General features: G+C 38.1%; 3 protein-coding genes across 6 annotated transcripts; all 3 read left to right on the plus strand.

The window, feature by feature from the left end:
• The first annotated feature begins 1,977 nt into the window (after positions 1-1,977).
• Positions 1,978-56,575, plus strand: KLHL2 (kelch like family member 2). 4 transcript variants are annotated; one of them, XM_036381642.2, is made up of 15 exons: positions 1,978-2,131; positions 5,072-5,197; positions 9,382-9,488; positions 14,044-14,165; positions 36,116-36,278; positions 43,186-43,295; positions 44,681-44,797; positions 45,800-45,949; positions 46,890-47,007; positions 47,641-47,838; positions 48,584-48,685; positions 50,011-50,139; positions 54,415-54,555; positions 54,703-54,846; positions 55,459-56,575. In XM_036381642.2, exons 1-15 carry the CDS (start codon positions 2,109-2,111, stop codon positions 55,485-55,487), a joined length of 1,779 nt encoding a protein of 592 aa, XP_036237535.1. In that variant the 5' UTR covers positions 1,978-2,108; the 3' UTR covers positions 55,488-56,575. The 4 variants fall into 4 exon arrangements, with proteins under 4 accessions (XP_036237535.1, XP_036237534.2, XP_054370514.1 ...); XM_036381641.2 differs by lacking the exon at positions 1,978-2,131 and adding an exon at positions 2,736-2,856; XM_054514539.1 differs by lacking the exons at positions 1,978-2,131; positions 54,415-54,555; positions 54,703-54,846; positions 55,459-56,575 and adding exons at positions 2,736-2,856; positions 51,027-53,660.
• Positions 56,576-57,595: 1,020 nt separating this feature from the next.
• On the plus strand, positions 57,596-66,396 carry MSMO1 (methylsterol monooxygenase 1). Its single transcript, XM_036382082.1, has 6 exons — positions 57,596-57,703; positions 59,571-59,880; positions 60,949-61,097; positions 61,975-62,101; positions 63,801-63,955; positions 65,449-66,396. Exons 2-6 carry the CDS (start codon positions 59,626-59,628, stop codon positions 65,654-65,656), a joined length of 894 nt encoding a protein of 297 aa, XP_036237975.1. The 5' UTR covers positions 57,596-57,703; positions 59,571-59,625; the 3' UTR covers positions 65,657-66,396.
• Positions 66,397-73,362: 6,966 nt separating this feature from the next.
• On the plus strand, positions 73,363-130,887 carry CPE (carboxypeptidase E). The gene is given in 13 exon segments (XM_036382081.2): positions 73,363-73,473; positions 73,476-73,550; positions 73,553-73,624; positions 73,627-73,656; positions 73,659-73,998; positions 111,612-111,808; positions 113,591-113,758; positions 114,684-114,801; positions 115,819-116,001; positions 122,108-122,247; positions 124,280-124,379; positions 126,673-126,791; positions 128,165-130,887. Coding segments are annotated over 13 exon segments (1,752 nt in total). The 3' UTR covers positions 128,264-130,887.
• The last annotated feature ends 72,792 nt before the right edge of the window (positions 130,888-203,679 follow it).

The raw sequence follows: 203,679 nt of genomic DNA on the forward strand, positions 1-203,679 counted from the left end.
AGACCAGCTCACAAGTTCACAGTGGTCTCGTGTGGACCCTTAAACACAACAGAGTAGAATTCACTTAGGTCTTACGGATCAGTAGAAGTTGGGATCCTTGTCTTACAAAGTGATGTGTCCAGGAGTTTACTCTAAATTATAGAAACCTGGAAGTGTGATGTGACAGACATCATCCACTCTTGGATCTACCCAGGCCACAGCTGCTTATGAACTCAGACCTCGGACATGCTATGCTATGTGGAGCCAGCTGAATTTTAAACCTCCATTTCAGAGAGCATTATTTCTGGCTGGATCCTTGGAGCAGACTTCCCAGCAAGCAAGTTTTGGTGTGTATTTAAATCTTTAGCAAGTACCTTGTCTTCTTCAATACAACCCAGAGGTAAATCTAGTTGTCTCTTGAGAAGAGACAAATTCAGTAGTTACAAAGCACAGACTTCATAAAAACAGGCACTGCCAATTGTGATTATTTAATTTAGAAAAACCTCCAGTGGTAACCCCTTGAAAAAATTTTGAAGTGTTCCCAAATCAAACATCACTGTAGTGAAAGAGGATTGGTAATCAGAAAAATAAAATGGCATTTTCCTAGTGAGGAGTATTACTGGAGATTAGCAAAAATGAAAATAACAGATTAAAATACATTTAGTTTTAATAGCCAGTGATTTTATTAGAAACACTGGTGAAGGCTTTCAGTATCCGTCTGTAATAAGTCTTCATTCAAAACACTCCAGCCATTTTGTTTTGTGTCTTACTTGAAATATGCTGCCCTCAAACTCTTCTCACTCTTAGAAAAATAGTGTTGGTAAGTTATTAGTAGATTTATTTGTTTAGAGATACTATTACTATTTAAAATCTTTACTCCAGTGAAAAAGCATTTTAATTTTACAGACACAATCAGATTTAAATATCTGAATTGTGTTCAGCCTGCTAAATCCATTCTCCACTACACAATCTTCAAAGATTTGGAAATAACTTACAGTTTAAATACAGTAAATTATTCTCTAGTGCCCCAAGTCAGAAGTCGCTAAATGTAGTATTGTTGATCATTGCTTGAATTAGTGTCGTTTACAAAGACACATTTGAAATAGATGTCTGCTCGTTTTCCTTTTTGCCATTTTGCATCACAGAAGCTACTTCAGCAAACATTGCAACACAACTCAAGTACTTAATGATCAATGTCAGCAATTTTTGCAAAACACAGGAGGCAAGCTGTTTTGAGCGGCAGTGTTCCTGCTGGACTGATCAAGTAAAAGTCGATGACATCCAGCAGGTCACAGGGAATTAGACCCTGTTCAACTCCTCCGTGCCGACGCCACTTCTGCTCTTCCGTTCGGCCCCTGCTCGAGCAGAAGCCACCTGCATGAGCTGGTGTCGGGCCAGCTCCTTGGCTGGCCTGCCAAGAAGTTGCCCATGTCCCTCATGGTGCGCACCTGCTGCTGGATTTTCTCACTGTCAGTCTCACTGAGGAGACCTGGAACAGCTTTCACTTTTAATTACTTTTTTCCCCCGTGGGACAGAACACCTGTGTGTCCCCACGCGAGCACCCCAAGCCATCCTCGCTGGCGCTGAAGACACGCTGATGCGGGCGCTCCGCGGGACGTGTGGCTGCGCAGGGCAGCTCCGGGTGTCGCTCTCCGGCCTGCCCTGAGCCACCGCTTTCCTGGGAAGCGGGAGACGCGCACTTGGGCGCTGAACCCGACTCATCCCACTCGGAGGCCAGGCTTCTTTCAGCAAGGGCAGCGGCGCTTCAGCCTCCTCTTCCTAAAGCCCCTGGGCCGAGGCTGTCCCAGCTCCGGGGCGGAAGACTCCGGCGAGGCGCCCCTGTCCCACCGCGGGTACCGGAGCTCCGGCAGGAGGCACCGCACAGGCCGGGCCGGGCCGGGTCCCGCGGCCGCCGCGCCTGCGCAGAGAGGCCCGTCCCCGCCGCGCCCTCCCGCGGGCGGGCACCCGGAAGCCGCAGCGCCGGCGGCTCCCGGCGGCGGCGGGGCTCGGCCGGGCGGGCGCAGCCGCTCCCCGCACCCCGCACCAGCGGCGGGGCAGCGCAGCTGGCATGGTGCTGGCGGCAGCTCGCCGCGCCCGCGTTGCACGGAGGAAGCCCGAGCGGAGCCGCGATGGAGATGCTGCTGCCGCCCGTGTGAGTGCGGCGGCGGCGGCGGCGGGGCGGGCGGGGAGGCAGCCGGGCGCCCGGAGCCCGCCGGGACGGCGGTGCGGAGCGGAGCGCTGAGCGGTCCGTGGGCTGGGGCGGCGGGGCGGGCCCGGCCGCGCTGCAGCGAGCTGAGGTGCCGCGGCTCTCCGCACCCGGCCGGCCCCGCCGGGGCCCTCGGCACCGGGGGAGCGGTGCCCGCGGACGGGGCACGCTCGGAACCGGCCGCGGGGCAGCGCCGGCGGGAGGGTGGTGTCGGCGACCTGGTGGCGGAACGGGTGCCCGCCCGGGCGGCTGGCTCTCCCGCGGCCAGCGCGGCGCTCGGAGATGCCCGGTCGTGCTGCTGCGGGCGCCGGCCGCGGGCACCGTGCGGCGGGGGCAGCGGGCGCGGGGCTCCCGCGGGCGGGCAGCGCTGCCGGCTCCCCCGCCCCGCCGCCTTCCCGTGTGCCTTCCAGCCTGTGGGGACAGGCGGGCTTTTTCTCCCTCCTCCCCCTCACTCCTTCTGCTTCCTCCATATGTGGTCCCAAATTACTCCTTGTTTGACTCAGCAGTCGTGCTTATCTCACTCCCGGTTTTCTGGTTATTTAGTTAAGCATCTTTTTTAGTGGCAGTGCCCAGGCGATGCACTCCAGGCAACCATCTCCAGCTGCACCTCAGCTGGCCTCCTCAGTCCTTTCACGGGCTCCGGTTCAGTGCTACTTCATCCTGTGCCTTCGGTAGGTAGATTTCAGGCGTGATGTGCGTGAGGTTCTTGAGAACAAACTGAAAGAAACCAGTTGCAGACAGCTCTGGCCCTGCTGGTGAAATGGTAAGAGAGACCTCAGTACTTCAGGCAGACTGGCACTTACCAAAACAGAAGGCGTATGACTGATGGTTTTGTAGGGTTCATTACCTTAAAACAAAGTCCCCCTTTGTGACAAACAAATGAAACTTCAGCAAATGAATTTACGCTTCATGTGAACTCCTCCATCTAATCCAGGTTGCTTGGCAGCTCTTTACGGACAGCTCGATCACTTTTGTTTTCCTTGCATAGCTGTATTTGATGTGTATACAGCCTGTATATGTACGCAGATAAATAGACATCAGTATCTGATGCATTGCTTTGGGATGTAGAAAGTTGCAATGAAAGTGTTCTATCTTGGACTTGATAGGTCAGTGGTATAGTTAAAAGCTGGGTCTCTTGGTTATAGGTCTTTGGTGTTTTGAATGTTTTCTGCAGTCATTGATTTCTGTCTATTAATTTTTGGAATTCTGATCACAACGTATGTCACATAATGTAGAAAAGTAACCTTCAGTCTAAAGGAGTTTGCTAGATAGAAAGTATTTTTTTTTTACCTCTATGAACTAGCATATTTATGTGCTGGATAGCATGTAACTTGTTTGGGGTTTTTTTCGATTGATGCAGAATTCCTGTCATTTGTCCTTTTTCAGTAATGAATTGTATAATTTTCAAAATTGAACATGAAACTTTTAATTCATATCAGTTTTGTGGTACACTGTAGTAAGTTGGTTGTAGTTAGAATTCTGTGGATGGATGTTACTTGGTTAGTTTTATGGAAACTTTTTACATTCCTTTGTTGCTTGATGCAATTTTGTATTGCTTTGCTCCAAAATTTTGTAGCCAGTGTTGGGATAATGAAAAACAGAGCCAGTTACTTGGCTTTGCACAATTATAGTGCATAGAACTTAGAGTTCTAGGTTAAAATCTTAATTATTGTTGGCTTTTTCTTTTAAATTCATTAGACGTGCCCAATTAAAAAGTTTCAGGTATAGTAGAAGAGAGGTTGCAATTATGTGAGTCACTGAATATGCTCAATTTGACTGTGCTTACCTAATGCTGGTAAGGCTGAATTTTCACTTGCAGTCAGATCGTTGATGTACCAGGGTTTGTGGCCCACCAAATGACTTCTCAGTGCCTTTGCTTACTTCCAGCTTAGAGGTTGAGGAATAGAGTTACAACACTGTAGAATAAAGCATCACTGATGCTAAGCATTTTCGAAGTGCTACAGCAACACAGTTTGCTTTGTAAGAACAACATTGTGACTGTAAACAGGAAACTCATTGATTTGGTTTGGAATGAGAAGTCTGCTTGCTGTTTGGACACTCCAAGTGACTGAGGAGTGTATATAATGATTTTTCTACAAAAGTTAGTGTCTGTAGAACTTGGGTATGTCTTACAGAAAGAATTAATTGTAGCTAGAGGTAATGATTTTTCACACTGCCTAGTTCTTCTCTTGTTATTTGGAGTGGGGTTTTGAGAGTAACAAAAATTAAAAGGCTGGTCACTTATGTACATTATGGTTTTCAGAACACTGAGTGATCTACAAAAGTACACAATTTTTCTGCCCACTTCTTGTGCTGTGGCTAGGGAAAGCCTGGATAATTGATAATTGCAGTAGTCATTGTGTGGTCTTCCTGTCAGAGGAGAACCAGGAGCTGTGTGAAACAGTAACTGAGGTCCTGTAAGAGAGGAGCTCTTACCTGACAGGCAGTGAAGGCAGTAAGAGACTGGGGTGATGGTTGCTGCATTCTGCCATTGATCTGTAGGGCACTAGGTGAAAAGTGCCCAAAACTCTGATTCTGCCCTGACTTCTGAGCTTATTGGAAATATTCTAGACTATTTCTCCACTAAATAAAATAATATTCACAAAACCAGAAAACATCTTCATGTTTTCTTTAATATAGATTATTGTTAGCCTCTGACAATGTCACTACTATTAGTCACCAACTTACTACTTCCCCTTCCATGGGAATTCTACCTATTCTTCTACACCTTTGGTAATAGGGAAACTAAAATTGCTTGGAGTAAAGAAGAAGTTTCAAGTGCAAATCTTCTTCTTCTCCCCAAGATGAAGGTGGATGAAGTAAGAAGCAACAGCACTGGAGATTAGACAGAAGTATTAACTTTATTTTTTTCCTCTTTCTTTCCAGATGTACCAAACTTTGCCATCAGAAGCCCTTGGATCTGAAAGATGATAACACCGAAATTCACTGTCCTATTACAGTAAATCCATGGCACATGAAGAAAGCTTTTAAAGTTATGAATGAATTAAGAAGGTATGACTTCACATGTATACACCTGCCTGGAGTCCAAAGTTCATTTTTGCTTTCATTTACATTTGTTAAGTTAATAATAATAGTTAGTTTATTAAGAACATGGAATTTCAGAAGTATAGCTGAGGAGAAGGATTAAATATACAATGAAGTGATAACTGAATGATAGCCGTGTGATGATAACTGTAACGTATGCAGTATGTTTTTGCACTTCATAAGTTGGTCAAAACTAGTTTTGTGAGACTTGAAAAATACTTACAGGTTGTACTTAAGGAGTTACAGCTACTGATCCTCTCTTGTATGTATTTGATCTGTGACAAAAAATGAGTCTGGTTGAGCCTTAGGCTCTTTGTGTGCCTGTTGCTGATTTTTGTGGTAGGCTGTGAACCAGAAAAATATTAAAATTTTCTAGTCTGGAGACATAGGTCACAGTATGAACCAACTGACTGCACATTTTCTTAGTTATCTTTTGCTCGTGCCCTGGGAGAAATTGATGGACTCCCAAATCAAATATTGAAAGTAACTTTTCTCAGTAAAGTTTTGTAAGCTTTTTGAGGGATAATACCATCAGTTTCAGTGAAACTGGGAGGCTGGTGCTGATGATGTTCTTAGCATCCATATTGATTTATGTTTTACATGTATATGAGTAGGTGAAGTGATGTTGAAAACTGTGACAGCTGGTAATTAGAGCTCACAACTGAGCTCTGGAAATCAGCACTCACAGCTATCACTGAGTAATTTAGTGCTACAACTTACAGCAACATTGAGAAATTAAATAAATAAAAATACTTCTCTAGCAGAGACAGTACTGGAGGCTATGAAAATCCTGTAGTTCTTTGTTATTTCCCATATAAAATTAAAAATTGGAGAGGCTTCACCAGAAAGAAACACAGCTGATACCCTTTTAAAGTACGCCTCTGCCTTTGGCCTTTGCTGTTTCATATAGATAAATCTTTAAAAGTGTGTGCTGGATAGACTGACACTTGTTGCTTCACCTAATTTATGCCCTTGGCTTTTTCAAGTGTCCCAGTAACCAGATGCAGTGTCCCAAGGAGTGTAACAGAGCCTGGCTAGAGCCAGTAGCAATGACTTCCTAAGGATGAGCAAGAGTTTACATGGAGGAAGTTTCCCAGAATTAATTTTAACAATAGTTTTGGAAGTTAGAAACCTTACCTGCATTTTGCTGTGTTTCAAGTAAAAGATTCACAGTCTTCCAGCAGAGTGCATTTTTGAAGCCCATGGATTATTTTCAGAATATACTTTAGTTTCCATGGTTACCTAAATTCAAATTGCTGTAGAAGCAATTTGAGCAATTTTGCCTTGCATGTATAAATACTTAAAGTTTGAACAGGAGCTGTGCCATATAACCTCAACTAGTTGCCATTTAATAAGGTAAAGTAACAATATTTACAATTTAAGCTGAATACAGCTTTTAAGATGGTAAGTAGTAATTAAATAAAATTATAAACTTTTCTAGTTGCATTAATTTGTTTGAAATAATAAACAGAAAATCTTAAAAATGTTTCAGACTTCATTGCTCTAAACAAAGAACTAATATTAATCCAGTAAATTATTTTTTTGATTTAGATTCGACTTTAAAAATGTAGTGAATCTCAGTGCTTTTCATTAATGTAGCACAAACAGCTTTTGCCTGAGGTATACTCTCCAGGAAGTGAATAGCTAGTGAAAAAATAATTTGCTTAAGCATCTAAATACATTTGGTTTTGAATGCTTAAGTCTCTGTGCTTATGTTAAATTTTTGGCTGCTGTCAGGTTGTCTGGCTCTAGTAGCTTGTTAATGAGTTTTTATGTGCCTTCAAATTTTGACAAATTTTAGCAATTTTGTCCTTTGTATTTTTTGACATTTCATTGCTCAGCATCACCTCAACACTGAATAGAAAGCTCATTAGGAAAACTAATTAGTTCTTGACATGTGACAAAATTACACTCTGATGCCTATCTTTTCACTTTATTATAATTTGCTTTTATCACAAAGGAATTTGATGTTACCTATATTTATCAAAATTCTCGTTCTTACAAACAAGACTTTACTAAAACCTTTTGAAGATGGGGTAATGAAAACTTTCTCTGTATGAACCAGTGAAGAATAGCCTGCAAGCTGGTAAACAGTTGCTCAGTTATTCTTCAATGCATACTTGCTTAACCCCCTTTTTATCATTTTCCATACCATGATGGTTTATCCCCCACAATTCTGTTCATTCAGTCACTCTATATAAGCAAATTGGTACCACTTCAGAACACAGCCTTTTAAAATAAATTGATGTGCCCTCATGAAATGAAGGTGCTGAATTGCTGTGGAAGCCACAAGATGCTTGCAGCAGTGTACATGATTAAGTTTTTAAGCTCATTTCTGCAGTAGTTTCTCTAGCTTGTCAGCTCTGTAGTAGCTCAGAGCATATTCATTCACCTGATGCAGTTCCAGACTAGAGGCATTACTCTGTCTGTGTATGTGCCATGTAATTAGTAACCCTCGTTGTGCATTGATGTAATCTGTTGCTTCTGGCTTCATTGTTATCTTTAGTATTTCTGTGCAACTAAGTATAAATTTTTGTTCCTGTTGTCAGGTTAAGTGCAGGCGTCTGATAAAGCTGGGTATCTGATGCCCTTGTATGTGTAGCTTTCTGTTTGCATTTTTTTATAATAAATGTAATGGTTGTTTCAAGATCCTCTGAATTGTGTGTTTCATCTGGTACAGTCATTACATTGTACATATTGTTTGATAATAACTATATTGCAAGCTAAATTTATGAGATTTACATAGTTGCTGTAGGTATTAAGAGTTGAAAGCAGAAAGATAATTGCCAGGATTGCAATATGGCCCCAAAGGTTACTTGTGGACACCAAAAATTTTGGTGTGTGACCTCTGCAAAGCCACCTTACTTGAGTCTGGGCTCATAAGTTTGGATAATTGCAGAACTGAGAGATCACAGAGTTTTCTTTTGGACTGAGGTGAATATCTGAGCAGTTTGGCTGAGAGCTCTAGTTCTGCCCAAGCAAAATGCAACTGCTCACCTGACTTGCTACAACTCAGTGTGGTAGTTGCAAACTATCTAAAAATCTTCATTATGTATTCGGGAAGGGTAAAAAATTATCTTTTTGACGGTACTGAGAATAGAAATCGCTAGATTGGTGTAGAGCTCTAGGAATCCCTAAGGAATTCCACCCCTAAGGAATATGTTCTGTTGAGTCGTACTTTTCCCTCTTCCCTCTGTTGCCATGGGTCTGAGTTTTGTGGATTCCATACTACCTCCACAGGACAGGTTGACAGCATGAACAGGAAAGAAGAGGTGACTGTAACCCTTAGTTAGAAGCTGTAAAGTTGCAGCCTTTTTGTGTTGTGGTGTGTTTTTCTTTTTTTTTTCCCTCTCCTTTTTCAGTCTAGAAAATTGGATTATAAGGGTTTAAGTGGAAGAGGTATAGCCAATAGCTGTAAACTGTGTAAGAAACACCTGTGTTTCTTATAAATGAGATGTTACTTTATTGCAACTGAACAGGGAGGAAATATGTTACAGTCACAAAGGACAAGAATACAAATGCATATAATGAAGATACAAAGTCAGTCAAGATACGAAGTTAACCATAATAAATTCTAAACTGTTCAGACTGGAAAAAATAATTGCTGTTGTGTGCATGGGCTGAATACGAAAAATGCTTGGAAAACAGTGAATATAGAGAAGATTGAGTAATGGATTTGTACAATTAAGTAGGCATAAGTTTCAAGTGTTATGTAATACAGGCACCTCAGTTGAAATTTGGATTCTTTGTTGTCTGTAAAGCCTTGTTTCTTACGTAATTTTTTATAGTGCTTGTATATATTAAATTCTGTTATTTCTATCATAGTTGTTCAAAGGGGCCCAGACTTCCAGAGAGAATGTTTATAAATTTGGCTGATAAAAATTATGGTTATTCAATGCAGAAAACTTCTGTGCAATGAATCACAATTCAGTTGTTTGATTTTTAAACAGTTTTGTGTACCCAAGCCCCATCCGTAATCTGATTGAGTAACAGCCATGTGGTTGTGTAACACATTTAAAAACAATGCTTCATCAACATTGTCTGCCTGCCTCTTTTGATGGCATGGGAAAAGAAATTGTGTGTGATATCATATATACTTTTCTGTTGTAGTTCACTTATGTGAAATTGCCTTCTCTGATATTTCTAAATAGTCAAAACTTGCTGTGTGATGTGACGATAGTAGCTGAAGACATGGAAATTGCAGCGCATAGAGTTGTGTTAGCCGCCTGCAGCCCCTACTTCCATGCCATGTTTACAGGTACCAAATGTTTCAATACTTACTATGTTGTAATCCAGTCTATCTGTATAAAGAATAAATTTTCATGACTTTTGCTTTTTAGGATCTAATTTGATTTTTAGATAAGCCAATAGGAACATTTGGGATTCTTAATGATTTTTTTTTTTTGCAATCTAAGGACATACTGTCAACATAGCCTTTGTTAGTATGATGAATGCTTTAAAAAGTCTCCTTAATTAAAAAACAAATTAGATGTTAAGTAAGCCAGCGATAGTCAAGTTGTTATACTCTTTAAGCCTCTAGTAATCTCACTTGTCTAAAAGAAGGTTAAAATAACTTTCATGTGAATTTTGGAGTAAATTATGTCCTTTAAAAACTAGTGCTTCTACATTCTTCAGCCCATGAGTGCTCTAGGCTGTTAGTAGATATGAAAGCTTTCTGTGGCTTTGGCAGCCTATAGCTGGAGTGCATGTTTCAGTATTTTCAGGGTAATTCTCCATGACACATGTACTCTGCATCATTGCCACTACTTTTCTGTACAGGCTTGATTCGACTTCTGCTCACTCCATGCTGGCCAAGTTACTGCTTTACTGCTAGAGCGGGAATGCTGATGGCTTGCAAGGCTAAGATAGATTCAGGTTCATAGGAGCCTCCAGCTGAAATTCCTGTGCTGTGGGCTTAATTCCATCACGGTTATAAATCACATTGAAATAATGTGAAATTCAGTGCCAGAGTAAGAATGCTACTAAATGCATGTTAAAATTATCTTCTGAGGTTTTGTCTGTTCATCCTGAAATCTTGTGCCAGCTTTGTAGTTAATGTCAACTGTCTGAAATTAAAAGACTTCTCTGTAATCCATTGCTTCTGACCCCAGCTCAGATGGAGGTAGAAATGTGACTCTTGGCCTGCCCAGATGCAAACAGATTGGTGTTTTAATAATTTTAATTGTATGCAACAAGATGGATGAAATTTGAAATACCGTTGTGTTCTGGTGAAGCAGCTGATCATTCTTGATTTTATAGGCAAATATTTTGACATATTCAAGGCCAGAAGTGGAGTAACTTCTACAAGAATGCTTTGAAATTGCTTGTAAAATTAAATATCTCTTTCTCAAGCAGTTCTTTAAGTTTGCATTTGTGGTTGAGGCAAACATTGTGGGTGACTGATAAATTCTTTCTTCATTTTTACTGCTGTCTATAAAATTAGAATAAAAAGGCTGCTTCTACAGTTCCTTTTTATCACCTTAGTAGCAGAGAAATGCAAGCCTCTTATGTTAGTTCTGTATTAAAGACTAACTGTTGTTGACTATCACATTGCATATACTCTTTGCTCAGCATATAGCATTTTATTATGTCTTCTGTGATTAAGACATTTCTGCTTGCCCTGACTGCCCTTTTTGTGAAGAAGTTTATTACCCATTCAGAGTGCCAATGCAGCAGTGTCTGTAGCTGCTCTCCAGATGGAATTACTGAAATCTTCCCTTTTAAGTTTTTTTACTTGTTTTATGTTTTTAAATGTAGGCGTTCTTTAGCCCCAGTGGTGCAGGAGGTGGGAACACTCACTTGAGTAATGGGTGTGAAGTGTTTAACTAATATATCTGTGGTGAGGTTTGTGTAGTTGGTGAGCCAAATAGGTGGGAGCTTAAATAGAATTCAGCTGTGGCTTTAAGAGTTATCAGCAGATTGTTTTACTAGGCTTATATGTTTCTTACAGCATGGCCCAGCTGTGGTATTGGTGCATTTCAGCCATTCTCCACACAAAAATTCTTGAATTTCATTGTGATTGATCTCTCCATGAAGCCTGGAATCCACACTTCCTAGGTGGATTTTTATTCTCATTCAGTAATCTGCAAGTTCAAATAAGCAAATTTGATCTCTTAACCAGCCACAACCAAAGGGAGAAGTATCTTCTTCTATCCAGAATAAAACATGGACTGAAAAGACAGTGGAAAAAATTGCACTCTTATGCTTTAGGGTTACTTCTTGATTAGAAATTAGAAGCTTATATTTAAACATGTGTTTGCAGGTTGATTCCATCATTCTCTGAGTCATTAAATATTACTGCAGTGCAGGCTGGGATATGGCATTAACTGGGTTCAAACTCTCTGCCTGTTTTTTTTTTTTTTTCGTTTTCCTCATTTGTACCTGTAATGGTAGCCCTAATAATTATCAGGAAAGAAAAATTTACTGTCTTTAAAGTTACAAAATGTAGTAAGTTAGTAACAATTATCCAATGAGGAGATGGGGAAGAGAGTCCCTGCTATTTAATCTATGTTAATGGGAATACTTCTTTTGTCTTATACAGTGGAATTATTTAGAAATATAATTTAAATCTACTTAAATGTTTAGAGGAATTGGTTATCAAGCATCAGAGAAGGGACTCTTCAGTGGCTATGGGGGCTGACTTCAGATAAGGGTGACGATGGCAGTTATCCTTAGGGATTTACCTGCTCTCTTCACTTCCATTCTCCGTTTCTAAAATTCTTGGGTAAAAAAAAATAAAAGAGAAGAAAAAGGCCTTCTTTGCATTACTTTGTGAGGAACCATGTAAGCTTTTTAGATAGCCCCTTTGTATCTTTGTAGCCCTTTAGTATCTTCAACTCAGCTGGTACTTTGCTGCTGCTGCTTGGGAGGTTGGATCAGCTCAGTGCTTTCTTTCAGTTCATGATATGCTTTCCTGTCACTAAGAACTCTGTGGAGACATGGTGGTGCTGCTTCCCAGTCATAAACTGAGCTCTTCAGCAGGTTGAATTCTAGACTGAGCCTGCCTGCTGAGTGCATCTCTGGCTTCCTCTATATGATCTAGCAAACAGATATGGGTTGATCTAGAATTGTAGTAAGGTTGCATGTGTGGTTCACATGAAAGTTGGAAGCAAGTATTTTTGGGATTATTTTGGTTGGGTGTTTTTTTGTTGTTGTTGTTTGGGTGTGGGGTGTTTTGTTTTGGTTTGGTTTTCTTTTTTTTTTTTTTTCTTGTTTAGGGTTTTTTATTTTTATATTCTGGGCTTGGTTTTTAAATAGAGAAGGTGCCTATCCATGACTCTAAAAGCCTTGACACAAAATCTGAAAACAAATCTAATGTGCTTGCAGAATATCAAAATCTGCTCTCCCACACACACAATTTTCCCAGAGGACCACCTCCACAGCAGCTTGCATAATAAATAAGTTGCAGCTTACATGCTCTGAAGATCAATAGGTTTAATCTGTGTCAAACTAGAAGCAGGAACTTGGAATACAGGGCCCTGCAGGGTTCTGCAGTCATCCTTCAAAGGTGTAGGGGAATGTTTCAGAAGTGCAGGTGAAAGGAGAAAGTTCTGTGGGAGCTGGATTTTGCTGGTTTTTATGTCTTTTGAACTTCCTGCCACTTAAAGGGTTGATTTGTAATGCCATTCTTTACCCTTCAGCTCAAAAAAAGGTATGGTACCATGAATAGTGGCGACAGATTTGTCAGTGATGATCTCTTTGCTGAAGAAGCCCTGGGTAAAATGCATTGTTTGACACTAACCCTGGAGACCAGAGGGTAACAAGCAATGAAAATGTGTATGACTTCATAAAAAATATCAGCAATGGTTAGCATGTTTTTGTTCACTTCTCCATCCTATCTGCTTTTCTTGTTGTATACATTAAATTTATTATATCACCAATACCCTTATCTCTAGATGTCTACGCCCAAGGGAAAGAAATTATATCCTATATAGAAGAATAAGAAACTCATATATTCAGAGATTGGGATATACTCTTCCAAAGTGAAATTTTATATATCTTCCAACATCACTTTTGTAGTTCACGTTTTGTTTCTCAGTGAAAGTCAGTGCAAGAGGGTTTAAAGGTCTGAGATTACCTGATCTGGAAGTCATATAGAAGATTATAGTCATTACTTCAAAATATATATTTGGATAATTATTTCAGCCATAAAGAAAATATTGCACTTTGAGAAACATCGTATTTTAGAAGGTGGAAGATATTTTGCAGGCCTTTCTATGAAGATGGGTTGTGGCATATGGCCAACATGTCAGCCTCCACAAAATGAGATCCAACAAATTTTCCCTTGCTTACCATTTTATCTTAGCTTGAGCTGTTAAATTGGAGCTGCAAAAGAGGTGAAATCACCAAGGGAATAATAGGTAGGCAAGCAAAGAAATATATATGTTAATCCTTCTGTGGGGATATAACTTTTCTTATTTAAATAAATTTACTCCGGACCTTGTTTGGTATGCTCCTTCAGTTAAGACGTTAATAATGCTAGAGTATTTTAGTATCTTGCTTTCCCAGCAAAATGTTTTTGTATGCATTTGAAGTGTCATATTTAGGTCTGATAACAATATTTTCCTGATACTTTACACTGGAAAAAATAGGTCACCTGCACTAAAAGTATTAACCCAGGTAACATTTGCATGATGACAACAAAACCTTCCTTCCTCATTGGAGGAAGGAAGGAAAGGAAGAAATTAAATTATTAGTGTTGAAGTTTTGCTACTATCATAACTGTTCATACAAAAAATTTCTGCTGCTGTTAAACTTCTACATTCATGCTGTATTTCTATCTTATTTACTTGATTAATAAACTGTATTTGTAGGTGAGATGAGTGAAAGCCGAGCAAAAAAAGTTCGAATAAAGGAAGTTGATGGCTGGACTCTAAGGATGCTTATTGATTATATTTACACTGCTGAAATTCAAGTTACAGAAGAAAATGTGCAGGTAAGAGTGAGAATATTTTATGCAACAATTGAGATGCAATGTGCAGAGTCATTTATTTTGTCATTGTGGTTTGACTCCAACATGGGAAATCTCATCTGTAAACTGGAATATTTTCAGACCTTGCGCTTACATAGTAAGTAGTGATGCTATTTAAATTCTGGGTCAAATTCAAAGACAATTCAAGTAAATGAAGAGTTAGTTGACTTTAGTGGTCTTTGCAACCAAACCTTATGTAATGCAATAAAATAGATGGTCTACTCTGCCTAAAATTAATGCTGCCAGCCACCTCTGTACCACCTCTTCTCTAATATTTAAGTGAAATTTACATAAGCAAAGTAGATTTATTCCTTAATGTGAAACCATGTTGTCCAATTAAGCTGTCCTGTTTATTTTTTTCACTGTTAGCCTCCACAATAAAGTACTTTTCCCTGCTCAATCTCTGTAACTTGCCAGTGACCAGCTGTGCAGAAATGTTTAGCTACTGATATTTTAAAATTAAATCAACTAATATCTATCATGAAGGTTTTGTCCATCCCACACAGAACTAATAAGTTTTTCCAACTGGCTGTACTTAAACATGAATCTTCAATTAGAATAAAACAAATACCAGCTTAGAAAACATAGCCTCCTGCATTTAATATTTTCTAAATGGAGGTGGACTTAAGATGGACAGAGTAGATTTTCCTTCCAGTATCTTTTGAGATTTTTTCTAGACGTTTGATAAGTTTAAAACTAGTTGCATAAGGGGTGATATATTTAATTCTCATGTTTTCCTTGTACTGCTGGACTGCTACTCCTTCTTTCTATTCTTGCCCAATGCCAAATGGTTATTAGCAGTTATTTTGCTGCTTTAGCAGGGTGAAAAACTATGTTGCTGTGTTTGTCATTGGAAACTTCTGTTGCAATTATGTATTCTGAAATTAATTGCTTTTACTGGACATTAGGCTGAAATTAACAGCATTTTATTGGCTGCTGAATCCAATGGGGACACTGTTTGTTTTAGCCATGCTTGACTGAATACTTCCTGAAGTGAGAAATGCTGCCAACAAAATATCTTGCTACTAAGACTTCCATATCTTAGGTCATTATCATAAGTCATTTAATTCTGCAAGACTAATTTCTTGTCTTTCTTAATGACTTGTTTCTTAAGAATCTTCCTTTTTAAGGAATTGTTCTGGTCTGATGATGAATGTACATAGAGAAAAAAAAAAGGGCTGAAATTCTGTTGTATTTTACCAATCTGGTGGTTGCCCAAATCTCTGCTGTGGAAGACCTTGAGCAAATCCAGAGCTGTCAGAGATTCCTAACAAACCTTTTGCTGCTTGATCATTCTGGCTTTTCATCCTTAAAGCAGAATATTCTGTCTTGCTGACAGAGCTTGATGGTCCTAATCTTGTACATTCGATCCATAATATTGGAGGGGACTTGACAGGTGTGCTACTGTATTTTGGCTGTAGGTGCTGTCTAGGAGGAGGCATTATCACCTGTTCTTGGCAATGCTGACTCTTCCATGTTAATAGGGAGGAAAAGCATTACATTTCTTCCTCATACAGGAGTCTTTGTAGGCCAGAAATCCACGGGTTTAACGCTCATGAGTCTGACAGGGCTTTAATTTTCATGGCTTCAGGTTATCTGTCTAAAGATAGATATCTGATGATGCTGGGGATGTTAGTATAAATAATATGGCTTGGTGAGTGATATTACAAGTTTGTGGTTACTTGAGTACTGAGAAGAAAGTCAGACTTCTAAGTTGGGTTTTGATTTTTTTCCAATATAGTTGCATTTTATGTTGATGGTGAATATACTTGTAATATGACTGTATTGTATGTAAACTTACTCTTACTTTGTCACTTTCATCCTTTTTACATTCTTATTAGTACATATGTAGAGTTTATTTGCATTACAGCAGAAATAAACGCTGTGGATAAAAATAAATATGCTGATGCAAATTCTTTTCTTTATGCCTGAAAGCCAAGATGGGAAAATTGTTGCTGTGACTTTCTGGAAACCTAGAAACCTAGTGCAGATTGTCAGCCTTAGTTAAAAATGTGTTCTCTCCATAAGCGTGTTGCATGCTATTGAGATTAGTTTTAGCTCTCAATTTCTTGTCTATATGACCTAGAATATATCGTGAAATTTTGGTAGTTGTTAGGAATTTATTTTGTACGAATACAGAAGTTATTATGTGAAAACCTAAGATGCAATTTTATGTTTGGATTAATGTGTTGAACTGGAGTGTCAGCTTCTAGTTAGCTCCTTATGATTCTTATTCTGATACCCTTGATGGGATTTCAAGTGTATCATTCCATCTCTCCAGTTATACATAGTAAGAATAGGTATTGAATTAATTTCTAATACGTGATACAATGTTTGAAGAGGGTGTGCAAGCTTCATGTTTAAGTAATGTAGAATTGCTAAGTAGTTCTTGGTACTAAAATAGCTGCATTGTATATTTATGAAAACTAATTATAAAGGAATACATAATCATAGCCCAGCTCATTGGTCTTTCTCAAGGGGCAGGTTAACTCTGAGCTTCTTTCCTTAGAATCTTACTTGATCTAGATGTGGACAGGAGAGTGCTTCCTGACTGTGCCTTTGCAGCTTGTCGGTGAGAGCTGTCCATTTTTTTCTCCCCACTGTCCTGTTCTAACTTACGTATGTTTTTGAGCAGGTGTGGAGTAGACAAATTAGGTGTAAGTCTGTGATTGAGGAGAAAACCGCATTCGTTTAGCCCATGAACTGTCAGCAGGGGAGGCCCTCATCACTGGATGTTATCGCTACATTAGTTAAACACAAAAGAACATTTGTTCTTTTCTTCAGTTCTTGGTTCAATAGGTTCCCCCCAGCGTGCAACAATAAGACAGCTGGTATATGAATGTGTACATTCTTTTAGTGTTTGTCCTTCATTTAGAACAAGTTATTTTATAATTCATCTCTAGTGGCACTAACTTTGCATAATGCCATACCAGTGTTTCTGCTGTATTTACATATCAAGTCACATTTTTCTGCATTTTTAACTCTTTGCTTTTCCCTTTTTTTTTCTTAAGGAATGAAATTAAATGTCAGACTTAGTGCAATATCTCATTCTTCATATTTTAAGAAGGGAATATCCGAATTAATGTTTTCAGAGGGCAAATCAACTTTCTTCCATATCAAATTTTTTTGATATCCATGTAGGTATTAGCTACGTGCAGTGCACAATGTGGGAGAGTTGGTTACTATAAGGAGCTCATGCGTGAGTAACTCTCCCACACTATGCGAATGCACTGCAGCCCCTTTTTAGTCAGCTGTACACCTCGGGCCTCTCCTGAGCACAAATATATTGGAGGAGAAATTCCTGCAGTTGTTGGTGGGCTGTGGATTTGTTATGGGCTTTAGAGGCCAGCCTGATACAGGCTGAGTAGAATGTGATTTGAATAAACACAAGTTACATGATTGGGTTCCTTTCGATTCCCTCCTACAGGTCTCTGTTCCTTTAATTGTGCTTAGACAACTATTTGCTGGACTGTTTTATAAAGCAGATCACTGAACTCCAAAAAAACATCTGACAGCATAACACTCTGTATCTCCACTTCCACCCCACATGGGTTTTTGGGGGACTTTTGAGTTATCCTTAACTTGGATCACAGCCCTGTCAGTTGTTTTCACCCAACTGGTGAAAACAGGAATCCCAATTGGGATTACTGTATTAAAGTGTAGGAACATACACCAGTGTTGGAAGTAGATGTTTCTCTGCAGCCTGGGGCAAGCATTACAGGTAATTTCACTTTGCTGCTACAGCTGTCTTGCTTTTGGACAAGGTGAGTGCATGAGAGATAGAAGAGAAAATCACAAAAGAATTGTATTTTTACAATTGTATAACTCTGTCCTGGCATATTTTTTCCTTTTAAAAATTTTGTTAGGTACAACAAACATGAAGTCCAGAATCTTAAATAGGGTCATACCAGAAGTATCATTTTTTCTGCTGATTTTCTGAAATTATTCAAGAACAATGTTTGCATAGTAATAAGCATATTATGAACAGTAATACATATGCATTTTTTCTTTGTAACTCTTACTGTTCATGCAGATTGCCATAAAAAGTACAACAGAGATGCTTCTATTTGTATGGTGTCATTGGGTGTGGGCATAAGAGTTGACAGCAGATTTGATTTAAGGTGCTGTCAAAACATGGTCCAAAAAAGCAGCTGATTTCCCCAAGAAATCCTCAAAAAAGAAGATCCTAATGTTGTCCCAGCTATTTACTAAGGTAGACATTCTACAGTACCATGTTTGGTAGTATGGGCTTTGACTATTCTTGATAGATATAATCACCTCTAGCTGATCAGTGTTGCAGGGTTGTTGAAACCCTGAAAAATTCCTAAGGTTGAAAATGAGCTTGTGCCTCCCACCCAAACCCAGAGAAGTTTAAGAAAACAGATGTGTTCTTTTTAAGATGGTCAGCTTCTGAGTTATATTTGTGGTATGACCCACAGGACTGGGTCATGCCGTAAGTTGGACTGTGAGGGCATGTTAAAGGAGCAGAAAGAAGGAATGTGGTGTTACAGGGAATAGCATAAAAGATAATTGCTGCTGAGCTCAGTGAAGTGAAACAGTGACTGAATGTATCTAGACTTGGCACAACATATTCAATCTAACAATGGAAACTGGATAATAATCCTTAGGTGGTTTATTCCAGTTGATTTAATAGTTTTCCTAGTTCAAAAGGTAGGTAGTACCTGACTTAAATGTTCCTGGTCTATATTATATTAATAGTACTTCCTTCTGTCGTCTTGTAAAGCAACTTGTTGCTGTTTTGCTGCAATGATCTCATGTACTGAATGACTGTTCTTATTCATATACTTTAATTTTTTTCTTTAGGCTAAACATCATAGACTGTTCTTTGGAGACAGTAGTTTCTAAATCTTTTACCATTCTTCTGGCTCTTCTAGACTCTTTCCATTTTACCTATTTCTACATATTTAACATGCATTGGGAAAATTGGTCCATTAAGGCCTTGTTACTACAGACAAGAGTGAAACCGTTATCTTGTGAATAAAAAATACAGTGTTTGATTCTTTATGTCATTGATTTTCTGATAACAAGACATTGATTTTAGTAGTCACTATATGTTTGTGATGGTAGAGAGAGTAAGAATGAGAACACGAAAGTAGTCATACAGTGGGAGAAAGAAATTCTGGCCATTTTGAGGGATTTGTTGTTTTAAGCATTTATGTTTATTAGCATAATACTTCTAATGAACCAAAACTGCAACCAGTGGAAGTCATTATCTGATTTAATAGTAGTAGCGTATCTTTCTGTAAGTTTAGTGGGCAAGACTTCAGGTTCACACCAGGAACCTGTTAGGAAGAGATGCTAATTTGCAAGTCTGTTTCCAGAGTACAACCACATGTTAAAATTGCTTTTAATAAAAAAAAAGTAAAGAAATTAACTATTTTCATCTTGGTAAATGTTTAATTATATTTTAAAATTCGCCAATAACAGAAAAAAATATGACTGAAAAAATCTTGTAAAATTATGTCTGGTTTGAGGGTGGAAGGGCAGGAGAGAAGCAAGACATGTACAAGTCATTTTAAAACTGAAAGAAAAATGTAGAAGAGAGCATTGCACAAAATAGAATGCAAAATAATGAACAGTACAGACTTGTATTTGTTGAGGAGGACAAAAACCCTCAACAAATCAGCAAGGAGTAGGTATTAATTCCAATAAAATGTAGTAGAACTATGTATGATCAATAAGATGAAGTCCATGCAAACATAAGATCTGCATTTACTGTGCCTGATCTTCACTGGATACTAATTTAAAGACAAAAATAAAATTCTGTGCAGCATGAAACATGCCTTATTTGCTCTTCTGCTAAGCATTAGAATAAAATCAGATAAAAATATTCAGAATAAACTGTTGTATTGTACTTTGAATTGCTCTGCTTATGATGAACCCCATGCAGTTTTACGTGGGTAGGATGTGAAATAATCTGTTTAGGGGCTACGAGTCTGTTGTGAAACTTGTATTACCAGAATGTCAGATTTAGTAATGGAGTTGTTCTTTTTCCCCACATCTCTGTCTCATGATAGTCTCAGATTCTTTCCTTCAGTACCCTTTCTACTAAGGGTCAGGTATACCAGTTCACAGGAGTTTAATTTAAAAGTGAGTTCACATCAGCTGAACAACAGCAGCTAGTTGTGTGTGCTTTTAGCTTGAAGAAAATGCAGAATGACTTTATAAAAGCCAGTTTATAAGACTGATCTCTTTACTTAATATTTGCCACAGTCTTTGAGCGCATACATGATCAAATTAATAGAGCTTATATTCTGGTAATCATAAGAGCCATAGTAACTTTGTATCTCAGCTGAGAGTCAAAATGCTAGTAATATTGTGATACTTTTCAAGCTTTATCCTTGAAAACAGGTGTTTTGTGTATATGAACAGGTGACTAAACTGTCTTTATATGAGTTAACTCATATACTGTGATGTGTGAAGAGCATAAAGCATGTGTTTTGGAACTAGTTTCACTTTAGATATCTAACTTGGAATGTTTTTCAGGAGTTTGTGAGCCTGGCAATAAAGTATACCTTCAAACACTACAGAACTTCTCTTTTCCCTTATTGGATCAAGAAGATGTCCCTCCCTTTCAAAGGGATCTATCCAAAGGGGTATATTTTCTTTATAAATATTGGAAGTTTTCTGTGTTAATTGGGGTAGATTTTTCCTTTTTAGAATCCAAGGCTGACTTTGCAAAGGTTCTTTACAAATGTGTGATTAGGCATTGTAAGAGGAGGGAGTTGAATTCAGTGCTTGAACAGAGACATGCATTCTGTGTCCTGGAAGTGTGCCTGCTGCTGTGTTAGTGGGTGGAAGAGATAAAAGAAATATTTATTCAACTGAACTGAATCCTGTGAAGCTTTCACTGAATCTTATAATGCAGTAGGTTCTGTTTCAAATGTAAAATACATATTTTATGTAAGAAACTGGTTTGAGAGAAGGTAATGATGAAATTGCTTCTATGGGAATTGGCTATTTTCCTTCAGAGAAGCTAAGAAATAGATGTGTGGAAAAAAACGCCACACTTAGAAACCTAAAAGGGGCAGGAAGGGAATGTCTGATCTTGATGCATTGACAGATGTGCTTCTAGTCACCTCTTGCTTAAAAAGCTTTTGGTAATCAGGGAAAGTGAAACAGCTTAAACAGAAGTATATCTTGAGAAGAGTAGGTGCTGGCAGGCTGGATCTAGGCAATTACATCCCTACTGGTCATGATTAACACCTTGCATGTCACCAAGAGACCACTTGCTACAGGTCCAGTACATCCCCAGTTGTGCACTCTACTGAAATGCAGGCCTCCTAAAGAGTTTATTCTAAATTAGCAGCAATTTCAAATAGATGATGATGTTCTAGACAGTGCAGTTTGGTGATGACAGCATGGGTTGTGATAGCAGTTTTTCTAGCTAGAAGCAGACACAGCATTCTAGCAGATGCAAGTAACTTAATAAAACTGTTGCTGCTGTACCACAGGCTAATCAGGTTGGCATCTCTGAAGTTTGCTGTCTGGTTTCATAAAGGCCTTTTATTTGCTTGCATTTGCCTCTATTTACTAACCACACTTTCCTGTTAAAGCATTTAAAAAATCATCCCTATAGTATTTATTAATTGAATAGAATTTTGAGGCATGTTTTAAGCTAGTTGGTTGTAATTGTGGCTGTCCCTGTCCTGTCCCCACTGGATCTTTGTACAGATTTCCTCTTGCATCTCCACAGTGCAGAGACAGTCACTCCATCTTCGGTTTAGCTTCCAAAGTCTTTCCTGCAGTACATGCCTGCTTACATCTTAGGGGCTGGAGACAGCCATGTGAGTATTCCTCTGAGCTGATTTATTGCTAAAGTCTGCATGCTTCTAAAGAAGAATGCAGTTAGGTCAGATAATACCAATCCTGTTGAAGTTAACAGCGATATTTATTCTGTTGGGTTTTGTTTTGGTTTTTTTTTCCTTTCTTGAGATTTTTTTTTTGAAGTAAATGAGTATAAGTTGTTTCTTTTACTGCTCCTAAAAAAGGGTATGGTGTCATTGGAAATCATTGCACTGATTTCCCTGTCAATAGCCACGATAGATTCTTTCAAAAAATGAAGATAGCTTTGACTTTACATTAAAGTTTGTTGATAGCATCTTTAAAGGTGAAATCTGTGAATTTGTTTCCTGTGACTTAAATTTAACTTGCCAGCAACTCTCAGCAAAATATCCCAGTGCAGCACATGTTCTTTTAGACAGACTGGTAGGCCAAATCTTCATTAAAACTGTACAGCTGTCTTTTAAGCTGTTCATATAGTTTTATTTTTCTGAGCTGACACCGAATTCTGATTCCCAAATAATCTCCTATAAAATTTTGGACAGATTTGGCTTCCTGCCTTCAATATATCATGAGTAAGGTGCTAATTATTGAGCCCTGAGTTGACAGGTTACAATCCTGCTTGTTTCTGAGATAATTAAAATATTTGTCATGGGCTTTGGTTCCCTTGTCTTCCATATCCTGGCTTTTTCCAGAATCAGATTAATCTTGAAAACACCATATTTCCACCATCATATTTCATTTAACCATCACTTTTTGCTTTGCCTTCATGAAAACCTAAAATGTTCTGTCCATAAACTCACTTCTTTCTTTCTTAAGAGGTTTCAGGCAACTGCACAAGTTCTTGAAAGTATTTTCTTTTTCAAAATATGTTTTATGAAATCGAGCTATTAGAGTGTCAAAAACTATTTGATGGTTGGTGGTCTTATTTCCCTGACACAGATATTATTAAAGCTTTAGGAGGAGATGGAGTTCTTTATTGGATCATCTTATAGAGCCTTAAAAATAAACAAGCCTTTGGCCTTTCTGCTCATCTCCACTTTGGCTGCTGTGGTATAGATACTAAATTATGAAAGCTTTGGCAAAGTCTGAAGTTGTATTAAGAGTTATTCAGGTTAAAATACTTTATGAAACTGGCTCATCCTAATGAGTTTATGATTAAAACAGGATTAACTGATTTTTTAAATTCTGATGTGTGTTGAAACTACATGGTAATCCAAACTTTCACTTTTATTCTTTTATGACAGTACAGTTCTAATAATATTAGGGGCTTGCTGACACTGCAGAGAGGTACTTAAATCCCAGCTGACATGAGTTTCATTGCAAACCCTATTCACAGAAACATGTGAATGAACATTAGGTCTTACTGGGCAAGAACTTAATGCTGGACTAAACAGCCTTATAGTGTGCTCTTTGGTTGTGTGCTGAAAGACTACCACTGTGTTTTGCTATTGTATGTATTTTATACTTAAGGCTTCAAGCAACCATCTGGTTGCCTCCTTTTGACCTATTTTTGTGTTTATGACAACAGCTTTGAGGATTTTAATAATATGAGGGCATAACTAATATGTGGCATAGCTGGAGGAGAGACAGTGGCACACTCCTTGAATTTATATGCATTGTAAGACATGTCAGGAAACAGTAAATGATCTCATTTTTTCCACTGAAATAATCCTAGTAGGCATTCTTCATTTGCTTATATGTGCCTGCTTGTCAGGAGAATGAGTGTAGGAGGGAAGGCAAAAGAGGAGCATGATGTCTTTACAGGCCTATTTTATTACAAATATAAGCTTCATTAATTTGCACTTTAAATGAATAAGCTTCACCTAAGAGCTGCTGACCAAAATACTAAGCAAGCAGCTTTGCCGGAAAATTTAATATTTTGTTCTCTGACAATTTTTAAATGCATTTAAATTGTATTTTTCTCTATTTTTTATAGCATATCTTTTGTGATTTTAGCTATTATATATGTGCAAAGTAGAACTGCCTGTTTTTGGGGGCACATTATTATTCTGTGCACTGCAGAATCACTGCAGTTGCTATATTGTCACTCCCCTGTGTTTGTTTTTAACTGAGGAACTGGGTTTTTGATGTGGCTGAAGATGTGTTCCAAAGCCTCACGCTTATTTGATAGATGTTTGATGCTCTCTTAAAGGATTTCCGCTTCTGATCTGGCTTGCTTGGTGGTATGTGACAGGAGGAAATCACACTGTATGCTCAGTGTGAGGAAAGCATTAAGGGTTGCTGAAGCTGGTAGCCTGATAACAACTAGGTGGCTGCAGCTCTGTATCTCCAAGCTCCAGCCTGGCAGTGAGGCTGAGCACGCCTTTGCAGTAGGTGTGTGCACAATCACATGTGTACAGTGCAGTCTGCCAGCCCCACGGATCAGTGCAGCCAGAAACACTCATCTGCTGTCTCTGTTCTCTCTTGAGCTCAGCTGTCTTCCTAAAGAGTCTCTTGGACTTGTCTCTTCAATATCTTTTGTATTGTTAAGACAAACTGAATAAATACAATTCATACTACTTCATTTAGGGATAAATTCTTTCCCGTGTCCTCCCCCGGATTATAGAAGTTAGTGAAGTTAATGAGGTAAGTAGCAAAAGGGGTCTGCAGAGAAAGCAATTGCTGTGTCTGTACAGCTGTAGCTGTGGTCAAGGCAGAGGGAAAAATGGTGGCAGGACCACCAGAACCAGGAGAAGCAGATGTTGCACAGATATGGCAAATACTCTCTCCTGAGGTATTCACATTTTTATGTTCCTGCCTTTTTTTTCTTTCCTTTCTGCAGATATCTTACTGCTATTTCTCTCTGTCCTCCAAATGATGCTTTTTAATTTTTTTTTTTTGGCCATCTGAATGGGGATCCAAGAACTTTTTTCATAAAGGAAATTGAGTAGGCAGAATGATATGAGCCTTGTAAGAATGAAAAGATGAACCTGAATTGGCATTTGAGCTGTTGTACACTGGCTTTAGTTGCCAAAGAGAAATAGACAAGGGAGAAACAGAACTGAGAATGAGCACCAGAGAGAAAATTAATCTAAAATGTGGATCAAAAGGTATAAGGAGTGAATTAAAATTGTCCCAAGACTGTAAAAGACTGTCTTGGACTATCAAGTGCCAGTGTGTGTAGGAGGCAGAGAGAGTCATACTTTTTCCAGAGAGAGATTGTTGTCTTGTGGACTGAATCACAGATTTCCCCTGTCTCAAAATCTCTGTACCTTCAGAAGATGTTTGGGTGTTCTGGTTTTTTGTGTTTTGGTTTTGTTTTTTGGGTTTCTTTTTTTTTTTTTTTTTTTTTTTTTGTGGGAGGGAGAATGTGGGTTGAGGTTTATGAAACCACTTGTTTCTGCTTATTTGGAAGAGACTTGTGGGCAAAGGCAGTGAAGAGGCTTGTAGCTTGGCTATGTCAGCATGGTCTAAGCAGGAGCCAAGGAATGAATCAGAAACTCTTGGAGGAGGTGATGGGGTGAGAGAGAAGTGGGGTTGAGGCAGGAGTGTGTTACAGAAGAGATACTGATCTGTAATCCTGCACTTGAGAAGCATGTGATTCTGATTACTGTGGGAGGTGAATGGGAAGTCACCGAGGGATTTAAACAGGCATGTTTAATTTAAATGATAAAAAGAATAAAACACTTTTACTCAGCACTTCAGCTCTAAATATAACATCTATTCATTTCCTGCATATTGTTTCTTAAATGAGTGATTTAGGAGAGCATGTGGGCTTTCAGAGCCATGCACGAGAAAGGTGCCAAAAACTAATTAAGGTAGAAAGTCCCAGTTACGCCAACAGACTGTGCAAGGTGCGTCCTCTTACACATCAAGGATAGGCTTAGAGAGAGGGTCAAAAGGTGAAGTGCAAAACCAAATGAATAAAAACATCCAATCACTAGAGCAAATAGGATTTTATAGACATATTTGTAAAAATAATCCTTGCATACCCACAGAAAAGAAACTTTTGAAGTGAGGTGGCTGAGACTGTATGAAAATGTTATGGTCTCTAACTGGCTATTCCTTGGAATTTCAGCTCATGTTTTAGTAAATCACAATGTCATTAGTGATCCTGAGTCTTATAGAGATTATCAAGGATTTGTTTTTTGTTAGTGGCAGGTGAGATAAGGAAAGTTCAAACTTTTCATATGTTTCAGAATTCTATTCATGAGTTGTGCATAGCTAAAAACCTTCTGTAATTCTTAGAGTGGTCCAGAAATAACCATATCAAAGGCTTTTGAAAGTCAAGTTAGTTATAGTCCCTCCTAAATTGTCACATGATGAGCAATAAATAGATCAAAAATCCCTAGGGAGGAAAGGAACAAATAGGAATAAATAGTCGGGTTTTGCTATCAAAGTGATTGTAATGTGTCACAGGCTTCCAAAGGACCTATTTCCTTTAGTCTTGGAAAGCAGGTAGCAAAACATGTAGGTAATGAACTGGTTTAAGTATTTTTTCAAGATCAGACAAAAATAGAAAATCTCACTGCTTTCTAGCTAAGCTAGATGTCAGGCTATCATGATCACAGACCAAAATTAATGTTGGAAAGTGTAAAGTAATGCATGGAGAGAAAAAAATTGAATTACTCCTACATATTGCTATGTTTTACATTAACAGCTTTTCCTAGTATAGAATAACATACTGAAGTCACCTTAGAAAAACTTCTGCTATTGTAAAATAGTGTCTTTAAATCTGAGCATAAAAAATGGCACAGCACTATCTGTATGTCACTGTAGAAATCTGCATTATCACCTGGAACACTGTTGGATGGTCTAAAATATGACAGGAATAGCATGCTTTGGGGAAAGGCTTAAAGCCATTAAAGGCATGGAAAAGCTGTCATTTGAGAGAGGAAGGGAATCCAGGCCTTTTCTAGGTTGACTGTGAGTTGACTAAAATAGGACTCTTATTTTTCTTCTGGTGTCTATTTGTTTCAAAGACTCTACATACACTTGTAAAGGGTGAAAGAGTGAGTTACTAATTTATCCTGAAAGATAACAAGCTTTTCTTTAGAATACCTAAAGAGGAGTGCACAAAACCATATATGTACATCGATGGAGTTGTTGGTATGTTTAAGGTGAGTGAGTGCAATTCTAAATGAATAGAACATTGCTGCAAAATGCATAAGTGCAGCTGCTTAGGGTACCAAGGTGAGCAGTGCTGCTTTCTATCTGTGCTGGTTGGTTTGAAAATAATTACCTGTGAACCCTGGAAATGATACCTGTGTTACCATTAGATAGACAATGTTTCAAAGCATTATCAAAGCAAAGATTAGATAGTGTTTCAAAGCAGGTATTTTCACCTCTTAAGGTTTACCTCCCTAGTTAGGTGAGACTATATGAGGTAGAGATCTGGGTTAAGTTGACTTGTTCTAATCTTCTCCATCCTAGGTTTCCTTTTCCCCTTTTCCTCAGAAGAGGGGAAGACAGGGGAAGGGATGGTGCTGGTGGAAGCAGAGCAGTGCTGTGAAGCTTCATTTCAGTAAATACTGGGTTTAACCACATACTGGGGAAGGATGGAGGACATAACAGATTCTGTCTCAAACCAGATGCCAAAATTGCTTCCAGTGTGACCCAGAGTGGAGGAGATCCTTAGCTGGTTGTAGCAGAGCTAGACAAAGACAAAAATGTTGCCATTTCTGTAGAAGGAAACTGAGATTTCTCTTTTTTCTCGTGCAGTTGATTAGGGAGAAGTGTTGTTTTTTCTTTTTAGAAGGTCTGGATTTTACCTATTACATAAATATTCTTCTGGAAAACTGTGAAGTTTTAGACTAGCCTAGAAGATATTTTTAACTCTTTGTTTTATGGTCCACCTGGGATTGGAATTCCATTGAGCAGAATTACAGCAACAAGCTCTAAGTATGGTGTGGCCTAAAAGAGTTTACAGACTTGAATAGACTCTTTGTCCAGAGAATTTGTGGCTGCCCTATCCCTGGAAGTGTTTAAGGCTGGGTTGGATGGGGCTCTGTGCAACGGGGTCTAATAGAAGGTGTCCCTGTCTGTAGCAGGGGATTGGAACTAGGTGATCTTAAAGGTCCCTTTCAACCCAGGCCATTCTATAATTTTTAAAAAAAGGAAGAAAAAAAGTGTATCAGATATGATGACCATTGGGTAAATCAGAAGTCATTTAGTATTGACATCACAAGTTTTGTGATCCCAAAACCTGATGCCTTCATCTTTCCTTGCTAGGATGTGGTTGCCCTTTAGCTAAACATTAATAATGGAGGAGTATAAACTGCCTTCTCAGACTGACAGTTTGTACGACTTTTCTGAGTCTTGAAAATCATCCCACTGCTAGGCAATGCTAGAGGTGCTTCTAGTCAAGTTGGATGAAAGCAGCTACTTTTGTCTCAGCTACAACTTTTGCTGTAGGCATCCATGTCTCTATTTCTTTGTATGATCATAAAGCTACCTGTGGCAAAATCTGAAAAGTAGCCCTTGCCAACTTAAAGTGCAGAGGTCATTTGCTCAAATGAATGCATGTGTGCTTGTCCACCTCCCTGTAAAATTCAAGGTGCTTATTATGAGTAAATGAAGTCACTTAAAGAGACTGCACAGTTGACCTCTCTTACCTGCAGGTAGGTTCAGGACATGCTGCAACATGTAAGGTGGAAGATGCATAAAGGCTTCCTTGAAAATGTTTCTGTTTTCTTGATATTGGTTGTGCTTTAAATCGTGAAATGTATGTACTAAACGTGCATCTGCAAAGAAAAATCAAATGGGAAGCTGTAGATGCTATTTACTTTGGGAATTTTTGCTCTACATACCTGAATTTTTAAAGCACAACATCTAGATTAAAGCATTTATGAAATTTGTCACTAAGCCTAATGCTTTTTTTTTGAAGAAATCCTCCGTGACATTTCTAGAATGTAATTATGGTCTGTTGTAGGAAACTGAGTGATAAGTAAAAGATTATCTTAATAAATTACAAAAACATAATTATGGTAAAAGCTTGAAGTAATCAAATGTGTTTTGAGTCCACTGAAGGACCATTTACTGCACATTAGATGTTAATCTTGACATAATTTTTGTATTGAAGATAAGCACCATGCACAGAAATAATTTCTCCTTCATGCTATTTCTGTTGTCCTTAGTTCTTGGTTTTGTATTACTTTAAGACTTGGTAGTATATATCTTCTGTACCAGAGAATGAAATAATAGAGCAAGCAAAATTCACAATCTACTATCCCAGTTATGCTGCTGTTTGCTTCCTGCCCAGGTTTAGGATTTTGCAAATGGCCTTTCAAGCCCTCTCTTTTAAATTGCCAGAAAATGCTTAGTTATACTAGGAGAACAAACCTTGTTTGTCACAAGTCATCCTGTAGCATACAAAAACCCCCAGCAAACCAACAATTCCTTCCTTCCCCTCTCCCCAGCTCATCAAAGATTTTTTGTATACTTCGGGAAACAGCAAATGAACATTTTTAGTTTTTTGTCAACCCTTTGCATCTTCAGTTTTCGGCAATCCTTTGAAGACGTTTCTATCGTAGCAATCTTTGGCATAGCCGAAGTGATTGTGTGTGTCAGTGGGGTGTGGGCTGAGGCTGGTGTGGTGCTGGAGGCTGAGTTGCTGCAGCTCAGTGCCATGGCAGAAGCTCCCTGAAAGCTCCGAGCGCCAGCTGATGCAGCGATTCTTTATGTGGGTCAGCCTTTACAGGAAGAAAGCAAACCATGCAGTGTGAGTTATGTTATCCTGCCTACTTAATCTTTTCAGCTTCTCCTAATCCTTCTGCAGGGTAGCTATGTATATGATTTGACTGCATAGCACTTCTGGTGCTGTAATTAAAGAACAAATTGTCCAGTTCCTGAATGACACAATATCAGAAGTAGCTTTGTTCAGACTCGACTTAGTCTTGTTTAAATTATGCTGTCCCTAAGAAAATATGATGGTGTTTTTATGCAGCTGTGTAATCTTCTAAACACTGAGTTAATTAAAGTATGATGAAGGATTCTGAGCTTTCATTTTAGATTACTTACTATACCCATACTTAAATTCAGTGGCCAAACTTCAAATCAAGAACTTTGCTCCTATAAAAACAAAATGTCTGCAATTTTTTTCACTGAAAGAAAAATGTAAAACTTTAAAATTTTTTTAGGTTCATTATGTTTTACTCCAAGTGAGAGAATGTTTAATTTCTATTGCCAGTATGTGTTAAGAGAAGAAGGTGAAGCTTCTGCTTATTAACAAAAATATCCATCAGACTAGGAAATCAATCTGTCTCTCTTGTGTGAAAGCTTATGCCAAAATGTACTTTCATGTGGTGGTTAAGGCACTGTTCTGGTAGAGAAGAAGTAGGAGAACCCTGAAGCCAAGCAAGACTGCATGGTTCTCCCTTGTAGACTAGATGGATATCCCTCATTATAGTGTATTACTTAAATAAGTGACTCTTCTGTAATTTCTTTTTCTTCATAAATCTTGTTTCTGCACTTCAGCAACCACTAACTGCATCCCAAATCCCTCCCAAAACTTCCACAACTACCCCTTTCAAAAAAACCCCAAGAAAACAACAGAAAACCCACCTCTGTACCTACTGTTTTTATTAATAACGAGTAGTTCGTTGAGACTAATCTTTTAAGGTGCTCTCTCTTCAAAAGCTGCTTTTTGAGCAAATTACTTCCTATCAATTGCATGTCATTAACTGAAGTGGACTCTTAAGTGCAGATTATGATGCAAGTTAAAAAGCAGATATGTAAAACACTTACTTCTTCCTTATCCTTCATTTGAATCTGTCACAGTGATTTCCAAGCTGGGAGCTGCTTAGTATTTTTTAGATCATGTCAATAATTTAAAATACGATATTTTCATGATTATTCAATCATTTTCTACTGAAGTGGTGCTCTACCAATTTGTATCTAGTACAAGGGGAATGTGAGGGATTGGGACTGTTTTGTGATCTGATTCCCTCCTGTGATGCTATGAAACTGCCACCTGCACTGATTTTTATTTGCATAGGGCTCATTAAGCTAAAGGAAAAATTAATACATCCATGTCTTCATTGTGCAATAGCCTTGAGGATGTTAAGATATCCAGAAGGTATACTTCATAGGCTTCATGACATCATGTTCTAAACTTGCAGCTCATGCATGTCTTTAATTCCAGTGCAACCTCTTATTTTTGTATTTTAACACTGGAACACCGTGCTTAACATGCACATGTTGTTCAGACAGAAATTCAAGCAGGGCTGAATTTTCCAAAATTGAAACTTCCACATTTTGTCCCACCAATGCCTTAAAATATTTGTGTCTATTTTAGTGTTTTTGTATGCATACTCCCAAATAGCATAATTTCAATGCTGTGCTGAATGATTTCACTAGAATTTAGATTACACTTCAGTTACAAACCACAGTTTTAATTACGGCACAGATGCATGTAGATGAGAATAAAAAAAATTAGATCATTTGGGTTATATTTAACCACTATGTTAATTTCCTTCTTCCCCGTGCTATGATAATGTAAACAGCAAATGAAGGAGCTTAGTTTGCTGAAATGGTTATTTAAAACTTAAAAATAAATGTTATACCTTAATCTACTTCCTCAAGATTTCTTTATTACAGGCATTAACATAACTGCTGTTCTCTGAAATTTATCTCATTTTAATATTGTAACTGAAAATACACAATATCTGTGATTAGAGAGGAGCTAACTTGCTCTTCTGTGAGCTTCTATATTGTATTACAGTGTGTTTGGATTCTTATGCATCTGCTTTCCTCGATTAGTATCTTTCCTAATGTCTCAGATCTGTTTTCTTTCCTCTCCATGCAATAAAGTATGGAATTTCTATTTTAGACAGCCATTATTCATTTCTCTTGGCATACACTGCTCTGATTTTTATTGGCTTATTTGCTTGAAAAATGCTTCAGTGTTCTGAGAAATTTTGGGTTTGTTTATATTGTGGGATCTTGTTTTCAAAACCTGCAATGTGATCTGTCACTATTTTCCTATTGACATTATATTGATCTTAATGTGGTTTTGGTGGGTATCAATTTGAATTTCAGCAAATATTCCTGGCAGAAATTTTAAGATGATTACAAGAAATTTGAAAGCAGTATTGAAGAAAATATTGTCTTCAGCATCTTCATATGTCAGGTATCACAACATGATCTGTCTAGGAGAACCTCACGGTACAAAAAGGAATGCAAAGAGGACAGCTTGGATGGATATAAAATTACTGGATCAAATTGATTTAAATTAACCAGCAGAAAGCTTTAATCAATTTAAATTTTACTTTTTATTGAGCTTTTTAAAAGCATGTTGAGAGGCCTGTTCCTGAATTTTTAATATCTCCCAGGAATGGAGATTCTGCAGCTGGTTGGGACAACCTGTTCTGGGGCTTAATCAGCCTCACTTAAAAAATACCCAGCAAAACACAACACAAAACAGAAAAAGCAACCTAACTCCTTTTTTTTTTCCAGTCAGATTTTCCTATGTTCATACTTTTCCTTGTTCTGTAGCTATGCATCTTCAAGAACACTCTGGCTCACTCTTCTATACCCTCACAATAAGTAGCTGTGGACTGTAATAAGGTCTCCCTTTTTTTCTTTTATGGCTGCACAAACTCAGTTTTCTTAGCTTTTCCTTGTAATATGACATGCTCCAGCCCTCTGACCATCCTGGTGGCTCCTTCCACTGGACTTGTTCCCCCGTCTCAACCAGCAGGGCAGCCACTGAAACCTTGTGTGTTGAAGAAGTGGTACCAATCAAGGGGCTGTGCCTGTCAGGTCATCTAGCAGCCCTCAGGTGGGATGAATACCCTTGTCTGGTATGGAGGCACTCCAGGGCAGCTGCTCTGACCAGCTTCTTCTGGATAGTCCTTGGGGGACATTTAATGATTGCCATGAAATTTACTGTTTTGAAGATACTTGGTACTACATAGCGTTATGTTTTGATTTAGTAGAGACATACTGCAATGTGCTGAAATCACAACACAAGCATGACACAGCACTTGAAATATACCTTTGGATCACTATGCAAAAGTGATTCCCATTACTGATCTACACATGCCCACTGCCAGGATGGAGGGCATCTCCAGTTCACCAGGAAGGAATGTGTGGGCTAAAGCCCTCTCAAGCCTATGGCTCTCTGGAGAGCTCTTCTGTTGCTTTTTTGGTTTTACACTTTTTGTGAGACTGAGCTGTGTCACATACGATCTTCTCCCCATGCTGGCCTGACTAGCAGGGGGACACCTTACCTGCTAGTAATTATTTTAGAAAAGGCTGTTTGCATAACCTGATGACTTACTGGTACAGCCATATACCTAAAGGAAAAGTCACCCTCCAGTCCCTTTTATATGGACATAAATTTGCACTAGATGCTCATTCTTGTATTTCTTCCTCGAGTTCACCACCCATGCCCATCTCCTCTGAGCCTTCTTTCCTTGTGGAGGTTTGTTCATCACTCAGGCAGGCTGTATCTCTTTGGGACTGTTGTAAGTGTGTTCCTGCTGAGCTGGTGGGCTTGTGAGCACCTGGAGAGGTGCCTGCCTGTTCCAGCTGCTCCTCACTTTCAAGCTCAACACAGGTTTCAGCCACATGAGGTGAATGTCTCCAGCTGCACCAAGATGAACAGAGTCATAATGCTGTTAGGAAAAAACAGGAGGGAGAAAAGCTGCAAGCATCATTAGTACCCTTAGCCCTTGACATACTCCTGGCAGGTACCTGAAGGACCACAAGAAAGGGCAGCAGCCTCATTTACAGGTTGATGATTTAATTGAGTTGTGAAGGGCTTGAATTTACTCCAGTGAAAACATGGACCCACATTCTAGGCTTAAGTAGATCCCTCCTGACTGTGCAGGTGACATTGCAGGTGGATTTTAAAACAAATACTTGCACCTGGTCACAGTCCTTTTTTTCTCAGTGGGGTTGGAAAGATGTATTTGGCATGATGGGTGCACAGAGCTTTGGGAATAGGCATGTCACTGCAGAAAGGAGAACCAAAAGAAAATAACCAGGGAAGAGTCTTCACAGGCTCATAAGGGTTAAATAATTTGCTCTAGGAAATCTAGCAGTCATTCTGAGATTCATCACCACGATTTTGACACAAAGAAAGAGAATACCTAATTTCTTATTTGCCATCAGTAGTAATAATGTGTTCAGTTTTCTTTGTTTATAAAAAAATTAGCCATGTTGAGAATATATTTTCATAGAACATATTTTCAAGAAATCGGAGATTTTTTTCCACCTCTGCATTTCTTGCAGTACAAAGCAGTATGCGCATTACAGTATTTTTGATCTTTAAAGGAAAGTTATGATACCCTCTGCTGGCTATTTTTGGAACAGATCTGAGCTATAACTGACCAGTTTAGAGTCAGCAGCAATTAAACTTAATCTGTACCGCAATTTTAATATAGTATTTTTTTTTCTTTTCTTTTTTTCTGAAGGATTTGTGAGGAGTTTGGGTTGCTTTGGTATTTCATCCCTCTTTAGTTCTGTCCCTGGCTTCAGCAGAGTAAATCTGACTATGATGGAACTGTATTTTTGAATGCAGGTTGTTATGGCTTTCAGACCAACACTTCTATAGGTACAAATGAAAATAGCTAGATGTTATCACAGCTCTTGTTGCCTAGTAACCAAAGCCCAATGTGTAATTCAACGAGATAAATTGATGCACTTTGCTTCTCTTTTCCTTTTTAGCAGCAGAATGTAAAATACATTTAGACTTGAATGTTTTGTTTTCTGATAATTAAAATGTATTGAAATCTCTAACTTTGCAAGCTCAGTTACAGTGATCTCAGAACTGAAGTAAATTTCCCATAATGAAGAGTAATCTGGTTCTTGTAACATTCCTTTACTGTTCATATAGGTATGCCAGGGTAACTGTGAATACAAATATTAAATTATTTTCTCCATGCCATTCTCAAATTTCATGTTTCCATTTTGTATTCTGATTTGATGATGGTTTTACAAATTTTTCTACTGGATCCATTTATGCAGTCAAGGATTGTTCTCAGAATTATATATTTACTCAACTATACTGATAATGTGCCTAAAATTATCTAAGACTGTCCTTGAATTAGTTACCAAATTTGTGATCAGGTATGAAATGTTTGCTTCATTGGGGCAAGCTGTGTAAATAAATACTTGTAGTAGATTTCTGGAATTGATTTTTTCTATGTAAGTTAATGATTATATCTTATCATAGAATTAACTAGCAAGTGAATTTATCTATTCACTGTTATAACTAATCATACTGTGTTCTGATAATATAAATTGTATTAGTGATATTATCTTAACATTTATATAAACATATGCTAAAATAAAACTATTTCATTGTACTCTTTCAACCTTGTAATTAATAACCTTTAAGCTTACTAGAGTTGTTTGGAATTGCATAACACTGACTTCTATCATTATTACATCTTTTCCACTTACTTTGTTAGACTTACTAAATATTTTCAAGAATTATCTAAGATTTAAACTAATTTTTAAGTATTTTCCTTAGTAATAGTCTGTGTATCTGAGTGCAATCGCGTCTGTGTCTTTTCTTCATTTCTCCTTCATTAACAGTTGATATTCAAAGCAAACTCTTCTTAAATGTATGATCCTTTATTTTTCCTGTCTATATTGATTGCCAGACAGTCTTGAATTATTATTCTTCCAAGATGGTCACAGACTTCTGGGGAAGTCTGAATTCTGTCCTTACTGGAATCTCTTGCATAAATATGCCTATATTTGATGGTGACAAAAAAAAAATGGTACAGTGTCCACTGCTTGCATGCAAATAAGATTACATATTCTGTCATGGTCTAGAAAACTTTCTTTTAAAAATATCCAACACTGAAGGCTTGGAAATGAGATGTAATTATGAAATGCTGGGAAATGCAAGAAGGGAACTTGTGAATGAATATTGGGAAGAGTTTAAATAAAGCGTGAGTTACAGTTTGTGGAACGAGTTCCCCAGTGAACACAATGGTAGAGATGTTGCTTGTTATTCTAAATGGTATCTGTAGGGAGGTAAAATCATGCTCCTGCTGGGTTTTAACTTCCTCAGTTACAGAATGCTGAAATCTTCCTCTTTATTTTGGTCTTGGCTTTTTAATGGTTTATTTTGTTTTCTTAATATTCACAATACTCTTGTATAACATCAGAATTGAATTGGGACATTAACCAGCTCTTGCTTCTCCTTTCAGGTACTGCTCCCAGCAGCTGGTCTCTTGCAACTGCAGGATGTGAAGAGGACTTGCTGTGAATTTTTGGAATCTCAGCTTCATCCTATCAACTGCCTGGGGATTCGTGCTTTTGCTGACATGCATGCATGCACAGATCTCCTGAGCAAGGCCAGCACATATGCAGGCAAGTTCTCATTGCTGGAGCACACATTGATGTGTGTCAGTGTGGGTGGGATTCAGAGAATCAGAATTTTTTCCAGGGTATTGCAGACATGTATCTCCTGATGAAAACTGCATTTGATCTGAATGCCTTCAAGAGAAAGAAAATGTGCTGGCTGGCCCACAGTTATATTTAAGCTGAATGGGGCAGCATCTTCACAGACTATTCTAACTCTGCAGGGTCCAAGCCATTTCCAATGCAGAAAGAAGCTAGCTTTCTGTTTAAAATCTTGCAGCCTCACTTAGAGGAGGAAATCGGGAAAGAAGAATTAAAATCCTGACAACTACCATAAGTCAATGTAGGAATTACATGGGGGAAGAAAAAAGAAAAAGGCATTGAAAAGAGGGGTAGACCCTGCACTGCACCAGTGAAGAAGCAAGAAATGTAATGTTGGGTATTATGTAATCAACTTATCTTCTGAAAATCCTGCTCATCTAGCCAAAGACCTGAAATTTCTTACTCTAAAGGGTACCTATAGTCTCATCCACTTGAATCTTTCTCTCCAACTCTCCTATTTTCATGCTGGGTACTAACCTTATATTTCCTGTAACCAAACCACCTTCCATTTCCGTCAAATTCCCCCAAAAGCTTCCCTTATTGTCATCATATTCTTGGAGTACTGCTGGCCTGTATGACAAGCTGCCAGCTCAACTCCTACTGTGTATTTGCTGTGTCTGTGGGGTGGATTTTAAAGCAATGCACAGTCTGTTCTCACTCTTGAGATAAATATGCTGTGTGTAGTCAGAATGCATAGTCAGGTCCATTCTTTGCTCTGCCTTCTTCCTCCTAGCACTGTCAGGCTTAGATCAAGAGCAATAAAAAAAAGAGAATTAAAAATTAAATGTCCTGATAAGGCTGTAAAAAAAATATGTATGACTGCATTGCTTTTCATAACTTTCCTTAAATGTACAGTGACCAATTAGCATAATTAACAATTAGTACAGAGTTAAAATTGAATATTTTCCTGAAATAGAGCACTAAGTGCTTCAAATCAGGTTGAAATAATAGGCTTTTTATTGCCTTGAATAAATTTAGAGCTCAGAAAGGCAAGGACTTTGATGAATGCTTTCAATTGTCTTCATTCCTAGAAATGCTGATTTGTGGTATAGATTTTTTTAACTCACAGGAGATTATAGTATTTCTATCAAGAATGATTGATATATCAATTAAAAAATTCAAAAGCTTTTCAGGTTGTTTTTGAAAGTACAAGCTTTTGTAATGCCTACCTTACTCATGAAGTTGTGGTGTGCACATGACTGAATGACTTTGTGGTATTTCTATTTAGACATCTATGCAAAAGGTTTTAATTAAATCCTTTTGTCTTTGAGTAATACACTATTAAATCCAAAAAGCTATTACATTTTTTGAAATAGGAAGCAAGACATACACTTATTAGCTAGAGTTAATGTTCAGATATTTAATGTTTTTGGGAACACATTTTGATACAGCTGTTGCTTGAGTTTTAAATTATTTTTTCCAGCTTCTGTTCTGACTGGGCCTTAGTTATTTCTAAACTGAACCTCTAAACTACTTAAGTTACTTCTGAAGAATCTTTGTTCTGTTTAGTAGTTGAAGCTAATATTTGTATAGATTACTTTCTAGAAATAAAGATTCTAAGACCCTGGCAAGACCTTGAGTGCAGTATTGGTTAAATATGTTTTGAGAGCACAGGAATTATGTCTACCTGTTAGCTCTCCTTCCCTGGGTCACTTTGTTCAGGCATCCTTTGCTGTGCACAGCGAGTGTCTGCAAGCAGAGCACAGACAAGTGAAAAGAGGAGGGAAGCTATTTGTTGGTCCTAGTTGGGACATGCAAGATACTAGACTGAGCACCAGAATGCTCAGTACTCCTGATAAAAGGATCCAAGGAGGAAGTGTTGGCCTTCATTTCTCCTTGGAATTGGCTCATCATCAGTCTTGCTGAATTTCTGTCTGCTGAGTCCCTGATTTCATTTCATACAGTTCTATACCTTTTCAGGTCAATGTTTTTGCTCTTGAATTTTCAGGCTACTTACTGCCTTTATCTCAGCCATCATAGCTTCTTTTTTCCCCTGTTCTTATCTCAAATGGCTCTTTGTACTTTGTCACAGCTTTCTTACATATGAAAAAAAATTCTCAAAGTCTAAGCCAAAAATACATGGCTGTGCCATTTCAGAGTTAAGCTTTGTATCACAGGCAGCTTAATTCCCAGAGCACACATTTTGGGATTAAGGCTCCAGAAATTAGAATGAGTACAGAAAAGGATTATTAGATTGAAAAAGGTAGTGAAAATATTTTCCTGCCAGAGAAAATGAAAAGTATTTTGTTTTGTAACTTCTCCCAGTCTTTATTTTCTTACATTTGCTACTTTGGGTTTAGAAAAAAGAGGCAGCGAGATAGTTCTGCTAATAGACAATGATAATATAAAAACAAATGGGTGCCAATGGATCAGAAGTTATTAGAAAAGTGAAACTCTAGAACTTCCTTCCAGTGGGAATGAAAATACAACTTTCATTAAATTTGGAGCTTCATATTCCTGTGGTGGGTTGGTCCTTTGCAGCAGAGAGCAAGATCTCTAGGAGAGTCATTTATATGCACCTGTGATCTGAAAATAGTGGACAATTGATACAGGTTACTTGGAATGAGCTTCTGTTGCAATTTAACTTGGAGATGCCACATGTCCTCGTGATGTTCCAGCAAGCAGTCCTGCTCTGGGTCTTGTTACACTTGCACAGTCACAGACTGTGTACAGCTGAGGCCTCTTCTCCTTTTGTGAGGATTCCTAGGAAGAGTATGTGGCATCAGCACTGCTAGTCTGTCCTCAGTTTTGGTCTGGGATATGTCTTACGTAGTGTTAAAGGATGTTCACAAAATAACAACTTTTCCTGAGAAGGAGGTGCATTATATAGGTGTTGTAATGTTATGTACAACCTGAAGATAAATTGGTAAAACCTTTTAATGAGAACAGGTGTACCACCTTGGACTAGAGAGACCCCAGGTCAGTGCTTATGTCCTGACACATTTCTTAGTTTTAACCAAAGAATGATAAGGTATTTCACCCACTGCATACAGGCAGTGGGAGACCCGTGGCAGTGGCACAGTGAACCTTTTTGGCTTTTAGCACTGTGCTGAGATGTTAAAGATTCTTTTGTTAGGGAACCCTAGCGTGTTTTGTGATGCAGGGATTGCTGCATTGTATTTGGGATAACAGCATTCTTGATTCTGGTGCTCTTAGTCTGAAACTTGAGCCCTGGCAAGCCTTGGAAGCATGCATGTCTTCTGTGGACTGTTCTTGTGTACATCCATATGCCTGGCATGCAAAGGATGGAGTTGTCAGAATCATTCCTATGATTCTATTCTGAGTAGCAATGTCTGTTGCTATGCTGCTGTTGCCTTGGCTGTTGTGAATTTCATGATGTTCTTAAAAACAGTTTTTTAAGTATAAAATTTGCAAATAAATCAGCTTTTTTGGAAAAAAAATGTGATTCTGCAGTTTTAGCTTCTGCTGGTTCTCCAATTGGCAGAACTTGTGTCTATACCTCTGCAGCAAAGCTGGGGTTCCTGTTTGACCAGTGCCTTAAAATAGGCCAATAGCAAAGGCCTTTTGTCCCAAGCCAAAAAAATCTCAGTGTGACATTGTGAATTAATCCATAAATGTTTAAAGCATAAAATATCCTGGGCAGGTTTCAGATGTAGCTTTCCTTCCTATGTAATTGAAAAATATAAAGTTAATGCCACTATCTGTATAGCCAGACTTGTGTGCCTTTTGGATAGGTGTCGAGTGCTTTTTGCTGAATGTGCATGTGTAGCTCCAGACTCAACAACAAATACCAAAAAGTGGTAAATTTACAGCTCCTATTTTCTTTCTATGCTTTCCATGCTGGCATTGTTTATTGTACTTCCAGACATTTTTGTTACTAGCCTTTTCCTGTTGTTAAAGACTTCTTTTCATTTGTCCCACCCTACTGGCACAGGGCAGACAAGGACAGATCTTTAGCTATTCAGATAGAAACTGACTCAGTTGCAAAAATGTGAAAATCTGTTTTTCATATGCAATTGGAACAGATATTTTAGAATCATCCTAAAATTGATATTTTTTTTGTAAGTCAGAGATTAGTCTTGATAATAAAGAAGTAGGACTCTATTTGCTTAAGAAGTGGGAATTTAGAAGCCAAGCCTCTGCAGGTCCTAAGCCAGCTTGTTTTCAGGCTGCCAGACTCTAGAGCCAGCTGGCTTCAATTTCTGGGTAAAGAGGCAAGAAATGGGGCAGGATTCCAGTACAAATTTGTCAAAGTTGCATACTGTGTGGAAAATTCTGAGTTGGGAAAAAAAAATTATTTTGTTCTCTCATGGAAACTTCCATATGGGAAGTTCTCTCTTTGCTTCTCTAAGAGATGTTCATAAAGAAAGAAGTATGTTCTGTAACGCACTAAATAAAAACCAAGATAATGTGAGATTTTACAGGGGACGGTTACATGAAATATTTAATCATTTAAGCATAACGTTCATCATGTTTGATGTTAATATCTTCAGATTATCGAAGCTCTCAGGATGGGAACTGTAATATGAGATAATAAAAATCCTAACCCAGAAGGCAAAAAAATCCACACACCTCCAGTACTATTTTTCATCGTTATTGGGAAAAGAGGATACAAGTGTGATTTCTGGAAATTTTAGTACCGAGTCATGTTATTTCGAAGATGCTGATATCCTTCTCGCTAAAAGATGCAAAAAGTTTGAATTTCATAAGTGTGTTTTTTATATATAATGAAGCCTTCTGTCTTCAACACTTGAACCAGCATTACATAAATTGCCATTGGTGGATTTAATTGATTTTTACATTTCCTTATTATTTTTCCATTTTTAATTACATTAAATAATACACGTAGCTATAATTGCAACTGGCTTCTGCCAAATGTTATCTATCAATCAGTTATGATGGTCTGCTAGACACAAGGGATCTGATTCTTACAAGACAAGTTATTTCACCTTACCTCTTTTTTGATGACTAAAATTTATGTAGAAATCCCCTCTATTTCTCTTTTGTCCATAATTCATTCACCTGAGGATCTATAGCTGTAGATTGAATAGTTCGGTTTAGTGTTTCTCCTTTTTTCACTCCTTCTCTTGACCATGTGCCATGTTTTATGTTTTAAGAGGCTGACATCCAGTAAAACAGTTTTTGTTCAAGCACTGGGGTTTTTTTATTCTCTTCTATAGTTCTTATGTCTAGCATGAAAACTAGAGACAGCCTCATATTCATTCTATTACTTTGAAAATTCTCAACTTTCGCTTCTCCTGGTTTAGAGGGTGGATCTTCCTACTTAATGCTTAATCCTACTTAATTTAGACATAAATCTAAATAAACTTTTAAAAAGCAAGGCTTTTGTATGTGAGTCTATAAAATCAACCAGGTATTTCTGATTTATGAAATATATCCTGTTGGATGTGTTCCACTGTTGCATTGTCTTTCTCAAGAAAGGATGAACAGTGCTTCAGAACCTCAGATTTGTTTGAGATTTGGATGCATTTCTGCCTGCCTCCAAACTCAGCTTCTCAGTACAGTCAGGCATACTGGTTTGTGACACTGTCACCTAAAATTTGGAGTTTATTGTAAAGGTAATCTATACAAATTATCTTTCTCAATTTCTATTTGCAAACAATAAAACTCATCAGATACTTAGCTTGAGAAACTGCATATTTTTCTGAAAAGCAAACAGATACTAGAAGATTTGGAGAGTGGAAAAGTAATGGGGATGTTATAAAAATCAATAGTATTTATTTTCATCCTTTCTTTCCCATTGCCTGAAGTACTGCAGAAAATACTACCTGTCCATCATGAGAGAATGCTGCAGAATTAGAGGGTCTTGTACTGATGATCATTGCATTTAAAACAGCTGTTTTCTTGTACCCTGCAATGTTGAACTGAAGAATTAGACTTCTTGAGCTTAAGCATTTAGCATTCTTTAACTTTTTTAAACAACTTAGGCAACTTTCTCAAGTATGGAGTCTCAGTTACAGTAATACTAATACAGGAATTGAAAAGACTATAAAATGTTCTTTGGTTTGAGTATGTTTGCTGGCCTCTTTTTATTTATTCTAATTTTGAGACAGGTTCTTAAGTTCTTAGTAACAGTTGTCCCTTCTGACTTCTGTTAAGAATAGCAGAAGAAGGGGAGAAATAATTTTACTGAATGGAATGACTTTTTAAGCAAAATAATGCCATAAAAAGCAATTTTAAGGAAGGGAGGGGACAACTGAATAACTGAATGACAACTTGGAAACTCTAATTTTTTTCAGTTTTATTCAAGTTTAAAAGGTTTTAAAAAATTAGGTTTAAAAAAAAATTAGGAAAGTCTACAGACCTTCTGCACATTGCAGAGATTGCAATATGCAATATTTTATGACCTTGGACAAGCTCTGAGAGATGCACTAGGACTTGTTGTATGACATTGCTGGTTGGTTCTAAAGAATCAACCATTGTTCATGTCAAACTTCAAATTTAAAACATGTTTAAAACAACTCTTTATACATACAGATTATAAAGACTCTGGAGTGTTTTTTCTGTATTTTTGTGTACAAATTTAGTAAAATGAGACTTAGGTAATTCTCAAAGACAAGTATTCTGAGATGAAGCAAGCATCTGAAAATTGCTACAATACTTTTAGTATAATGTGCTTTAATATTTCAGTTAAGGAATATTTAAATATAAAAGCTATTTGTGAGACCAAGCTTTAACTTATAGAAGAGGTTTTAAGTCAATATATTACTTCTAGATAGAATAAAATAGCTTGCATATTCATTTTCCTCTGTTTTCCCCTTCTGTGTTGATGCTTGTTAAACATGTGGAGACCTGTTGCTGTATGTTAGTGTATTTCTTTTCCCCCAAACAGAACAGCACTTTTCTGATGTTGTGCTTAGTGAAGAATACCTCAATCTTGGTGTAGAGCAGGTGTGCAGTCTGATATCCAGTGACAAACTCACAATTGCCTCAGAGGAGAAGGTAAGACAATCTGTATCCCAGTATTCTTTTTATCCTTTCATGTGAAAGAGTGAGCTTGCTCCTTCTGATCTTGTGCCCTTTTTCAGATGTGTTCTGTGTTTCATTAGCGAAATTAGGCAGGTACTGTGCTCAAGTTTAAAGGATGCTTCCCAAAAGTGTTGTCAGTCTGATGTTGACAACTAGTCTCAACTCTTAAAAATCCTACAACTATATTAAATCACATTACCTTCTTTGGGAAAAAAACCCCAAAACCAAAACTACATTAAATGGAAATTCCTTCTCATCTTCAAGCAGAACAACCAGAACACGTGCTGAGTCATATCCACAGGAGTTTGGTTTACCAAGGAATAAATAATTTCAAATTTGAAGAGCTATTATATGCCATTTACTAACTTTAACATCAGCAGTCCCACAAAGGTATTAAAGCTCTGTGTGTATATGTGAGCTGTTTAACCTAACTGAACACATGTGGGTTGCACAGGAGATGACATGGCAGCTTGTTATTACCAAACCAGAGTTTAATGTGTGTTGGCTCACCTTTAGCCTAGATCTCAATCTTTTAAAGCTATTTTTGAAACACTGTGCTCTTCAGTGAGCCCAGGCTGTCTCTGTAAACCTCTAATGACTTTCAGGTTGTGGATGCATTAATTTTGAGATTTTTAAATTCAGTTATGATCTATTTGAATTTCTTTTTTCCGAGAAGTTTGTAGTTGTACTCAAATGAGGCTAAATTGTGTACAAAAGAGTGTTTGAATACTCATTTGTACAGTTAGGCAGTGTTTCACGTTTGAAACTTTGAATCTAAGAACTATCTGCTTAAACAGCAACTAGCAAAGCTATGTTGTTGTTCCTGTAATAGCCCAAAGGTCTGGATCTATCACCTAAATACATGTGATGCTGCTTTTGTAGAGTATAATTAAGGTTTTAATGCTCTAGTGAATGATGAGCTACTGTGCAATGCAGGCAAAACGAGGCTTAGGATCGCTTGTCCTGCTAAGATTCAATGATGATAGGTCATTTGAACGGGGATGTGGCAGGTCAGTTCTCCAAGAAAGGAAGAAAAGCATGAGGACTGTAATATTCCTGCTGCTGTGTTGTTTGTTTGCCTAGTTTTCAGTATCAGTGAAGTCACTGTGTGCATTTTGTCAATGTAGCACAGCTATCCTTGAAACACCAGTAGAGGAGTAGATATAAAAAGAGACCAGATAATGCACCTTCATAATTTTATAGTTGATAAATATGGAAATAATGGGACCTGTAACCACTGTCATCTGTTCTTACATTAGGAGTTTTAGAATAAGCAAAACTATTTTTGGAGGCACACTAATGTTTTCATGCTTATGAACCTGTAAGTCAAAGAACTAGATTTGTTTGTTTTCTGGAAGGTATTTGAAGCAGTGATAGCCTGGGTAAACCATGACAAAGATGTAAGGCAGGAGTTAATGGCACGTCTGATGGAGCATGTTCGGCTGCCTTTGCTTTCCCGGGAGTATTTAGTCCAGGTAAGCAAAAAGGAATACTAATTATTCTGCATGTGAATATTTCTGTTCGTTATTTTAATGCCAGATCAATAACTTTAAATTTCAACAACAGTGTCAATAGTATGTTAGTGATAGAAAAAGTAAACAAACAGCCACTACCACATACTCATGTGCACATCCACCCACTGAGGTGAGGGATTGCCACGTAGAGAATGACTTATGTAAGTAATTTATCTGTTTGGCTGAGTGCATGTCATACCACACCAGGAATCTGAACAACGTAATTTGCTGAGATCAGGTTAGGTTTCGTTTGTAATGCCATCTTTTGATCAAGGATTTGTTCCCATAAGTGAATTTTCCGCTTCAGAATTATATCTGTTGTTTAAGCTGATTAGGAATTAATGACAAAGGAAGCTTTCTATTACCTGGTTCAGATAAAATATTTTTTTTCAAATTTTATAAGCTCATTTGGATATTTTGGTGTCAGGCCAAATATTTAAGATTGACAATACGAGTTCAGTATTAACACTGCTTAGTAGGTATAAGTAGTTTGGTACGTATTTATTTTAAAAATTCTGGTTTTGTGATATAAATCTCCAATTTGTGTGGTTGTTTTGGGTGGGATTTGGGGTTTTTTTGTTGTTGTGTTCTGTTGTGGTTTTTCTTGTTGTGGGGTGGCGTACTAATTTGTTAAATTATTCTCTGCTACTTCCGCCTCAAAATATTCTGTACTGTCTGTATTTAAAAAATCAAGAAATGTGCCCAATTGTAAGAAAAGTGATTTACCTTGCCTATCACTGATTCTTCCACTTGCTAATTAACAATCAGCATATTTTAACTTTTTTTTTTTTAGTGACTACATATTTCCAACACAAATTTGTGTCCTACTGGTTAAATTACAATCTTAACAAGTAGATTAATCTGCATTTGTGTGATAGATCAGCTTTAATACACTTTGGACTCTGATTTCTGCTTTACTTCCTTAACATGCTCAGACCTTGTTAAACTTCTATTAATAAACAGAGAGTTGAAGAGGAAATACTGGTTAAGAACAGCAGTGCTTGCAAAGATTACCTCATTGAAGCTATGAAGTATCACTTGCTACCAACTGAGCAACGGGCATTGATGAAAAGCACACGGACAAAACTGAGAACACCTGCCAGCCTTCCAAAGGTAAGACCCCTGTTTTTCCAATGTATCTACTATTTCAAACTGCATTTTAAAAACTTTCATGAGAGCATGACTGTGTTTTGGGGTATTTGTGTAAAAAAATTGTATCAGAATTACTTATCATAAAAATGTAACAAGTGATTACCTTTACACTCCATGCTACTTATGACATAGATGTTTTAGCCTCCCACCTACACAGAGAATCACCACTACTTGCCCTCCCAGAAAACATTTTTTAGTAAGTGCTTCAGCTATTTTGAGAAATATACAATTATGGAGAAGTAAGCCTGTTTAAAAAACCAAAAATAAACAAAACAAACAAACAAAAAAATCAAAAAACCCCAAACCAAAACAAAGAATGTCTATGACTGAAGTTTCTGTGTTGAGATTTTTTATTTTATCTTTAGTTCATCTTAGCAAAAAACAAACATTAGATACTTTCTTCTTTACAATGAAGTAAAGTTTTCTCATAGTACTATTGTGAAAATGGTAATAATGGAATAGGAGATTCAATTCATTTTTCTTAGAAGAACAAGGTAAGGCTGTTACGTGATGGATGGTCACAGCTTCATTACACATCACAGATGGTGAATTCTCATACCTGAGATCATAAGAGGATGTGAAGATAAAGCAGGGTCTCCCTCTTTTGTCGGAGCTTTACCGAGATTCTGATTGCTTGCTGCTTTTCTACCCTTGGTATTTCCTCCAGACAAAATAACTACAAATTACATTTGTTTTAAAAAAACACCTAGCAATTAATTTGACCTGGTTGACAAGACTCAAATTTCTATAGGAGAGCCATTTATTTCTTGTACAATTATTACAGCCAATTATTTCTTGTACAGAAGCTTGCTTTATTTTTAAACATTCTTTTGATCTTTCAGGTGCTCTCATATATGCAGATAACTAACAGTTATTATTATTATTATTATCTCCCTGTTAGTTGATGATGGTAGTTGGGGGACAGGCTCCAAAGGCAATTCGCAGTGTTGAATGCTATGATTTTAAAGAAGAACGCTGGCATCAGGTTGCTGAATTGCCTTCCAGAAGATGTAGAGCAGGTAAGGAAGCCTAATTTTTTGTTGTGGTTGGTAATGCTTCAGGATTTAGGCATTGTATGTTCTCTGGAACACTACTTGAGATATTTATCTAAGAAGGGCTAAACCTTGACTTCACTGATCATTGAATTACTTGCTAATCTGGAACAATACAACTTTGATCAATTGTGCTTAATTTGAGCTTCAGTTTGCAATCTGTAGGATGAAATGCTTTATTACCTCCTACAGAAACAAGGGATAAATAAATTTAAATATTAATGCATTGTAATAAGGATTAATTTTGCTATTAAATACCCTAATCTCATTAAACTATATAAAGAATGTAAAACAGTGATAATCCACTACTGAAAACATGAACATGTGATCTTAAAGCAGCTGAGCAATTTAAGCAAGAAGAAATTCAGCAAGCATGGTATTCAGGAATGTGCACTATTAGGAAAAAGTGTTAGAAATTCTAGGGCTTAATCTGAATGAAGTGTGGTTCTAGGGGACTGTCAAAAGCACGACAAATGTAGTGAATACTGTAGTTTGTGTCAAGTATCTGCGTACTAGAACAGTACAGAACACAGTTACAGAATACAGTTAATTGGCAGAGAGACTGAAACACTCATCTTTCCTCCCATGTCCCTGCTCTAGGAATGGTGTACATGGGAGGCATGGTTTATGCTGTTGGTGGTTTCAATGGCTCTTTGAGAGTTCGTACAGTAGATTCCTACGATCCAGTGAAGGACCAGTGGACAAGTGTTGCTAACATGCAAGACAGGAGAAGCACACTGGGAGCAGCTGTATTAAATGGCCTTCTTTATGCTGTGGGAGGATTTGATGGGAGTACAGGTATGTTTGCCTGAGACACTTATGAATAGCTTTGACTACTCTTAACATTATTGTTTCAAATTTTAATGCCTCTTTTTGCTGGTACTTGTGGTGAAACCAAGCATGAGGGTAGCCTGGCATCTTGTGGTGTGGAATGTGCTTAAGTGGTCACATCCCCCTACCTGAAAAGTGGACTGTTTGCTCCTAAGTGTTCAGGCTTAAAGACTAGTGAACTTTTGGCAAGTTCCTTTCCAGTATTCCTTCTATAGTCAGAGTCCTTAACTTGTGGAAGATACGAGAGAAAAATTAGTCCTGTTTGCATAGGAAATTGATTTCTGCATTTTCATGTAGTGTAAATAAGATTATAAACAGCTTTTTCTGACCTGTGAGAAGGCTTTAGACATTCACTGTTCATTCTCTACTTAGATGCACTAAACAATTAGTGCAGAAGTGATCTTTTTGCTTAATAACTATTATAGAAGAATATGTAGGAGAAAGCATGTGTCTTAATTAAAAAGAAAGGAAATAAACCCAGGAAGAAGTTTTCACAGCTCCACAGAAGTTTTCAGTAATTTGCCCATTTTCAGACATAAAGTTGGGTTGACTGTAATTGCCTTCTAAAGGACAAAAAGGTTGTGCTTTTTGTTCAGTATTTAACAATCCTTAGAATGAAATAATTTGAGTTTTCAGATATGAAGAGTTTCCTGAAAACTAGACAGTATGTTGCACCTAGATTTATAGAGAAAATGTTATATTGTCTTCATAGGTTTGTCATCAGTCGAAGTTTACAACTTAAAGACTAACGAGTGGTTTCATGTAGCTCCAATGAACACAAGAAGAAGTAGTGTTGGTGTAGGTGTTGTTGGAGGTAAGTTGACAAATGATATAAAAAAGAACAGAGGGAAAGGCAATCATTTACCCTACTAGTTTTTCTTACTTCTGAAAACATACTTCAGATTTATGTTTTTGCTCAACCTTGTAATTGAAATGGTGTGAACAATATGTAATCATTCTGCTTGGGTTTCACTAGTTTTTAGCATAGTAGTTTTAAATTTTTTTCAGAGCTTCAGCTGTGGCTGAGGCTAACTGAGGAAAACCTTGCTAAGCTCTAGGTTATGTATGTCAGCGAAGCTGGAGAGCTGACGTGATGACCTTATCATTTGGTCTTTAGTGATGCAGCACTGCTGTATTGTCAGCTCTGTTATCTGTGGCTGACCTTGCTGGCTGCACGCTGGGGACAATCCCAAGGGCAGTGTCGGGAAAACTGCTGACTTTTCAGTCAGCTTTGTAGTGAATAGCCCAGATGTCACTTGCACAATGGAGGCCTGGCCTGGCTCTTGGATCTTAAAACAGTTATAGGGGTGGGTGTGTGCTTTAACTGCATAGGAACAACTGCTGTTTCCAATCTGAAAATGCAGACTGTATGAGTGATTTTCATTCTAAATTTCTGATATTCCTAGGAAGCCTATTTGTGAGCTTCCAGTATCAAAAATACTTGAAATAGCTTGATTTTGAGCAATGCCTAATTGTGGAGAGCTTTGTGGATAATTGGCTAGCTGAGAAAGGCCACTTTGATGTGATACCGTTGGATAAAGATAGGAGAAACTAGCTGGAGATTAAGTAATCAGTGTCCAATCACTGACAAGAGTCATGGTGACCTTTGCTGCAACATGAAGATGGAAGAGAAAATCTTTTGCCAGAAAATGAAGATAGCCTAGGTAGAATAGCTACAAGAATGTAAACATAGAAACAAAATAATCATTAGAGCATAGAAGTAGGTGTAGTTGATTTAAGTGTGCTTTAACCAATAATGAGCTCAGCTTTTGCAATATGTATAAACTTCATTAACACCAATATAAATATGTGTGAGTTATCAATAAACTCTGAGATTTGCTGTTCACGCATATTGTGTGCTACAATTCGACACCTAATAAACACCTTACCTTTGTATTTCAGCTAGGCAATTTAAAATCTTTTGACTTGCATTATTGTTGTTAGATACTGCGTGCCTATTACATCCTAAAAACGACAAGATCTGTGGCATGCTAACCTCAAGTGTTTACAGTGTAGAATCTCAGTAAGTGATTGACAGGTGCTGATTAGTAGCTAATTGGAGAGCAATGCCTTCCTCTTTGTGGTGTGGCAGTCCTGGCATGTCCATTAGCAGCTGGCAGACTCCTTTGGTCCCCCCAGGGAAGCTGTATGCTGTTGGTGGCTATGATGGAGCGTCACGGCAGTGCCTTAGTTCAGTGGAATGCTACGATGCCAATTCCAACGAGTGGAGCTACGTCGCAGAAATGAGCACCAGGCGGAGCGGAGCAGGTTAGTGGACAAGGATCAGCTGTCCTTGCAAAGATGAAAATTCGTGGGTTTAAAATGTATCTAAAACCATGAAAGGTAAGCTAAAGTCTGAATCTAATGGAATGTGCTAGTTCTAGATGCACAGCACAACTATTCCACTGAGTAATATTCAGTCTGTTAAGAGTAAATATCCCTCTTTTTTTTCATACTTTCATATTCCTCTTCTTCCCACAACTTCTGATGGTTTTTAACATACAGACTAATATTCATGGATTGTAATAATCACTGTCACCTCAATTCTTAAGTATCAAAATCTATACAGCAAGAATGAAAAAATGTCTTTTCTACAGGGATCTCTTTGCCAGTTAGGGCTGATTATTCTAACAGTGTTTTCAGGTTGACTTTACGTGTGAACTATGACTAGGTTTCCACCTCTTTGGAGGACTTGTTCTGCATTCTGATTCACTGCAGGAAATTTTGTCCTTGTTCATTCCTAAGTTTGTATTAATGGTTTCATCCTATTACTTCCACTTATGTACCCTTTATTTCACCTTCAGTAATTCTTCTCATCACCTGGTGTTTGCATCCCCTGTACATGTACAGCCTACTACATGTTATCCTTCCTTATCATTTAGCCAAGGTATATCCATTTATTTCTCTATAATCTTAAAAATCCCTTCTCTTTTTTTTTTTTTTTTTGTGGATTTCTTTTTTCCTTCTTGCAATTCTGAGTGTGTATATTCTCTTTAAAGACATCTTTAAAAGTGCCTATGGTATTCCACTTTTGTTTAGTGAAATGGTGCTTCCACAGCTCCAAATTGACTTTAGCATTTTCAGTATCTATTAATATTATGGACTTGAATCTCATTTACTGTTCACTGTCCTCTATTTGTCTTTTGGTATTTCAGGTTTTTTCAACTCGCAGAAGTTGTTTTATTTCTCTAGATGCGTTCCCATGGACTTTTTCAAGTCAAATTCCATGATATTATTTTCTACATTTATTTTTTAGTAGTTAAGTCACTTTTTTTGCCAAGTACTTAATGGTGGTTTTTAGCAACACCCTTCAAGTATCTACTGGTGATTGCAATAATGTGCTTCATAACGGGAAGAGATATTGCTACAAATAAATCTGAATGGACTTCTAGTATGCTCAGTATATGATTAATAATTACCCCAACTTCTCATCTTACTTTCCATTATTCTTTGTTAACTCTGAACAGTTTTTACCTATGTAATAATGTAATAATGTTTAACTTAAATTCAAATAATTTCAAAAGAAATCTATCAAAGTACTAAATTCGTTACTAAAATTAAGATAGTCTGTAATACTTCCATCATATCCTTACAAGATCAGCAACCTGATAACTCTTATTACTAGAAGTCACATTTCAATTGTATTTCTAAACTAAAACTTTGATGATAATGAAGGAAACATGATACACTATACCTCAAGAAAACACCGTTGCCTTGTGAAACTTCTAGTAACTCAGTCTGTGCTTCTTGGAAGTAAATTCTGGATTAAAAACTGGACAGAGTTGCAGTAAGGGTACTGGAAAATATTCCTGTCTAATATTGGCAAGTTTTGAGGAATATATTTATATAAAATGGGCAACTGACAAGAATAGTTTTAAAGACAAATAGTGTTGGTGGGTTGTGACAAAGTTTCATTTTGCAGTCTGCCTGCGCACACATTTTGCTTCAGCATTTGGGGTTTATTTTTTGATACTCTGTTTTTGCAAACTGTTGTTGTGCATGTAGCCTATTTATATAGTAGATGTTTTCAGATTTTTTTTAATGTTGAATTTCTTCTACAACTCTGAAATTTAGTTCCTTAAATATACTAACTACTGGGATCTTCCTACCCCTCTCCTCTCTTCCCTTGTCCCTGTGTTGCTGATTCAACTCTCTTCTGCCTTTTACCTGGTCCACAGATAAAAAAAATGGAGAGGAAAACTAAATGTAGACAGTTATTCCAGTTTCATATAATTGAGTAAAATTATCAACATTCTTCTGTGCCACTCTGTTAAATACATGAAAAAATTATATTTTTGCATGGCAGAGGAGTGGGTGGTAATGTGAAAATCGTGACTGTTGATTGAGCTTGGCTGTAGAGGCCAAATAGCCAAACCCATCAGAACTGTTTCAACTGGAAATCAGTCCTGGTGGTGTTATGGGGGCTAACTAAAGAAAATTTTGTTCCTGCATTCAACTTTTGGATGTCTGGTCATCTCAAAGAACTTAAGCTCATCTCTTCTGTTCCTACTGCTTCAGCTTCACTCAAAAGCAACTTTTCAGAGGTTAACCCTCAGTTACTCTTCTTTAGTACCCACTACTTCTCAGTTGATCAATACGGGGACAGATCTGTTTCCAGCAACATATTGGGAGGAGGAACTTCAGATCCAGATATAGGCCATTTGGGAGGGCTGAGAGATATAAGACAGGGTCCTGAAAATGGGCAGGAAAGAAAAATAACAAAGAAAGGAGAACTCAGAAGACGGCAACAAGAGGATACAGACGGAAGGAGCAAGAAATAAGGTAGGACCTGGAAACTGGGTGTGGGATTAAGGGAAAATGAAGCACCATGGAGGAAGGGAGGACATTATTAAAAATAAGGAGCTATGAAAGAAAAAAGTGGCAATGTGGCAGAGGGAAAGCTCTACACACTGAATAGGAAGGCCACTAACTCTTTTGAAGGCATGGGTGGGGGGATTTATGTCGCATCCCATATTTAAACTGAAAATATTAGCTCTCCTTCTGTAATGTTTAATTCTACAAAAGATGAATGTTGTACTTTCTAATAAAGTGTGATCAGAGTGGGAGAAAGAAAAGCTGTCATACTATACTGTGGCATGATAGCTAGAAATAATAGCAATAAAAGAGGAGTTAAATTAACTGGGAAGGATATGGGGAAATGCTAGTGGTGAATATCACTGGTAAAGCCCTAAATAGCATGATTTAAAAGTGTCCTATCAATAAGCTATTTTTCAGATTTACAGTACCAATTAGCTTCCATGTTTCCTTCCTCTCTTCTTTTAGTTATTAAAATCAGTCTCTTTAATAAGAAAATTTAGTCATTTCAGCAGGAGTAGTTTCTCTTCACATATAGAAATGGCTCTTAAAAACAAAATTAGTGATATGTTTTTAAAGATATTTCAGCTCATTATTAAGGTCTTGGGGTTCTCTTCTTTTTTTCCTTTTATTCTCCTTTTTTTTTTCTACTTCCAATATTTTTTTTCTTTGAGGGACTTACCTGATTTTTTGCATTCATATTCGTTGTTTCCCTTCAAAAAGATTTTAAGTGGTTCCATGGAATACTTTATGAGCTATATTTGCAAATCTGTATCTCTGCTTTGAGTTTCATAGTCTTAAATGTGGCATTTATTAAATTTCCCAGTATACTTTCATAGAAGTGCTTTTTTAGTTGTCTTTATGGTCCATCACTCAGAAATTTTAATACAAAAAAACCCCTACGTTTCTGGAATTTATTATGTTTTGGTTCTAATAATACATTATAAAGGGAGTAATAAATAAACAGGCCTTTCTTTCTGCTTCCCCCATTTCCATTTTTTCAATATGTGCAGCCCAAATAGCAGGTAGATAGATCTAGCTTTACTCACGCCTTCATTCCAAGCTCACAGTTTGATAAACTTTTGTTGTAAAGTAAAGGAGACCTTAGGATTAAAGGACACCCTTTAATATCCTTTTGGATATTTTGATAACTGAAGCTTGGTTGAAAGAAGCTTGGTGTTCTTCAAATCCCAGAGAAGGTACTCACTGCTAACTGTTTAATTCTGTTCTATCTGTTTACAAGGTATTCCAACACTTCAGTGGAAACATCCCTATTGTATAATGTCTATCCATTCAGCTTTTATCCTCTGTACTGCGCAGCTTTTACTTTCTAAAAGTTCACTTACACTTTATCATCCTGTCAGATTTCTGTTATCCTGGCTGAGCACATTGTCTCATTTACTGTCACTTCTAGTTAGTCCTAAATTTCAACAAGCCTCATTTTCCTGCACGTCATTTTTCATCCAAAATTTTCTAAATCTTCTGTTGCAGAACAGCTCTGGTCTTTGTATGCTGCAATATGGTAGATGGGCATGCAAGGCATTTTATCAGTGTCTTGCTGTAGTTACTGTCTCTCTGCTTTAATGCATCCTGACCCAAATGTTTTCTGAAATAGTTTCCAACATTGACTTAACGAAGGATTTATGTTAGCTGACATACTTGTTGTTTCTCCTTTGTATCGTTCAAATAATTCTCTGGTTAATTCTGCGTATTTTCATATGTTTGCAGGTGTTGGTGTGTTAAACAATTTATTGTATGCAGTAGGTGGTCATGATGGTCCTTTGGTAAGAAAAAGTGTGGAAGTGTTTGACCCCATTGCCAGTACCTGGAAGCAGGTTGCAGACATGAACATGTGCAGAAGGAATGCAGGTATGTGCAACAATGACTAAAATTGTTCCAATGTCAATTGTGAATGGCATGTAACTGGATTTCTGCTGCTTTCATTAAAAAACATGCTTTTGAGGGGGTGTAGAAGTCAATTATTAATTTTCATTCTGGTTTCCTGCCCTTTTTCAGGTGTTTGCGCTGTAAATGGTCTCTTGTATGTAGTTGGAGGAGATGACGGTTCCTGTAATTTATCAACAGTGGAGTATTATAATCCAACAACTGATAAATGGACAGTTGTGTCATCTTGTATGAGTACAGGAAGGAGCTATGCAGGTAAGGCATATAGATATTGTTAATGCACTTTTTAAAGTATAACATTTGATAAAGCATCCAAACAAAGTCTTGTCTAAGGTAAAATCTAAGATAAAAAAATGGACAGGAAGAATCTGATGGTACATTTTGAAAGATGACTTCAAATAATTACTCACTACAAGGAAGAAAAAAGGATTAAAGTGTAATCAAGAAGGATTTAGCTCATACGTGATGAGTCAGAAAGATGATTCTGGTATGACTAGTTTTTTTAACAAGAAATATGTGTCTCAATCTAAGGGGTCCAATTCAAAGTTCTTTGGGATTTGATATTTAGAAAATGAGCTGTTTCAGGAATCTTTTCCTTCAATAACTGCAGTTTTTTAAATGAGTTATTTAAGTGAATGTTAAGGATGTATTTCACTGATAACAAAATTAAATTTGAGTAGTCACAGAAACTTTCATAACTTGGCACTGATTCAGAGAGCTTTGTGTCAAAGAGAAATTAGGGAAAAATATGTGCATTGTTGCTGCTGCACAGTTAAACGGTATTTGCAATGTATTATATTAATTTTTTCTTGATTTTAAAAACAATACTGCCTAAAGATTTATCCATTTTTCTCTCCCTCCCTCGAGGTGTTACAGTTATTGACAAACCATTATGATCAGTAAAAGGATTTTCAACTTGATTATGCACTAGAAGCAGTCTTCAACAAGTGTATTTGAAGTGACTGAGTATCTAAGCACTTCTCTACTTGTAGCTGCATCTTGAGTCACAGTGGAAGATGTGACTGTCTACAATTACAGATGACAGATGATGAAGATTACTCTAGGTAGAAGCAATTTGTAGGATTATTCTGCAGTTGAGCAGAAGCTGATTGAACTTTTGAAGTCTGGTAGACCAATTTTTTTACTGCAAGGTCTTCAGAAAAAACCCAACACTTTCAAAAGGACCGGCTTCTGTCAGTCATGACTGAAAAACGGATTGTGAGTGAAGAATGGTGTGTATTCTGGTGAAAGTAAATTTTTGTCTTATTTTTTCCAGAGACTAATAAATATATTTAAGGAAATGAACTGTCAGTCTTCATTGTAGGTACTGAATCCCACCTCAGTAATTCAAACTGGCATGGGGTACATTTGTTTCCTTTTATAAAACTTTTGTTACGTAACTATACTACGTGCATATGTTTGTGTGAGCCTAAGTTGCTCTCTATTGAAACTCTTCAAAACCTGATTTTACTATTTATAATTTGGCACAGTACTTTGAATATGTCAGTACTATGTTGTAAAACAGAGATGTATTTTTTGATATGTAACAATGCTTAACACTAATTCCCGCTGAAGGAGATCAGAGACGGTTTGACACTTCTTGAGCAGGTGTAATTTCAGTATCTTTTTAATAAAAATGTTGTCTGTACTTACAAGGTTTTTTTTTTCCTGTTCAATTTTGGTCACGTTTAGATGTTACTTCTTTTTTACCTTTCTATCCAAAAGGTGATTTGGCATGAAAATAACCGAAAATTTATAGTGAATGTATGCAATTGCGTTGAACTTGCATGGTACAAAGGCCTCTTTATGCGTGTAATCTCAGCTTCTATTAGCAAATATCTGAATACACTGTATATGGCCATGCTTATACAGCAGCACATTTTTATTTGTTCTTGGATGGCCTCCTTTTAACATGACCAAAGCTACTGTCATATTTGAGACATTTTCTTCAAATAAAAGTTTGTACATTGTTTCCTAATGCCAACAGGTCGCTTAAAACTTGTGTTTCTCAATACAAGTCTCAAACCAAATAATCAGTGAAATAAACTGGGGTAGTGGGTCGGGTGGCAGGGAATGGAGAGAAGCTGGGGCTCTAAAGGTCTGAATGCCACTGAATTGTGAATTATTAAGGTTTAGAAGCCAGTCATGTGAACATCGCTGTTTTGCCACAGGTCAGTTTCTGGAAGCTGTGGTTGTCCATGAGTGCAGGAATGAGTGCAGGCTTCCATGAAAGCGTCCGAGCTGGGACACTGCAGGTGGCAGGGCTGGGAGTCACGTAGTGCCCAAATTCCGTGTGCGGTGTGACGCACGCTGGGGCGAGGCGGGGGCTGTGAGCGGGCACATTGTATCGGAATTGTACACTTTCACCCGCGTGACACCACCCGGGAATGTTGTATCGGAATTGTACACTTTCACCCGCATGACACCACCCGGGAATGTTGTATCGGAATTGTACACTTTCACCCGCATGACACCAACCCGGGAATGTTGTATCGGAATTGTACACTTTCACCCGCATGACACCACCCGGGAATGTTGTATCGGAATTGTACACTTTCACCCGCATGACACCAACCCGGGAACGCGGCTAGGGCCGCTGCTGCCATGACGACACGGCCGCCTGGGCACTTCCATCTATTCATTAACGCGGGAGCAGGCAACGGGCACCAGCAGGGGTGGCACCGCGTCCGTCCGCAGCCGCGGTGCTCCGGCAGGAGAGCACGCCGGGAGGCGGTGGGTCCCGGTCACGGTCCCGGCCGCTGCACGGAGCCGCTCTCGGGGCCGATCCCGCAGCCGCTGCCGCGCCCGGGAGGGCCCCGCCCCATGGCGTCGTGCGCGTCACCTGCTGTCCTCCCTCCCCATTGGCCGCGCCCCGGAGTCTCACTATCCTCACTCCACCCCTCCAGCCAATGGCCGCGCGGGAGCCGCCGCCGCGGCCCCGCCCTCCGCCCGCCTGACCCTGCGCCGCTGCCGCCAGCCGGCCAATGGGGTAGCGGGGGGCGGGGCCGCGGCGGCGGCCAATGGGCGGCGCGCGGTGGCGCGGGCGGCCCGGCGGGTGTTGTTGCGCATACGGAGCCGTCGCCGCCGCCGCCGCCGCCGCTGCTGCCGACAGGTGAGAGGGGCCAGGGGGGGCGCGGCCCGGCGCGGGGTGCGGGGCTGCGGGTGCCGGGGTGCGGGCTCCCCCAGGGTCCCCATGTCTCCTCGGCGTTCCCCGCGCGTGGGTGGCGTGTGCCGGTACGTGTCCGGACGGAGGAGCCCCGGTGCCGCCCGGGCGCTGGCTCCTCGGCTTCCCGGCGGCGTGCTCGGGGGTGGCGGCCGTGGTTAAGTTACCTTGCGCGTCCGTCCGCCCGGGAGCTCGGGCTGTGCGCTGCCTCGGCGCCTACTGCGATGCTTTTACTGTCAGTAAGAAGCGGCAGCATCGCGATGCTGTTGCTAAGGAAGAAAAACGATAACTGATGTTGTTGGATACTGGCCTGGTATGCTGGTTAGTATGTGCGAGTTAATGACGCGTTGGAATGGGCTGCCCAGGGAGGTGAGGGAGTCACCCTCCCCGGAGGTGCTAAAGGAAGGACAGGATGTGTCCTTCCTTGGTGCCGTGGTCTAGTTGATAGGGTGGTGGTGGGCCAGGGGTTACAGGTGGGTCATGGGATCTCAGAGCTCTTTTCCATCCTGCAATTAGCTGATTTGTGTCGGATTGAGGAACGGCTGAGGGAGCTGGGGTTGTTTTCTCCAGGCTAAACCAGAGGCGACATTATCACTCTCCACAACTTCCTGAAGGGTAGTTCTAGTCAGGTGGGGTTGATCTCTTTCTCCAGGCAGCAACTGACAGAATGAGAAGTCACAGTCTCAAGCTACATCAAGGGAAAGATAGGTTAGATATAAAGAAAAAGTTTTCCATGGAAAGGGCAATAAAGTACTGGAATGGTCTGCCTGGGGAGGTGGTGGAGTCACCATCCCTGGATGTGTTTAAAAAAAGACTGGATGTGGCACTTGGTGCCATGGTTTAGTTGAGGTGTTGGGGAACGGGTTGGACTCGAAGATCTTGAAGGTCTCTTCCAACCTTGTGATTCTGTGGGTTTAGCCTAGGTGTACCAGCTCGGGATGGACCAGTGTCCTCTGGCCTGTGAGTTGCATAGGGGGCTTTCTGCTGAGGCTTGCAGTGACAAAGCACAGGGTAGTGTTGTTAAACTAAAAATGGATAGGTTTAGATTTGGCATAAGAATGATATTTTTTACAATGATAGTGCTAAGACACTGGAACAGGCTGAGCAGAAAAGTTCTGTATGCCCTATCCCTGGAAGTGTTTGAAGGCCAGGTGGGATGGTGCTTTGAGCCATTTGATGTCCTGAAAAATGTCCCTGCCCATCCCAAGAGGGTTTGGCTGTAAATGATGTTTAAAGGTCCCTTCCATGTCAAACCAGAAAGGAGTCTAGTCTGTGGAAATAGCATGAGTTCAGGGCACCTGCAGAAATGCAGCCTCTGTGGTTTTGGGAGCTTTGAGGAAAAGTCCATTACTGAGGGAAAGGTGGATTGCCTCAAGCCAGCTGGAGTGTTGATGTAATTTGCAGGGATTTTGGTTCACAGCCATGAGAAAAATGGGACTAGATAATCAAGAGATCACAGCTAATTACAAATTAAAACTAAATATTTTTCGAACCTTCCCATTGCTCTTTTAGTACAGAATACAATTATCCTGCAAAAGCATTGAAATAAAAATTTGGCTAGTAATTAGTATTTCTTTATCCTTTTGCTCCCTTGATATAATCTCAAAACCTAGGAGCTGATTGCCTTTCAAATTGGCTTGCCTCTCAAACCAATCTAAAGCTTTGTTCTTTTAGGCTATTCTGTATGAAGAGAATCTGTCTTTCCTGTCCTTTCTCAGCTTTTACTTTAAGACTAGGTAATGACTCTATCATGTAATGTTTTTTTTTTCCTCTGAAGATTAACTTCTGTTTATTGTATTTTTCTCAAAATTTGCAGGTTTCTTACAGAAAACTACAGAAGAACTGTAATTGTGATGTTTTAAGATTGAACCATGGCCATGAATGACAGCGTTAATATCTTGAACTCTGCTTATCTGGCAGTGGAATATATAGACTCCTTCTTACCTGACAATCCCCTGCAGCAACCATTTAAAAATGCCTGGAATTACATGCTGGATAACTACACAAAGTTCCAGATTGCAACCTGGGGATCACTTATAGTTCATGAAGTTTCATACTTTTTGCTCTGTGTACCAGGATTTGTCTTTCAGTTTATACCATACATGCAAAAGTATAAAATTCAACAGGTAAGAGAAAGTTGTGAAGCATACACTGACTTGTCTTTGGACCTCTCAGGCAGAGCATGCAGTCACAGTATAATGTGATATCATCATGATATTATATTATCACCTATAATGTGATAATCATCACATTATCATCAGTGTATATGGTTCCATTTCATATGTCACTTGGACATCCTGAAAACAACAAAATAAAATTACTCTGTGTATGAGGAGAGAAAGAGAAGTGGATTTTAGGGAGGAAAAGGAGGTTTTTTTTCTCCTGAGGAAGGGTTATGGTTTCCCCCATGGTGTTGTTAGAGAGGAAAGGGTATGTCAGTCTTACTGTTACTAAAGTTTCATATATGTAGTTTTTCTATCAGCAAGGGAAGGTGAATATAATTCTGGCATCTGCTGTTGCACATTAAATAATTACATGATGTGCTTTTTTTAATGCCAGTGCTCTTCTTCAAAGTACCTCTATGCACATGCTCTTGAAAGGATTTTGAAATATTTTTACAATGAAGAAAGCCTTGGATGGATTACACACTCCTAATTGGAGGCAGAGGCATATCCAGTATATAAAGATAATTGGTTTCCCCGTGTTCATTAGAATTTGAATTAGAAATTAATAACACCAGCTTCTGAAGTTATTGCAGTAATTGATAGAATGTCTCCCTGCAAAAACTGAATGTTTTCTAGACAATTATTTCTTCAAAAGCTTGTCTCTTCAGCTTTTGTATTATTTTAGCAATGGAAATGCATTCTGTGGTGTGAAGAAGGAAAGAAAACTTGGATTGTGTTAAACTGTTGAGTATGAAATGTTCCTGCTAACTATAAACACTGAAAAAACAAAAATAGTTTGGAGGTGTCTGACAAGACAGTTTATCTTAAAACACTAGCCTAGAAAAATGAGGTATTGATAAAACTGAATGCAATTCCATGTTATTTGTGTTGCCTGAGTTAATCTGTATTACTGGAAGGCATCTGTCTTCCAAGGTGAAATTAAACTGACTCCAAATGAATTTTTGGAGCACTTCACTTGTGTACAACAGAAACATGTAACACAATCAATTCTTTTTTGCTTCATTTTAGGATAAACCAGAAACATGGGAAAAACAATGGAAATGTTTCAAAACCCTCCTCTTCAATCACTTCTTCATTCAGCTGCCCCTGATTTGTGGTACCTATTACTTCACAGAGTTTTTTAACATCCCATATGGGTGGGAAGAGATGCCAAGATGGTATGTAGATTTTTCTGGTATGCTGATGCTGAGTTGCCTACAGCTGGAGGCAGAATATTTAACAATTAGTGTTGTCACTCTAATAGGAAATAATTTTTTTGGCAATGTAAACTGTGTTTGTTAATCGTCCTTCATTTGCTGCTTAGCTGCTGTAAGAGCTAATTAGAATTTTCTAAATTTTTTAAGTGGCCCCAAGCAGTTCTAATCTTTGGGAGAGAAGGGGGATTAGGAAGGATTTTATGGAAGCAAAGCAAGATTCCTGGCAGGGTGGGTTAAATGTTAGACTTTCTGGGGTAAGTATCTTTACCATCCACCTTGTTCTATATCACAGCAGAAGAGTGTTCCTCAAAGGAGAATGTAGCACCTTCACAGTGTTCTTTTCTTGCACTGAACTGGTGGGCTTTTGAACAAAGCTGGATTAGCTCTAAGTGCCCCCTTCTCTCCCACCCCACCCCAGCAACAGTAGTTTTTCATCACAGAAGGTCATTTTTCTTGGAGAGCTGTTTGCTCTCTGGTGTAGATGGCTGATGCAGCTCTAAGTTTTTTATCAAGGTCTCGCAGAGTCTGTGGTTGTTCTCTGTAGACTGCGTTTATAATATTGAAATGACAGCTTGTTACACTAACTGTGAGTTAACACTAGCTGAAGTGAGTTAATGTGTGCTAACTCATTTCAGCTATCAACTGATGAGCTGATAAGCACCACAGCCTTTTTACCAAGTAATTAGTATTTTTTATGTTAAAAAAGTAGTGCACTGCTATTCAGTCAGTAATAGGTATAAACATTCCTGACCATTATTAGCATATAAACTATATTCTCTTTCAGGAATAGATGTCTGCTAGTATTTCCTATAACTAATAGATCTTCTCCTTTTTAAAGGTATGTTCTGGTTGGCCAGTGTTTTGGATGTGCAGTGATTGAGGATGCCTGGCACTATTTTCTGCATAGATTGCTGCATCACAAGAGAATATACAAGTATATCCATAAGGTTCACCATGAGTTTGTTGTACGTATTACTTGATTTTTTTCTTTAATAATAGCTTTTAGTATATGTTTCATAGAAGTTACTTAGGCATCTTATTTGAAAGACCTGAGAATTTTGCATTCCTTTGACAGTGTGGTTAGATGCCTTTTCTTGGGCACTTTGTCAAGAGCAGGCATCCATTTTGTTTCTGAAAATACCTCCTGTAATTTGATTTCATTGCAGTGAAATGAAAGATCACACTCTTGCTAAAGTTTGAAGGTGAAATGGAGTTTTAAAAATGCACATATAGGTCTCATTGCTAGGGGAAGGGAAGCAGCAGATGTCTGGATTTGGTTGTTCATCAGTTCCCCACCACACGGGCTGTTGCCCAGAGCATATGAATGCCCAGAATGTGATCAGACAGGCAGCTCTTGCACAACCCCAGTGTGTGCATCATGTACTTGGTTCAAGGAAGGGATTACAGCTCTGGATGAGGGCCTCTGGAATTAGTATAGCCCATTGTGCAATTCAAATGCACAGATATATCAAGAGCATGCATTTTTTGGGTGGTTCTGTATTCAGTGAGTGGTGTTGGAGCTGGCATTGAGCGCCAGGCAATGAACCACACTTGGTGGAGCCAGGTGGGATGCAGCAGTGCTTGCACTTTGTAAATGATGCTGCTGTGTTTAGGAGGCATTGCCTGTGGAGCCCAGGAGTCAGTGCTGTGTGTCTGTGCTGCTGTGTATAACCTAGGCTGTGCCAAAAGGAAACTGCAAGCTGCTGGGTCATGGGTGCTTTATGCATGCTGCCAGCAATAGAGGAGCCTGGTATGGATTGATGCATGCATATGTACAGACATCTGCAGCAGCAGCTGCTCTCTTCCTCTTGCACTTGGCAGCCCCTCAAGTCTCTAGCTGGAGCAGCTTTTGGCCATTATTCTTGAGAGTGGTTAGCAGTTCTTACAGAGGTGATCTGTAGCCTAATGGCTGTTTAACTAAAAACTTTTCCTGACAGTAAAAGAGATGTTTTTAAAGTATCCCTTAAGACAAAGTGGATTTAATTTTTTTTCTGATGATCTTATTTATAATCTTCTGCCTTAGGTTAAAAATTTTTAAACTGTTCTCTGTGTATGGTTTTCTGTGATTGAAAACTCTTTAGAATGTCTTTTTTTGCTAAACCAAATATAGATATGACTGGTGTGTGTGTGTGTGTATATATATATATCTTTTATATCAATCTCAAAATCACATTTGAGGGGTACAAATTTATTTTAAAAAGTAGTCAAAGATGAGGGATTTTTCATTTTTATTTTGATAATAAATTCCTAAGTGAGTCCTGCTTCTGAGAATATTTTGGCTTCCTTCTTTCTTCTGCTTCCAAGATTGGATGTATAGCAAAGCTGATAGGAGTTTGCCAAACACTTTTAATATTCCTGAAATAATGCTTTGACCTGGGGTAAACAAAAGTTTTCAGTTTTTCAACTAGTAGTGAAGTGTTTTGAATCACTAATAGAGTGATAGTCCTTATGACCTTGGAATACTGTTTTTCCAAAGAGGAGCTAAATATGTGTGTTATGGCCCTTGCTCAATCATACCATTCCCTTTGCCCACAACACTGTTCCGTTTGTCCTGCTGTAGTCTTGTGGGGTAATGGGAAAGGGAGAGCCTTACAAAATGGTACTTCTGATTTGGGATGTAAAACTGAAAATGGTGACTGTTCCCTGTCTCTTATCTCTTTCTAGTCTCCATTTGGAATGCAAGCAGAATATGCACATCCTCTGGAAACACTCATCCTTGGAGCTGGCTTTTTTATTGGAATTGTTGTTTTCTGTAACCATGTGGTTCTTCTGTGGGCGTGGGTGATCTGTCGCTTGATGGAAACCATTGATGTACACAGGTGAGATGCTCATTGCTTCTTAAGAATTGTTTTTGCTCTTGTCCCTACATCAAACTCACCTATCTCTGTCACTGAGATGTACTTTTGATTTTGCACTAAAATATGTTTCTGTGTCATACAAAGAATGAGCCTACCTGGGGAGTTACCACTCTTTTCTGTTCTGAGGTAGTGTTAGCAGCAGATCTTGCTGATTAGAGGAGTGTAGACTATCAGCTAGAGCATCTCAGAGGGTTAGAGAAGCTAGGCACCTGATTATGATGTCTGGCTACAGCTATTTGGTGTGCAAGTGATCTTATGCATATTGGAACACCAAAAATCAATCACCAAAGGTCATATTCCAGCCAAGAGTTCTTTCTGCTTAATATTTTGTTAGGCTGTTTTATTGCTCAAGAGAAACTTCATGTTCTGTGACCAGTGACTCTCTTTAAAACAAATGCATTTATTTTGTTTATTTGTTTGTTTATTGTAAATAAAAAGGACAAGACTTCTTGTTGCTGTAGTAGAACTGACAAATTTGGTTCCAAAATCTTAGGGCAAATCCCAGTAGGCTTAGTTTAGTTCATCTACACATGAATGAGATTTTCTTTCCTGTTTTCAAGAGGCAGTGGACACTAATAGTTTATTTTTTAAATGATAGTGTTAACACTCGACCTTGTATTTGTAAATATATTATGAAGCACATAGTGTCTTATTGCAAGTTGAGTATCAGGTGTTTTAATGGAACATAAGCTGCCAGTAAATTCATGGTATAAAGCATTCCAGGTTTAGTCATGTTTTGCTTGTAGAGTTCCCAATGTATATGTTGTGATATACCATAAACTCATTGAGAAAAAATATTAATTTCCTATTACAGTTATAATTTTAGCTTGTTCTTCACATGAGGGGTTTATAATGAATTGCCTTGCACTCTGCCCACTAGGTGGTGGTAAGAGGCTTTCCAGCCCTACCAAGCAAAGGAGTTGGAATCCCTCTAGAGCACACTGTTCTGCTTTTAATCTTACTTTAATCATATATTTGGATTTTAAATATTTGAAGAACTTGCAGTAAGCTGAAAATAAGAGTAGGCATACAATGATTGTTGATTAGAGATGCTCTCTGATGAGCTGCTGTGCTGACGGCCATAGCTTGCACTTAATGTTACTTCTTGTTCCTCCTTCCTAAAGTCACTCTAAGTTAAAACTGCTAAGCCAGCAGGAAAGCAGCCACTGTGATTTTTTTAAGTTACCTGCTTAATTTTTTTTGTATTGCCTAGTAAACTGAGCTAAAAAGCAAGTGCCAAAGCCATTGTGGGATAATTTACAGAGTCATTTGGCTAGGAGTGGAGGTAACTCGTTTTTCATGTTAAGCCAGTATCACAGTGATTACCTTAGGACTTAAGAATACTATAAAATATATTTCTTTCATAAAAATGACAAGTTAATGTCTATATTTTGTAGTTTATGTCTCAGAAAAATCCTTACCCTAGTTGCTTTTCTTTTTTTCCTGCCCTGCAGTGGCTACGACGTGCCGCTGAACCCTCTCCATTTGGTGCCTTTCTACGCCGGGGCCCGATTCCATGATTTCCACCACATGAACTTCATTGGCAACTACGCCTCGACCTTCACGTGGTGGGACAGACTCTTTGGCACAGACTCTCAGTTCATTGCCTATCAAGAAAAAGAGAAGAAGAAACAATGCTTAACAAAGAAGAAGGCTAACTAAATTTCCAGTGTAAAAGTCAACTTTTGCTTTTCTGTAAAGCAAAATAGTGATTGGGTGTTTAGCATAAATCTTGTTCCCTGGCTACTATGAGGTAGGGAAAAACAGCTAATTGAACTGCAGTATCTTTCTAATGGGAATGTTTTCTATTTTATACATAAGTACTGCATATATTTTAACTACAGATTTAAAGATGATGGAAAAAACCAGAGACGATTTGTGTCTATCTTTTTTCTTTTGACAAGAAAAAAATCAGTTTTATCTATAATGTTGCCCATTTTTGGATCTGGGTAGAATTATGTACGTACACTGAAGTTGGTCTTAGTTTTTTTAAATATATATTCTTGAATTTATAATATCAAATAGCAGAAGTTATTAACTAGCATCAGCACTGTATTATTTAAATATTGGGTAAAAATTGCTTAAAACCAAAATGTCTGTTACTAGGAAGCTTGGACAGGTCTTTTGCACACTGGATAATGTGAACTGCTAATAACAGAATACCTGGCTAAACATGAGTTATCAGAGACATTCCTGATCTAGATTTATTATGTTAATTTAGATTACAGGTAAAAAGAATAGAAATTTTTATTTGAAGACACTGTTTTTTGCTGCTCTCTTGAAGTTGGTCTGTCAGTGTACTTAGCATTTACATTACATTCTTCTCTGTGTTGTAATTTGCTGATCTGACTTGTTGCTATATTTGCACTTGTGACTGATGAAATAAACGTGGTTTGGTTTGATGTGTGTATTATACTTTTCATATGCTTTTAAACACAAGTTGAGATAAAAGCATGTAGGATACAGAGTCTTACTCTTCATCTCTTTAATGAAGAAGCATTATTTGTTATGATGGTTTGCAGCAATGCCATCTGTTAAACTACTTACAGAAGCAGCAGTGAGAAATGGAAACAACATGTAAATTCTGCTGGTTTTTGTTTTGAAGGACTTGGATACATATCTGATCAATGTAGCAGCATCTTTTGGGATGAGTGAATTCTCAGGCTGCAGCTTGATCACAAGCTAGAATCTCAAAATCTGCTGCTTGAGTTGCACTAGCCACAGAAGTAGTAGTCTAATATTTTGGAATCTACTCTGTTTATCTGTTGTACAGGAAATAACAGTGAACTATTTCAGAAGGGCTTAAACCCTTAAAAGATCTACTTTGTACTGTGATATCAGCTGCTCTTCAGACTTCAAATACCACTTCATCTACTCAACATGTTCCTTACACGACTTTTACAGTGTTTTGCTTACTCAAGAACACACCTGAATTTTAGTGCTGCTTCACATGCAATCTGGTATAACTGTCAAAACAGACAATCCAGTGAAAGTGCAGATGAGATCAGGCTTCTAACAAAAAGTAGGGTGTTAATGACACGCAGAATGACTCAAATATTTCTTGAGATGTGGAAGTAGTTCAGATTCTTTTACAGTATGTATTTTGTAGGAGCTTTTACTTTATCTGTATCCCTGTTGAAATTCAGTATTTCTCCTCTTCCCTCTAAAAAGAAGTAAAAGAAAATATATTTGACTATGGGAGGTGAACAGAACTGTAAATCCCTGTACTCTTCAGTTTTTAGTAGGGACTGGTACTTAAGCCTTGCTGAATCCATCTGCACTGCCTGCCTGAACTCTCCATGGTGGAAGCAGCCTCTTTAATCAGATTTCAAAGATGGCCATTATCCTCTGCTTTGTCAACTTCCACTCCCATCCTGCAGCTGCAGCTATACTTTGCTTTATTTGACTGAAGCATTAGCCTAAAAACAGAAGGAGCTTTCAGAGCTTTTCCCTGTGAACATCATTCTCCTCATTTGTTCTCAGCTTGCTGGCTTATGCCTCCGCTCACACTGCTGCAAATTATGCACAACTGGGAGCCACTTGCTTAAGTATTCCAGTAAAGGTATTTGTTAAAGCTTGGTGTCTCCTCAGCTATTGGAAAGCTGAAGCAGAGTGCTAAAAACACGATGGGATTGACTTACAAAGTTATAATGTATATTCTATTCTTCAAGAGGTTTAGAAATAAAGAATGCAGTTTAAACACGCATCTAGGGAAGCGTGCATGGGGTTTTTTTGGACCTTTTAAAATTAGTTGAATCCATGTTTTTCTGACAGCCACTGCTATTTTAGTTTTTTGGGTTATTTTATGTACATCCTTAGTGTACAGTGTAATCACATCATTGCTTTTGATCTTCTTTCTTTAACAAATCCCTAGAGAATTATGCAAGCTGTGCTTTATAAATTTATTTTTTGTGGAAAAAAATGTGCCTGCTGGACCTCTCAACACAGGAACTTGCATTTGAAAACTACAGGCTTGTTTTCTTCAGGACTCAGTTGGACCTGCATTTTACCACCACCCCGCTGCTTTTTCAAATGTAGGAGCCTGTATTTATTGCTGAATGTGATGCTGGTGAGTAAATGACCTACCTCATTACTTTGTATCTTTTATGCAAATGAAGAATTGTGTGAGGAAATTTCATTTTTTAGATTTTAGACCCTTATTAAATGAGACCTTACTGATTCCCCCCCCTCCCCCCAAATTTTGTGAGAGAGTCTACAGAGTATGTGCAGATATGCAAACAAAGATGTTTTTGTGCAATAGTAAGAAAAGATAAACATATGGGTTAACAGTTTTGGGTCTTCACAATGCATAACAAAACCTTACACAATCAGTTGTCCTTTATCTTCTTCAACAAGGAGACAGATTTAAATAAGGTAGGACAGGGGAATCAGTGGGGGAGGAACACTCTCCACTACTTTATCTTTTCCTGAAAGTCTGGTTTAGTTTAATTAAAGCTCATCTGTGGGAAATAACAGTTTGTGCTATGCCTTAGGATATGACAATAATTAAGTCCTATGTAAACCACGAATTAATTTCTTGGAGTCAATGTCAAAAAAACCCCATGGAAACTGGGAAAGTACTATAAACTATAATGATTAGGATTGCAAAATAATCAACTGCTTTTGGCAGCTGATATATGAAATACAAACTAAGGTGCTTTATTTTACACTACAGCACAGTGTGCCAGAAAATATTATTATTGATTGATATTATAAGATTATATTACTTCATTTATTTTCCTCACAGTGTTATGTTGCATGTTTTATGATAATTTTTTTAAACTGTGATATGTTTCTAGATTTTTAATGTTCATTTTGTTGAAAAATTACCTTATGGAAACTTTCATTATGGCTACTGATGGTTATTGTTAACCACAGTGTCTGGTTAATTGCCTCCAAATTTCTGCCCCAATTATGGCTGCCTCTCTTGCTCTGGCAGCTACACCCCTCTGGCACATCTTGTTCATTGAAACTTGTAACTGGCAGGTCCAGGTACAAGGCAACCTTGTGTCATTAGTTCTTGCTATAATTTTCTGTCTGTGAAGGTAGTAAACACAGTAGTCAAATCACTTTTCAATTTATTTTTCACCAGCTCACCAGATGGTATCCTCCTGCAGGGTAAAGCATTCCCTCTGTTTCTCAAATCACTGCTGTGGCTTGTCTCTGAATTTGCGGTCTTGTTTCAGCTGTAGATACCAGAACTGTGTGTCCACGTTGTTCTAAGACCACCTTGTGATATAATCACATACTCCCACTCAACCATTATCTTTCTGTCTAAGCATTGCACTGGAACATACAGTGATTACCCAGCTTTAGTGATCTCTCAATGCTTCTGGCAATTCTGCTTGCCAGACTGTCATCTGTGTTTTACATTTCTTGCTCTTAAGTGTAATTCACAATTTGCTGCTCTGAGATATTTAAATGTGCTTGACTTACCAAGTAAATCACATTCCAGAGCTGCTATATTCTTATTATTCACCATTCTTTGTCATCCACACATTTTAATCAGTTATGATTCACATTTATGTAATCACTGAATAAATTAACCCTTGGACTTGAAATACCAGTCCCTGGGGAAGACCAGAAGAATGCTCCTCTAAGATCATGATTCACCACTTTTAAAAAGCCCTATCAGCCAGTTTTTCAAACCCTCACACTGATCCTGCATGGCAGTTTCTCTGTGTGAGTACTTGGCACCATAGCCAGGCTGTAGCATCTCTCAGAAGCAGCATTCCAGTCCAATATCCAGGACCTACCATCATCCCAGGAGCAGTTAGTACTCCTGCAAGCTTGAACAAGAAGCAGGAATAAGTCATTGCTATTTTGTATAGGTGCAAATGTCAAATACGTTTTGTATGAAATTGAAGTTGAAGCCTATAGAGTATCCATGCAGAATTGTTACATGTACAGGATGGTCACCACACAGCAAGGGAACAGTTCTAAATACCTGTTAGGGCTGGGTTTCAGTAACATGTGTGAGTAATCTACCAGCTGGAGGCAATAAAAGATTTGGTCTTGCAGTAAAAAATTTGGAATGGGTTTTTTTCCCCTCTCCTTTTCTGTAACCTCCTGCATAAGTGACTTGTCTGTATTTTTATTATTAATTTTTTGTTGGTGGTGGTATTTCTTTTGCCCTGCCTTACATTAATCACCTTCTCAAGGTACTGGAAAAGCCTCAACTTCCTATATCTCAACCCTGTTTTGCAAGTCTATCCAAGAAACAGAGCCACTGGGACATTTTGAAGGTTGGAAATAGATGCTTCTGTCTTGAAGACACAGCTTCAAGTGACCACAGCTGTCAGGTGCAGTACATGGGAATATAATCAGCACTCTGTTAAGTTTTGTAAAATCTTCTTACACTTATAGGTATCTCCATCTCCTTGCCTGGTTTATCAACACTGAGATCAACTGTTCTCTCTTTTAAATTGATGGGGTAATTTTATTCCTAGCATTAAAACTTCTTTCCCAATACAAACCAGAGAAGTTTACTGTTTCCATAGTGTATGTATTAGCAGTAGTTTGTTGTTAATAATGTAAATATCTGCTATCAATCATAGAGTGTTTTTAGGATTTCTGATGTTCCATATGTTTTAGGAGTTTTAGGAGTTCTGATGTTCTTCAGTTGTTTGTAATGGACATAGATTTAGGTTTATCTTTCTGAATAATAAAAGAAAATAGTTGCATTAGCCTTTTTGTCTTATCACAAAAATAAAAAAATGTTCAAAGACTTGTAAGTCCTGTTAACAAAATTCTGTGAGTGAGTTTATTTTGGAAAATATATGCTTCCTGGTGAATAATGATTTGCTGAAAAAGACAGATTCAGGCAAGTCAAAAGTATTGGAAAATTTGATTCAGCAAATTCTATTTGGCCAAAGGAATGAAGTAATCTGTAAATTGTTCTATGTATGTTTTGTGTTCTAGCATGTTTTTTGTTCTACGTATGAGTGTTATATGTATGTTTTGTGTTATATGTATGTTTTGTGTACCTGTAGATTTGTCTATAAGTACTTTTGGAAATGCTGATTAATTTGGTTTTTTAATTACCAAATTTAGGCTGTTGGCAAAATATAACATACTATTTGCTGCACTGAATTCAGATATAATGGACAGGTAAAGCAGATTTAAAATCTGTTGATCAGTAGGTTTCCTGGAGCACTTGTGCTCTACTCACTGCTCTTGTTACTATCAGCTTACAAGGCCATGCCCAGGTGCCTGGTTATGCTTACAGGCTGGGAATGCCCTTGGGGTTGGAGCATTCCTCTGAGACTGAGGCAAGTGCCAAAACTTTTTACATATTACAAAGAAATTTGGCCTTTGAAGATAATCATCCCTGAAAAAAATAGGGAAAATAGGAGGAAGGATTAGATACAAAGGAAGCCATCAATTTATTCCTCCTACTCAGTTCTGCATATGCTCCTATGCTGTCCGAGAATTTAAACATTGCTTTTTAATCCCTTATTAAAAATAAATTAGTATGTGTGAGCTCAAATATTTGATAGTATATAAACCACCCTGCTTTACACAAGATACTCATGTGTTTTTATACATACACATTGTCTTAAGTTTTTTAAGAGTGGGGGTGAATAAATATGAAAACAGAAGTAAATCCATTCAGATCTAGGTGTGAGACTACTTTTATGTAGTGGAACAATAATTCACTGCTTGAGGAGATGAAAATAAATAGATGATTTACCAGTCTACTTGTATCTTTTAGTGATGTATTTTGGTAAATTAAATTAGAAGAGAAGCCAATGACAGTTGCTACAAAGAACAAAAGGGAGGCTTTTGGATCAGAAAGTTCTCCCAGAAAATGATAATGTAACCAGCATCAGCAGATTTATTTACTTTGTATATTGAGAGCAAGGAAAAGTGATGAAGAAAATAAGGAATATTTAGCCCTGTGATGAGTGTAGCCAGTACTGCTAAAGAGGGTGAATCTTTTGAATGTTAGGTCAGCTGCCATTACTTGCAGTTCCTGTTTGGAGCACTGAGAGGCTGCACATGTTGTTGCACATTGTTCTAAAGCAGTGTGATGTCACAAAAAAAATTTTTTAATGTAGTCCAATTAATGCTGTTAGGAAGGGGAGAAGTCAGAGAGAGAGCCCTTTTGTGATCCTAAATTCAGTGATCTTGGTCAGAGAAAACACCATATCAAGGAGTCTCTCTACGTCCAAGTCTTGCAAAAGAGTGCAAATTAGTGTTATAATAATCTCAGAGCTAATGGAACATACTATGACAGGCATCTCCAAAAGTTTTCTAGCAGTAAGGATGAAGAGTTGTAGGCTACAAAGAGTCCTCTGAAGGTGCCTTTGTACGTGGTTGCCTGGAATTAAAGTGGGCAGGGCAGCTTCTGAACCCAGTTGGCTTTGAAAGATGGCGAAAAGTGGAAGGGCTGAACTTTGGTTCTTGCTATGAAGAAACACATCAAATAATTCAGGACTGACATTCAGGGCCCTGGAAGGTAACAAGTATAGGTAATGAGTATAGGTAAATAGAGACAGATATTCAAGTATTTATGTATAGTAGTTGTACATTTAGGTCTGTGTTTCAGATGTGGGATCACTTTCTGAGCTGGTACATCACCAAAGGTCAGTGCAAACATTTTCTTAGAAGAGATTGTGTCCATTATCACCTTATTTGAAGTAGACACCCACAATTTAGGAAAATATCCATAATATCACCAAAGATTATTAAAAAAAAATCTTCCTGAAAATTGATTCAGTATTAATTGGTGATAGAATGAGATGTTATACAGGCTCACCCTTATAAATTAGGAGATCAGAATAAACATACGTTATATTATTGTGGACAAAATTCTGTTTGTAGAAGGATGAATCGGATGTGCACTTTTCAAAATTTTGAACCTCAAAATATTCCAGCAAGTCCTTGTGTCCTTAAAAAAAAAAAAAAAAAAAAAAAAATCAAGCAAGCAAAAAAAAAAAAAAAAACAAAACCCAAAGCCCAAATCAACAATCAGATATGGAAGTTGCTCTTTAGCATTTAGCCTTTTGCTTTCAGAACTTGTCCTTTGCAGGCTGCTTTAACATAATCTAAACAGCTGTGCCTATGAAGACAAGTTGAAAAAAACAAGGCTTCAGAAGTCCTGTAGTATCTGCGGTCTAAAAGAAACGGATTTATTAATATTTGGTGAATGGTTCTTCACGTGAGCATTTGCTTTGAACAGACTGGAGCGTGCTCTCTAAGTACTGTCAGTATCAGAAAATAAGTCTTGCTTTATCCTCTTCTTTCTGTAATGCGGCAAAGACGCCTTATAAAGGGGGAGCAAAGCGACCCTGCAGATGACGGTTTATAGTTTTCCTTGTCAATCAAATGCATTTGTGTTGCCCTGCGATAGCACTGAATCATTCATGGAGCACGCTGTTACTTTACCTTCGTGGCAGCGCGTCAACCCGCTGGGACCGCATACACTGATGAGGCGGTGCGGAAAGCGCGCACCCGGATTCTCGCAGCGCTTTTATCGCAGCAGCTGGATGACAGCAGCTGGATGGATGGCAGCAGCTTGAGCGGCTTTCCCCCGCACCGTGCGGCCGCGGCGCTCGCCCGTCCGCCCTCCGCGGGAGCGCTCGGGCCGCGGATCGGGGCGGAGCGGCCGCTCCGGTCCCGCCCCGCCCCGCCCATCTCCCTCCCGTTCCCTGCTTCCCTCCCTCGCTCCCTCGCTAGCTGGGTGCCGCCAGCGCTGGCGGAGCGGCAGGCGGGCGGGATGGCGGCGCGGGTGCTGCTGCTGGCGCTGTGCTGTGCGGTGCTCGCTGCCTGCCGGGCCGCGGCAGAGCCGGCGGCGGGGGCCGCCAGCCGGCGGCGGCGGCTGAGCGCCGAGGAGGGCATCTCCTTCGAGTACCACCGCTACGCCGAGCTGCGGGAGGCGCTGGTGGCCGTGTGGCTGCAGTGCCCCGCCATCAGCAGGATCTACACGGTGGGGCGCAGCGCCGAGGGCCGGGAGCTCCTGGTCATCGAGATCTCGGACCGCCCCGGCGAGCACGAGCCCGGTAAGGGGGGCGCGGCCGGTGCCGCCCGCACCTGTGCGCCGGTAACGGCGGCGGGCGCTGTCCCCGGAGCGCTCGCTGCGGCACCGGCACCGGCTGTCAGCCGCCGTCCGCAGGCGGCGCGGAGCGGCTTTGTGCCGCTGCCTTTAGCGCCCGTTGCGGCGAGAAACGCCCGCATTCCCCAAAATGCCCGGCGCGGGTTAGCTGGCAGGGCAGGCGCTGGCCGCCCTTCCCCGCACGAGCCGCAGCGCCCATGGGAGCGGCGGTGGCGGCCAGGCTGTCCCCGGGGATGTGTCACCCACCGCGGCACGCTGCGGGAGCCGGCACGGCTGCCTCGGGATACGTGGGTGCGCGTACTTAGAGTTTGGGACACCTTGATCAAAGGGAATGGGATTGATGCCGTGCGCTTGTGTTCCACCTAAGATTGTGTCGGTTTCATTGTTTCCGCTTTTAGAATCGGCAGTGTCGCTGATGTCAGTCTGTGAAAGGGCTTATCCGTGAGGGCTGCTCGGTACCTTTGGCCCAGCCATCAGCCTTCTGCAGTCATGTCCTCACATTTCCCTCTCTGGGTTACAGCACAGGTCTGGAAGTCCGTGACTTTTAGGCGGAGGTGTGGCTTCTCTGGGGATTTAGCCAATACAATTAGTGCTTAATATTCTGCTTTATGGCCTGAATATAACCTTGCTTTGTGTCCTCAAGAGACTTAATGTTAGGGCTACAGTTAGAGGTTATAGGATATTGGACATAAGGGGGTTGAAAGAGGAAGGCGGAATAGGAAAGCATTGTCTTGGAATGAAAAATGTAGGGAACGCAGTGAAATTTGAAAAATTTCTTTGTGGTGTGTTGCCATCTTGATAAAAGGGGGTGAGGATCCCGAAGCTAAGAATGAATCTATTGCTGCTGTGTAATTTGTACACTAGAGTGATAACAGTAATTCTGGGATTTTGCATTGCTGCCAGGGAACAGCAGCTCTAGCTCATTTATGTGACTGTTGTGCAAACCAGCCGAAAGGGACAAAAAGAACGGCACACCGTGCAGCTGAGATGGGGCTATGCCTCTTCCTGGAGACACACTTCTCTTGGTGTCAGTGATGTGAGAAAGGGCTTGTCATTGAGCCCAAGCTAAAGGGAATCCAGCAGTATATGAACAACAAACTGCAAAAAAGAAAAATTCCTATGTATTGCATACAAGCAGTGTCAAACATTTCCTGGAACATGCTTGGCACCTCACTAAGAGAGCCCTATAGAAAAAAATGCCACATGTTGCAACGTCCAAATCACATGTCAGGGAATGTGATGAGGCCTGGCAATCTTTAGTGGTGGATGCTGAAAATGCTGGTTTTTGAAGGGGATTAACTAGGGTTTGAACAACAGCAAATTCATTGTTTTATGTCAATCCTCACTTTTATTCTGTGAAGTTCTGAACATTTCTCAAAAAGTGGAGTGCTACTCCTCTCTGCAGTGGTCCATGGGAGAAACTTGGGATCTTTTTGGGAAGGGCAGCAAGACAGAACTCATGCATAGTTACCCTTGCACTCCTTAGAAAGAATTGTAAAAGCATTGATACCACCCCTGTTTCTTTATTACAGAACCTAAGCACCTCTATGTTGTGCCAATGGTTACATTAGAGGTGTTTTCTTCTTAAAAATGTGCCCTTTCTTCTACTGTGTAGTAAAAGGCAGCACTGTTTATTTTTCTATGGGGGCTTTTTTAAGCTGTGCAGTAAAAGAAGTGGAGCCTTGTACCAGCCTTGGCAGGAAATGTGAGACTGATTCTGCTCATACCTGAAGGGGGGACCCTGCTCACTCTCAGCATCCATGCTTGATTCCCAGGACAACAACCAGAGTAAGGATATTTTGTGTGGCAAAGCTTGCAGGATCAGAATCTGATTTATCATCATCTATTATTATTAAAAAATGATGGAATCAAAGACGCACATATACATACATATAGTTACTTTTTGTTTTTCCCAGACAGCCAAAACGTTGTAAGTTCTGAACATAATCTATTCCTGCAGGGCATCCTGAGTGCCACAGGATTTATTTTTTAAATAAAGGGAAGTATGAACAAAATATATGCTGTGGTTCATAGATTTATAGTCTATAGAGAGCTCATGCTTCTAGAAGGCTGATGAGTACACAGGGATGATACCTGAATCACCTAGTGAACAGCTGTGAAACAAAAAAATGTTTGTGTTCACTTAGTGAGCAAGTTGATGACAAAATAGATCAGGAAAGTGTCAGCAGAGCATCAGTAAAGACTCTTTGTACTGAGTAAAGAGGCTTTGTACTGAGTAAATCAAATACTGCCTATACATGCAACCGTTGCATAATCACATGTATTGCATGGCTGTGTAGCCTTGTGTGAATGCATTTGGTCCTATGCAAGCATATATATCAACTTCCATTTTTGAGTATCAGCTATTTTTGAAAATTAATTTGTAATATATGTGCAATGTTTGAAAAAAAATTGCTGGAGAGAAATAGGAAAACTTCAGAAATGTGCTTTAGGCATCCAAGGCAACTGGAAAAAAACATCAGTGAATGAAGAAAGTGCAACAAATCATAAAGGCCTCATTTTTTTCCTGGGGTAAATATTCACTAGAAGGGTTTTTTTAAACTCCTGATACTGCACTGGAAGTCAGAATGACTTCATGTGAGCCAGTCTGGTTTCTTGCACAGTCATACCGCTTGTCTTTGCAAATCTTGGAAACCTGAATTAGTCACTTGCACACCGTGAGCTGAGCCTTCACTGAGCTCTTCCCAGGGATACGATAAATGCCAGAAGCGTGAGACTGCCTGAAGGTTCTGATGCTACATTAAACCCTGAGAGAATGTGCTGTCTTTCTGCAAACTTGAGCACCACACTACCTGTGCTTTGTGCCAAACAGTGTTTGGACTAATATCTGTAATTTTGTGCATTTTGTGTTTTGTTTGGTTTGGTTTGGTTTTTTGTTGTTGTTGTTTTAGTTTGGTTTGGTTTTTTTTTTTTTTTTTTTGTTTTGTTTTTTTCTGTTTTTATAAAGTGTTTGTTTGGGCATTTATTGTGGCAACGATTTCTTTAGGGTGATAGTGCATTTGTATGGGAGATTAGAGCCTGCAGTCACTGATGGAAAAGAAGCCCTTGAATAAGGAAAAGCACAACCCAGAGATGAAGGTGTTTGAACTTTATCAAGTTTTATACCAAGGCAGAAAACATCACTTTAAGTCACTGAGGACAAGGCATGAAGGCAGAGAAGACTTGAATGAGTCTGTGTCAGTGGTTATGTGTAGAAGGTGTTTCATGAATGTAGACTGGAAGGAATCAAAATATTTTGGAGTAGCTTTGATTGCATGAGAAAATACAGTTTCATCCCTGTGCCCACCAAAAATTGGCAAAGTTGACAGAAGCCTGTGGACAGCAAGGTCAGATAAAATGAGGAGAAAGAAATTGTGAGAAGTTGATGGTGGACCAGGGGAAAACAGGACATTTGATGGTAAAGCACAGATTTATTTTTGTTTTTTCTGGGACAATACTTTGCCTTAGTTCACATGCAGCAGAATACCGACTACTCCTGAGGAACAGGTTCTTGCTGTGGATGTCTGATGTTCTGTTGAACAGAATGTTAATGATTTTATTGTTCATCTTTTTCCCCACAAGCATCTTTAAAAATACTTCAAATGGAAGGAAACGACTACTAATTTGTAGTAGAGTGAGGCAACTGTTTTTTTAGAAAATGACATAGTTTGCAGTTTCAAACAATGCATTATGAAGTGGTGAGGTAGGAGCACACCATGTGTGAATTGAGCAGTGCAGCTGTGACTTGGAACATTCACAGGGCCCTGTGGCTGTGACTTCAGTCAATTTTATGAGGTGCAACTCAGCTACAATAATTCTTGGACCCATCACTTTATCAAAGACTCCACTTGGCAGGGTGAGGAAATGAGCTGGGTTGGTCACTGCTGGCACTGAGCCTAAATAAGCTTCTAGGCTTCCCAAATTGCAGCTCCTGTACTAGCCCCTCCAGAGCCCCCAGATGTGAGGTGCTCGCTTTTCTCACACCCCAGCCATGCAGTGCTAGAACCATTTCCTCTGGCAAAAAAATAATTAGAGGGTGACTAAGAGAGAAGTGAAAATCATGGCTGTATATTGATGAATGGAGAAATCCAGGATCTGTCTGCTAATACAAACAGGTTTTCATTCTGTCACTGAAGTGCTCCTGTATTCAGCTGTGGCACCAGCCATGCAAACTGGTGCTTTCAGTGGTAAGAAGTTACAAAAAGTAAAGCTGATGAATTTACAGGGAGAAAAATTGTTTCTCATAATGCCTTTGTCACTGTTGCACAAAACCCATTTTAAAATATTTCTTGATTTATTGTAATCGAAATGACTCTGCAGCCATTTAAGAGAACCATGAGCAAGTGCTGCTCTTTTTAAAAAGAGAGAGCAGGAAGAAGAACGAGCACACGTGTAGGAGGCTGCTGAAGTTTCAGGCCAGCATGGGCAGGAATCAGCTGTGCCACTGTAGGTGGCAGCCAGAGTGGGGAGACCACTGGATGTCACCTGTGGGTATTATGGGCTGTCCTGCTTCAGAGGAGTGGGTGCAGTGCTGGGGTTGGTGGCAGGGTGTTGCATCCCTGGTGATGTCAGAAAGCACACAGCCTGTCTCTTGGTTATGGAGGTGTCACCAGACACAGCTGTCCTAACCTCATTAGCTACACTTAATTGCACTTGATTTTCTAAATCTTTCTTTTCCTTGTGCCCCAAATCTGCACATAAAAATCTTATGAGCTCTTTGATTGGACCTGTTGATCTTTCCCGTATTTGAAAAGCATTAATACAAATTGCACATGGCAAGAGCTTGCTATTAAATCTAGATATTAGAGAGCAAGCTCAATTTGTGTGCTCGAGGTTTAAGCAAACACCAGTTTTTATCAAGGGCCACTCATGTAGTGTTCCCTTTTTGAAGGGAGATGATGAAGGCTACAGGGTGGTTGCTGGTAAATGTGTGTGCACTTTGCTCATACTCACCCAGCTGCACTGCATAAAGGTCGGGGCTGTAAATAGGTCGGTGTCAGCAGAGCACTTTGTATCAGGAACACGGGAGATGCTGTGCTGACCGTGTTGTGCTTTCACCCTTTCTGTCAGCTGTGGTTTAGCTGCTCTCCTGGTTTAGGTTTGCAATCCTCTTAAAGGTGAGCTGCTGCCTGGGCACCTGCAGCACCAGGCAAGCGGGAGTGGGGCAGCTGCTGGTGTCTCTATAGGGATGGATAGAAAATGCAGAGTAAAACATGGTTGAACTTATTCCTCGTGTAGCCTTCTGCATTTGGAATTTTTCTTTCCTTTGAGCCTCAGGGAACAGATTTTCTTTCAGAGCTTGTGAGGATGTTCTGGCTTTCTCATCAAAAACTGTCAGGGATATGCTACTGACTCGTCTGCTGGGAGTGCAGATCTGGGGCGGGCTGTACCTCCTGCATTCTACAGAAGGCTGGGAAGCTGTAATTACCTTTCCAGCAAAATCCCTTATGGGTTTTTGTGCCGGTTAGGGTATCCCTCTGAAGTCACCCAGCCAGGGTTTGGCCTGGGGTAATTCCTGGCAGGATGATTTTAGTGCTGCCTGCATTCAGAGTGGGATGTTCAGTGTCCTTCACAGACTGTGTAGGTTGTGCAGGTCTTGGGAGGGCTGGAGAGCAGCATGAAGAAGAACATGGCTGCATGTGCGTGCTGAGTGAATTCTTTAGACTTTTAGATTCTCCTTCCTTAATTTTATCTTTCTTAAATAATATTTCCTTAATAGTTCTGATTTCATCCTATCTCAGTACTCATGTTCAGCCAAAAATAGAGGTGTAGAATACAAAGCGAAAAACGTCTCACAGAACTGGTGCAAATCAAGGAGAGGCAGACACATTTACAGATCTCATTCGCAGCTCGTTGTTAATGCCATTCACGTTCCCATTGAAGTCAATGGAAATTCCCAGTGAGTGTGGTTAGGCGTTGTGCTAGGCAGTCTGCAGTGTTCCCGATACAATGCTCTCACTCCAAATCGCTTCACTGACAGGTATTTAAAGGCTTCCCTTTTTTGTTAGAACATTTAAGAAAGGGTTAATAGAGGCTGTGTGCTACCTGCGGAAACACAGTGCATCCCAGCTACTGCATCTCAGCCGTTCATCTTTTATTTACTGGCATAGCACAAATGGCAAACAAGCCGGGGTAAAAAGGTCTGTAATCATTAAGAATAAACACGGCTCTGCAGAAGGCAGTTGTTTTACTTTTCAGACTTGAAATGAGTGTGAGTGTGCAGACTATTCACGGCTTGTTGATCTGACCCTGACTGCTTTTGACAGTCCCACTCCTTTTGAAAGAGTTAATTACTTTAATTTCTTTCAAAGAGAAGAGTTGTCATCACCTCCCACACCTTCAGACTGCCTTATCAGTTCCCAAAGAAAACAGAAGGGGGGCCTGTTTTGTTATTGTCTCGGCTTAAAGTGATGTTTTATTAGGGTGGCAATAATGTAAACTCCAGAGAATTCGTGAGAAGTCTATAAAGCATAGGTATTTCCCAAGATTTTGTGACGTGTATTGTCAAAGCCAGTAAGTTGGAGCTGTGTGATTTATCAAAAGTGATCTCGTTATTAAAATATGTTAAATTTTTTTCAGGAAAAACTGTTTATTATTCTGTAATTTAGTAATCAATATCTCAAGCCTTTAAATAACTTGGAGGGTGAAAAACAGAGGACAGGTGTTCTGATTTCAGAATAAACATAAATTTTTGGTTGTAACAGTGGAATTGCTGTTAGACACAGCTGATAATTTAGTATTCAAACTTGTTTGGAATTAGTTCTGTGCTCATTACATCTAATTTCTGTTTTCAAAGATGGCAGGTGATTTAGAAGCCTACATCCTGGCATGCATATTCATGCTGTAATCTCCCTTTTCCTGGTCGGCAGGAACACTTCTTGGCTAGACTGCAGTCCCTCTGAAAGCATCTGTTTTCTCTACTGACTCTAAGGGGAGCTAACTTTGGGTAGGATTCTGACTTAGGAATGTGTGCAAGAGCTTATGGTTAAGTTCTGGTGAATCCCAGCCTTCATGTATCATCATCTAATGTACCTTGTTGTGCTTCATGTGCTATTTTTGCAAAACATGCATAATAGTGTATGAACCCTGTCTGAGCTTTTTTCAGCAGATCAATTTATTTTTTTAAGTCCTCATATCTATTTTAATTCGTGTTCCCCCTAAGAAGAAAAAAAAACCCAAAACATCATGTCACATAATTTTTTGGTCTACACTTACACTTTAAACTAAAGTCTCATGCATGTATTACCATAGAGTCTTGCTGTTTTGTTTTCTTGGGTTTTTTTTTTCCCTCCAATTGGATAGGGAATTAAACTGTGAGGACTAGTAACTCAATCCTCTTAAAATTTTGTGGAACTAAAAAAAGTGAAAACCATAGCATATACTTTAAGGCTTCTGGGCAAGGTAATTGAAATGATTGCTAGGGTTACAAGGAGCAGAGTAAAGGGTGTAAACATCATTTTGGAGTAAGGTACACATCAAAAGCCAGCATTCAGTGAATTCAGTAGGAATGGGGTGTTATATATTATTATTTTCTAGTGTGCTGGAGCTAAATGAAGACATCAAGGGTCTATGTAGTAAAAAGGTTGGGAAAAAAAATCCTTATCAGCAAAACAGATTACACAGGTTTGATCTGCTGTGGGACAGAAAATGGAGCTCTTTTGTCTGCCATACATCAGCTTGTATCATCTCAGGATAAGGGTGAAAGCTGGTGGTGTTCTGGGAGCTCTGCAGAACAACAGTGCTGAAACTGAGCTAGTCCCAGTTTCACATGCTGGGGTTTTGGGTTTTGGAACAGAAGTTCTGCCACACTGTGAAGAAATGACTGTATGTGTCAAGGTGCAGTAGCTGCCCCTGGCAATGAAGTTGTTGGCTCTCTTGCTGCTTTCAGGGGCACTGCTGGGGAAAGGACACTGGACTAAAAGTGAGGTGTTGGTCCATGGTGCCCTTCCCTTTGCAATGGAGGTTTTCTGCAGGGTGCCAGCTCTGTGCTAGCTGAATTGGCATTGGTCACATCTTCCTGTCACAGCAGCAGGTATTGTCAAAGAGCTGTGAGGTTTGGGTCAATATGAGGCCATATGTTAGAGATGTGTCTATGTACCCTGTACAATGGCCAGGTAAGAGAGGATCTTGAATCATGAACCTGTGGCTGGCAGTTCAAAGGCAGTAAACATTTGTTTTTAATTAATGTCCAAAGAGAGACATTCATAACTGCATAAGGTAGTAGCTGCTTCCTGGTAGTTGTTCATACTGAATTGTGAGGAGAACCTCACATCCTTGTTTGCTTGCAAGTGAAGTCCCATGGAGACGGGTGTTCTTTGCATGGAGCTGCACGTGGCCTTTGAGTGTGAGCTGCCTGATTTATGATCAAAGATACTGTTCTGGCTGTAGAGCCTGCCCAAAGCAAGAACAACCTGATATAAAATTTTGATAGCCAAACTGAATTTCATTTTTATATCTTTTATTTTAAAGCAAGCAGTTCTGGGTGGCTGGGGAGTCACTGCTCTACTCACGGCACACACCACTACAAGTTCACCAGAGCATATATACTGTTTTTAAGCCTACAAAGCATTTTCCAGTGTGCTTGTGTTAGTCTGAATCAGCAAGTATCAACAAGCTGGGATCAGCAATTTCATAATCTTTCCAGGTGGTCGTTGGCTTCCTGTCCCTCTTGTGGTCATCTGGAGGGAGGCCTTTCACCAGTGTCTGCTACATCTTGTACAAGTTCATCAAGCTTTTTATTACACATAAGCATTTTATTACACATTAGTTGCTTTGTTGCAATATCCATTAGCTTTACCTCAACTTCCTCTATTTTATTCTAAGCATCAGTTGTTTTTGCCACCTCATCTCTTTTACTTTACTATACTTCTATTTTTTTTGTTCAGTGCTTTATTTGGCAATTTGGTCAAAAAGTTTCAGAACTATTATTTGTAGTTATCCCATGGAATGTATCCACTTTCAACACAGCAGATGCAAGCATTTGCTGATGCCATTGCTGATTGACTCGAATCACAAAAGCATTTTTCACACAATCTGAATGCCATTTTGAGTACTTATGCTAGGGATGCACTTGCCTTAAAGCCAAATGAAAAGAGTTGTTTGATCAGGGGAGACTGTCAGACTGGCCAAAGTTTATTGAACTGTTCTCTTGGCATCCTTGCTAGGCTAATGATCTGGTAGGTGTCTAGAAAGTATGGCACAGACATTTGCCTTATTAGCTCTCCAAACAAAAGAGAAGTCATATAGTACATTGCTATGAGAAATACAACTAAGAGTTCAAAGATACAAAGAAAGTGGAAGGAGAGTGAGACATTTCAAAGGTTAAAACTTTCTGCATAGTTGTGTTTCCCATACCATCACATTAGAGATATCTGGATAATACATGTGTGAATTACCACATGCTTGTCTCCTGACATTTTTGGCTGCAAAACATTCATTTGAATTTTATTTTTGGGTCCCTCAAACTCAGCATCACTGTCCTTCAGTTACACATTGTTTTCCTTCAGTGTTATGAGTGTTGCATTCCTTGCACATTGATCATTCAAAATAAAAACTTTTTTTCCTGTGCTAAACCAAATATTTTGCGGTTTTGGCAGCATTTTGGCTTATTGCACAAAAACACAGTTCTAGAACTATAAGCAAAATTGGGGTGAGTCTAAGACATAAATAGACACTTTTTACCCACCTGAAAAATGGTGCTTCAAAGGAAGCCTTGTGACTATGGTAAGCTGACTCTCCATGTCGGATCTGCCCCTGGTAAGACTAGGCCATGCTTAAATTTTTCCTCCCACCCAGCTGCTGACCATCCTCAAATCAATCTGAAGTCAGTGGGAGCTATTCATCTGAATTTAAGCAGGAGGCTTATAAATCTGGTAATAGTGAATCCTAAATGTTTAAGCCAACTTGCATGTGTATTCTACAAAAAGAAAGCTAAATGTGACTCTAATTCTGTAATAGCCTGCACTTAAGGAATGAGTGGCCCAAGTTTATGCTGCTCTTGATGAAATGTCTTCCTTCTTTTTGGTGACATCAGTACATAGAGGGATGGAGAGGAAAAAAAGCTGTGTGGTTGGGAGCTGGGCTTTCACATGCTTAAATTTTAAACATTGCCATTGTAGGACGTTGTTTGACAGAGAGGAAAATCTGTTTTGAGGTAAAGGATGGCTGGCTGCTTTCCTGGCTCTGCTGGGAATTTTTTGTGGTTTTGGGTAAGAGCACCCTCTCCCTGTGACTCAGGTTCTCCTCTCCATGGCTAGGTTCTCAGCCTCCATGCTGGGTTTATGTGTGGCTGTGCAATGTACCAGGTGTAGAGGTACTTGAGAGACAGCATGTGGTTCAGCGTTTGATCTGCCTTTAACAGGCAGTTCCTACCTGCTTCCTGTCAGATTTTTCCTAGGTAGCAAGTAGCCCCAATATTTGTGTTGACTCAGCTATGCTAATGGACATATGGTGAGGAGTCTCTCCAAGAGCTTCTCTCCCTATTTGCCTGCTGCAGATACACAGTTTTTTGTTTTGTTTAAAAATCTGCCTTCATAGCAGATAAATATAAAGAAGGAACCAAATCCTTTTCTTCTGGTGATGGTAGGGAGAGTCACAACAGAGACATCAATATTTGCAGGGTTTCCACGTGTTGCAGATATGGGAAAAAATCCATAGTCAAAATAAATATTGCTAACCTTCAGTGAAAATCTTTCAGTACAAATCTTTAGTGGAAAAGCCTATAAATAAACAGAAACAGAGGAACATCTGTTCCTGATACTCTATGAAGCAGCTGATAAAAATAAAATCTGTATTATAACAGTAGCCAAAACAAGATGAAAAAGTACCTGACAATGGCACACCTCCTGAATAGAGAAGTTTTGGAGCCAAGAGGCTCATCTGACTTGAAAATTGAAGAATTGTCTGAAATAGATGTTGCCATGGAGACAGATAGGATTAGCAGCCTGAGACTGATTTCATTGGTCTGCTGCTAGCACAAGTTGCTTGTTTGAGTAGCATTAATATGTTGTCTCATGCTGCTTTATATGCTGAGACCATCTGGCATTAGTGGTATTTAAAGGTGCAGCCCTGTTACGGAAGGAGTTGGCCAACATAGTTTGATTTATGTTTGTAAGACAAGCTAAAAGAGTTACAGGGTCTTTGGAAAGCTGTCTTGTGCACAAAAATATTCTGAAAAGTCACAGCTTGTGCAGAGATGAAGTGGGGCTTTGGGAAGCAGCATGAGGAATTTCAGAAGTTTCTTTATACTCAGTCAGCACATATTTGAAATATTCTCTGCACAAATACACACTTCTGCATGTTTCTTCAGGTGTGAATGTGAAGGCAGCCACATGTTTTCAAAAATAAGCCTTTTCACTGCAAAGCTGCTCAGGAACTACAGCTCCACCACCTTGAACCAACACAAGATCATATTGTGTATTGAGGAAAAGTATGTTGTAATGTTGCAGTGTTAAATGAAGAAATTAAGGTCTAACCAAACAAGAGTCCCTTTAGCTTACTTCAGATTCCATGGTTTCAAGAAAAGCATATCTTCTTTTAGTTTGACTGTATACCTCAAAAATGTATTTTTTAGCAAAGGATTTTATAAGAAAGGCAGTTTGTAGAGACTAAGATAAACCTTATCTTTGATCTATTTATATCAATGAGTCTTCATCTGCTTTCCTTAATACCACTCTGGAGTGGGAGTTATCTTCCAAAGGAGCTTATATGTCAGTGCTGACATGCCTCAGATGCTTATAAATTTTCACTATTTTTTCTTTGATAATAATTATCTTGGTACTTAATTATTCTCAGGGCTTTTCACCCAGACAGAGATGAATGGTTAGAATGACCAAATAAGAGCCAGAAGATATTGCTGTCTGAGGTCAAGTTCCAGTGTGGAGGTTTTTCTGAAGGCTGGGCATGGTAAGGAAAGTGGCTAGAAGGAAAACTAGCTGGAGGCTTTGTTCTCCTGGGTACACTTAAAACTGGATGGAATTTGAAGTCAAGTCTCGATAATTATCCCGAAGCTTGATAGGCATTTTTACATTTACATTACATTTTTAGAGCTTACTGATGTTCTGAAAGTACTGATGGAAAGCATTTCTAGCAGTGCTCTGCAGCAGTGTAACATTTGTCCTCAGGTATTGATGTGATTGCTATTTCTTGGGTATTAGTGTGAAGTGTGTAGTACAGTAATAAAATGAAACAAGGACATGGAGTCTGTCCCACAAATCTTTAGGTTTTAAGCTTTTATTCTGGAGCTCTGACTTTGGTGCCAAAACAAATTCTTTTTATAATTTTGCTTCAAGTGCAGGACCCAAGAAATACATAGCTGTGAATGTCCTCACTCCTTCAAATAACTTTAGAATGATTATGTTTGGTGCCTAATGTTTTTACAGCTTAGTTCTGTTTTAACAAAATGAATATAGGGCACAGGAAGAAAGCCAGATAACTTGTATTCCCAGCCTGCTCCCAACCCCCAATTCCTAGTTTGCAAATCAGTTTGCTCCCTGTTTTGTTTGCTTGTTTTTAATGCTGCCATTCAGTTCTGTCTGAAACAAAGCTTGGGTGCAGTTTTGGGTGTCAGTGCCCCCCAAGACCATGGTGATACAGATGTTACTGCCATAGAGCTGTTTGCTGCTGTTACCCCTCAGCAGTCTTTCAGCATTACCTTGTCATGTCTTGTAGCCTCCCTTGCATCTTCCTGCTCTCACAACACATCACACTTCCACAGTGTGCAAAAATATTAAAATCACCCTGAGAGGCTGTGATGCTACCCCTGCATGATTATGGGCCCTTTGGTTTAGATAAACCCACAAAGTAACTATTTCCTAAAGACCCTGTGGGGCCAGGAGTATCCTCCTCTATCTGTGGGGGAGGATCAGGAGGGATCCTGGCCTGAGGAGCTGGGGTGTAAGCCACCTACACTGCTTGGTCTTCTGGGTGCTTGTTGGTTTTCAGTTTTATTATTCGTACTTAAACACTTAATTTCTGAAGCTGCTGGTTTTGGCCAGATGCTACTTCATTCCTTCACATTATTTTATTTGTTTCAGTTCTCCAGATACTGACATTTGACATACCAGTATTTATAGTCTAGGAATGAACTTTTGTTTTTTCTCCATTCCATTCATTTCCAGGGATAGAATGCTGCATCAATTCTTGCTGCATTTCCATAGCATTTACATGAGCTGACTGCAGCTGATTAAGCTATTCACTGAATATTTCAGTGTGAGAAAAGGTGATAGAATTGAGAAACAATAGCATCTGAAATAGCACCAGTTGTGCTACATAACATTCTGCTGAGTTGCAAAGTCTGGTGACTTGACTGTCTGAAATTGAAATAGTTGCAGTCAGGCTTTCTTGTCTGGAGTGTCCAACACAATTCTTTAAATTTACTATTAATGTGAAGTGGAATGAATACAGATTAATGTTTCTAAAATTTTGTGATATATTTTACCAGTAGCCCTGAAAACGAATGATATGGCAATGTACTTTTGAAATAACCAGCCACAGATGGCTAATGACACATTGTTCTCAAAATATCACTGCAATAGCACAGATACAGTAGATTTATTTTAACAATAGATTTTCTATATTCAGTGGATTACTAAAATATGATTCCATATGATGGGGGCAATTTCAGAAACTTGTAGTTAAAAGCAGCTGAATCATCAGAAGATGGAATGTGTCCTGTATGAAGAATCAACAAAAGGCTCCAAAAATGCTTTGTTTAACAGAGCTGTTATTAGATTTATGCTTCTTAAGGTTTGTCCCAGGAAAATTGCTCCTTTGGATATCATTCCAGTGCTGCTCCAGTAATCCCAGTGAAATCACAATATAAGGTCAATCTGGAGTGCTCAGTTATTTGATGTGAAGGCTAGAAGAAGATTTAGTGCCCATGTATACCTCTGACTTCCCCCTCAGAGCTGCAGACTATTTGTTGTGCCTGTGCTGCAGCTCACCCTCTGGGACCCTGGGGCAGCAGGGCTTGCACAGCTTGTGGCAACCTGTGGTAGGGAATAATTTGGTATCTGAGATGGCCAGACACCACAGAAACGGAAGATGCTGTCTGGTGCAGTCCAGTCCATTCTCCATTTTCTCTTCCCTAGGAGCTGAAAGGATTAGGATGATCTAAACAAGAAAAAAAGGTTCTTTAGTGTCCTCTGTAATGACTTAGTGGCATTGTCTTTTGCTCATACTCATCCGCTCTGTACAGACTTGCTAGCACTGCATATGGTGTCTCTAGGAGTTCCTTATTCACTTGGTATCAAAATTTACTTTATGTAGCTTTAAATATAAATTACAGATCTCATGTTTGCTTTATTTTTTTTTCCTCCAGTATAAAACACATTGGTGTGAGGCAGGGCATTGAGCATCATGCTACTAACTAAAGTCAGGAAGAGTGCTGCATGTTGCAAGGGAAAAATCATCCACAGATGAACAGATTAGAATTTACTTATTGTTAGTGCCTGCATCTGGGAGCACTTCCCAGATTATTTGTAATATATGGACATTGAGCTAGATAGATTGTACCCTATTGCTGGTATAAAAAATGGAGGTCAAAGCCTCTGCAAGCTTCCAGTCATGATTTAGACTCATTGCACCCTAGAAAGTGAGGAATGGCATGTATATTTTTCTATACAAAGGTTCATTTAAAACGTTTTTTCTTCCTTTCTTTTTGCTGATATTTCTATCCTTTTTACCCGTTTTTTTTTTTGTTTTGTTTTTTTTTTTTAGTCAATGCCGTTGTCTTTTAAAAGCAGGCTCTCAAAATACAGCAAGGGTGAAATAGAGGTGAGGAAGCAGAGAAGACTACAAAAATGTGGCTTTGCTGCAGATTTTGTAGACTTTCTGTTTTCTCCACCCTTAAAGGCTTCATTATAGGGTGTATCAAGATTGTACTGTCTAGAAGGAAGCTGTAGTTGTAATGTACAATAAGAGCATGGCACATTAGTCAGCAATCTGTTTCTAGCATTGAGGTTTAGAGCAGAAACCCTTTCTGCAGGAGATTCTCCAGCAGAATCTCAGGAAAATTGAAGCAGCTGCAGCTGTAAAAGGAAATGTACATTAAAAAGGCCAGGGAGAAACCACAGATAGAGATCCTCCTCTGTTATTTATAGTTGTTTCATTAAACGTCCCTTTCAAAGCTTTGAACAGAGATAGAAATCACATTTACATTTAGATACATAAAAGGAATACACAAATGATGACATCAGTGGCTCAGCAGATGGCGAGATGATTGCTGCAGTCCCTTATGAGCTGGGATCTGTCATTGCAGTTATTGTCCAAATGGAAAGCTCTGGGCAAAAGAGCATGGGGTTACTAGCGATAGTAAGTGTACAGGGTCTAACCTAGTGTCTAGGAATAGAAGCAAGCAAAAAGAATATTGTAATAATTTTACCATTCAGAAAACAGGACTGTGGGTCAAAACTCTTCCCTGTGATTGCTTTAAGCTAGATATAAGTCGAATTCAGTTCAGACATCCTGCTTTTCTGTTATTTTCCCTTTGGTAACCCTTATTACTCTTTGTTGTTTAAAAATACATTGAAATTATTGCAGAATAATTTCTCATTGTGTTTACTTGGCAAGTTGGGTAGCCATTGTTTAATTTTTGAAGCAGTTTACAAGACATGCATAAGTGCATTTCAAGAAATGTATGTCAGGAGTTGCTTCTTCCAGCTTTCCCATTAACTGGTTCACACTGTATCTTCCAGGAAAGCAGTCAAAATTATAAAGTATGAGAATCTGTACGGGATTCAGTTCTGCATGCAATGAGGTCAGTTGAAGCTTTGCCAGCGACATTAAGGGATCCAGAGTTCGATATATTGCTTAAACTATTAAGTACTATAAAAGCAAGACTCAAGGGTGAGCTATATGTGTCTTCATGAGCCATTATTAATAATATGAAATAACATACCATAAATTAGAATAATGTGATTGTGTGTACATATTCATGTGTATGTGCACAGTTTGTATCAGAAATCTTCCAAAAGGTCCTTATAGAAAGGGAAAACCCAATCCCTCAGCTATTGGCTGTAGAGAATCTGGTTTTTGGGCTCTGTAACAGAAATTTATCAATCTGGATGTGAAGATGCACCAATCTGTGGGGTAATTGCTCAGCTGATCTTTAAAGCTCCTGGAATACTCAGTAAGAAAAAGTGAAATTTAAAGACTGGAAATACTTAACTCTAGTCCTTGTCTTAGATAGGAGGCTACATATAAACAGGTAACATATAAACCTGGTAAACTTTCCAGCCCTTCATATTCATGCTGCAAATACCTTTTCATAAAGCAGTGGTATGAAAATCTGAAAAGAAGCACAACACCAATGGCTGTGAGATTTTGTCAATTGTTCTGTTTGATAAGCAAATGAATCCCAGATCATCTGAATATTATATGGAGATACAAATTAGCACGTCATTATACCCAATCTCGTGTTGGAAGCTGCTTTGTATTAAGTGTGCGCGGTGAAAGCTTTAATGGCAGATACAGTATGTGAAGCCCGTGCTTTCCCCATTTCTAGTCATCCAGAGACAATTGTGACCATTGTGACGTACGCAATAAGTTGGGGCATTTTGCTTTTACTGATGTTATTAGCAAAGCTTTCATGATCTTCAGCATGTGCAAAATCGATCCTTTGGTTGTTTTTCTTTCCTATTTGCTTGGCTATCACTAGCAGCAATTAAAATTTCAGACTACTTCAAAGACCAGGCTTTTTTGCTAAGCTCTTGGGGAAATCAAAAAAACCCCAACAACTGAAAACCAAGCACCAAAATCAAATGAGAAACTCTTTCGAAACTGCTTTTGATTTTTTAATGCTTTGAAAAGCAGAAATGTATTTTTAAAATTTATTTGGATATTGTTCTGTGTAAAATTACCAAAACGGAAAAGAGGAAAAATATCCATCTGAAAAACATTACAGTCCTAGTGGTTTAAAAAAAATAATTTTTTTGACTTTTGAATTGTCAAAAATCAAAAGTCTGCTGCTTTGTGTTTGTATTCCTTGTCTTCCTGGTTCAGTCAAGATGCTGTGGAGTGGTCTTTCCTGCAATGATCAGAATTCTCCAGTGGCAATGTTTCACTTGAACAAAGATTTTTTTTTCCCCAAATACAATTTGATTAAATAAGTTTTAATAAAAATGAATGAACTCATAAAATTACCCAATTATGAATCAGTTTGAAACGTGAAGGTATAGTTGAAATTCAAGTTTCAGTTTGCCATTCTTACGTGGTGCATCGAAATTCACCAATTTTTTTACCAAGTCTTTTCAGGTGATTTCCTGGCATATATTGACCCATTTTCCAAAACTTGAAACACTATTATGTATTATAGAAAAAGATATTTTGAAATTTTTATCAGCTGTAAGAAGGTTACAGTGCACTCAGGGAAGGTTTCTCAGGCCAGCCTGTTTGCTTGACTTGCAAGAGTGAGGTCAGTATCTGTAACACTGTGGACACAGTGATCCTGTCTCACCAGAGGATCAAGGCAAACCAGAATGCCATTGGTAGGCAGCCAAATGAAAGATACCCCAGAAAACAGTATTTCAAATGTTCACATTAGGCTCAAAGGCTTCAAAGGTCTGCTACGCTTAAACTATGTTCAAGTCAAGAGCTTGCTTTGTCTGCAATTCAGTAATTTCAAAGGGGAAAAACATAAATAACTTTAAAAAGGAAGTGGTCTTAGAGAATGGGAACAAAAATACCAAAGGTAACTTTCTAAAACTTTCTCATGTATTGAAGGGGTAAGAGCAGATAGGTTAGAGGGATATGGTGCATCTTGAATAACTGTTTCATTTAGTTCTCTGCAAATACAGAAAAGACATGAAAGAATCTAGCTAATGTTAAAGTCTGTGAAAGTTCTTTAGATAAAAAGAAACAGAATTCTCCCAAGAGTGCTGATGTGTTGCTATGTGAACAATTATAGTGTGGTAGCAGAAAATGTTTACTGAGTGCCCACTATTCTTGGAAGGATTTTCTGTAGGCTATATCAAAAGAGAAAGAAGTGTTTTGATGCCAGTTAAAAAGATCTGTCTGTTTTGAGATCTTTTCAGTTGTATTTACTCTGAAGAATCATGGCAAGCCTATTTACCAAGACTCAAAGGGACTCTGAAACTGCACAAGAGTTAACAAGATGTTCAAGGAAAGTTTCGTTCTTTTAAGTGACTGATATGTGGATAATTGTATCTGTGGAGGACAAAGTTATTCAGAAGAGAGAGGCACAAACCCATCCCTTCATAGGGTCTCCACTAAATAACTAAAACTGCAGTTGCACCAGAAAGTAGAAATGAAAATATGTTACCAGAGGTCTGCCTCTCTGTTAGAAGAGCCTGAGGGTGTTGTAGCTGGAATTTTTTGGTGCTTATTTGTAATGCTAGCCTGTGCTTAAACCTGCATCTTCATCACTGTTGTCACCCACTTAAGTAGTTGTACCCACTTGTCCATGCTGCTTTCACACTTCCATCAACAAGATTTTCTTGTGCAGTGGGGCTCTTCAAATCAAAAGTTAAAGAAAGGACCAGAATAAACAACCCACTCATTAAAGGAAACATCACAGAATTTTTCATGAGGATAGATACGAATTTATTATATTTCCTAATAATCTGGAGGTTGGCACCCTCAGGAAGAAATTATTTTCAGCAGTGTGAGACATTAATTCCCAATGGGATTGGAGGCATTGTAATATCAGGTATTCTGTGAAAAGAGGCAAGGAAAGAAATATATGTTGAAATGATTATGACATTATTATTATTATTTTTCCTTGATATTTTTGTGTGAAATAGTGTCTCTAGCTGATATCACAAAGATGAAGTTGATTGTTCTCATTCTTTTTGATACCACTGTGTTAATAAACTTCTTAAAATGGATTCTTTTTCTTCACATTTCCCTAGCAAAATAAATATAATTTTTTTAAAGTAGTCAAATTGAATAAAGCTATTACGATTTCTTTAAAAAAAATTCTCTCTTTGAGGAACACTTTGGAAATTATAAAACTTAATTATGATTTTAAAATTCTTTCTCTGTTCTTTACTTCTTTACATTGTTTTTATGTTGTTTTTTGTTTTTTTTTTTTTTTTTTTTTTTAATCACAACTCTGGAGGGAAATTCCTGACCTTTTTGATTTTTCCCATGGAAATGCTGGACTGTATTTGACACGTCAACTCATAAAGCTGTCATAATGTCATAATTATAGTTTCAGACCTGTGTCTCTGTGAAATTTCCCCAGGAACCATGAATCATAAGCAATGTTTGTAGAAAGACTCTGGAATTACATTTCACTGATAAGTAGAATGCAAACAATGAATTAAGAAGCATCCTTAGTTAATTATCAAGTGTTAACCATTTTTAGAATGATCAGAAGAGAAAGAACTGGGCAAAACTCTTCATAATTCTAGTAAAAGTAAAATCACAGTATATATACTTTTTGTATTAATTTGACTTTTGAGAATAATCTGTAGTTGAAATGTAATTTTGGTCCGTATCATGGACCAAAACATCACTGTTAAGGATACTTTTTACTTAATTCAAGTTTATTTCACTTACAAGATGAATGTTTTCTTCCTGGATAGCAAAGTCAACGCAGCAGTGGAAGCAATGAGCTGGCTTTTCTATGAACAGCTATGCAGTGCACTGCTTTTCACTGATCTAAGTGAGGGTAGAAATTGGTTACAAGATGTTTTCCAGAGGTAAGAATACTGTGATGATGGATGTAATGGAAAAAAAGTAAGAGAGAAAGGCTGAAAAATAGCTCAGAGAGAGCACCAAGTTTTGAAGCACTGAGCCTGTAGAGGCAGCAGCTAAAATAGTGTCACCTTTTGACACAAAAACTGGGACAGTGCAAGTCCCAGCATTGTTCCAATGCATGTGATGTTCCATCAGTTCCAGTCACTTGAATAAACTACCCCAGTGTTATGGTGGGGGCTCTAGGAGGCCAAGCACTGGTTTTACTTGAGTGCTTGTCAAGGCTATAAAGAATATAAATGCAAATACATTAATTTGGCAGTAGCCCAGGACACATAGCTGCTGCTGCTGCTGCTTTGAGTGTCCAACAGGTCTCCAGTGAATTGGTGCTATTACTGTGCCAAATGGAATATTTTTCAGGATGGATGGACAGAAAGCAAAGGGTAAGGATTAAGCAGTGGTGAGGTCACATGTGGAAACACTATTCAGTGTGGAATACTTGATCAGAGAGAAAGTAATTAATTGTTTAAACTTAGTAGTGAGGAGATGGTTTAAAAGAAAAAGGTGAGTGAAGACATGAAGTAAGAAAACTGTCATATTAAAAAAAAAAAACAAAAACAAAACCCACAGGAAAAAATCTAGTAGGATTGAAACAAGAAAGTTAAATTAAGAAAAAAGTATGAGCAGATACCCAGAAGTGTTCATTCTCTGCTTGTTCTTAGTCCAATGCTAGGTGGTGTTGTCAGTGGCATGAGAAGTCAATGAAGATGTCCCACCTCCTCTCCTTTTTGTCCTTCTTATGGCCAGCGTGGCAACTCTTTGCAGTTTTCGATGGTGTGAAAACAGCAGGATGCTGTGGCTGATTGGTCCGTGCTCTTGGTCTCACAGGATGAATGATGATGAAAAGCTGGTTGTTACCTTTTGGCAAGGCCATGGAAACATGAAGGTGGTGTCCCAGTGCTGCCTGTCTCTGTGTGGGTGTGAGCCCAGCAGCTGGGGGGAGCTGGTCTGTGTTCCATCTCTAGGACCACGCAGCACTGAGGCACTGCCTGGCTGAGGGCTGTGGGCTGGGTGGCTCCACATCTGGCACCTCTGTTTCTCAGGCTTCAGGGAATAGCACTGTTCGAGCTCAGGCTGCCAGTTTGCACCTTTTTCCTGTTGTCCCCTTTCTTTCTGGGTCCCTTGTAATGAAAATTTCTTCTCCCTCACCCTTTACTATAGAGGACCTTCAATTTCTTCAAAGTATTTCTCTGCTGTTCTCAAAAACATTACCTTGAATCATGGAATAGCCTTCTGGGCAAGTGACTGAATTTCCAAGTGCTGTTTTCCAGTCACTGCTGTGAGGCTGCTGCCTTTGTTCACTTACAAGCCTTGCAGCAGAGCTGAGCTTGTTCCTTTCAGAGGCCGACATGGTCTGTTATTTCATATTTCATCTTATTGTCCGCTTAGAGTAGCTTACACTGGTCTTGTATTCTTCTCTATAATTGCCTTTATTGTTTGACCTCTTATGGCAGCTTAGCTCTTAACTCACCCTAAAATCCACAATAACTTTGGAAATATTTTGATTTGGTGGAAAAACTCAACAGTGATTATCTTCTGTATTGAATTTTAACCTCAGGAAATCCTGGCCTCCTGTTCCCCAGAATGAAGGATATGTAAGTGCTACAGGAGCACAGCATCATTTGTATTTCCACAGTGATTTGCAGAGGAAATCTTAGCACATACTAAGTATTTTCTTCATTTTTAAAAATAAACTTCTCTTCTGAGTAAGTAGTTTTAATAAGCCTCTCTGTCTTCCATTTCTAACATTCTGTAAAAGGTAAGGTAAATTAAAAATGCATAAGTGTTTCTGAATGAAGATAAGTTCTTGGAAAAAAGACACTTTGTCTTAATGCTATACCTTATGTATAGGATATAGGTTTATGAAAATAATTACAATGCCATAGCCTTAAAATTTTTAAAGGAGATAAAGTGTAGTTTTTTTATCCCCTCTTCAAGCTTGTATGATGAGAAATGAAGTTTTTGTGCACTGTGATGTAAAGTAGGATTTATAGCTCTGCTATGTAAACATTGATTGGATGCTTTTGGCTTGCTTCATTGCTTTTTTGGATAATTTTTGCAATGTGCAGATCTAGTGGAGAGACTTGAACTTAGAAAGATGTGGGGTTTAACTTGGTCTGCTACCCAGGATTCTGCTTCCAGAATAATTCTTTGAAATTACCTACATAAGAGTTTCTGTGAGAAAAAAGTAACACTAGGAATTTGTGCCAGTGAAATGTGTCAAGTTCAGTATCCAGTATCTCCAGGCAGAGAGTATTGATGCCAAAGTAAAATCTCAATTTCCTATATTTGGTAGAAAAAATACATCTAACGGAAAATGTGCTCTGAAGGGGATCTGTCATGTCTTTTCAGACCTCTGAAATGCACAGTGTCACTGAAAGCAGTGTATCTTCAGAGTGCATTATTCATGGAATGCACATGTGTTTTACCTGGTGCTCATTAGAGCAGGTAGTGGGCTGCTTCTGTGGTTTGCTGCCACCCAAACTTGGCTGTGCCCATCTCTTTACATCTGTTATTCCTTTAGAACTAATCACAGTCAAATCTAAGAGAGAGAGAGCAATCCCATACCACAGAACTGAATGAGGAAACCCACCAAACTAAACAATAACAATAAGTCCAACACAGAATAATTTTAAAGATCAAAACTCTCTTTCTGTATGAAATAATATATATAGCTATGATCATGTGTAATGGAAAATAAGAAACAGAAAATATTACTTATCCAAATCTTAACACTTGTTTCTTTGAGATGTCCTTATGCATTTGAAGTGTGGAAATTTTGTACTTTCAAACATCTGGGTTTTAACCTTTTATTAAAATGTGGGTACTGAAGTTAGAATAAATGGACAAATAAATAAATCATGTTATGAATGGGTATGGTGATCTGTCGCAGACATCTTTTCACTAAAAATCCTTTCTTTAGGATTTTTCCTTCTGAGAAGCTGAGAGGCCTCAGAGACAGAATGTAAACAATGGTTATCTGCTGCTGTGGAATGCAACAGGTGCACCTGGGATTGGCCCATCTTGGATGTTTATAATTAATGGCCAATCAAGGACCGAGCTATCTCGGACAGAGTCTGAGAGAGCTGCCTGTGTTATCATTCTTTTCTTTTCTATTCTTAGCTTACCTAGCATCTGAGAAAACCTGTCCTTCTTTTTCTTTTAGTATAGTGATAATGTAATATATATATATCATAAAATAATAAATCAAGCCTTCTGAACACGGAGTCAACATTCTCGTCTCTTCCCTCATCCAAGAGCCCCTGTGAACATGGTCACAGTGATCTTTATGACAGCTCTTCAAACTTACTTCAGGCTACTTTTCTGCTCACCAGTGACTTGTTTAAATGCAGTATTGTAGTCTGATCACTTCAGACATTAATCCTTCTTCAACTGGTAGGCAATTTGGCACAGGATTTGGAGCAATGTGGTTTGACATTGTTTTGTCAAATCTCAGAAGTGCTACAATATTTCTGTGTTCTGTAGAGCTTTGATTTTTATGAATGAATGTTTCCAGCCCTTCACAAAAGCCAGAAGTGCTTTTTGAGTTGGCATGCTCACAGAGGAACCGTAATACTCTGATCTCTGTGTCAATAAAGGTGAGAATCCGAACTGCCACAATACATTTGAATATCAACATTTACTCCCTTACTGATGAATTTAACAGCTAGATTCACTTTAATAATAAAATTATGGTGTCATGGACCATTGCCTTTGACAGGTGCTTGGATGCTGGTTCTCCAGGATGCTTGCAGTCTCTGACATCATTCACTTGTGGGGAAAAAAAAAAATTGTCTAGTTCTACTTCAGAGCAAAATCTTCTGGCAGAAGGAGGAGGCAAAATTTCCATGCAGACATTGTCAGCTTCTTTGACTTTCTCACTTAACTGGTTAAAAAATAGCTGTCTTTCACTCTTGTAAATTGATTTAGAACATTCATGGGATTTAAATGGGCCTACACAGGAAGGGCACAATAAAAATGCTTCTCTAGTTTTGTGTAATTTACCTGAAAAGTGTTACATTCACCAGTTGTGACATCATTTTCACAAACTTTGTGTTCTTCTTTGTAGGTGTGTTTGTGTGACTGTAATCCCAATTCAGCAAGCCTAAAATAAAGCCATAAGATAGGACATTTCCTTCCTTCATGTAAATAGAAACATGTAGCTATAAAGCCAAATGATAAGCAAATAGCAGCTGAACATCTCGTGTCATCCTGCTTTCCCTTGTGTGCATCGATGTGATACCAAAATTGCAGCTGTTAGGATATTTCTGTAGTGAAAATCCATGAAGAAAAAGCTCTGCTGTACTGCTGCCTAGACTTTCAAAAATATCATAAGGCTCTTATTTTGGTGGGGTTTTTTTAGTGGAACCATATTAACAATATATTCAAGAAAAATTTCAGTGTTATGAGAAGCGAGTGCTGTGTATTTTTTTCTCTGCCATTATTCACTTGCTTTTACACTAACTGTTCAGTGAAGCAATTTCATTTTGCTCACTCTTGCTTTTCTTACACCATCCTGTCTGCTTCTTCATTTTGAGCTGTTCCTATAAAAAAATTGCACTCATATTCAGTTGTCTGTTTGAGCTAATATTGCTTCTTCTGCCTGTTTTGGGAGTTTCTCTGAGTCCAAAAGCTTGGAGTATAATTTAGGATTGGTACTTGATTTTGTTGCTGTTGAAACATTAACAAAGTATTAATAGATGTTAAAACCTCAGTGTAAGGTAATACAATTAGTAGATGTTACAACCTCAGTGTTAAAATATTAATGTGTACTTCTGATCTGTTAATGATCTGTTGCCCACTGAGCAAATTTTCAAACCACCTTTCTTGTACTCACTCTTGTGACAGGTAGCAAACAAATTCCCCAGAGCAGGGTCAGAGGCCATGCCTGATATCCTTCCTCAGATCTCTCCTTAATGCTTACTTTTGTCACTGCAGTTCTTAAAGGTAAGGGAGGAAAAGGGGTTAATGGGGTCTGTGGTAAGATCATGACCTGCCCTGTGCTGGCCATATGGTTCTATTTTTTTTTTTCTTCTTTTTTTCTTGCCTCCATAGCAGATGCTCCCAGAGCAGGTACACTCATTGTTCAGTGGTGGCACAGAGGTGCCTGTCCTTTCCTGAGAGTGGTACAGGCTTTGTGACAATGGCATTAATGCTTGTTTGGGAAGTGTTGCTCTGCTGCAGTGGCAGCTTAGAGTAAACCATGGTTAAAACCCCAGAATGGCTTTCTGCACTGTGACCATCCCTTATAATTATGCTTGTGTGCATGTTGGGAAGGAGGGACTATCAGCTCTCACTGATGTGTTGGTTGTTTTGGTGTGTGGTTTTGGGAGGTTTTTTTTTTTTTAATGTCTATTGTTTAGTGATCAGTATAGTAAAGTGATTTTTTGGTATTTCTTTATCAGACTCAAGCCACTTTCCATTAACAAGCAATCTTAAATAGGAACCTTTCTTTTTCTGGGGAAAAACATCATTTTGCCTCTTTGAAAAAGCTGTAAGCTAAAGCATGAGATTCCCATAGAAGGTGTGTGCAAGGTGTGTGTCAGAACCCCTGATAAAGTCTGGCTTCCTATGTTAGAGTGTTATCTTTTAGCTTGGTAGTTTGTAAGTTATGAAGCAGTGGAAGAACAGCATTTCCTAGTCAGGAAACTCACAGTTCCTGAAATTATCTCTTGGACCCTTTTTTTTTTCTTTCTTAGGTTTGCCCTCATATCCTGCTTCCTTTGACATGTTGAGTTGATTATTTAGATCTAATGGGGCCTTCTGAGTAGTGTAAGATGTGAAAACAGCATTGTTCCCAGTGTGAAATCTTTTATGAGCACACCTTGGTTTTGAGTTTGTCATTTTCATGGGGTTGCAGTACTGGACTTCCAGGTCCAGTGGGGGACAAAAAGCTTATCCTGGGATCAATCCTGGAATGTATTTGGTCCCAGCATAGCCTGCTATGTGCTGCTTTGGTTTCCCTCTGTGTAAAAAAGGGTAATTCTCTAACAGGGGAGAGTTTGTAGTAGTTGTCTTAGCATAGCAATAGTGGAACAGGGATGTGATTTTACCTTCAGTCTTCCTGTTTAAGCAAAATCAGGTAGTTAGGCATTGACACCCTAGTACACCTGAGTGCCCTTCTGCGCACTTTTTCTCTAGCAGCTTTTCAAATAGTGTCAAGATTCTAAATCTCATCTTCAATATGGTGTAGTCAAGCTTAGTATGATCTTTTGGTTCATACCTGGTTTGAAGAGAAGGTTTCAGTGAAAACAAGCCACCTGGAGAATTCTAGTGTAAAAAATTAATTTTTCTACGTACATAACTGGAAAGAAATCATCTTTGAAAATAAAAGAGTTGTTCAATTTGGCCTATATTTTTCTACCTTCAGCGGACTTATAAATAGCTGAAAAGCTTTTGTTTAAAAAAAATTGTTAAATGTGGATAGAAGCCAAATGTGGATAGAAAAATTGCATCTAGAGAGGAACTTTTCAGAAATAAAAACTTGATTGAGAATTTACAGGAGTCAGTGGAAAATCTTTTCTCAAAGTTGCTTTTGCTTGAGTCTAATACCTTGTTCTGTCAAAAGTACTATACTCCTGAGTATGTGCTTGACTTGACATTCCAGATGAACTCTTCCAGTGCTAATATGCTGAAGGTACGTATATGCTTAATGGTTCAAGTCCTACATAAAGGAAAAAAAGACAAAACTGAGCTCTCAGTGCAATTTCAGTGGTAGTTTTGGCTACAGGTAAAAGGGAAAATGTCCTTGTTGTATACATAGAAGAAGAATGGTTCTATGGTTAGAATCAGGTCAAATATCACTGCGCTGTTTGGGGACAAAAGCACAGTTCCTTCATGTAGGGTTAGTAGTTGTCTTAGTAAGTTATGGGTTGGCTGCTCTTTGCCAAATTTGTTTCCTTTTATTAGGTTCAGTTTTTGGTGTTCAGTGCCATAATCTTCAGTCCCTTTGCCTTCCTGTGTTCCTAAAATCTGAACACATTTTTTAGATCACTTACATTTTGTAACTATTTCTTTTTTATTTATGGTTTAGCAGACTGCTGGAAAAAAATATCCTGAAGCATGCTTTTGGCAGTCATCACAGTGTGATCATAAAAGTTAAGACCAGGTTGAAAGAAAAAGTGACATACATTTAAAAAAAAAGTAGAAAATGTGTCAAATCCTGGAAAGCTAATATTTTATGAAACAATCCAAACAACTTTGTCTTTTAGCACAAAAATATAATAATTTCATTAAAAATATTTTCTTTCAGATCATTTAGTTAAATAAGAATGATCTACTGAATTGTAAGGTGTAACAGGGTTAATAAAAACAGGGAATACTGGATCACTTCCCAAAAGGTTTTTTCTCTGTCTTGTAATCATGTGGTTTTGATTTTGTTTGTGAACTGTGCCAAATATGTCTTTTCATATGATTTTGAGTACCTGCAAATGCAATTTCTTTAGTTAAAATTAGAAATGTGCTTTAGATCAAAGACGATGTTAGTAAAAAGAAACACGAAAATAATTTTCATGACCTGGGGATGACCTCCTTGTTGCTGGAGCCTCTCAGTGAGGGACATTCCTGCTTCTTTATGAGATGCATGTATCCACAGACAAGCACAAAGGTAGAGAAATGCTTGTATAGTTAGAAAAGATTTTGCAAAGCCTTACTACTCAGTACTGTTCCTCTGTTTGTTGTATTACTGTTCTTGAATTAAGAGCTTGATAGATGTGTTTTGGATCAGGCATCACATCATCTTCCTATTTGATTGGCATTATTATTTCCTAGGTTCCCTTTTTTCTTCATTTAGAGAAGTCTTCCTTCTCAAAGTAGCCCAAATGCCTCAAGTGAGAATATTGCTCTAGGGCTTCTCAGGAGATGCTTTTTGGTTCTATTATGCTCTCTTCTGTGGGCTGGCTAACCATATTTCAAACATTATTCATGGCTAACTTGATGCCATGAATAATGGCAGTATGTGTGAGAAAAGTAATTTCACAAATCTCAGAATATTTTGAATAAAAGTACAAAATGTATGAATCCAGCTTTTAAACATGCCAGATTTAATTATGCCTCTTTGCTATACTTTGCCAGCTTTCTACACCTGCATAAAATGGAAATAAAATGCAATAAATCTGAAAGGTAGGTCGTTGTTTTCCTCTTGGTTTCAGCGCTTTAATATTGTTCTGAATTTCAGAAGTGTGACAAAATCTCAGCTCCCAGTATTTTATTACACTTACTAAAAAATGTAAGTGACAACACAGGAACTGTGGTGAAAATGCTCAGACTGACGTAGATACCACTGGCAGAAGTAACAAAAGCCCTTGGACTTTTACTAGTGAACAAAATTGTCCTTGGATAAGATGTACCTTTTCACTAACATGATGTTTCCTCTGCATTGTCAAAAAGGAGCTTGTCTGATCTATTGCTAGTAACATAAAAGAGAAAGGAAGTTTCAAGTGAGATGAAAGGGACCACAAAAGATGGATTTTCTGTAGCTGCTTTGTATTGCTCAGAGGAAACAGTAATTGGACAGTGCTAGGAATTACTCCTTGGTTACTGACCTGCTGGTCATTGCCCTTTAATGTCCTTGGCATATTGGAGGCATATTGGGCATAATGGTAGAACATGGCTATTCTTTGCCCTTTTGAGAGGAATGTGCCTTGTTACTTTGAAGTAGCCTTTCTATGTGTAATTAGAATAAACCCTAGCTAGGTTCATTTTTTACCAAATCTCACAGAGCTCCATTGCCATACATAGAGTTCATTATGAAGTAGGTGGGTGCTCAGCTGCTGGTTGACTTTCTGCACTTACAGAGTGCTCTTCAAGGTCAGGATTGCAATTTCTGTTGTTCTTGACTGAGACTATGTGCACAATGCATATTGTAAATGTAAATGCAGAAATATCTTACTGCTCTTTGGAGGGAAAACCCAGTGGAAGATCTGACGAAAACTGAGAAAATAGAAAGCATTACATTTGTTCCCTATATGAGGAAAAACACCTGGTTTTAGGACGCTGCAGTGTGTGCTCTGAGCAGACCTAAAAGCCATTACAGGTTTTTTTTGTTAACCATTTCTATCTTAGGAAGACTGTTCTGTGTCTCAGCTATACAGCTGTACTGTGCTTTGCAGTGTCAGGGTCAATGTCCATATGCGATTTTTTTGTCTGGAGCTCCCTTATTTAAAGGCAAAACATCTCCTGAAAGCCTTCTGGATCCACTCACATCTGCTGTGGAGACATAGGATTTGTCTGGTTCAGTTATCTCCATCATTACTATTGAGTCATGAATCTGTTGTATGATTCACTTCTTCCTCTTACGCACAAAGGTTGATTTTATTAGCCGCTGCACCAGTTTAGCTTCCTCTCCTTAAACTATTATACTGTCTTGCTAGGAGTAATAATAGCTTGTTTGCTTTGCTTTTTATTGTGGAAGATGATGTGAGGGGCATTTTTTAAAGAGTATCCATATTTCAAACATATGTGAGTGTGAACAGACAGACCTTCTCCAAGCATACAGGTCTGCATTTCTACTGACTGACTATAAATAAATTATTAAAGTACAATACCAATTTTTCTTTAAAATTTTCACATAACATTGAAAATTTCTGGAGCCAATATTGCTATGTTTGGATATGTAGTGTTGCTCTACCAGTGTTGATCACTCTCTACCCATTTAACCTTCATTTTCTTCTCCTTTATACTAACATGATTTAAACACTCCTGTCTGAAGCACAAGTACAATTGTGATTTACTGCTGGTTATCACATAGGCTTCATACCTTAAATGCAGAAACTTGAGAGAGCATTAGCTGCTAAAATCAGGCAATTTCCCATCAGGGTTTCACAGAATTTGCCAGGTTTTTAAGGCTACAATGCAGATGTATTTTTTCTGGAAGCCACTCCCCCCCCCCTTCCCAGCATTTGAAATGACAGAACTCTGTTAGAAATTATTTCTATCAAAAGCATAATAATAAAATAATTTTTACAACTAAAAGAAGCTACCTGGGTATCTGTTGGTTTCTGAGAATATTGACATAAATCAGGTTGGCTGTGTTCTGCTGTAAATGGTGTCCCTGTTAGTCAAAGACTTCTCACAAGTCAATTTTTCATATTTTTTCCCACAAAGGAGCACATTAACAGCATAATTAACTTCTGCACTTTGCCTCTGTCCTTCTGTCATTTTTATAAAAGGTCACTTTATAACACTTTCTGTAACTTCCATGGCCAATAATCAAAGAAGGTAAGATCAGTAAATATTCAGGCTCATCTGAACAAGGGAAGCTGAATAAATATGCCAGTGCAAAAGGAACTATTATTCTGTAACATGGTGTCTACACAAGAGATTTGTTGCTGGGGTACATTTTTGGGGAAATTTTATCCCTTTCCCTCTGTTAGCAATGACCAATGCACTTCAGCATCATCAGCCTGAATCACAGCTCTGCAGCCCCCAGGTTTTTTCACACAGTGTCAGATTGTGACAAAATAACAGTGAAATAAAAGAATGTTCCAGTTAGCAATCAAGAGGGAACGTCCAGTACCAGGAGCCTTGGTGGAGCAACAAGTGCCACTGTGATGCCTCAGGAAGGCTCCTGGAAATCCAGGAAACAAGTCTGGAAGCTTACCACTAGTTATTTCTTATTCCTCTCAAGCAGAGAAAATATATTTCCCAAGGACTCAGAACATCCTTGTGACAGAAATTGTGGTACTTTTCAGTCAGCAATAGCTCTCCTCTATGGAGAGAGCAATGCAAGGAGTTTTGCTGGGTGAAGATGAACTCTGTGCTTCCCTCTCACATGCTAGTGCAGCCCAGGGCCCAAGGCAGTGCAGCCCAGAATGCTGCCCAAGCTTGCTTTCCTCCTGGAAAATGGCCTTGCAGTGAGTTCTGGGGAATGATGCTACAGAGGAGGAGCCCTGGCCTGACTTTACTCCCTCAGCTCTTTTCAGATTTGCTGAATGCTCTGGGCACTGCTGGGAAAATCACAATGTGCATCATTTCCAGCTTGGAAGTTGCTGCTGCACAAGCTCTTGGCTGCCCTTCTGTGTTTTTGGCCACCTGTATGGCAGGGCAATCACAGGATGGTTTGGGTTTCAAGGAGGCTTAAAGATCATCTAGTTCCAGCTCCCCTGATGTGGGCATAGATCCTTGCACTGGACAGGTTGCTCAGAGCTCCGTCCAACCTGTCCTTGAGCACTTCCAGGGATTGGGCATCCACAGCATCTCTGGGTGACCTGTGCCAGTGCCTCACCACCCTCATAGTAAATAATTTCTTCTAATCTAAACCTACATAACAATGTTTAATTTGGCCTGTATAATTTACTGAAAAAGAATTATTGACATGTTTTCATTGACTTTTCTCTTGATGGTTTCCAGTAATAAGGGAGACTTTCGTTTTTTGATTATTTGTCCAGCATTCTTGCCCAGCTCTTTAACTTTAGAGTCTGGAATCTAGGTATAAATGTTGTGGGTTTTTTCTGATTTTTATTTCTTCTCTTTATTTCTCATGAAATGAGGATGAGGAAAAGCAGAGCCCAAATGTGTCTCCTGCTGGCAGCAGGCGTTTGAACTAGTTTAGCTTTGAAATTCCCCACATAGTTGTTACATGCAAAAGGAATGAGATAGTTGAGCTTGGTCCTTTTGAAGTGCTGTGATAACTGGCAAGTACCTTTGTAGCTGAAGTGAAAAAGCTGATTCTAGAGTTTGCTGAAGAGAGAAAGCTTGTTAAAATGAACTTGATGAGGAACCATCCTGAATACATGTCTAAATTATGCGTCAACTTGCTCATAACTGGGTTTTTTCAGTGATAAATTGATAGATTGAAAATAAGAAAAATCTTTGCTCTCTGCCAACCAAAACTTGAGGAATATAGTGAGTGCTTTTGAAATGAAAATTCACTTGTTATAAATGGAAAATCCTCCTCTCCTACTGAGCACAGTGGAAGAGATGAATCTATTGCATCCCAGAGACAGTATCACTGCGGACAGTTACTCATGACATCTTTGTAGCGCAAGTGTCCTTTGCAAAGAATGCCAGGGTATGTTTTGGTCTGTGTTTTTTCCTAGCAGTGAGAGCTAGGAAAACTGGTAGGCAAAAACCCCTGTTTTGTGCTGTGCCACAGACTGGTAAGGGTGGTTCACAGATTGGTAAAGGTGAAAACCAATTTCATGTTTGGTTTCTTAGGAACTTCGTCGTCAGTGCTGAGCTAACAATACTTGCTGCTGTAACACTAAGGAATTCTGTAAATGCAAACTCCTATTTAGTTTTCTTAGGGCAGAAGAAATGCAATCTGTTATAAAACAGACTTGGTTAATCCAGATGTATATGTAGAAGGTTTTTTATTGCTTCTAAAGTTCTGATGATTTTTAAAATCTGCTTTGAACTTGAGAGGCCTTTTTAACACATTTACACAAAATGAGGGGGTTTTGCATATCACATTTCAGTGTTGCTTACTAAGTTAAAAGTGTTTGATTAAATAAACAACTTGTTTTCCTTTACAAGCAGTTTGTTATGATTTAAAGAATCATTGCCACCTGTATTGGATGGAACCATCAGTTTGTAAGCAGTAGCACCAACCTAGTTGGCAAAAATTGTTGTATTCTGCGGTAGAACAGGTGGGCTTTTCCCACAAGGCTGGATGCAGTGCTACATTGTGCAACACTTCAGTGCAAGTGCAGCATATTGTGGAAAGATCACAGGGATGTGCCAGCAAAGAGCTGTAGGTGGGGACTGCAGGAGCTGAGCAGATGCTTTGCCCACTTTTTGTGGGAGGCTGTGCCAAGTCCTGTAGCTGCCGGGGTGAGAGTGGGATGTTGGAAACCTGGAGAAAGCACTGAGTCATCCAGAACTTTTGTGGTGGAAATAGCTGTCTTTGGCATGAGGTAATCTGTCTGGAGAATTTAATTTCCAATGCAAGGACACGTAGGATCCTAGTTTGAAGCCCTGCTCACAAGCTTTGTACTCAGTAGAATGGAGATCGCATCTTGATTTTTGTGTCAAGGCCAGCAGAAACAGCTGCTGCTTGTGAGCTTTCACTCCAAGTTTAATCTGTTGTACAGAATTTATTGTTAGCTTTGATTTTAAGCAGTAGTGTTCAAGTAATTATGAAAATTTCCAGAAAGAGCTTGAAACTGATTTTAAATCATAGCTGTTAAAAGTACATGTGTTTTTTTTAAAACAAGAGGTTGCCAAAAGATCCTTCTTTTCATCTTGTTTTCTTCCAGTGTGTTTTCCAGCAGCTAGTGGCAAGAAAGGGAAATACTATTTTTTTCAAAACTCTTTGGTGTTGACTGTTGACCTGTTTCTGCTTTCATGTAAGCCACCCATGAAACTTCCAGTAGTTTCTTGCTCAGCAAGGTTAGGCTGATGCTACCATCTTAATAAATGTTGTCCTAAATTTATGTAAGGCCTATCCAGTGATTTAGAAACTAATACTGCATTGTGGCTGTCTTTCAATGCCATTTTCTCCACAAACTAAGGAGACCAACATTTACATTTAAATGCTGTTACGAGGCAAATTCAAGACATTTATTTTACAGGGTATTAGAAATCTAAATTTTCTAATTTGTTCACTTTTCTATCTTGCATCTTCATTTATTTACTCACTTTTTTCATATTTGAAGGAGAAACTCATTTTATAATCTTTGGTTTTCCATGTAGTTGATCTCCAGATAATTTCTTTCTCTTTGAAATGCTAATAAAAAATTGGAGTGTAAAAAAGTCTTCAATAACATTTAATGAATAAATTTCTTGCCGATGAGGTTCTGAGATTTCTTCTGCCAGTTATCTACAAGAGAAGTTTGCTGGTTGCCATATTAAAAATGACAAGCGACTGTAAGTAATCAGAAACACTAAATTTGTTATTTCAGGAATATTTTTGGCTTTTCCTTAAGAAATACAGGACAGCAGAAGGACTCAGATTTTTAAGGATATTTGAGGATGGTTTGCAAAAGAATTCCTTAAGCACTTAAACTTCCTGGGACTTAATTGTTTTTCTCCCATATGGCTTTCAGTTCCACAAGTGAAATACTGTACATTTTAAAGGCTAACTGCTTGACATTAGACCATGGCTGGTAGCATGATATTGCCTTGACTCGTAGGGTATATAATTAGTAGGTGGTAAACTTTTTGTCCCTATGTTTTAGAAAATTACTGTCTTTACTGTACAAATACAGCCTGACCTGAAAATGGCAGTGGTTAGTCACTGTTAATTGGATGACCTGTCTAGCATTAACGATGTACAAGCTGTTCCTAGGAAACTGTGGAAGACCTTTGCTGACAGTAACTGCAGAAGGGAATGGTGACATTCCCAATGTTTGCCAGGTGCCAGAAAAGCATGATATTTTAAAATACTTTTTTCCTCAATTGTTCATCAGGTTGTAATGAGTATACCACATATAGTCTAAGAAGGATGTAAAAGCCTTCTAAGAGCCATAATGGTGTGATGGCTTAGGTTTCACCAGAATTACTAAGATATTTACAAACCTGATTGCTGCATTTCATTTCTTATGTTAGAATTCACTCATTATCACAAATCGAATGACAGGCTATCATTTGTGAAGATACATAGTCAGAAAATTAATAAAATTCTTTAAAGAAGAATTTTAAATATTTGGACAATGTAAATGTTCCTTTGTGTTTATTTTATCTTAGACTCTGGGAATCCATGAAAACATTCTCTTTTCTGTGAGGGTCAAAGAAATGAGAAAAGGCAGTTATTATTTCTTCAAGCTTCTTCTTTAAAGCCACTTCCAGTTCTGCAGTGGCAGAGAAGTTTTTCTACTGGTTGAAGACACCGTTTAAAAGTTCTTTGTCAAATTGACACTTACAGAATCTTTTAATTAAAAAAAAAATCTTTGAGGCAATTGTAGTTATGGAACCTTACAAAGGGTGATTAAGGTCTGCATTAAATGGCTCATGAAGGATTAATGGGAAGAGCAGCTCTTCCTCTGGCTAAGCAGCATGCTGGCAACAGGTGACCCAGAGGCTGTTTTCTTCATGGGCTGGGATGTTTTCCAGAGAAGACTGAACCTTGTGGAAATGGTGTGGCAGGACATATTCTACGACTGGACCAAGGAAACCATGAAGTGCTAAGGTTCAATGAGCTGATTGCTGGCACCCTTGGCTTTTGAGGTGTCTGTAAACACATGCAGTGGAGGAGCAGCAGCAGCACCTGGTTCTTTCTGGTGCAGTAGTGGATGTGGAATGCTGGCTGCATTGCACTGATCAAATGAATGAGTTTTCCTAAGATTTTTGGATACAGTATGACATTCAGTACTTATATTGAGAAGAAACACAATGTTTATTTGGTTGCTGTGCCTAGAATTAAGAAAGTGCTTGGGCTGGGAGCTGACAGAGGTGTGGACAGGTATGGACCAGGCGTCCTTGTCTTCTGCAGCCAGAGGATGGATGGGAGATGGGTTTCTTGGCTTCAGAGACAGGGATAAGAAAATGCCCAAGGGAGATAAAATGTAAATACAGAATTTACATTTTGAAGCAGGGCTGTTATTCAGTTTTCTGTTGTCTTTCCCTTTCCTTCTTTTTACATTTGCTTTTTGGTACTTTAACCTTTAACTCTTGATTTGCCAGCAAAACTTATGAATTGTGCTGACACCTCATTGCTAAGAGGATTCTTTGAATACTGGTTTCACATTTTGTGTTATGAGTTGTGTAATTTTTCTTTATCACCCCAGAAACTGTCATTGCTTCCTTTCACTGAAAATCAGTCCCTTGTTTGTGGTGTAGGGCAGTACTGTTCTCCTGACCGAGCTCTCTGTGACATGATGTTTGGTATATTTGACCTAAAGAAAATGGGGCTGATCTCTTCAATCACTTTTCATAGGAAACACTTTCTCTATTTCAGTAACTCAGTGTCTCTTCCTGGCTTATTTGGGATGGGTCGTTACTACTGAAGATCCAAAGCTGTACTCTTGGCTTGCTGTGGACCCCGTGTGACTGTTTCCATGAACCCTTACAAACACTGTTAATGATTGTTTTGGGGGAAGGCCAGGTAATACCCTATGGGAAACATATGTTTCTCTTTACTCATTTGAACCAGGCCTGTAAAATTCAAGTGGGTGAGAAAGTGGGAGATTAATTCACAGGTCTGGGAATCAGAAGAAAAGTTCTCCTTCAGGCTTCCTTAGGTATGTCCTAGGGAAAAGCACAGGTGTAGGATGCAGTTGTGTTGGTATTTATGGGAGTAACAATTTTGCCTGTTAGCTTGTGAAGCATTTTCCCCATAAGTAACATGCCAGTGTACATGTGTGTGAGTATTCTGAGTACATGTGATGTGCAGTGCTGCATATTTCATTATACAGCATCCATCTGTTTTATGGGATCAGGTTGATTGCGTGGTCTGATTACTCTTGTTGATTAAACCTCTTGCATTCCCTGGTATTAGCAGATAGAAAGAAACAGTAAATAGGATCTCAATGCCAAAAGTGGAAATGGAGGGGTTTAGTCACAGTAATGGCATTCTGTCGGATAAAGTGAAACTGTTTCACACAAATTAGGAAACTTTTAAACCTGTCTAGCAAAGCATTTCAGAGATGAATCCATATTCATAAAACCAACTTAGCTGGAAGGAAAGCCATGGTATTAATAGCACTGTATGTGCTAGCATCTTATCACTGGATTAAGGTTAACAAGCACAGACTGAAAGGTTGTAAGTAGATATGGCTGCATGCTTGATTAGCAATTACTTAGGTGTTGTTTGTGTAACATTTTTCCTGGCTTGAATTTGCCCCTTTAATAGTGCTAAAGGCTATCACAAAGTGTGGTTGAAGACTATCCAGAGTCTACAATTAACTGAATATTTGATTAAAGCAGTTACAACAGAACTACATTTCCAAATGAAAAGCATAAGGGAAAAGGAGCTTCAGTCTAGAAAACAGCATATTCCTCATTTTAGTTCTTCTTGATCTTGTTTAGTTACTTATATGTACACTAAAACCTCTCTGGAATGAGAGCCCAAAATGTAGTCTTTTAATAGGCAAATTCCTCACTGCTCCAAAGACATATGTTTTGTGGTTTTCATGTCCATGGTCATGAGAATGAGACTATTTAGCAGTTGGGAATATTGGATGGCTTTTTTATACAGAGAATATCTATTTGTTACACATTCTATACGTTCTACAACATATATATATATATATATATATATATATATATATTACACATTTAATATGTGTATTGCATGGTTATGTAATATGTATAAAATTTACATTAAATATACACATAAGCATTAAATATAGATTATTTGTATGGAATATTTAAGCATGGTATTTAATTCTGTTTATTAGAATGTTAAATGGAAGTTGTTGATTTTATGAGTTAGGTTTTGCACTTGGCCCATAAAGTCTGAGTGAATATCCAAAACACCTGCTGAGTAAGATTTTTTCAATCACTGTGATCAACAGCTGGTTGTGGCCTTGATTTCATGAAAGAATTGCAGTTTAATGCATGTGTAGTAGAATAAGCTTTACCTAATCTTGGAGAGAACAGTTAAGATAAGAAGCCCTGTTAGTGTCAGTTTATATATTTTAAAACTAAGTAATCAAGACATGCTTTTGTAGTATTGATGCATCAACTGCATTAGATCTTCACAGTAGTAGTATTAATGTTGGTGCTTAGCATTTATTTTGGCACACTGTGTTGTCCTCTGTTCCTCTCACTCTGTCTTTGGCAAACAGCTGAATATTAATTAGCATTTGTTAAGCCAGAGTTTAGAAGGAGTTTTGAAGCTTCCTGGGGATGCCATGCCCAGTTGTAGTAATAGTCATACCCACATCTCAGGGATGCTGCGTGATCTGGTCCATGGGTGATTTTTATATGTTGCTCTAAGACATGTTCTTCTTTTTCTTGCAGGAGAGCCAGAATTTAAATATGTTGGGAATATGCATGGGAATGAAGCTGTTGGAAGGGAGTTGCTCATCTTCTTGGCACAATACCTGTGTAATGAATACCAGAAAGGAAATGATACTATTATCAACTTGATCCATAGCACACGTATCCATATCATGCCATCTTTGAACCCAGATGGCTTTGAGAAGGCAGCATCCCAGGTTTGTAAGGCTCTGTGTGTAAGAATATCTATCAGTGTCTGTCAGCTTTATCATAATGCTCTTGGACTAACAGTTTTACACATACATGGACTCCTGGTGGCAATTGTTGGATGGAACAACAAAACCGAAGTATTTCTGAATAGTACAGTAGGCTTCTTATGTTTAACAAGGAGGATTTTATGCTTGACTTTTCAACAACTAGCCTTCTCTCCTCTGATTTAAAAATATAATTATGCTTATGTTTCATGCATATTCTTTCACTAAGTTCACTGATTGAACTGCTTCTTAAAGACATAACTTCCTAAATAACAAATAAATGATTCCTAGTAATAAATGATGTTTCAAAAGTTCTAGAAAAGTGAAAGTTTGTTTTCTTTTAGGATACTCCCATGCAAATACACCTAAAAAAATTATTCACGTTCACCAGAGCTTGGTCCCAAAACAACAAGCCTTATGAGCCATCTTATTAACATTAATTACTTTTGATTCTTAATTTCATGCATGAAATACTTTAATTAAGGTATTAGTCAAGAAAATTTAGTATGCATTTTAAGGCGATGACTCAGTCAAGAAACATATAATGTATTAATGCATAATTAGCAAATGAAAGTCAAAAACTAACCCTGTTATACAGATTCTGGTCAAAATACAGATTCTGTGTTTTGTTATAAACAAAAATAAGAATTTCCTTGCTTACAAGGTATATTTATTTTTTAAATTAATATTGAAATGTTGAAAGTTCTCAAGTTCTCTGTTTATGATTAATAAGTCAAACCTTATTAAGATCTTTATTAAACTGATTCTCACAAAGTCTTCAAAAATATGCACAGACTCTATATTCGGTCGTACATCTCCCTCTCGTGGCAGTGAAGCAGAAGCTGTCCTCAGATTGATGTGGCATTTTACTACTTTGAAATATCTCTCTCTCTAGAGGTTCACAATATTTTTTGAAACTTTTTCTCCTTAGCCAAAGTACACCTGCTTTTATATGGTTGTCTAAAATTTAAATATGATAAGACTTGATTTAGAACTGCTGTTCTAATTTAGAATATCTTGATCCTGTACACAGAGTGTGACAGTATATTCAGTATACCCCGAATTAAAATCAGTAACCAAACTTAACCTACATTAAAGAGTACTGACAGCTTACAGAGAGAAGCTAGGGAAAACTATGCATTCTGAAGGCATTTCCTTAATGAAATCCAAAACTTATTTTAGAGAATCAGTTTAAAGAAATAATTTTGCAAAAATTCTCATGGCTGCCATTTCAGTGAACAAGGCTGCCAGACACAATAAAAGATTCAGGTAAAGATTAAGGTCCTTCTTCACCCTGTAAGTTATTTAGAGGAGCTTGAAACAAATGCAAACATTCCTGTGGCTTCCAGATAAGTCTACAGGTGTTGTGAGTCTTGCTACAATGAGATCTGTAATTCACAGTCAGGGCATGAGGCAATGGGGAAAACCCAAGTCTTGGGGAGAGACACCCCTGGCACTGAAAAATACTGCTGGTAATTTTATTCATCCTTAGTCCATGTGTGCCATATGAGAATAAACCTGTCCTACAAGACCCTCATTGAAATAGGGGTTGGTTTTGTCCCCACAGAGTTCTAGGAAGGAATAGAGGTGGTTAACTCAGCTCTTGGTGCCTCAGGAGTTTTTTCTCCCACATGATCCCTTCTTATTCTCAAGCACATGGGAAGAAACATACCCATATAAAGCTTGATATGTAATCTCCTGAATCTACTCATCTCCCTTCTCTTTGTGTTCCCTTTCCTCATTTAGCCTGGTGAGCTTAAAGACTGGTTTGTTGGTCGAAGCAATGCCCAGGGGATAGATCTGAACCGAAATTTCCCCGATCTTGATAGAATAGTTTACATTAATGAGAAAGAAGGTGGCCCAAACAACCATCTTCTGAAGAACATGAAAAAAGCTGTGGACCAGAATCCCAAGGTAAGTAGGGGCTGAATGTTGGGTCACTGACATGCCCATCTCTTCCCTTTTATGTAAGCAAAAAGTAGTGACCCCTAAGAGCTCTGTGTATGGTCTTTATTGTTCATGTTGTTCTGAATATTTTGTTCATTTTGTTAAATTTATCCATCTGATGCTTCTTGATTTGTTTCCTCAAATGGATTGCTGTAGTAAACTCTTGATCCATCTTAATCCTTAGACAATTCCTCAGTCAAAAGGTAGCTCATAATTTTTTTTTGCATAGCCTTCTCTCTTGATTTTAAGCAGATTTTCCAAGTATTCTGCATTTTTACCATTGCCAGAAATTCACTTGTGTATTGTGCTTAATTATATTGCTAGCCAGATAGCTATTCTCACATATAACATATGAATTTTTGTGAAGTTTAAGCCTTTAATATGCAGCTGTATATCTGGAGGGATTTTTATCTTCTTGTGTTTACCCCCAGAGGAAGTTCTAGAAAATCAAATGTTGTGACTGCAGTCCCATAGGACTGTGGCCTTAATAGCTGTGTTCTAGCTTCAAATTCAAAATATTAATAAAGTAATTTTACCTTCCATGCAGAGAAAAGACTGCACCAACATTTTTAAAAATTATTTCATATTCCTTTGTTTAAAATTGGGTAGGCTTTTTATCCATAATGGGAAGAAGTAAAAGATTGAGATTGCTTTTTTTGTAGGCTTATTCTGAGATAGCTGACACCAGTGTTGGACTTACATTAATCCACTTAATAAAATTATAAATCTAATGTGAGGACTGATTTAATTTTCTCTGAAGCCAGAATAAAATTGCTGTTCACTTAACTGTTTTGCACAGTTTATGTGGTAATAATTAAGCTCACTGTATTTAATTGAATGTTTCTAATTGGATTATCGATTTGTAACTGCTGGTAATGCTATTCTGTTGTAGCTTGCTCCTGAAACGAAGGGTGTCATTCACTGGATTATGGATATTCCCTTTGTGCTCTCTGCCAATCTTCATGGAGGAGACCTTGTTGCAAACTATCCTTATGATGAGACTCGGAGTGGTATGTAAATAGAAGTTAACATGAAATAGTAGGAGATAGAAATTTCATTCTGTACTTATTTCACCGGTAGCTAAGATCCTCTTTATAAACCGTGCAAGCAAACCATAAAACACTGCAAAACCTATAAAAATTGAAAAAAAAAAGTTATTTGTAGTCATTGCATTATGATGACTTATTTTATCATGCTAATCATGTGATTAAAGCTAGTCACCGTATGACCATATTTTCTAGTTTTGAAGATGATAGTTTGTTTCAGTACAAAAGTGATGTAATGCCTGAGGGAATAATAGTCCCTCAGATATATTAATCAAGGCAACTTAGCTCTTAAATTAGCTGGGGCTGTTTGTACCCTGTTTAAATGAAGTGAGAAAGATGTATCTAGGTTAACGTTTCTTGCACCTGTAAAAATGAATTTCTGAAACAGTAGTCTGCTGACAGAAACAGTTATCACTGTTGCTGTTTTCAGTATTGGTCCCTTATAAAAAGGATCACATTGTGGCATAGATGTAATCATAAAGTATACAGCAATATTAGTTTGTTTTTTTATGCTGCTATGGGATGAACACATGACCAAAGTTTCATGAAATTATATTGTTTGTGATTCTCTTCTTTCAGTTGACTTTATCGCATTTTAATTGCAAATTCTTCTAATATCCAACTATAAAACTCTTCAGGGAGAAATCTGTGGTTTTGAACTATGTGTTCTTCTAAAAAAAATCTAAAGCCTAGAATAGCTTAGGTTTTGCGGCGCATTTTTAAAGCAATATTTTCATAAATATTGAGACTCTTGTGATGAGCCATTTTAACGATAGGGCAACAATTGCTGAAGTAATGGGGAAATGTTAACGTTAAAAGGATAATGCAGTATTAACTTGTGATGCTGTAGGACACTTGCCTGTGTACGTAGTATTTTCAGGCACAATCCTGCTGTGCAGTGCTGATGATCTAAATTGTAAGCCTAGTCACTATGACTGCCCTTTTAATAATTCTTGTTCCTGGGATTTTTTTCCTCCCTAGGCAGTGCTCATGAGTACAGCTCCTGCCCTGATGATGCTATTTTTCAAAGCCTGGCTCGCAGTTATTCTTCTTTTAACCCTGCTATGTCTGACCCAAACAGACCACCGTGCCGTAAAAATGATGATGACAGCAGCTTCGTGGATGGAACAACTAATGGTGGTGCGTGGTACAGTGTCCCAGGAGGTGAGCCCACCCCACAGGAGTCTGTGTCACTGCTTCTTCTGGCCTTGAGTTATGTTATCTACAACTTTTGGTCTGGTTGAGGCTAAACAAAGGCTGATCGCTCACCACAGTACATCTCTAAAATCTGATAAAGCTCACTGTGATAACTATTAAAATACTCCTTTTATGGCTTTTTCTGCAGCATTTCTTCAGGCTCCAGGTCACTGCAAATTTAATAGTTCTACAGTGGGCAAGTGATAGCTCTGCTACCATGAAGTACTAAGAGAGTTTTTTTGGCAGGGAGGGGTTAAGAAAAGAGTGAAAAATCCCCTGACAAACCCTCAATAGAGCAGCCTATTGGCTCATTTGAACCTCAATAATGAAAGCATCCAAGCTGAAGGAAGCAGGGGAGCCTGGTTGCCTGATTCTGCAGTGTTATAGGAAATGGGAGTTTGGCCTTGGATTTTAATGGGAACAAAACCAGCCAGGAAGATACTTATTTGTATTTGTATCTCCATGCTTTGTGGCTTGGTTAGTGCCTGATTCCTGCCCAGGTACTGTTTCCCAAGACTTTCGTAGAGCCTTCTGTGCTCAGAGGAGCAGCAGAGCTACTGCAGGCATGTCCAGACTAATTTTCCAGAAGTCCAGAATAGGAGCATGACATGAGACATTTAATTCAAATGAGACATTTCATTCGTTTCTATTAAGAATTTTGATATCTTTGTAAACTGAGCCAAATAGGTCTTGGGATATCTAAATCTTGGAGTGCTCTGCCTCTGCTCAACTTGGAATGAAAACTGAGCTGAAGATTTCTGAGCCAGCTTGTGTTGGAGTGATTTGCCTGTGCTTTGACTTTGTTGATTTATGCTGAATAACTTTGAACACACATAACTGTTTTATTCTTTGCTTTTCTCTTGATATTCAATTACAGTCTCTGAATGAATTTTAAATTTTTACCTGAAACGAATAGGAATCTCTCAAACCATTAGACAGCCTAAGTGGTAGCCTAATTCTGCTTCTCTTACAGTAAGGTGGTACTAAAAGAAGAAAATATTTAAGCTCCTGTGAAGAAATTAGAAACAGAACAACTGCTAGTGCTCACACAGCCAGTGATCACCAGGGGCTGAGTATGAAATAAAATATTAACATTTCTGAATGTAACTAAAACCCTAAAATATCTCTTTGTGTGAGGCTTTTCAGACTTTGAATTGGAACCATTAAAATTCTTGAAAAAATTCTTGGAACCATTAAAACTTGAAAACTGGAGTTTGCAAAAGCTGAAAAATATTAATATAAACAGTTAAAATATAAAGTATAAAAATAGTTAAAATTTGTTTAAATTCAGTTTAAATTTAGCTTAATGAAATATTAAATATTAGCTATAAAAATGTAGATATCTTTAACTTCAGCTTATTTTTCCTTACAAAAATGCTATGAAAAGCAGTTTTTCCATTGTTTTGATGAAATGCTTTGATTCTGATTAAACAGCATATGGCAAAGACACATTTTTCCATTGGAAAAAGTCTTTGGAAAGCTTGATTTCCTCTTTTTGGATCTTATTTTAAGTTAGACTGCTAATTCCCTGAGTGAGGCCTTTTTCTCATATTTGTATAGACATGAATTTGTTAATAGGCAGGAATCCTAGTGCTAAGCAGGATCTCTTATCCTAATATGGTGCAGCTTATAAAAAATAGAGAGACAGCAATATACTTTGGACCATTCAGATTGAATCTGTTATTGGTTTGGGTTTTTTTTTAAGTGCAGAAATCAGCTGGCAAGCTGTGACTTTTGAGCACAACCTCTGTGGTGGTGTTTGGTGACTTAAAAAAAACAAACATAATTCAGTGAGAGCAGTTCTGCTCTTTCTATGTCTAGTGCTAAGAAAAATAACTAAATACTGCTCAGTTCAAGTGAAAATTTTCTGGGAAGTTCTAATATGAAAAGTTCCATCCAAAAACCAAAATGTGGCAATTCAGTTATTGATGGTATCAGTGATCTTTTGTTGTCCATATGGCAATGAACTCCACGTAGCAGCAGCATAAACTGTTGAAAAGCCATTTATCTGACTTTAGGGAAAGTATTCCACTGTATATCCTTACCAGAGTTAGGAATATATCAAAAGAAACACTGAAGGCCTTGTCTCCATTGCATCTGCTCCTGTTGGAGCTAAGGTGGTACTTCTCTACCTTTGCACCCTTGGGCTCCTTTGGGCTTTTGTACCCCACTTTCCCCTTTTCCCTTCCTTTCTCAGTCTTCTACTAAAGATTCCTTTCTGCACTGAACACAGCTCCAGTATCCACTCCTGCCCATTTTCTGTCTCTATCCCTGGCCATCTCCTAGGTTCCACCTTTGACAGCAGGAAAGGATGATTTTTCATTCTAATGGATTACTATAGGTGCTGTTGCCCTACAGAGCTTATTATGGTGCCCCAGTTGTGCAACATCACTTCTTTGCCCATATAATTGGTCCTCCAGGGCCTTGTACCTTCTGTAAAAGACAGGTAGGCCAGCAGCCATCTTCACTAGTTCTTCAGTCTGCAGGGGTGGTGCATGGATGGCTCTCATGTCACTGTGGGTTGCTTTTCATGGCTTCCTGAATACCTGGATTCTTTCAGTAGGAAGGCTGAACATCTATGGCAGGGACATCTGGTGATAGTCCTTTGCTCTAACTGGAAGTAAGGAGGAACCCTCCACTGCATTCATCCTCTGTCCTTCCCTTTTGTCTGACCTCAGGATTTCCTCACCAACCTCATGCAAGGTGACAATTCCCCTTTCTGGCTTTTTGGGTGGAGAGAGTGGATGACGTAGAGGAATATTTGACTTTTTCTTCTCTCTCTTAATTACACTTTTTGTTAGGTTTTTCTCAACATAACTGTTTGGCAGTTACTTCCTTCTGCAGAGTAGGGGTACAGAGAAAAATTTTCCCCACGAGCACCTTTGTGCCAGGTCTGAGGCCATGATGCTGTTACACTTGTAGTAGTTGTCATCTGTAATCAGCTGACCCCTGTAGGTTTTTCAGAGACAGCAAGCCAAGGCAAAGAGGTCATTCTTCTGTGTTCAGGAATGGCTCTTTTAGCCATCAGACTCTGGGGAGAAACAAGTTTGTACATAAATCCGTGATGTTTTTAATGGAGGCCTTCTCTCTATCAGCAGTAATTCACTCATGCATAAGAAAGCCAAACCAAATTTTCACAAACAGCTTTAATTTTTGGCATTTCCTTAGCTGCTGACTGTATAACTTTTCAACATCCTTAATGACCTTTTAATGTACCTTTTGTGTGGAGTACCTATCTGGAAGCAAAAATGAGAAGAACAGATAGTAATCAATTACTACCTAACCACATGCTTGCTCTGCTTTTTCTGTCATTACAGAGTCACCTGAGTCTAATCAGATTCATGTCACTACAAAAATAGCTTTTCAAAGCAGCTTACTTTGCTGTACCATTAGGCTATTGTTTAAGTGTCTTTTTTAAATTTTCAGATATTCTCAAATCACCCTTGGCACTCAACTAATTCCTAACTTGGATTACCAGTTTTGCCAGCAGTGTTAGGGTTTTTTAGGATTTTGCTAAATACTAATGTAGGAAGTATTCATGTTCTCCTCATTCAAGTGCATCCTGCTAAAGGTTACTGTCTTTTCTATGTGAAGAAGCTGAGCTAACTTAGTGCTCTAGCTTGCAGCTCAAAGTCTTAAGTAATTCTGATGCCTGGATGTCAGGGGCACAGCCTGCATTCCACTTTGTTTACGAAGCTTGGTGTTCCTTTATTAAAACCTGAAGAAATTATTTTTTCCCCGTTTTCTAAGCTTACTTTTGTAAGCAGTAACATAAAGACACTATAGTCCCTCAGCCACTGGAGCAGTGCAACAGAGAAGTTTTTGTGTTCTCAGTTTCAAAGTCCAACTCATGGTCAGCAATAAAGGGCATTCATTGCTGCATCTCAGTTATATCTGAGGTATCTAAGCCTTTCTGATCTTCAGAGGGCAGTTCCTGTTAAAGTGTGAGAAAGTCAGTGCTGCACTTTGTCACAGTGAGAGGCCTTGGGAGCGTGAAGATGTGCATGCATGTGATACATGACACAGATAGAGCACTTCAAGGACTTGACCAGGGGCAGTGAAGTTGTTGCAATATTTGATAAATCTTTAGAAATGTTTTGGTTTCTTGTGTATTGCACCTAATCACCATTGTGAACAGGGAGGTAGAGAGTGAACAGCCCAATGCACTCCAGATTGCACATGGGGTAGGCTGTAGTTTAGGTCTTGGCCAGCTTCATCCCATTCTCTGTCCCAGAGATACAAAAGATGAATTTTTTCAGGAGCAGCACATAAATCTTGGACAAGGCCAGGCCCTGGGAAACAAACTATAGGATATGGACATTGTGCACAAAAGGGGAAAATATATTGCTTCTTTTTTCTGTTCTTGAGAAACTAGGGCATCCCTGAGTAATACTTTGGGAGGAAAGAGAAATTTTCTGAGACTTGGAACAGTAATGGTCTAGAATTACTGTCGCTACAGTAAAATTACATTGTGTCCTTCGGCTCCCTGTTTTCCTCTTCATGTATTCTTTCCTTCTTTTAGAAGATGTACAAAAATCAACAAAAGCAGCATTATCTAGTGTCCAGAACAGACGTATGATAGTCAGCACTGCTATCAGGATTTTACTCATGACTCCACTGCTCTCTTGCTGTGTTTTGCTGAATGGTCCATCTAAGAGTTCTGCCTGATGGAACGTCAGAGCCATCCCTCCTAGGAGCCTTTGCCTCTGTGTCCTCATTCTTCTAAAAAAAAAAAAAAAAGAGTCTCTTCACCTTAGTGTGTTGGTAATATCCCACCTGACTCAGTCTGTTTGCCATCCTTGGGGTTCTCTTTGGGATGTGACACCAGCTCTCTGGGCAGTTATGGACCCATGAATAATACTGGCGCTCAGTAAAATGCCTCAGGTCTCATATGCAGCTGGCACGGGGGAACACAGATCTGCATAAACTAGCTGTCCTAGAAACACTTCTAAATCCCTCAGTGACCTCCATGGGGCTGCTCAAAAGGCATGATTGCTGCTTTGTTTTCAGGCCTCCATTTGAGAATCCACTGACTCTGTTAGCTAGACAGAATGGGGAAGGGAGGGATGGTCCTTCATCAGCTTCTGCACAACATATATTTATAACCCTCCTGGGGACAGCCACTGTCCCTCTCCAGTTGGTTGATCCAGTTACAAAACTGGAAACCTCCTTCAATTTTGGTTGAGCAATTTAAGCAAATAGCCAATATGCCCATGTGGTTAGAGGGGGGGGCTCAGAAATGTAAAAGAATGAATATTCTCCATCAAGTTTTTATTCTTAGTGATGATGCCACTATGCTATTTATGTTTTAAAATTTCAGTTATTAAAGTTGAATTTATGTGATGCTTCTCCTCTCTTTCAAAGGCTATCTAATATTGATTTTGCAGAGGCATTGAGTTGGAGAAACCCTATTCATAGAAAAATTTTCATATAAATAAATTTTATGGGAAGTTTTATTTTGTATTTTTTTTTTGTGGAGAATATTTGAAATCTATGCAGAAAATCTTGACAAGGAAATGTTTTCCATGTAAAATGTTACTAATGTGAAACATTTTATTTTCAGAAAAAAACCACATTTTTCATCCATCTTTATAAATCTCTTTTTCAATGTCACTTTATTAGGTTTAATTTGCTTTATAATTAATTGTCATTCTTCTTGGCTTACAAGGTGAGTGTCTTTTTTGGTTGGTTTTTTCATATGGATATATTTTAGCCAGAATCTAAAATAATTATATTTCTCAAAAAGAAAATATGTAATTTATATGTCAGCTATCCAAAAATGTGTGAACTAAAACTATACAGGTCACATGCAGCATCAAGTAAAACTATACAGCCTATTTATCAAGGCTTTTCTAAACTTTCCCTGGGAAGAAAATGTATTTTGGAATTATTTGTCCTATTGGTTTCTCTGATTTAAAGCTTCTGGATTCAAAATTAAGCAAATGGAGTGGAGCTGCATCAATTGTATTTATAACTGTTCTTTTCTTAATAGTCGCAGCATTTCATGAGTCCCTCCTTATTTACTTGAGAGTAACACAAAATGCATCACTGCCTCTCCTTTCTGGCATTACAGGAATGCAGGATTTCAATTACCTCAGCAGCAACTGCTTTGAAATCACAGTGGAGCTTAGCTGTGAAAAATTCCCACCTGAAGAAACTCTGAAGGGCTACTGGGAGGACAACAAGAACTCTCTTATAAATTACATTGAGCAGGTAACAGAGAAGAGGATGGCAAAACCAACTATTGTGCATAAAGCTTCTAAACTTAGTGCTTTGTGAACATCTAATTCAAAATATCATATTAATCCAGATGTTGCTTTAATTCTTATTTGTCTCTATGGTGGTAAATCCTGTGATATTTCTAAATAAGTGGAAGAAGAGTGGAAAAGAAGAATGAATTTACAGTATAGAATCCTCTCAGCCTACTTAAGCTGTTGCTGACATTTAATTTAAATTATTTGTGTTGGGTTCCTCAATGAAAAAAATACAAATCTCCATAGTCTATGACTGACTCCCCCAGTGCTGGTGTGTGTGCTCAGAGAGATGGATTGCCCTCTGCAGATATTCCAGTGTGTTTGCAGATGTGGGATGGATCATTCTGTGGATGCACAGGAACCTGGGCAGCTGGATTAGACCATAGAGAATTTCTGAAACCTGAATATTGTAGTTAAAAATTACAAATAAATATAATATCATTAGTGGTTGCACACCCGAGATTGTGAAATGAGAAACACACTTTGTTAGCAGAGCCCATCAATTAATACATTCATTTCTTTAAGGACTTAATTATGCAGAAATGCTTCAGTTAGCCAGAAATCTGAAACATTTGAATATTTGAAGTGTTATACTGTTCTGTTAAAACATTATCTGTAGGCTGAGGAAAAAGCTGTACTTGTCCTGCAGGTTTTTACCGATTCTTTATGGAATCCATCTCAAATTGTTCAGCTTCCCTGCACAGGAGTTAATTTTCTCTGACTCGTGGAAAGCTGTGTTGTCACTGCATTTTCAAAATTGCTCATGTATAAGATACTATTTTGCCAAATTCCTTTGCTCCTGCAGAGCTACCAGCTTTATCCTTGAAGTTCAGATGGTCTGTTTGGCATTGGTTTTTATCTTCTTGCAGGATAAGATGACCAGGTCTATGCTCCAGCTCCCCCGGGAGTGCTGGGGACAGTGCAAATATGTAATTGCTGCTTTTCTAAGGCTTCTCCCAGAGTGTATGTTACAGGAATCTGAACTAAATCTGTCGGCTGAACTAAGATGCAGCTGAATTCACCATATAGGTTCATAAAGGGGAACATCAGTATCTCAAAATAAAACTTGGAATCCACAAGCCTTTTCAAAGGACATGGAATCTGAGAGGAGCCTGAACTTCACAGTACTTTGCTGCTTTGTTTCCAGGCTCACAGTGAGGTGCATCTCCACAGAGGTTCCCAACATCCCCTCATGCCCAGCACCAAGAGCTCCCTATTTCTGGAGATGAAAAGGCAGCTGATCCTCACTCTCTTGCTTCTGAGGAGTTTGCTTTCAGGCTGTGCTCAAGATACACTGGCAGGACTGAGTACATTGAGATCATATCAGTGTTTTAATTTCATTTGTAGTAGGAGCAGACAGATTAGCTGCTGCTGGGGCTGTTACCTGGAGCATGAAGGAGCAAGGACATGACACACCAGTGCCCTTCTCCCACTGTCCAGGAGGGAATGTTGTGACTCTCTGTGGTCCCAGCTCACAGAACTGGATATTTGGGGTGTGCAGTAGAAAGCTCAAGCATCTCACAGAGGGATTGCCCACTGAAATCCAAGTGACTTCAAAGTGCATTGACTTTGCTAATGCTTCACCTTTAAGAAATTGTGTCATTAGCTCTACATTCTTACAGTTGATGAAACTTTTAAAAAAATGTTTCTGTAGGCTGTTCTTTCAAAGCTTTTCTGTGCATTCATTAATCCCCAGTATGACAAAGATTTGCAAGTCAATGTTTACATGTATTATTATTTGCTGTGTATTTCTGAGAATTACCTGCATTGAACAGATATATTATTATAACTACCTGCTGAATTATTTTCCTCTTCATTCCCTGTTCCATTATGATATTTAGTATTTATCATTGATAGTGGTCAGCCTGTAAACTGTGGGATTCATAGCATGCTTTGTTAGATATATCAATAGATATTCCATTGCCAAAAAAACACCATCTTTTCTTAAGAATTTTTTCTTTACCATTTGTTGGTGACCTTATTTATTTTAGATTCATCGAGGAGTGAAGGGGTTTGTTAAAGATCTTCAGGGCAATCCAATAGCAAATGCTACAATTTCTGTGGAGGGGATAAGCCATGATATTACATCAGGTGAGTGTGGTACCTCAGCAGTGCTTCTCTTTGGCTTAGCAACCTGGAGCCATTTCACATCTTTTTAACTGCAGCTTTAAGGGAGCAAAAGTTTGAAACCAGAATGGTACATTGTACCTCAAGAAGTTTGTTGCCCAGAGGATTTTACAAATCTTTCACTTGTATTTTGCTCTCAGAGTAGCTGAGACTGGTTTTTTTTCCTTCATGGGTGTCTGGTGTAAATTGGTTTGGGTGGCTCTTGGTTATTAATGCTCTAATCTGTCTTCTAATTTGTGAAGCAAATAGTGTTTCACAGCTCTGATGGGATTTAAAGCTCTGTCAACAGTGCTGCCTTTAGTTTGAAGGCTAAATTTTAGTCCAAAAGTGTTGTATTTTTCACAATGCAGTCATACCTTTTGGTATGTAAATTCTTGACAGATTTCCAATTTACATAACCTCCTTCAGCAAAGATAAATTCTCTCTGCTGTTTACAATTACGTGATGTTTTTTCAGAAGGGTGATTCTAAAAGATGAAAGCATTGTGTTGCTTGGTGTTGACAGAAAATGACATGTCACCACTTCAGTGATGATGTTTTGTTCTATGAGTGAGTTCAGAAGTAGCTTGCACAGTGTGCCAACTTTCAGCCTTCCCTTTACACCTGTGCTTTCCTATCCTGAACAACATGTTTTGATTTGCAAAAGATACCAATTAGAGAAACAATAAGTAAATGCTACTGCTTTATGCATGAGCTTATTTTATGTTCATTTTCTCAATGATATGTCTCACTATACTGTCAAAGAAATGCAGAATAATATGGAACAGGACTGGTAGAATATTCAGTCACCTCTCATTTGTATTTGTACATCACCTGCAAAGAGACCAGCAGCACTTCTGCCCAGCAGGAGAACAGTCTGTGAAAACATGAGTTACCTTCTGTCACTGTAAACAAGGAGGCAAAATGTATAGAGACTGGAAATAAATTGTCAGGCATAATAAAAAGGGGATAAACTGTGCAAAGAGGTACTTGAGAGAGAGGAGCTCATGCTTCTATGACACAAAAATTGCATCTAATTATAAATCTTTTCACATCATTGTGTGTGTATAAGATTAAAGTCATGTATTGTCAAAACAGGGATGAAAACAAGTACTTGAGTATTAGCACAGTCAAAATGAGGGAGAAATATTCTTTGGCTTTTCTCCTGCTTCTTTATTCATGAGTTGAAATTGTGCTTTGTTCAAGTGACAGAAATTAGAATAGATCATTGCTGTAGTTCTACAGCAATTTTTTTTTCCATTCTGTTTTATGAAGAGAAAAGTCTGGGAACAACTGGACTGACTACTGACATTTTTTTTTTTGACCATGCAAATAGCAGATATTTAATGTGGTGAAAAAGCATTTAAGGGACTAGTACAAAGAGCATGGCCAAATCTTCTAAATGGCACTGCTAGCTGAATTTTAAAATAGCTCTGCAATCTTTTCTGGAGGTCAAGAAATTCAAATTATTAGCCTGTGACAAATTAGATAATTGCCTACTGATGGTGCAGGGAAGATCTGAGTCTTTGTGAAAATGCAATTGGGTCATTTCTAGAGAAGATGATGATGAGTTTTGATTCTGTGACTGGAAAACATAAACTGTAGTAACAGTGTGGGAGGAGCCTTTCTTTGACCTGAGTGGATCAAGCTTCCATTTCTGTTTCTCTGAACCAAACAAAAAACCCTTGACAATGCCTGGACACTGAAACATGTAGATAGTGATGCTTCAAGGGTGATACACATGTAATATTCTAGGAAATTATGATTTGTAGCTTTTTCTGAAAGAAGAGAAAGGTAGTCCCGCTTATTTAAATTTGATGGGAATGAAATTTATTTACACTTGGATTATCAGAATACTGAGGAACATTAAAAATCCATATCACATTGCAAACAGAATCTCAGACATTTAGCAGGGACTTTACATTGGCTGGGCAGTGCTTCTAAAGTGGAGTAATGTCCCATAATGTCCTTTTCTTCAGTGTGATGGAAAGCCTTCAGCCTCAGCAGGCATAATCTTTCATGGGGTTTCCAGCACAACTTCAAAATTAAATTTTTTTTTGATTACCTGAAAGGAAGCAAAAAAGATACATATATATATATATATATATATATATATATATGTACAGCTTTTACTGAAGGAAGAAAGAAGGAACTGCCTTTCAGGCGGTCAAAAAGAAAGCACTGACAGGAATATAAAAGATTGACATATGAGCCTTTCTTCTTAGCTATGTAATTAGTCTTATACATATTTATTTGGGTTCTTTTTTTCTTCTTTACAGCCAAGGATGGTGATTACTGGAGATTGCTTGTGCCTGGAAATTACAAAGTTACGGCCTCTGCACCAGGATATCTAGCAATAACTAAAAAAGTGGCTGTGCCCTTCAGCCCTGCTGTTGTGGTAAGTGTTCACATGTGTTCATTTATTCTCTATTATACATTTAAAAGGTTCCATTTTTCCTTCATGGTATGCATGTTAGGAGGAGGTGATTTTTCAGAATATTCCAGAACATGTGAATTTAGAAAGTCTGGAAATTACTTTTCCAGCATTTGATACACCAGCCACTGAGAGCAATCTCACTATAAATGCATTTCATCTCTTAGCATTCTTATTTATAATAAAAAGACACAGAGAAGGGTAATATTGAGATAACATGTTATTGGTACATGTCTGAATAGAATATTATGGAATATCTTTTAATAGCACAACATAAAAAGTAAGAGATGTTGAGGTTTTGATGTAGACATTTTTTAAATGTAACTTGTCAAATGAGTACCTGCTTAGGTTAAAACCAGTGGCCAGCTCCATGCAGAAGGGTAGCAATGGGCCACTGCTTTGCATAGATATCCAGTATGTGAGGTTAATAAGATCTAGACTGCATCTAGGGTTTCAGAAGCATTTTTAATTCACTCTCTGAACAGATGTGGAGGTATTTAAAATAAATGCTATTTCACTAGTGTGAATCACATGTTAAGATATACTAAAGGAAGAAGTTTTTTATGGAAAGGGTGATAAAGTTTTGGAATGGTCTGCCTGGGGAGCTGGTGGAGTCACCATCCCTGGATGTGTTTAAGAAAAGACTGGATGTGGCACTCGGTGCCATGGTTTAGTTGAGGTGTTAGGGCTGGGTTGGATTTGATGATCTTTAAGGTCTCTTCCAACCTAGCCATTCTGTGAATTCTGTGAAACTAGCACATTGTATCTACATTAATGAGCCATGTGTTAGGAAAAGCTCCCTGGATTTTTTTGATGGCATAAAATTGAATACATGTTTTGATATGCTGGGGGTCTGCAGTGCTAGGTGTTAGCTGAGAGTAGCCCTGCTGGTTAGGGAATGGAGCTCATAAGGGCTGGACTTGATCCTTGGGTGTCCCTTCCAACTCAGAATATTCTGTGATCTGTGTTGGCAATATGCTGATGATACTTTTTATAATACGCCACATGATTTATGTGGCTGGCTATTATTCAGTTTTAATTTCATTGGCTCATATTTTCTGAAATTTTTAGTCAAGTCAAAGACATATGTCTGGTTCTTTAGGAAATTTTGCTCACCTGTGTGTGTATTTTTTGATAAGTTACTGTACTGATATACTAGTATTGCATGTATTTATCAGCTTTGGGACACTTTGGAATAAACCCAGCCTGAACCAGAAGGTACCTCTCTAAGCCCTATGTTTGTGTTAAGCATCTTCTGTCAAAAAATGGCTCTTAAAAGCCTAACTATTCTCTATCTGTAAGTCTTAGTGATGTTTTTGATTGTTTCTCTTAATCAGGTTGATTTTGAGCTGGAGTCATTGTCTGAAAGAAAAGAAGAGGAAAAAGAAGAGTTGATGGAGTGGTGGAAGATGATGTCAGAAACACTAAATTTTTAAATGATGATTTTGGCTTTACAGCTTTTAATCTATTATGTTGACTTAGTATAATGTACTGTGGAAAATCCCTATATTCTAGATTTTGTGCACTTCACAATAATTAACTTTGAATTTTTCAGTCATCTTTTGATTAATATGATTACAAATAACTACTAGCCTCCTAGGTAGATAAATAAGTTATTAATTTTCTTTCATATTGTTATAGAAAATTTACTCTTCTATAAAAATCAGAAAAAATGAATGAATATGCAGCCTATATGACAGTAAAATCTGTTGTGTATTATTTGCAATTTCAGAATATGTAGGTTAACACTTGATTTAAAAAGATAAATATGCTGTAGTCGATTACCGATACTGCCAGAAATATTTGACAGTGCATAGTAGTAGACAGTGCTCTTTACTGAGTTCTATAATGGATGTTATTGAAAAGATTTATAATAACAGTGTGTGGTGAAATAATGTTTTACAAGAATTAAAATTCAGTATAACACTTTGTATGTCATTGGTGTTGGAGCTATTTAAATATGTAAGAAACACAAGCTGACTTCATTTTAGTAAGCAGAAAGAATCTGCGTAAACTCTTTAATAAAAGATGGCATAGAATGAATTCCGGAAAAAGCAGAGCTTTATTCTTTAAACAGTTGATAATGTTTGAAGATCAGGTTTTAATTATTTCTCATTATTTGTTAAACAAATTAGAAATTCTGAGTGGAAGAAGAAGATCTAGTGCATCTCATTTATAGGCTGCTTGTGTTTGTTCAACGGCAAGAAAAAAATCATTTCAGGTGAAGTCTGTTTTAATTAAATAATTACCTTTTTTACCAGTGATGTCTAGATAATCAGCTAAGAGTTCATCTTTTCACTGAAGACTATCAAATATTACAGTTTAGACAATGAACTGGAAATCTACTGAGATTGTATTTTCAGTGATGCAAGTCGAGAATGGATTTGTTTCAAGCTCTGTTTCTTCTGCTGGCTAGTCTTATCTAAAACTAGAAACAAGATAGATGAGTGAAATTTTTTTCAGTGTGGGGAAATTTAAAAAAAAATTGTTGAAAATTTCTGAAAAATTCAGAAAAATGTTGAAGGTGATACAAAAGCAACTTTGATTTAAAACAATTCTTTTTGGTCCCTTTTTGATTTTTTTAACTTTAATTAACATGCTATAGTATTTTGGCCAAGATGAGTGAAATTTGCAGAGCCAGAGAATACACGTGGACCACAGCAGGTGCAAGTTTGGTGTAATTCTTCGGAAGTGACTCCTGGTATGTTACTTGAGATAAGCTAAGCATCTCGTCTGTTTGAAAGCTTACATATATTGCTAGTCTATTTTAAGTCAAGATCAGATATTTGATATAGATTTCCTTCCTCTCTTTCTTTAATACCACTCTCTGTGTTTTGATTATCATATTATTTTAGCTGGTGCTTGTTTGGAACCAATCAAGAGTGGACTATCACACTCCTGCTGTAAGTGAAAAATCACATATTCAGGTGCAGGATCCAAATTTACCTCCTTTGGGTATTAAAAAATTTACTGCAAATACTGTTTTCTGAGAATTTTAAACTCTTTAATAAAAATAGCACCTGATCCTTTTAAGGAACAGGCTTAAAGTTTGACACGCAATGGTAAACTGAACAGCAATAAAAAAGCATAAACTTTCTCTCTCTGATGAAGAGTTTGTGACCTGCAGCTCATTGGGGTTGTAGATATCTAACTCCAAATTTCAGAGGAAATTTACTTACTCTAAGTCATTATATAGTGATGAGCTTTGATTCTCCATTGCAATGAAAAACCCCAGTGGCAAATAAAGAATCTTATCTGAATGTGTCTTAATAACACCTGGTAGCTAGCTGTGCACAAGAGCAAGCATAAAGGATGCCTGGTTACACCAACTTGGATGTCTATGATAATTTGAAAGGCCAAGATGTGGCACAGAACACATTTTGTGTCTGTAAGTAATGATCTTCTTTTTAATTGAACCAGGTAAAGTTGAAGTAAATGGTATAAAAATGAATTATAACAAGATGTTGCTGTCACATGGGCAAATGGCTACAGGAGTGTAAACTAGTGTAATAAGGCAAGTGTATATTTGTATAGAACACCCTGGTCTGCCTCTTCCAAACCTAAGAATTTCAACCCAAATGACACTTCATGGTGCGATGCCTGTCATGCATCCAGTTTTCCTGTGGCATAGTTAGTGCAGTCATTACATCAAAGTGATCTCATAACAGGTTTCTAAGCCACACCTGTGTGATGTGTGTGAGATCCCCTGGTCTACTGTTTCATACATTTGCAATTAAATGTGTTGTCCCTTAAGTGATCTGTTTGTTGTGCTCTAGATGACTGCTTGCTATTACTGTGTTGAGAAAAGGTAAAAGTGATTAAATGTTACAGCACCAGAACCACTGCCACTGTTCTTGCTCTAGGTAAACATCCTTAAGAACAGCATAGCCAGGACTCTCAATAAATTAATTCATTATGTGGCTTGCTGAGCTGAGCTTTGTTGTAGGACTGTGTATGTTTAATGGAAGATTAAAGTGTTATGTGATGCTGAGCTTTTAGTTAAAAAGGCACATGCTGTACTACTGTACAATAAATCTACAGTTTTATTTAAAATGTAAAATGTGTGAGTAATTTGCAGGTTCAAAATGTGACCTCTTTGGCCGTGCATGTCTGCAGAGTATGCCATAAACATCCTCAGTGGGTGTGTGTGCCAGTCAATTTGCTGCTTGAACAGAGAAAGGAGACCAGGATTAGTGCTGATATCTCACTGAGAGCCATCCACAGCCCCTTAACTTTGTGCCAGAACACCCTCCTTTTGGAGTATACAGCTTTCTGAGCACTTCTTCCATGGAGACTTTCAAGTCAAGAAAGGGACATGAATGAGATGCTCTGCCTCCATGCAGGGTTGGTGGGGATAGGGCATACACTTCTCTGTGTCTGTCTTACAGTATTTACAAATCATTTTCCATATTGATCCTTAGGATTAGAAAGCACATTGTGCAGTGTGTTTGCAAATCTGTGGTACTGCACATTCCTTATAACTGCAGGGGTCAGGATTATAGAAAAACAGAAGTCAGTCAAATGAAATCACTGCATCTGAATTGTGTTTGCCAGCTAGGGTTTGGTGTTTGTATCCATATGTGTGAATTCACATACACCTTGGCTAGTCCTGAGCTGCTAATGACATAATTAAAGTGTAAATTAAAACTGAGATGGTAGGTTAGAAAGAATTGCTGCCAGATTTTTCTGAGTTTTTTTTTTAACAGCTATAACAGGTGTCTTAGGAACACTTGATAACTAGGCCATGAAAGGAAGAGCTTTCAGAGAAGATAGGTTAGGAGAAGCTGGAATTTAAAATTAAAATGTGCTCTTCCAGTGAGCTGATTTTCTCCCGTATCTGTGTTTAGTTTGGCTCATGTTTGTGGAGGCTGTACAATAGCAGCAGTTTAATGATGGTCTCTCTGAATAGAGCAGCTCTCTAGAGCTTCCCAGTAAACCTGCTCCACTGGAGGAGTGCCTTGTTTCCTGCTTGTGGTTTACTCTGGAGATGCAGGTCTGAGAAATGCCACTGCAGTGCTTGCTTTCTACCTTCCTGAATCTTGCAAATTACTTGTTCTGATCACCTCCTTGCAAGTATTTTATTCCCTGTGTATGTTTCTGTTTGTGTAAAGCTATGTCTGTTATGAATAATTTACTGCTTGTTAAACTGGCTCATAGGTTTGGCCATTGACACAGCCTCTCTTCCATTTTTTTCTGACTTAGATAATTAAACCCAGAAAACAAAAACACTCAAGAGATTTTCTGAAATCCATGGCATTAAAAACCCCAAAACAGTGGGTTTGTTTGCCTCTTAGCTTTGAGGTTCCAAGTGAACTTGCTTCAAGTTTTTGTTCCTAAAGCCTGCTTTAGGGAGAGAAGTGGATGACAACAGAGAAGTTGATGTAATCCTACACATCCAGAGACCAAGGCTTTCAGCAGTATAGCAAGTACTGGAATCAGCAGTACAAAAATGAGATATTTAGAAACAACTGCTGTTTACTTTTATTAACAGTGATAATGGGAGTATATTGAGTTAAATGGCCTCACAATACTGATCTTTCTTCATACCTCTTTATTTTACCTCTCCGCTGTAGGCACTCTGTTTCAGCAATGACTTAAACAAATCCATGATTAGGTATCATTTATCACAGTGCCATATTTTCCCTGAATTAATGGTTAATAATCCATGTTATTTTATCCTGGTTCTCCTTTCATATTCAGTTAAGCCACTACACATTTTTGTAATCACACATCCCTGTGCACAGTGGAAATTGTCAAAGAGAGAAGCTGAAGAATTTGGCTCCTGCACTGGGAATGTAGAGGGAATTCGACATCTGGAAATGCATTGGAAGCAGTCTGGTGTTGAGAAATAAGTGGATTTTACAGACCTTTTCTAATTATTCTTTAGTAAAGGCTGGATAGGGTTATGGGGCTGTGGGATTCTAGGAGTGCAGTATGTCCATGTCTTCATTGTTAAGGTAAAGCTACTCTGGAAAGGTTCCTCTTATTACAAGACCTTTAAGCCTGGAATCGGAGTAGTCAGAACTATCTGCTGTTAGGGCTGCTCATTCTGCATGAGCAGTAGTTGTTTTCATCTTTTCTGGGAGAAAGATGCAAAATAATAAACAAGAAATGAAATCTACTTTCACAATGTGCAGAATTGGTTATGGAACTTAAGTTTCATTGCAAGACACAAAGTAGAAATCATGGAGGTGAGCTGGACCAGTTGCAACCCACAGCTCACTTAAGCCTTTGAAATGCTGCTCAGTGAAAGGTAAGGTAAATCAGGGTCCATTTTTGTTACATTCACCCACTGAGAATGTGATCAGGGCCCTAATTTAGAGACAAAATACAGAGCTTGATGAACATCTCACCTGCCAGTAGCATGGCAGCAAAAGAGGGGTCCACAGTGTTGCAAGACCATGCTGCAATGGGAGATTGCAGTTCATGAGCTTAGCAGAGCATCAGCTCTGCAGTGTGCTGTGGTGCGCGTGCTGGTATCCAGGGGTGTAGAAACAACATCCTTCCCCCGTATTCCAGCACCCCTCGCACAGAAGGTAAATTAAACACATTTCAGAAACTATGGACAACACTCAAGAGAGGACTTGGCTGCCAAGAACAGTACAAAATTGCAGTCTGACTTCTCTCCCTTCAGCTCACTAAATATCTGCTCATGTGGCTTTTTTGCCTGCTTCCAGTTCTCTTGCAGGGTGTGTCAAAAACTAGCCCAGCCTGAGAAGCTCAAGGATCACTTGTTCCAAGACCCATTAGGAATGGATTACAGAGCTTTCTGGGGTCTACAAAGAGCCCAAGTTTGCACTTAGAATTACAGAATCACAGTTGTGTTGGTTTGTGTTGGAAGGACCTCAAAGATCGTGTAATTCCAACCCCTCTGCAATGGGCAGGGAACCTTCCACTAGACCAGGCTGCTCAAAGCCACATCCAGCCTGGTTTTGAACACTTCCAGGGGTGAGGCTGTCATTGCTTCCTGTGTACTGTCCACACCATATGGCACAGCTGTGAATTTGTTGGGGTGCTGCAGTGTCCTGTTCAGTCAGGTGCCCTGGCATGGCCTGGCATGATGAATCTTCAGGTCTCCAGAACAGGGACCCCACCAGGAGCTTGCTTTTGGCCTGTGTGCTTGGGTTTATTTCAGCAGAACACAGCTGCTGCAATTTCCTGATGGTATAGAAGGGATGAGCTGGCCTGTGCCTGTGACTCCACACCAGAGTGTGGGAGGCACACATTAGGACTTGGAAGCTGGGAGTTGTTCCTGGATTCCATAGGTTAGACATGATCAAGACATGGTTTCTGAGAAGTGACTGAAGAAACTCAAGTCTGTAAAGGAATATCAGCAAATGTGATACCACCTACTTTCCCCTCCAGATTCAGGTAATATATTTGAAGGTTTATCATATTACTCGTATTTATCCCTGTATATGCATATATCAGCATATCTGCTTTGTTTCCTGTATGGGAGGGAATGCTTTTCAGTTTAAAGAAGTTTTGGATGAAATACAGAAGCAGCTTTGGGAGCAGAAGTACACTGAAAAACAACTGACTGGCTTGTGCTGCTCAGCATTTATTATTAATGTGTGGGAAAGGAGGGCATTCACTCCAGTCCCAGTGCTAGGTTTCAATAGACATAAATAAAAGTTTTGGAGGTCCGTTTTTGCACACATTTAATGCATAAAAACTTAGGACCCAGAAAGGTCTTACTGCAAATAAAAGCAGTACTGCAAAGTTTATCTTTTGGATTCACTGTGTGCATACATACATAAGCGTGTGTGGGAGAAAGGGAGCAGGGCAAGAATGTACGTCCTCTTCCCTAGGCTATTTTAGTCATTTAACTGCCCAGAAATCCTTAAAGGCACCTACTCTGTTTGCCATAAAGGAAATGCAGGCTCCTTGTTTTATGAATGGTGTCTAAATTAGACTCCTATGCCAGGCAAGTGAACGCCAGGCTGACCCTTGTGTTAGGGGGCCGGGTGCCCCCAAGGGGCAAAGAAGGTGCCCCTGATTGGGGAGAGCCAGGCAGACACCTCCAAAAGGGGCTGTGCAAGCCTGGGATGCAGCTAGTGCTTACAGGACTGTTCTCAAATACATATCATGTATTTTAGACATGATATGTCTCTGCTGTAGCTGTGACCGTGTCAAACTGTGTGGCTGCCCTGCATTGCCTCTGAGGCACCAGGTACCCGTCATGCACTGCACTGAAGCCTTTGTAGATGTAGAGCTGAATCTTTTACTGCATTTCGACCTAAAAATCTTACCAGCTGTTTTAGCAGGGCTTTTTGCAAAAGAAACCTCTAAAGGGACTACTTTCTTATGCCTTCTTCTGGAAACTGAAAGACTAAACGAAGAGAAACTTCTTGTTATACCAGGACATGATAAATGCCCTTCCAAATAAATACAGATTCTGTCTTCAGCTTTCCATTTCCACGTATGTCTGACAGGACTCAACATCAGATACTTGTTAACATATGTGGTAACATGCAAGATGTTAAACATCTGCAAAATCTTCTGATCATTTTTGTAATGTCTGAAAAGTTAGACATAGCTTGCAGGGAATTTCCACTGAAAAGAAACAAAATTTGGAGGACATCCCAAGTTAAGTCATTCAATATTTGTTTGCCAATGCGTTGGATGGTATTATAAGATGCCAAGATAAATTCAAATTAACATGAAAAATATGCAGTCATATTGGTTGTGGGTTTACATAAGTTGCTGGCACATTATGTCAAGAATTCTCAGATAAATAGTTGCCAGGAAAACAAAGTTCAAATGAAAAAAATAATAATTATATATAATAGATTTGAACAAGTGGCACAGAAGAATGAAATTTTTATTCAGTGAGATTTTTCTTCAACAAAGCACTTAAATATGGAGGTGTATTCACAGACTGTTTCCAAATTAATTTATCTCAAACCCCTTATTTAAAATTTAAGGAAATTGGAGCCAAGATAAAAATAGAAAACCCTCTGAATTTCAAAACAAAAATACAAATTTTTAAAAAGTAGAAAAATATTGCAATGAATATTTCTGTACCAAAATAATTCATTTATGATAAAGCTTCCTAGATGCCTTAGATGGCTTTGGAATCTGTGGGTTGAAAAATAATTTTTAAAAATGGCTATTGAAAGGTAGAGAGTAAAATTTTGAAAAAACAAACTATTTTGCTTCAACTTGATTCTTTCATCTATAAAAATGAAAATTCGGATTTTTGATATTTTATAGTATAATGTTTACACTTAAAAGCATTTTTGCTAGTTTTGTAGTTTTTATTAATGTAGCCACATAATTGAAACCACAGTCTAGCAAAGAAAGACTGAACAAGATCAAATAGTTGGCAGCTGGAACTAGGCAAATTTAGAAGCAGAACTAACGTTCAGTATTTTCTCAGTGAGGCTAAGCTACCTTTGAGATAGTTCATGTAGCTGTGCAGTGGATTTTTCTTCACAATAATTTTTTTTAAGTAAGGCTGTTGTCCTTTTTAAAAGCTGTTTAAATGCTTTTGTGTTCCTTGGCTGAGCTACTTTATTCTCCATGGGGTACGCCCTTTCAGTTGATTGTCCCACCTGGTTTAATTGTTTCCTGAGATTTTAGATAATCACACATCCCTTTGAGCTTCTGCTTCGTTAATCTAAGAGCATTTTTGGATTCACTAATTACGGGGTTCTGAAAATTCAGGCTTGGATTCCGTGGGCAGTATTTGTATGCTGTTAAAAATATCTGGGTATTGATTTTCTGTGCTTGCTTTGGAGTTACTTCCCTTACTGTCTGTGATCTGAATGAAGCTGAGTGAGATTTTTTTAGCTTTGATTCTGAGCTGAATTTTCAAACACAACAGAACCTGCTGAAGTGTTACAGAAATGTGTTTGATATTCAGATCAATTAAAATGCTCTGAAGGGCTTTCTCTCCTCTTCAGTCTTATATGTTTCTTGGTTTTCTTGGAATTATACTATTCCTAGAATTTACTAATTAAAGACTGGCTTGTTTGCATGATATTTTTAATGTTAGCAGCTTCACTTCTATAATATCTAAGAAAATATTTTGTATTGCAAGTCTGCATTCCTTAGAAATAGACCTACTTCCATGGGGAGAGATGAGATGCCAAAGCCATACATTTTTTCTTCCTCATTTCAGTATTTTCTAATTTTTCTTTCTCCATACCCTCATTTTTTCACTCTAAGACCCCTCAAGATGGATGCTAAAATACTGATAAGACCTGTGCACTGCAACAGGTGCTGGTTTCCAAGTCAGTAAATGTGAAAGAGGTTGCAATATGATGATATCTATTACCTAAAAGGTGAAACTAAGCTGCTGGTAGTAATAAAAAAGTCATAGAGTCACAGAGCATGCACAGCTTTATCATTTCTGTTCAACAACATCATTATTCTGGGCTTTTAGATAGAAATTGTTGAAGGCAATGAGTTCATGTACTATCAGTTTTTTACTCAGGTATTATCCTTCTTGAAGATGGGGCTAGAAAGTTGTGATCATAGAATGTAGTTCAGTTCCTCACATTGTTAAGTCTCTTATATTAGACCAAACTATTCCACAACAACTTACAATTTCTTTTAGACAAATGGCTGCTTAGGTGGATACTGTGGAAATCACGAAAAAGCACTCACAAAAGGAAAACAAAGACTTCTAAAAGGGTGCAAGGCCCAGCACTTTTCTTGGCATATTACAGTCAATTGTAGTTGATTTTCATGGTTTTATTCAATTTCTCATTTTGCCTTGCAAGGCATATTTTTCCTCCAAGAGAGGATGACCCATGAAATGGTTTTGCTTGACCTACCCTAATCCTCACCACAACAATTTCAATACTTAATAAAGTTACTCCTCTAAATAGTTGGAACTGCTGCTTTATTGTTTTATAGTCTTGGATTACGACCTGGATAGTCTTAATCTTAGAATCAAAACCATGCTTGGTAATGAGAGGAAATATCAGGATAAGCTTAATTAACTGTAGGCGAGCAGCTAAGAACACAAACATCCAGGAGCACGTCCAGTGAAAAAACTCTTTCTTGCCTACAGCTGGAGCTGAGAACTGGAAGGCTGTGTGTTTTTGGAGACACTGAATGTACAGTGAAGGAAAATAACAAAGTCACACCACACTTTATATTTTAAGCCACATAATTTTGTGTCTCTTCTCTGGGCACAACTGTACTATGGATTTTCACACCTGACTAGTTAATCAGTGGGGAGGAGGGGAAGCTTAAAAAGGGGATTCTGTTTGATTTAATCTTCTTTACACTTCTCTGTCATCAAGTAAGTAACTACAACTCTTTAGCAATATTTCCTCTAATATCACAGTCACAACTTATGTTACTTAGATTCTGCCAATCTCAAGCATATATTTTCATTCCAAGTTTTCCCGGTATTTCTTCTAGAAATGATGTTGAAACCTTAAAACTTGATTATGCATTGAAACTTTGGAATACTGAGATTAGGCTGAAGATCCACCATGGCCACCAGTGGCACTGCTGTGGGGATGGTAGCAGAGATGTTCCAATGTATACCAGCTGTGAATCTGTGTTCTGTGCAGCCAGGCAGGAACTCGCTGGAATATTTTAAAGCAATACTTCACATTCATTTTGCTTGTACCAACAGTATAATTTCTACCTCTGTGGAATGTATATGCCCATAATGATTTGTTTACAATGAGGGTACGAAGAGGCAATGTGAAGAGACACAATGGGAAATAATAGCTGTGTGGAGATGACAGGCCCTATCCATACAATCTTTCAGCTCTCATCTGTGTTCAAGTTCAAGGAATGTATCTCAATTATTTTCACATCATACTTTTCCAAAGAATGTTTTCCCTTTAGAAAGCTGCTGATCAAAATAACCAAAAGATAAAAATCAAGTTGTGCAATCATTTCCAGTTACAGCTTCTTTTTTTCCCTCAAAGTCTTTCATGTTTGAAAACCTTGCTTTAAAAAACTAAAAAGCAAACGAACAAAAGCTACAAAACCCCTTGGAACTTGGATTATATGTATGTGGAATATCTAGTCATAAAATTAAGAAATGTGCAAATCCCTAAATATCTTTTAATTATTACTTGATGAACAAAATTAAAGAGGATCTGAATATCTATACCATTATGTTTCCACCTTGAAATTCTGTGAAGGGAGAAATATGTTATGTCTCAAACCAGTCTTCCTGCTCTGCAGCATCCTGTGCTAGAGAGATAAAAATATAACTGGATGATTACCCCCTGTATCACCCTAATCTAATGTTTTACAAGTCGTCAAATTCAGGTATTTAAGCACCTGTTTGGCCCTTATTCTAGTTCTCCTTAGAGAGGAGGAGAGACTAAATATGTGCTGAACTGACTGCCCACCTCCCATTGTGATTAAAAAGACCTAACTGCCAGAGTCCATTTTCCACTCTAGTTTCAAAACACATGAATTCAGTGGAATCACTCTGGATTATAAATGTCATCCTTGGGAGTAGAAAATGACCTTGTGTCCCTTTTCTTTTCACCACAAAGATTCTCTTTCCAGCTTTCCCATGTTGAGCAAGGACAGATTGGCACATGCTACCACTGCACATTTCCCTCCCAATTACCCATTTCCTCTCCTCTGTGCATTTTTGGAACAATGTGTCATGTTCTGAAACCTCACATACCTGAAACATTTGGAAACACTGAGTTCTGGACACATCTGGTTATTAAATTTGAGATGGCTGCCTCTTCTGTAAGTAAAACCCTCACAACTGCCATAGGAAATTCCATTAATTTTTCTCCTCTATGTTAAAATTTTGCATCAAATATTTTACTGCTTTATTTATCAATAAATAAGTTTTATAGTAGCCATGAAAAACACTGCAGAAATTTAAATGAAAAATGTTATTTTTAGGACAAGGATGTAAAATTGTCTTCCAGGTGAGAACATATACCCCCCACAACTAAATTCAGTGATAGAGTTTGCCATTCACTGTGGTGAATGCTCAGTGGCAGGTTATGGCCTTTGGGAAACAGAACTGTAGATGGATAGAAATAATGTTTTTCTGAATACTTTTAATGTGAAAATTTGTGTGTGGCCATATGATCAGCAAACAGTTTCCTGTAAAGTTGTAGTGTGAACAGCTTGATAAACCTGTTGGTTGACTTCAGCCTACTGATGTTTGACATCAAACTGACATACAGAAGGGCTCTTAGTACGAGCTTCATCCTCTGTTCTTAGGAATTAATAGGAATTAATTCCTAATTCTTAGGAATTAGTAGAACATTGTCTTTAGAAATGTTTTGACTCTCCTCTACTTGCTTGGAATAGCATTTTTCCTGCGCCAGCAGAGTGTAAATGAGAGGCTGGCTGCTAACTTAAAGGCTGAGTAGCCTTGCTAGAGCTAGCAAAAAAAAAAATGAGGTTCATCAATTGTATGCCATTGAATTCTCTGTGTCCTCTATCAAGAGGTGTTCTTTCTCCTCTGAATTTTAAGCATCACACTATTTCCGCTTTGGATAAAAAGTCCCACCCAACCCATTAAAAGTTATTAGAAAATTATCAAGCATCCACTTACATATAATCTCTTCCATTTATAATTTTTTTCCTTCAGGTAACAAAAATTTATTTCTCTTTTTGAAAAATAAGGCAGATATTACAACTTGGTATAAATAGAATTACCTTCTTTTTACATCTTGCTCTCTGAAAAAAAAATCTCTGTTTATTTTATTAATTCATTAGGTAGTAATCTGGTGATCAGGTAAGTGATAATTAAGGTAATAATTTGTAAGTGCTTTTATTTCTGGTAAATGAGTGGGGAATTAATCTCCAGTGGCAGCAATGGCAGCTTTTACTAGCTACAAGCCAAAAAGCTAAGGATATGTCTGAACTAACTTGGGTGGTGCTGTGCCTGCCTGTGACAAGTTGTGAATTTAGGGCTGAAATAAGTTTAAGGATGGTGGCAGAATGAGGAAAACAGTCCACAGGAGGGGATGGAAGAGGTGTACTAGAATCTTTCATTACTTCTGTATCTATAGATTATTACAAACTTTAATATTAAAGACTTAGCTGAGTTGCTGTTCTATTGAAGAGAATGGAAATATTTACACAGTTAGTGATTGTACTGTATCAGTATCTTGCTGAATTAGTGTTCAACATATTTAGGAAAAAAGAAGGAATTATTATCACCCTGGAAGTCTATTTACACTTGCTACCTTTTCTCATGGCCTAATGCCCAACAGCTGCACTAACAAGAGACATTATCAGCCCTAATTGTCCTTCACCTCCCTCCCTGCTGGAAGGGACCAATCTGCTGACAGAGCCAGTGTAGTGTTTCATTTTAAAGGGCATTGGTTAGCTTAAACAGTGGGATTTTGCTAACTTGACTCTTTTAGACTGAAATTAATTAGGGTGCTTGCCAACCTTCACCCCTTAGGCCAGCTGCTTATGGGCTCCATGTGTGTTCAGATCCTGAAGCACAGTGTAAGTAATATCCATGGCTCAATAGCAAACAAAAACTGAATTTGATAAAGGAAATATTTTGAATATTAATTATAGTAATAACAAATATAAGTGGGTAGCACAGTGGCCAAATAACAAGCTGCAGTCTATTAAATGCATTTTTTGTTGCTACACATGGTGCAAAGTATCATGATAAGACCAGTAAAGCAAGCAAATGTGTTAACAAGGAGAAACAGTAATTTAAGCCCAAACAGCTAGCAAAAAAGAAGCCAAAATCTAATTTATTAATGGATAAATTATTATGCATTAAAAGATCTTTATTTATGTATAAAATGAGGCCCTTGCTATGTTGTTAAAATGGCAAGACACAGAAAAAAAACCAGCTGCAGCCAGTTCTTGTACAACTTGGTATTTGTAACTGGTATTGGGGCTTAAAGGAGCTTCCTCAGTTCTGTAATGTGGAAGCTGGATTTTGAAAGCAGAGGACACTTCCTTTTCTGGTAATAGTAAGGAATTTTCCCCTGTTCTGTCTTTCCAGTGAAGAGCCTGTTTCTCTCTCATGTGCACTGGCAGATGGGGTAAGTGTGAAAACATTTATTTTTTTCTTTTGCACTCAGCATTCAATGCAGCATATGGTAGCCAAGGGAGGAATGAGTGGAAGGTGAGAGTGCTCAGTGACAGAGTGGCCTCCTGGAGAACCAGGTGGCCAGGGCCTCTCATGCACTGTGCCAGAGCAATGTGCTCCTTTGTAGCTTTCTCTGTCTTTTAAGTTAACCTTTGCATTGTGGACCTGGGTCAGTTTGTGTCTGGAAAGAACTCTTCCAGAAAAGAGAAATCTTACCATAAACACTGGGGAAATGTGCTTCAGAGGTCTAGGTCTGGGTGTAAAAGCTCAGATTCTTAAACTGGAGTGTTCAAAGTGGTGGGGCACTGCTCAGCACTCAGCTGTTGCAAGACTTCGAGAGGGCCAACCTCCACTTACACAAGCACCTAAACGTCTCCTGTTCTTAATTTGGGTGTGCTGTGCCTCCAGCAGTGGTCAGAGCTGGGGAATTCAGCAACCATTACCAAGTAATGCAGAAGGATAGTGCTCAAAGTGGGGAGATGTAGCTGCTAACAGCTCACACAGAGTGGTGAGCCGTGGGAAACACCAGTGTCCCAAACTTTCACTCTTAGAACAGGATTGGGAATCTGCCATGCGCCTGCCTGGGACAGTGGCTCGTGGCTTGGGCTGCATGGCAGGAACACCCTGCAGCTGTGGTGTGGAGCAGCCCTTTGCCTGCACAAAGTGGACTCTGCCTCCCTGCCATCCCAGGACTTGGCAGCGCAGTTTAGCTGCTCTCCTTGTCTTGATAACAGTTTAATTAGTTACTGAAAGTGGCATCAGAAAGACTGGGATTGCTCTTCTCTCCTTCACCCAGTATAGCTCCAGAGCGGGGTAGTTGTGTTGCTGTCAGGGATGAGAGTTCACATCCACTTCAGGGGAGGACCATTGAATCCAAATCACCTGTAGCTGCATGAGAACAGTTCGAAATCCTAAAACTTTCAGCAGATGTACCTGCCCAAGACACTGAGTTTCAGCAAGTGGTTGCTTCTGGAATAGTGTTTTTTTAATGGTGCTGAATCTCTCATTGGCACCAGTCGCAGGTTTCTTGGGATTGAGTGGCCTGGAGGAAATCTGTTCTGCTTCAAGAAAAAAATGCATTGAGGGAAGCCAACTAAGGGGAAAATTCAGGTTCTTTAGATGGTGTAAACCCCGAGAAACAGAATTACAATATATATGGCATACACTAGATGGCAATATAATACCTGCATAAAGATGTTACCCCCACATTCAATAAAAAGTGCTGTCAGGTAGGTATTAGGAGCTCTTTCAAAGTAATAGCTTTACCTTAACTCTTTTACAGTGAGCAAATATTCTGACAAGGGGTAAAACACAGGACCAATTTGGATCAGTAAAGGACCACTGAATTAGTGTCATGCTTGTTCTCATTTGTTTAATAATTTTCAGAAAAGTGTATTTATTTGTTACAGAGCTTAATAATCATTTCGGAATGTAAACTCTGTTAGTATGTAGTTTGACCTTTGTTAGGTTTTGCATCTCCTATCCTGGTTTGACCCTAGCTCAAATAGCTTTGAAACATCCTTCCCGTATATTCCCTTTAGAATACTTTAGACACTGCAGATGTTCCCTTTTCATTTCCTCTTTTTTTGTCCGATGAGCAAAAGCCTGGGTAATAGCTTAGTAATGTTTCTGGGACATAAGGAAGCTCTGTTACATGTATATATCAGGTTCACCTCCATCTCAGACTTTGCTGTGCCTCTCTGGATTTAGCCCAGGTGTGGATAAACCTGTGATAGTATTTGATCTAACATATACTGTACTGTACTTTAGTTTTTTGTATATTTAGGTGATTTAAGGGACACCTGCTCCCCTGAGCTCATAGCAGAAAATCTAAGTGATTCTTTTGTACTGCTGCTATCATAAATATTCAAACAGGGAAATTGTGTTGCAATTTTGAATGCCAACAGAAAAAGTTAATATTGCAATTCTAACATGTTGACCTTTAAATTTAGATTCAATTCATCCCCTTTGCAGCTAGTTTTGGTGTGCAATCATAATTAAATGCTTCTTAGTGAAATTCTTGATGTTGTTTTCAGTCAATGAAAGATTAGTGGGACACTCCAGGTGGTTTTCTTCAGTATTTGTGGTGTCTGCGTGTGAAGAGCTGCAGGAGCAGAAGGCAACCATCAGTAATCCCACATGACCCTCAAGAATCCATGTCAAATATCAGTCCACATTCCCAATAGCTGCTCAACCTTGTTTTTCAGGTTTTCATTTTCTATCTCCCAATTAATTCTTCTAGTATTTTTCCCCCTAGAACAGTCCCCTCACTCTCTCTGCTTATTATTTCCATTCTATCCACCCATCTGCTTTTTTTGGTTACCTTTTCCTTCCTCCTTTCTCGCTGTATAGAACATACAGGGAACAGGAACTTATATATTGGCTTAAAGGGACGAAACAGAAATATTTAGGTTTTTTTTTTCCATCCTTGGATGCCTTTGTTTGGTATTACTATTTCTTTATACCTATGCTTTGGTCCTGTCACATGTTCAATTGATTGTTTTCTCAATAGGGCAGATGAATGTAAACATACACATTAAAATACAGGAATGTGCAGCACTGCATTTCATGCAGGATTAATTGTTGTCTTGTATTTATCCTGACTGTAAAGGGCTTGGCTTGAAAAGGGCCTTAAAGATTGTCTAGTTCCAACCCCCCTGCCATGGACAGGGACACCTTCCACTGCACCAGGTTGCTTAAAGCCACATACAACCTGGCCTTGAACGTTTCCAGGGATGGGGCATCTTCCTTCTTGTGGTCTAATGTGATAAAAGCTCCTGTGCCATGCTTCCTTTTTTAGGCCACTTTTCCAGCAAGGACCTGATCTTGCAGTCAGGGTTGACAATGTACCAGTCCTTGAACAGGGACCTCTATTCCAAACCACCATGTGTTTGCGTTGTGCTGCAGTATTTCTTGCCTCAGGGCTTTCTTTTAAGGTGAAGCAGAAAGTGAAAACTGAATTAATTCATTAATTTATGGAAAATGCCTTCCCTAGCTTGGTAGTATGGCCTTAGATAAAAGTCAGCTGAAAATTCTCTGTGAAATCCTTTTGGTGGTTTTGATTGCTGAAGGGACCACAGAATAAATTCCTCCCTTCCTAATGCTGTACATACCACTGGGAATCTTTCATTGGAGACATTTTATTACTGTCATATTTTTAGCAAGTTAAAAATACAATTTTTTAAAGCCTATTATGTATATATTAAAAATATCTCTTCTTTGACCACAGCTGGTTAGAGAATGTATTTTAGCAATCTGTTATTTGATTTACCTTTTGATTTGACGCTTTGATAGAAAGTTGTTTGTCCTTTTGGTTTCTGAGTGGGAGATTATGTTAACAGCCTTGGGTAAAAGGTGTCTTCATACCTGCATACAGAGCAGAAGATGACTACATTAAAGAGATTAATTTTACACAATTAAAAGCAAGAAAAGCAAGGCAACTTATGCAAACTGATTGTTTCACTCTATAATTTTAGAGCTATAATCTTATCAGAATATTCTATATCAGAAAATTTTCCTTGCTTTATAAGCTACTGCACAGTTCCAGGTGTTGGAAAAGAGCAGAAGCCATTCTATATGTTATTATATTTAAACATATAAAGAATGTGTATTAGGTAAGGAGGGAAAGGTCAGTGTAATTGGTTTAGCCTCCAGACATAAGTCTTCTATATAACTAATTTTCACAGTTCTTACTAGAAAATTCTGCAAAGTGGTTTTCTTAAGGAAGAGGGGAAAAATTTGCTTCACTGGTAAACTGATTTCATTCCAGAATTACTGACTTATTGAGATAAAAATGGAAACTTGTGTGTGTCCCTCTTTGATCAAAAATTCCCAAGATAAATCAAAAGTAAGAACCATCTAATAAGCCATGGATGAATGAAATGCTAAAATAATTGTTTTGCAGTGGAATGTCAGCCCATCTCTGTGGCACTTCGAGAATCTCAGCCCATTTAGTGCTTTACAATTTCCAGCTGAAATTTCGTTTTCATTCTGTTGTTATTTACAGTTCTTTATGTGAAACATAACAAATCTGATGTGAATTGTCTCTTTCTTTGTTGTAAGTTAGGTAGCCAGACTGTGTTGATGATTGCAGTAGCATGTATTTGTTTTCTGTTTAGGTTGGATTTACACCAGCCCATCAAGTGATAGGGTCGGTTGTATTTTCCTTTCTTTAAATTCAAATTCTTCCCCGTGAAGGTTTTTATTTAATTATGAGGTTCTACTTCCTAAAATGAAAATAGTTGTAGAGATATTTCCCACTGCAAATCTTCTGCATATTTTGTCTAGTTACCATGTTCAGACTGGACAGCTTTCCTATCTGACTTTCTGTTTTCTAGATTAAAATGCATTAACTGTGAAGTGAGTTAAAAAACGAATCTTGGCCAATTTAGCAAGAAATGCCCACAGTACTTACTCTGCAGAGCTCTTAAGGTGAGTAGATGCAGCAGCTGACTGAGATTTCTGGAGAGAAAAGCCATATGACTATTACCTCGAAAGCAAGTCATGCCCGAAAAATCTAAGTGGTGGTAATTTTCATGATCACATTTCCAATTATTTGACCTGTGTGTTTTGGAAAAAACTCTTGCAACCCTTTGTTGAGCAATTGTTTCTTTAAGCATTTGCGTTTGCCTTCACGTCTTGGCTTATTCGTAGAGCCTGCTTTGTGAATGAGCTCATCAAAAGACATGGTATCTGGAAGCCAGACTTCCATTAAATGTGCCTGAGGACACCACGTGGGCTGTGAAGAAGTATGGGGTGTTTTGAACCTTTTTCCAAAACGATTCTTAAAAACCCCACCTTGTTGAGCTGGTGGTGATAATGGTTATGCTCTCAAAGTGAAAAAGGCATTCAGGATTATCTTAAAAATCTCATTGACAATCTTTGATCTTTATGCCTTAAACACAAGAGAAAAAAGGATGAAACAAAACAAAAAAAAACCCTCCTGCCCACAACACAGAGAAAATGTTTCTTTTCCTTCGGCATGCAAATATATGGCTGTTTCCTAAAGTGTAAAAATTCTTTAATGTTTTTTTATGTCTAGTACAGTGACATATAGAAACAAAAGTGTATTGAAAGTATGTCATGCCTATGTTGCAAGCTGAATTCCCTCTCCCTTATCCTAAGCAGTGGTTGTGTTTATGCTGCACAGAAAGCTAAACTGGCCTTGTTCTGAAGAGGCACAGTCAGCATGCTTGCTAATTCTGTCAGTGGAAGGAAATCAAAATGCAAAGAAAAAGAATTAGAGGTGGTAAAAGTAAACAATAAAATATTAAATTTTGCTCAAGTTGTGATGTAATATGGATGGATTAGGTGAAAAGAGCAAATTTTTCTTCCTTGCAATTTTTTCCTCTCTAAGAAATCACATTTTGTGTCTGCTGGTAGCTGAAACACCAGGATTATGAAAAATTTGAGAAGAAGAAGAGATAATTTGAGTATTTGTAAAGCTCTAGGTAATTGAACTACTTTGAATCTGGTGAAGAAAGAGTAGTGAGTAAACAAACATTTCAGAACTATCTCCTGCTATCTTGTACAGATTCATTGCAATAATTAGATGAGAAAGAAGCAGTTGCTATTGGAGCCAGCTACTGTTGAGAAATGAAACAAAAATCTGGGGAAGATGAAATAATGGAGGGCACCTGGGAAGGGAGCTTGGGGTTTAGGAAGAAGTTTCTGGTGGGTGATAAGGCAATGATATTGCAAATTCAAGAAGGGAAAAAAAAGAGTGGGTTTAAACTGGCAATAGATTATTATATGAGAAGGATAAAGGTTAGGAGATATTTGAGAAGGGAACAGCAGAGGTAGTGAGTTTAGGGGTGGAGGAGGTACTAGCTAAGGAGGGAAAATGGAGAGCATCTTTTCAAGGCAGAGAGAGAACTTGGGAACTTAGACCGACAACAAATTCAAGATGAGAGGCAGCAGTGTAAGCACAGCTCTGACAAGATGATGAAGGGAAGAAGGGGCAGCCTGTGCTCATTCTGGCATGTGCTGAGCTCTTTTGGCAGAACTGCCATGCTGGTTTGTGAAACAAACCATAGTAGAGCAACGAGGGTTTGGGGATGGAGAAGTGTCAGCTCCTGGTACCCTGATTCCCAAAGAATGCAGTCACAATTTTAGCCAATAACTTCTGTGAAGGACTGTGTGCAGCGAACAAAGCCGGGAGGAAGTCAGGGTAGGAAGCGCTCAGGTAGCAGAGTGCAGAGCTGCCTAACTCGAGCAAACACCTCTTCAGACAGATCTTGTTTGCACTTCAACTGGTTTCTGATGTTGCTCGAGGCTGTATCCTACTGAACTTGAATGGTGTAAGGCAAAGAAAAAAAAAAAGTGGAAAATCTCCAATTCAGAGTGCTGAGAGAGCGTTTACAGGAAGTGGTTAATGGGAGTGCAAGGTCTGGTGATTAAAAAGCTTGCTGCAGCCTCCTGTCTTTGATCTTAGCACGGTGCTTGTCCCATCGATCATTCCAATTTATTGCCCTATCTATGCACATTTGCTCTTTGTGGGACTATTTACACAGTCCATCCTCATCAGATTATCAGGTGATTTACGCCCTGTCTACACAAAACCAATTCACAATGGGTGATCCCATTGATGTGCAAGTGGGTTTTATACAATTCAGTTGACACTGAAGTAAATTGCACTGCCATAAACTCACAGGTTTATAGTGTGTGTGCACAAATGTGGATTAAGGGGTTGGCAGAATATCAATTAGACTGATGTGGATTGCTGTACAGAACAAACTTTCAAAATTGAAAGAAACTTAGATAAGAAATATTCCAAGAACTATTTTGCAGCATGGTGACCCGGATTAAAACCCACTCTGAAGCAGATCATGCCATGGTTTAAAAAACATCTAAATCTGAATATTTTTGAATTGTTAAAAAAAATAAAGGGGAAAAAAAGCTAAGAAAGTTTAACATTTGGAGTACTGACTTTGCTCCCCCTCCCCCCAACTTATAAATAGGGGGAAAATACCTGAAAATGTATTATTTTTCAATAAAGGAATAATTTAGATGAAACACTACAGTAAAAACATGGTTCCTACTCTCTGCACCCGTAAAATAACTTGAATGCTAGTAACATACTTCTAAATTTCCCAAGAGCCTAAACTACTACTCAATTTTAAGCATATTGGTTAGTGAAAAGAATCAAGGCCTAAGAGAGGACTCAAAAGAAGAATTACTGATAGAAGTAAGATAAGGAAATAAAAAAACCCCACAGAATAACACATGTAGTCACATCAGGGCATCTGCAATGAACCTTGCTCTTATCTGGATATTGGGGGATGAAGAGCAGTTCTGCAAGCCAGTGAGTGGTGATGGAAGTGTGGAAGCAGTACTATCTACTTTCTGTCTCTGGTGTGCTTGTGCTGCTCAGGAGAAAATTTTCTTTTCTGCATTTGAGGGAAGTGCTTCCATACTTGGTTTTTACATCTACCTGAAAATTGAAAAGACTCCTCCCTACCCGATTTTCTGTTTAAACCTTGGGCTCTGGTTTAAGTGTTTTAAAGCTGCTTTATTTTGAGTCTTATCTTCAAAAGAATGAGCAATAATGATTAAAAATTAAGTATGGTATGCTGAAAGCAACAAGGTTGAAGTGCAATTTCTTTGACACCACATCTGTTCAGGTTACTTTACCAAACACCCCAGCAGCCTGTTGCTGATGTTGGATTGGATTAAGCTGATTGATTCTGTATTTGGGAATTAATGATAAAGATGTAAACATCAGCTCGAATGGTACTATTATGAAATATTCTATGTCATTGTCTCCCTTAGGCAGGGTTCTAACTTCTTATAAAAGCAGGGAGTGAGCTATAGGCATTTAGCAGTTGCATGCTGAACTGTGTGTGCTTAGCTAGATTTTGAATGAATGTGCAATATTTTGCTCTTTACTTAGTACTCTAGCTGCTTATTTTTTCCCAATAAAAATATAGGAGGGCAATAAACCTGCATCTTATAAACTACCAGGAGCAGAAGCCTGGCTTTCACAGAGCAGTCCCCAGTAGGAGAAAATAAATTTTCTGGTAATGGCATTGCACTTTGTCTCTGTAGACAGCAAATTCAAAGAACACTTAGAGTAAATATCGAGCCATACAATAAGTCTCTTGAGACAGACATTTATTTGAATCCTGAATGATGTATCACTCTAATAAAGTCAAAGTCAGAACTGAATAAAGGATATCCTTCACCTGCTGCTTGGCCTGTCGCACATTTTGGAGATGAAGTAGTGGGTTACATTCACACAGCCAGTGAAAGGTCTTAACAAATGAGAGAATATGCTAAAGAGACAGGGCAGTAGGTCTTGCTTCAATAAGAAACCAACTGTTCCCAAAGTGCTCTTTTCCTTTTGGTCCCTTCCCCCCCCATCCCCTGTGATTAATCCGTATTTGAGGCTGTTGACCCAAGTGATCGTTCCCAAATGATCGTCTTTGCTTCCGCTCTGCTTAGTCACTATTATTCCAAAGCTGAGGCTCTGTGCTTTCCTCAGACAGTTCCACTTGTTCTGCTTGTCTCAATAGATGTTTTTAGAAGATGTGTCTTTAATTAAGCTCAAGAGGAGTTAAACTAAAAATTCCAGGAAGGGTTTTAACACAAAGAATGAAGAACTGCTAAAGTTTAAATGTTGAAACATTTTGGCAGAGATAATAAAGTATGTTCAGTACATTTGCTAGGAAGGGGAGACTGGAATGCCACACTTGAACAATTGCAAAGATTTAACACTTGGGTATAAGAACATTTTAGAAATAAATGTATAGGGTGGTGATTTTCCAAGTGGGACTGAAAGTTAAATTAAAATCAGATCAAGATGCATGAAAAGGTATTGCATACCATTTTAGACTGGTGTTCTGTGATACGCTGACATTATTTTGGCAATATGAAAAGTAGCACTTTTATAAGTGAGTTCACACTGCCCTAGTAATTTCAGCCACAGAGCTACAACCACATAACTGGTGAAGAAAGATGAATGTGATTGATTGGATAGAGTGCATGGATTAATAAGTGTCAGAGCAGAGAAAAAATGTGCAATGAAGAGAAACGGGGCATGGGAGGAGAAGGAAAACAGGTGTTGTGGCTTACTAGAAGGTTTATGGAATTTGGCACAGAGTATTATCCCATATTTAGTGAAGCTGATGGCAAAGCTCCCATTAACTTTAATCATCCAGAATGCAGACATTTCCCAGGGTATCAAAAAAAATAAAAAGATTATAGAGGGGCAAAATAATAATGAAAATATGGGAACTTGGACAACAGCAACACTGACCAATACAAGCTTGTCAAGAGCCAGCCAACAGAGAACAGTGATTTATTAATAATAATCTTATTCTGTTTTATTGACCAACTGAATGCAACTACAAACAAAGGTAGAACTGCTTCAAAGAAATGCCTTCTGCTTCTACCTAAATAAATATCCAAATGTTAACTGTTGTGAATTACCATGGCTCAGAACAATATGTCTGTTATTTGTTGGTTGACCATGGTGATTAATAAAAACCCTCAGTTATTCTGTTATATCTAAATAGGGTTGGTGGGGTTCACTGCAAGATATCTATTTTGAATGCTACCCATTTCAGTAGGACAATAACTTCAGTTTTCGTGCTCAAACCACAGTTCTCTCAGGCTGTTCAGATAGTGTGTCTTAAGCTGTTCAATTTGCCACATATTGGTGAATATATCTTCGAGATATTTTTAGCCTCTATATCTGGGAGCGCCTGGCTGTAAATAAGCTATGTACATTATGCAGAAGGGAGGAAATCTCAAAAACAGGTTCAAAAGAAGCTAACCTGATCTGTACTTAAATTATCACTCTAATTTTTTTCTTTTCAGTAGAAAAATCTGGATCACAGAAAAAATGGAAATTAAAAGTGTTCCAATTAAGATATTATTAAACAAGTTGCTTGATGCTATCTTGAGATATGGGGCTATTTAAAGAAAGGATTTATGAATAGCAGAGAAAGTGGTGTGGTCTTTATTGTTATTATGTGATATAGTCACATTCACTGGTGTATATACCATTTTCTTTATTGGATTCCATGATTCTGGGTTCAGTGATCCATGACCAGAAAAGGTCTTGGATTAATTTACTTCTAAAATTCAATTGCCTGCAGTCACAGCACAATGAACTGTCTATAATTATGTTTGAGAAATGCTTGGACATAGGAACAAGATGTTTTTAATGAATGGATTTTTAATTCTGAGCAGCAGTCCCCAGAGTTGTTTTCATGGGCTATACCTAATAGTTTGGACTTAGAATAAGGGCCTTATAATAAAAATAATCTGTGCCATAGTAACTTTTTGTTCCAAGTCAGTTACAGGATGTTTGTATGCAAGGGAGGATCCAGCACCTTTACTGAATGAATCATTGAGAGGGACTAATGCAGCTGAATTTTCTAACAGTTATTTCAGGCAGTATAACTTTCTGTCTCTGGCACCTGGCTTTGCTCTCCATCAGAGAGCAGCTGGTGGATGCCAGGCCTACTCCATAAATCCTGTTTCAGAATATACGTGGGAAGAACTTTCCTATGCAGCTCAGTTGCTGTTACAGCCAAACACTGCTGTCTGGGATGGTATCAGCAGCCCTGGCCTCCCCCTGCTTTATCAGAGAGATGGCCACTAGGCTTTCTTGACTGGCTGTTCTTGGTTTGCAGGTCGTGCATCAGGCAGAATCTGTTATCTCTGTTAGCAGCTCTGGGAAGGACTTGGTGGCTGCAGCAGCTGTGGTGATCACAGGTTCTGCTGAGATCCATCACAACTGAAAGGCTCATGTGTAAACACCATAATAAGATTTTGAAGGTTGCAGTTTTGGCAACCTTGGCATTTCAGTAGAGATTATTAGGTGTTAATTATGACTTAACTTTTTTCTATCTTAGAACTTGCAATGTAGTAAAATCACTTGAGCCAGCTTGAGGAGCAAGAAAACTGCGGTATTAATCATTACAAATGTGCATATATTTTGCATTAATATGTGTTCAGGATCAATTATTATATATGCTTGTCTAATTGTAGTAGTTACTATCCAGTTATTTCTCTGCATCTGAAAAATTGGTACCTCTTGACTTAGGTTTTAAAAGTCAAAATTCTCCAGTTATCATCACCTTTAAAACATGTTAATTACATATACTTCTGTCTTGTTCTGCCCCTGGCTTTTACATGCCCATTCATATAAATTCTTTATGTTGTCAAAATGCCCAATGTTAGGCATAGATTTTATAGGTGGTTTTCATATAGGGACATCCTGTATTTATGCAACCAGAGCGGAATGAAAAGCAAAGGACATAAGCAGTGCCCACATGAAGCTTGTTGAAGCTGTATTTGCAAAGATAAAGAGCCCTGGGCATGAGAGGATCTGCTGGTAGCCGAGCAGAGCACTGAGTTTGTGAGAAAGTAGGCACTGGTGTAGAGTAATATCTTGAAGGAGAAACCTGTTAACAGAGATTATTATTTTTACATTAATGAAAACCTTATTTGGTGTTTGCTTATTCTGTTAATTTCTCAGAATTTTCCTCTTTTTCCGATTCAATGTGAAATATATAGATCTATAATTTAGATACATCCATCTTTAAATCTCCTTAAATACTACTTTTCTATCTGTTACATTTGTTAAGAACTTGACCTCAGTAATGCTGACAGAGACTTCAGCTAGTGAGTGTATACCAGTACTGACAAGAGACTGGCTATGGACTTTTCTGGGATTTGAATGAGACCTGAATCATGGATCATAAAGGCATGGATCATATTGTCAGTGTCTGAGATTGTGTCTGGATGTTTGATTACAAAGCTGACTGTCCCAAGCATATTCTATGGTCTATCACTGGAAAGCTCAGCATGATGAATAAGACAGTTGCAAAATTCGGCAAAATCCAATCAAGTATGGATTATGAGTTTAATATCATGTTTCATTTTAACTGTGTTGGATTTAAATCTGTGGGTCTGTAGAACTTAACTTATCAAAGTTCCTGTGATGAAATATCATTAATCTGCAGCACTCAGAATAAGTATTTGAATATAGGTTTTAATTTAGTGTTGGGAGAAAAAGTCTTTTGAAATGTGGTGAAGCAGTTACTTTCATGGGATTTTGACTAACACTTTATTTCTGAATAACTTCTCAACAAAACTGACAAGAACGCTTCAGAAAGTTTGTCTCATTTGAAATTTCTAAAATGTCACTTGGACATTGATGTCTACATGTATGGAACCAAAGTAGTTTCCTCTCTCTCTAGTAAATAAAAAGGTTAAACATTGCATGCCACTCATTTAAAAATGGCTTAATTAAGGTACTTCTGACATAAAGTGTGTAAGTAATTTGGGACAATGTACTGTCTTCCCCTGCTCAGGAGCACATTGGAAAATGTGCTGATGGCAGGTGTAACAGTCTGCTATTTAGAAAGTGCTGCTCAAACACTTTGTCTTATCCCTACTTCTCCATTTGGAAGTAAACGTGCTGCTCCTTCTCTGTCTGCCTCAGACTTATTTCGCTGATCACAGTTGAAAAACGGCATCCAATACCCTAAAATGGCATTAAAGGGTGATACCTGTGCTCTTAAGTGGCAGTAATTGTACCTTGTATTCAAGATTTATGTCAGGGAAACCTGGATTTCAGGCAACTATTTAAATCTTTGGTATGAACGTGTATGATCCAAAACCATTTTTGCCTTCTATTACCATTTTGCTTTCTATTACCATTTTTGCTTTCTATTTCTACATTGCCTCATTCCATCCTGCTGTAAGGATCAACATGTAACATCTACATTCAGGGAATTATTTAATGCTATTGCAGATAGTTCTGTATGGAATTAGCAGTGTTCATATAAAAATGTTAAATATGAGTCCCTGTATGTTGTAATTGTGCTCAACAGTGAGCAATTTTTCTTTTGCTGTACAATTAATCTACTAGCAAATGATAGATTTACAAACATGCCTCTTGTTAGAATTATGATTCTTAAAGTCTTCAGTTTAGAAGTAGGATCTTTTATTCTAGGAGAAGCCAGTATAGCAAAAAATTTAGTCTTCAAGGGAGGGAAGTATACAAGTCACAAAAAAGCAGAAGGGAGAAAGAAGTATTATTCTAATCTCAGTATTAAGTACATAAAGAACCAATCTACTGAAACTGAATGACTTGCCTCAATGTAATCCATTTTTTTTTGTAGTAAAGCCAAGAAGATGATTTTGATTTCCCTAATGCTTAACCCCACCCTTCCTTCACAATATTCATTATTTTAAAGCAATCCGTAAATCCTGCTCACATCAAGTGAGAGTAAAAGAAATCTTGGCATCTTGACAGAGGCATGCCATTGATTTGCAAAGAATGCCCAAAGGTTTGACAGTATAAATCCTGAAATACCTGATAGCATATTGATGGGTTCCTTGTCCTCAGGGTTTTTGATACAGGGATAAAGGGTTTTTTAAAAATTCTTCTTTTACCTATATGTAGAATGCTATCTATATGTTAAAATCTTCGATCTGCTTACTCATTATTGGCAAGAGAAACAAATTTTGAAACTTCTTTGGCACATCTCCATCCCTAAATCTGCTGCATGTAGCTGTTCTAACGTTTCCTTTTTTCCTCCAGAGTAGGCACAGTCACTCTTTGTCCTCTACAGAGCACAGGGAAATCTCATCTCAGCCCCAGCACTACTTGACTCCTGTGGTGTTTCAGTACTTTATTCTGGCCATCTGTGTCTAACTGCTTCAGCAAGTTTCCTCTTAGTATTGTCATTAAGCATTTTCTGCACGCAGACTTTGCACTTGGAAATGAGCAATGTTGTGTTAATCTAATTCTAGTGAATCAGCTAGACTGTGTAAATTTGCAGGGACATGTTGTTTGGACCAGAATACATATTTCCTCTCCCCCCCACCTCACCTCATATTTCCTATTTTCCTTTCTTATTTTTCTTCTTGCTACTAGTCTTCTAGCCACTTTCTATTCAGATATCTGTCCTATTGCCCATTACTTGTTACTTTACTCTGAAAAGAAACCCTGACTTCCTCAGGAACATAGTGCTTCTTTATAACTGAAAATTATTCCGTTCTAAAGGCCAGTTACCAGGCCTTCTTGATCCTAAGCCATGATGCAAAGACATTTAGGCAAGAGGAAAGGTTCACAAAGCAGTTCAATTTTAGGTGTTGATCTTGGTTTCCCGTCACCTGCTGAATATTATATACATAATATCCAGTGGTGTAAGAATAGAAATGTGCTTTTGGAGAAGGTAAAGAAGCTTCTTTTCTAGAGACTTTGCTACTGCCATTCTGCAAAGACGTGCCATTTTTCTCATTAGACATCTTTAAAATAAAACACAAAAGCAACACAAACAAAAAAAAAAAAGCCAGCAACACATTTTCTATTAAAAATATATATAAAAGAAAAGCAAGGTTTCATCTTTCTAATTAATAGTGAGTAACAATCAGATGTCTGTTAATGATGGGACGCCTGTTTCATTAGCTATTCGTCACAGCAAACAGGTGCTTCCTACCATAAAACATTTAACATCTAAATAGATGATGAAAAATGAGCAGATATGGCAGTCAGGAAATACAAAGAAACTTGTAGAGCTGCAGTAAAAGCAGGGAAAGATGGAAGTGGGTTGTTCAGTAAAGAAAGCTGACAGCTTCTGCAGAGACCAAAGTATCAACTGGATCAGGTTGACAAGTGCAACAGAGAACAGAGAGTTTTGGGCATAGTACCTTTACATTTGCAGTGCTACAGGATCTGGAAAGAGCTGGAAATAGCTCCAAGTGCAAGATACATCTAATTCTGGAAAGCCAATGTTCCATCTTCTTTGTATTATAGAACACATTTTCCTTTGTTTGTTGGCTTTGAGTTCAACAGAGGGAGCCTTAATAATTCAGGAACCATAAATCCATCTCTTTTTGAGCTTGTGAAGCCTGGTACAAGGAAAAACACCATAATGAACGTGTTCACACATTTTTTTCCCCTTGGCTCTGGAGCACTCTGTATTTTGTAGGATGACTACAGAAATGCAGAACAAGTGGCCCACTGCCACTGCTGTAAGGACAAGTGGAGTCATCCCAGTGATGATGAAGATGGTTGCTGCCATACAGCCCTGATGGGTGTCACATGGGTGTTCCCAGCAGCTGGCTGGGCTGGCAGCTGTAGTTTTGTGTCTTTTAATCACTATTACAGTTCCAGAAGCTTGTTTCCTGGTTACTTAAGGAAAAAAGTTTTGTTGCCATCTGTTGCCTTTTCTTGCCTTACTGACAGCTTTCCACTGCTCACTTGCATGAGTAGGTTGGTCAGCTGCACATATTTCACTTGTCTACTTTTTGTGGACACGAGTTAATTCAAGTTAAATGTTCACTGGGATTTTTTTGACTGACTGTGGTGCACAGATACTGCTTATTTATTGCTGCCCTTTTGTGGTTGGGAGTGACAGAGACTCCTGTATATTAGGGAGCAAACAGTTCTTAGCCTCATTTAATATCTCCAATGTGCAATAAGCTACATAGCCTTACTAAGATGAAATAATTTCCTTAACAAAAATAAAGGGAAAGAAATGGCATCATGAGGAGGATGTTCATAATGACCTGCATGAGATTTGCACAGCAGTGATTTAATCTGAACAAGACTGTCCCTATTAGAAAAAAATCCTCTTGGATGAGTGGAAGAATCCTCCCTGATCCCACTACATGTTGGATGAGGACATTTGTAGATGAAACTCCTTATAAAGTTGTACCTTGAGTGTTCTGTGAATCTCCCAGAATAGGAATTGAATTTAATTATTTTTTATTATCTTTCATGTCATATGAATTTGCATATATTTTTTACTCTGTGAATGAATGTAAGTGTCAGAAAACTAAATTTGTGGTAATGGGTGCTCCACAGCAGCTGAAAGTCCTTGGGTGAAGGACTCCAACTGCTGGCTTGTGCTGTGGTCTGGCACCTGTGAGCCAAGTATGGTGAGAGCCTTGGATAATGAGGGAGGTTGATGAATGTGGGATACTTTGACATCTTTTTTTTTTTTTCATAACAGCACAGCAGTTCTGAAAATATACAAACGCATTCTAAATGTTTGGCTCAGGTTGTCAGATTTATTATTCTTTTAGGGTATTGCAGATGGTAAATTCTTTTTAATCTTACTTTTTAGTGTTCTGTACATTTGTTTGTAAATTCCATTACTTAGGAACATCTGTATTTTGTTTTCCCTAGTATTATTAAAGTTGCATCAGATTTGCACTCAGAATATCATTATGTGCAGCAGTGCCACCAGATTAAAGAGATTATTATGATTATGAGCTCCCCATACATTTAGTTCTGAGTTCTGTGCCAGTTTGTGAGCTGCCTGAGTGGATCTGATTTGCAGCATGGCTGTTTTCTACAATATGCAGATGATTAAGGCCTATAATTAACTAATGATTTATACAGCAATTTGACAAAACCTTTTTGCTCTCATTGTCTTCTCCCAACAGAAACCTTTCTGTACCTTCAGAGAAATTTCCGCTCCTCTCTCCTCTAAACCTCTGCTATGAAGCATCCTTTAATTTATAAAGCAACTTAGCATTCCTTTCTGTAGTGGTAGAGATGGCTGTGCAAACTCACAGCTTAGCATGGAGCACGAGGGGAAATACAAACTTTAAAAGCCACTAGGTCAAAGAAGAGCTTTTTGCAGCTATCCTCCAAGAGCAGCCAGCAGCAGTGGCAGCCGGCCATCCTCTGTGGAGGGTAAAGCTATAAACATGGCTTTTGAGGGCAGAACAACCCATCATTTCTGAAGTAACTGTACATGTAACATCTCCTTTAAGTGACAACCTGAAACAATAATAGTGTTTAGGAACAATGCCTTGTTAAGAGTAAGTGATGCTGGAACAAGGGGACCGTAGCTGCCCTTGACTTTCTGACAGCCTGGGAGCCAGTGAGGAAGTACAGATGGAGCCAGTCTGCATCAGCCTCTTCACACTCACTTCTTTTTCATTTCAAACAGCAGGAAAATATTGAGCAGTGCCAAAGTCCAAATGAGCCACTCTGCATACAACAGGAAAAAATCATAGAGCACTGAAGACCACCTTAGATGTGAGTTCAAAAGAAAAATGTGTATACACATCTTGCATGTATTGCTGATCCTCTTCCTTTAAATCCCCACTATGAATTTCCAGGAAAAGGTGGAACAAACAACAAAGAGAAAGTTCTCTGATTTATGCTCTCTTCTAGAATGGAAGAAGAGAATGTTGGAAAATATTCAGAGTGTTGTTTAGAAAATGAGGGCACATCTCAGAAAAGGGAATTTAGAGCCCTATCAGTCTCCTATTTAAATCAGTGGCAAACTTCCAAGAGGCTTCAGAGGAAGATTCAGCATTGAGAAAACAGACTATGAACATATTTTTTAGCTTATTCTGTCCACCCTCCCTTTTAAATGACTGAAAACATAAACCACGTTTAATGCAAATGGTTCTCACTGGTAATATGAAATGGATTCAGTCGTGTTGTAACTACTTTGACAATACCAGAAGATACAATACCACCCCATCCCCCCAAAAAATTACATTAACTATGAGGAACCATTAGAAGTTTCAACCATTAGAAATAAAAAAGAAAGCTTGTATCTTCAGTTAGAGGAAAGGCTCGGAAGAAAAACTGATTATGGCACAACAATACGAAGGGTAAGAAAACCGAAGTTAAAACTAAAGACCATCTGTGAGAATGGAAAATACTTGAAGATCAAATTTCTTGGGACAAATAAAATCTTTTAAATCAAAGGAGATGTGCTCATTGTTTTCAGTGGCTTTGAATTCAGGCTTTAAATTGGATTGAAATTATTATGTCAGAACGCCTATAGCAGTAAAGATCTAAAACTAGGTTTTTGCAAGCTGGTGGCCTGCTATGTGTAAGGAAGTCATGGGGCAAGTCAGCAAATCAGGAGAAGATTGTATTTATCCTGACTATTGAATTATATTTTATATTTTGGTCTTCAGACTGTTTTGTCACACCTTTGTACTCCCTCAGCATTAACTGAAAAGATATTCATCATTCTTAACAGTTGGGGAAAAAATTGAATTCCATCTGTTTCTTCCATAGTAAGTAACAGGAATGAAGGTCTTAACAAAGAACTCCCCCTTGCTAAACACCACATCAATGCTATTTGTGGTGAAATTTTAGCTTAATGTATTTAGGCCCAGAAAAACTGCTTTCTTATGCAGAAGTCCATATGATCAGACAGCAGTGACAGCTGATCATCCAATCTGGTTGAAAACGCACAGGCATTTCTGCTGTGTAACAGCTTTTGGATTTTTACTGGTACATCAAGGCAATTTTAGTAGGGTAAGTTTTATATGGAAAGTTGTCTCAATGAGAATTCCAGGTCTTTCTAATGAGCATTTTAATTGTGGCACAGTCATCCAGAGATCTCTACAGGTTTATTAAAATGTTTCTCATTCTTTCATAGATTAGACTCTTTCAGGCTTTTCTATCAGAACTTTTTTATTGTTTTATGTTGTGCTTACTGCTGATCTGCAAGACAAGTAAAAAATGTTTTATGCAAGGACCTAAATGTTAGAATTTGGATGTTGAAGCCTATCTGTCATAACAAACTCTATCTAATACAACATTCAGTTCTATCTCTTGGATATAGATAGCAGGGTAATAGAGAAAATAAATCCAGAGAAACTGTAGTCATAGGCATTGAATATCCACAGCTCTAGTGACCCCTGGGGCAGGGAAGAAGTAGATCTGGGGTGCATCAGAGTGAAGACAAAGGAATGGCTAGTGACTATTGTACTAAAATATTTTTGCATGTCTGATATAGCTGGGGAGAATGTGAGGTGAATCTTAAATGGTATTCCATTTCAGCCACCTTACATCTGCTTACTCTCCTAAATTATTGAAGATTATTCCCTAACTTAAGAAGAAATTGGCACAAATTCCTTGACAGTTTGTTCTGAGTGGTCCTAGAAATGGATGCAGAGTCTGTAGGTATCTGAAAGCAAATGTTGGCTGCCCCTTTGGACACAGAACCCACCAGTGCAGCTCTTGTGTCCCAGTCATTCCCCAGTCATTGCCAGAGATATACAGCTATATCTAGGAGCAAATAACTCTGCTGCTAGAAGAGATACTTGTCATTACCACAGATAAAACAGAAACTTGAGGTGACTATAGTTGTTCCTGACCAAAGGAACTAAAAGGTGGAGTCCAGGAGCTCCGCACTATGCTGTTTTATGCTTTTCCTGAGAAAATAATGGGTTGGAAACTATCATGTATTAATAGTTTTCATTATATTTCCTTTCCATGTCCCTCTTATATGTCCTTTTTGCCCAATTTATGACTTCACATGCAATTACAGTCTCAAAGTGCAGGTCACCATGTTCAAAACGTTACACCCGTTTCTGGCAACATCCTCTTAAATAGCCTGGAGCATATGCTTCCTGTGTCATCCCCCTCTCTTAGGGACAGAGGCTGTTACTGCTGATAACAAATCAGCTCCTTGGTGATTCATGGGAATTAAAGGCCAATACAACCTGAAACATTTCTATGTCCCTCAGCCTTACCACTTGACACTGTGTCCTTACTCAGGCCTTCCTAGAATGGTGTGGTCACCACCTCCTGATGCTCTTTGGCATGAGCAAAGTCTTCCATGCCCTTGGGTAAAATGACTTTACTTTTTGGAACAGGATTTTATTTTCTACATCAGTAGTTTTCACTGATTCCATGGAAACTACTTGCAGGACCTTGTCTATTTTTCACTTGTATTTATGGGCAATTTGCCATTCAGCATTCGGATTATTTTTGCATTCAAATGTTTTTTCCCTGTGACTGTGTATTAGAAAAAAAAAAACACTAACAAACTGACTTCTAAAAGACAGAGAGATGATTAAAAAATAGATTCTTCTTGAGACTTAGATCCTCTGCTGCAGTCTGCTCCTTAGATGAATTGTTCTGCACATCAAGAGTAGTGACAGAAAATGCTGAATTTAGAACATTTGAAGCTCATGGAACATGAAGGGCTCATTGGCTAAGCTAGCAAATGCTTCTTCAGACAGATTTCATCTATGTCGGTCCTGCACAGTGTGTCTTGTGGAGCCGTCAAAGCTGGGTATTACAGCAAAAATTTCTTTTAATTTTGTCAGAATCTCTCATATTCAGGGCAAGCAACCCTTTAAAGCCATTTTTGTTACAACTAGAACTTAAAAATGGACAACAGACCAAATTTCAGCCTAAAGCATATTGCAGGTCTGTTTTTCACCTATAAAGCTGTATTGTTCAAAACTATGCCCTACATGCAAAAAAAATATTATCTGAATGAGCAAGCATGAGTTTGATCTTGAAAATATACAAAAGAAAAAACCTTAATTAACAAAAGTATAATCAGAAAATTATTCTAATACTGTGCTTGAAAACATCCTATAAGTCCCTCCCCCTTTAGAGTCAACCTAGATATCCAGTTTGAGAATCTAATCTATCATTGATTATGGTTTTCAAGTAGAACTGGTACAATATCCCTGCATTTCTCAGACAATTTAACTGAATGATCAGCCTCACCTTCTGAAATCTAAAGATCATTTCACAGCATGTTGCCAGGATGGTTTCTATTTACAACTCTCTCACTCTCTCTCTCTCTGTAAAAATATATATATATATATATATATATATAATATATATGTGTGTGTGTATGTATTTTAAAGCAAAGTAGACTGAAAAGTAAAACTTCAGTGAAGGCAGTGTTTGAAGGGTCTGTGACTAGCTGTTCTGCAATTGCTTGAGGTCCACACGTTTTGTATCTGCTTTGTCTGGGGTTTTCTCCCATTCTCACAAGCGCATCTGTGTAGTTGTCTGCCTACTCTGGACTTGAAATAGTATGTGTTGCAAACTCCAAAAGAAAAGGGTGGAAGTTGTGAAGCTTTTAAACAAAAATGTCAGGTCATCAGTAAATTTGTTGTATCTAAGAAAATATCTGTGCATGAGGCACAAAGTAACTCCTTGCCATATCTTTCCACGTCTTATGGATTTGATTTTATTTAAAGAAGTTTGTGGAATGGAAAAAAAAAATCAAAACCAAAACAGTCCAGGAAACTCAGCACTAAAGTCATTAAGGTTGTTGATAATTACTATCACATTCTCAGTGTTTTGCTGATTAATTAAAAGCCCTCAGTGTGTCCAATGACACAAGGAATTTAGCAGATCTAGGAATGACTTTCTGAGCAGGTATGCTAATGTCAGGGTTATTTTCCACCTTTCTCTAATAGTGATCCTACACGCTGCATTATTTTTAGAATGTAGTCTGTTGATACAAAGCTCAGTAAAGATGGCCTTTAAAGAGGCCAGGATGATTCTTTTCCCTTCACACAACAGACTCTGCCTTCCCTTCGAAATCCCAGTTCAAAGCAGGCATTCCTGGCCCTTGATGTTAAAGGATGTTACTTCACAAAGAGAGAAGTCACTATCTGACTCACAATATTGTCATTTTTGGTTTCCTAAGGATTATAGGAAACACCACATATATTTCTTTGTAGTGTATTTTTCCAGTGTCTTCTTTTTCCTACAGGTTTTTTTTTCTTTTCTGACAAGAAAGCTGATTTCCCCACACTGGTGCTTCTGGGGCAGGGAATAATAAAGCCTGGAGTGCTCTCCCAACACTTAACTTAAAAGTAAGCTTTAAAGAAACAAAAATAACCAGCAGGCTTTCTGCAGTGCATTAGTGAGACTATTTGCTTGTTTTTTCTGTCTATTTAAATACCTTTTCTGATAAACTGCAGTGGGAGGGATTTGAAGCCCTCGCTCAACATCTATTGAGGTTCCTTATGGGACAAAGCAACGTTTTTCCTCCCTCTGTACAGAGAGGAAGAGCAGTGGAGGTGTCTGGCTGTTGAGAAGGGCTCCTAATCCATGGGCTGCCAGACCAGCAGGGTGTAGCAGGCAGGAGGCACCGGCACAGCCCAAGGCTGCACTGTAAGTCAGGGTAGGAGGAATCTGGTGTGTGGCTGCTGGGGTGAAATGGGCTCTGTGGAGCAGCCCTGCAGCCTCATAGGAACCAAGGAGAGCAAGATAGGAAGATTACTTGGCAATTGCCATTCAGTCTGATCCTGAAAGAATCTAATTATGCAAGTTCAAGCATTCCACAAGATGTATGAGCATTCAGCACCTCAACATGTCAGGACCAGAAATGGGGAGAAAAGGGAAATTACTGCTTTTCATGACTGCCAAATCTCTGTATTAGTAAAAATCTAGCACTCAATAAATAGCAAGCTATGTCCTCGTAACAGTTAATAAGCTATAAACATTCATTTCAATGTTTTTTAATCCAAATGTGATGATTAGCTATTGGTTTGTGGTTTTTGTTTTTCTTTTGAAAAATCTAACACACATTCATTAGTTAAAATCTTGATGGAAGTAGAGAACTATTTCTGCTCATGTCCTTAGGGAAATTGGCCCATCAATTTTCAGCTCCTATAAAAGGGGATGGCAGAGATTTCCCAAGGACCAGACTTGAGCAGATTGTGAAGGTCCATCCCATCCTACTTAATGCAGTTCAGATGTAGGAGTTTCCACCTACTCCAAAAGATGATTAGCTTCTAGTGATTTTCCATCACTAGCATAATTTTTAATGCTGTGCAATATCTGTCTGCAGTCCAATGATTCTGGTGAAAGCACTGACACAGATCGTATATATCAGTGTATGTGTGCACCAGAAATTTGTTTCTATCTCTGTCTTGACCTCCCTCCTCCAGAACTGAGATTCCAGACACACCCAAATGTATACTGATCCTTAAAAAACCCAAGTAATTATATTTAAAGGAATACAGAAAAGTTGTTCTATTTTTATCTGACTCTTTGTCACAGACTGTGGGGGTATCGTAGACTTTGAGGAACTGTGGTGTGTCATTCCAGTAGAAAATTTGTAGTCACAGGCTGTGTGTCTTGTTAGTTAATTTGGAGTACAGGAACAAAGTTTCATCAAAATTTTGTAGCAGCCAAGTGATTTGTCTCCCTTAGGCACCCAGCTCAGGAGAATCTGAAATTGGGGAGAGTATAAAGTGCATCTGACAGCACTAAAAGCATCTGTTTGCCTCACTATGCTTACTATTTAAAGTCACCACAGTTTTTGTTACCTTAAATTGATTTTAAAATGTTGCTATCACAGAGTTTTGGGATTTGTTTTCAGTGTTTCCAATATGCTAGTTCATATGACTTTAATGCAATTTAATCTCCAACTTCTTTGCATCTAATGATATGCCTGTGTTATATTTTTTGTTTGGATCAAACATATCCTCTCAAAGGGAATTCTCTGGTCATCCTCTCCTTTCACTGCATTTTGGTTGTATTTGGGAGTATGTGAGTTAGGATGTTGACTGGCCACTGTAAGCACCCCAAAGCCCAGGTCCTCTGCCCAGGGTGTAGATCTCCTGTGCTGAATCAGATGTTCACAACACTGGGCAATCCTGGGGCAGTGCTCCGTTCTCTGTAACCACTGAGGGCTCAGTCTGGCTGGCTGTGCACAGCTCCCAGTTCACTTAGAGCATCTCCCTTTGTGCAAGGATGGAAGAATGAGGAGTCAAGCTGTGAGCAAGCCACACTGTGCAGCACACAGCGTGCTCTTCCCAGCTGGCTGCCTCTGTGCACCGGTGGCATGGTGACTGCTGCCGTGGAAACTGCTGCCATGATGACCAGAGTCCTAGCTCCCCTACCTCTGCAGCAGGCTATTCCACTTGCAGAACACCCAATCACAAATTTGCCTTAATGAGTAGGACAATGTGAGAAAAGTGAATTTGCTAAGTGAAGTTCTGTTGGTAAATGTGAATGCTTTTTCTTTCAGTGTATGTTAGATTAATTTCACCATTTCTATCTTTTTATAATCTCCATAACATTCAGTTTTGCAAGTAGTCTCCCAAGTACTGTGTTAACATCTATCTGAAAAGCTGCTGGCAATTCCCCCAAAGATTTCTCTCCTATCTCCTATGTGAGTCCTCAGTATTGAATCTGAACATTGAAGGTGGTACAGACGGAAAATAGAGAAGGGAGAATGTGAATATGTAAGAATTGATAAAATGAGCATTGCCAAAGTCCTCTGCAGAATGACAAAGTGAAGAAGCTTTGCAGAAATGGAGACTGAGAGGTTCCTTTTAGTTTTTCTCCTTTGTCATACTCTTGTTGGTGTCAGTCTGAGATATTTTGGGGAAGCTTCTGTGTAATTCAGGACCAGGGAACTGACTGAGTGACCAGCCACTTTAGTGGCTTGCTGTGTGATCTTTTATTGTTTTACTTCTGTGTCACAGTATTCTTCCCTCCCTAGAGTTTGTTTAAAAATAAAATTTAACAAAGGATTCCTGAACTGTGGCTAACATTTGCAAAGGATTTTGCTTCACACAAAAAGCAGTCTAACAGCACCGTGACATGACACTTATTACTTGGCTTTATGCATTTTTTATTTTTCCAAAAATAGCTTTTTGGCTCAACCAAAAGGAGTGCTGGACGAAAAAAATCAGTGTCAGCAACTTCATATCCTCTCTATTGCTTTATTACTTCTTTCTTGAAAAATCTCACTTGTGTTCTTAATTTTACTGGGCACTTGCTGATCAGTTTTCTCATCACAGCAAGACAAATTGCTCTCTGCAGACATTGTTTTCACATTCGTTGGTGGCAGGGGAGGAACCATGTGGGTTTATCAGATTGGCAGACGTGATCTAGGAGAACTTCAGTTTAACTTCATAATCTCTATTTTCCAATTACTCTTTTATGTTTTCTTAACTGGCCTTTGAAAGAGCTGGATTCTGTCTTGTCTTGTTTGTTTATAGAATAAGTAAAACTAAGAGAAAAATAATCTGGCATGAGAATCTGCTCTGCTTGTATAGAGCAGTGAGGATGGTACAGTACTGCTAGAACACCTCACAGAGAGGATGCTGTATCCCATTGCCTCCGGGATGCAGAGACACTCTGCAAAAGTCATCGGATGATCTTCAAAGTATCAACAGCAAGGTCATTAAAGACCTGCCAAGTGCAATGTCTGTTGGACTCTAGAAAACAAAACACTATTTCAGGACTAATGGAAATTTCCATGGAACAGGAGGGATGTGACAAAAAGCCCTGCACACACCCAACCCTTAAAAACATTGTAGATTATAAGGTAAATGTATTAGTAATGCTTTGTGGACCTATAGGAAGCTTTCCACAAAAGGAGTATAAGATGATATCACAGTATGTGATGCCTGATATATAGAAAAGAGTTGGGGTTTTTATGCATAATTATATTTACATATGTATGTCAAGTTTTTATTGCACATCATATATCAAGTGAATTCCCTTTATTTAAAATATTGCTGCAGCAAAGAAAAAAGTAAGAACAAACACAGGGCTTGGTTCTCCAGTAGAAAAAAGTTTTGTAAACCAATAGTTGTCCTTTGCTTAATGAGAAGCTAAGCAGAATATTTCTGTCAGCTCTGCTGGGGTAAGGGATTCAGAAGCAGTGTGTGGCCAAGGAACATAAGGAAGAGTGACCTTGGTATCTTTAAATATTTCTTTGTTTTTCTTCTCTGTTTTGGTGAAGCCGTGCTAATTTGGGGAATTTGTCTTACTGTGATCCAAATGATAAATAATGTACTAGCAAAAGCTGCAAAACAGAAATTAAATACTTTTGAAGTTGTTCAAATTATTTTTAATACAGTTTGGAACATTTTTCTTAGTAGTTTTACCCTGAAGAATAAATCTTGAATATGATTAAATTGAAGAGACACTTTAAATCCAGATTCAATAACAGTTTGCTTGTTCTACTTACTCTCATCTGTCTTTGTCTTTGGTTGGTTTTTTTTTTTATTTTGTTTGCTTTGGGTTGTTGGGAGATTTTTTTGCCTTTTTTAATGCTGATTTTTTTCCCCTGTCGTCTTCTTTTATTTTACAAATTTATTCCTCTTTTTGCAATATGCTTTCTTTTCTTAATTTCATTTTACCTGGGAACTCTTAAAACATAACTATTATCATTGTTTTACATTTTAAACTCTCTCTAAAAATAACTATCTGTGTAGAATATGTATAATTATTCCCATATATCTAATTCTGATTAAAGTGAAAAATTAAAAATTTCCTTTTTGACATGATCTAACAGAACAGGAAGAATTAATTGACATTCTATAAGAGATTCAAGCAGAGGATTTGTAAATACTTTCAATTTGCCTAGCAGGAAAAACTGTGGATTTTTTTTTTTTAATATCAGGAACATTGGATATTACTCCAGCAGCATCTCTCCTCTCTTGTGACCAGTGGCAGGAGTCTAGGAAATGGTGTGATGCTGAGTCAGGGGAGGTTTAGGTTTGATATCAGGAGAAGCTTTTCATGCAGAAGATGATTGGGCACTGGAACAGAATCCCCAGGGAAGTGGTCACGGTGCCAAGCCTGCCTGAGTTCAAGAGTGTTTGGCCAGTGCTCTCAGGCACATGGTGTGACTCCTGGGGATGGTCCTGTGCAGTTGGACTCAATGATCCTGATGTATCCCTTCCAACTCAGCATATTCTATGAAAATGATAAAGCTAGTGTCTCCCTTTTAATGGACTGAAAAAGTTATTATTGATGAGTCAGCTTTGCTTCAATCCATGGAAAAATACTGGAACTAAAAATTAAGCTAAGTATTTGTTGGTACTTTGAAAAAGGAGAGTAACAAAAGGAGGTAAGTTATAGTCGATACAGACCTGTCATAAATACATTAAATCTAATTAATTTTCACTCAGGACAGGCTAATATCCCCTGTCCATAGAGAAAAGGTATTACATATTGTTACATTAGGGCTGTAGATATTTTCATAAGCAAAGGAGATACAGTCTAGACACAAGATGAATCATTAGAGGATGAATTCCGACTCAAAGACTATAGTCAGCAGTTTTGTGCAGTCCACTATCAACTCTTTTAATTATCTATCTGGATAGTAGGTTAGGGAGTGTTCTTATTATCTCTGTCAGCAGCATCCTCCTGGGAGAGTCAGCAAGCACTTTCAGGCAGGGTTGGACTTTGAGACTAGCACTCTCATGGGGGGATGATCGTGGTCCTGCCCCTCAAGCACAGGACAGAACCACTGTCTTTGCCAAGAGGTCAGTTTGGCCTGCAGTGGCCACAGATGAGCCTGGTTCACACTAATGCCACACTGAGATGTGTCAGTGGGGAGTGCTGGAGGTGTGATAGGGTGTGCAACAGCTTCCACTCAGGGCTGGGAGAGCCTTGGAGCTGCTTTGTGGGGTCAGCCTTGGGACATCCTCTTTCTACAGGGATTGGCTCTTGGAGACGGTCAGTGGCTGGTTCTGAAATTATCAGAACCTGTGAAACTGGGAAAAACGTTGAATCTAGGGGAGACAAGAAGGAAGCATGTTAAGCCTTCAAATAAGTAAAATGTTTCCACTAAATCTGGGTAACACAAGAAGAAATGAATTAATTAATTGTGCCATGAAAGATTTCTGTTAGATTTTAGCGCAATGTGATGGCTACTCATAAGGTTAAATAAGTACTGGGGTAGATTCTTAGAAAAGGCTTTCATTACTAAGGACCTGAATAGCCAAGTTAGAGAAGAGTCTATTTGCCATGAACATCTGACATGCACTTTGATCCTGCTTGGTGGAGGTAGAGAGTGTAATGAATGACCTTTTAGCTTCCCTTCCAGCTTTATGTTTTAAGATTTTATGATAAGAATATAGATTCCAGAGCAAAAAGATAGCTTTATATTTCAGTCAGTGGAGAATGTTCTGAAGAGCCAAAATTCACATTTTGAAAGTAGGCACATATGAAGTTTATTTGACAAGATCCAAGAAAATTGAAAGATGGGCCCATGCAACCTTTAGAAGATCTCTATCTCCTTTTCTCTAATATGCTAGCAATTAGGCTGACTCTTCTTCTCTGTAATACCATAGCATTGTCTGATTTATGGAGTGGATGATGTTTTCCAAAGATCTTTCCCCCCCTCTCTTAATCTATAAAAATGGTTCCCCTGGAGGTTTTTGATTAACAGGGAACAAAGAAATATTATTTCACTTGTGAGGATATTTTTGTGGTACTAGAAATTTTCTCAAGACTGTGAACTTTATGGGGAGTGTTTAACAACATAGATTCCACCTATTTTCCCACATTTGCTTTATAATATCAAGCCTGAGTTTAAAAAAAGCTTAAGCATTTCCACTGAACATTTTCTCTAGTAAAACCCTATTAAAACCATATTTCTGACACAGAAATTACAGTATGACCAAAACAGTTGGAATGTTCCCACTAAGGCGTATCTGCAGTACTTGATAGTTATTGGCATTTTAGATTTATGAAGGGCCAGCTGTGAGACATTCACAAAACAGAACTTTTGATTTATTTATTATTAATAACAAGCAGAAGTCTGCATTGAAAAACAAATTGCACAATGTGACAAGCTAAGGAAATGAGTAAATTCCTTGTGCCAAACATGTGATTGTGTATTTGCATAATGAATTCATTTTCTCATAAATGGTCAGAAAAAGGCCCATCCCCCACATACAAAATATTCCATGCTTTGATTTTTTTTAAGTTTGTATGATGAATAAACATAGTGAAATTGCTAGTAATCTGCTGTCAGAAAGCCATCAGCTTATCTATGTGATCTTTAGCTTTGAAAAATACATTATTTTTCTCTTTTCAGATATGCATGGCTAATTATTGTATAATTGTTTACAGAACTAGCAGGGGAACTACTGAAATTCATTCTGCTTTTCAAGACAGCTTGCCAGCTCATATACAGATATTGACACCCATCCAGTTTCCCACTCATAGGGAATTTCCTTTGTATTTATCAGTGGTATTTGCTTCTACCAAATATCTACCTATCCTCCTTCAGATTTATCCAGAAATTTAGCAATACTATTTTGATAAATCATAATTTCAGTTTCTTTTTTAAATACATCTTTGGTTAGGTTGAAAGGTTGTAGCATTTGATAATGTACTTGTAATAGTCTATTTCTGTGCAAGGGAAGATGTTATTGCTGGCAGTGTGATAAAACAAATAGTTTATTAAATATGTGTAAGTCCAGTTCATTTAGGAAGGAGCAATTTGGAAGACAAAAGTACTCACAGGTTTCTGGTTTCAGATTTATCTAAGTGCTCTTTTTTTATTGAAGGAGAAGCTATATCTGATCTAGTGCAATTCTACCAAATTGCCAGGGGCCCAAGCCATATATTATGGCCCAGACCTAAAAAATAGATTCCATTGTTTGACTGTAGTTTAAATTCTGAGGCAATATGTAAAAAAATCATCAGCATGTTTACATACCACAAGCTATACCAACAATAGAACTGGACTGTATATTCCAATTTGCTAGTTTATTAGAACATGGTGTTTAAAATTGTGGTATTACAGAATAATACTATCAATTTATGATTGCAAATTTGGTAATAAATAAAAAAAAATTTTGTAGTTATGCACTAGGATTTAAAATGGTACTATTGTCTGCTGGAATTCACTCCAAACTGTAGTAAGTCTGCTTCCTTACCATTGCTCTCCAATGACATTTTGTAATTCTTTTGTTACCCTTCTGGTTGAATTTTCGATTAAAAAGTAGGAGCCCTGGTGATATTGCTTATGTTAATGACATGGTTCCCTGTGATGTCAATAAATCCATACTCCATTACACTTACACTTCTCTTTCATTTCCCATGGGTATGTATGATATTGCATAGGTAGTAATCTCACATAGGCCTGTGCTTGTTAATTATGGAAATGTAAATTTAGGGTATAAAATCACTTTAGAGTATAAAAGTTTATTAAATAAAAAAATACCTGTTTGAAAAAGTAAATTAGAACTATAATCTATAGGACCCTCTCTTCAAAATCGGTAATCTAATATAGCTTTCTACATTTGAAACTGCAACATCAGCAAAAGAATGAACCAGTGCTCATTCTGACTCATGTCCAAAACCATTTCAGTGAATCAAATGCACCTGTTGAGATCAGTGACCTTTGGCTCACACTCTGCCTTACGCCTATAGGGGCTGAGATATGTAAAATCGGTGAATCTATACTTGATGGGCCATCAGGTTAGAAAAACATCATCCTACATGGTTATCAACCAGCTATCAATTTCTCACTTATGTGGTCTTTAAGTCTCTAAAACCCTCATGGATGTTGCATGAAGGATGCAGAGCTTTCCTTTCTGAGTGTTTCAGCAAAATGCTTAAATTAGGTAAAGCTGCAAAATAGTATCTGACAGTTTTGAAGCCCATTTAAAAAATCTGTATGAGTTTTTATTTATTTGCATGACAGCAGTCAAGGCTGTTTACTGTAACACGGACAGAAAAATCAAATTTTATTTAAAAATGAAAGCTGACTCTTCAATAAAGCAGGTAAAGAAGTAAATTCATCTCAATAGGAAACTTTTAGTGAGAACTCCTGAAAGTTAAGTAAAGTTTTGCCTGGTTTTCAAAATTCAATATCCCTGTCTTTTTGGAAAAATGTACCCATTTTCATACACCATAAATGTACCCATTTCACCAGAATACTCTGGTGAAATTCATGCTCCTATTTCAGGATTAATTTTTAATGTCTTTCTTACATGCTAAGTCCTTAATGTAAAGTGCTGATCATGCTTTCTTTCATCTACCAAATCTCTGAACTTCTTTAACTATGAACAAATCAAGATGTCATTTCTGATAGGACTGAGAATTTCCTGACAGCTCATTTGTCTGTCAATAATAAAATCTGATCTTTCTAATATAGGCCAGATTCTACACTGTGGATCAAATAAAAATGAAAAGCATGTGATGATGCTGGCTTTTCAAAGATGAAATAAGGATTGAAATCCTGACAGATATTTATTATAATAAGCTTTCTTTTCTGGAGCAATATTAATAGTTGCATGAATCAGAGTTATTTCTCTAAAGAAGGTTCTGGTCTACTTCCACCTCCCTTGAGATTTTGAGAAGTTAAACATGCCTCTCTCTTGCTGTTTTTCTTCATTCCCTGTCTTGGAAGAAAGTGCTTTCCAACATGTCTGTATTCTTTCTATGCCAGAAGAAAAAGAATATACTGGGGAGCAGGGAACATCTTGAGGTATTTGGAAAACTACCTTTGTGGACTCACTTCACTCTGGGTGAAAATAGTTTGATGCAAACTACTTGTTTGTATATTATGGTTACCTACCATAAGACAAAATACAATAAAAATACAGTTCAAAAATTTTGTTCAGATAGGTAACAAATTGAAAGGAAATCCCACTGTTATGATCCACTTAGTGACAGATCAAACCACAAAGGTGTCTCAGGAGGTCTGGTTCTCTGCTAGCAGCTTTCTGGCTGTTTAGGGTTGTAATTCTCTCATATTCTCTGTGACTGATTTCCACAGAAGTATCCCATTCCCTGGGAAATTTGAAATGTGCTTCCTTTTATAGCCAGATTCTTTCTTGGAGCCTTCCAGAGATTCCATTCAGATCCAGATTTTCTTTCGTGTTTAAATTTTTGGTGGAAGGTTTTGAAATATTTCCCATTAAATTACTAGGAGTCTGTCCTTCCTTTGTATGTAAATGTCATGTTTGCATCCTAAGTATCTGACTGGCTTGCAGGTGACTGTGGTTGGAAGGCAGGCCTGATGATCTTGTCAGTGTCCAAGGTATCCTCTTCTTCAAGGAAACACTGATGTGAGAGGCTTTGCTTGGTTCCTGGAATCATTCAGACAGGATTTTCACTTTGCTATCATCTCAGATGTGGTTACAGCTTTTTGTGTGGATGTGTCATAAGACAGGTCCACAATGTAGTTCAGGTTAAGAGTAAACTCCTCAAGGTGTTATTATTCAACAGTATAATTTCTTTATAAAGTATGTTCAGTACAAAGAATCCATCCTCTGAAACTTGTAGTTGAAAACCTATATATTGTAAAAAAGTCACATAGACATCTAGGTGAGGTTAATGTATACAACCACAATATGCTCTTAACTGAGCCTACACATATCAGTAATTAAACATTGCAGTATTATAACATGTATGAGGCAACCACAGTTAAAACCTATATTGGAAAAAAACCACTATTGGAAAATATTCTTTTCAAGTAACTTCTAACAGTGATTATCTCTGTACTGTAAATCTAAGACTTCTGAGTACACAAGAGACTGCATATCAAATAAATATGCATAAAATAGAAATAATATTAGGTTTTTATTTGTTTCGTTTTTTCTGTTTGTTTTTGAGCATCAATGGACCTTTCATCTGGATATATAAATAAGAGGAAGAATGAAATCAATATGCTGATAAGAAATCCCCTATCAAATTGCTTTCAGAGTCTGGATAAGCTTTCTGCAGTGCTTTGGTGTGGATGAGTAGTTTTTCAGGTTTTTTTTTTTTCCTGGTACACCCACATATCAATTTCTGTCCAGCTTCCAAATCTTGTGCAGTCTCAGAATAGCATCAAATCAATGCACATCCAATACTCTTGCTTTTTCCTCAACAGTAAAGAGCTAATGGTGCTGACAGTCTTTGAAAAGCTTTCCAGTTGGCCCAATATGGAATAAATTATCCTGAAAAAGTAGAAGTCTTTTCCAGCTATGCTATTATTGTAGTATATTCCATCAACAGTACCTATAAGTGTTTAATAATACATTACAGCATTACAGGCTAATGGGGAATACTACCTTTTAGTACAGAAAAACTGGTACATTATATCTTTTTTTTCCTAAGAAAATTACTCCTCAGAGCAGGAACTGTGAACTTTCTATTGCACCTTCAAACACTGAGTCTTTAAGAAATAAACAATTTTAATGTAAAATGAGTGTGTAATTTCCTTAGGAAGCGATTTAGGGAAAAAAAGGAGTGTAACATTTTGTTCCATTTTCTTAACACAGGTGCTAGCTGTGACTTTTTTCAGGAGGGTTCTTAAGCATGTGTCTCGATTTAATTCTGTAAATCTACAGATGCTGATATGACTTCTCATGTATGAGCACGACGCACACATGTGCTAAGGGATGCTCTTTTGCCACAAAAGGAGAAAAAACCTCTCATTGTGTGTCTTGCTTCTGCTTCCTTGTTCTATTTCTTCTTTGCAAATGTCCTTGCCTTTTTATCCTCCTCCCCACAGATTTGATTTCTTATCCTCTGCCCTTCTGGTACTTACCTATCCATTTACTTCTCCAGACAGATCATCACACACATTTTGGTGATCAGAGACATCAGATGCTATAGGAGCTTGCCCAATATCTATTACCTCATTAATGTCCACAACCCTCCTGTTCTGCTGCCTCTTCAGCAGTGCCGACACAGCTGTTTGTAGAGTTGTGTAGTGAAACACCTCGGGGTGAAAAAGATTTAATAGGTGTTATTAACAAATTCTGTTCTGAGGTTCCTCTGGTTCACCATGCAGTCTCAGCTGTGGCTGGTGTGCAGTTAACTGCAGTTAAACACTACAGAGCAGTGGAAACAGAAGGGCAGTCATGGCAAGGCTCAGGACTATCACAGGACAGTGCCTAAGATGGTGTTTCTGACAGTGCTTCCTATCTCAGATAAGGCCTGAGGACAACGCTGCTTTGAGAAATTAACATAGCCTGATTTCCAGATGAGAAGTTGAAAAGTCTGTGGGATAACTAGTGATGTAACTGGGGACAGCTTGACCTCTTCTATTTAGGAGGAAAGTGTCTGTACAGCAGTCAAAATTCAAAAGGTCGTGTCTACTGACGGTCATAAATAGTTTAAAAATATTATTAAATTCATAGGAATGCAATCTATAAACAATTGGAGTTTCCTTGTTTATAATGTCTTTAAACTTTTGCCTATAAAAAAGTTGAGATGCATACTGTACTTATAAAATACTTTTTGAGATTCCATGTGAAGTCAAACCTTGATACTGTGATTCCAAGCTATGGAATTGCATTGAAAAATCTGGAGGGCTGTCAGAGATATTGTAGATCTCACACAAGGGGGGCACTATCATGTTGTGAATCTTTAAACATGCAGATTTTGTTCCTACTCTTTTTGTACTTTTTTTTCTGATGATATAGTGAGGCCATCTGTGTGTGCCTAAAGAAATTCACCTGAAGCTTTTACTAGTACTACTGTCTGCACTGGAGCAAGATGGAAATTTCCTAAGTCTAAGGTTTTAGAGTGAAACTCCCCAGATAGTTATCTTAAAAAATATGAAAAAGGATTGTTACAGTTAAGAATCAGAAACTTTTCCCACAAAATGTATGATAATTTTTTTTAACAGAAGAGGAATTTTATTATTTGTATGTTATCAACAAAACAATTATTTTCAAACTTGTATTTAGTTTGGATGTTTAGAAAGGAAAACAAACAGTCACTGGATCAAGTATTTATTCTGGCCAATTTTCAGCTAACTTTATTCCGTATACTTTTTTAAATAAGAAAAAGATTTTTGCAGATACTGTGTTTTATGGTTTTAAGTGCTCTTGGCAGGAAGGATAGGTATAGAAAGGACATTCTGTATGGAGCTGTTTGCTCTCAGATTTTACCATTTATTCTCAAGAGCTAGGTATACAGATTGGGAGTGCAAAAAGAATAGAAGGAAATCAACCAAAACCCCCAACAGACACACAACAGAAATGCCCTAACAAGATTGTTTGTGGGGATTGTAAATCACATGACTGACTGCAATTAGCACAGGGCTATTGTTCTTTATCGGTTAGTGGATGGAAAACATCTAATTTCCACTTACCTAACATCGCTTTACTTTCGGTTTGCAACCAGACCATGGCTATACTTGACAAGATTAAAACACACCTGAGTAATTACAGCCTATTAGCAAGGCTAAAAGGGCAATGAGAAGGAGAGTCAGAGAAATAAAAAGCATCAATGGTGCTTTAGTACCAAGAAGGGATGGGAAACTGCAATAAATTTACAGTGAAACCGGAATATAGCCAGGAAGATGAGGGCAGTACTCTTTCTCTTTTCCCTTATCTAGGATGAAAACAATTCTTTTTCCCATGATGCTTTTTTCTTCATTTTAGGAAATTTTTGTTTGTTGCACAAACCTCCACAGACATATAGCATACCTTATACCAGCTAATCTAATTTCAAAGATATCACCCTGTGTGATATTATACATTAGTATATGCTATACTCCTACATTGCAAGTAACTGGAACAACTAAGACCTCAGGGCAAGAGAAGTCAATAATGTTCCTAATCTCAAATATGAAAACCTTGCTTCTTTCATATTTTGGTAAAAGGGACTTCCTAGACCCTTGAGAGTTTTTGATTGATTTGGCCCTACTTGCCTATAAAACCCAGCCCTGGGAGTAACATTGAATTAGTAATGAGGAACTGTGATGGCTGACATTAGTAGAAGAAAACAGAAATGGGTAATGTGGAGGTATTTTTTTAAGGTTCCCATTGCTATGGTTATATATTATTATCACATAAATAGAATCATAACATTAATGCTGAGCTTGTTTTGGTTCTGTGCTTCTGTTGCAGTTGAGTCTATTGTTTGTATATAAGTGACCCTAATAACTGTGAACACAGAGCAGATGCCCCAAGGTGCCCAGTCCTTTTGGCAAGCAGAAAAGATGTCTCCTCTAATCAGTGAGCTCTAATTATATCCAAGTGTTAGGGGAAAAAGACTGCTAGCTGAGATGCATAGAGGTCCAAAGAATAGAAGATTTTAACTCTGTAATGAATCAATTTTAAAATTACCATATTTGAGATTTTCAAGTTTGGAACTAAATTTTTGTCCTGTCTTTGGATTTATGAAGGGTTCTGTTTCTACCATGTGTATCTGCATACTTTCTCCTGAAGAACAAGTCAGTTCAATAAGCTAGCTATTTCTGAATAGCAAAATGCATCTGTTTCCCCACACCATTTCTAATTTTTTCAATTATTCTAAAATTGCTACAAATTAGCATCATCTTATAGGTGATGATATTAAGGACACGAAGTATTTCTGTAGTGTTGTGTTTTACTTATCTTTCCAACAGTTTCCATAGTTCAGGATTATACCACTTATTCTTCCTGATGGCAAGTGTTTTCATTTATTGTTTACTAGCGATGGTGGTTTAGAGCAGGGATGCATGAAATTGAAAAGATTGACATCTGAGGGAAGACTAGCTGTACCTATTTGACTATTAGCCTGGAAATGACTGGAACTGTTTCTAATTTATTGAAATACTTGGAAATATTTCTGTTCAACATTTTTTATTATTATTTTGTTGAGAAAAAGCATTGAACCAAACAAAACAAACTACTTTTGACTAGCAACAAAAAAATGGTGATGAATGAAAAATAGGAAAAGGAAAGGAAATACAACTGGAGAGCTGGAAGCAAAGAGCTGGAAAAGCTGGAACAGAAGCAGTTTCTGAATGTTCTTGTGAAATTCTCTCAGTTCCAGGTTTCCACCCAGATACTTAGCAGAAACGTGATCACATTGTATTTGCTAAGACATATGCTTGCTATTTTCCCTCATCTTTTTTATCTGCCTAACTGTTGATAGGAAGTACAACCTCTGTACTTGGTGCTAAAGTGAAGTTGCAGATCTAGCTGATGTTTGGTTTGGTGCTGATGGCTGCCTTCCATTTCCCCCAATGAGAGTTCTCACTGTTCTGATAAATTATAGTTCTTGCCAATGGACCTTTTCCTTCCCTTTCTTCAGCACTGCAATCCAGCTGTCTACTGAGTACAGGGAAAATAGCTGACTGCCCAAGGTTAAAGCAAGGACACTTTTCTCCTGCTGGAAAGCTGACAGTGAGCAGAGTTACTCTGCCTGAAGAAAAGGACTTACCCAAAACACTCCTATTAAAAGATCTTTTCATTCCACTTGACATTCATGCGTCTACTGGTGGTGCTTATTGAATAACTAAATCCAAGGCAACCATTTTAAATCAAATTAACTCTAGCAGAAACTCAAAATTTCCCAGATATTTTTGTCATTGCTCTAAGGCATGTGCATACCTTTACTAGCAGCCTGTTAGGCACCATTTTGTTTCAGGAAAGAAAGTTTCTGTTTAAGATGTGAATAATCAAATATCTTCTATATAATTTGTATGTCACCTTAAAGAAAAATCTGAGTTTGATGCTGTTGAAATCATTCCAAAATTTGATTCCTAGCCTATCATCTAATCTGCACTCAGCTGGAAGATCTTGTCATGAAAGGTCAAACCTCAGTGCACCAGAAATTTAACAATGACTAGCATCACTATTAGATATGGAATTCTAAAACTTCAGTACTTCAAGACACTGACAAGTATCTTGTGGTTGTAAGAAATAGTGTAAAAATAATTATTTAAGTAGGAAAGAAAATTAAAGGGTGACTTTACACTTGTCCAGTGTTATTTCTGTCAGTGAATTTTTCTGGATCCTAAGCACTTGCTATAGGTACTGTCAATCTTAGAGTTTTGTCAAGAAAGTGGTAAATATCCTTTAAATGTCAGAGCAATCAAGAGTCAAAGGAAAGACTCCAGCTGATTCCTCACAGAGCTGAAAGTAAGAATAGCCTCTCTTGTGCTACTGGTTCACCTATACCCTGCTGCTGGTCAGCTTAATATAAGTTTGAGCTTCACTGATCTGCAGTCAGAACTTTCTGCTGAAGATCAAGAGAGCCAAGAAAGATTAACTTTCCAACATTGCCATAAAGTTTTCCTGCATCAGACATATGGAAGCAAATTGCTTTAAAATTTTTAGTTTTGTTAACGACCTTCCAATGAGTTTTTTGGTCTGAGTTCTAAAAACATCTGCTAGAGCCCAACCACAAGTGTTCACAATCTCATACAACATTTTCAGTTCTCTTAATAAAAATGCCAAAATGAAATAACATTTTAGCTTCATGAACATTTTAACGTTTTAACTTCACTACTGTAATATGCAGAAAGCAGGTGAAAAGTTAATTCAAAAAGGGAAAATATAAATCTAAAGAAAAGACTTAGTATGGGATTCAAGAGTATGTCATTAGTGAAAAAAGGTATTAATATAGAAATAGGACAGAACAATTTGTATTTTTTTGCAGTGGCTTAGCATGAGGTTGATTTAAAGATTAGCATCCACATCAGATTGAAATTTGACCCTAAACTTATTCTTGAACTGATGTCTGTGGTATTTACACGCTAGTGCTAGATCTGAATTCAATTCCAAGTGACACAGCAGTTGTAAAGGTGGTCCTGCAAATACAGCATTTGAAAGGTATTTCACAAATTTAGAAAGTAAATCAAAATAGCAGACCAGTATAATTTTCTGTGTGATTGAATTTTTCTCAGACTGTACCATACTGAATTGAAGGACAATGAAGGTAATGATGTAAGACTGCTGCTGTTACCTTTACATTGAACAATAAATGTTTCTTTTACAGATTGAATTTCTAGTCCTATAGGACTTCAAATTCTTGCCAGAGGGTAAAACGCTAACCCATGTGTCTCATGCAGAATTGACATTTATTCACATTTTAAATCAAAGCTGATTGTTCAAAAATCTCTAAACAATGCTCTGTACACAGGGATCATGTTATGAGCAAGCTTTCTGCCAGAAAAGTATTGGTTTTTCTCATGCTCTTGACATTATTTGGGACTGACTCTCCATTGGGGAAATATTTCCCTAATCTCAGTTCAATTTCTATTAAGAATTATAAAATTGTGAACTGTCTTTATCCTCCAGTTTCAGTGAACGGTGGGCTAAGCACTTACATCTGTTACGCTTGTGTAGATGCTGCTGGATCATACTCAGGTTTCTTTCTGATTTTAAGTAGTAAATACAAAAAATGTAACCCTGTAGAACCCTTACAATTAAAAAGGAGTTCCTGTTGTATCTCATTATCATATTTCTTGGGTGAGTTTTTAAAAGATAAGCCAGTTTAAGTCAGATGAGGTTAAAGACTGAACTCCTACATCAGAGGAGCTGTATGTGTCTCCACAGTAGGATGCTCTCCTTTGCCCCATAGCTATCCATCTCCACTTAAATTATCTGCCAGCAAATACATGCAGTTCACATTTGTTACCATGAAAATGTGAATAAATATTAAGTATTGCTTTATTTCCATCCCTTGCTTGAGGCTCAGCAAGCATATCACATTGCCACATGCCACTTTTCCTGACCTTGTATCCTGGAGAACTTTGAACATCTTAATGGCTAAGCATGAATGATGCACAGCAAGAAGAAGTTGGTCAGTCAAGAATCAAATGCTTCTGAAAATGACACTGTTACAGACAGTGAATTATTTTCATTTAGTACCATTGCTATTGGTGTTCTGTAAACCAGCTGTTGGCAGTTTTACATGATCAAACATTTCTGAGGAATAAGCATGCTAATGGAGTTGAGCACATAGCAAAATTACTAGGTATACTATATTTTAGAAATTCAATTATTACAAAATAATTATGATGAACCCTTATGTCATGACAGAGGCGTAAAATACTAGTGAGACTGGCTGCTGGCAGTGAGTTGTGACCCATGTACAGATAGATCTGGTCTTGAATGTGGGTAACTAACTCAAACCTTGAATTTCAGTTTAAGAATTTAAAAGCTCAGCAGGTCATTTCTGTCTCCTAGAGAAATAGGACAAAACAGGACATAAAGGAAAAAATTTCTCATTGGTTTTCTACCTGTAAGAGATGAATTCTCTCCTCAAAAGGGAAAAGCCCAGTGTAAAGAACATGTTGAAGTCATTATGGTTTTAGCCATTTCTCCCTGCAGCCTTCTAAAAAATTGAAGTGCTCAGTATGAGCACTATGAAGTAGTGTTGTTGTTATATATATCTTTACAATAGGATTAATTAGTATAGGATCATAGCATCATTTAGATTGGAAAAGACCACTAACATGGTCAAGTCCAACAGTTAATTGATGTGAAGTGTAAATTTTTTACATTAAATTCTTTGTGGTAGAAACCGTAAACATGTTAGGGTTATGTAATTACAGAAGTTCATTGTAGAAACAGTGAGTACATTCAAGAAACATTTATTTCTTTGTGCACTGAATGCAAGTTAATATACTTTCGTAGCAAAAGGCTACTAAAAGCCAGTATGATTTGTTCATCTAATTCATTCCATATTTTATTAGAAAGATAAAATTCTGGACAAAGATATACTTTTGGTACCTTTTTATACCTTTATACTTTCGTGTGAATTTAAGTGTATAAAGTTCCTTAAGAAACCCAAGAATGTAAAAAAAGACCAGTTACTCAGTGGTACATTTTTTGTATTTCTTCTCCTTATTCAGTACAAGACAATAAAAGGGCTTATGAAATGTCCTTCTTGTTTTTAAGTCTCAGACACTGTATAAAAAGTAGAACAATTGAACGTGTTGGAACTTAGATTTTGACTTGTCAAAATATAAGTTTGATTTTTACTTGAAAAAAAATGCATTTCAATATGATCATATGTGCTGGTTTACTTAAAAATCCAAGCATTATTTATATACTTGATCACATAAAGAAATCTAGTATTTCTTCAACAGTAATAAGTTAGCAATTTTATTAAGACTGTTCACAGAAAGCTCAAGTCAAAAATGTTAAATGAGTTCATGCTTCCTCTTCAAATACCTTTTCCAAAGCTTTTTGTGGTGTTCATTCAGCTTTATCTGAACCTTAAGGCTGCTGCTCATGCTTTAGCTTTATTTAGCCTCTTCAAAGAAGTGAGGGGAGAAGGATCAGACTTTTCTGCTGAGAGTATAGGCTCTTTTCATCTTGCTGTACCTTTGACAGAACTCACAGGAAGAGTCCAAGCTGGTGAGGGAAAAAGTGCTTTTGAAATTTCTGGGTAACATCTCCTGTGCTGTCTATCTTGTTCTTTCATCCCAGGCACTTTTATTTTCCACATGAATAACTGTCACAATAAATAATCTTCACAAGTTTCAGAGAGCATTATTTGCTCTGTTGAATCTTCTCAATGATCTTGACTCAAATATCAAAAACTCTTTACAGAGGCGGGAAAACCTTTTCATTCCCAAACCAGGGAAACAATTTTGCTGCTATAGCGATCGAGCCAGCTCCTCTATAGAGAAGAATGCAGTTCTTCCATCGCTATGCTGGGGAAAAAAAAAAAAATCCCAAGTAATTGTTGTCGTTCTTGCGGCTGTGGTTTCTCTTCCATGGTTCTGTTCCAATCTCTGTGACCTTGCAGCTGCTGCAGCCATGTTGCTTTGTCTCAGCAATGAGGCCTTAGCATTTTTTTCTTTTATGCTGTGAAGACCGTGACCTGTTGACTTGTTATGATTTTTTTAAAAGCTCTCCATAGAATTTAATCCAGTTGTTCACATCTGGAAAGTAGAAACATAACTGCCTGAATTTTTTTTTTCCAGTGGGGGGAATGAAGAGGGGGGGAGAGGTAAAGAAAGGATCAGGATTTGGGTTTTAATTGCTTCTACTTCTTGCTGAACTAGTTTTATTTATTTGTAGAAATTGAATCTACACAGTTTTTTTCTTCAGACAGTCCAAGTCTAACTTTTCTGTACAAAAATCTTAATAGAAACATGCAATTTTGTGGCCACCAGCTAAAGAAAATACTTCCACATTACAACATGCCTTCATCTGGTTTAAATGCAGCTTTTTCTGGTTACTAGGGGTTTCTGTTGGTTGGAATAGGCTTTACAGGTTGTTGCATTCCAATCAGTCAGATTCTTCTATTTTATTCAGAATGGATTTGGACAGGTAGCATTAAAAAAAAGCCTTTTTTTTTGTGCAGGTTCTAGTTTTAAATTTTTTAAAAATATCATTTATTCATCTAGCACTTTTCCAACCTGTTCTCCAAGCCCAGCACACATTTCTTGTGAGAGAATTAGCTGCAGTGGGAGCTAGTGACCTGAACAGCAAGCTCATATATTTTTACAATCTGGATGTTTTCATTGTGCTAATTTGAATATAAGACTTGTGAATGCATGATTGTTTATCTGTGTGTAGCAATACATGACACCACCACATACTTCTCCAAGTATTACAAAAAACAGAAATAAGAGAGAAAAATTATTAACAAAGGAGTAATCTGTGTTGAGTAATGGGATCTATAAGCTGAAGCAACCAATAAATCTACAATGTTGACAAAAGTTTATTTATTACTGGGCAGTCAGTGTAACTAGTAATGATCTGGGCAGTAGTTTTCTTACTGAGGCAGTAAGAAAATTAGGTGCTTTTACTGGCAAAAAAGCTGGATCACTAGGGAATTATACAATGAGATCTGGGAAATTTAACATTTTCTTGGTAGTGTAGGGGTGTGGTGTTAGTCTGGGAAAACACAAGTCAACAAACTTTTCTAGTGAAAGAAAAATTTGTGATACAACATAGAGATTAGTGCTCATGTATGGCTTGAACTTTAACCTATGATGAGAAGGGACAGGATTTATTTAGCTGCAATGATGGTATTCACTTCTGTATAATTAAATGTGATAATAGCTACATGAATCCATTTGGTTCTGAGCAATCCATCTGGTTCTGAGTTCCATTTGGTTTTCTGCAGGAAAGCAGAAGAATGCTGAAGAAATTCCTTAAGAAGTAAAGAGAATGGTCAAATCTAAGGGTTATTTGTAGACACAGCTTGGTATCAGATACAGTAAAATCAGTACAGCTGCATGAAGAATGCCACAGCAAAAGAAAGAATAGTCTCTTCTATTATACTATTGAAATTTTTGTCATCAGGTTCATTGTGAGTTTTCCTCATCCACCTAGTTCTCTGAAAGTGAATGAGTTGTGATATTTCTTAGCAATAATGAAGTGGCATAATTTAAAGAAGTGAAAACAAACTGAAGGAAAAAGACAATATTTTCAAAGGTTTTGGTAAATGAATAAATGCAGCCATTATGAGCATCTTTGAACAACTGGATGTGCATTAAGCAAATCAGCCTTTTATACTTTGTATTTTGACAATTTATTAATTGTCATAATTTCACAAGTCAATCTTCTTGACTTTTTACACTTTTGAGGTAAGATTCCTCAACATATTTTCCATTTGATTGTCTATACAAGTTATGACTGTGAAATCTTCTACTTACTTTACATTTTACATTGTAGCCATACTAAAATGAATCATAATGAAATATGATTAAAAGCCGATGAATTTGTCATAATGGCTGATTCTAACTCTTTCTAGGAAACCAGTTCTACATGTATTTCATTAATTCTTAATATTTTATCTTCTGATTATTTCCAAGACCTGTCTCTTATTAATTAATTCGTTTTGAGCGTAAGAAAACTTATGGATAATTTGGAGTTGCTCTTAGGGAAAAAGTGCTATATAAAAGCTATTTTCCAGTAGTTTTTATCAAAAAAAACTATCGGGGCATGACACCTTGATCTTATGCTGATTGTGCCTGAGCTATGAATAAGGAAATATGTAGGTTCACTGTTTATTCAGGAAATCCAAATATTATTATTATTATTATAAGGGGGGAATAGAAACAATTTTTTAAAAGACACATAAAGTAAATGGAAGGAAATTAAAAGCTGAAAGGGTTTTTTGTGTTTTTTTTCATCTTTTATTCTTTTTTTTTTAGATAAATATATTTTTTTGTTCTCTTGCTTGTGAAAAAAAGTGCATAAGTTTCATATGAAACAATGTGTTGTACATGTTAACATTGCTAGGTAGTAATGTACAATCTATTTGGACAAGAAATGCTCAGAAATTATATTTCTAACCTGGCATTTCAAAATTGTTTAAGATTTTTAAAGATATTTTTGTTCTGGCACTGTTCACCTTTTCCAGTAAGCTGGACATCAAAAGTACTGTAGCTGCATAAGCATGAGAAGTATAAGGAAAATATTTTAATTTCCTTTAAAAGGAATCAATAAAAAGTGGGTTATGGATATGTTTGAATATATCTTAGTGAGTTTCACTTACATTTGAGTATACCTTACCAGGAATATGGAATATAATTTGAGAGCACAGCATTTCTCAAGTGTATAATCTGTTATTTTTAGATTGTGCCTTTATTAATGCGAAATTTGCTGAGTGAAGATTTTTAACAGAGCTTATATAAAACAGTCAAAGGGGACCCCTTTTCATTTACCAGTGGTGTAAATAGCAGGTTTCCTTTTTGGGGTTGATTTGTTTGTTTTTTTTTTTTTTTTTCCTTGACGGCTGGATTAGCTCGTATTTGTGGTCTGTAGAGTATTGGTATAAAACTACAGGTGTGGTCAGAGGTGTCTCTGAAATGTCAGATGGTTTCATTCAGATAGGAATAAATTTCTAAGTATTAAAGGTAGAAGCATTTCTCCTGGAGCCAAGTTTGTGACTAGCCATTGTATCTTTAGTGGTTTGAATACTTTAAATTTTGAAGGAAATGAAAAATGTTATCAGAATTTGAAGTCCTGGTTTATCAGTACTTTTTCATAACAGCAAATTTGGATTTAGTAAACTGATCATGCTTAATAATAGCATGGAAATCACCTACATAATTTCTGAGTCAGGAGGATAAGACTGAGCTGTGCTGCTCATTGTAAAAGCTGTGAATTTGCTTTTGGTGCATTTGGAGCACAAGCAACAAAAGTTTAGAATCATATCTGTGATATGACCCTGAGCAATTTTGCTTATTTCAGGTAGTTCTAGGTTGTTCCTCTCTAAATAGAAAAGGGCATTGTAATTTCATTGGTATGGAGCTAGGGAAATTCAGCTGCCCGGGAAAGCATTTTGTGCTGCTTTTGGTTTTGCGTAAAAATAGGAGTGGCCAATTCTAAAGGGAAAGGGTGTGTATTCTTTTATCCAGGATGGTAATTTTTTAAACATGTTTTATAAAAGAGTAAGTTAATAAGTGTTTTATTCAATACACAATTGTAAAGTTGAAAATTAAATTCTAATCTAAAGTCTATAAAAGCAAGCACATATCAGAGATTCAGTTCTACAGATGAAAACTCTTATCACTGAAACGAACAAAACTGAAATAATTGTCGCTAGTATTATGGCAGCTTTTTCACCTTTTGAGGTTTCTAAAATAAAGAAAAGACTTGTGCAAGAATTTTTGTATAAAAGTCTAACCACAATTTAAAAGAGGTTCATGACTCACACTGACCTTTTCATCTCACATTTGTTATGACTGTCACTTAGATGAACAAACTCAGATGTAGTATCTGAGTGAATAACAGTGGAAGTGGCCAGAAAGACAGGGGCTTGGACCATCAGTGGGAATTGTATCTTTCTGTCACTTCCCAAGGAAGATGGATTTTGGTTTTAAGCATATCACAGCCCCTTCAGAATGATCCAGCTTGCTTTAAAAACCAAAGAGCTTTACTGTAAAAGTATTATATTGTCTTTATTGTTTCCTGGTTTTTTATCAGTTTTGTGGCTTTTAGATTTTTAACTATGAGGTTTAGGATTGGCAAGGGTTGGGGAGCAGTCAGTTTTGCTTTGTTTGTTTTCAAATAAAATCTTCTGGTTTGAATACCCACTTCCTGAAGATTGCAAAATACTGATCACTACAGCAGCGTGGCACCTAATAGAGGAAACACTCTGCTGTGAGGACCCTGCAGCCAGAGAAGGTGCTGAGCACTACCTAGAGGTCTTCTCTGGCTGGGAATGCAAGTGCTCCTGCAGCACAGAAACGGGGGGAATATGCCTTTTAATAAATGGAAGAACTTGCAAGAAACAAAATGACATCTGCGTCTTTTCAGTACTGCTGTTGCATATACAACAGTTGACAGTCCTCCAAAAAGTGAAGCAAATGTTTCGGAAGTCTCACTGTAAATTTTATCTGCTCATTTATGGATGGAACATGAATTAAATGAAGCAAGTCCTTCCAGTCTTCAGTTCTCCCATGACTAGATAAATAACAATAAAAGAATTAAAAACAGTGTTGCCCTGGGGACAGTAAGTCTCTCAAGCTTATTAGTTTGTATTTTTACTGTGTCAGCAAGGATGTAGATTTGTAAATATCCCAGACTACCCAAAAGGGCAATAAGTTATTCCCCTTTTGTTGTTTTCTTACGTAATATACTTCCTTATTTTCATAGAGGAGGAAATATAATGCTGAGAACCAGTGCTAGAAGTTGCCTACTCAGAGTCTTTCTCATAAATATGAGTGAGTCAGAAGTTGCCAATTTGTTCAGGAAAAGCTATGTAAGACCAGCACACAGAGATGAAAGAAATGTATTTTCTTAAGGATGCCTTGTACTACTAGAGTTTTAAAGGCTGAATAATTATAAAGGTCAGAAGTTAATCTTTGTTTTCAGGATAAAAACTCTGCTTTGGGAAAAAACTTGAGTCATTTACTGTCAGTAGTGACAGCTTGGATTACATTCATTTATAGCTTGTATTCTGCCATATATTGTTGTGCTATTATATTGAAATGACAGTGTCATAGGAAAGCGTGTGTAACAAAGTCTGGGCTAAAGGATGTAGGTATCATTGAGGAGTCAATGATTAAAGTCAAAAAGAGTTCTACTGTTAATCTCAGTGAAGGTATCATTTCCACCCAGCCCACCTCTAGACCACTGCCACTGCCAGTCTTAAAATGACGGATTGGGCTGGGGTTTTCAGTAAAACCTTTCTCAATTTGTAACTAAATTCCTTCTTTGTGTGTCTTGTTTCTGCCATCATCTTAGCTGCTAGTATCCAGGAAGCTTTTCAACTGACTGGCTGCTGAAATGCTTCTCTAGTGCCTCTGGGACTCTGTGGATTCAGGGAAGTTTAGGCAACCAAACTATTTGGTGCCATATGGACTGCCATGATGTATGTGAAGCACTTGTGCGAGAAATATAGAAGGAAGATGAAAGAATTTATGAGAATTTAGTTCAGTGAGCCCTTGGTTACACTATGGTTAGTTTATAAGGATATGAAAACACCATCCGACAATAAAAAAATGCAGTTTCAGAAAAGCTTTTGTATTTTATTCTTTTTCTGATTTAGTCTTTCAAGTATTTGTTTTGAAAGCATAATTTGCTTTTAAAATGAACACTAATTATTGCAGTATAGCAATAATGTATACATATGTATAGCTTAAATTCTATACATAATATTTGAAGTTATGGAAGACAAATTCTTTTTTTTTTTAATGAACTTCAAAAAATATTTACTTTGTTTCAGTCTGACCACATCTCCTGCATTGTGTTCATTAGTTCAAGGCCTGAATTAATATAAATTCACCCTTTTTTTCAGCCTTTGACTTTCCCACAAAAATACTAGTGCAGGATTTCTTTCAGAGTAATTCTCTTACAACTTCTTCCAGTCTGAAGGACTGGTGGGATTCAAAACACCCTGTTTTCCTTTGCATCTTGTCAAGTTTGGAGGCCATAGTTTGAGCCAGAGCAGTGCCCCATGGTGTTGTCAGACCTCTTAATCCTACCCAGTTTTGTATTACTGATCTGGGCTCTGGCAAGGACGTGTGGATTCCAGGGCCTGCCAGGCAGTTGAGTATTAAAACCAAATCCTCAAGAGGTATTGAAGCTCTTATCTTCAACGTTAGCTCCTGCTCAGCTCTGAGTGCTTGGGCTTTAACTGGATGGGATGAGTCCTCTTGTCAGGAAGTGAATGGCATGCCAGAATAGGTCTGCTCTGGATTATGGCATTTTCTCACATTTTATGACCTTGGTGTGAAGTTCTGATGCCATTTAGTAATAATTTGCCTGCAACTGAGTTGGCTCTAGATTTGGTCTTTTTTTTTTTCTTGGGACTGGAACTATGTCAGGTTTTCTATATTTTTCATATAGAAACTTTTGTCAGTGCTTTGCCAAGATAAAGAATTCTCTTGGGGAACATAAATTGAAATGTTTTCATCTCCTCTGACTCTAAACGATCTACTGATCTGTTTAGCTAATCAGCCTGTTTTCTTTCTTATCTATTATGTTGACATCTGAATTTTCATCTGTTATGCAATAGATTAAACTTAAACTACTGCCCTCTAGCACTTCAGTATTCTCTCAAACTTCCCTCTCTGTTTCTAACCTACAAGAGATGTTTCAACAGTGGATTTTGAAATGATCCCAGACTGACTTATATTATTTTTTGATTCAAACTTCAGTTTTCAAAACTAATGCCCATTTAGAGGGAATTATCTTTCTAGTAAATATCTCTAAAAATCAAGTTACATTTAGGTCAGTGCTTTCAACTGGTGATACTATTCCATAGAAGTGCTGGTGTTATTAAATATTGTATTCAGATTTTTGTATTTAAAATCAGTCTTCTTATCAATTTTATTTGCCGAAATCAGAAATAAAGCACTCAATTCAGTCTTGTGGGATGACACGAAGTTATAAATTCACACCAAAAAAAACCCCAAAAACCAAAACAAAAGAAAAGCAAAAAAGCATAAAAGTTTGCAGTGAAAATATTGTTTTCTCAGTGTAGTTTTACTACACATTAGTCATACTTTGCCATCTTAGTTAATGGGTATCAACTGAAGGGACCTGGATTGCTGTCCAATAGATACAATCGCTCCTATTGTCCATTTCTTACAGTGTGGGGTGTTTTGTTTATTATGTTAGAACTGTAAGGTTCCTGCTTTCTGACTGTTTTACTGTGCCCTATTTGAGTAACCTGTAGGATTGTCCCCCTACAGGTTACTCATATAGGTAAGCACAGTTTGATCCTTCTGGAATGCTAGAATCCCACTGTATTCAAAAGTTTTTTCACTTTGTGGGCTTTTTTCCGATTTTATTTTTCCAAGGAAGTAAAATATCTTCATGAGAAAAGGATAGTTCTGTGATTGAGGTAGTGTACTGCAAACCACGGTGATTGGTCTAACCTCTGTAATATCATCCTCAGCCAAATTTGTTTGGGTTGTTTGAGGTGTTTTTTTTTTTTTAATTAAGAAGTAGGTCTTCTGATTAGATAGAGAAGAGGTAAGGGCTTTACATCCTTTTTTCCCCACAGTTTTCTATGACAGCTCTGTATGACTCTGTATATCCTGCCTCCTAATGCCTCAGAAAAGGGGGAATCAATTCACTGAGGCAGTGGTGGAAACTTCAAAGAATGAGTCTCCAGCACAATTGAACTGAGAAAACTTGATTCATGCTTGAAATAGTTCAGTCATGGCCTGGATACTGGCATCTGTATTTACTATTCTTAGTGTGTCTGTATATATTTTTTCTATATAAAATGGAATAAGTATTATGTGCAGGATTAATGTTAGTAAGAAATAATGAGATGAAAGATTCCATGGAGCTAAAAATTGTTTTGAGTATATTTAAGTCCTGATTTTTATTTTTTTTTCCCTTTGGATATGACTGAATTTCCCTACTAGACTGAAACTAGGTCAATGAGCAGATAATTTATTCGCATAAGTAAAAGTATTTTTTAGGGTTGTTGGTTTCACTGTTTTTCTTGTTTGTCATGATATATATTAATGAGATTTTGATATGTTCAGCCAATTTCCATTGGCTACTAGATTTGCACAGTTATCTATTATGTGCATATTAAAGAAGGAACAGGTCTTTCAAGGTATTGTATGGTGTAAAATTTCCTTGACACCAGTAAAGGTCAGCATTTTCATTGCCTCCCAGGATTGTAATGGAATATATGAAAATATTTTATTGCTCCATTTTAATATTTATGGTTTTGCCTTTCATGCGTGGGATTTGAAACCACGCTACAAAGTGACAATGAAATGTGAAACTTTCAGAAGGTTGATTTTTGTGTTGAAGGCATTGTAGTGTTCCTGTTGAAAAAAGTGGTAATGGACTCCAATTAGTATCTGGGCTGCAAAGAAACAGAATTATTCTTCTGAATCCAGATGGCTCATAAAAAATATACAGTCCAAACAGTTTTTATTGGTTGGTGGCCACAGAACCTAATTTTTCCCTGGATCAGATCTATGCTGGCTTTTTGATACTTTTTCTTAATACTCTTTAACAGTTCAGCTTAATCTAATTTTGATGTTTAATATTCCTTTGTTTAAACAGTATCTCATTTTAAGAAAAATATTTAAAGGGCATAATTTCACTCTCAGGTTTACATTAACATTTTGTGAAATAAGATACATGTTAAATTAGTACTGGTCAGAAATTAACTATTACCACGAGGCCTCTGTGTTTCCTTATGTTTAAGCCCTAAAATGGTGAAACTTGAGAAAATATCTAACTTCCACCTCTTCTAACAACACAGAAGTGTTGGCTGCGCTTTCAGCCAACCTTATGCCATTTAAAAAAACTGAAGAGAAATACTATGTTTATTGCAATTAGTAGCAGATTGAAATAATTTCCTGTAGAAAAGCTACTCATGAAAGCAGACTCCATCTTCAAAAGCACTGAATCAAATCCCCTCCTGTCCAGCTCATAGGATTTCTTCCTGGAATCTCACTGCACCCTATGATAAAAATCCAAAGACTGAGATATTATGTGAAGTTTTTTGCCTGGCCACTTTACTCTGAGCCACTAGGTTATCCATTAGCTTATTTGTTACTGGCTACAAATTTACATTCAGAGCATGTAACAAAATCATAGAATAATTTGCATTGGACGGGACCTTTAAAGGTCCAAAACCCCTGCAGTGACAGGGCCATCTTCAACCACATCAGGCTGCTCAGAGCACTGTCCAGACTGACCTTGAATGTTTCCAGGTATGAGCAACTACCACCTGTTTGGGCAACCTGTTCCAGTGTTTCATCGTGCTCATTGTAGAAAAATGTATTCCTTATACCTATTCTAAAGCAACCCATCTTCATTTTAAAATTATCCCTTGTCCCATTTCGGCAGACCTTGCTAAAAGTCTTGTCCCCTTAGTAATTTTATAGTATTTTATCCAGCAGCTGACCAAACCTTACTGATTTTATAGTGTTTTTATCCAGCAGCTGACCAAACCTTACTTGCCAAACCTGCTTTCTCTCCTTCCCCTTCTTCCCATCCCCTAAACTAGAGTAATGCTTTTCCAGGATGTTAGAAAATATTTCTATTATTGGAGGAAAGTTTTGGAGTACAATCAAAACCAAATAGAAAATATTGAATCTAGTTTAGCTTTTTCCAACGGATGTTTCAATTTTTTGCCTGAAATCACAAAGGAACTTAAGTACTGTTAACAAGGTGAGGCATAAGGCATAAGATGTGTTTATATCCACTAAATTATTGGGCAGTATACAGACCACAGTAGATATCTAAATACAAGTATGAGGAAGGTGTTCCAATTTCCAGAATTTAGAGTAACAAGACATTTTTAAGACAATAAGTAATAAGACAGTTTCTTCTATTAGTAGTAGTCCTCTACTATTCAGTCATTTAGAATTTGAATTTACTTTCTGAGAATATTATCCTTCAATATGCTAACTGCTTCAATTCAAACCAGAGTTAATGATGAATGCTGTACCCTTTCCACAGGCTATGTTGCTAGAGAAAGATATTATCCTGCCCTCTGTCCTCACTTGATTTTTTTGTGGAAGTGAATCATGCTAACGTTTCTTTGTATGTTTGCAGCAAAATAGAAAGAGCATGCAATCTGGGATCTCTTTTATATATATACTAAATACACTCAATATTTTCCTTATATATTTTGGGCAAAGTAGGTGACTTACAAGGAAAATTTTTCCAATTTTCTATGAAATAAGTACTTTCAAATAAAGTTGTATTATTTTTTATCTCATGTACGTGATATTATGTTTAAAATTGGAGAAAGGTAATAGCCAACTCACTGTGTTATGCAAACCAGATCTTTTAAACATGCAGAATGATAGTAGAAGGATCCTGTGCTTTTTATTTGAGCTTATTGAAGAGGTCAATATTTATAAAGTGGACTAAATGTTTCTCTGGCAAGGACAATTTTCCCTTTATTTTTGGCATCTCTTGTTTTGTTGACTGGTATCAATTCTTCAAGGTGCATCTTTAATAACTCTTCTCCACTAGTGCTCAGTGCAGTTCACAAGCAATTTAGCACTGCAATATATCAATGAGGGCTGCAATTGATGGGAATAATGTTCAAAAAGGCCTGGCATAATCCCCAAAGAACTGTGTGTCATATATTCTGGTATGAGATGCAGGCCTCTCAAACTCAGCCCTGCTCCTTTGCCACAGATCAAGGAACAGACAAGAAGAGATTCAGGGTTAGGGTCTGTAGAACATAGAAGGTTATATGTCACAGTAAAGTGTAATTTTTTTAGTTTTATAGGGGTGTCTTCAACACTTTGACTTATAGTATTAGCAGAGTAGAATTATTCAGTGTGACTAATATTTACATTTTAGTCTGCATTCTAATTTACGACATCCTACCAGTCTCCTGACAAAGGCACGTTTCAAACTTATTTCTTTAGGTGAGAAGCATAAGCAGGTACTTAAGTCTTGTTCTGACACAGAAATATGGAAGGGTATTAGTATTAATGTTTAAGAGATAAAAATCACTGAATTCTTTCATCCCTATCTGATTTGCTCAATAGAACATGTCACACAGAACAAAATACTAATTTTCCATGTTATTTTTGCAAAGTAATTTCTCACTTAAAAAAAAAACCCAAACCCCACTGCTCTTGTTTTAAGTATTACTGACTCAAACAAATGTATGAAAATGAAATTGTCATGAATACTCTCTTGCTAAACAGACTATGCTCTTTGTGAGTTCAAAGGCTAAACTATTGCCAGAATGAAATTTAAACTTGTCTCTGCTAAACATCTGTGCTCTCAGAGTTACCAGTGACGTGTCCCTTTGACCTGTTTCATTTGAACTTTGTTGGAAATGAATTTTCAAACTACTAAATCTAACTTCAGGGTGTGAATCACTACTGGGTGATGATAGGTAATTGGATGGTGAACTCACAAGGGGCATGAGAGTACTGGAGCTCATATGTTCTCAAATGAAAGAACAAAAAAAGTTAGGGTTGCAAGTTAGGTATGGGTGAGGGTGGAGTTTCTCTTTATTATAAAGAAAGCAGATTTTTGCAGTGTGTTTGATTTATGACAGCTAATTTTTATATTAATACATGATGCATAAAAAAACTTCACCTGTTGATAAAAGTGATGATAACACAGAAACATGCTGGGTGGATGAAACATTCTTATTTATAGCAGGCAAATGCACCTCTCTAAGCAGACTTTTTTGAGTGGAACAAGCATGAACCTATTCTGCTATTGCACGGCTTGTAACACTCAAGAATCGTTAGGACCTCTGGATGGCCTGACCTGGGAGAGGGTAATCCTTGCCCACAGGCTACCAGGCAGCTCATCAGGTACTGTGTACTTAGTGGAGAAAATAGCAGAGTGTGGGATAGACTATGCGATTTACACATACTCATCTTGAAAACATGAGCTCAACTCTAGTTCTGCTGCTTTTATTTCTATGTGAAAGAGGCAGGATTTGCCTCTGTGCTGATGAAATCTGCTTGTAAAATCATTCTTACTAGAACCATCCAGTCCTGCTAATGAAATAGGTTTTCCCTGTATTTTCTGAAACTCAGGAAAACTCATCGGCCTTGGGTTTCCCCAAGGTTTTTGTAGTTGTGTCAAGTTTTCCTTTTGGTAGCAGTCCTACCTACACCACGGGTTTGCTGGTGTTTTGAAAGAGATAATCTATCTTCTATTTGTGTTTGCAATCTTGTTTCCATCTGAAATTACTTGTGTTAATGATTTTTTTTGCCTGATGCTATTGCCAGTCTTCTGCTGGGAATGCATGATCAGTGTGTTTCTGTGTAGATGTAGGTTCTTAAGCAAAGTGTGTATTGCTCCACAGGGAGCCAGACGGGTGAGAAGCGGGTGAGGTTTATTGTTGCAGTGAGCTATACTAATGGGGATTCAAAACAGAGCGGAAAAGGACACTTTGGGATTCATTCAACAACATGCATAACCTTGGCACAGATCCCAGTGTATCGGTGTTGAACTGAATAAAACAAATATTGGATTGCTGAACAGAGCTTTCTGAAGTGTCTTGCATGTGTTTCTGCTTTACATGGTAAATATTTGTAGATCTGTTTTTAGTTAATATTATTGACACAGATTAGGTGAGGAAAAGAGACCCAAACTCAAAAAACATTCAGAAGCTTGCTTAAACTATTAGTTTATCCCTTCTAATGCTCTGTGATACTACGTCCGTATGTATTTATTTCTGTGGAAATACCAGAGTGTCTGATATGTATTTCCTAACCATACCATGTTTAATAGCACTTCTGAGAGAAAAGCTTACTATATGATTGATGTCATATTTTTACTGAAGACACAATGAAAAACAAGAAAGGAAAAGTATGAAAACCCTTAGTACAACTTTGAAACATTTCTTTTATGTTGTATTGCATGATTGGAAGAAAAGGAGGATGAGAAACTATGTCCTGTCTTCTAATTAAAAAGAAAAAAAAAATCTAAATATTCCACTGAAACTCCTTTTTAGAGCTCTTCTTTCTCCCTGCCCCCCTGAAGAAGTTCACTGCACTCTGGTCCCTAAATATTAAGGTCAGTGCAGGTTTTCCTATTATGGAAGCCCATCTGTACAGATTTTTAATCAGTAACTGCTCTTTGCTAACTGAGGCAAAATGGCTTCAGCAGCACCTCCCTCTCTGTTACCTTCTCCCACACAAGCAGGCTGGGCTGCAATAGCATTTGGCACTTTTTTCAGATGTTTTTCTGTAATTACTTGTGCCTGTTTTCTTTCTCATGTTAGCCTGTGTGAGAATGGCTTACAACTATGTTTATAGGAACAATGCTTTGTAGAAAAGACGCAAAAATAATGCAGATGTTATGTTACTAATTTATGAGCTGCTATTTTGAATTTGGAGGTAGAGTTTTATTAAGAGCACTTGTGCAAATAGCCATGGTTGATACCATGAGGGCTGAAGCCCCTAAGTACAAATGGCACTGCTCAGCCTGTCGCTGCAGACTGACCTTGGTGGGTTTGGCAGCATGTGGCTTTTAAAATTTCCTTATCATGGACATTAAGATGGATAATTGAAACACTCCAGCTCTTCTGCAAGGGCAGAAGAAAATTACCTCAAGCACTAAGCAGAGACCAACATTTAGTGTGTCCTGCCTGACTTTCCTCAGCAGCCTCTGTGCCGCTGTGGAAATAGCCCTGTTGGAGTGGTAGTCCTACCTGGACAGCAGTGCCAGTGAATAGTTCACAGGGAGTTTTTCAGAACACAGAAGTAGGCACCCCTTCTCTGTCTCTGGGATTGCTCTGCAGCAGCTGTTGTTGATAAGAAGCTCCTGTGTTCTTGGAGGTGGAGCAAGCACTACAGGTGGTGGATGGATCTCTCTGCAGGGATGTACACAAGGGTGCAGTTGAAACATGACCTGTCCCATCAATACCTCCTGTCTGAGAGTCTGAAAGTTATCCCTTTCCAATCTTATTTTCAAACATGCAGTCAATGCATGAGCTGGCAGCTGATGTTTCTTTTCAACTGCATCCTTACATCTAAGGGAAAAAAAAAATCAAACCCCATCTGATTTTATGAGAAATCAAAACTATCTTTGAACACACTTCTTTCTCTACTGAGATTATTAGGACAAATATAAGGTAGATGGAAGCTATGTTAGGAGGTAAATATAAGGGTAAATATTAAACATAAATCATATTTTCCTTTCCATTTTTCTAAAGCTGCTAATGAGAAACACCAGCTAAGCTGCCCTGATGTTACATTCAGAATTATTTGTTCTATATCCATATTTGATAAATGTTGTGTTCTGAGGTTTACAATCTAGAGACCTAGTGTCCAGGAGAAGTGCAGGTTTCTGGAACACAATAGGAAGCAATAAATCACAGGAAAGTGTGGCTGTGGAGTAGAAGAAGATAGAGCTCATGAGGAGAAACAAACAAGGCAGGCATATGTGGCAATCTATACACATTCACAACACCTGACCTCGTCAAACTGATCTCTTTAGTGAAAAACTTGCTGAAATGAAAATTAATTTTAAACTTCAGTTAGATATGTGTGATATTGCACCTTAAAAGATGAATATTTACTGTTTTGTAAGTTGATTAGTCTTTTAATGTGCATTCAGCACATCAGACAGGGCATAGTAATGGTTTCTAGCCCTACTCAGGCTGTTATTATTGGCATTTTCTTTCACCAGTACGTAATCATTTTGGCAAACACAGTGTGGCCAATAGTGATTCTGGCTGATGGGTGTAGAAAAAGTTCATTGGCTAGCTAAATCCTGTCAAAATTTCCTTTACACATAATTCGGCTGGTAGGGTTTTAAAAATTGCTCTGTAATAGATCCTTTTGCACCAAGCCATGCATGACTCTGTGTTATTTACAATTAAAATTAAGTCATTTGGGATCTGAAATACCATGTTTCCTGATTCAACTTGTATTTGTACCTACGCAGGTCAGATTGTTATTGTTATTATTTTAACTTTATACATAAAAGTTTTCATTTTGATTGAAATTTTATTGTCTAAAACCCAGTCCCAGGAAAAGAGAGTAATACTGATTTTCCTATTCTTTGTTTTTTCTTTTCTTTAATGCAAAACTCAAAGTAGTTAAGATCAAATGTGAAACCTTAATAAATTTAGTTTCCAATTCAATGAGGAGGCCATTCACAGAAAAGTGTTAGGAAAATGGAAGTTATGAGAGGAACAGTTTTCTCATTGTAGTACCTTCCCTCAAAAGGGACAACAGTACACAGTGAAAAGCAGTATCCTTTTCTATGACAAGCAAGAAATGACAAGCAATTTCCTGTGGTCCCAGAGCAGCAGTGGAGATCCTTATCTGCACCTCAGCTGGGCTAGGACTGAGCAGTTCTTGCCTTCAGTGGGCTGCCCAGGACAGTGCGGGCTCAAGGATGTGTTTGAGGTGTGTGTTTTTAGCTCTTGCTCCCTGCAGAGACTGACAAGGCTGTGGGAGAGCCCAGGGAGTCTCTGAAAGCCTCATTTTATAAGCATGGGATCCAGCTTCATTGGCTCTGGTGCTGTTGGCCATCAGCTTTCTCGTGAATTATTTCAGACGAGTGGAATGACAGGAAGGTGGCTTTCTACCAATTGAAAAATGTATTTTCTGATTCAGTGGTGAAATACCCAGTTGACATGTGGACCTCTAGCCTCAACACAAATGCTCATAGATTATGACAAGCTACATATCTACCACAGGAATTCTTGGAAATTTTGAGCTGTACCCCACTGCTGACTGATATCCCTTGGCCTGCACGTGGCTTTCAGCTTCAGACTCGCACTGGTGTTGTTGAAGTCGTCTGTGTGTGCCAGTTCTGCTGATGTCTTCTCATTTTGCCACCTGAAAATGGTCCTAGAAGGAAACCTTTAGGTGCAGGTAGGCCCTGTTGTGCAGATCTCTGGTCTCTGTCAGCCATGATGCAGGTAGGCCCTGTTGTGCAGATCTCTGGTCTCTGTCAGCAGTATGTGTGAGGAGAAGGAGCATGGTGGATGGCTCTTGTGGTTCTGTTGCACTGGGACATGAAGGACACAGCACATTTTAAGACACACTGACATATTAATTTTGGACAGGCTGGGAAAAAAGAAATTGCAGCAGGTTGTGTTGACACCTTCTGTATGTTTAGGACACCAGCATGTCTTGTTAGCACCTGGTTTTCCTTAACATGCTACCTCTGTATTTCCCCTTAGAGTGGAGTCCAGACAAAAAGGAATAGAAACACATTGGGTGGCTGTGGAGATGGGCAAGTGATACTCTACCATGGCAGTGTAAATGCAGCTCAAAGCTACTGCAGCAGTTCAACAAATGCAGGCACAGGCAGCAGCTGAACAGTGGTTCAGGTCAGAACTTGGAGGATTTTGCCTAGTTCTTTTTATTTTGCATCAGATGCTTAGGAAAATTTCATAGTTATTAACTTACTGAACTGATTTTCACCTGCCATTTTGTCTTAAGCTGCAACAAATATCATGTAAATCAGCCTGACAGTAAGCATTTGGTCCCCTAGCACAGCAGTTTAACAATGCCTCTGGACAGTCAGACAGAGGTAGTTGGCTGTTTTATGTGCCATGCAGGAGCACCAGAATACACTCCTGGTACCAAAATGGCTCAGAGAATCTCCCATCATACAGCATTGTGCAGTGCACATATACCCAAAGTATCTAGGCCAGGGCAGGCAGTCCCACTTCCAACGTTTAGTAAATCTGTCCCTCTGTGTTTTGACCAGTGCAGAAGTGCTTAAAATGCTGTGAGTCTTTCAGGGTTTATTGAAGTATTTCATTTTATAAAGTGTGCTTATTGAAGGCAGGTTTTGCTGTCATCACTACACATGCAGATCTCATCACTGCATCACTGAAAGTTGCTCTTGGGACTCGTATCAGAACACTTTGTCCTTGCATTCCTAAATAGAGAGGCAGGAGGTTTCAAAACTCCTCATCCACATCTTAATGTATTTAGACTCCTTGCTACCATACTTTTAGTGATACCACGTATGAAATGAATACTCTGTGACACTTTCTGTATTTGTGTATTCCCAAGCTTTGAACGCACTTGGAGCTAACCTTGTACTTCAGCATTCAATCCATTTAAAATATATTTCACGGTCTTATTTTTCTTCATCAGAAGCATCTAGCTACTGCTTGAGGCATTTATAAATTATTTGTAGAAGCACATGCGAAAATTATATTGGATCAATATTCACAAACCAGCAAGGTTTCAAATAACATGTAGGCATTTTGCTCTAAGCCATTAAAGTCTGTTCCAGTTTTGAGAGAACTATTACTTTTAAATCCTTATAAATCTGTGGGAAATGATAATATTGATCCTTTTATTTTTGTCTTGCTGCACATTCAATTTGTATCCTACAGAGTGCACTATATAACTTTTCCTAAAGTAAACAGGACAGGATCATCTATACAGAAAAGAGCTGTGATATATTGCACGTATAAAATAGCTTTATAGTTGAACAATGATTAAAAATAAAATGTGCATTGAACCAATCTCATATTTCTGTGTTCCTACACACTGTCAAGAATCCCTAAGAAATGCGCTTATCAAGAATTGACGGAGTATTATGCAAACATTGACTTTTTATTGCAAGTTCAGTCTGGATTTATGCCTGAAAACCTCTGCTATATTGTTATTTTGAGTAATGAGAGGCATTTATAATGCACTGAAGCATGAACAAATTTTGAAGGCAACTGTTATATCTCTCTGAGGTCCTTAGCATGCTGAGAGCCTGCAGTTGAAGTCTTCCAGGCCCAAGGATTTCTATAACAGCTACATTTCAGATTTTTTAACATATGAACTAGGGATTTATGTTTTTACTCTATCGGGACAAATTTTAAGCACTCCCAGTCATTCTGAACATGGCCTGGGATTCGAGGTTAGTTCAGATCCAGATTCACAGTTTCCTGAATTATACACATGCAGAAAAAAGTAAGGAGGTAATCTAGAAGGAAACCAGGTACATTTATGATCAGACCTGTTTTTCCCAGGAATTTTGTTGGGAAGACATATTCCTGGGAGGTAGTTAATTTTCAAGTAAGTAGCATTTTTGTTTAGGGCAACGTTCTGTCAGAAAATGTAGAGCTGTCATCACCAGGTTTTGCTGCCGTGCTTAGAAATGGCTGGTGAAGGTCTCAACATTTCTGTGTAGAGAATGGCACTGTTTTCCTTTGCAGTTAAGTACTGCCACAGACAAAGCTTCAGTCTCCTTTACAGCAGCCTGCTGGGACAGCTGAGTCTCCTCTCTAGCTCACACTCATGCATTTGGAAAACACAATTTCCCCCACATCTGCTGCAGAGAAGACAAGCATGTTGTTAGGCATTTAGCTCATCATGTGATAAATGTTTGAGCAGAAGAGGTGGATAATGGCTTACTCTTCCTCTTCCAATCTGTATAAACAGTTCCAGAAGTGCTGATGGCTCTGTGACCTCTATCAATAACTGTTTTTTAAATTTAAATCTGAGGGCAAGTGCTGTCCTCTTTTAATACAGTTCTTATTTTTACTGACAGAATTCTGGACAGAAGGAAAAAGTAGTGTTGCATTAATTTGGGCTAGACTGAAAAGACAGAACATCTTTTGCTTTTCTTGGTAATTCCATTATCAGCCCATATGATGACTCTAAATGCTTTTTTCCTCAACAGCTTTACTAATGCCCTGACAAATTGAAATGATTTACACCAAAAATTATCTATGTTACTAGGCCTTTAGGGTAGGACATATATAATTTTTTGTTTATACACACTTGGGTACTTGTGATGTTCAAACAAAAAATAATGCATCTGTAATGGTATGCAGTGACACATCTGTAAGAAGTGTCACAGCAGATGAAGTGTCAAAATTCCCTGAGTTCTCTTTTGAACAAATCCCAGTATAAACCTTTCATTGCAGAGTAGACCGATCACAAACTCAAGTTTTATATTGGGTTCCTGTAAAAAAGGCACGATGGCTTTCTGCACTAGAAATTCAAATGCCTGGCAGATGGACTGTGCTCGATTTCCAAGCCAAAGAATGGGGACTTTCTTAATTGCCAGTAGTGCAACTGAGGCAAGTGCCTATAATTCAGGAAGAGTCATAAAGGTACTGACCTTAGAATTAAAATAGAGAATATTTAATGTACAGCTAGAAGGAAAAAAATTTTCTGTTGGAATTAAGGAAACATTATTTGGTCTTCTTTCATCTTATCATTAGTTAAGCAAGTGAGAACTAAAATTCAAAGTGTGAAGGGGTCAAGCACTGTTTGATGAACTACCTGACCAGTATCTTCACAGATTAGAGCTGCATTTTCACACTGATACAGACATAATTTTCAATTTTGTTGGTGTACGTGGTTGAATTTCATAGCAGCTCAGGAGTATTTTGCTGATGAGAATAGATAAAGAATAATTTAGATGTAGTTGAAAAGGTAACTGGATTTTTTTCATGGAACAGTACAGGCTTCTTTTTTGGAAATATCTTGATAAATGCCACTTGTAATTCTGTTTTTTAATGGGAAACTACAGTAGAATGTACATAATTTTTTTTAAAGCCCTGTGTTTTCAGTTTTAACTTTTATTTTCCTTTTCTTCCCTCATTAAAAGAAGAAGGAATTATGTCATCTGGGACTGTTGTATATATATTGCCTTTTTGCCAAGCTTCAAAAAATAATTATGGGAAAAAGTGGACAAAAACCCACTTTTGAAACTTTGCCATTGTGTACTGAAAGTATGGAGAGATTTTGAAAAGACAAAGGGAAGGAGAAAACAGGAACATTATTCATTTTCTTGTAGCTAGTATCAAAGCAATGGGAGTACAACACAAATGTAAATGTACAAAACATTTGTATTTCCAATGTTTTGTAGTTTCGTGCAAACTGTTGTTTGAAAAACAGTTCTCAGCTTTAAACTTTGCAAGTATTTTCGAAATAGTTTTGCAATAACCTAATGAGTTCTAGATGAACCATTTTAAGGTCATAAGGTATGAGATTAACTTGTTGTTGTTGCCAGGTTCAATTCTTGAAAGACCAGAAAGTACTCAGCAATGACCACTCAGTAAAGTAGCTCCATTTTTATCAGTTAAGCTATAGAAATCTATCCCTGCTGCTGATCTGACCTACATTTAGTGTCTGTCACTAGCAGCTATGAACAGGTTTTATTCTCGTTACTACTGAAGAACCTCACAGTAAAATTAAATCCATTGTAGCTTAGAGCGCCCAAGAAATTAAATTACTCATGTGATGGAAAACTTAGGTGAGTAATGGCTTATGAACTGTGAAATAAATTATATTTGGTTTCATAGCAGGACACAACAAAGTGATAAATAATTGAAATTTATTTCTGCCAGACAGTCTCAAAAATTTTGAAGACACTTTTTTTTTTTCTGACAAGAGAAGACCACAAGGAACTGTGTAACTTGTCCATGTCTCTTTTAAGGCAGCCTATTTATGTGGTGTACTGACAATTGATACAGCTTTTGAAGTGGTGTTAGCTGCTTAGTTGAGATGAGAAAAGCTTTTTCAGTTTCTTATTTTGTTTCACAAAATGCAAAATATTTTCTCTGAGGAATCAGGGACTTCTCTGTTTTATTTATCATGGAGTTATTTTGCTCATTTAGCCTGATGATTTTTTTAATTTCATTTCTAAAGCTACCTCAAACCTAGTCTTAGCAAATTCTGTCCACAGTTAGGTGTTGAAATGTAGAGTATTAGAAATGTAGCATATTGTTAGGAACTTAAATAGAAAATGAATGTGCAGTGATCAATATTGACCACTTACGTTGTGCTTAGTTTTGACTAGAAAAAAGTCTCCCTT

This window comes from Molothrus ater, chromosome 4 (assembly GCF_012460135.2).
Source record: "Molothrus ater isolate BHLD 08-10-18 breed brown headed cowbird chromosome 4, BPBGC_Mater_1.1, whole genome shotgun sequence".
Taxonomy (NCBI): Eukaryota; Metazoa; Chordata; class Aves; order Passeriformes; family Icteridae; genus Molothrus; species Molothrus ater.

Bases quoted from the DNA above. Each gene is read 5' to 3' on its own strand.
- MSMO1 (XM_036382082.1), top strand. From the start codon at position 59,626: ATGGCCATGAATGACAGCGTTAATATCTTGAACTCTGCTTATCTGGCA. The intron at 61,098-61,974 runs GTATGTAGATTT...TCCTTTTTAAAG, and splicing joins TGGGAAGAGATGCCAAGATG to GTATGTTCTGGTTGGCCAGT. The intron at 62,102-63,800 runs GTACGTATTACT...ATCTCTTTCTAG, and splicing joins AGGTTCACCATGAGTTTGTT to TCTCCATTTGGAATGCAAGC.
- KLHL2 (XM_036381641.2), top strand. From the start codon at position 2,762: ATGCACTCCAGGCAACCATCTCCAGCTGCACCTCAGCTGGCCTCCTCA. The intron at 36,279-43,185 runs GCAAGTTCTCAT...TCCCCCAAACAG, and splicing joins CAAGGCCAGCACATATGCAG to AACAGCACTTTTCTGATGTT. The intron at 54,556-54,702 runs GTATGTGCAACA...GCCCTTTTTCAG, and splicing joins CATGTGCAGAAGGAATGCAG to GTGTTTGCGCTGTAAATGGT.